Source organism: Lygodium microphyllum, chromosome 9 (assembly GCF_053477565.2).
Source record: "Lygodium microphyllum isolate KBCC chromosome 9, Lygodium_microphyllum_v1.1.10, whole genome shotgun sequence".
NCBI classification, from domain to species: domain Eukaryota; kingdom Viridiplantae; phylum Streptophyta; class Polypodiopsida; order Schizaeales; family Lygodiaceae; genus Lygodium; species Lygodium microphyllum.
In genome coordinates, this window is record NC_141143.1 from 109,859,505 (window position 1) to 110,147,862 (window position 288,358).

Consider the following 288,358-nt stretch of genomic DNA (forward strand, 5'->3'; position numbering starts at 1 on the left):
TTTTCCATCCTGCATAGACAAAGGAATTTTTCCAATCTGCACAATAGGATGTGCAGTATCATCACCAGTCTCCACAAATCCTAGTTTTTCCATTTTCCTTGCATCCTCCATCCATTCTGGATGACCTGTCATGTGGTTTGATGCACCTGAGTCAACATACCATACATCATTGCTTTCTTCTGCACTTGTCATAGAATTGTTCATGTGCTGCACCATAAACAAATGCTCATTTCTGTCATCACCCTGTCTACTAGAAGATGCATAATTCCCTTGTTATAGTTTTTCATTCATGATGTCATTCTGCTTTTTATAGCAGTCTTTAGCCATATGACCCATTTTACCACAGTAGTAGCATTCAACATTGGTGTTTGCATTTTGGCCTCTTTGCCATCCACCACGATCTCTTTGGCTCCCCCTGCCTCTAGAGTTACCACGTCCTCCTCCATAGGACTGGTTTTCTTGAGTTTGCTGCATATTCTGATTTCTAGCACAGCCTCCATATCGGCCTCCTCTACCTCTGCCTCTACCTCTTCCAGCATTTGAGTAGAAGACAGCTTCTTTTGAAGTTCCTCCTTAAGAAGATGCACCACCATTTCTCTGCTCCTCAGAAATTAGAAGAGCAATCAACTCCTCAAAATCAGGAAATCTTTCACGGACGGAAATGGACGTTCGGAACTGTGCATAATCCTTTCCTAGACCATTCAAGGTCACTGAGACTAAATCATCATCTTCCACTGGCGACCCAATGGAAGCAAGTGCATCTGCAATCTTCTTCACCTTCATGTGGTAGTCATTGATGCTCATACTTTCTCTTTGCACATTGTGCAACTTTTGCTTGGGCTGCATTTTCCTGGCTTGCGTATTTGTGCTATACATTTTTGACAAAGTATCCCATGTCTCCTTTGGCGTACTTGCATCTTGAATACGCACAATCATAGAGTCTGAAATGCTGATAGACAGCCAGTACGTAACTTTCCTGGCTCTCTCATGCCATGCTTTAAATGCCTGCATTTGCTGTTGATTGGGAACATAAGGAAGAACTGGTTCTTCTGCATATATTGCCCTCTTGCTTCACCGCGAAGGGCGTCTCAACCTGAGACAATGCACTCCTGCACTTTCCAGCTGTGCTACTTGCAGAGATTTGCTCCCAAAACAGAAAATGAAAGAAACACTGCTCCTCTTACCAGAACACTGCGAGCTTGGCTTGCTTCCTTGAGCTCCTTACCACAAACAAGGCTCTGATACCATGTCAAGATTGTGGGAGAGAAGGAAGGAGTCTCACTTGAAGCTTTCTTGCTTGCACAATGGGGGAATACACACAGAGGTGGAGGTTGAAAACAGTTTTCCTCTTCTTAGTTGTGTAAGCCAAAAGAACTCTCTTACAAAGAAATAGAAGAACCCTATATATGGGTCTCAAACCAAACTCAACTAACTAAGGTGGCATACTAACTGAGCCACGGACTAGAGTAGATAAGGATACCTGTCATGTAGCTATTATTCATGGGCGGTGTACTAACCGTGTGTGCAACTGACAAGTCGGTGACATAAATACACAACGGTCACCCTGGCGTATCACGAGTGGAGCTCGATATCTCAACAGAGAACTGTAGATGTACATCCCCAATGCCAACAATAGCAAGTGACATGCCATCACCCAAAGGAATTGAACTAGAGACAGTGCGGTAGGAGTGGAACCAGTCACGGCATGGTGTAACATGAAATGAAGCACAAGAATCCAAAAGCCAACACTGTGCATACATAGAGTGAACCTCGATCAACGATGTAGCATCACAAGAACTAGCTGCAAGTATGTACTCCCCATTGGAGTCATAAGTTTGCATGACATTTATCTCCTTGATTTTCACACTAGATTTCACAAGCATAATGCTGCAATCAGAAGAAATTTCTTGTACTTTGTCTTTCCCTTTCTCTTTGCGCTTCTCATTGAGCGAATCATGACACTGTGGGCATACATGACCCTTCTTGTCGCAATGATGACATGTCACATTAGCATTTCTCCCATGAGACTTGTTGTGCGACTTACTAAAAATCTTAAAGTAGAGGAAGACTAGGATGGAGCAAGTAGTGATAGTCAGGAACTACCTACTATCATCTCCTTCATTATTCTTCTCTCATTATCAGATTCTACAACAAGTACATATGCTTCTACTTTTGATACATACATCCGTAGGATATGACTTAAGATATGTCATCTTTATTAACACTCCCCCTTAAGCTCAGAATGAGCTTGCACACATAAGACTCCAAGTGCACTCCTGAATTACTCAAACTTATCTTTACCTCATGCTCTGGTAAATATATTAGCAACTTGGTCATTTGTTTTCACATGGACAAGTCAATCTCTCAATCAATTAATTTTTCTCTAATGAAGTGATAGTGCACTTCTATGTGTTTTGTCCTTGCACGGTAGACTGGGTTCTTTGCCAATATAATGCTGCTAACATTGTCACAATACATAATGACTCCACCATCAATCTCTATCCCCATGTCATATAGAATCAATCTTAGCCATGTCTGCTCACATGTTGCCGATGCAATGCCTATATACTCTACTTTAGTGCTTGATAGAGCAACTGTAGGTTATTTCTTACTGCTCCAACTTACCATGGTTGATCCAAATGAGAATGCATAGCCACTATTAGATCTTCTATCCATAGAGCTACCTACCCAGTCTGCATTTGAGTATCCAAACAATGTAGGGTTGATTCCTTTTTCATAAAACAAGCATAGCCAACTGTCTTCTTCACATACCTAAGAACTCTTCTCACTATATACAAATGTGATTTGCATGGTTTTTGCATAAATTGACTTATCAATCCAGCAACATAACTCAAGTCTGGTCTTGTGATGTTCAAGTAGATAAGACTACTGACCATCTTTCTAAACAAAGTAACATCCTCAACATAAGATCCATCATCCATCAACTTAACATTTTGATCCAATGGTGTATCAATCGGTTTGCATCCTGTCATGCCAAATTTTTCCAACATCTCCAATGCATATTGCCTTTGTATCAACCAATACCATGAGGGGTGTCAATAACCTCAATACCCAAGAAGTATCTCAATAAACCAAGGTATTTTATATTAAGCTCTTTATGTAATCCATGCTTGACTTCAACAATCTCCCTCTCAAATGTACTTGTAATAATGAGGTCATCAACATGGATGAAAACAACAACCATATCATCTTCTGTATGCCTCACATAAAGTGAATAATCAACTTTGCTATGTTGAAATCCCATACTGCATAAGAATTTGCCGATTCTATCACACCATGCTCTTGGTGCTTGCTTCAATCCATATAAAGCATTCTTCAATTTGCATACATAATGAGGGTATTTTGGATCTACATAGCCCTATGGCTGATCCATATACACTTCTTCTTCTAAGTTGCCATTCAAAAATGCATTTTTCACATCCATTTGATAAAGCTTCCAACCATAGATAGAAGCCAAATCTCACTGTTGTCATTTTAGCTACTGTATCAAATGTTTCTTCATAGTCCAAACCATAAGTTTGTGCATATCCTTTTGCAACCAACCTTGCTTTATACCTCTCAAGGGAACCATTCGACTTACATTTGACCTCATAAAACCATTTACATCCAATGGATTTTTTTCCATGAGGTAATTTCACCAAATCCCAAGTCTTGTTTTTCCTTAGTGCATCTATCTCTTCATCCATTGCTTATCTCCACTCTTTGCTTTCTACTGCTTCTTCAAAGCAAGCAGGCTCCACATGTTGTGCATAAGAAACCATGTATGCATAATGCATCTTCATGAACCCATTATAAGTTAATCTATCAACTGGATACCTTACCCTTTCTGACCTTCTCAATTGAGGTGCACTACCATGTGTCTCAACTGATCTAGCATGTGGTGGAACATACTTTCATGCACTTCTAGTGCTAGGTGTTTTAACATGCGGAATGCCATACTCATCATCTATAGATTCATCTTCTGAACTTTCAACCATAGGTCTCTTTCCTTTCACAACTTCTGCACTCCTTTGTGCACTTCTCAACCTACCACTCCATGACTATAACTACCACTGCTTTCCACATTCTCTTGAGGTCCTAAAGCATCTTCCACATGATGATTTTCAGCCTTGTTGTTTGCTGAAATTTTCCTTCCATAGCCATCATCATCACTCCTTTCATAGGAATCAACATCCATTGCAATTTTGGGATTGTACCATGATTCATATTCATTGAATTTGACATCCCTGCTTATGTATACTTCCTTACTTACGGGATCATAGCATTTGTATCCCTTCTTCTCATCAAGATATCCAAAGAAAATGCATTTTACAGCATTTGGTTCCATCTTCTTTCTCAAATCATCTGGAACATGAATATAACAAACACATCCAAAGACTCTAAAGTATGCAATAGTGGGTGTCCTACCATACATTTTCTCATATGGTGACATATTATGAGTCAAGGCTGTAGATGTTCTATTCATAATGTGAACTATAGTATGCACTACTTTTGCCCAATATGACAATGGCATGCTCATTTGGTTCATCATTGCCCTTGCAACCTTTGTAGTGATCCGATTCTTCCTTTCAGCCACACCATTTTTCTTACGTGTGTACTTGCATGTCAATTGCCTCTTGATACCATGATCTCTCAAGAAGTCACAAAAATCATATGACATGTACTCTCCACCATTATCCGACCTCAAACATTTTGCATCGCATCCAAACTGCTTTTCAGCCACCATAGATTTAAATTCCAAAAACTTTTCAAATGCTTCACTTTTATGCTGCATAAAGTACACCCAAGTCATTCTATTAAAATCATCAATTAAGGGGATATAGAATCTACATCTTCGACTCATGGAAACATTCTAACATGGGCCCCAAATATCCGAGTGTACCATTTCCAAAGGATAGTTGCTTATTCTCCCCCTCTTTGGAAATGACAATTTGGACTCCTTGCCAAATTGACAAGCCTTACATACATGATCAAAATTCACATATCCAAAATGCAGTAGACCATGGACTATTTGTCTTGATTGCATTTGCTTCAATCTTTGCAAATTGACATGACCAATCCTTCTATGCCATAATTCCACATCCTTATCTTGCCCATGTCCTTTCTCAACATACATAGAGTTTTGAATCACTGGAGTACCTGCACCCAAAGCAAATAATCTCCCTTTCTTTCTACCATGAGCAATCACCCTGCCAGGCCTTCCATTATGGAACTCTTCAATGAAATATCCAAAAATATTGAATCTCACTTGCAATCCTTGATTGTCATTTGACCAACTGATGCTAAGTTCTTAGTTATTGTGGAGACATAAAGTACATCACCAAGCTTATTATCAATCCCGTCTTTGGTAATAAGTGACACACTACCAATATGAGTAATTTTATGTAAAGTATCATCACTAGTGGCAACATATTCCTCATTTTGCATCTATTCCTTGCTATCAAACTACTCAGCATGATGAGTCATATGGTTTGTAGCTCCTGAATCCAAAACTAGTCATTCTCATGAAGAGGGTGAGTCATGCTCCCAAGCACATGCTCCATAGCAAATAGGTGACCCCTAGGTGATCCACCTCTGGGTCCATAACTTGTACCACCATAAGTGCCTGCATAGTGGCCATATTGGGTCCTTCCACGACCCCTAGACATGGCATTCTATTTATGATAAGAATGTTGAGATGGCAAGCTCAACACGTGCAGACATTGATGATGGACCGCCTGGCTAGATGAGTCCGCATGTCTACACTTAGCACGTTGATGGTCATTATGATACTCAAATGGCCATTGACTTATCACTTATTATATTTAGTTTGTTATACCTACCTATAGTTGGTAAATATATAACCCTAGTCGATTAGTGTAGTCGGTTATGTGCTGCTTGACTTAAAAGGCTACTTTCCTTTATGTTGTATCTTATCTATACTTTGTGTAAATTGTATAGTGTGTGGAAGAAGAAGAAAAAATTAGCAAGAAAATGTTTTGGCCTCCATCTCTCTTCTTGTGATCTTGAGTGAGCTTCCTCTTATGTATATAGTGCGTGTTTAGCGCAGCAGCTTAAGTAAGTCCCCCATCACGTGATTCTTGACATGGCATTAGAGCCGCGCCACTAAGAGAGACTGATTTTGAAGGCTGAAGTGAAGGAGAAGAAGTAAGGTTTGAGGAAGCAAGAAACGAGTAAGAAGCTTTCCCATTCTTCTACTCTCTCTCTTGGATAGTGCCTGTGGAGGCACCAGAAGCAGGGTGGAGTGAAAATCTCAGATTGCTATGAGATTTGGTGTGCGAGAAGAGCATTGTATATTCTGTAGTTTTTTTGGGCAATGTGAAGCCATTTTAGGTCCCGTTTTAGAGCCACAAGGTTGCAGACAAAAGTTCAGGGTACACTGTGATTTCAGTTGTATTGACCGAAAGTGGATGCATAGGTTATAGATTTTGAATCTGTAATTTTTGAGGCATTTGCCAGGGAGCAAACATAAGCTTCATCTGCAAAACAGGTTGCAGATTACATGTACTATTGAGCAATGAGTGAAAAAGGTTGCTTGGTATATTGCTGTGCACGTGTTGTGAAAGATTGCAGAAGACTAGCTTCCTGTGTTGTATCCTTGTTTGTGGTAATAGTAGAGAATAGTGAAAATCCCATTATTGAGAAGATTGACAAGAACAACTACCCTTCATGGAAGTTCCGTGTGACGAACTTCCTCATTGGAAAGGGCCTTTATGAGTTTGTTTCAAGTGAAGAAAAGGAACCAGAGTTGAGTATCCCTCAGACTACAGATGAATTAAAAACATGGAAAGAATGGAATGTGAAAGACAAAAAGGTGATGTACTGGTTATATACGGTCATTGATAATACGATGTTATGACATGTCAGGAATGTAGAAACTTCACATGCAGCTTGGACAATTTTTGAGAACATGTTTTCAATAACTACAAAGGCACGAAAGATTCAACTCAAGCAAGAGTTGAATGCCTTGAAGAAAGGAAAAATGTTTGTCATTGAGTATGTGTTGAAGGTGAGGAGCATTGCAGATGCTTTAGGAATGATTGATGCAATGCTCGATGATGATTATTTGGTTTCATCTACTTTGAGTGGCCTTAACAATGAGAAGGCATGCAAATCATTTGTTACTTCAGTATATGTACGGAAGCCGTTTCCAAATTTTGATAAGCTGATCTCTCTCATGATTACTGAAGAGATCAATATGTAGGGTGATTCGTCTAAAAGAAATGGTGAACAGGTCCAATCATTTTACTCAAGTTCAGGAAGGGGACGTGGTGGATCCTCTTTGAAAGGTCGTGGTATGGGATGTGCTGGTGATAACCAGCAAAACATGTTCAATCAGCAATTTGGTGAAATGCAAGTTTCAAGAGGCCGAGGAAAATTTAGAGGTAGGGGGAGCTCTAGAGGAAGAGGTGGATGGCAGAATAGAGGTTTTGGAAATTTTGATATTATTTGTCATTACTGTGGCAAAACATGCCATATTGTAGCTTATTGTTATGCTAAGAAGGATGCTATTCGCAGTGGTAAATTGTAACAAGGAAACTGCGCATCATCTTCACGACACAATGAAGAAAAAAATGAGTGCTTGTTTGTTATGCGGCATATGATGAATGCAATTATAGGAACGAGGACACATGATGATGTATGGTATGTTGATTCAGGTGTATCTAAGCATATTACCAGTCATGTTGAATGGTTTGGAGAGATGCATGACTTACAAAATCCAGGTTATGTGCAGATGGGTGATGATTCATGCAACCCAATTTCACACATTGAAAAGGTTCCCTTGTCCTTGTATGATGGGCCAGACGAAGAGTCTGACATATGTATTACATGTGCCATCAATCACAAAGAATCTGGCTAAATGGTAGAGCAGGGGTTGCAAGTTTGATTCAATGCAAAAGGTTGTTTTGTAGAAGACTTTAATGATAAGTGTAGCTTGGTCGCAAAAGGAAGTAGAGTTGGCCGCATGTTTACTTTAGATGTTGGAATTCCTGCAATGGATGCTGCTATATATGCTAAAGGAAAAAGAGTAGTTGTAGATATTGAAATATGGCATAAATGTATTGGACATGCAAATGTGCAAAGGCTGAAATTAATGCAGTCCAGAGGATTGGTTACAGGGTTGCTTTCTTTTAGAGTTGCAGAATTGCATAAAGTCTTTGAAGCATGCTAGTTTGGTAAGTAGGCAAGACAACCCTTCAGGCATGACAAAAAAGTGAGTAGAAAATTACTTGATGTAGTACATACAAATGTTTGGGGCCTACACAGAATATATCTCTTAGTGGCAACAAATACTTTGTTATATTTATTGATGACTGTTCAAGGAAGTTATGGGTATACTTCATGAAGGAAAAGAGTGATGTGTTTGAGCACTTCAAATCTTTTAAGGAACTTGTTGAAATAGAAACACGCTTAAAAGTGAAGTGGTTGAGATCAGATGGAGGGGGAGAGTACCTCTCTAATGGGTTTAGTGGCTTCTTGAGGACTCATGGGATAAAGAGGCAATTTACTTGCAGGTATACCCCACAACAAAATGGGGTTGCAGAAAGAAAAAATAAGCATATTGCAGAAGTTGCATGGGCATTAATGGCTGAAAAGAAAATGCCCAAACATTTTTGGGCATATTCTTTTCAGCATATTGCAGAAGTTGCATGGGCATTAATGGCTGAAAAGAATATGCCCAAACATTTTTGACTAAAAAGAATATGCCCAAACATTTTTGGTCTGAAGCTATCCATACTGCTGTCTATATTATGAACAGAACCCCCACAACTGCAGTTCATGGGATGACTCCTGAAGAATGCTTTACTTGCAAGAAGCTCGATGTATCACACTTGAAGATATTTGGATGTGTTGCATATGTTCATGTGCTAGATGAGCTATGGAAGAAGCTTGATCCAAAGATTAAAAAAATGTATTTTTATTGAAAAAAATGTATTTTTATTGGATACTCTTTAGAGTAGAAAGGGCATTGATGTTATAACCTTGTCACAGGTGAGTTCAGAGTGAGCAGGGATGCTATCTTTGATGAGATGGGTAGCTAGTATGCACCTGCTGGTGATGTATTAGATGATGATAATGATCATGACAACTATGTGAAGAAAGAAAAACAAGATTCACAGAGTCTTAGTGGACCAAAAACATCATTTGGTATAATACCTACAGTGAACCCTTGGTCTAGGAGACTAAGGAGTAGCCCCACCTCTTTAGGTGTATCTATAAGTGTTGCAGGCAAATACAAAGGAAAGAAGAAAGTGCTGGGTGGTAATGATGCATCTACTAGTCATTTGGGATTTGATGGAGATTCTAGTGGATGAGAGAGTTTGGATGATGAGCTTGGTATTCCTTTAGTCAGAACACCAGGTGTATAGAGAGCTCGTAGTAATGTAAAGGCTCCATTGAGTGATCCAGTGTGGTATGCAGGTCTAGTAGGGTCAAATACCGTATTAAAAGATTTGACTTTGAAGGTTATGCGGCTCACCATTATGCTTATATGGTGAAACTAGTTGAGGATGTTGAGCCCACTTGTTTTGAGGATGTTGTTCATGCTCATTGGGATGTAGAAATGGATGAGGAGATGGCTGCATTAGAAGCCAATAAGACTTGGGATTTGGTACCCTTACCTAAGGGTAAGAAAGCTATTGGCTGTAACTAGGTTTACAAATTCAAGCATAATGCAGATGGTTCAGTTAGCAGGTATAAGGCTAGGCTGGTTGCAAAAGGCTATGTTTAAACATATGGCATAGATTACATTATGAAGAGACATTTAGTCCAATTGCTAGGATGGCAGCTGTTAGGTGTGTGATTGCATTAGCAGCATCCAAAGGTTGGAGCTTGTAGCAAATGGATGTTAAAAATGCCTTCTTGCATGGTGAATCGCAAGAAGTGTATATGGAGCAGCCAACACGTTATGAGGATTTAGAGCATCCCACATATGTGTGCAGATTAAAGAAGGTGCTCTATGGATTGGAGCAAGCACCTAGAGTATGGCCTAACAAGATTGGAGAGTATCTTATCAATATTGGATTTTGTATTTCTGATACTGATCACTCACTTTATGTGAGAAAGGGTGATGCAGGTTTGGTCATCATAGTCATCTATGTGGATGACTTGATTATTACAGGTGACAGTGACAATTGAATTGTTGAAGTTAAGGACTTCTTGAAGAAGTTTGGGATGAAAGATTTGGGTGAGCTGAGATACTTTCTTGGTATTGAGGTGATCAGATGTGATGATTGTATATGACTATCCCAAAGGCAGTATGGCTTGAATATGTTATCCAAATATGATATGATGGCATATAAACCTCTTTTAGTACCATTGGAGAAAAATGTGAAGTTGAGTGCCGAAGTTGGGGATGAGATAGAAGACCCTACTATGTTCAAAAGGATAGTAGGGAGTTTGATTTACATGACTATCACAAGGCCAGACTTGAGTTAGTTGTTGGCCTTGTCAGTCGGTTTATGCAGATGCCTAGAAAGCCTCATTTGGATGTAATTAGACATATATTGAGATATGTGAAGTCCACTTTACATTATGAACTTTTTTATGAGTTAGGTAAGTATGTACATCTCTTTGGATACAGATATGCAAATTGGGCTGGTAGCGTGTCAGACAGAAGATCTACTAGTAGATTCATATTTTCCCTTGGTAGTGCAGCCGTTACATGGAGTAGCAGAAAGCAACCTACAGTTGCTTTATCGAGTACGGAGGCTGAGTATAGAGGTGGTGCTATGGTAGCATGCGAGGTAGTATGGTTATAAAAGTTATAAGGTGATTTGGATGTGCAGGGAGATGGTCCAGTTGTCATTCATTGTGAAAACATGACCAGCATATAGTTAGCTAGGAATCCACTATTCCATGCTAGGACAAAACACATTGAGGTGCACTACCACTTTGTGAGAGAGAAGGTACTTGCAGGAGAAATTGACTTGGTATATGTCAGCACACATGATTAGATAGCTGAAATTTTTACAAAGGCATTGGGTATAGAGAAGCTTCGAAAGTTCTGAAGCTTACTTGGAGTTGCAGAGATAGAGTTGATCTTGAGGGGGAGTGTTGAGATGGCAAGCTGAACACGTGTAGACATTGATGATGGACTGCCTGGCTAGATGAGTCCGCACGTCTACATTTAGCACGTTGGTGGTCATTACGATACTCACATGGCCATTTACTTATCACTTATTATATTTAGTTTGTTACAGCTACCTACAATTGGCAAAGATATAACACCAATCGATTAGTGTAGTCGATTATGCACTGTTTGACTTAGAAGGCCACTTTCCTTTATGTTGTATCTTATCTATACTTTGTGTATATTGTATAATGTGTGGAAGAAGAAGAAAAAATCAGCAAGAAAACGTTTTGGCCTCCATCTCTCTTCTTGTGTTCTTGAGTGAGCTTTGTCTTGTGTATATAGTGTGTGTTTTGGCATAGCAGCTCAAGTAAGTCCCCCACCATGTGATTCTTGACAAGACCATCGCTCTCAAAATGACCAAACTGCCCACAATAATGACAAGTGCCATCTTTTTGTGAAGGACTAGACCATCCTCTACCTCTAGGGAAAGATCTCCCCTTGCCTCTATGCATGAAGTCACTATGACCAAGGTTACCTCTTCCATGGGCAAAACCATAATTACTGCGACCAAGTGAAGAGCCTCTAGCCCTAGATGAGCTGCCACGACCTCTCTGGTGATAGAAAACACTGTCTCCACCTACATTTTTGCCACTGCTAGATGCATTCAGTCCTAACTTGATTTCTTATGTAAAGTAGCAATCCAATAAGCTCCTCAAAGTTAGGCATAGAGCCTCCTCTAACTGAAATAGAGGTATCCAAATATTTGAAAGTTGGTCAAAGTACATTTAGTGTCACTGACACTAAATCGTCATCATCATCAACATGTGCATTAATTGATGGAAGGTCTTCTGCAAATTGCTTGATTTTTGCCACATAGTCATTGATACTATGATTGCCTCTCTATGCACCATGCAATCTTTGCTTGAGTTGTATCTTACGAGCCTTTGTACATGTTTCATACATTTTTTCTATGATTTTCCATGCCTCCTTACAAGTACTTGCCTTTTTGATATGAGGAATCGAGGCTTTTGAAATACATATGGAGATCCAATGCAAAACCTTCCTGTTCTTCCTTGTCCAATCCTTATACACTTTCTTTTGCTCTTCAGTTGGATATTCAGAAACTTTTGGACATTCATCATTACCTGTTATGAGGTCCCATAGACCTCTACCCATAAAAAATTCTCCATCCTATAAGACCAAGCACTATAGTTGTCTTTGGTCAATTTGTCTCCCAGAATCTAAGTGATCTGTGCCATGTTAGACATTATGATTGCTGCAAATTAAAAACCAGCAATATAAACTGTCCACAAATGGTATTCAGCAGCAAGCCCCAATCCAAAAAATCAATGGTCCAATCCAAGACCAAAAAGCATAAAAAATGGCCCCAAAATGCATGTAAAAAATAGCTTCAAGCAATATGATTGTTATAAATGTGTCCAAAAATTGTCATATGCATCATTCCATTATGCGTAAAGCTCACCATCATTTCCTGTAAGAAATGTGAGAAATCTTTCCTCCCTAGGTGCATGTAACAACCATGAAGCCACCCACAGAAACTCATCCCCATAACCTGTAGAGTTGTAGTATGTTTGCTTAGATGGGTAGCTGTCTGCCAGTTACTTTTGATTGCAGCATGCCTTTCTGATGAGCATCCATGTTTTTTCACACATAACCAGCTTTTGCCACTCGGGAAAACAAACCAACCAGCTTACATCATCTGCAATAGCTCAGCATTGACCATATATGTATGTTGCCACAGACCTGTGTTTTTCTATGACAAAAAACAACAACTCACTGAAGATTAAGCCCATTTCAAAATGATAGCTTCATCGATAGTTGCAACAATTCCATGCAGAATGAACCCACCACATACAACAGTGCAGCCATGATGGGGTTGTTGGTTGGCTTAACATCCACTTCTCAGGTCACTCTTACTTCTAGGAATCTTTTCAAGTCTTGCCAATCAAGCTGGCCGCCGTTTTCTCAGATAACAACTTCAGTCCGCCTTGTCACGTTGGAGCTTGGAGCTCCCTATCTCAAATTAGCTCTGCTTCAGTATATGATTCCTTTCTAGATAATAGACTATTGAATTTGCATCTTACTTTCACTATTGTCGAGCTCTCCGATTTGATGACAAACCTGATTACGCATACCTTAAAAGAATTTTCCGCGACCTTTTTATTCGAGAGGGGTTCCAATATGATTATGTGTTTTCCTAGACCATCTTGAAGTACAAGCAGACTCAAATTATTGGCGAGGGACCTTTTCATCCATTGGCTGGACATGGAGGTCCAAGTAATGCATTATCATCAGGTGCAATGGGTGGTACTGCGGCTATAGTGCTAGCCGACAAGAACTCAAGCCACGAAGTACAAGATTTAAGGGATGCATTATGGGTATCTTCTAGTAGGAGAGATTCTGCTGCCAAGCACTCAGAATCCTATGCATCAGGTCTGCCAAAAAAAAGGGCGATCTTCCTTCGACGGTTCTTATTCCCGCAAGGATGAAAGTTTGTCCACAACCTCAATGCTGCAGATGCTCCGATTCTCCTACAGAAATAGAAACCTAGACCGTGACGAGGAGGAGTCCCTTGCTTCCACTTTCTTCAATTCCACACAAAAACCTCAAGCATATCCATCGGATCTCGACATTCTTGATCTCCTTTTTCCAATGGCAGAAGCATGTTAAGGAATCTCAGACTCTTTTCCTTTCATTCTTAGGGAAACACTATCATTGTGTGACCTCCATACTGAGCAATCCTTTGATACTAATGAAAAAACTTAAAGTAGAGGAAGACCAGGATGGAGCAAGTAGTGATAGTCAAGAACTGCATGCTATCATCTCATTCAGTATTCTTTTCTCATTATCATAGTCTACAACAAGTACATATGCTTCTACTTTTGATAATACATCCATAGGATATGACTTAAGATATGTCATATTTATCAACACTTACCACGCTACTTAGACCTAGACTTCTGCGAGTCTCTACCACGTCCATTCCCATGGTCATTCTTTTAGTTACCATCTCTGTCTCTAACAATCAACACATGCAACACATGAGAGGCATCTAGGTTCTTATAGTTGATCTCGTCCTGTAAAAGAGCATTCTCTACATCAGGCAAGTTCAAAATAGTAGTAGGAGCACATAAGGCAGTGCGGATACATCCCATGACTCACTTAGAGTCCCAAGAAAAAACAATGGAATAACCTCATCATTTAAGGTAATGCCCTACGAAGTCAAGTTCTTGAGAATAGCATGGAACTGGCTCAAATGAGTAGACATTGTCATCCTTCATGCATAGGTCCATAAGCTGCTTCAATCAATACATCTGACTTGTTGGACTTTTCTTGTCATAGAGGTTCTTAATTTTATCCCAAAGCTGCCAAGCACTTTGTGCTTCATCAACCACACTGTAATGCACATTTTCAGTGAGAGAAAAGATGAGGGTGGACTTGCATATCTCATTAAGCTCATCCCATTTGTCATTAGGCATAGTTTCAGGCTGCTCACCATGCATCCTTAGCGGCTTTATCTATGATTTCTACACCAATATCTGCCAAACTTGGCTCTTCCAATAGGCATAATTCGTACCATCAAGCTTAGTGATGTTGAAGATAGCACTATTAGTGGAAGAAGATGCCATACTGCAATCCAAAATGGTGCAGACAGTTCAAAACAACTTGCTATTTCCTACTGTAAACAGCCAAAATACCACCAAAACCAAGGCAAAATGACCACAAATTGATAGCTAATGATGCTACCCACCAAGTACCATCAAAAGTACATAAAATCAAGATGATTTAGCATGAAAATTCCATGTCAGTCCATGCATAACTACTTGCTGTAATAAATTACAATCGGGTACAATGAGAGAAAACTGTAGGCAAAATGAATGCACCAAGTCAACCACTGACTGCCAAAGCATAATCAGCATCAAGCGGGCATAAATCAGCATGTGACAGTCATATGGACATCGAGCAAACACCCAAGAATGCCAAATGAATCCATTAGTAAGTCGACACACCCCCTATGTAATAGGACAAAGTGTATAAACACTGGCAAGAACTAACATAAGGAAGTGTATGCTCAGAGAGTGCAAAGCCCAAATCAGCCCAAGTACACGTATGAAGACCATGACATATCAACCATGCAACATCCAAGTGAAGAAGATCCGAGTCTTAGAAGACTCAAACATCAATAGCATAAACCACCTACTCAATGTCTTTCAAGCATCCAATGATGCTGCCATTGGCAAAAAAGCCGTATGGATCAAGCCAAGAAGTTGAAGAAAGGCATATGATAGCACCAATGATGAAAGATCCAAGACCAAGCATCAATAATACATCATGAGCATATAGTCTATGTAGCCTCCAATCATAGCATCCAAATACAACTCTGGCAAGCCAAGAAATATCCCAAGTAAGCTCTAAGAATCCAAATGCAAGACAAGACAAGGCTCTAGTAGCAATAGGGTCCAAACAATGTAATTAGCATGTAGTAGTGGCATAGGTCAAGCATGCCAAGACTGATCAGACACAGGTAACGGACATGCCATATGTACATCCAAGACAGTGCATCAAATGCATTCCAAATCCAAGCTCAAGCTCAAATGAAGATCCGAAACTAGAGACAAGCTCAATGTTGTACCCCGAAGGTCAATACTTCATAGCATATCCCAAAGATATAGCTCGAAACCAATAGGCATAACCAAAGGCATGTAAGATAGCTTCAGCCCACTCTATTACATCAAAGATTTACTATTAAAACTAAGTATTTATAGCAAGAAAACTAGTCCAAAATGATGGCATAACATGTGCCTTGCATTGTTGAGATATCGAGCTCCACTCGTGATATGCCAGGGTGACCGTTGTGCATTTATGTCACCGACTTATCAGTTGTTGCAGATGCGGTTGGTACACCGCCCATGAATAATAGCTAGATGACAGCTATCCTTATCTACTCTAGTTCGTGGCTCAGTTAGTATGCCACCTTAGTTAGTTGAGTTTGGTTTGAGACCCATATATAGGGTTCTTCTATTTCTATGTACTAGAGTTCTTTTGGCTTACACAACTAAGAAGAGGAAAACTGTTTTTAGCCTCCACCTGTGTGTGTATTCCCCCATTGTGCAAGCAAGAAAGCTACATGTGAGACTCCTTCATTCTCTCCCACAATCTTGACATGGTATCAGAGCCTTGTTCGTGGTAAGGAGCTCAAGAAAGCAAGCCAAGTTCGCGGTGTTCTGGTAAGAGGACCATTGTTGCTTTCATTTTTCTGTTTTGGGAGCAAGTCTCTGCAGGTAGCACAGCCGGAAAGTGTAAGAGTGCATTGTCTTAGATTGAGATGCCCTTTGGGTGTAGCAAGAGGGTAGTATATGTTGCGGGCGAGGGATTTAGCCCTCGGTTGCTCTGTTTTTTTGATTTGAGGCCATTTCGGGGCCCGTTTTGGAGGCGAAAGTTTTCTGCACACACTCAGGAAAAGGCCCAGTTTTATGCTGTGCGACCACTGTTCTACAGGTCAGTGAAAAGTTATTGTAGAAATTGCACCGTATGCCTGTGTGTAGAGACATTGGGAGTTACTGAATCATCCTTGTTGCTTGTTGATGCAAAATCGTCACTAGGAAGTGACTGTGTGGTCAAATACCACTTTCGTTAGTTTTGCAAATTTGCCCTTGTGAGGCTGAAGCTGTGTTCTTTGCAGTGACATAATTTTTTGCAGTGTTCTGTAATGGCGTCTGATTCTCTTTCACAGATTGTCACTGAAAAGCTTGACAAGAACAACTTCCAAGCATGGAAGTTTAGAATGACGAATTTCCTTATGGGAAAAGGATATTGGGAATTCATTGTAGGAAATGAAGAAGAACCAGTTCTTCCTGATGTTCCCAATCAACAGCAAATGCAGGCATTTAAAGCATGGCATGAGAGAGCCAGGAAAGTTATGTACTGACTGTCTATTAGTATTTTAGACTCTATGATTGTGCATATTCAGGATGCAAGTATGCCAAAGGAGGCATGGGATACTTTGTAAAAAATGTATAGCACAAATACGCAAGCCAGGAAAATGCAGCTCAAGCAAGAGTTGCATAATGTGCAAAGAGAAAGTATGAGCATCAATGACTACCACATGAAGGTGAAGAAGATTGTAGATGCACTTGCTTCCATTGGGTCGCCAGTGGAAGATGATGATTTAGTTTCTGTGACCTTGAATGGTCTAGGAAAGGATTATGCACAGTTTCGGACATCCATTTCAGTTCGTGAAAGATTTCCTAAATTTGAGGAGCTGATTGCTCTTCTAATTTCTGAGGAGCAAAGAAATGGCGGTGCATCTTCTTCAGGAGGAACTTCCAAAGAAACTGTCTTTTACTCAAATACTGGAAGAGGTAGAGGCAGAGGTAGAGGAGGCCGATCTGGAGGCCGTGGTAGAAATCAGAATATGCAACAGACTCAAGAGAAGCAGTCCTATGGAGGAGGGCGTGGTAACTCTAGAGGCAGGGGGAGTCAAAGAGGTTGTGGTGGATGGCAAAGAGGGCAAAATGCAAACATCAATGTTGAATGCTACTACTGTGGTAAAATGGGTCATATGGCTAAAGACTACTATAAAAATCAGAATGACATCATGAATGGAAAATTGCAACAAGGGAATTATGCATCTTCTAGTAGACAAGGTGATGACAGAAATGAGCATTTGTTTATGGTGTAGCACTTGAACAATTCTGTGACAAGTGCAGAAGAAAGCAACAAAGTGTGGTATGTTGACTCAGGTGCATCAAACCACATGACAGGTCATGCATAATGGATGCAGGATGTAAGAAAAATGGAAAAACCAGGATTTGTGGAGACTGGTGATGATATTGCACATCCTATTGTGCAGATTGGAAAAATTCCTTTGTCTATGCAGGATGGGAAAAAGAAATACCTGTTAGATGTATTTCATGTCCCGAATATCACCAAGAATCTGGTTTCTGTTGGTCAAATGGTTGAGCATGGCTTGTAGGTCAGATTTAATCCTCATGGATGCTTTGTTGAAGAAGGGCAGAATGTTTACATTGGATGCAAACATGCCTGAATTGAGTGTAGCAATGTTTGCACATGGGACCGGTGTAGTTGCAGATATTGATATCTGGCATAAACGCATTGGTCATGTTAATGTACAACGACTTAAATCAATTGAGGCCCAAAATATTGTTGCAAGATTGCCTAAATTCAAGGTTGCAGAAATGCATAAGGTATGTTAAGCCAGTCAGTTTGGAAAATAAGTAAGGAAACCATTTTCTAGACATGTTCAAGAGAGTAAGAAGCCATTGGAATTAATCCACTCTGATGTGTGGACTACTAAAGCTGCATCTCTTGGAGGCTGTCATTATTTTGTCACTTTTATTGATGACTATAGCAAAAAAGTTTGGGTGTATTTTATGAAAAAGAAAAGTGAAGTTTTTGGGCATTTCAAAACTCTTAAAGCTATGGCAGGCCTGCAAATAAAATGCCTAAGGTCAGATGGAGGGGGAGAGTACCTCTCAAATGAGTTTGCAAGGTTCCTGCAAGAGCATGGCATAAAGCAGTAATATTCGTGCAATCATACCCCACAACAAAATGGAATTGCAGAAAGGAAAAATAGGCATATTGGAGAGGTATCTCGTGCCATGCTCAATGAAAAAGACTTGTCAGATTTTTATTGGGCTAAGGCAGTTGCTACAGTAGTCTACATAATGAACAGGACTGCCACTGCAACAATACATGGGATGACTCCAGAGGAGAGGTATACTGGTAGGAAACCAGATATTTCTCATTTGAAAATTTTTTGTTGCATTGCCTATGTTCATGTGCCAGATGAGTTGAGATCCAAGTTGGATCCAAAAGCTGAGAAGTGCATCTTTATTGGTTACTCTTTGCAGTAGAAAGGGTATAGATGCTATAATCCTTCTACTTGTAAGTTTATAGTGAGCAGAGATGTTGTCTTTGATGAGATGAGTAGCTGGTATAAACCAGTAAATGTGATTGATAATGTAGATGCACAAAATGGTAATGCTGCACAGCAGCAGTCACAAGATATTAGTGGACCTGGAGCATCCTCTAGCAGTGGTTCACATTCTTCGCCATGGACAGGCAGATTGAGATCAGGAGAATCTTCTCAAAGCAATGCAAATAGTGGTATACAGGTATCACAAAAAGAAAAAGAGAAGGTAGATCAGCCCATGTTTGATGTGAATGCAGGTCATTCTTATGTGGATGGTGAATCCAGTGGCTCAGAACAGAGCATTGATGATGAGTTGGGTATTCCTTCTATTGTTACACATGGAGTAAGGAAGACCAAGGATGTTTTGAGAGGACCTGAGAGTGAGCCTACTTTGCATAGGTCTACTAGAGCTAGGTATCCTGTGGATAGGCTGAAATATGATGGATTTACAACCATTCACTATGCATATATAGTCAAAGTGATACAGGAACCAGAACCCACTTCTTTTGAGTAAGCCATGGGAAAAGAAAAATGGGAGAAAGCCATGGATGAAGAAATGGATGCCTTGAAAGCAAATGCTACATGGGAGTTGGTACCTTTGCTAAAGATAAGAATGCAATTGGCTGTAAGTGGTTTTATAAGGTGAAGCACAATGCAGATGGTTCTGTGAATAGATACAAGGCAAGATTAGTAGTCAAGGGGTATGCACAAACATATGGCATTGACTATGAAGAAATATTCAGTCCGGTTGCAAGGATGGCAACCATAAGAGCAGTCATTGCTATGACTGCATCAAAGGGATGGTCTTTATATCAGATGGATGTAAAGAATGCCTTCTTGCATGGTGATTTGCAAGAAGAGGTCTATATGGAGCAGCCACCAGGTTATGTGCATGATGTTCATCCTGAGTTTGTTTGTAGGTTGAAGAAAGCCTTGTATGGCTTGAAGCAAGCACCTAGAGCATGGTCTGACAAGATAGGACAGTATCTTGTCACTATTGGCTTTCAGATTTCCAAGGCAGATTTCTCACTTTATGTGAGAAAAACGGAGAAAGGTATTATACTGCTTGTCATTTATGTTGATGATTTGATTATCACAGGTGATAGTGATGAAGATATCCTTCGTGTGAAAATGCTATTGAAGCAAAAGTTTGAGATGAAGGATTTGGGAGAGCTGCGTTATTTCTTGGGCATTGAGGTGATTAGATCACCAAGTGGGATATGGCTCTTGCAGAGGCAGTATGGATTGGACATGCTGTCCAAATATGGGATGAAAGGCTATAAGCCTATTTCAGTTCCTTTGGATCAGAATGTGAAGTTGAGTGTAGATGCAGGTGAGCTTCTCGAAGACCCTACTATGTACAGACGCATAGTAGAAAGCTTGATTTATATGACTATTACCTGGCCAAATTTGAGTTATGCTATTGGATTGGTAAGTCAGTTTATGCAGGCTCCAAGGAAACCACATTTGGATGCGGCTAGACGCATACTCAGATATGTGAAGTCCACATTGCAGTATGGACTATTTTATGAGACTGGGGTTCAGATACATTTGCATGGATACACTGATGCTGATTGGGCTGGTAGTATTTCTCATAGACGATCTACCAGTGGATATGTGTTCTCTTTTGGGAGTGTTGCAGTCACTTGGAGCAGCAAGAAACAACCTACAGTTGCCTTGTCGAGTATAGAGGTTGAGTACAAGGGTGTAGCAATGGCTGCATGTGAGGTAGCTTGGTTGCATAAGCTACTTTATGATATGCATCAGCCTACAGATGGGCCAGTTGTCATTTATTGTGACAACATGAGTAGTATACACTTGGCAAATAACCCAGTCTATCATGCTAGAACAAAGCACATTGAGGTGCATTATCACTATGTGCGGGAGAGGGTTTTACTAGGTCTTATTGATCTAGTTTATGTCACCACAGAGGATCAGGTAGCTGACATATTCACGAAGGCATTGGGCATAGAGAAGCTGCGCAAGTTCAGAAACCTGCTTGGGGTGCAGGAATTGGGATTGAGCTCGAGGGGGAGTGTTGAGATATCGAGCTCCACTTGTGATATGCCAAGGTGAGCATTGTGCATTTATGTCACCGACTTGTCAGTTGCAGATGCGGTTGGTACACCGCCCATGAATAATAGCTTGATGACAGCTATCCTTATCTACTCTAGTTCGTGGCTCAGTTAGTATGCCACCTTAGTTAGTTGAGTTTGGTTTGAGACCCATATATAGGGTTCTTCTATTTCTTTGTAAGAGAGTTCTTTTTGGCTTACACAACTAAGAAGAGGAAAACTATTTTCAGCCTCCACCTGTGTGTGTATTCCCCCATTGTGCAAGGAAGAAAGCTACATGTGAGACTCCTTCCTTCTCTCCCACAATCTTGACATGCATCCCCCAAACAATCGGGCATTAATAGGTACCAACCCGGTTAAGTAGAAGTGCCCAAACAAGCATAGGATTAGATGCCAATGTTACTTCTACATAACATGACTGTGGGACTACTGTAAACAATCCTGGGAATGTAGAGATCAAAATCGAATCCAATGCCAATGATCAAGAAGGCTTCAACACATGTTAGAGACCATAGCCAAGTGCATTACCAAGCCCAAAGAAGCATGATATAGCCATCACTAAGGAGTAGGTGTGTTGTTGTGTTATGTTGTCCAAGAATCAATAAAAATGGTGCAAAATTACTGATGTGTTCTTCTGTTGCTGTACATCCACATGGCTTCAATGGCAATGATTAGAGGCTCCAGGGGGTGCCCAAGGAGGCACACAACAAGCCTCAAGTGCCCTAATGCAAGGGGGAGCAAGATACAACCTCCAAGGGTTTGAGCTATGACTGGCTTGATTGAATGCAACCTAAGAAGTGAATAAAAGCACTGAAAGAACACTTCAATACCTCTGTAGAAATGCCCTAAGGGTGCCTCAATAGGCCGAGAAGGTTCTTAGGAAGCCCAGGAGTGACGAGAGCTCGGGAAGGTCAGCTATGGCTACTGGGAAGGAGACCCACTGTTGTAGGTATTTGAATAGAAGCTGAGAATGCCATGAACCAAGCTCAGGAAGTCAAGAAGCCAAGCTTTGATACTAGTTGAAAGGTGAGAAGGATCGAAGCTTTCTTGGAAGTGAGCTATGGTAGAGAGCAAGATCAAGAAGAGAGAGAGACACAAATGGGAACTCCAACAGTCACAATGTGTGACGAGGCCTTCATTTCTCACAATACTACTTATGCGAGTCAGCTCAAAGCTTGATCTTGGCCTTTTGTAGATCCACAAGCCCAAGCCTTTCTATTGATATCTCAGTAATAAGGGCCATCTCTTCTTGGGTACTATGAGATAAATTGGGCTCATGAATCACAACTTTGTGCTCATTTGAACCTTCCTAGTTTGGATTTTGGCATAGGTCAATGTTGCAACCCAAACTAGGTAGAACTTCAATCCTAGGCCCATCACCTAGATGCAGCTTAGGGTTATGCATGTTGTCAGATGTGTCATTATAGCCGTTGATCTCATCCACTTGGGAAATATTCAAGGCATATCCACATGGAATCCGTGGCCTTTCATCTGGCACACCCACCACACATTTAGAAATTTTGGGTCTCCAAACCCATCTCATATTCCTTTTTATATTCTTATACTGTCTCATTTTTCCACATTGGTCTAATGGATTCAAAGCGGACTTATTGCTATAGCTAGATGGCCTCACATGCTTAGGGCTTCTACTTAGCATAGGTGGACCTTGGGCATGGTACATCTTCTTCATATGAGATGTCTTCCCTTTCCTTTGTCCACTCTGCAAAACTACTTAGTACTTAGCCAAGGAACCATGCTTTTACTAAAAGGGACAACCTCTACTCGAAAGCATGATTCATCCCTAAATTGAAAAGGCTTCTCCCTTACAAGGAGCACCACTAGAACCACTGATGGGACACTCATCCACGCTCATAGGCCCAATGGTTCTATAAATGTTGCCATCACCACTACCTCTCATGGAACTATTGCAAGGCCTGATGGGGCTTACTTGGCTTGGAATCTTTTTATCCCCAAGAGACAGCTTATCACTACTCATGGGATTGCCATTTCATGCTTGGAGATTTTGACCACCAAGATCTCCTGCTAAGGTTGTCTTGGTATAAGCGAAAGGATTTTCTCTTTGCAAAATGGGCTAGATATTTGGATGCACATGCAATGAGTAGGGCAAACTCCAAAAGTTTTCCCAACATCTTTGAATATATTGCTCATAGTCAATTGCATGTCTCTTGGCCTCATTTAATGACTTAGGATCTCGCATCCTTGCTTAGATTTGCATATTAATCTCTAAGCCACTCATAAAGATCTCACATAACATATCCTTAGGCAACATAGTAGCTCTTATTGGCCAAAGTCTCAGGATATCGTCAAAGGCTCTAGCGTATTCTTTAACAGAAGGGTAAGACTCTTGTCTTATCCGCATAAGCTGCACTAAGACTTGGGTCATAGGCACCTTATTTTCATATTCATCTAATAATTTATCATGTAGCTCCTTGAAGGATTTAATCGACCCTCCTGGGAGGCTCTAGTACCATTTCCTAGCTTCTCCCTTCAGGGTACTTGAGAATACAAGCATCCGATGTATATCATCATACCCGCAAGGAAAGTTAGGCCGTATTCTTTTAAGTGCAACATCGGGTCCTCATTTACCAACCCATGAAACAATGGGAGATCCCTATAAGGAGGAGGGCATTTAGTCCTCTTTCTTGGGATCATAACGAGGTCATTAAAATCTTCATAACCAAGACCTAACTCTGGTGTCTTAGGGTCTCCAACCTCTTCCATTTCCATCTTTACTGGTGTAGGGAGGTTAATATTATCCTTGCCATCCCTTTCTGCCAACTCACAAAGTGGTCTAGGGAGTCCTATGCTACGCAATAAGGAGTCTACTCCATCATGTGCTAATGGTGTTTTAATAATTCTATCCTTATTTGCTACCATTTCCCTAGAATCGGAGGTAGGCCCTAATAGAACCTTCCTCTCTGATAAGGGTTTTCCACATATGTAGATATTGTCCAATGCTTTATGGATCTGCAAAATTGCACTTTGGAACCCAATTGCATCAGGCCCTAGCATTGGAGGTGTCTCCTGCTCATAGGCATATATTCCTTTGACTAGTGGCATCAGGGTCTTTCCCTCTAAAACCTGATCACCATTGAGGATCGTAGATGCATGTGCCTTCCTAGCCTCACTTTTAGTTTCTAATCCTTCCTCTAACTCCCATGTCATGATTACTCCATGAGTTTTTCCCCATAGTGACCCAAACTCCAGCATGGTGTCACTTTCAATGCAAAGGATAAAGTAATTGGCAACATTTCTAGCCAAAGATCCTAGTAAACCATTTAGAATAGACAAGGTATCTTTAGGGTTAGGGGGATTCCTTGGTTTCATCGACATCCTCATGGCTGAAACTTTAATCAACCTATTTTAGCATCCACTGCTTCAAAAGGTGACTGTCAACTATAGAATAAAGCTAACAGGTCCCTTATAAAGCCAAGATTCAAAAACTGCCACTTATAGGTGGCTCCCAAAAAATGCACCACCTGTTGGGACCTAAAATGGACCCGACACTGGCTCTCTAGCACTAGTTGGACCTCTAAGACACACAAGACACCCCGCATGTCCTCGTGGCCAGGAGCGTCTAAGACTCACGCTACACTAAAACTCTAATATCTATCTTGCATTTGTAATAGGACACAGTCCAATGTTTACCTTCCCTTCCTCCCCAGAGGGAGATCCCATAACATATAGGTATAACACCTCGTATCACATACACAAGAGGCAACCTCTCGGCTAAATCATCGTAGCCTCACTGCAGCTCTCCTACATCTCGGGGATTGGCCCCAAGATGCATTGCTCAACATAAAGAAGAAACGTACAAGCTCCACTCTTTGATTTATCAAACAATCTAGGAGTTGATGTTTCCTCACTGAGCTTACCCAAGGAATCGCCTGTCTAACCTACATCAAGGACTTCCTCACACTCTTAGCATTGGCCAATGTTTAGCATACAGGTGCTATGCATCCAAGAGATTATACCATGTGCTATGTGAAATGCAAAAGTGTATGACAATTGTGCACAAACATTTATCATTAAAAAACAGCAAAGTGGAGTGTAAAAATCAAGCCTTCAATGATTTCCAATCTATGCGTTGTTGCTGCGTTGCTAGAGACTAGCACTGAGTTACCTCGTGCTACTAGCCTCTTTAGACTTAAATGATTATCATCCTATATGATGTGCACAACCAAAAGATTAGACTTTACTTCATTTTTAGCACTTAATTACCTCCACAACCCTTCTTTTCCTCCTACTGCTTATATGTTGCATCGTTGCATAGGTGTAGGGTTTTATTTTTTGTTATTTTTAATGTATAAAGCAATAAAAATGCACTAAAACACAAAAAAAAGGATGAGGTGAGGCTATACCTCATGCCTCAACCTTGCCAAACATTCACAAACATTTATCATATTTTTTTCTATTTATTTATTACGAAAAACCTAATTTTTCATTTTTCTCTATTTATTTCTATTTATTTTTCAAGAAAATTATGAGAAATCAGACTCATGAGCTCCCATTGATAAAAAACACTCAACCCCACTTTTATATGTGAAAGATTGAGATCTAGAGCATGGCTATGGCGGCTTGTAGGATTTTTACAGGTTTGAAAGACTCAGGGAAGAAACATAGTGTCTATTGACACTCATTTTTTAGTGATCTAAACACTTGTGTCTCTTGACACATCTCAACCAACTCTTTTGTTGCTTAAATTTGATAGTTTGAAGCTAATTTGCTGCCAATCTCTCAAGTTGAACATCGACAAAGATTCTCCAATTTCCCGTTTCAAAGGAGTCGGGTTTCATACCTAGCAGACCCGCATCAAACTGATCCTGATGAAGAAGGGCCTCTGTAGTTTCCTGATCAGTTTGCTTCTTCTCGAAACTCAAGATATGGACACTGATTAAACCCTTGCTGTAGCCTCACCATTTTGCTGGCTGTGGCTGCCTACCAAGGTGGAGCAAGTGGAGATGAGTTGAGGGATAAGCTCTTTGAGTTGACTTGAGGTTAAGAGGGACTGAGAGATCAGAGAAAGGAGTCATGCCATGCCCGATTGGGCTCTGATACCATGTAAAAGATTTGGATCTAGAGCATGGCTATGTCGGCTTGTAGGCATAGATTGAATTCATGATGACATTGACCAAGGACTGAAGACCACAACTGTTACACAAGTGAATTAGGTTCCAAGATGGAGGCTTGGACTCATAAAGACATTCTTGTGTAAGGAGACAATGACACAGATACTTGATAGAAAGAGACAAGTACTATTAAATTGTCATATTGTGTATAAGTGATAGTTAAGTACATCATTTTATAGAGTAGCTTGGTAGCACTTTACATCCACTATGCATATGAGATTCTGTCTCTCTTCCTAGAATAAACTACATCTTCCTAGCCTAGCTGTTCCATACAAAGGGGCATACACAGGGTGTGATTGATAGATTCTCAAGATTATATTCATTTTTACTCCATGGGAACTCAAGACACTCACTAAAACCCCCAATTTCCATGATTTCTTCAAAAACCACTCTTTGTCAATTTTATGTGTTTTGAGAAAAACTATTATGTCATCAAAATTTTTGGTTTTTTCTTTCATTTCAGAGATAATTCAGCATATGCAACCAAGATCAATCATCATCAATCATTTCATTCAATTATCTTTCATCAAAAAAAGAAAAAGACCACTTACTCATAGAAATCCTGCGTGTTCAAGGCGCATATCTTGAGATTGAGAGGATGTTGACGCTTCCCTCTTGCTGCTAACATGCTCTCCAGCTTTGATCTACATCCTCCACCACTACATCAACATCATTTGCTTCCAAACCATCATCACCTCCCACCCCTTAGCTCTTTCATTGATGCATATGAACATCCCACAAGAGGAGAGAGGAAGGAGGAGAGAGAAAGACTAAAAATTAGAATTTTATTCCCTTCATCATATTACACATGGTTACCATCAAAATCTTGCCCTCTGTGCATAGATCAGGGATCTCCCCCTCTCTCTCTACATGATTGAGCATTCAAGAGGCACAAAAAAGCCCCCCAAAAAATGGGGCATCAACCAAAAAATGCCCCCTCCTACATCTCTACACGTTTTTGCATGTTTTCTTCATTTTGAGTTTCATTTCATTTCATTTATAAAATGCCCACTTCAAAAAAACCACTTTCACACTCCCACGGAAGGGTTTTTGGCCTGTTTGGGGGTGCAAATGGACTCCGATTTGCGATTCGACTAGATGGATGGCTTCATGACGTCGAAATCTATAAACGTGGGCCTCATCGCACACTTTTCGGCTCTTGAATCTAGTGGTGGATGCTTTATAATGCCAAACCTTTCGGGGATTAAATGGGGGATCAAATGACCTCCGATCGATGAACTGAGTCTTGCGTCAGATTCCTAACATCGAAATGCATCTAGAAAAAATCTAGCTCAGCCATCCACCATTATTTGTTTTTTCATGAAAATTGGCTCTTTGACGCTTCCCGAGCACTTTTTGCTCCAAAAACGGCCTCAAATGATTCAATCCCCTGGCTCAACATGAGATCCTAAAATCTAGTTCTCAACATATGCTCTACTTTGAGAGATTGAAAAGCTCCAAGGAGGCACGGTGCAGGCTGGCCCCAAGGTGGAAGATGAAAATGAAGTTGAATATGATGTCATGAGCTACCACTGAGCTGGACTAAGGTTGAGATAGACTCAGAGAGTAAAGAGAAGAGATGAGTAGAGCTAAGCCACGCTCACCATGGCTCTGATAGCATGTTGAAATGCATGGATCTAAAGGATGGTTATGGTGGATGGAATACAAATACAATGTTCATGATGACATAGATTAGAGAAACCAACTATTACTCAAGTGAATAAGGTTCCAAGGTGGAAGCTTGGACTCATAAACAATCTTGAGTATGATACTGACTATGACTGAAAGGACAATGTACAATAGTATAAGAATGTACATCACTTTATAGGCTCATGATGGTTCCCTTTTTCTCCATTGTGCATATGGGATTTGGGACATCTCTTCCTGGAGCATACATCATTTGTCATTTCTCAATAGAGAAGACGCTAAACACGGTGAAGGAGAGAGATAGAGAGTGTTTCACTAGGCCTTCCTTTACCAATGGAACTTCACACAATTATCACAATTTCCCTCTCAATTATTGCCAAAAATACCATCAATTGGTCTTGGTACATGGGAACCAATGAATGGCTTCTATTGCAAAGCACTAAGAAGTGAGATCAAGCTCAAATATTATCACATAGATTGCACAGTAATGTGTGGTAATGGGAGAGATATTGGTGAGGGTCTACAAGAATGCTTGAAAGCATGACCAATCAAGAGAGAAGAATGGAAATTGAAGAAGAAGAAGGATCAAAAACATGAAGAAGAAGAATAAGAAGAAAGAGATGATGTAGCAGCAGCGTGTTCTCCTCATGGCGCCTCTTCCTTGCTTGTTCCCATGGATGGAGCTTGTGCATAACAATGCAACATGCAAAGTCACAAGAGGAGTTGGAGAGGTGAAATAAGATGGGTACATGGAGTCCTTCTACAATGAGATGGCCATAATGGAAGGAAGTAGCAATGAAGATGAAGAAGATGGACGCAAACACAATGTGAAAGAGGCACATGCATGTGTGCCACATGATCTTTGCCTCAAGAATCAAGGAATTTCCCCTCGAGCCATCCCAACCCAAACCTCCCATGTTCACAAACCAATGTTTCATGGATTTGAACTGTAGAAGTTTAATAGTGGGGGCATGCGTATCAACCCAATATATGCTCTATTCGAAGTAGAGCATATCATCAACAAGCATGAAGAGATGGGAGATGGGGAGAAGGATGTGACCACAAGCAAAGATGAAGCAACAACACAACATGGTGTTTTCTTATCCTCAAAAAATCCCCACACAGCCTCTACTTATTCCTTCCCATTTATCCCTTCTTGAATTACAATCTTGCACTCTTATCTCCTTCTCCATGACATCTTCCTTTCCCATTCCCCTCCCTTTATCTTATCTCATGTGGCAATAGACCTCACAGATGATAGATAAGTTTCTTTTTAGAAAAAAGAAAAAAACTTGAATAGAATTCAAAATAACATTTCCATAGCATCCCAATCAAGATAAAGATACATATATTTAAGGAAAACAAACAATATTAAACATATACAATCCAAATGGTTCTTTTTATGCTCTATTCTCCTTATCTACATAACTCCCTTATAGCATCACCTACTCCCCAAAGTTTCCTATCCACATCCTTGTCACACCACCATTGATTGGTCTTGTAACTCCAACTTTTGTTTTCACCTCAATCTTTGTGGACACATAATTCATCCACATTAACCTTTAAATAAGTCTTAAAACAATTGCCATAGAAACATATCCTACACAAAAATTTAAGGTATGTTTCCATGATTTTCTCTCTCCCTAGCCAAATATTCATATCCATTACAACAAGGTCTATTCACGAGAGCATATTCCTCTACTCTCCTCTTTTTCCATACACAAGTAAGATCTTTATTTTGATGAGGTTACCTTTGGAGCTACATGATGAAGAGAACCATTATTTTTTCCCTCTATTGGGATGAAGTAGTTGTTATTGTGAGGTTTTGTTGAAGATAGAACCCTATGTTTTGGAGACTATACAAGTTTTTTATTGTGGGAGTATGATTGAGGCAAGAGTTTTCTTACTCTGTTGGTCATGGTTCTGGAGTTTGCATACCCTACCATGGCTAGACCCTTATGATTGAAGTTATTTTACCAACAATTTTGGAAGTGTTTTGTGTTAGATAGTGGTTCTTCTTTGACTAGTTTTGTGAGGATGCTTCACATTTTAGTGTGGGAGGAAATGATGACACCTAAACAAGGCACAAAAATGTCTAGACATCACCATGCTTTTATCTTTTGTAATGGGAATATTATCCATTTTGTTGCAAAAGCACTAAAATGCATCCTCCATGAGGGGGGCCACATCCACATCCATCATAAATAAATGGTATACGTAAAAGTTTACATACATGCATTTGTAAAGAGCTAGCAAGAATTAAAATGTAAAGGCTAAAGCCTTACGAATACAAATATATCAAATCAAATCAAAGAAATAATTAAAAATATGAAGGGTTGTGTGTCCTTTTTGGGGAAAAGGTGGGGTGGAGTGCATGGCTAATCATGTGCCTCTTTCTCTCCTTTCTTCCAAGATTCCCACATTATCCTTTTGGATGGCGCAAAAATTTCTCTCTCCTCTCTCCTCTCTCCTCTCTCCTCTCTCCTCTCTCCTCTCTCCTCTCTCCTCTCTCCTCTCTCCTCTCTCCTCTCTCCTCTCTCCTCTCTCCTCTCTCCTCTCTCCTCTCTCCTCTCTCCTCTCTCCTCTCTCCTCTCTCCTCTCTAAGTAAAAGTTTCTCTTTCCATTCTTCTTTTTTCCTCTTTCTTTTGTGCAATGGAAGTGGAAGATGATGAGTCTCTGTTCATTTTGTTAAGAGAGAGCTTTGTGGTTAGTTTCACTTTTTGAGATCAATGGTGCAACCATGTGCATAGATTTTGTATGCTTCTACCTTGGTTTTGTGTTCATTTTTGTTTGTGGGAGGGCTACTTTGAACTTATAGTGCTCTTTGTGCCTCCTCTCATTTAATTCTACATTTTCTTTCTCCTAGGCTACTTCAATTTTGGCCTTGCTAAGCTGATGATTGTGATCAATTTAGATGTTTTAGTTCTATAGCTTCTGAGTGATTGATCTTGCTCCTTGAGTCAATCTTGAAGCTTACTTAGGGTGGTCTCTTGCTCTTTTACATGATCATGCAGCTTCTTAAGCACTATATCATGCTACTTTAGTTGATTGTGAAGCTCTTAGACCTATTTTCCTTGGAGATTCTTGAGCATAGTGTCATGCTCTTTTAGTTGGGTCTGAAGATTATGAGCACTGAGTTGTGCTTCAATCCAATTGGTGTTGGAACTCTTGCTCTTGCTTTTCCTAACTCTCTTTTAGTGCCTTGTTATGTGCTTATAACTGAGCTTGGAGCTCATACTTTTTTAAATATCTATCAATAAGATTTTATTCTCTTCCCTTCTCCTCTCTAATATTTCTTGGAGCTCCTAGTTGGCCTTGAGTGCATTGGCCTTGTCCTCCTTGGGCTCTTTCATTATCCACTCCCTACTCTTCTTGTAGTGCTTTGGCCCTTAGAATATTCTTGCACATCTATTGTGGAATTAGTTGGGAAAGAACCCTTAGAATATTCTTGCACATCTATTGTGGAATTAGTTGGGGCAAGAACTCTTTTCTAGATCAGTGATGGTGTCTTTTGGAGAGGGTTTTGCCTTAGCTAGCTATGCTATTTGTGGCTACATTTGTTTCATTTGCTTCTATAAGTTGTACAAGAGAGTTGTATCAACTCCTTCTTTGGTTTTCTTTTCTTTTCTTTTTTGGAGCTACTTTCACTTTTATCTACTACAAATTTTCCCATTTTCTTACGCATTGACTCCTCGATATATGCTCTTATGGCTACTTGGTACTCTTCCCATTGTTTTCTCATAAGGCATTTCCTCCTTTCAAATTCATCCTTGGACTATTGAAGGGCTCTTTCAAGAAAATCCTTGTCTTCTGAGTCCTAATCACTACTACTTTCTCTATGTCTTTTGTATCACTCTAGGTGCTTGTCAGGCTCCATTCTACTCTTCTTCCTCATGGTGGTGGGTGTGGTACAATATTGGATCCTTTGATGATCCTAATATAGACAACTATCAATTGAGAGAGTGCACTACCATAATTGTGATGGTATTCTTTGCCTTCATTGTGGCTTAGCCAAGTGTTTGGTTCTCAATAGAACACCTTGTAAGCTTTTATGAGAGACTTTGTGATGCACTCTAGCCATAGAGCATTGAGATTCTAATTTTCCAAATTTCTAGTTAGGACTACTTCCATAAGACATTTAAGTAATCTAGACTTATGGAGGTGTGACGTGCCCATCCGCCCAAGCCACTTCCTTGCTGGCATGTTCTTAGTAGCCCATCAAGAGATATCCTAGACAATGTCATTTGGGATTCCGTGGAATACCTCATATTTTGTTACCTAGGCTCACTAGAGTCTACCTAGCAGTGGAAGTTCCAACCATTCTCATGAGGATTGACCTAAGTTTTAGGTTCCTATTATTGGTCAAGTCACCTAACAATTAGTGAGTGTCAGTAATTCGAGTTCCCATTTCTTATAGGATTACTCGAACTAAAGCAGACTTGCATTGCACTTGATTCAAAGAGATTGGGAGACAAAGGGAGTGTGGCACGTTGACCCTTTTGCCCACGATGCAAAATCCCATTTCAGCCCCCTAAAACGATGCAAGTCGGGTTTCCTAATATCTAGTGGTCATTCGTTTACTTATTTATGAATGTAAATTTTTCATTTTGAGAAAACCTCTTGGCTTACCGACACCACCCAATCGTAGGTTTGGACTCGCGTCCAAGATCCATCCACCCGCTTCTCTTGATAGAGTATTTTTAATTACCTAATTACCTACCACTTTAGGTTTGACATATAAAAACAACTTCTTTGATTATCTTATGACATAGATTCGTTATACTTCTTTATTTCATGACACAAAAACAATGTAAAGCAATTCTTTCTCAATAGTTTCTTTAAGTAAAATATATTTTTACAATGTTTCCTATCTTTGCTAGACATAATATCAACCCAGATGTATTATTCTCACCAACTTTAGTTCCTAGACTAATATTGGAACTTCCAGAGTACTATATAGGTTTGAGGGGTAATTGCCAATTTGTAAGAGTTTAAGGAGTTTGTGACTAGTGCCCCATGGTATACTCACCTCCTCCTACCAAGTAGAATTCCCTATGACAAGACCTTTCTCATCGTGATTGGTCCATACTCACTAACATGAAAACAAAAACCCCTTGGAGTAGGTTTTATTTATGTCGACCTTAGGGAGGTCTAGCATCATCAAAGAACACTGCCTTAGTTAACATTCTGTGCCTATCTGTAACATTTTGTGCTAGGGGCATAGGAATCCCCCCCCAACAACTGTCAACACTGATAGCTAGTGGAGGAAGGGGGGAGTCAACATGATGACGATAAGGGAGGGGCAACTGCAATTGACGTGGAAAGATGGCAACGATGTGGACAAGTAGGGCGTCGATGGTGATGGAGCAGTTGCAGATGAAGCTGGCAATAATGACAATGAGAGGGAGGGGAGGCCATGTGTTTAACCCCTTGGGCATAATGGCCCACTGTTCACAGGATGGGCAGCTGGGAGGCCCCAAAACTCCTCGCCACCATGCAACATCAAACCAACCATAATATTCCACCACCACTTCATGTTCCCCCCCCATGTTGAGAAGAAGAAGAGAAGAAGAAGGAGAAGAGAGGGAGAGAGAGGGAGAGTAAGGGAAAGGGAGAGAGAGAGGATAGAAGAAGAGAAGGAGGAGAAGAAGAAGGGAAGAAGAAGAAGAGGGAAAGAGAGAGAGAGAGAGGGAGAGAGATTCTTTCCCTTCCCCTCCTTCGAGGAGGGTGGCCACACGCATTTCCTCTTCCTTCTTCCCCAAGTTTTATTGCCTTTCCCGCAAACTTAATCCCTATCTTGTGAGCTTTTCCCCCCTCTTCTGCTCAAGAGGCTGCTGAAATTCTTGTGAAAATCACACCTAAAGCAAGGAAGATCGAGAATGGCCCCCAAGTGAGGAATGTCAAGTGCGGGTGGCAATCCCACAAATCATGATGAAGCCTCGGGCAAGGGCATCACTGCCAACCCAACCATGGTTCTGTTCATAAGTAATGTATTTCAAAATTAAAGGATGCTTGCATGATTATCACATGAGACATGTTAGGGCCATATTATGTTGTTCAAGAATAGGACATTGAAAAAGATAAACTACATCGTAAGTATTTGAAGGATTGAATTCCCTAAATGTGTGTATTAAGAGAATTTAATTGCATTTAGATGCCATACGATAAACTCATAAACAGCATATAAGGCTTCAAGCATTGCCGTCTTACTAACCTCACAATAATAGGTGTGTTTCCACCACACTGGTGTGGTATGACATAGCTTGGACAATTGATTGAAGGCATGATAAGTGGTTTAGCCTAGGAAAATTCATTTTTGAAGCTCTAGGCTTTGCCCAAGCTCTTGCTAACAATACGAACTAATAGCTCATGTTTGGTAGATTGGAACCTTGATGTTATGCATAGTTGGCACAAATAGCAATCATAAAGGCTAAAACTAAGATGCCTTGGAAACCGTTTGGCAACTACTACTACCTTCATCAACCCAACTCGAGGATTGGGCTAGGTACTACAATCCCAATCTTCAAAGGCAAGAGGAGAGTTCTAGGGATTGGGAAACCCTTAGTCGAAGGAAAGACAGATGCTTTTGTACCTATTGGGAAGATGACTGGGTTATTGATCAATGTAGGTGATTAATAGAAGTTACGTCTTGTATAGTGTTTGAAACCTTAACATATGCCTTAGTTGATAGAAGGTTGTGTTAAGTAAATTTTACTTAGAACTTCTCCTGATACCAAGGGGGAGAGCAAACACACGATGGAAAGGTTATCATGACTATTCTTGCAATGTTTGGAAAAGGATACCATTGTTTTGTTGATTGATCAAATAACATCCTAAATGCTTTTGCATTAAACTGATTGTGGGATGTGAATTGGATGATTATTCCAAGTGCTTGTGCTGGTGGCAAATGCATGGCAGGGGTCTGTGATGACAAATTGCCATAGGAAATAAATGAATGTTTTCTTGGAAGATGATATTAAACTGATTGTGGGATGTGAATTGGATGATTATTCCAAGTGCTTGTGTTGGTGGTAAATGCATGGTATGGGTTTGTGATAACAAATTGCCATGGGAAATAAATGAATGTTTTCTTGAAAGATGATATTAAACCGATTGCTTTGATTGTGCTTGATTCTTAATTGGATTAATTAAGGAAGGATATTTGCACCAGTGAATCATCTCCAAGATCGCACTGTGGATTACCCTGAGATGGCACTGCTCGATTCACGGGCCGAAGGTTGAGTGGTGAAAAGGCCAACCACAGAAAGTGTGTCTCACTCAGGCTGCTTGGGGTCAATGGAGCTCTGGACACCCCTTGCCAAGTCCGAAACGGAGCTATAGACTACCATGAGCCAAATGTCTAGGGTGTTGGTAGATCCTATTCTAGATAAAGGATAGAAATTATGGTGCCATGTGATTTGGACCGGGACTTTTGTTGGACAGAAGGGATATATAATTCTCCTGTATGGGCCGGAGACAAAGATTACCTTGGGATAACTTAAGGAACTTGTTTGAACTTGTTTGTCAAAGGACTTCTTGCTCTGTATTTGTGTTTGTGACATAACTTACGCAAACGAACCCTATTTCCTAATAGGCTTAATTAACGAAGCTGATTTTAAATGTCACCATAAATGTCTTGGGACCTAACTAGAAAGCTAAAGCTATCAAGGGAAGCAGGTGGGCATAGAGGTTGAGTGGCGCATCCCTCTCATTTCCCATTCTCTTTGAACCAAGTGCAGTATGGGTCTGATTCGGCTTGGGTGTCTCTGCGTAAAGTAGGATGTCCATGATCTAACGCTAGAATATTAGGAGATCTTGGCCACTAGGAACCTCGATTTCAGGTCAATCCTAGTGGGTTCTGCTATGAAAATTTTGTTGCAAATCAGACTCGGGAAACCCTAGGCAATGAACCTCAAAACATTCCATGGGAGTGCCGGGTAACGATACTTAGATTTGTTTCTCAATGGACTACTAAAAAGGTGCCTGGATAGATGTTAGGCGGGCATGTTACACTATCAAAATACTGTCCCAATTGGTGAACTGTACCCAATTATCCATCTTTTAGCCTAATATTAAGAAATATCGGAACCTGATTTATAATCACAAATAGCTTACTTCAAATGCATTATACACACTCTCAACGAATTTATTTCCAAGAAAAACCCCTTTTCTAGAATAACAATATCATGGCTAAACTTAGCATAAGTGGCAATATCTTCTAATAATACTCTTGGATTACTCTTCCCCTTGGGATCTAGCCTAGGATAAAAAGCAAGAGTTTGTTTTATTTTTTTCTTAGAATTCATTTTTGAGAGCGAACTCTTGTGATGATCTCTTTCTTTTTCTTAACAGAATTCTGTGGATCCTTGTCTTATGACAATTCACTAGATTTAAGATTCTTGGTAATGCTATATAGAGAGTATTCAATAATTTCATCTCAAGATTTCTAAAAGAATTAGTGTTGGTGTTTATAGTTTAGAAGTTCCATCAATTCAATACAAATCAAAATTTCAACTTCTTAAAATATATATTATTGCAAAATTCTTAGTCCTTGAATCTAGTTCATGGAAAAATCATATTTTGATGCAATAAAATAAAAAATTCTTTTAGGAAATGTAGTATTTGCCTTGCATCCTATTCCTAGTATATCTCATGAAAACCCAATTTGTTCATTGGAATTCGTGGTTAAGAATTTCTCTAGGATTTTCCATGTAGGAGATTTAAAAAAAGTCATCTTCTTTATAGATGCAACTTTTTGTTACTAGCCCGTGGGATGATGATCTATTTTTTGTCTTTAATATTTAAATAGCACTTGGGGATTTATGATGAGTGCTTGGTTGTTGTTGGTATTTGTAGCTTGGTTTGTAATCCAAGTACTTGCCATTCCATTTGTAGTAGTCACACCCATAGTGTTATTAGTAGCTCTCACTTCTGTGGCCTTCATAATTTTCTTCTTTGAGGCCATGGTCTTCAATCACGAGATTGTAGAGAAGACATTGACAATAGAGCTTGGATCATCACAATTGGATTGATGGAGATGGCGATTATTAGGAATTGAGAGAAAATCGAGTAGAGTCTCGATTCTACAGGGAAGTGAAGGTAGAAGAGATGGGATTCGATTTTGAGAGCGGGCGAAGTATCTTCCTCGTCTTCACAACAACAAGAATTTCCTCTATCGTGCTCCTCTTGCCTCTCTCACTCTTGCACTTCTCTCTTGGTTCGAGAAGAGTCTCTTCTCTTGGTTTAGGCTAATGTCCTCAATGGCTCCTCATACCCCATATTTATAGTTAAACTCAAGGAGGGAGGGGGGTCTCATGGGTTGTGACTGAGAAGAGGAGTTCTTTATGGAGGGTATCTTGCCACTCTAGCTATTTGGAAAATTTCAAGATGCAATATGATGCTGACGATCTGATCTTTGAAGCCCAGAGGGGCTGCCAAAGATGCCATGACTAATTTGCTTGGCTATTGGGTGATCTTGCTTCAATCTGGGCCTCTTGTCGAACTGAGAAAAGGGGGAGATTGCTAAAGTTTTTTGCTAAGATTGAAGGGGGAGATCTCAATATTTTTCTTTGTCTTTCAATTCTTCAAATTGAGAGGGGAGAAGATGATGGCGATGATTTACCAAAAAGGGAGGGGAGGGGGTGGCGCAAACTGTCGATGTCTCCTCTTCTTCATAATATTTTTATTAAAAAAAAACTTAAAGCTTTTGCATTTCTAAGGCTTTGATTCCCCTCAAGTCAAACCTGGACTTGCTTGACTTGGTTAAGTTTTAAACACATTTGGTTTGTCTGGGACTTGCTGTTATAACTGTCGTGCACATGACAATTCTTGTGTAGAGATGTTCGTAGCCTTATTGGTCTCAAAATATGTTGGGGTTTGAGATATGGATTATTTTATTTGAGATCCCACTTGTAATAGTCCAACTCTACAAATCTTAATTACGAGAAGTGAGAAAGCTAAATCATCACATCCTCTTTCCCCCTTAGAGAGACTCAAGATGTCCTCATCTTGAGAGTGAAACTGAGGATACTAGTCACATAGTGATTTTTCATCAACCCAAGTGGCATCCTCTTCAGAATAGTCTTTCCATTGGATGAGATATTCCCTAAGGATTTTTCTTCTTATGACATTCTCTTGCATGTCGAGTATCTTATCTAGTTGAAGTTCAAGGACTCCTTGACCTAGCATCATAATTTGTTGGTTGTTAAGTACATGATCAGGGTTGGGAACATAGGCTTTCAATAGATTGATATGGAATACATTATGCACTTTCAAGCTATCAGACACTTTAGCACCTTATATGACCTACAATATATGGGAATTAGGTTCTTGAATTCTCTAAGAGATAAGGAACTTTTCTTTGGGCAAACTCGAATAAAAACCATGTTACCTTCTTTGAAAATTCATTCTTGTCTTTGCTGATCAACATATGCCTTTTGTCAATCCTTAGTAGCATGAATATCTTGCCTTATAGCCTTTACTTGTTGTTGATCCATTTCTTCTAGCATTTGCTTAAATGCTTCTATTCATAAGGTAGGATCAAAAAAATTTAGTGGCATAAGGCAACCTTGTCCATAATATGCCTAAAAAGGAGTCATTTGGATGCTTTGATGGTATGATGCATTGTAGGCAAATTCAAATAAGGATAGGTATTGGATCCACTACTTAGGTTCCTTGTTGCAATAAGCTCTAAGTATATCCTCAATAACTTGATTGACCCGCTTTGTTTGACTGTCGATTTGGGGATGATAAGAAGTATTGATGGGTTCCTAGAGCTTCAAACAACCTCTTCCAAAAGTTTGATGTGAAGTGAGAATCATGGTCACTTATCATTCTCTAGGGTAATCCATGTAATCTAAAAATTTTCTTAATGAAAAGTGTGGTAATATCAAAAGCCTTGTAATTGATTTTTATAGGAATAAGGTGTGCAACTTTTGTTAGTATATCAATGACTACCATAATTGGGTTATATCCTCTTTGTACCAAGGGTAATCCAACTATGAAGTCCATGCTAATATATTCCCATTTCATTTAAGGGATGTTAAGTGGTTGGAGCTTTCTTGGCAACTTGACACATTCAGCCTTAATTCATTGGCAGTTTAGGCATTCGGTAACACACTCAAGTACATCACCCTTGATTCTCTCCTAGTAGGAGCTTTTTCTGACTGCATTAAGAGTCTTAACATATCCAAGATGACCCAAAAATGGAGAATCATGAGCTTCCCAGAGTATTTTCTTCTTGAGTTTCTAGCTTGCAGGAATACATAGTCTATCTTGAAATAGACAAGCTCTTCATTTGTGGAAAAATCTTGATACTTAGACTTGAGTTTTGGACTTGTATCCTTAATGGGAATTTCTCTTAACATTCTTTAATAGCTTGGATCCTTCATTGCTTCTTCTTTGGCCATTTCTATGATAGGGTTACTGGGCATTGAAATCATTTTAGCAAGAGTTTCTACCCTAGAGGGTTCCTCTAGGATTAGAGTATTAGGAAATGATTTACCACTTAGGGCATCTGCAACCACATTCTCTTTGCCTAGTGTGTACTTGATTTCAAAATCAAATTCCTATAAAATCTTGATCCATCGACATTGCCTCATGTTGAGGTTTGGCTAAGTGAAAATCCACTTCAGGTTTTTGTGATCAGTGACTGAGGAAAACTTGTTACCAAGTAGGTCATGACTCCATATTTTGAAGGCATGAATTACAAGAAGTAATCCTAGATCATATGTGGCATAGTTTCTTTCGTGGATTTTTAATTTCCTTGAAGCATAGGCTACTGGATATCCTTCTTGCATAAGCATGCATCCCAATGCAAGAGAGCTTGCGTTAGTTACGACTTCAAACTCCTTGCTTAGGTCAGGTAGCCTTAAAATAGGGGAGCCTTAAAACAAGGGTGGTTATCAAATTATGCTTAAGCTTTTCAAAGCTAGATTGTTTGGTGGACGTCCACATAATGGAGACCTGCTTCTTGAGAAGGTTAGTGAGAGCCGCAATGATCAAGGCATAATCATTAATAAAGACTCTATACCAACCTCTTAGCTCTAGAAAGCATTGCACTTCTTTGACGTTGTTGGGGGTGTCCAATCTTGTACGTCTTTAACCTTGGTTGGATCCATTGAAATGCCATCAATTGACACGATGAACCCTATATATTCAATCTATTTTTTAAAGAAAGCACATTTCTTCTTTTTAGCATATAGATTGTGGGTTCTCATTGTTTCAAGAACTATTCATAGTAGCTATGGTTCATGGTTTTCTTCATTTTTGGAATATGTTAAGATATCATCAAAGAAGACAAGGACGAAGTTGTTAAGATAGGGTCTGAAAATGTCTTGTATCAACCTGCTGAAGGTGGCATGAGCATTTGTTAATCCAAATGACATCACAATAAATTCATAATGACCGCACCTTGTGTTAGAGGTAGTCTTAGGGATATCTTCCTCCTTGATTCTTATTTGATAGTAATCCTGATCTTTGAAAAGATCTTTGCTCCCTAGAGTTGGTCAAGCAACTCATCTATCATGGGGATTGGATATTTATTTTTCATTGTCACTTGGTTCAATCCATGGTAATTAATACAAAGGCAGAGTGTTCCATCCTTCTTTTTTTGGTATAGTACCAGGGCTCCCCATAGTGAATTACTTGGCCAAATGTATCCTTGGTCGTCTAATAGCTGTTTGAGTTGTTATTTTAGCTCAGTGGCTTTAGGAATTAACATCCAATAGGGTCACTTGAATATGAGAGTAGTGCTTGGGATGAATTGGATCTTGTGATCTACTTCTCTTGTCAGTGGAAGCTCTGTTAGGTCTTCTGGGAAAACATCCACATAATCTTTTATCCAAGATGGTTTGATCCTTGGTTTCTCTATCTTGCTTGACCTTTTTGAGCTTAAGTAGATAGACATGTAATCCTTTCTTCATTCCTTTCACCATTTCAGAAGCTTTAGCCAGTTGATCCTTAGGTTTTCCTGGTTCCCCTTGAGTGGTTACTTGTTCTCCTTCTAAGTTTTGAAATGTAATTTGACCCTTCCTGCAATGGATATGGCATTATTTGGAATTAACCAATCCATATATAGCAGGCATTCATAAGCCCCAAGGTTCATAATCCAGAAACTCATTTTGGAAGAATTGCCACACAAGCTAAAATCTACCTTTCTAGTTTTTTGTGTTGAAATAACTTCTTTACCATTTGCTAACTCCAAAAGCAATCTAGGTGTAAAAGTAGTATTTATGCCAAGTTTTCTAGCTCAAGTTATGAGCAAAATAGTGACCTATGGTCAATCTGTCCACATCTTAGTGATATGAAAGAGTGGGTACTTCCACATTCAACTAGAATTTGAAAGGGTTTACCTTGGTGACCTATGGTCAATCTGTCCACATCTTGGTGATATGAAAGAGTGGGTACTTCCACATTCAACTAGAATTTGAAAGGGTTTACCTTGATAATTTGCTAGTGTTTGGATCATCAAGAATTGACGATTTTGGACCCTTCTTATTGAGAGTGGCATGTACTCTTACTCTTTCCATATCAATTTCCATCATAGGATATTTATCATTACTGATCTCTTTCAGAGTCACTTTAGCAAATTTGCCCCTAGTAGCTTGGTTCTGCCCTAGGAAACTAATCTTCGTGGTTGTTTGGCTAAGCTTTGGGCATAACCTCTTTAAATGTGCTGGTTCCTTGCAATAAAAGCACCTTGGAGCCTTATTGTCTTTTCTTGTGGGTATAAATATTTCCACTGCGCTTGACTTGGCTCTCTTTGTCTTATTTGGCCGATACTATCCTTGGACTCTTTTTGCATATCCTTGGAAGTTGCCCTTATTTTAATAGTTTTTGTTTTAAACTTTAACATTTCTTGGACTCTATTCCATCTCCTAAGCTATTAGGGTTGCTCAAATCAATGGATCCTATAAATCTGATGGTCTCATTGACTCAAGACGTGTATTTAGGGGGTGAATTTAGAACATTGCAAAATGTGGATACTTGTTGTGAAATATCCATTGTAGGTGCATATTTTAGAAGCATTACAAATTTGGAGTAGTAAGCTTCTAGGCTTAGGGTTAATTGCTTTAAGTTGAAAAATTCAATCATCTTCTGGGCTTGGTACTTGGGTGGAAGGTATCTCCCATGCACGTCCTTAAGCTTGTCCCAAGTGATAGCGGTTTTTTGACATTCCTTGGTCCTTGTACCATTGTTTCCACCAAAGATGGACATCTCTGCTAGTTTCACTTTCACAATCATTGCTTGATTTGTCGGTGCATCCCTCCATGTAGTAATGAAATAATCTTCCATCAATTCTTTTTTTTCCTTGGTTAATTTCCTTTTCCATCGAATTCTAGTGGCTTGTACTACTTGAGAGGAAATTTATTTTCTTGAGCTTCTGAGATATTGAGGTTCAAGGTGACATCTTGGAAATTTAAACAAGTCTCATGATTGATTTTTTTGGTAATAGTATTCAAGAAAGATGTTAACTTACTTAATTGATCTCGTTGATTTTAGAAGGGAGGTACATACTATTTGGTCTTCTTAATAATGATTTGGGCTTTTAGATTAAAATAGAGTTTTAATTTCAGTTAGAAATTCCTTCTATCTTTCAACTTACTAGTGGGTCTTGAGTAACTTAGTAGATCCTATCGATTGGATTTGCACCATGTATATCCATATTTTGGTATTTAGTGGGAGAGTCTAGATATCCTTCTTCATAGAAATTATGATGATGGTTACTCCCTAGAATAGCAATTCTATTGATTGGGATGAACTTTGTTGGTCCTTTACATATGTAATGATTTTAGTGATGTAGTTGGTTATTAATATGAAGAATGGGATCATGTTCAAGGTCATTAAGGAGACATAGTTCAACAATCTTTTGAGTTCTCCATCCATCGGATTTTCTTAAGGTTGATCTTGATATAGTTGGGGAAATCAACCTCAACGTATCAATTTGTCACATATGGCCATTCTAGATAGGAGGGATAAGGACTACACATTCACTATAAGATAATTATAGAATTATTTCACCATTTTTAATCCAACAAATGCATGGCGGATATATATATGGCTTGAAATGCAAGGAATTTCTTTTGACTTTGTTACCTTGAAATAATTCGCTATGAGTCAACCCTGTTTCCACTAGGGTTTAACCAATCCAGAATTCATAATTTTAAAAAAAAGATTTCAATAGAATGGTTATTTTTCCACTCACTTGCTAAAATGACAACTGGTTTTGATTACAACAGATGGACAAAAATAATTCCTTGTGTCAATAGGAAGGGAATCCATTATTTGAGTAGCTTAGAGGCTTATATCATTCTTGGAAGAGGATTCCTTGCTACAACCTAGGCATAACATTGTGATACATCCATTACATAGTGTAATTTTGGCAATTAGAGTGACCTACAACCATCACTTGGTCAGCCGGTATAACCTTTGTGACCTACTCATAGATGTACCGATTTAGTTTGACTTGTCACCCTTCGATAAACATGTTCGAGTTTACTTCATCCTTGTATATTAGATAAATCTTGGAAACCTTAAGGGTTTCCATCCATCTTAGCCTCTTTAAACTGTTCTAGAGGTAAGTAAGATAGTTTGGGTGAATGTAATAGTATCCTTTGCTTAACATCCATCGTCTTTCATAATACAAGGGTGAATGATTGTATATTTGATCTAATATTTGTATCATCTGGTCTCTCGCTGGAACTAGATGAGTGCATGGCTGACATAAACATGACTTGGAAAATCAAGAATCATTCCTAAGGTTTGTCCCTCTACTAGAAATCAAGAACATATATTAATAAAAGAAGAATTCACAACTTAAGGAAAAGATATCTTATGTTGTAGTTACAAATCTTTACTAGTTTTTATACTTGCATTGTATCCTATATAACCTGGCTTTGATACCAATTGTGACATGCCCATCCGCTTCCTCATTGGCATGTTCTTAGTAGCCTATCAAGAGATATCCTAGATAACATCGATCAAGATTCCATAGAATACCTCGGAGTTTGCTATCTAGGCTCACTTGAGTCTACCTCACATTGAAAGTTCTGATCGTTCCCATGAGGATTGACCTAAGTTTTAGGTTCTTATTATTGATCAAGTCACCTGATGGTTAGTTAGTGTCAGTAACTTGAGTTCCTACTTCTTACAAGATTACTCAAACTAAAGCGGACTTGCATTATACTCGGTTTAAAGAGAATGGGAGATGAAGGGGAGTGTGGCATGACGATTCTTTTGCCCATGAGGAAAAATCTAATTTTAGCCTCCTAAAATGATGCAAGTCAGGTTTTCTAATATCTAGCAGTCATTGGTTTACCTATTTATGAACACAAATTTTTCATTTTGAGAAAAGCTCTCGGCTTATCAAGACTACCCAACTGGGCCCATCGGGGATCCATCTACTCGCTTTCCTCAATAGAGTATTTTTAATTACCTAATTACCTATTATCACTTTAGGTTTGACATATACAAACAACTTCTTTGATTATCTCGTGACACAAATTTGTTACATGTCTTTATTTCATGACACAAAAATAGTGTAAAGAAATTCTTTCTCAATAGTTTCTTTAAGAAAAATATATTTTTACAATGTTTCTTGTCTTGGCTAGACATATTATCAACGTGGAGGTATTACTCTCACCAAGTTTAGTTCATTGACTAGTATTGGAACTTCCAGAGTACTATCTAGGTTCGAAGGGTGATTGATAGTTTGTAAGAGTCTAAGGAGTTTGTGATCAGAGCTCCCCGAGTATCCTCACCTCCTCCTACAAACTAGAATTCCCTATCATAGGACATTTTGTGGTCATGATTGGTCCATACTCACATTCATGTGAAAAAAAAACCCTTTGGATTAGGTTTTATTCCCACTAACCTTAGGAGGTCTAGCGCCATTACAAAACACTCCCTCAGTTGGTGTTCTATGCGTATCGCAATACTACCTCAATCAGTGATCTGTATTCGATTATCCATGTTTTAGCCTAATAATATAAGAAAGATCATAACTTAATTTACAACCACAACAAGCTTACTTCAAATGCATTATACACAAACTTTAAACGAATTTATTTCCAAGACAATCCCCTTTTCGAAAATAACAATATCAAGGCTAACCTTAGTGTAAGTGGCAATATCTTCCAATAATTCCTTGGATTACTCTTCCCCTTGGGATCGAGCCTAGGATAAACTTAAGCAATAGTTTGTTTTTCCCCCCTTAGACTTCTATTTTTGAGAGAAAACTCCCGTGATGATCTCTTTCTTTTTCTTAACAGAATGTTGTGGGTCCTTGTCTTGTGATAGTTCACTAGATTTAAGATTCTTGGATATTTTATTACGGAGAGTATTCAATAATTTCATCTCAAGATTTATCAAAGAATTAGCATTCGTGTTTATCGATTAGAGATTCAATCAGCTCATTAAAAATCAAAATTTTAACTTCTTAGAATATATATTATTGCAAAATTCTTAGTCCTTGAATCTCGTTCTTGGAAAAATCCTATTTTGATGTAGAAAATCCATAGATTCTTTCGGAAAGTGCAATATCTTCCTTGCATCCTTTTCCTAGTACATCTTGTGAAAACCCAATTTGTTCCTTGGAATTTGTGGTTAAGAATTTATCTAGGATTTTCTATGCAAGAGATTTAAAAAAAGTCCTCTTCTTATAGATATAGCTTTTTGTTACTAGCTCATGGGATGATGATTTATTTGTTGTCTTTAGTATTTAAATAATAATCAAATATGGCACTTGGGGATTTATGATGAGCACTTGGTTGTTGTTGGTATTCGTAGTTTGGTTTGTAATTCCAATACTTGCCATTTCATTTGTAGTAGTCACACCCATGGTGTTATTAGTAGCTCTCGCTTCCGTGGCCTTCATAATTTTCTTCTTTGGAGCCATGATCTTTGATCATGAGATTGTAGAGAAGACTTTGACAATAGAGCTTAGGTCGTCACAATTGGATTGATGGAGATGGAAATTATTAGAAATTAAGAAAAAATCGAGTAGAGTTTCGATTCTTTAGGGGAGTGAAGGTAGAAGAGATGGGATCCGTATCGAGAGCGGGAGGAGTATCTTCCTTGTCTTCGCAACAAGAATTTACTCTCTCGCGCTCCTCTTTCCTCTCTCCCTCTTGATCTTCTCTCTTGGTTCAATAAGAGTAGCTTCTCTTGGTTTAGGCTAATGTCCTCAATGCCTCCTCATGCCCCATATTTATAGTTAAATTCAAGGGGGGAGGGGGGTCTTATGGGTTGTGGCTAAGAAGAGGAGTTCTTTATGGAGAAATCTTGCCAATCAAGGTATTTTGAAGCTTTCGAGATGCAACCTGATATTGGCGATCTGATCTTTGAGGTCTTGTAACGTGTCCACTAGAATCATCTAGGACACGTCTTAGTAGTCCATCGGAAAGGATGTCTAGAAAGCTCCACCCGGCATTCCCATGGAATGTTATGGGATTTGCGATCTAGGTCTTCCCGCGTCTGCCACGTAGCGGAAGTATCCTGGCCGTTCCCACTTAGGATCGACCTGAATCAAGGTTATCCTGATTGGTCATTATCTAGCAGCAACTAGCATCGGACCCAAGCGTACTACTTTACGCAGAAATGCCAGATCCGAAGCGGATTTATGCTGCACTTGGTTCAAGGAGAATGGGAAATGAGGGGGATACAAAGCTCAACCTCTCTACCATAAGGCATAGTTCCATTCCGTTCCCCTAAAACAACGTAAATTGGTTAAGACATAACTCTAGGTCATTGCTTTTGTTATTTGTTTTGATGATGATGATCATCCCGTTGTTCTTCGAGATTTTTGAGAAAAGTTCCTGGCTAACCGGGACCACCCAACCGTAGGACGGACCCATGGTCCATCCTCCGCACTTTCCTCGGTTTGTTTTAGTTATGTAATTATCTAACACATTAATTTGACATATAACAATCAGCTTCTTTAATTAATCCTTTTAAGCACTGGTTCCTTCACGTAATCTTATCACGTGACATAGAAAAACAATATCAAACAAATTATTTATTATCATTTCATCATTTTATCTTTGAAATACAAGGAGTTCCGCTCGTAGGCTTGTCCATAATCCGCCCGAGGGCTGTCCAGTAATCCACAGGGATCACTATTCCAAGCTTTCACCCGTAAACTAGTATGCGGGCCTCGAGATCCAATCCTGAGTCACGTTAGCCTCTTGTGCAGGACCTGGAAGGCGAGGGATTTACGGCCAGAGCCCCCCTGGCACCCAAGCGTCCTCCTGCTCCAAGTAGAGCTCAACGAAAAGACCTCTCGCGGCGGGTTCGGTCCACGTTCCCGGCGCGGTCAACAACCCCCTTGGTTAGGGTCAGGCCGGTAGTCGGGGGTAACTGAAGCTGCCTCTCCCTTCAGGCCTTTAACCTGAAGCATTAGATATCATTTCATCCTTTAGTTCTTTGAACAAACAATGCAAACAGTGCTTTCTAAACTGTTACAAGCACAATCAATTCCAATGGTCGTTTATTTGGTCAACTGTTAAGGAGTGAATCCTTCTCTCCGAATGCATCCATCATTCGATCCGGGATCAATTGCGACTTGGCAAGATCCCCAAGGGTTTGTTTGTTCATCCTTTTGTCCTTGGGTTAGGGCCATACCCTGTTAACCTAACTTAATCAATACCTTAGGTTTTATTAACAGTAAATCCTGGCGACCATGTCGCTCCAATTTATTGATTGATCATTTGCTTCCAATCAAATACCTAACTTCCCTTGGCAAATTTTCCCAAGAAAGGTGATATAACAGGATGACTACTCATCCTCTTGCAAGTTAAACTTGCGCAAGAACCTGCCAACCTCATTCTAAGGAATGGCAAAACTCTCTTGTGAACAAACCACAAGTTTATGTGACGTTGCAACTTATTGCACAAGTGTCGCATCTATTCCGTGGGATCATTTCACTCATTAAACGGTATTTTCTAGTCACGAAATTATCTCTAGACAAGAAGTGGGGTTTAGGGTGTCTTCTTACCCAACCCATTCCTAATTACACTAGGCCGACAATGTTCGGGTCCTAGGGATTCCAACTCAATCCGAGTTTCATCATCTGAACGAGTGATCCTTAGGGTAGAAAACCTTAGATCGTTTTATGCACGAGCGTCCAATTTTCCCTACATTCCATGAATGTGGGTAGGACCTTTGGTTCAAGGGTTTCGTATTGGCAACAAGTGCATGAAACTAGGTCAAGTCCTTAACGTGCTAAACCCTAGTTAGCACTTGGGTTATTTATCGTATCAGCTGAGCCATCCTATGTGAATCCCTTGCGGGTTAGGTGATTTAGATAATTCGATCTACTTGTCTTGCGACAAGGACGAACCATCCCTAGAGATGTTAACTTGATCTTAAAGGAGAAAGCTAGTTGTAACATCTCACAATTCACCTAAGGATTCATTGCTTCTATGTACCCCTAAATTCACAATAACCCTAACTTTTCTTGTTAAGATCAAAACGCATGTTAAATTGCGGCATAACTTCCATTGATCCTACTAGGACTTGCATTCAAGAATCATGCCCACAATTCTTTTTCTAAGCTTTTAAGATTTCATGCTTCAATTAAACCATGCAGCCTTTCCCTAAATACAACTCTTGATGAATGAAATTTTTCATATGACAAATGTGCAACATGCACTCCTTTCCTGACTACAATGTAGTGAAATTCATGCCAAAAAACTAGAGTTGACCTATTCCAATTTACAATCACATGCCACACGTAAATTCCTAGAATCATTTCCGCGCTCTTCTATTTCCTACGGGGTTAAGGACTTTCCCTAATGAAATCATTCAATGAAGAATTGTCTAAAAATGCTACGTGCAATTAATCTCTCCATACCTAGTCAAAGGTGCACTTTAATAATCTCAACCTTATAATGATAGGCAATAGGTGTTCAAGGCCATCACTTTGACATGCATGACAAGGCAACATACTATTAAGGATGTTAAATGGATAGACAATTTCTTTATACGACTCAATTTCATGTCATGAACTAATTCTAATCATTGTTCGAATAGTCGATTTATTTCCAGTTGCATTTAACTTGACTAGGTGATTTTAAGCATGCATAGGTGCTTCCTAATCCATGAAGTTATCGTGATTAATGCAATGCTTTTGCGTGGAATCAAAATTAGTAAAAAACCTGGACTTGTGGGCTTGAGGAGATATCCACGTGAATATTAGGCGAAGAACCTCCTGCAGGCGCACCTTGTGACTTTTTAGGGCCCATCGTAGGCGTAATTACGGACTTCCGATTTGCCTTTGTCCTTACCCGATCGGTGAATTTACTTGCCTTGGTACGCAGCCTCAAGATCTTGCCCTTTTCTCCCTGGTACGCAGGAGATCCCTTTCGAAGTGTGGATCCTTGAGAATACCGGCTTGCAGAATTTGGCCTTATGGAAGGCCTTGCGGGGTTGGAGCTTGGTTTGTGGAAATGGGGCTCCTACAAAGTTCTTGGAAATGGGGATTTTATGAATGGAGTTCCAACAATTGAGGCCTTACGAGGATGTTCGCGGAAAGGGCTCTTGCAAATGGGCCTTGCAAGAATGGAGGCTTTAGAGTTCTTCTTCTCCTTCCCTAAAATCCTAGGACCGGGCTTGTGGGTGATTGGTGGGAAGGGCCTTTATAGGCTTCCTCTCTTCCTCTTCAAAATCCCGGCCTAGGGATGATTGGTGGGAAGGGGCTTTGTAGCTTCCTCTTCTTCAAAGTCTCGGGATGAACTTATTGGGTGATTGGTGGGAAGGCCTTGTAGCTCCCTTTCCTTCAAAGCTCGGAAAGGCATCTTAGGGAGCTAATGGGGAGACCTTATAGGCTTCCACTTTGAAGCTTAAGAGGGAAAAGAAATTTGGGCTTACGGGAGGCCTTGTAGGGTTGGAACTTTGATTGTAGAAATGGGCCTTTTATGAGAGAGCTGCTGGAATGGAGCTTTTTGAAAAAGTTTATGGAAATTGAGGCTTTAAGAGAGGTTTTGCCGAAAATGGGGCTTTTACAAAAAAAAGGGTTTTGGGAAATGGGCTTTTACGAGGAAGCTGCGGGAATAGATCTTAATGAGCTCAGTTTTAAACCCGAGAAGGGTGCATAGGAACAAGGCTCAAAGCCTTATCCTCTAGAAGCTTCTTAGAGAAGCTTCTGATGGCCAGGACCACATGGAAGGCCCCAATGATTGGAAGGAAAGGATTGATGAGGGGAAACGGGAGCAAATGATGGCGTGCAGGCAAGAAACAAGGCAGCAATCGGCGTTGGGCACAGCAGGGCGGTGGCTATGGCGGCTACAGCACGGCAGCTACAGTCCTCCTCCTCTCGCCACGTCACGGCGTTAACAACAGTGCTTCCTTTCACCACACGACGTAGCACAGCAGTCAATGCTTCATTACTCCTTCCTCCACTATAGCCTCCACAGTCTGTCTTGCAACTCTCTCTCTCCTCACGGCGCATCACGGCACATTGGCAGCGATCTCCCTCCCCTCCTCCCTCCGCTCACACGATTTATATAGGTGAGGGGAGGGAATCCTCCCTCCCCCACGCGGCATCTTGCATGGGTTCACCCCCCCTCAAGCATCCAGCAAGGATGCTCAGACCTCCTTGCTATTCCCCTCTCCTCCAGCACGACAGTCGCTGGGGAAAAAGGGGGGAAAATAATAAAAAAAAATTTCCCTTATTTTCAATTCATTATTCTCATGACCTCCTATTAAGAGGAGGTTCATGTGAGGAACGCGTGCCTAGAAATCAGGAATTTCACATTCTCTCCCCCTTGGAGGAATCGAGATGTCCTCATCTCGAGATAGACTGGGATATTGGTGGTTGAGAGTGCCCTCATCTACCCAAGTGGCATCCTCCTCGAGATTATCTTTCCATTAGACGAGGCATTCTCTCAAGGTTCTGGATCTCAGTTATCTCTCCCTAACATCTAGGATCCTATCAGGCCTTAGTTCAAAGACTCCTTGACTAGGCATTACAACTTGTTGGTCATCAAGTAAATGGTTAGGATTAGGTATATACTTCTTCAATAGACTGATATGGAATGCATTATGAACCCTTAGGTTCTCAGGGAGTTGCAGTCTATACGCATTAGGGCTTAAGTACTTGAGGATCTTGTATGGTCCACATTACCTTGGACTTAGCTTCTTGCAATCTCCTAAGGATAGAGAACTCTTCTTTGGGCATACGTGAATGAAGACCATGTCTCCTTCCTCAAATATTCTATCTTGACACTTCAAATCCGCGTATGCCTTCTGTCTATCCTTTGCAGCTTGGATGTCCCGAGAAAGGGAAATCATGAGCTTCGCACAATATCTTCTGCTTACGTGACTGGCTTGCTGGTATATATGCTCTCATTCTATAGTAGACAAGTCCATTATTGATAGAGAATTCATGATACTTAGTCTATAGCTTTTATTCATGGTCCTTAATAGAGATCTCCCTTAGCATCTTTTGATAGGCTGGATCATGGCATGCTTATTCTCTAGCTAGCTCAAGTATTGGGTTGTTTGGCATGGACACCTTTGTAGCTAGAGATCTAGCTATTGATGGATTTTGCAAGATTAGTGAATTAAGGAATGCCTTGCGATTGAGTGCATTAGCAACTACATTCTCCTTTTCAGGTCGGTACTTGATCTCAAGGTCATACTCCTCCAGCACTTCAATCCACTGACATGATCTCATGTTGAGCTTGTTCTAGGTAAAGTTCCACTTGAGACTTTTATGATCAGTCACTAGTGTAAACTTGTTATCCAGCAGGTAGTGTCTCCAAAGCTTGACAACTAAAAGTTAAGATCATCGGTAGCATAATTATTCTCATGGCTCTTTAGTTTCTTGAAGATTATGCTATAGGATGACTTTCCTACATGAGCACAAATCCTAAGGCAAGCATGCTAGTGTCAGTTACTACCTCGAACTCCTTATTGTGGTCTATAAGTTTTAGGTTTGGTGCTGATACCAAACTTTGCTTCAACCTATCAAAGCTAGTTTGTTCGGTAGTTGACCATGCAATGGACGTTTGCTTCTTCAGTAAGTCTATCAAAGTTGCTGCAATCAAAGCATAGTTTTTGATGAAGACCCTTATACCATCTTGTCAATCAAGAAAGCTGCGTATTTCCTTGAAAGTTGTTGGTATTTGGCCATCCTAGAACATTTCTGACTTAGGCCGGCTCCATTAAGATTCCTTCTGCCGATATGATGAATCCCAAATAACCAATCTGATGTTTGAGGAATGCACATTTCGTCATCTTAGCATACAGCTTATGAGACCTCATTGTCTCAAGGACAATCCGAAGTTTGGGGTTCATGATCTCCTTCCTATTTGGAATAGACTAGAGTGGCATCGAAGAAGACGAGCACGAAGTTATCAAGATATGGTCTAAAGATATCCTGCATTAACCTATTGAGGGTGGCAGGCGCATTCGTAAGCCCTAATGACATAACTAGAACTCAAAGTGTCCATATCTAGTGTTGAAGGTCGTCTTTGGGATATCTTCTTCCTTGATTCTTATCTGATAGTAACCAGACCTAAGATAATCTTGGAGAAGATCTTGGCACCTTGAAGACTATCAAGAAGCTCATCTATTCTAGGAATATGATATTTGTTCTTGACTGTTGATTGATTCAACCCTCTGTAATCAATACATAGTCGAAGTGTTCCATCTTTCTTTTTCCTGGAACAATACTGGTGCTTCCCATGGTGAACTGCTAGGATGGATGTAGCCCTGATCTAGCAGTTGCTTGAGTTGTTTCTTCAACTCAATTTCTTCCGGTATAGACATTCTATAGGGTCTCTTTGCAATTGGCGCAGCCCCTATTACTAGCTTGATCTCATGATCTACTTCTCTTTGAAGCGGGAGTTCTGTTGACTTTTCAGGAACTATGCCCGCATATTCCTTTAGCCAAGTGACCAAATCACTTCACTTCTTTATCAATATTCACAGTCAAGACAATCGTTGATTTTTTAAAAAAAGTTTTATTCCATTCATATCAGCATAGCCCTTTCGAGGTACAATTATATTTTTGGGGCGATGGAACAAGTTAATACATTAATTCGAGGAGAGTAAGATGTTGTTGCATTCAGCTACAGGAACCGAGTAGTAGTACGGATTGGGGTCATCGATTTTCAGGAATCGATAGTTCATTGGAAGATTAGGGTATCTTTTCCTTTGATATCCATTCTTCTCATGACGTCCCAAAACCTTGATTCGGTCGGCAAGGATTCTTTGAATCACTTCCCCGTACACATACTTATTCTGGTTAATCCTTCGACCCCCGACCTGTAGGGTTGCGTTTGCGTGAGCCTCAACAAAGACGAACAGCTTCACGATCTTCAAATCCTCCATCCACTTGATTCTCTTCAAGTTAATTTGAAGGTACGCAGGTTGATAGGCAGTTATGTAATAGATCCCTGAAACACCCATCCATCTCTGTTCCATGTACACAGGTGATGGATTGTAAATGCGGTCTAGGATGTTCATCATCTCAACCCTTTGTCGATAATTCGTGGAATGCATCGCGGTCATAAACATGAATCGGAACACTAAGAACCTGTTCCATGCTTCATAATTCTGCAAGACAGCCTTGAAAGTAAGGAAATGTTTGGGACACAACATTTTCTTTACTTCTTTTTATTAAAATTTTCTTAAGTCCTTTGTTGGTTCGCTCTGATACCAACTGTAATGTGTCCACTAGAATCATCTAGGACACGTCTTAGCAGTCCATTGGAAAGGATGTCTAGAAAGCTCCACCCGGCATTCCCATGGAATGTTATGGGATTTGCGATCTAGGTCTTCCCGCGTCTGCCACGTAGCGGAAGTATCCTGGCCGTTCCCACTTAGGATCGACCTGAATCAAGGTTATCCTGATTGGTCATTATCTAGCAGCAACTAGCATCGGACCCAAGCGTACTACTTTACGCAGAAATGCCAGATCCGAAGCGGATTTATGCTGCACTTAGTTCAAGGAGAATGGGAAACGAGGGGGATACAAAGCTCAACCTCTCTGCCATAAGGCATAGTCCCATTCCGTTCCCCTAAAACAACGTAAATTGGTTAAGACATAAATCTAGGTCATTGCTTTCATTATTTGTTTTGATGATGATGATCATCCCGCTGTTCTTCGAGATTTTTGAGAAAAGTTCCCGGCTAATCGGGACCATCCAACCGTAGGACGGACCCATGGTCCATCCTCCGCACTTTCCTCGGTTTGTTTTAGTTATGTAATTATCTAACACATTAATTTGACATATAACAATCAGCTTCTTTAATTAATCCTTTTAAGCACTGGTTCCTTCACGTAATCTTATCACGTGACATAGAAAAACAATATCAAACAAATTATTTATTATCATTTCATCATTTTATCTTTGAAATACAAGGAGTTCCGCTCGTAGGCTTGTCCATAATCCGCCCGAGGGCTGTCCAGTAATCCACAGGGATCACTATTCCAAGCTTCTGCCCGTAAACTAGTATGCGGGCCTCGAGATCCAATCCCGAGTCACGTTAGCCTCTTGTGCAGGACCTGGAAGGCGAGGGATTTACGGCCAGGGCCCCCCTGGCACCCAAGCGTCCTCCTGCTCCAAGTAGAGCTCAACGGAAAGACCTCTCGCGGCGGGTTCGGTCCACGTTCCTGGCGCGGTCAACAACCCCCTTGGTTAGGGTCAGGCAGGTAGTCGGGGGTAACTGAAGCTGCCTCTCCCTTCAGGCCTTTAACCTGAAGCATTAGATATCATTTCATCCTTTAGTTCTTTGAACAAACAATGCAAACAGTGCTTTCTAAATTGTTACAAGCACAATCAATTCCAATGGTCTTTTATTTGGCCAACTGTTAAGGAGTGAATCCTTCTCTCCGAATGCATCCATCATTCGATCCGGGATCAATTGCGACTTGGCAAGATCCCCAAGGGTTTGTTTGTTCATCCTTTTGTCCTTGGGTTAGGGCCATACCCTGTTAACCTAACTTAATCAATACCTTAGGTCTTATTAACAGTAAATCCTGGCGACCATGTCACTCCAATTTATTGATTGATCATTTGCTTCCAATCAAATACCTAACTTCCCTTGGCAAATTTTCCCAAGAAAGGTGATATAACAGGATGACTACTCATCCTCTTACAAGTTAAACTTGTGCAAGAACCTGCCAACCTCATTCTAAGGAATGGCAAAACTCTCTTGTGAACAAACCACAAGTTTATGCGACGTTGCAACTTATTGCACAAGTGTCGCATCTATTCCGTGGGATCATTTCACTCATTAAACGGTATTTTCTAGTCACGAAATTATCTCTAGATAAGAAGTGGGGTTTAGGGTGTCTTCTTACCCAACCCATTCCTAATTACACTAGGCCGACAATGTTCGGGTCCTAGGGATTCCAACTCAATCCGAGTTTCATCATCTGAACGAGTGATCCTTAGGGTAGAAAACCTTAGATCGTTTTATGCACGAGCATCCAATTTTCCCTACATTCCATGAATGTGGGTAGGACCTTTGGTTCAAGGGTTTCGTATTGGCAACAAGTGCATGAAACTAGGTCAAGTCCTTAACGTGCTAAACCCTAGTTAGCACTTGGGTTATTTATCGTATCAGCTGAGCCATCCTATGTGAATCCCTTGCGGGTTAGGTGATTTAGATAATTCGATCTACTTGTCTTGCGACAAGGACGAACCATCCCTAGAGATGTTAACTTGATCTTAAAGGAGAAAGCTAGTTGTAACATCTCACAATTCACCTAAGGATTCATTGCTTCTATGTACCCCTAAATTCACAATAACCCTAACTTTTCTTGTTAAGATCAAAACGCATGTTAAATTGCGGCATAACTTCCATTGATCCTACTAGGACTTGCATTCAAGAATCATGCCCACAATTCTTTTTCTAAGCTTTTAAGATTTCATGCTTCAATTAAACCATGCAGCCTTTCCCTAAATACAACTCTTGATGAATGAAATTTTTCATATGACAAATGTGCAACATGCACTCCTTTCCTGACTACAATGTAGTGAAATTCATGCCAAAAAACTAGAGTTGACCTATTCCAATTTACAATCACATGCCACACGTAAATTCCTAGAATCATTTCCGCGCTCTTCTATTTCCTACGGGGTTAAGGACTTTCCCTAATGAAATCATTCAATGAAGAATTGTCTAAAAATGCTACGTGCAATTAATCTCTCCATACCTAGTCAAAGGTGCACTTTAATAACCTCAACCTTATAATGATAGGCAATAGGTGTTCTAGGCCATCACTTTGACATGCATGACAAGGCAACATACTATTAAGGATGTTAAATGGATAGACAATTTCTTTATACGACTCAATTTCATGTCATGAACTAATTCTAATCATTGTTCGAATAGTCGATTTATTTCCAGTTGCATTTAACTTGACTAGGTGATTTTAAGCATGCATAGGTGCTTCCTAATCCATGAAGTTATCGTGATTAATGCAATGCTTTTGCGCGGAATCAAAATTAGTAAAAAACCTGGACTTGTGGGCTTGAGGAGATATCCACGTGAATATTAGGAGAAGAACCTCCCGTAGGCGCACCTTGTGACTTTTTAGGGCCCATCGTAGGCGTAATTACGGACTTCCGATTTGCCTTTGTCCTTACCCGATCGGTGAATTTACTTGCCTTGGTACGCAGCCTCAAGATCTTGCCCTTTTCTCCCTGGTACGCAGGAGATCCCTTTCGAAGTGTGGATCCTTGAGAATACCGGCTTGCGGAATTTGGCCTTATGGAAGGCCTTGCGGGGTTGGAGCTTGGTTTGTGGAAATGGGGCTCCTACAAAGTTCTTGGAAATGGGGATTTTATGAATGGAGTTCCAACAATTGAGGCCTTACGAGGATGTTCGCGGAAAGGGCTCTTGCAAATGGGCCTTGCAAGAATGGAGGCTTTAGAGTTCTTCTTCTCCTTCCCTAAAATCCTAGGACCGGGCTTGTGGGTGATTGGTGGGAAGGGCCTTTATAGGCTTCCTCTCTTCCTCTTCAAAATCCCGGCCTAGGGATGATTGGTGGGAAGGGGCTTTGTAGCCTCCTCTTCTTCAAAGTCTCGGGATGGACTTATTGGGTGATTGGTGGGAAGGCCTTGTAGCTCCCTTTCCTTCAAAGCTCGGAAAGGCGTCTTAGGGAGCTAATGGGGAGACCTTATAGGCTTCCACTTTGAAGCTTAAGAGGGAAAAGAAATTTGGGCTTACGGGAGGCCTTGCAGGGTTGGAACTTGGATTGTAGAAATGGGCCTTTTATGAGAGAGCTGCCGGAATGGAGCTTTTTGAAAAAGTTTATGGAAATTGAGGCTTTAAGAGAGGTTTTGCCGAAAATGGGGCTTTTACAAAAAAAAGGGTTTTGGGAAATGGGCTTTTACGAGGAAGCTGCGGGAATAGATCTTAATGAGCTCAGTTTTAAACCCGAGAAGGGTGCATAGGAACAAGGCTCAAAGCCTTATCCTCTAGAAGCTTCTTAGAGAAGCTTCTGATGGCCAGGACCACATGGAAGGATCCAATGATTGGAAGGAAAGGATTGATGAGGGGAAACGGGAGCAAATGATGGCGTGCAGGCAAGAAACAAGGCAGCAATCGGCGTTGGGCACAGCAGGGCGGTGGCTATGGCGGCTACAACACGGCAGCGACAGTCCTCCTCCTCTCGCCACGTCACGGCGTTAACAGCAGTGCTTCCTTTCACCACACGACGTAGCACAGCAGTCAATGCTTCATTACTCCTTCCTCCACTATAGCCTCCACAGTCTGTCTTGCAACTCCCTCTCTCCTCACGGCGCATCACGGCAGATTGGCTGCGATCTCCCTCCCCTCCTCCCTCCGCTCACACGATTTATATAGGTGAGGGGAGGGAATCCTCCCTCCCCCACGCGGCATCCTGCATGGGTTCACCCCCCCTCAGGCATCCAGCAAGGATGCTCAGACCTCCTTGCTATTCCCCTCCCCTCCAGCACGACAGTCGCTGGGGAAAAAGGGGGGAAAATAATAAAAAAGAATTTCCCTTATTTTCAATTCATTATTCTCATGACCTCCTATTAAGAGGAGGTTCATGTGAGGAACGCGTGCCTAGAAATCAGGAATGTCACAGGTCTACAAAGGCTACCAAAGTTGCCATGACTAATTTGCTTGGCTATCGAGTGATCTTGGTTCAATTTGGGCCTCTTATCAAACTAAGAAAAGGGGGAGATTGCTAGAGCTTTTTGCTAAGATTGAAGGGGAAGATCTCAAGATTTTTCTCTATCTTTTAGTTCTTCAAATTGAGAGGGGATAAGATGATGGTGATGATTTGCCAAAAAGGGAGGGGAAAGGGAGGTGCAAAACTGTCGACATCTCTTCTTCATAAGCTTTTTCTTTAAAAAAAACTTAAAGCTTTTGCATGTCTAAGGCTTTGATTCCCCTCAAGACAAGCCTTGACTTGGCTAAGTTTTAAATGCATTTGGTTTGTCCTGGACTTATTGTCATAACCGTTATGTACATGACGATTCTCATGTAGGGATGTTTGTAGCCTTATGAGTTTTGGAAGGTGCCAAGGTTCAAGATATGGATTTTTTAATTTGAGTTCTTTCTTTTAATAGTCTAACTCTCTAAATATTAGTTACGAGAAGTGAGAAAGCCAAAACATCACACGAGAGCTTGTTGCAGGTGAATAGATGATGGATCATGTATGCCATGACTTGTAACTCTTCTTCATGTACCCTTGCCAATAGCACTCCATCACTCCTAGTGACGAGATTCTTTCATCACTAGGACACTTGTACCATTCCTTGGCTCTCACATATTTTCTTTACTTTGCCCTTATACCCAAGATTTTTTCCACTACCACTAGGTTGAGCTCTATCATGATTTCATGGCTCTTCCACTGTTCCTCTCTTTTGATAGAGAGTACTTGAACTTGAATTCTTTCTTTTCTAGATTATAGTAAGAAATGCTTGTCTCACATGCTGAAAAATGGATGCCATGGGTAGTGGCTTTGATGGAAGTTCCTAATTCACATTTTGCCACTAATTCTTTGAGTGCTTGGTAGAGGTCTACCCTCTATATACTATTAAGGGCCATGAATCGAACACAGCCCATCTCATATATTTGGGTTGTTATTCCAAAGTGAGTATGCTGTTGAATATTGAAGATAGTCTTAACCTCATTTAGGGGGTCCTTAATGAGAATAGGCCGGTTCTCCATCCTTCATTGTTGTTGTTTCATGTCTTGACCTCATAATCATAAGGATTTTTATGAGTTCTTGACATGAGATTTTTACAAAAAGTATTTTTTATTCACTATTTCACATTTAAAGACGGGTTATAACCTTACATATCATCAAATCACAAAAGTCTTACCTATATATTTTTCTTTACCACATAATTTTTTAAAAAAGATGCTTGAGTTCTAAGTTGGTTGGTCCTAGAAGCTTGATCTTTTGATTGGAAGATTGATCTTTGGAGACTAGCCTCTTGGTTTTTGAGGTCTTTGAATGTTTAGAAGTCTTGATTGTATTCTTTGACTTTGGTCTTGTTTGTTTGAATGTTGATTGTGGTCATTGGCTTTGGTCTTGGTCAATCCAGTCTTTCTTATCTCCTTTCCTACAAAAAGTAGATCAAGCTTCCTAGCTTGGGAGGGTAGGCCATATTATGTGTGGAAATTTGTTTATTTTTAAACGATTTTTATTACAATATATAGGGACAATTGGTGTCAAGATTGTGGGAGAGAAGGAAGGAGTCTCACTTGTAGCTTTCTCACTTACACAATGGGAGAATACACACAAAGGTGGAGGCTGAAAACAATTTTCCTCTTCTTAGTTGTGCAAGCCAAAAAGAACTCCAGTACAGAGAAATAGAAGAACCCTATATATGGGTCTCAAACCAAACTCAACTAACTAAGGTGGCATACTAACTGAGCCACGAACTAGAGTAGATAAGGATAGATGTCATCTAGCTATTATTCATGGGCAGTGTACCAACCGCATCTGCACAACGGTCACCCTGGCATATCACGAGTGGAGCTTGATATCTCAACACTCCCCCTTGAGCTCAATCCCAATTCCTGCACACCAAGCAGGTCTCTGAACTTGCGCAGCTTCTCTGTGCCCAATGCCTTCGTAAATATGTCAGCTACCTGATCCTCTATGTTGACATAAACTAGATCAATAAGACCTAGTAAAACCCTCTCCTGCACATAGTGATAATGCACCTCAATGTGCTTTGTTCTAGCATGATAGACTGGGTTATTTGCCAAGTGTATACTACTCATGTTGTCACAATAAATGACAACTGGCCCATCTGTAGGCTGATGCATATCATAAAGTAGCTTATGCAACCAAGCTACCTCACATGCAACCATTGCTGCACCCCTGTACTCAGCCTCTATGCTCGACAAGGCAACTGTAGGCTGTTTCTTGCTGCTCCAAGTGACTGCAGCACTCCCAAAAGAGAACACATATCCACTAGTAGATTGTCTATCAGAAATACTACCAGCCCAATGAGCATCAGTGTATCCATGCAACTGTATCTGAACTCCAGTCTCCTAAAATACTCCATACTGCAATGTGGACTTCACATACCTGATTATGCGTCTAGCCGCATCCAAATGCGGTTTCCTTGGAGCCTGCATAAACTGACTTACCAATCCAACAACATAGCTCAAATCTGGCCTAGTAATAGTCATATAAATCAAACTTCCTACTATGTATCTGTACATAGTAGGGTCTTCTAGAAGCTCACTTGCATCTGCGCTCAGCTTCACATTCTGCTCCAAAGGAACTGAAATAGGCTTATAGCCTATCATCCCATATTTGGACAACATGTCCAATCCATACTGCCTCTGCAAGAGCCGTATCCCACTTGGTGATCTGATCACCTCAATGGCCAAGAAATAATGCAGCTCTCCTAAATCCTTCATCTCAAACTTATGCTTCAATAGCATTTTCACATGAAGGATATCTTCATCACTATCACCTGTGATAATCAAATCATCAACATAAATGACTAGCAGCATAATACATTTTTCTATTTTTCTCACATAAAGTGAGAAATTTGCCTTGGAAATCTGAAAGCCAATAGTGACAAGATACTGTCCTATCTTGTCAGACCATGCTCTAGGTGCTTGCTTCAAGCCATACAAGGCTTTCTTCAATCTGCAAACAAACTCAGGATGAACAGCATGCACATAACCTGGTGGCTGCTCCATATAGACCTCTTCTTGCAAATCACCATGCAAGAAGGCATTCTTTACATCCATCTGATGTAAAGACCATCCCTTTGATGCAACCATAGCAATGACTGCTCTTACGGTTGCCATCCTTGCAACCGGACTGAATGTTTCTTCATAATCAATGCCATATGTTTGTGCATACCCCTTGACTACTAATTTTGCCTTGTATCTGTTCACACAACCATCTGCATTGTGCTTCACCTTATAGGCCTACTTACAACCAATTGCATTCTTATCTTTAGGCAAAGGTACCAATTCCCATGTAGCATTTTCTTCCAAAGCATCTATTTCTTCATCCATGGCTTTCTCCCATTTTTCTTTTCCCATGGCTTGCTCAAAAGAAGTGGGTTCTGGTTCCTGTATCACTTTGACTATATAGGCATAGTGAATGGCTGTAAATCCATCATATTTCAGCCTATCCATAGGATACCTAGCTCTGGTAGACTTGCACAAAGTAGGGTCACTTCCAGGTGCTCTCACAACATCCCTGGTCTTCCTTACTCTAGGTGTAACAACAGAAGGAATACCCAACTCATCATCAATGCTTTGTTCTGAGCCACTCGATTCACCATCCACATAAGAATGGCCTGCATTCACATCAAACATGGGCTGATCTACCTTCTCTTTTGCTTTTCGTGACACCTACATATCACTATCTGCATTGCTTTGAGAAGATTCTCTTGATCCCAATCTGCCTGTCCATGGCGAAGAATGTGAACCACTACTAGAGAACACTCCAGGTCCACTAATATCTTGTGACTGCTGCTGTGAATTCTGTGCAGCATTACCATTTTGTGCATCTACATTATCAATCACATTTACTGGTTTATACCAGCTACTCATCTCATCAAAAACATCTCTGCTCACTATAAACTTACGAGTAGAAGGGTTATAACATCTATACCCTTTCTGCTGTGGCAGAAAGTAACCAATAAAGATGCACTTCTCAGCTTTTGGATCCAACTTGGATCTCAACTCATCTAGCACATGAACATAGGCAATGCAACCAAAAATTTTCAAATGAGAAATATCTGGTTTCCTACTAGTATACCTCTCCTCTGGAGTTGTGCCATGTATTGCTACAGTGGGAGTCTTGTTCATTATGTAGATTGCTGTAGCAACTACCTCAGCCTAGTAAAAATCTGGCAGGTCTTTTTCATTGAGCATGGCACGAGATACCTCTCCAATATGCCTATTTTTTCTTTCTGCAATTCCATTTTGCTATGGGATATGACTATATGAATATTGCTACTTTATGCCATGCTCTTGCAAAAACCTTGCAAACTCATTTGAGAGGTACTCTCCCCCTCCATCTGACCTTAGGCATTTTATTTGCAGGCCTGTTTCTTTTTCAACCATAGCTTTAAGAGTTTTGAAATACCCAAAAACTTCACTTTTCTTTTTCATAAAATACACCCAAACTTTTCTGCTATAGTCATCAATAAAAGTGACAAAATAATGATAGCCTCCAACAGATGCAGCTTTAGTAGTCCACACCTCAGAGTGGATTAATTCCAATGGCTTCTTACTCTCTTGAACATGTCTAGGAAATGGTTTCCTTGCCTATTTTCCAAATTGACAGGCTTCACATACCTTATGTATTTCTGCAACCTTGAATTTAGACAATCATGTAATAATATTTTGGGCTTGCATTGATTTAAGTCGTTGTACATTAACATGACCAATACATTTATGCTAGATATCAATATCTGCAACTACACCAGTCCCATGTGCAAACATTGCTGCACTCAATTCAGGCATGTCTACATCCAACGTAAACATTCTGCCCTTCTTCTTTCCTTTTTCTATCAAGCGACCTTTATTTTTCATATCCTCAACAAAGCATCCATGATGATTAAATCTGACCTGCAAGCCCTGCTCAACCATTTGACCAACAGAAACCATGTTCTTGGTGATATTCGGGACATGAAATACATCCGATAGGTATTTCTTTTTTCCATCCTGCATAGACAAATGAATTTTTCCAATCTGCACAATAGGATGTGTAGTATCATCACCAGTCTCTACAAATCCTGGTTTTTCCATTTTCCTTTCATCGTGTATCCATTCTGCATGACCTGTCATGTGGTTTGATGCACATGAGTCAACATACAACACATCGTTGCTTTCTTCTGCACTTGTCACAGAATTGGTCATGTGCTGCACCATAAACAAATGCTCATTTCTGTCATCACCCTGTCTACTAGAAGATGCATAATTCCCTTGTTGCAATTTACCATTCATGATGTCATTCTGTTTTTTATAGCACTCTTTAGCCATATGACCCATTTTACCACAGTAGTAGCATTCAACATTGCTGTTTGCATTTTGGCCTCTTTGCCATCCACCATGACCTCTTTGGCTCCCCTTGCCTCTAGAGTTACAACGTCCTCCTCCATAGGACTGGTTTTCTTGAGTTTGCTGCATATTCTGATTTCTACCACGGCCTCCAGATCGGCCTCCTCTACCTCTGCCTCTACCTCTTCCAGCATTTGAGTAGAAGACAACTTCTTTTGAAGTTCCTCCTGAAGAAGATGCACCACCATTTCTCTGCTCCTCAGAAATTAGAAGAGCAATCAACTCCTCAAAATCAGGAAATCTTTCATGGATGGAAATGGATGTTCGAAATTGTGCATAATCCTTTCCTAGACCATTCAAGGTCACAGAAACTAAATTATCATCTTCCACTGGCGACCCAATGGAAGCAAGTGCATCTGCAATCTTCTTCACCTTCATGTGGTAGTCATTGATGCTCATACTTTCTCTTTGCACATTGTGTAACTCTTGCTTGAGCTGCATTTTTCTGGCTTGCGTATTTGTGCTATACATTTTTGACAAAGTATCCCATGCCTCCTTTGGCGTACTTGCATCCTGAATATGCACAATCATAGAGTCTGAAATACTGATAGATAGCCAGTACATAACTTTTCTGGCTCTCTCATGCTATCCTTTAAATGCCTGCATTTGCTGTTGATTGGGAACATTAGGAAGAACTGGTTCTTCTTTATTTCCTGCAACAAATTCCCAATATCCTTTTCCCATAAGGAAATTTGTCATTCTAAACTTCCATGCTTGGAAGTTGTTATTGTCAAGATTTTCAGTGACAATCTGTGAAAGAGAATCAGACACCGTTACAGAACACTGCAAAAAATTCTGTCACTGTAAAAAACACAGCTTCAGCCTCACAAGGGCAAATCTGCAAAACTGACAAAAGTGGTATTTGACCACACAGTCACTTCCTACTGATGATTTTGCATCAACAGGCAACAAGGATGATTCTGTAACTCCCAATGTCTCTGCGCACAGGCATATGATGCAATTTCTACGGTAACTTTTCACCGATTTGTAGAATAGTGGTCGCACAGCAAAAAAAAGGGCCTTTTCCTGAGTGCGTGCGGAAAACTTCCGCCTCCAAAACAGGCCCTGAAATGGCCTCGAATAAAAAAAATAGGGCAACCGAGGACTAAAGCCCCTTCTTGTAGCATATATTGCCCTCTTGCTACACCACGAAGGGTGTCTCAATCTGAGACAATGCACTCTTGCACTTTCCAGCTATGCTACCTGTAGAGACTTGCTCCCAAACTCGAAAATTGAAAGCAACATTGATTCTCTTACCAGAACACCGCGAACTTGGTTTGCTTTCTTGAGCTCCTTACCACGAACCAAGCTTTGATACCATGTCAAGATTGTGGGAGAGAAGGAAGGAGTCTCACTTGTAGCTTTCTCACTTACACAATGGGAGAATACACACAAAGGTGGAGGTTGAAAACAATTTTCCTCTTCTTAGTTGTGTAAGCTAAAAAGAACTCTAGTACAGAGAAATAGAAGAACCCTATATATGGGTCTCAAACCAAACTCAACTAACTAAGGTAGCATACTAACTGAGCCATGAACTAGAGTAGATAAGGATAGTTGTCATCTAGCTATTATTCATGGGCGGTGTACCAACCACATGTGCAGCTAACAAGTTGGTGACATAAATACACAATGGTCACCCTAGCATATCATGAGTGGAGCTCGATATCTCAACAATTGGTTGCCTTACTTTTGCATAGGATGTGAAGGGTTGTGAAATTTGGGTTGTACTCAAGATCTAATAGGGCATCTAGGACATTGGGCCTAATAAATAGCTCAGATAGATAAGACACGAAGTTGGTTAAGAGGGATGGGATGTTGAATTGACTTGTGACATGGAACTCTTCTTTAATCACAATAGGTCGTTGATTAGTGGATGGTGAAATAATTGCTTGGATGGTGTCAACATGGGGGCCTCGATAATGGTTTGAGAACATGTGGGGTCATATTTGAGGAGACTAAAAATTTTGCATTATTTGGTAGTGGTGACTATCTTGTTTCCTGTAGTAGCTTGTGGAGGGGCGCTCACACTAAACTGCCAAGACCTACAGATTGCTTATTGTTTCAAGCATTTCAAGTGAGCTCTAATGACTATCTCTCACCTAGCCGATGCGCCTTCAAACCTACAAGTGTAGTGAGCTTACCTCAATATCAAAATCAGTTGCCTCCTTCCTCGCAACACACCAGTAGCTCCATGATCCTAGATGCTAGTTCAAGCATCCTCAAGCCTCCTCCATCGAGCTCCATCCACCATAGCGGCATGCACATGAGAAAAGAGAAGAGAAGAGAAGAGAAGAAGAGAAGAGGAGATGGTGAAGAGCTTCACCTCTTGATCCCTCACTCCCACACACTCACTCCTTCACACTCTCACACTCCCTCTCTCACGAGCACACACACAAGCTAGGTGAAGAGAGGCCTCTTGTTAGCCACACACCAAAGAATGAGCTTCCATTCACTTTTTGAACTTTATATACAAGCCTTAAAATCCCATGGGCACCCATCCCTTTTCACATGATCGACCATTGTGGCAAGGTCATTTTTCCTATTTTCCTCTTCTTGTCTCATGCCTTAAGCCTACACTTGTCTATTCTTTTACAAATGGCATAAGAGGGAGCCTGATGCTCTTTTACAAGAGTTTTTAGAGTTGTTTGAGGCGCATTCCATTTAAAATTGAATTTTTTGCCTCAGCTTAGCTTTAGGGGCCACCTCTACGCCTTTGCTCTTTTTCTGTCATTTTTTCACTCTTTTCTTCATATTTCTGCCATCTCGAATTGAGGTTAACACTACCCCCCTCTGAGACGGGTGCCAGCCCCATGGCACTTTGAGCTCTTTGTTGTGGAAGGGTGGGCTCTTGGAAAGTGGTTGGTAGGGTGATGATAGGGCCACATGTGGACTCCATTGATTGGGAAACTTTGGTAATGATTTGTATAGAGAACCCAAGGTATGTCAAGTGGATGATGGGGGCCTCCCAAGTTGTAGGTTTGTAGCATTGTGTTGTACCTGAAAGAAGAAAGTACTCTACCTAAGGGGAGTGTCTACCTCACCGTTCAGTGCTCTGTGCTCATGTTGGTGGAATGGGGAGTTGGGCCTGGGTGATGTCCCACACTTGAGGACCTTGTTTGTGTGAAGGGAGGTGCGGTGTGTGTAGCTTAGGGTGACAGGTTTATAACCATAGGTGAGTGTTACCTCCCTAGGTATGTCCTACCCTTGAGGTGCCCTAAGCACAAAGTGGGGAGTCAAAAAGGGCTAGGGGGTTAGGAATGGAGCCGGTTGACTGAAGCCACCAAACATGCCTAGCTTGAGGACCCCTAGGTGCAGTGATTGTTAGCTATATGCCATGAATTGTGTTTGGACGTGTCGTGTGCTTCTTTCATTATTATTTGTTTGCTGTCTTTGTGTTTGGACTTCTCTTTTCTTTTCTTTACTTTTTTTTTTTTGGCTTGGTGAGTTACATGATTCGAGCAATAGCTAATTGCTAGTTATTATCATTAGAATGTGGTGGAGAAGGGGATTTAATGGAGTGACTCAAAAATTTCCAGCTTTGCTTGTAACCCTTAAGGTTCAAGCATACATGGAGAGAGGTGGTGGAGAGGAATGGGTGGTTATAGTGGTTGAATTGGCCATCACTCATATCCTTGAGAATAGCTAGGTAGAAGGTTGGCTCGCATCATTAGGCGGGTCATTGCGTAGCTATCTATGGTGTTAGGACCAAAAAAGAGTGGGGAGAGACCACGTTTTGCAGAGGTGGGATCCTGCTTAAGTAATATTTTTAATAGCCTAAGGTAGTTGCATGTGGTAATGAAGGCGGGATCGAGACAAGAGGCGAAGTTAGGAATGAAGCGGGTCATGGTAGCATCTAGGCTATTCGAGACGTGAAAGTGAGGGCTTGTGCTAGGGTGGTAGTACGGGGGTTATATATGATGGGAAGTCATAGCGACCATGGGTGTTTGTATCAAAATCTACTCATACCCTACGAGGATATGCCATGAAGGTGGGGTTGTTTCTCTCGGAGGGGAGGGTATTACAAAAAGCCATCTAGGAGAACACATTGTTGTCTCAAATGCATCTTTGCCACAATGGGGGCTGGCACTTGTATTCGAGCACAGACCGAGGCACTTCGAAAACCTTATTTTGCCAATACTTTGCATCTTGGGTGTTGAAGTTAAAAGGTTTAAGGGAAAGGACTCTGTGTAAGCCGTTGGGGAGGAGAAAGCTGAAGTTAAAAGGTTGCTTCTCTTTTTCTTGTCTCTCCCAAACTATGAGTTCTGCATGGAAGCTGGCTAGTAGGTCACCTAGGCATGGTAGAAGAGGTGCAGACGGTTGTGCCATAGGTTTGGCCCTCAATCTCTGTCTGGCTTCTTACACCATTTTCTTTCTCTTTTCCCTTAGGGTGCTTTTTCTTTCTGCGGATGTGTTTGTTGACTACTATTGTTCTTCAGAGTGGGGTGAAGGGGATTGTGGGATCACTTCTTCTTCCAATATACCCATGTCAAATTGCAGTTCACCTTCACCCCTTTGGCAATCCTCTTGTTGTACCTCCTCTACAAACCCCAATGCATTGGTCTCCTAAGGGGTTAGTAGGCTGTCCAACAACATGTACTTGTGTTGTTCATCAAGGCTCAACCCAACTGCAACGGGCTGTGGTGGCATGTGTAGCCCTGCTTGCAGAGCTCTACATGTGCTATGCTCAGCTTCGTCTTTACCCCTTCCTCCATGTGAATGGCATCCATCAAAGTATTTAGGAAAACTTGTTGTTGAGTATTGAAGCCCAGTTGGGCTGCGTTTGCTTTGCTTTCTGCTAGGATTTTCTCTTTTCCACGAGATTTAGGCGACGTGCCAAGGTTTTCACTCTTCGTTCATTTTGGGATGCCCACTCTTTAGCTCTCTTTTTTATCTCCTCCATACTTTCTCATTGTCTTTGTACCAGCACCATGAGTCGCTACTTGTGGTCTTCCAATTCCCTGTTCATTCTCTCCTGCTCTTTTCTTTCAAGGCTCAACTTTTCGGTCATGGTTTCCATCTCTTTGTGGTGTTGCTCCTCTTCTTGCTTCCTTTCTTCTTCCCTTGCAGAAAACTATTCCATGCCTTGTTTGATCCAATCTGTTTTTGCTACCAAATTGTAATATACCTGAACCTAACTATGCATTCCACATACGAATCTCCTCTTAGGTTAGGATAATCACAATTTCTTTAAATATAATCCCTCTCTCCTCCAGCCGACTGTCGTGCTGGAGGAGAAGGGTTTAGCAAGGCCACTAAGCTCCTTGCTGGGGCATCTAGGGGGGAGAATCCATGCATATTGACGCGTGGGGGAGAGAGGATCCCCTCCCCTCACCTATTTAAATCGATGATGGTGGGAGGATGCAAGGGCATTGCTGCTGCCATAGAAAAGAGGGTTACCGTGGAGTGAGAAGGGTTGATGCTAGTGGCCGTGAGAGGGAGAGGAGGAGTGGAGAGGGGAGTGCAGTCGAGACGCTGTGAATTGTCACCGTGAGCTAGGAGGTCGTCGCCATATGCCACCAGGTCACCACCACAGGAAACATGCCGTCGAACTGCCATCTGTCGATTGCCTCCACCCCCACGTGCTTCTTTTTAGAAGCTTTAGAAGCTTCTAAGGGGGAGGTTCCATAAGTCCCCTTTCCTCCCCCCCCCCCAAATTTGCCTTGAAGGGCCTTCATGTGGTCCTTAAGCCTCCCCCCCCCCCCCCAAAAAAAAAAATCCCTCCTAAAGGGCTCTTTAAGCCTTTTCCTTCCCCACATAACATTCCCTTTTTAAAGGGCTTATACACCCCTTCCCTTTTTCCCGTGGGGTGTCGACAGACCTTGAAAAAGGCCATTAAGCCTTTCCCCGTGGCTTGATAAGCCTTGCTCTAAAAAGGTTGTTCTACCCCCCCTTCCTGCGGGTTTCTTCCCCCCCTCCACGGAGATATCCCCTTTAAGGACTTTTATACCCTTTGGCCCTTTTTCCAATCCGTTAAAAAATCCAGTTAGTATCCCTTTTCCGTGGGTCCTATCTGAGGCCCTTAAAAAGGCTCATTAAGCTTGTCCCCTTGGATTTCCTTCAAATCTCCCAATTAGCCGAAGTGCTAAACCCTTTCCATGTATTCAATTTGCACCGGAGCTTCTACTGAAGGAAGGAAAAATCATTCATAAAGGACGGTGGAATTACAAAGGGAGTTTTGCAAAGCTGCATCCAAGATGGAAAGGCCGCATTCGCGATGGCTCCTAAGAAAGCACAAGGCGCAACTGCAAGAGGATCATCTCCTAACATCCATGTAGACATCTCACCACAAGTCCAAGTTTTTCTTCTAATTTCTATTTTACGTCGTTACAATTGAATCGTGCGTAGATGATTTTTGGAGATAGGAGGCATTTTTTGTCTTAAATACTTTGGTTAATTTCAAAGATTTAACTCACGACGGAAGAGTTTGGCCATTAGTATTTTCAAGAAAATGAACAAAATAAAGTAAGCAAAAGATTGATATGCACTTCTAGCGAGTATTTTTAATGCATTGCAATGAATTAAAATTAGATTAATGTGCATTTTTTTACAAAACGGAATTAAGGTAGTGCACTTCATTTAGGCATGGAAGTATAAATTGCATGTCGCATTATCAGGACATATCTTCTTCACAATGAGTCATTATGGAAAATGATTCTTAAGTTGCATAACTCTAGTCAAATGATATAAATATCATTCTTCAACTGCATAATTATTAGAAAAGGCTGCATATTTTTGGATGAATCTTGTTTGCATGTTTAGGATGGTTAATTGGAATTAGGCTATAACCTAACCTATGCTTGATCTTAAATAAAAAAGTTAGGGTTTGAAAATCAATTTATGCGTAGATAATAAGTCATGTGGTTATGGAAATGATAGCGTAATTATCTTCAAGAATAAACATGTTAAATTGGCATAAACCTAAACACCAAAAATCCGCAGAGTACTCGTTTAGAAAAGGGTTAATTCAATGCAACGTATCCCAAGGAACTGACTAGGGTTAGCACGGTAAATACATTTACCTAGTCGCATGTATTGCTAAAACTGAAACTCCTATACCCTAAATACTTGCCCACATTCACGGAATGTAGGGATAACAGAACATACTTGCAAGAAAAGGTCTAGGGTTTTTCCCTAAGGGTCTCTTGCTAAAAAGTTGAAACTCAAAATCCTAGGACCGACAATGTCGGCCTAATGCAATCAGGAACGGGTTGTTATATCTAATCATGACACCATGATTAGAAGACACCATTGATGGGTAGAATAGTTCCATGGTTTGATGCGACACTCGTGCAACAAGTGCAGAGTCGCATGATCTTGTGATTGGATCACAAGGGAATGGCCAATTCCTCAGAATGAGATTGGTAGATTCTTATGCAAGTTATCTTGCAAAAGGATGAATAATCGTCCTAATATAGTATGTTCCTGGGGTAAAGATAATCGCTTGGAAGCAAAGGACCAACCAATAAATTGGAATAACATATGAACTTAAGGGATTGATCAAGTCGGGTTAATAGGGTACGCCCTAACCTAGGATATAGGGGATCTTGCCAAACCGCAATTGATCTCGGATCGAGTGCTGGATGCATTCGGAAAGAAGGATTCACTCCTTAGCAGTTGGCCAACAATAACGACCAATGGAAATGATTATGCTTGTTACAAATTTAAGAGCAATGTTTTGCTTTGTTTGATCAAAGAATTAAAGGATAAATGGATATCTAATGCTTCAGGTTGAAGGCCTGAAGGGAGAGGCAGCTTCAGTTAACCCCGACTACCTGCCTGACCCTAACCAAGGGGGTTGTTTACCATGCCGGGAAGGTGGACTGAACCTGTTGCGAGAGGTCTCTCCGTTGAGCGCTACTTGGAGCAAGAGGACGCTTGGGTGCCAGGGGGGGCTCTGGCCGTAAATCCCTCGCCTTCTGGGCCCTACACAAGAGGCTAACGTGATTCGGGATTGGATCTCAAGGCCCGCATACTAGTCTACGGGCGGAAAATTGGATTAGTGATCCCTGTGGATTGCTGGATAGCCTTTGGGCAGATTATGGATAAGCCTACGGGATGGACTTTATGTATTTCAAAGATAAATATGATAACCTGTTAAAAAGTAACTTGTTTGACATTGCTTTTCTATGTGAAGTGCTATGATTACGTGAAGGAACCAGTGCCTAACGGGCTAATTAAGAAAGCTAATTGATACATGTCCAACTAAATGTGTTAGGTAATTAAATAACTAAAACAACCAGAGGAAAGTGCAGTGGATGTGGCCATAGGTCCATCCTATGGATGGGTGGTCCTAGTTGGCCGGGAACTTTTCTCAATCAAGATGGACAGTAGGAAGATTGTTCAAAGAACACGAACAATAAGAGTGTTGTCCTAGAGTTATAACTGATCCTGATTTACGCTGTTTTAGGGGAACAGAATGGGGCTATGCCTTATGGCAGAGAGGTTGAGCTTCACATCCCTCTCGTTTCCCATTCTCCTTGAACCAAGTGCAGCATGAATCCGCTTCGGACCTGGCGTTTCTGCGTAAAGTAGTTTGCTCGGGTTTGACGCTAGTTGCCATTAGGAAATGACAAATAGGGAAAACACTAATTCAGGTCAGTCCTAAGTGGGAACGGCCAGAATACTTCCGGTACGTGGTAGATGCGGAAAGTCCTAGATCACAAACCCCGTAACATTCCATGGGAGTGCCGGGCAAAGCTTTCTAGACATCACTTCTGATGGACTACTAAGATGTGTCCTGAAGATACCAACAATGGAATTGTTTTGATGAAATCTTAATAAGATGAATTATGCAAATATTGTTGTTCCAAACATCTCCTTACTTTCAATACTGTCTTGCAGAATTACGAAGCATGGAACAGGTTCTTAGTGTTCCGCGTCATGTTTATGACTGCGATGCATTCCCCGGATTATCGACAAAGGGTTGAGATGATGAACATCCTAGAGAGAATCTATAATCCATCGCCTTTGTACATGGAACGAAGATGGATGAGTGCCTCAGGAACCTACTATATAGCTGCCCACCGATTTGCATACCTACAGACCAACCTAAAGAGGATCAAGTGGTTAGAAGACCTAAAAGTTGTGAAGCTGTTCATTTTTGTGGAAGCTCAAGTAAATTCAACTTTACATATTCGAGGTTGGAGGGTCAAACTAAACTCATATGTATATGAGGAAGTGATTCATGTAATCCCCGCCGACAAGATTAAAGTATTGGGGTGCCATGAGAAGAATGGGTTCTAAAGGAAAGGATACCCTGAACTTCCAATGACTTACCGATTCCTGAAGATCCATGACCCAAAACCATACTATTATATAGTTCCTGTAGATAAATGTAATACAACATTATTCTCCCCAAACTAAATGTAAACAATTGGCTTATCATCCCAAGACATGTTGTATTCCGAAAGGGCTATGCCCATATAAATACAAACAAGACTTCTTTTTATCAATGTCTGATTGTGCATGAGAATTGATAAAAATTTAAGTGGTTAGATTGCTTGGTTGATAGTGAAAATGGAGATGAAATATAAATCATAACGATTATCGTGTAATAACGTTAAAGAAACCTTTATTGAGGCACAACCCCAGGTACAAGTTCCCAGTTCGCCTCCTACATCAAGTACTGCTGTAATCCAGGAGAAGAAGTTTCTTCTCAAGCAGATTAAGCCGCCCGAGTTTGACGGGAGAGGCAGGTCTGTCCAAGCTGATGCTGAAATTTGGATTGAATCCATGGAGGATTACATTGAAGCAGCCGGTACTGCACCTGCCAATCAGGCTATGCTCGCCAAGCTAAAGCTCACCGGTGAAGCCAGGCTTTGGTGGAAGCAATGGTGCAGGGATCAAGGGATAGCGGAGGGATTCGTTACTTGGGAGAAACTGAAGAAAGCCATGCAAGGAAGATACTTACCACCTGCATATCTCACGCAGAAAATGAATGAGTTCTACGAGCTAAAATAGTTGGGACTCACTCTTGATGCATACTATTCTAAATTTGTCTCACTTCTTAAGTATGTACCATAGATGGACATGACATAGCAGGTGTCAAAATTTTGTGTTGGTTTAAATCCACCAGTAAATACCTGTCTTGAATCTATGCGTCCATAAGATCTTCAGGACGCACTCATTCGAGCTGCCCCTATAATTCAGGAGGTGCAGGCTAGACCAAGAGGTAACAAAACTTGGTCTTATAATGACCCGAACAGAGGAGCATTCATGCCTCAAATGAAGAGAGATCAAGGTCAAAATCAAGGACAAAGAAAGAAAGCAAGAACTAATAATGTCAACAACTTTGTTCCTACTCAAAGCAATGGCCGAAACCTCCGTTGTTTCCACTGGAATGAGCCCGGTCATTTCAAGAGGCAATGTCCCAAGCTTGGAGGAGGACATCGCCAAGCACCTTTCCAAGGAATGGGCCAGGGAGCCGCTACCTGAGGCAGAGGAAGAACTGCCTGCGTTGCCAATAGACAAATGTGAAAAGAAGAAGAAGACCCAACCATGGAAGCAAAGTTTGAAAGGGTGACAGTCCATGCCGCTCTTCACAAGAAAGGGCCGAATCGCAAGTTCTCGGTGATTCAGACACCGTCGGACTATCAAGGTAAAAGTTTCAAGACCTTGATTGATTGTGGCAGTACACATTTCTTTATCTCACTTGCTTGTGCAAAAAGATTAGGAACAGCCACAGTAGAAGCGCCTATCTTGCTTGTGGAATTGGCAAATGGTCGTGAGGTTACTTGTACCAGGAAAACTGCTAAGGTGGAATTCTTTCTGGGAGGAAAGATGACTTCAGTAAAATTCAGAGTCATGAATTTAGGTATCCATGAGTGTCTACTCGGAATGGATTGGCTTAAACCTAATGATGCCCACATTCATTGTGGAAAGGGCCAAGTTTCCTTTCGAAACTCTGAAAGGGAATTAGTCACAACTCAAGGAGAGGCTGGAAGTCCAAAAATTCAATTGGAGAAGGCATCTCGGATTATAAAGGGAGTCAAAAAAGGACTACCTGTCTACTTAATCAAGCTCAACAAGTTAGATCAGAAGCAAGAGTCTAGTGAAGGACCTTCTTGGCTAAAGGAATACGCAGATGTATTTCCTAAAGAATTAAGAGAACTCCCGCCTCAAAGAGAAGTGGATCATGAGATTAAGCTGGTACCAGGAGGTGCACCAATTGCAAAGAGACCTTATAGAATGTCCATCCTGGAAGCAATTGAGCTGAAGGAACAACTCAAGCAACTGCTAGATCAGGGCTACATCCATCCTAGAAATTCACCATGGGGAGCTCCAGTACTGTTCTAGAAAAAGAAAGATGGAACATTTTGACTATGTATTGATTACAGAGGGTCTGAATCAATCAACTGTCAAAAACAAGTACCCTATTCCTAGAATAGATGATCTTCTTGATCATCTTCAGGGTGCGAAGATCTTCTCCAAAATTGATCTCAGGTCGGGTTACTATCACATAAGGATCAAGAAAGAAGATACCCCCAAGACGGCCTTCAATACAAGATATGGACACTTTGAGTTCCTAGTTATGTCATTCGGGCTTACGAATGCACCTGCCACCTTCAACAAGTTAATGTAGGATGTTTTTAAGCCATATCTTGATGACTTTGTGCTCGTCTTCTTTGATGATACTTTTCGGATTGTCCTTGAGACGATGAGGTCACATAAGCTGTATGCTAAGATGAAGAAATGTGCATTCTTCAAACGTCAGATTGAATATTTGGGATTCATAGTATCGGTGGAAGGAATCTCAGTGGACCCAGACAAGGTCAAAGATGTGCTAGAATGGCCAATACCAACATCTGTCAAAGAAATACACAGCTTTCTTGGATTGATAGGATGGTATAGGGTCTTCATAAAAAACTATGCTTTGATTGCAGCACCTCTGACGGACTTGCTGAAGAAGCAAACATCCATTGCATGGTCAACTCCCGAACAAACTAGCTTTGACAGATTGAAGCAAAGTTTGGTATCAGCACCTATCCTAAGGCTTCCAGACCTCAGTAAGGAGTTCGAGGTAGTAACTGATGCTAGCGCACTTGCCTTAGGATGTGTGCTCATGCAAGAAGGTCATCCTGTAGTCTACTCTTCAAGGAAACTGAAGAGTCATGAGAAGAATTATGCTACCCATGATCTGGAATTGTTAGCTGTCATCCATGCTCTAAAGCATTGAAGACACTACCTATTGGGTAACAAATTTACACTAGTAAATGACCATAAGGGTCTCAAGTGGATCTTTGCCCAGAACGAGCTCAACATGAGGCAATGTTGGTTGATTGAAGTGCTAGAGGAGTATGACTTTGAAATCAAGTACCGACCAGGAAAAGAGAATGTAGTTGCCGATGCACTCAGTTGCAAGGCATTCCTTAATTCTCTAATCTTGCAAAATCCATCAATGGCTAGATCTCTAGCTACGAAAGTATCTATGCCAAACAATCCAATAATTGAGCTAGCTAGAGAGGAAGCATGTTGTGACCCAGCCTATAAAACGATGCTAAGGGAGATCTCTATCAAGGATCAGGACCAAAAGCTGCAGGTTAAGTATCATGAATTCTCTGTCAATAGTGGACTTGTCTACTATAGAATGAGGCTATGTATACCGGCTAGCCAATCACTTAAGCAGAAGATATTGTGGGAAGCTCATGATTCCCCTTTCATAGGACATCCTGGCTATGCCAAGACTCTCAATGCAGTTAGGAAGAGCTACCATTGGGAGAGGCTTAAAGGTGACGTTCTCAAATATGTCACTGAGTGTTTGTCTTGTCAACATATCAAAGCCGGACATGTCAAAATGCCAGGGAAGCAGCAACCACTTGACATTCCCCAAATGAAATGGGAATTCAGTAGTATGGATTTTTTTGTTGGCCTACCCCAAATTCAGGGGGGATACGATTGACATGCTTACTAAGGTTGCGTATCTTATTCTAGTAAAGACAAACTATAGAGCATCAGACATTGCAAGATTGTTTATCAAGGAGATATTCAAGCTACATGGGCTACCTAGAAGAATCATTAGTGATCATGATTCTCTCTTCACATCACACTTCTAGAGAGATATCTTTGAAGCCATTGGGACTCAACTATGTTTTAGCACAGCTTACCATCCTCAAACTGATGGTCAAACAGAACGAGTCAATCAAGTCATCGAGGATATGCTTAGAGCATATTGCTATCGTGAACCAAAAAGGTGGATTCAATACTTACCTTTGGTTGAATTTGCCTATAATGCTTCTTACCAACAAAGCATTCAGATGACCCCTTTCCAAGCATTGTATGGTCACGACTGTCGAAGTCCCCTAAACTTCTAAGATCCAACCTTGAGGGTTGAAGCTTCAAGGCAGATGTTGGAAGAAATGGATGATCAAATAAAGTCAATAAGACAGGACATCCAAGCCACCAAGGATAGACAGAAGGCAAACGCAGATTTGAAGCGTCAAGATAGAATCTTCGAGGAAGGGGATATGGTCTTCATTCACGTACGTCCAAAGAAGAGTTCTCTATCCTTAGGAAATTGCAAGAAGTTAAGTCCAAGGTATTGTGGACCGTACAAGATTCTCAAGTGCCTAGGACCTAATGCTTATAGACTCCAACTCCCTAAGAACCTAAAGGTTCATAATGTATTCCATATCAGCCTATTGAAGAAGTATGTACCTAATCTAACCATGTACTTGATGACCAACAAGTTGTAATGCCTAGTCAAGGAGTCCTTGAACTAAGGCCTGACAGGATCTTAGATGTTAGGGAGAGACAACTGAGATCCAAAACCTTGAGAGAATGCCTTGTCCAGTGGAAATATTATCCCAAAGAGGATTGCGCATTGCTGCTCAATGTTGGTCATTATTTGGCATCCTTTGAGTTCCCATTGCAATCGAAGAGCGTACCAATTCTGTAAGAACATGGATTCGATTTCAACAAGCTATTTCAACTCCTCAATTTCTTGGTCAATGATAGCAAAAGAAGCTCACTTATCGTATGACATAATGAGACGTTGTTTGATGGCTTGCTCTCTAGATATCTCAGTGTTGAGCAACTCTGCAGAGCTGAGTGGGGTGCTTTGACGAATGTGAATTCGAATGTGTCTCATGAACAAGGCATTGTACGCACTTTGGTTGCTAAGGGCTCTTGCAACAGGTCCAAGTCCAAGCGATCATAGCTCAAAGCGAGCGATATGAATGTGGCATCTAATCATCTAAGGCAAGCAATCACGTCATCCCCTGTGTCTTTGTCTAGATTTGCGATGGCTAGTGCCAAGAATGATTTCTGCTCATAGGAGGGTCTAAGGCCTGCGGGTGGTTAGGGTTTGACAGAACTAGAGATTTTGGTAGCAGATGGTTGCAGTTTTGGTTGTTCTTGAGATTGTGGTTGGGTTCCTTGCACAATGGCTGCTAATTGGGCAATGCTACTTGTGGATGCAGCTTCTTGAGTCTTGCTAGAGTTACGTGGTACCAGTTTGGGAGTAGTAGGTTGAGATTTGGGCTGATAGACTTGGTTGGTCTTCATGGGCATACTCAGTTGTGAGTCTATGGGCTTAGTGTCTCGAGGCTTATGCTGCTTTAGGCCTTAACATGTTGTATGGCTAGGTATGGTTAAGTGTGAGGGTGGCGTTTGATCAATGCCTTTGGTTGTTTTAGCCTTAGGGATCCATATCCAAGAATTACCCTCATAATAGCCTTGCACTTGCAACAGGGTCTTAGGAACCCATCGCAGCTTGACTGTACGTTGCTGTCTGTAGCTTTGTCTTGGCCTCCTAGGTTTTGAGGTTACGTTCTTAGCCTTGCAAAGGTGTGGCCGATTTCTCCTCGGTGGTAGGCTCTGATGTTTAGGTACCCATTTGAATTGGGGTTCATGGGCATTGTCTTTGGCCTTAGCAGCTTGCTGGCATAGAGGCTTGGCAGGTTATAACAAGTCACAAACCCCCTCATTAGACTTGGCTACAGGTGTTTCTACCTATGGATTTGCGGATCTCATAAGAGTCGCACAGCCCTTACTAAAAGTTGCTACTATGTGGACATTGCCAATGGCTAGGTGGATATGCTGCGACTCATAATGGACGTTCCATCCATGCCTCCTTCCCTTCCCATCATTCGTGAAGTGAGATCCTCAGGCTAGGAATGAAGAGCTCTATAGGTAGAATTGCTTCAGTTCCATAGGTCAACCTAAAAGGCGCTTGTCCTATAGCCGTTTTATATGCTATCTGATAAGCCCAAAAGGCTGCCATCAACTTGTTATCCTAGTCATTGCATGAAGTAGAGACTACCTTGGTCAGGACGTTTACTAGAATTGTATTTGTGAATTTCACGTGGCCATTTGCGTGAGGGTAGTATGGCGAGGATTTCTAATGGATAATTAGAAAGGTGGATAGAAGATGCACAATCACTTCATTAATGAAGTGTATGCCTTGGTGGCTAACCAGTTTGATGGGGCAACCGAATCGTGAGAATACCTGCTCCCATAGGAACTTGGTAGCCATTGTAGTATCATTCTTTCTTGTAGCCCTTGCTTTTGCCCATTTCGTTAGATAGTTAGTGGCTACAATGATGTACTTGGATTGTGAGTATTGCGTTGCAGGACTAATGGGTCCCTATGAAGTCAATTCCCCATTTTTTAAAGGGTTGTCATTAAATTATTGGGGTTAGATCCATTTGATCCTTGCAAATTAGGACCTTTGTCCCATTGACACTCGTCATAGTGCTTAACAAATCGTGCCACATCGCAAAAAAGTATGGGCCACCATAGTTGAGACTGGAGCACCTTGTGGGTTGTCGTATCTCCACTAAAGTATCCTCCAGTAATTTTGCTGTGCGCCTCTGAGAGTGCATCATGCATCTCATGCTTGCATACACATCTACGCCTAGCCTATATGGCTAACCTGCTATCAACTGATAGGGTTGGATCTTGAGGATAAGTTGCCTAAGTCGGGCTTTCTCCATTGGTCATTCATGTAGTCCATGCTCAAGCACTTGGACTATGTCGTCCGCCCAATATGGCGTCAAGTTGACTCGAAATAAATTTCTCTCATTGGATAGGCTAAACAAGTGCGTGTTTGGCAACTCATTGGCGATGCCTTGTCCAACAGCCTCTCTCGTGGGGATGCGTGACATGTGGTTGGCCATGTAGTACTGATTTCTCTTTCGTACAACCATGGAGAAGTCGAATTCTAAAAGCAGAAGGAGCCATCAAGCTATGCGTCCTATAGCACAAGGTTTGTTTATTAAATATAGCAAGGCTTGATGGTCCACAAAGAAAGTGAAAGGTGTGGCTAATAAATAATGCCAAAATTTCTTCACGGAAAATACCATGGCCAGACCTTCTCTTTTTATCATTGAGTAGTTCATCTCGGTCTTAGTGAGTTGTCTGCTAGCAAAGCTCACTAGATAGTCAAGGTTGTGTTTGCAAGGTTGGCACAACACTGTTCCCACAACGAATTTCGAAGCATCAATATGCACGTGGAAGGTAATGGTCCACAATCTGAGGCTCATAGAATCAGTGTTGTGGTTGGATCCTTTTTCAATTGCTCATATGCGCATTGGCATTCTTTAGTCCATTCAAATATAATCAATAATTTATATAGAGGTCTAGCAATCAATACATTATTTAGCACAAACCGTTGATAATACCCCATATGATGTAAGAAGCATTGAAATCCCTTATAGTTGGTTGGGGGTGAAAGATCAACAATGATCTTGACTTTCGAAAAGTTTGTGGCAATGCCATTCTTTGACACCACGTGCCCTAGGATATATCCGTTCTTTACCCAGAACTGGCACTTTAAGGGATTCAGAGAGAGACGATATAGGCGACACTATCCAAAGATTGCTCGGAGTTTGTCTAAGTGTTCTCTCCAGGTCGAGTGAACACACAAGTCGTCTACGAAGACTTCTAACTCTTTCTTGAGCATGCCTTTAAATATAGTGCACATAAGGTATTGAAAGGTGGCTAGAGCATTAGTCAACCCAAAGGGCATGACTATGTAGGCAAAGACACCCCACTCAGTGGCGAATGCAGTCTTATGCCTATCGTTAGGATGCACTTGCACCTGATTGTATCCAGAGAAGCCATCTAGAAAATTGTAGGCCTCTTTGCTCGTCACTCTCTTGAGCATGTGTTTGTTGTACGACAATGGGTAGTTGTACCTCTTAGTGGTAGCATTCACCTTCTTGTAATTGATGCACACTCTAATCTTTCTATTTTTCTTCATTACAATGACTATGGATGGTGCCCAATTTGTGTGCTCAATTTTGTAGATGAATCCTGCTCTCATCAGCTCGTCAATCTCTTCCTTGACTGCATGTGTGTGTTTTGGATTCATAGGGTATGATCGTTGGTTGACCATCGTGGCGTTGCATCTAGCATCATGGGTATGTTATGAGTCACTACACTTGAATCTATCCCCTTAAGCTCTTCTAAGGACCAAGAAAATACGTGGTCGGGTTTTCTCCCCTTCCTGGGCTAGGTTGACCTCCTTTACTTTAGCACGTCCCTCGATGGGTTCACTTGCTTGCCCTTGACGTTTGGCACCCAATAGGATCACTACCCTATCACCCTTCTTGAACTTTGTAAATCTCTTAGGGAGGTCTTGTGGTTTTCTTTATTCATCTGCTCATGCGTCCTTAGGCTGTTTTGCCCTTTCTTCCTTTAACCGTCTACGCCTCAAGTGGATGGGTAGGTCCTCCTCGATATGTCTAGTCTTGGAAGGTCTAAGTATTTCTAGATCGCTCTCTAAACTCACTTTTGACTCAGAATCGAACTCCCCATCTTCGCTAGAAGAGGTAGTCTCTCCTGGTGGTCGCAGCTTAGAGGGTGACTCTATTTTAAGCACTCGCATGGCACGTGGTTGGGTTAGGCCTGCTTATTCAAAGTCTATGGCTCCTATATGTTCCAACCAAGCGTGCTCAAAATCCATGCACATGACCCCTTGCTCTATCATGAAGGTGTTCTTTCTCTGTGGCTTGGAGTCTGCTTGTATCTGTTCTATCTCTCATCCTTCAGTGTCATATTCTATGGTATCTATCTTAGCCTCAGTCTCGTCTCACTGAAGGAACGACAGTCTTCGTATTTGTCATCGGAAGCATCTTTGTCTAACTTCTCATCATCTCCTAGGTCTTGGTATGTCTCGTGTCTCTGATCAGGGACTAGGGCCCAATTGTACTTGAGGTTTAGGTCATCCACCCCTGGTCCATTGCCACCTTGGTTCATCTAAGAGATCTTGGAGTGGCTTGAAATTTGCTGCTGGATTGCTAGCTAGCTTGTCGGTGAAATACGCTAAAATCTCATGGAGTTCCCTCTTGTTGTTTGGCACTTGGAAAGTGACAGGGTTGGGTCTTCTGTGAAGATTTCCTGCCATCATGCAGACTGGTATCGAGGTTGTATCCTTGGGCTTGCCGATCATTTTAATGGCTTGTTCGTACTCCTCATTATCCAAGAACGGCAGGTCTTGTTGAGATATCGAGCTCCACTCGTGATACGCCAGGGTGACCGTTGTGTATTTATGTCACCGACTTGTTAGTTGTTTGTAGACGCGATTGGTACACCGCCCATGAATAATAGCTACATGATAGCTATCCTTATCTACTCTAGTTCGTGGCTCAGTTAGTATGCCACCTTAGTTAGTTGAGTTTGGTTTGAGACCCATATATAGGGTTCTTCTATTTCTTTGTAAGTGAGTTCTTTTGGATTACACAACTAAGAAGAGGAAAACTATTTTCAGCCTCCATCTCTGTGTGTATTCCCCCATTGTGCAAGCAAGAAAGCTACAAGTGAGACTCCTTCCTTCTCTCCCACAATCTTGACATGGTATCAGAGCCTTGTTCGTGGTAAGGAGCTCAAGAAAGCAAGCCAAGCTCGCGGTGTTCTGGTAAGAGGAGTAGTGTTGCTTTCATTTTCTGTTTTGGGAGCAGATCTTTGCAGGCAGCACAGCCGGAAATTGCAGGAGTGCATTGTCTCAGGTTGAGATGCCCTTCGCGGTGAAGTAAGAGGGCAATATATGCTGCAGGACAGGGCTTTAGCCCTAGGAGACCTTGTTTTTTTAATTTGAGGCCATTTCGGGGCCTGTTTTGGAGGCGGAAGTTTTTTGCACGTACTCAGGAAAAGGCCCAGTTTTATGTTGTGCAGCCACTGTTCTACAGGTCGATGACAAGTTACTGTAGAAATTGCATCGTATGCTTGTGCGCAGAGACATTGGGAGTTACAGAATCATCCCTGTTGCATGTTGATGCAAAATCGTCACTAGGAAGTGACTGTGTGGTCAAATACCACTTTCGCCAGTTTTGCAGATTTTCCCTTGTGAGGGTGAAGCTGTGTTTTTTTGCAGTGACAGAATTTTTTGCAGTGTTCTGTAATGGCATCTGATTCTCTTTCACAGATTGTCACTGAAAAGCTTGACAAGAACAACTTCCAAGCATGGAAGTTTAGAATGACGAATTTCCTTATGGGAAAAGGATATTGGGAATTTGTTGCAGGAAATGAAGAAGAACCAGTTCTTCCTGATGTTCCCAATCAACAGCAAATGCAGGCATTTAAAGCATGGCATGAGAGAGCTAGGAAAGTTATGTACTGGCTGTCTATCAGCATTTCAGACTCTATGATTGTGCATATTCAAGATGCAAGTACGCCAAAGGAGACATGGGATACTTTGTAAAAAATGTATAGCACAAATACGCAAGCCAGGAAAATGCAGCTCAAGCAAGAGTTGCACAATGTGCAAAGAGAAAGTATGAGCATCAATGACTACCACATGAAGGTGAAAAAGATTGCAGATGCACTTGCTTCCATTGGGTCGCTAGTGGAAGATGATGATTTAGTCTCAGTGACCTTGAATGGTCTAGGAAATGATTATGCACAGTTCCGAACGTCCATTTCCGTCCGTGAAAGATTTCCTGATTTTGAGGAGTTGATTGCTCTTCTAATTTCTAGGAGCAGAGAAATGGTGGTGCATCTTCTTAAGGAGGAACTTCAAAAGAAGCTGTCTTCTACTCAAATGCTGGAAGAGGTAGAGGCAGAGGTAGAGGAGGCCGATTTGGAGGCCGTGGTAGAAATCAGAATATGCAACAAACTCAAGAAAACCAGTCCTATGGAGGAGGACGTGGTAACTCTAGAGGCAGGGGGAGCCAAAGAGGTCGTGGTGAATGGCAAAGAGGCCAAAATGCAAACAGTAATGTTGAATGCTACTACTGTGGTAAAATGGGTCATATGGCTAAAGACTGCTATAAAAAGCAGAATGACATCATGAATGGAAAACTGCAACAAGGGAATTATGCATCTTCTAGTAGACAGGGTGATGACAGAAATGAGCATTTGTTTATGGTGCAGCACATGAACAATTCTGTGACAAGTGCAGAAGAAAGCAATGATGTATGGTATGTTGACTCAGGTGGATCAAACCGCATGACAGGTCATGCAGAATGGATGGAGGATACAAGGAAAATGGAAAAACCAGGATTTGTGGAGACTGGTCATGATACTGCACATCCTATTGTGCAGATTGGAAAAATTCCTTTGTCTATGCAGGATGGGAAAAAGAAATACCTATCTGATGTATTTCATGTCCCAAATATCACCAAGAATCTGGTTTCTGTTGGTCAAATGGTTGAGCAGGGCTTGTAGGTCAGATTTAATCCTCATGGATGCTTTGTTGAGGATATGAAAAATAAAGGTCGCTTGATAGCAAAAGGAAAGAAGAAGGGTAGAATGTTTACATTGGATGCAGACATGTCTGAATTGAGTGCAGCAATGTTTGCACATGGGATCGGTGGAGTTGCAGATATTGATATCTGACATAAATGCATTGGTCATGTTAATGTACAGTGACTTAAATCAATGCAGGCCCAAAATATTGTTGCAGGATTGCCCAAATTCAAGGTTGCAGAAATGCATAAGGTATGTGAAGCATGTCAGTTTGGAAAACAGGCAAGGAAACCATTTCCTAGACATGTTCAAGAGAGTGAGAAGCCATTGGAATTAATCCACTCTGATGTGTGGACTACCAAAGCTGCATCTCTTGGAGGCTGTCATTATTTTGTCACTTTTATTGATGACTATAGCAGAAAAGTTTGGGTGTATTTTATGAAAAAGAAAAGTGAAGTTTTTGGGCATTTCAAAACTCTTAAAGCTATGGTTGAAAAAGAAATAGGCCTGCAGATAAAATGCCTAAGGTCAGATGGAGGGGGAGAGTACCTCTCAAATGAGTTTGCAAAGTTCTTGCAGGAGCATGGCATAAAGCAGCAATATTCATGCAGTCATATCCCACAACAAAATGGAATTGCAGAAAGGAAAAACAGGCATATTGGAGAGGTATCTCGTGCCATGCTCAATGAAAAAGACTTGCCAGATTTTTATTGGGCTGAACCTGCTGCTACAGTAGTCTACATAATGAACAGGACTCCCACTGCAGCAATACATGGAATGACTCCAGAGGAGAGGTATACTGGTAGGAAACAAGATATTTCTCATTTGAAAATTTTTGGTTGCATTGCCTATGTACATGTGCCAGATGAGTTGAGATCCAAGTTGGATCCAGAAGCTGAGAAGTGCATCTTTATTAGTTACTCTCTGCAGCAAAAAGGGTATAGATGCTATAACCCTTCTACTCGTAAGTTTATAGTGAGCAGAGATGTTGTTTTTGATGAGATGAGTAGCTGGTATAAACCAGTAAATGTGATTGATGATGTAGATGCACAAAATGGTAATGCTGCACAGAATTCACAGCAGCAGTCACAAAATATTAGTGGACCTGGAGCGTCCTCTAGCTGTGGTTCACATTCTTCGCCATGGACATGCAGATTGAGATCAGGAGAATCTTCTCAAAGCAATGCAGATAGTGGTATGCAGGTATCACGAAAAGGAAAAGAGAAGGTTGATCAGCCCATGTTTGATGTGAATGCATGTCACTCTTATGTGGATGGTGAATCCAGTGGCTCAGAACAGAGCATTGATGATGAGTTGGGTATTCCCTCTATTGTTACACCTGGAGTAAGGAAGACCAGGGATATTTTGAGAGCACCTGGGAGTGAACCTACTTTGCGCAGGTCTACGAGAGCTAGGTATCCTGTGGATAGGCTGAAATATGATGGATTTACAACCATTCACTATGCATATATGGTCAAAGTGATACAGGAACCAGAACCCACTTCTTTTGAGCAAGCCATGGGAAAAGAAAAATGGGAGAAAGCCATGGATGAAGAAATGGATGCCTTGGAAGCAAATGCTACATGGGAATTGGTACCTTTGCCTAAAGGTAAAAATGCAATTGGTTGTAAGTGGGTTTATAAGGTGAAGCACAATGCAGATGGTTCTGTGAATAGATACAAGGCAATATTAGTAGTCAAGGGGTATGCACAAACATATGGCATTGACTATGAAGAAACATTCAGTCCGGTTGCAAGGATGGCAACCGTAAGAGCAGTCATTGCTATGGATGCATCAAAGGGATGGTCTTTACATCAGATGGATGTAAAGAATGCCTTCTTTCATGGTGATTTGCAAGAAGAGGTCTCATCCTGAGTTTGTTTGCAGGTTGAAGAAAGCCTTGTATGGCTTGAAGCAAGCACCTAGAGCATGGTCTAACAAGATAGGACAGTATCTTGTCACTATTGGCTTTCAGATTTCCAAGGTAGATTTCTCACTTTATGTGAGAAAAACAGAGAAATGTATTATGCTACTTGTCATTTATGTTGATGATTTGATTATGACAGGTGACAGTGATGAAGATATCCTTCATGTGAAAATGCTATTGAAGCAGAAGTTTGAGATGAAGGATTTGGGAGAGCTGCGTTATTTCTTGGGCATTGAGGTGATCAGATCACCAAGTGGGATACAGCTCTTACAGAGGCAGTATGGATTGGACATGCTGTCCAAATATGGGATGACAGGCTGTAAGCCTATTTCAATTCCTTTGGAGCAGAATGTGAAGCTGAGCACAGATGCAGGTGAGCTTCTAGAAGACCCTACTATGTATAGACGCATAGTAGAAAGTTTGATTTATATGACTATTACTAGGCCAGATTTGAGCTATGCTGTTGGATTGGTAAGTCAGTTTACGAAGGCTCCAAGGAAACCGCATTTGGATGCGGCTAGACACATACTCAGGTATGTGAAGTCCACATTGCAGTATGGACTATTTTATGAGACTGGGGTTCAGATACAGTTGCATGGATACACTGATGCTGATTGGACTGGTAGCATTTCTGATAGATGATCTACCAGTGGATATGTGTTCTCTTTTGGGAGTGCTGCAGTCACTTGGAGCAGCAAGAAATAGCCTACAGTTGCCTTGTCGAGCACAAAGGCTGAGTACAAGGGTGCATCAATGGCTGCATGTGAGGTAGCTTGGTTGCATAAACTACTTTATGATATGCATCAGTCTACAGATGGGCCAGTTGTCATTTATTGTGACAACATGAGTAGTATACACTTGGCAAATAACCCAGTCTATCATGCTAGAACAAAGCACATTGAGGTGCATTATCACTATGTGCGAGAGAGGGTTTTACTAGGTCTTATTGATCTAGTTTATGTCAGCACAGAGGATCAGGTAGCTGACATATTCACGAAGGCATTGGGCGCAGAGAAGTTGTGCAAGTTCAGAGACCGACTTGGTGTGCAGGAATTGGGATTGAGCTCGAGGGGGAGTGTTGAGATATCGAGCTCCACTCGTGATACGCCAGGGTGACCGTTGTGTATTTATGTCACCGACTTGTCAGTTGTTTGCAGACGCGGTTGGTACACCACCCATGAATAATAGCTACATGATAGCTATCCTTATCTATTCTAGTTCGTGGCTCAGTTAGTATGCCACCTTAGTTAGTTGAGTTTGGTTTGAGACCCATATATAGGGTTCTTCTATTTCTTTGTAAGTGAGTTCTTTTGGCTTACACAACTAAGAAGAGGAAAACTATTTTCAGCCTCCACCTCTGTGTGTATTCCCCCATTGTGCAAGCAAGAAAGCTACAAGTGAGACTCCTTCCTTCTCTCCCACAATCTTGACAGGTCTATGGTAGCAAGGACATGCATCCAATCTTGCTCGTCTTTAGGACATGGGATATACTTAGTCAGGGGCCCGTAGGATTTCTTGATCTGAGCATCACCCTTAAGCATTGCAAAAATGGCGTCGAGATCAACTAGTGCAGTCTTCTGGGAGTCCATTTCTACCCTTACGACTTCTGTTCTATTGCCTAGGAAGATGAGACCATTCCCCCAATCTTCAATCAATCTGGCATTGCGTATCTAGGGTTGGCCCAATAGGATATCGTATTCCACTCCCTTCATGACTATAAAGTCAACTGAGGATTGGACTCTTGCGATTTTCACTTGCCAATTTTTTAGCACTCCGAATGGCTTCTCTTTCATTCCATTAGCTAATGTGACATTGAACCTAGCAGTCTCGACAGGTGGGTCGCCCCAAGTCTCGAGCACTGCGTGGCTCAGTACACTAACCCCTGCTCCTGTGTCTACAAAGCCTTTCCTTGTTGTGTCTCCTAGGACTAAGATCGCATGAATCTCATTGCCTTCCCAAAAATCAATAACGTGCAAGGACTTAGGCACGGAGTGCAATGTCAAACTTGGTATCTACGTCTCTACATCATGTTCTTGTAGGTCTGCAACAACTTGCTCTCGTGATCCTTCAACCCATTACTTCAAGTCTTGCCATAGGGTCAGATGCTACCTATGTAGATCTCCCCGACTTAATGTCATAGGGATGGTCACTAGAGTGGTGAGGAGGTCGTTGACTGCTCTTCTTTCTCCTATTCTAGATTGTCCTAGACAATGGTCGTGATTGATTTTCTAGCCGTAGCATTAAGGCTTTGCTTAAGTGATACTACTTGTGGTGTAGTTGCATCTCTTGATTTTGGTCGAGGAGGTGAGACTAGCGTGCTTATGCTGAAGAGATCGTTTATCTCATCCTCTAAGATATGCTCAACATATTTCAGGTGTTCTTGGGCCTCCTTTACCCACTCCTTTATCTTCTCGAAGGCATCTAGTTGGAGAGATCCTTGATCTCATCCTCTAAGATAGGCTCAACATATTTTAGGTGTTCTTGGGCCATCTTTGGGGCCGATGTCTCTACCTCAGCATCAGTGACTTTCTTTACAGTAGGTAGCATTGTGGCACTCTCATAGCTTTGGGTCCCTTATTCCTTTGCCTATGGCTCTTCTTTCCTATTGAGGCTGCATCAAGATTGCTAGGACCTAGTAGTGATATGCCAGCCTGCTTCATTTGTGCATGGTTCATGACATGAAATGGGATAGGTGTAGCCTCCCCATCAAGATTCTTGACATCGAACAACCCTAATGGGACAAATGGCACATTAGCTGAACTCAAGGATGGTTTTTTCTTTTGATAGTCGACAAAGAGATGAGTGATTCTACACTCACGACACCTTAGATCAGCCTTGTCTCTTTTTTGTTGCTCCCTTTTAGGACAACATGATGAGACATGTCTTGGGTGACTGCAAGTCCATTGGTTCTTGGGACTGCCCTCCTAGGCCTCTACTTCATCCCCTACCTAAAGCCATCACCGGTACTGGACTGGTTGATAGTCCATAAGGACTATGTTTCCCTCATTGTCGTGCAAGATGTAAGGGTATATGTAAGTCTCTTCCTCATTTGGCTCTTCCATGTAGTGGATTGGAGCATCGCTTGGTGAATGGGTCACATAGGGACCAGGCAGTCTAGGTATTCTAGTAGGATTTATGTCCATTCTAGGAACAACTGTCGGCTTAACGTCGTTTGGTGTGGGAAGGGCCAATGGGGCTCCCCTTCCGAAGAATCGTTGTGGCCTATTCGCTAGGTAAGGTTGACCATATGGTTGTGAGTACGGAAGTCTTCTAGACAATCTACAATGAGCAACATCGTGACCAAAACTATCACAGTTAGCACAAGGTCATGACCTGGGGTCTTAACACTCGGCTAGCACGTGGTTTCTTCCACAACACGCATTAGACATGTGGGCATGTTGGTCATCTTAGCATCTCCTACATCTTGGATATTTCCATTTTCATGTCACCCAATTCTTGGTTGGTGTATGTGGCCTTTCCCTTATCTTGGGTACTTGTGCTTGACCACTCATTGGATACTGAAGCTCTCTCCAAACTTCTAGAGTTGGTTTCTTCTTGGTTTGAGTTCCTGGAGCTCCTCTCCTTCAGCTGGTCTTCTACTCGAATGGCTTCTTTTAACACCCTAACTAGCATGTCTTGCTCTGCAAACTTGAGTTGCCTACTAAGGCTTTATAAAACTCCTCATGTTCTATTCCACTGATGAATACCATTCATATTGCTCTTTCAGTCAGTTGGTTATTTGTCCATTGGGATTCTCTTAAAGAGACTCCTCATGTGGATCACATAGTCACAGATGTCCTCTTTTTGTTTTTGCTTGACATTCATAAGCTATACTAGCAAGTTGTTAGAGTATCTGGGCTCGAAAAATCTCTTAATAAAGAGGCTTTTGAGGCCATTGAAGTTCGCTTGCTTTGTGGCATTTTGACTCTTGTATCAAGTCCACTTACTCTTGTCGCCTAAGCAAAGCCTAAATGCTTGAGAGCGCTAAGTCAAGTCAGTGAGACCGTTGGCCTCGTAGACCTGCTCAAATTGCTCTATGAAGCTATATGGATCATTGTGGGGATGGTACTTATCGAGCTGCTTAGTGACAACTAGTATCTTAGATTGGCTCTTGGACCTTGGTTTACCCCTAACCCTACTAGTAATGACATCGCTAACGTTGAAGCACTCTGCTCTGCTATTGTGTTGTCTAGGAATCACTTCATGAGAAGCTCACTCAGCATCAAGTCTCCTTCTAGCACTCTCTCATGGTCAGTTCAATTCCTACTTGCTAGGTTTAGCACTCGCTATATCTCTCGCATCTCTGTTGTAATAATCCTACTATAGGAATCCCCTCCCCCCCTAAATGAAATTTTTCTTTATGGGAAAAATAAGAATTAACCCAAACTTGCTTATGCCGCCAACTAGTGGACGGCGTGAGGGGGGGCTATCGTGTCGACGGATGAGGAAGGGCAGGGCACCATTGCCGCATGGCGAAGGAGGTGGCAGGAGGGAGAGTCTCCATAAGAAACAAACCCCCCCCCCCCCCCCCCCCCCCCCCCAAATACCTTTAAAAAAACCACGATGGGATGGGAAGGCTAGGTGGGGGGCAAGACCTGCTGCTACTCAAATGGGGAAGAAGAGTGGAATAAGAAGCAGAGGGAGAGAGTGAGTAGAGAAGAATAAGAAGGAGAGGGAGAGAGTGGGTAGAGAAGAGGAGAGAAATAGGAAGGAGAGGGAGAGAGTGGGCATAGAAGAAGAGAGGAATAAGAAGAAGAGGGAGAGAGTGAGTAGAGGAGAAGAGGGGAATAAGAAGGAGAGGGAGAAAGGGAGTAGAGAAGAATAATAAGGAAGGGGGAGAGAGAGGAGAAGAAGAAAAGAAGAAAAAGGAGGGTAAGATGAGAGAGAGAGAGAGAGAGAGAGAGAGAGAGAGAGAGAGAGAGAGAGAGAGAAGGGAATTGTTTTTTCTTCCCTCATTAAAGAAATCAAAGCTCACCGTTTCTCTTACCTTTTTTCCCCCCCGGAGGAAAAGCCTTGCAGCCTAGTCCCTTCCGCGAGGAGCCGTCCCTTCTGCAATCTAGGTGCGTAGCCACGAAGTAAAAGCCAAATCATATGATGCCTCCCAAATGAAGTAAGGTCACACCAGAAACCAATCCCGCCTCAACCGATGGAGCCATGGGGCAAGGAACCACGTCACTTGGTAATCAGGTACATTCTATTCACCCTACCCTGATGGTGGGGAGCCTTAAGGACATAGTCCAGCTTCATTGGGAATGGAAAACTATTTGACAAAAGTCTATCATAACTAACCACCATTTAGTTTATATCATTTTATCATATTGAAAATCATGTATTCATGCATACAAAAGAAGAAGCCAGGACCTTATTGATTATGCACGTAATACTTCAGATTATGTGCTAATGTTAGCATGCTTTTAAAAAAATGGGTTGTTGAAACACTTACCATATTCATCAATTAAGAAGAAATCGTACTTTTTTTCTTTGCATGACAAACTTGTGAAATTCGAAAGGTAGGAGTGAGGGTTTGAACCAAGTACATGAAATTCTTGAATTGCTACGATAACGTTTAGGTATATTTAGACCATTGCAAGACAAAAACATGTATCAGACTCATATAAACTTTTAGGAGTGTTTGTTTTTTTCCTTAGGACTAATAACTTCACGTCCTCCACCCCAGGAATATATATATGTGTGTGTTTGTTTGTGTGTGTGTGTGTGTGTGTGTGTGTGTGTGTGTGTGTGTGTGTGTGTGTGTGTGTGTGTGTGTGTGTGTGTGTGTGTGTGTGTGTGTGTGTGTGTGTGTGTGTGTGTGTGTGTGTGTGTGTGTGTGTGTGTGTGTGTGTGTGTGTGTGTGTGTGTGTGTACAAGTCTCTATTTGTGTTTGGCATAAGTGCATCGAAATGAATTCCCAAAAGCAAAAGCCCGCTTTTCAGCATTGTATTGTCTAGGAAAGCTACACCTCTAAATTGCATGGCATCATGATTAGTCTAGCTATGCTACTAGGGATTCATCTTGAAGGTAACTATCAACCGCACTTATGAAATACAAAAATTTGTTCAAGAGCCATTCAATATAAATGAACCCTATACATGCAAGGATAGGGTTCAACTCAACTAATTTAGGGTTTCAAAGAAACTAAGCCAATCTGGGGTTACTTCATAGGGGGACAGAACAAATAGATTTCCTACCCTTCGGAGGATATTGAAAATTACCGCTAAGACATGAAGGACAATGCTTGGGTCAAGAGAGGGACCTCACCTTAGTAGATGTCTCAAGCTCTCACATGCACCTTGGTTTGTGCTTGTAAATTTAGGAACACTATTTCTAAATTTAAAGATTGTGTAACCCCAAACTCATAAATAAGTATAGTGAATCAGGTGGAACTTTTGGAGAGCGTGCCAAACCACCCCCAATCGGCCGCCAACCCTAGCCAAGGGGGTTTTCAATAGCCATGATGGGAACATGGACTGAACCCGCCACAAAAGGTCTCTCTGCGGATTGGTTTGAACGTAGGAGGACTCTTGGATGCCAGGGGGGGCTCTGGCTATAAATTCCTTGCCTCCGAGCCCTACTCAAATGATTACATGTGACTCATAATAGATTTTTGAGGGGCCCTTGTTACTAGTGCAAGGAGTGGAAACTTGGTGGAATTAAAGTCCTTCTTATGGATTGTGAATATTGTCCCTTTTGAACAAGACTTGTAATTCTGATAATTTGTTAATATTAAGTACTTCCAGGAAAACTGCTCAAATTTTTTTTTGTGTCAATGCCATAAGATTACTTGAACGAACCCTGTCCCCTAAAAAGGTTTAATTAATGAAGCTATTTTTACATGTCACACTTAAGAGTGATAGGACTAATTAAACAACTAAAGTACGCCAAGTGAGGGAAGTAGGAGGGCGGAACCCTCGACCCAGGTCTGTCCTACAGCAGGGTGGTCCCAGAGAGCTAGGAGGCTTCTCACAAGGTTTTATTGACGATGGACGCTTAGAAATCGTTAGGTTAGAACCCTGATTCAGGGCATTTTAGGGGACCAGAATGGGATTATGCCCTATGGGTAGAGAGGTGGAGCGCCGCATCCCTCTCGTTTCTAATTCTGTTTGAACCAAGTGCAGCATGGATCTGCTTTGGTTGGGTATCTTTGCGTAAAGTAGGACGTCCAAAACCCGACGCTAGAATGCTGTCAAGAGACCTTGACCACTAGGGACTCAAGTTTTAGGTCGATCCTAGTGGGTTTGGCTGCAAACATTCCATTGCGAGATGGACTCGAGAGACCCTAGGCGACAAACCCTGTGACTTTCCATGGGAGTGCCGGGTGGTGTCGCTTAGATTTGTCTCTCGATGGACCGGTAAAAACATTCTTGGACAGCCAATAAGTGGGCACGCTACATTTGTGTTCTGCCTCAGGCTCCTAGTCTACTGGTCTTGATTGTATTCCACTATGCCTTGCATTGCGTTGTGTGCTAGCTTTCTTTCCTCCTTTAGGTCAGCAGTGATGGCTTTTGCCATTCTACCGCGGTGCTCATACTGAGCATGAGAATCATAGCTGTTCACCAACTACTGGATTGTGTCTGGGAAAACTCCCAAGTCGAGTTCCTTCTTTTGACTATGGTTTGAACTTTCTTCTGACATGGTTGCAGTCTCATGCTCAACGAAGCTGTCGATAAGGTTAAGCAGGTTGGGTAGATCCACATCTCTATCGCTCGCTGTTTGCTACGCTGGGCTCCGATTGCCTGTCTATGTCTTGGGATCTTCTGCTATTGGTGGGTTCCTTCAAGTTCTTTTATTTGAGTGAGTTTCTTCATTATTGCACACAATTCTCAAATTACCTCCACTCAGCATGTGTGTGTATTCTTTTCCATGCACTTGTGCTCAATCAGGCTTTCGGCTATTCTTAGGTATACTTCAAGTGCTGGAAAATCAAGGTGAGTTTGAAGAAACAGTGTCTAAGTGACTTACACACTCTCGGTTCTCCTTAGACCTGATAGGTTTTTGCTGCATTGTCTTACTCATTTTAGGTTCGCTTTGGGGTCTATGACTCCACTGACGGCCGTTAAGGCGCTGACACTCTCAACAACCTACTTAAGCTGCTAAGCAGTTGCATCTTGCAAATTCGCCTATTCCTTGCTCTAGAATCGAGTTTTGGGCGTCAGGATGACTCGCAAAGGTTTGCACAATTGAAATCTCGCTGGGTCTGGTGCAAATTTTCAAAAAAATTATAAAAATCTGACTCGACCAAACTTGTCCTAATTGCATGGGCTGAGTGGTGGATTCAGACGGGCCGAGGGACTAATAAGAACAATGGCCGAATTTGTAGCTCAGATGATTGAATGGACGTGGCCGAGTTAAAAAGGGTAGAGTTGGTTTGGGTCGAATCAAGTTGGCTAAGGGCCGAATCCAAAAATGGCTGAATGCTATGTTCAAACGGGGGCTGAGGTGCGAGGGCTGAGGGCTGAATTTAAAGGTATTGGCTAAGTTGTCCATTTGGATGGGCCGAATTCTCCAAATGCAAGAGGGTCAAGGGCCAATTCTGAGACTTGCGGCCCAAAACCAAGCCACTCGAAGGGGCCGAGTTGAGCGCGATGATGGTAGTGCCGAGGATGATTTCGTTAAATCCAACAATTCAAGCAATCAGAAGGCACACAAACTTCCAGATCACAACAAGGACATAGGAGGAAGGGTTTGATATACTTGACGCATGCGAAGAACTCTCCAATGGCAAGATTGAATCAAATCACCAATGGAATCTCTCTCTCTCTCTCTCTCTCTCTCTCTCTCAATGCTAGGGTGAAAAATGAGCTCTTCTATAGTCTCTTGTCCCTTAAACCCCTTCTCGAGCAAGGTCTTGCTATCCCCAATCACTCACTTGCCGCCATTAATCATTTCACATACTCTTTTTTTTTTCCGTTTACCACAATGTGTGCCCTGTTTTGCCCTATTTTATAGTAGTAAACCCTACACTTTTCCAATCTAATTTCTTAATCCTAACCTACGCTAAATGCAACAAGAATCAAAAGCAAATAACTGAAATGATTTCCCCTTCTTTTCCAATAATCAAACAACCAAAATAACCAAAATACTTATATCAAAGATCCAAAAACCCAAACTTCCTACCTATCTCAAGCTCCCGTTTTGGGGATGAATCCCTTACTTCGATGCTCAATATGAGGCGTGCAAGTGCTCAAGCTTGAATCTGTTGGTCACGGAAATGGAACCAAAATGTGGAGGGATGCTCACACTCAATCTCCAAGACCCACAAACCACTTATTGTTTCAAGCATTTCAAGCAAGCTCTAATGGTTATCTCTCACCTAGCCAATGCACTTTTGAACCTATGAGTGTAGTGAGCTTACCTCAATGCTGAAATTAGTTGTCTCCTCCCTCGCACACATCGATAACTCCACGATCCTAGATGCTAGCTCAAGCATCCTTAAGCCTCCTCCATCGAGCTCCATCCACCATAGCCGCGCGTGCAGGAGAAGAGAAGAGAAGAGAAGAGAAGAGAAGAGAAGAGAAGAGAAGAGAAGAGAAGAGGAGATGGTGAAGAGCTTCACATCTTGATCCCTCACTCCCACACACTCACTCCCTCACACTGTCGCACTCCCTCTCTCACGAGCACACACACAAGCAAGGTGAAGAGAAGAAGAGAGGAAGAGAGGACTCTTGTTAGCCACACACCAAAGAATGAGCTTCCATTCATTTTTGGAGTTTTATATACAAGCCCTAAAATCCCATGGACACCCATCCATTTTTACATGATCGGCCGTTGTGGCAAGGTCATTTTTCCTGTTTCCCTCTTCTTGCCTCATGCCTTAAGCCTACACCCGTCTATTCTTTTACAAATGGCATAAGAGGGAGCCTGATGCTCTTTTATCAGAGTTTTTAGAGTTTTTGGAGGCACCTTCCATTTAAAATTGCACTTTTTGCCTCAGCTTAGCTTTAGGGAATGCCTTTGTGCCTTTGCTCTTTTTTGTCCCTTTTTCACTCTTTACTTCATATTTTTGCCATCTCAAATTGAGGTTAACATAGCTGCTTCATAAGAAACGGAATACCATCTGTTGAGGAAGAAAGTGGTCACATTGTAGAGTGGAGCCCCAAGAGGAACACCAAGGAAAAGGGAATTCTCTTGCAAGAAAATCTATATTGTAACATCAACAAGCTTTTTTATTAGGGTTTATATGATCACAATGAAGAAAAGAACACCAGGCACAACAAATCTTCATGCAGCATCATGTAGATCTTCCACGGATTTGATAGAATCAACTATATTCTTCAATATCTTCACGAAATCCATCAATAGAACAAAGAAAGCAAAGGAATACACCATCTTTGAATGGAAATACATCACATAGTATCCATCTTCAATATCTTCATAGTCTTCTCTCTCAATCTCTCATATACAATCACACTGTTTTGATAGAATTGACTATCTGTGACTCTCTCTCTCTCTCTCCATCAATAGTACATCATATCCTCACTAAAATCACTCAATAATAATCCTCAATAATCCTTCTTAGGTCGTGGATGAACCTCCCAAGAGGTATGTCTGATATGAAGAGGCACCAGAGCCACTACAGTGTCTTTTCATAGCTCACCACTGTCACTTCACTCCAGTCTTTACTTGAGTCTTCAGCAGCTACTTCTTTGACTTCTTTTAGCTCTTTTGCACTTGTATTCACCTCTTTCCAAGGCTAGAAAACTTTCCCAAGCTACACTCTGATCCAATAGAACACATACAGAGGCATACAGAAGGTCTACAGAGGCTCACAGAAGCTCAACAAAGAGTTACAGAAGGTCAACAGAAAGCATCAAAACCACATAACTCATACCAAAACCATTCCAAACCATCAAACAATCTCAAACCCTATCAATCAATACTCCATCCCTCCTTACAGAGAGAAAACAGAACAAAACAAAAGCTCAACAAAAGCTATCAGGACCAAACAGAACATATCAGAATATCATCAGAACTTCACATCTCTACTAATAAATATCATGAGCTTAATAAAACCATTCCAACCTATCCAAACACTCTTAAACCAATTCCAAACCAATCAATCATCTCATAAAATCAACTATTCAGCTCTCAAAAAAAACAAAAATCAGCCAAAAAACAGGTTATTTCAACACTCAACATATCCCCACACTTAATAAGGAAGCGTCCTCGCGACCCAGGAAAAAGGGAATACAAGTTCATTTAAGAGCTCAACTTTGATCTTCAATAAATCTTAAAAAATAGTCCATCCAACCACGACCCCAACTTATAACATGTATCTGATATAAAGAATACAACGAAAGGAAAACCCTTTATACATTAACACTTCTTATCAAATTGGAAATCACAACAAACTTGTAAAGGATATAAGAGGTTTCTTCTTCTTCTGCATTAGCATCTTCAACTATCCAACCAGCAACACCATCACCGCAATTCTCCAAAAATGTAACTCGCACGAAAGCAAATTGAATAGGCAACCACCACGATCTTATCACATAAATTAACCCACAACACAAACACTACACACAACACAACCATCTGAATGACTCCTTCAAAAAGAGAGATTTATCATTAAAAATCATCCACCATACATGGCAAAGGTATCAATGAAGATGATCCCTTTTGAAATATTGGTGATTTCAAAAACGATCCATGGACAAGGATTCATCTACAAATGTCTTGGGAGGATTCTGAAAGAATTGAAGGCAGCACATCCTTTCCAACAAGACAAGGTATCTGCTAGGCAAACAGAGGGCATGAAAGTAAAAGACATCCAGTTTGCTGGGAATCAATGCTCACATTGACATTCATGCACAACTTTGGAATAGGCTTTGAATCATTATGAGAATGCCTATGCATATACGCCAGGTACCAAGTAAAATGAGCAGTTAAGCGCACAGAAGAATCTGCAGACTGAGAATACTGCTGAGCAAAATGCAGATAATTCTGATAAGCCTGACTAGCACTTATCCATTCTCCTGGGATCAATGGCCAATTGATTTGAGGTCCAGTAAGGGAATCATTTGAACTCCAGCCTCGTCTTTGAAGAATCTTCTGATCAAAATCTTAATACCCACTAACCAACTGAGGAGGATTAGGAATAGAAGTGTTAGGAGATGGAAGAGGGACTAATGAAAGAGGATGAAGCAATGGATAGGAAAAATCATAAAATAAAGAATGGATTAAAGATGGATTGGCTGAAAATTGAGGAGATTCTGTTAAGAAAGGCGTTAAAAGATAAGCAGGAAAAGTTGATAGAATGTCAGGGGATGGGGAAGGAAAAGGATCAAGAGGTAGAAAAATTCGATCTTCAATAAAAGAACAATGAGTAAAGATAGGAATTTGAGGAGATCCTTGAGGTTGGAAAAGAAGGGGTAAAATTACTTTTGGGTTAGATTGAAAAAGGAAAATATAAGCATCATACCTATGAGCCTTTTGTTGATAATGAGTTAGGCATGGGAAGGACGGTAAAGATGATCTACGATGATAGGCTTCAAAGAAAGTATCAAATGGGGGTTGGTTGGAAAGATAGGCTAAAAGATCCACCCTCAGTTGGTTAATGTTCTGGGCATGAGCTGAAGCTTTGACCTGATAGTGATTCAAAATGACAACATCAACCATAGTGTGCCATGAAAACTCAGGACACTCAGCCACCTTTGAAGAATATCCCTGGAACATCTCATCAATCCTCAACTCCAAATGTCAGACATACAAAGAAGCTTGCAATACCACATCTCCGACATACCAAGCCAGATCTTCATCATCTGGAATCAGTAAATCACCCCTCAAATACATATAGGACAGAAGCATCGTATCTGGAGTGACAGAGTCTTCAAAAACCATCCTCACTACTTCTATCAGCAAATCTGATGACCAAGCCCCACTCCATCCATCCTCTGGAATAGGTAAATCCATCGTGGAAAGCTTTATATAGAAGGCCAACTTCTGTTGTTGATAATGGACAAAAAAGGAATGATCTGGTGGAACATATTCTTGATACTGCTCAAAAGAATACCATAACAAATCCATGTGAGATTGCAATCTTTCCACCTTGGCCTGAAATAAGGGACATAAGGTAGCCTGTCTATGAAGAGCTGCCAAGTCTGCAGGGGATAAAAGAGAAACTGATTGCACAGGACTCTGTGTATTAGACCGAGACTGAGCCAACTGATCTTTGAGTTGCTGGATTTGAGCATTGCTATGGTCTAAGATAGCTCTGGTGGATTTAAACTTCTCTGCTTGGGTAGCTATCACCTCCTTCATCTCTTGACTCTCCTTTTGTAACTTATCCCTCTCCTCTGTTACAACAACCACTTGAGACCTAGCTTCTGCCAACTCAGCTTTCAACTTAGAGATTTCAGCTTTTTGAGTATCCATGAGCTTAGTTTGCTGCTCCATTTGCATACAAAGGTCAGAGAATTTCTCCTGAGTAGAGGCTAACTCAGTATTGGTCCTATTCAATTCCTCCTTAGACTGCTGAACTTCATCATAAAATGAAGAATATAATTGGTAGATACAGGCAGTCATCGAAAGTTCAATAGAACTCTGGATATCATTGCACAGGAACGTAATAGCATCTCCTGTTATTACCAGGAGGTGAATAGAAGGAATAGTAAGTTCGAGCATCCCATCTCTATGGGCTCTGAAAAGATTTGGCATCTGAAGGAATGCAGGCAAGCTGCTGCAAGACTGGGCAAGAATTGTCACTGGAACTGGAGGAATAGGCACTGACTCAGCCACCCTCTTGAGGCGTTTTCTCTGAATGACCAGGGGAGGAGGAGAACCATCATCCTCAATTATCACATCATCATCTTCATTATGAGGCGGAGGAGGAACTTCTGGAGGATCAATTGGAGGTAAAGGAACTTCCTTTGCAGGGGCAGCATGTAGCAAGAAGACATAGAGGAAGGACCCAAATGTAACATTAGTCACATTTCCTCGAGTAGCTAGGATAAAGTGGTGATCCATCTTGGAGAGGAGGTAGGTATTCCAATCAATAGTTATGCCTTTCAAAATCATTCGTGAAGCTGTAAACAACTCCTTGGAAAGATAATGAGATGGGGATTTTGCAGGCATGAACCTGTCCTGAAGGAATTGGCATAGTTGTTTCCATAGGGGATTGGAAATCATGGAGACACCGACTCCTGACGTGGTAATTACCTTCTTCGGATCAAGAACATCTTGAGTCTGCCTCTGCAACAGCTTCAAAATATCGTCATTGGTGGGCAGCAGGGGCAGACTCCCCACGATATGGTAGACCAAGAGCCTTGCCTAGACTCTTCGGTGTTAGAAGAACAGTAGTACCACGAACTGGACCAGACCTCTTACTGTAAGAGGTTAAAAACTCGTCACAAAGGGAAGGATCATCTGGAACCAGTGGGAAAGAAAGGCTCATGAGCTTGGACAAGCCCGCTTTAGCGACAACGTCCGAATCCAGTAACAAAGAATAATCATGGACAGCCAAAGGAACATACTGGATCGGGGAGGAGTATGAGAGGGCGCCATTCGGATGGTTACACACACACACACCACAAACACAGACAAACAAAGAGAATGCCTGCAAAGCAACATATAAAAACCAATAATAAGATATCAACCAAGATGGTAAAATGTGACTCGACCAACTATCCCCAAGCAAACCACAGCCTAGAAAAAATTCGACATGACCTCTACACATATGCGACCGAAAGCTTCATGCTATGCAACATGCAAACATCCAAATCCCCATATCAGGCAATAAAGAAAAAAAAACTACACACCGTACCCTTAACTATAACAAAGAAACTGAACCAAAACATAACAACAACCCACACATATCATGACCACAACTTTGATAATCAGGTTTGACCATGGAGACAACTCCGAAGACTTCGCGTACCCATCCCACGAAACGAGTTCATTAAAAAGGGGAAATAAGTGTAGTGAGGGGGAATTAATTTAATGAAAGGTTCATTTTAATAAATTATTAAGAAATGGGTGAGTTTTTAATTAAGTGATAAACCTTAACAAGAAAACGGTGGTTCCTTTTTAAAATTTTAATTACAAATTATTAGGTTGGAGCGGTGCATTAACGCAACTGGGACTTCGATACCCAGACTGGGTTTGTAAATGCAAATTCATTTATTAAAAATTAAGGTGATGTGGAGCGCTTTTTTGCCAGCACGTGCTTTTGTGACGGTTGGTTCATTTTAATTAAAAATATTAAAGTGCCTCTTAAGCGCACATAGCGCATGCTAAGTGAACGGCGGGTTGATTTTAATTAGAAAAATGTGTGTTTAGCGCATGCGCGTGTGCCATGGTGGTGTTTAGGATTCATGTTAAAAATTAAGCGTGAATTTTGGGATAGCGGAAAAAATAAAAAATATAAAAGGAAAAATACCTGGAAGTGAGTGTATGTGTATGCAATGAATGCGCTCTTCTCAATCCAAAATGTAGGTCAGCAATCTAAAAAGAACCAAGGTATCTGGATTTTTTAGAAATTGCAGCTTGTGTTTGGAATTAAAGAGAATTTTTCATGACTTTAGCATTTAATGAAGTATTTTTACCATAAAATAATAATGGAATAAAATGACACAGCATTTCCATCTTAGAAAATATTCCAAAAATAAAAAAAAAGTTGATGGAATTTTCAAGATTTTTTTTGCAATTAAATTGAAATTTTTACCAATCTTAATGAATTTTTTATCATTTTGTGTGTATTTTTAAAAGAATTGTTACTTTTAAAATGTTTTGAAAATTTTTTTCTGGAATTTTTAGTTTAGAAAAAGATTGCAATTTAGTGTAGAAAGATTGGGAATGTTTTTAAGATTTTTTTGCAATTCTTTTGAATTTTAATTGATTTTTAATGTTTATGTAAAATTTCAATGTATTTTTAGGTTTTCGGGTTTTGGAAATTAAAAATCCGGGAATATACCCAGGAATGGGCTGTGTGTCAGCTGCATGTGAAGAGCTGGCTACACACCACCGCACGGACCAGTTAACGCGCGTCCTTGCGCGTGAATAGCCGCTAACGGGCTCCCGCACCCAACCCGCACACGAACATCCACACGTGCACACACACCTCGTGTGTGACAAGGGAGGAGGGGCTGAAAAGGGGTGCTATAGGTTTTGCGGATGTCTGCGTTTGGTTTGGTTTCGGTTGGTTTCTTCGGGTGGTCGTGGGAGAGGTCATGACAGGGGGGGGGGACGGGAAAGAGGGTAAGAAGGGGGGCTTAAGAAGGGGTTTCTGCGGGGTGGGAGTGTGTGTTTGGGGGGGGGAACATGGGCTTGTGGGGGAAAGGTGTGTGTGGGGGTGGTGGGGTGGGATTGGGGGCTTGGGTGGGGGGATGGTGGGGTTGTGCCTGGGGGGGGGAATGGGGGCTTGGAGGGGGGTGGGAGTGGGTGGTTGGACTGGGGGGCTTGGAGGGGGTTGTTATGGGGTGGTCGGGTGGCCAGGTGGGAACCAGGGGCTTATGGAGGGGAAAGGATGGGACTGCTGGGGGGACAGGGCACCGAAGGGCAGGAAGGAGGCCCACCGGGCGGTGGACAAGGCGCCGAAGGACGTGGCGAGGTGGTGTGGCGACGGGCCAACGGGTAGCAGGGCGACAGGGGGCGGGGCCCAGGAGGCAACGTGGCAGGGCCCAGGCGGTGAAGTAGGGAGGCGGGGTGGCCGTCTCAGCAGCCAGGGGCGGGGCATCGACTACTACATCGGCCAGGACGGGCGGGGACGGCTGCCACATGTGTGCCAGCAGATGGGGCAAGGGCGGCAGGAGACGTGGCGGGAGAGAAGAGGAGGACGAGGGGAAGAGGAGGAGGACGAGGGAAATGAGGAGGAGAAAGGAGACAGGGAGGGAGAACGAAGGGAGAGGGAGGTGGAGATGGAGAAGAGGAGGGAGATGGGCACGTAGGGGTGAGAGGGAGATGGAGGTGGTTGGGGGGAAGGGGTCGGGAAGAGAGAAAGGGGGTGGTCGGGGGGATTGGGGAGGGTGCCCGGGGGGTGGGGGGGTAGATGGGAGTGGGGAGGGTGCCCGGGGGGTGGGGGGGGGAGGGGGGGTGGGGATAATAAATGGGGTTGTTTTTTGTTGTATAATAATAATAATAATAAATAATTAAATAAAGAAAAGAAAGAAAAGAAATGCGTGCCCCCGTCCCGCGCACGTGCGCAGGGTGAGGTAAAAAAATTTACCGTGACAGGATTGAAATAGCGCCGGGATATCGGTACGGGCACGCAGATGTGACCGGGGCGCGTGGAGATGCGTGAAATCGAAAACGAATGCGTTCACGCGCGGGACAAGTCGTGCGAAAACACGTAAAAATAAGGAAAAATTAATATCTCCCAATCCGGGCATCGAAACGAAATGTCGTAAAAACAAAAATTAGGCAAGACGGTAGGAGGAAGACATGGGAAAAGCGCAACGGGGGTTCCGGGGGGGTAAAGGGCGTTCACATGCAAAAAACGCAAAAAACGGCCCCAAAAACACAAACGAAAATGAATATCGGAACGAGGGGCGGGAAAAAGGAAAAATGTGCAGAAGCACATGCCCAACAATCCTATCATGTCAAAACAGGGTTTGACTGAGATAAGACGCGTTCACATGGGAAAAGCCCAAAAAACAGACACGAAAATGGAATCAGAAATTAATATTGGACGAACCGCTAGTCGGAATGACATGCAATAAAAAGGAAAAATGTCCGCAAGAAGGGGTGACACAAGGTTGTCATGTTAAAACGCAGTTCCGGTTGAAGTAGGAGGGGTTCACATGCGAAAAACACAAAAAATACACCCGAAAACACATTTAAAAATTAATAATTAAAAATCCAGAAGTCAAAAGAGGGTGGAGGAAAAAGGAAAAAGGTGGGGGAAGGCGTGGTGGACACGATTGTCAAATAAAATTGGAATTCCCAAGCAAACAGGGCAGGTTGACATGGAAAAATGTCAAAAAGACGCACGAAAAAGTCTTGAGAAACCGAAAAAATTAATAGTGGACAAACCGTGCATCAAAATGACATGGAGTAAAAAGGAAAAATGTTAGGGGAAAAGTTATTGTTAGGGCTATGACGTCAGATCACAGTTCGAAGTAAGCAAGACGCGTGCACATGGAAAACTGGCGAAGTTACGCAAAATGCTTCAAAAATTAATAACTCGAGAACCGTGCACCGAAACAGGGGTAGGTAAAAAGGAAAAATGGTCAGTTCAAAGGGATGAACAGGGCTATAAGGCTGGATGTGGATTTTGGGTGAATGTAGGATGCGTGCACCGGGCAGGACAGCAAAATCAGAGAATGAAGGAAAACTGCAAGGGAACAGCCCCGAGGGTGGGTGAAAAATGAACGGGTGGGATGGGAAGGGACCCCAACAGGGTAAAAGGAAGGCATGGCATAGAGGCATTAGCAAATTGAGGTATATGCAGAGGGGTATGAAATGTAGATGCACAGGGACGCGTCCCCACACTTAAGACCTTAACGGATAGGGTTAACCAAGCAACAGGGACCTAGGACCACGCAACAAACCAACCACTAACGTCCCCACACTTAAAACATGAACGTTGCTGAGAAACAGAAGGTGTAAGGTTAGAAAAACTTGGCCCATGTTGTCGAGAATCAAGGTGGACTGTCGATGGTACGTCCACTATCATTGTCGGCCTGCAGGAGGTACCAAGGCATCTTCATAGCACACGTCCTTCGTGGGAGGGGCCACGCGGTAGCACCCAGGGAGGTAGCTGGTTGAAGGAATCGCAGGAAAGTTGCCGATGGCGAGGGGTTATTACACTCAACTCACAATCACTCATATGGAATGAAAGAACAATCACTCACCCCATGACTAATATCACTCGAGGAATAATGATTGAAACCCATATCTCACACCCAGTTTAGGAGTCGACAAGGGGGATGGTGTAGAGGGAGTATGCCAGGGTACACAGTTGATGGTGCATCAGTGCATCTAACCCGGCTGGCATAGGTGCAAGGAGGAAGGCAAGGGAGCCTTACAGTGCAGTGTACAGAACAGGGTGTCGTGTCCTGTGATGACGGTAGAGACCCACCCCATGGGTGCATAGGGAAACGGGAACGTACTTGACTCCAAGTGTCGTAATGTCCCTCAATCTCACCTCTCGGTAAATGATTGAAGAAACTCCAGTCACACTCAGCCCACCCTCTGTCTCACGCTCTAGTGAAAGATACAGAGGGCAACCATGTCCTAAAACCCATTAATGTTATCCTCATGGTCACTTGTGCACAGGTTGTATGCCTTGTGCGCATTTGATGGTGCAACTGTGCATCCCGCTCTGTGCCGGCATACAGTGCGAGAAGGAAGGCCAGGGAGCCTTATGGTGCAGTGCACAAGAACAAATCATGCTTTGTGCATTGAGAGGCCCATCCCGTGCGTGCAACACTTCATTCACACTTCTCACCTCTCATTTGATTTAAAGGGAAAAGATTGGTCACTTGCCCCACCCTCTGTCTCACACGCTGATAGATACAAAGGGCAACCATACTCACTTCCCCATCCGGTTAGGATGAAAGCTCGCGTCACTCGATTGTTTGTCGATGAAGATCACGTCGTCAGTTGTTGAAGAGGCATACCCAATGAGGTAGATGCCAGATCTGGTACTTCAATTGGTTGTAGAAAAGATCGTCTGCGAAAGGGGGCAGACCGACTGATAAAGTTGCAGAGACAGCGCATCAAGGGAGGTGGCTTCAAATTGCTTCTGGACAATTTTCTGCTGGTGAGTCAGTTATCCTGAACTGCGGGGTGTTACCACCTTTTTCACAGCCAGCTTCCCGCCCGAAGGTGTTTGCCACCTTTTCTTGGAACGAGGCCTACTATGACAGGGAATTTCTTCCTTTTCTTCCATAACAGTTTTCGTTTTTTTTTTCCTTGTTGTTGTTTTTTTTTCTCTTTTCTTTTTTTCTCCTACTCCCGAGGGTGTTTCCACCTTTTCTCGAAGAATAGGTCGGCATGACAATGACCTAAGTCCTTTTCTCCCATGACCGATATGTATATTTTTTTTTCTCTTTTTTTTCGAATTAAGCAAGGGAATGGTAGAAATACCATTTAGCAGAACCAACCTCGCCACTGCCGCCGTTGGTGGAAAATAGAGGATAAGAGATCAAGGTTGGAAGGTGGGGCTGAGGGGACAGAGGGTGGTGTCCACCTCATCAGGAGTGGCTGAAGAACGGCTATCAGAAGTAGCATCATAAGAGTTACAGTGCCATGCCAATGGGGGAAAGGATCAGGTGATTGTGATTGTCAAGATCCCCAAGGAGGGAAGTACTTCTTCAGGCGATATCCATTGATCAGGAAGGGATCATCAGAGGCATCAACAGTCTGCACGTGGACAGAGCCATTAGGGTTGACAACAAGTACCTTATATGGGCCCATCCACCGCTGTTGAAGCTTGCCAGGAAACTTGCCAAATCGTGAATCCTAGGCTAGGACCAAATCACCTTCTCTGAACTCCTTGTGCTTGATGAAGCTGTCATGGTAAGCCTTGCGTCGAGCTTGCGTGGCTTCCATGCACTGTAGAGACATCCTGCGAGTTTCGTCCAAACATTCTAGGTGCAGGAGATGGCGTTGCAGTGAATCATCGTCCCCCAAAGGCTCTTTGATAGCCACTCGCAAAGAGGGCAATTCCAGTTCAACAGGGAAAACAGCTTCTGTACCATACACCAGTTGGAAGGGTGTCTGTCTTATTGCTGCTTTATGGGAGGTTCTGTACGCCCAGAGGGCCTCTGTAAGTCGATCATCCCAATCATGTCGATGTGCGGTAATTGTTCTTGTCAGAATCGAGGAGAGGATTCGATTCGTGACTTCGACTTGGCCGTTGGCTCTGGGGTAATAAGGAGTGGACTTGCGATGGCGGATCTTATACAACTCTGTCAACTCTTCCATGACTTTATGAATGAAATGAGTGCCTTTGTCACTTGCTAGCTCTAAGGGACTACCAAAACGGGTGATGATATTCTCGTACATGAATAGGGCCACGTTGTTACCATCGTCTCGCTTTAGGGCTTTAGCTTCACACCACTTTGTGACATAATCCATACATACCAAGATGTATCTATTCTGTTTTCTTCTGGTAGGAGGATCGGTTGGGCCTACGAAGTCGATGCCTCACTTCTCGAACGGCTTCAAAGGAAGGATAGGTTGCAGTGGCATGGCACTGGTCTTGGTCGGTTTCCCCATTCTTTGACAAGCATCACATCTTTTACAGTAATCACAGGCATCCTTATGAATGGTCGGCCACCAGTATTGTACTAGCAGAGCCTTCCTGGCTGTTGCTTCTCCTGCAAAGTGGCCTCCACAGGGCTCGTCATGGCAAGCCTTCAGAACAATCCCAATCTCATCTCCTGCAACACATCTTCTGAGCACTTCATCTTTGCCTTTCTTGTACAGTGCACCGCCTAACAGGGTGTAGGGGGCTGATTCTAACATAAGCTTCTTCCTTTCCCGACTAGAAATGCCAGGAGGGTACTGTTGGGTTGCCAACAGATTGGTGATGTCTGCATACCAGGGGGTTACACTTTCTACCAGGAATAGGGAAGCATCAGGGAGGTCTGGATCATCCTGCTCCTCGTCTATAGTCTGTGGGATACACGACAGATGATCAAGCATAACATGGGAACGACCAGGTTTGGTAATCACCTCAAAGTCAAACTCCTGGAATAAGAGCAACCATCTCATCATGCGTCCTTTCACGTCTGCTTTGTTCATCAGGAAGGACAGGGCCTCGTGATCCACATAAAATTTAAAGTGGGTAGATAGTAGGTAGTGGCGGAACTTCTCTAGGGCAAACACCATTGCCAAGCACTCCAACTCTGTCACTGTATAGTTCCGCTCCCTATCAGTGACTTTTCGGCTTGCATAATAGATGGGTTGATCCAACTTCGAGGAGCCCTTCTGGCATAGGACAACACCTAGCCCTTCAACTGATGCATCAGTGTGTACATGGAATGCCTTCGTCCAGTCAGGAGGTTGCAGAATGGGTGCCTCAATCAGACACTGCTTCAGAGTGTTGAAGGCTTTGTCACATTCTTCCGTCCAAATAAACTCTACATCTTTCCTCAAAAGCTTGTGCAAGGAGGTTGCCTTTGTTGCAAAATGGGCTATGAACCTTCTGTAGTAACCCACGTGGCCTAGGAATCCCCTCAACTGTTTGAGGTTGGTGGGTGCTGTCAGAGCTGCAATCTTTTCGATCTTTGCAAGGTCTATTGATATCCCTTGTGCAGAGACAATGTGGCCCAACAGAACTCCAGAAGAGACCCCAAAGATGCATTTTTCAGGTTTGAGGGAAATCCCATACTCTCGGCATCGGTCAAAGCATTGTTCCAAATGTCCCCAGTGTTCACGGATCAAACTATAGACACAGAAGTCATCCAAATATACCTCAATAAAGTCGTGCAGATGATTTTGGAATGCGGCCATCATGACTCATTGGAAAGTAGCAGGGGCATTGCAGAGCCCAAACGACATCACTCGGTAAGCGTAGGTCCGCCATTCTGTGGTGAATGTTGTTTTGGATTGGTCTTCTTCTGCTATTTGCACGTGGTTATATCCATTGAATCCATCCATAAGGGAATAAAGCTCATGTCTTGCCACTGTGTCCAACAGCTGGTCTCTAAAAGGGATAGGAAAGTGATCCTTCTTGGTCTTGGAATTCAACTTGCGGAAATCCACACATATACGAAGCTTGCCATTCTTCTTGGGTACAACCACGATGGGTGAAACCCATTCACTATTTGCCACTGGATAGATGAACTCGGCTTCCAAAAGCTTCAGTAGCTCTGCTTTCACCAATGTGGAATAATTCGGGTTCATTCGCCTCTGTTGTTGCCGTAATGGCTTGGCATCAGGCTCCAAATCAATATGATGCTGACATATTGTGGGATCAATCCCCTTTAGGTCTTTGTAGGACCATGTAAACACGTCCAAATTCTCTTTCAACAAGTTGTACAAGGTTGACAACTCCTCTTCTGGTAGGCTGCTACCCACCTTTAAATGGCGTTCAGTGTCATCCGCATCCACAAAAGTTAACTGCCTTTCACCTTCTACTTCATGGATGAAGGTCCCACGGACTGCTTCTGGGTACAGATCCGACTCCTTCAAGGGGGTGGTGTCCTCTTCCGATGTCCCACTAAAACCAACTTCTTCTTTTGGTGGAGACTTAGGTTGCTCCTTGAGATGTTGAAATGGGATTAGAGCCGTTTCGGGTTTGGTTTCAAGATTAGTTATCTCTTGGCTTGAAGACTCATCTTCTGATGACGCATCTAGGAATGTCACATAACAGGGACCCTCTGATGCCTGTTGGAATCGTGAGACTGGTGCTTGTTGGCACGGTGCATCATCATCATCTTTTCTTGGCAAAGGTGGGTGAGGGCGGCAAGAGCCACTGCTAAAAGATGGCTTGTTCTTCTTTAACCATTTCTTATAAAGATTTTGCATATGAGAAAATCCATTTAGCAGACTAAATGGTACCATCGCCATTCTGTCCCACAGCATGAGCTTGTCTGCTTCTGATACTTTTGAAACTTCTTCTTCATATATAACCTCTTCGGGTGGGATAGACTCTTCCATCTCGCTTTCATAAGCTTCTTCTTCAATATCATCTCCATCCTCTTCTGTCTCTGTCTCTATCTCTGTCTCTGTCATTGTCTCTGTCTCTGTCACTGTCTCTGTCTCTGTCTCTGTAGGAGCTCTGTAAGAGAAGAACAGGTTCTCTGTTTCATCTTCTACCTCTGTCTCTCGCTCTGCTCTGGCCATGTAACAGGGAGAGTAGTACATCCATGCTTCTATCTCACTGTCAGAAGTGATTTTGGAAATGGTTCTTGGTTCAGGCAGGAAGTATTCACCCATTGATAATGGCTTTGCATCTTGTGGGAGTTGGCTTACAGTATCCACTGTTAAGGAACGTGCCATAGTTTTCTTGGGAAGGATCTGTTTGACAGCATCTTCATCTACTGATGTTCCATCTGTAGCCTCACTAGGGGAGTCAGAAGATAATTCGAAGGAGGTGGATCCATGTCCTTTTTGAGCACCATATAGCTTCAGCACCACTTTATTGGGTCCTCTACCCAAGGTCCAGGTTCCTTTGAACCAATCCTGCTCTAGCTTCAAAAAGCCATGGTCTGCCCAATAATAGGGGGTAGGACGTACCATAAGAGTTTGGCTTCACCACCAAATAGGTTAGCCAATAATCTTTTCCAGCCCCCCACTGTAGTCTTCACATATGGGAGAATGCCCAAAGGCTTGATTCTGCTCTAATCCGCCAGTCTGATGAGCCATTGGGTTGGTTGCATACCTTGTAGGCCTAGATCCTTCATTGTCACATCCGTCATAATGTTCACTGATGAACCACCATCAATCAGTGCATTTGCAATAAAGTAGCCTTCTATCCACATGCCAGTCTCTGGGGTACTCGGATCTAGGAAGGCGTTAGCCACATCCACTTCTTTTACAGGCTCTGGAGCTTTGTTGGACTTTGTTGTTGTTGAGGGAGCAATCCTTAATCCACGTCTTCTTGTCAGTATACTTTTGAACCTTTTTCAAAAACTGGGAGACAACATCAACAATTGTCGGAATGTGAGGTTTGGTTTAAAGGTATCTAGATCTCTGACCAGATCGTATTCCTTAATAGGATCCACTGGCTTCTCTAACCGGTTAGGAAATGGGGCAACACCCATTTTCATTTTCCTTTTTTCTTCCAACAGAGGCATCAGGGGGACTTCTTCTGCCACTTGTGGCACCGCCTCCTCTTCTATCTCCTGGACCTCTGGTCATGTCTCTGGAATTGTCTCTGTGACTCTTTGTGGCACTGTAGTGCTCTGTACAGCATTGTCAGGATTTGTTCTCTCCTGTTCTTATGTTGGCAGATTGAACTTTACTGTTCTGGCAGGAGGATTATTTTCTTTCTGGATAGGTGGTTCCTTATTCTTTGCACACGTGATAGCAGCAACTTCCAATTCCACTAAATTGGAGGTAGGCTCTTGGGCCTTGGCCGGATTATTAGTAACATTTTAGTGGGGCTGGGCTTGGACAGTCTTTTGCAGTGTGGCCTTCTCCTTTGCATCGACTGCATAAGGGCTTGTAATCCACTGACCTTCTGGGATTTGGACAATTTGGTGAAATGTGTCTCTTTTCTCCGCTTCTGTAACACTCCACTTCTGATCTCTGACCACCGCTAGACTGTCTTCCTCTGTAACTTTGAGAGGGAAACCTCCTTGGACCGAAATTAGGACCAAACTCTCTAGGCTTGGGTCAAATATCCTATGTGGTCATTTTGGATTCCAGCAAGTTGAATCTTGCGTCTTCTTCCTTCCTTCTCCTATCATGCATCTCCTTCAAAGAGAAATATCCTCTGTATGGTTCTTCCGCAAACAGTAGGAATAGAAAGCTCCAGGAATGGTTGGTTTTCACATACATTCAGTGGCTAAATGGCCTGCTTGATGACACTTACCACACCAAGTATTTGACCGCATCACATCTCTTCTTTCTTCTACAACGTTCGATATGCTAGCAGTATTCACTTTCAGCGTCTGTAGCTGCTCTATAATCACATCCATCAACTCCTTTTTGATATTTGTAACTGAGTTGGATAAATAAGCCTTCAAACTTTCTCCTCCTGAGGTACTGGCAATAGGGTTTTGAGGAGTCTCTGTAATCACTACATAAACAGGTTGGGCTGGTGCAAAGGGGTCTCTATTCTGATTCTGATTCAGAGCTCCTGTTTGAACTGTTGCCTGTTGGCTCCAGTTGGTAGGGTTCCACTATTGTTGCTGATTTGGCATTGGGGAAATTGGTTGAGACCATTGTTGTTGTGGTTGAACCATCATTTGATGCATTGATTGTGGCCACTGTGGATTTGGTGCACTGTACTATGATAATGGGGGCATCTGTTGGTAGGGGTAGGGGATTGTCCCTGGGACTGCATTTGTGGGTACATCATTCCTGGAATCAGAGGAGGTAGGACTCCTCTTCTTGGATTTATCACCAATCTAGCTTCCACTTCATCGTACAGTCTTGCACCTTCGGTTGCATCTTGCAGTGTGGCTGGTCTTTGCAGCTCCACAAACTTACGGACTTCTGGTTGTAATCCTCTGAGAAACACCCCCTTCTGAATGCCATCATCTAGATTATGGTTAGTCCATCTCTTCAGGATGGATTCCATTCATGAGACTAAGCTTCTACTCTTTCTCCAGAGGACTGACTTAAATTCATAAATTCCTCTCGCATCCGCTCTTCAAAATCTTCACGCCTGAATTTAGTGAGGAAGGCCAACTTCAGGTCGTCCCATGTGCCAAAAGTTCTTGCTGCTTGTCTCTCATACCACTGAAACGCCGTGCCCTTGAAAGTGGCGGGGAATATTGCTAACCAATGCTCAGGGGTTCTGGCATTGTTAGCCACACATGCTACCATAAACTTTGCTACATGAAGATCGGGATCTTCATTGTACTCTCCCTTAAAAACTGGCAATGGGACTACATTCACTGGCCTATCTCATCAATATTTCCAGGATGGATTTGGCTTGGAAGTGGACCTCCAGCAGGAGGAGGAAGGGCTTGATGTGCCATTGGGACTTCTGTAAAGAGTTCCGAAAGGGCGTCAAAGGCGACTTCTCCTGCGAGCTCGTTCTCGGCTTTGATTTTTGCTTTCTCTCTTCTCACGTACCTCTGGACTTGTTCTAATGTTTGCCTCTTTATTGCGTCATTCATCAGGGGGTTGGCTCCACTATGTTGTTAGTGCTCCATGGAGGGATAACAGAAGACTTCAGTCTCTGGAGGACTCTCTTGCCAACATTTCTTCTACTTCTTCCTTTTCAACGTGTCTAAATTCTGCTTTTATGCCACTGCACAGAGGAAGGTATTCGATTCTGAAGGTGTCAAAATGCATACGTCTAAGCATTGTGGTGGTGCCATCATCATAGTAATGCCAGATTCTGATGGTTTCAACAGTGTATGTTGTAAAGAACACTCTGTCTACCAACTTCCAGTGGGTTGCTAATTGAACAAACAGAAGATTATCAGTGCACCAAGCATCCCATGTATCTTGCTGTTGAGCATCCACGAACAAATTCCAACTCTTTTCCTTCTTGTCTTCGTGAACCTCTACAGACCAAGACTCCTGAAGCTTCTTCACAATCTCCCACTTGATGATGTATGGAAACTTCTCAATGAATGCCAAATCTTCCATGTATGGTCATTCTCTCTGTTTCTGCTCTTCAGTTTGTTCCCAAACAGTTTGCCACTAAGATGCAAGTTTCTGCTGCTTCAACAGGAAGAGGAAAATGTCCACCACATAGAGCATGCATCATGATGGTGATGTGTTTTCGCCATTATGGGATGAACTTCTTGTGGAGAGTGGCTTTGATTATGAGAAATTCCAACTCTTCAGTGGAAGAAGGAACTTTACAATCATCCATTGAATTCTTCTCTTCTTGGCAATGCCATTTCCCTCATTTTCAGCCTCTTCTGGTGCTTGTTGATGGCAATTTTCCCGACTGTGCACCAAAATCATGGAGCCCAAAGAGGAACACCAAGGAAAAGGGAATTATCTTGCAAGAAAATCTATCATGTAACATCAACAAGTTTTTTTATTAGGGTTTATATGATCACAATGAAGAAAAGAACACCAGGCACAACAAATCTTCATGCAGCATCATGTAGATCTCCCATGGATTTGATAGAATCAACTATATTATTCAATATCTTCACAAAATCCATCAATAGAACAAAGAAAGCAAAGGAATACACCATCTTTGAATGGAAATACATCACATAGTATTCATCTTCAATATCTTCATAGTCTTCTCTCTCAATCTCTCATATACAATCACACTGTTTTGATAGAATTGACTATCTCTGACTCTCTCTCTCTCTCTCTCCATCAATAGTACATCATATCCTCACTAAAATCACTCAATAATAATCCTTAATAATCCTTCTTAGGTCGTGGATGAACCTCCCAAGAAGTATGTCTGATATGAAGAGGCACCAGAGCCACTACAATGTCTTTTCATAGCTCACCACTGTCACTTCACTCCAGTCTTTACTTGAGTCTTCAGCAGCTACTTCTTTGACTTCTTTTAGATTTTTTGCACTTTTATTCACCTCTTTCCAAGGCTAGAAAACTTTCCCAAGCTACACTCTCATCCAACAGAACACATACAGAGGCATACAGAAGGTCTACAGAGGCTCACAGAAGCTCAACAAAGAGTTACAGAAGGTCAACAGAAAGCATCAGAACCACATAACTCATACCAAATCATTCCAAACCATCAAAAATCACTCAATAAGCTTTCAAACAATCTCAAACCCTATCAATCAATACTCCATCCCTCCTTACAGAGAGAAAACATAACAAAACAGAAGCTCAACAGAAGCTATCAGGACCAAACAGAACATATCAGAATATCATCAGAACTTCACATCTCTACTAATAAACATCATGAGCTTAATAAAACCATTCCAACCTATCCAAACACTCTTAAACCACTTCCAAACCAATCAATCATCTCATAAAATCAACTATTCAGCCCTCAAAAACAACAAAAATCAGCCAAAGAATAGGTCATTTCAACACTCAACATAGAGGTGATGGAGCCTCTTAATAGTAGAGAGATCCTTGAGAAGGTTGGCCTAAGTGAAGGAAGGAAGTACTCAGTAAGCTTGCAACTGTTATTGTAGAATCTCTTGGGCCAGTTGGTCTTGTACAAGAATGGTTTTTCAAAAGAGGTATTCTTGCTTCTCATAAGTGGGAGACCACTATGAATTGAGTATAATCATATTGGCATTGGCTAGTCCAAGGTCTATTATTATGGTCAATAGTTTGGCAAAAGCTCCAAACATGGAGTCGAGCTACATAAAGAATTCTAGTGGGGGCCTTTGTCCTTGGGTGGATAAGTATTTAGCCATTTTATAGATTGGCTAGCATTGCTAGCATTTCCTCAATTTGGATGGTGGAGAATGTTGGTATTCGCTCATTTGATATGGGAGAACTTGGTACCGATAAAAAAGTATATCCTCTTGTGGAGGCAAGCTTGTCAAAAAAAAGAATCTAGAGCATGGCAAGAGCTATAGAGGATGGAAGATGAATACACAACTCATGGTGACATAGACTTAGATAGACTAACTGCTACACAAGTGAATTAGGTTCCAAGATGGAAGCTTGGACTCATAAATACATTTTTGTGTAAGATGGACAATGAAACTAACAATGACTCAAACTAATAGTTCCATTACATTGAAATGAGTGTCAACAAGTACATGCCTTTATAGCTTTTGGATAGTACCACTGTACCTCACTGTGCTTATGGGATTTTGTCATCTCTTCCTAGATCATACATCATATGTCTATCTTCCAACCTCTTTTGGGCGCATATATCAAGCATCATTTGCTATTCTCAACACCCCCCTCAAATGATGAGTCTCTACCCTTGTTGGATTTTCCCCCCCCTACACGATGACATGGCCTGGGAGACTAGCTCATAGGTAGCCTAGTCAATTTAAAGCTTGAAACTTTACATCTTTGGTAAGGACTTTTACATCCACTATGGGAAATAAGATCCACTATGGGAAACAAAGATCCACTATGGGAAAACATGATCCACTTATGGAAAGTTTTTTGTTGTCAGCATCGGAATGTATCTTCTTCATTTTTCTTTTACTTCTTTGGCATCCTTTAGTGATGTGCTTGATCTTCATATTGTTGTCTTTGGTCTTCTTGGCCTTTTCTTCATGCTTTTCATCTTTGACTTGTTCTTCATTATCTTGTGCTCTAGTCTTCTTTGTAAGGTTCTTTTTCTCAGTGATTTTGAGATAGATACAAATAGGTATATTGTTGTGACTTGACATGGATTGTTGAACCATGACATAAATCTTGGAATACATAGATTTTGGGATTTCATATGGCTTTGACTCATGGCTTGACATTGCATCGGATTTTCTCTTGAGATAATAAAACATATTGTCCTTCATTTTGCTTGCTTTGTCACTCTTTATTTTGCTTGTAACTTCTTTAACTTTGACTTTACTCTTCTTGTCCCCCTCAAGCAAAGGTATCATCAACTTTGAGTTTTGCATGATGATCAAGGAAGATAGAATGTCTATCAAATGAAATCATTGATTGCACTTTAGAGTAGGCATCTACATTTCTTTTTGTAGATAGAATAAAGGCATCTTCTAGGTAGTACAATTTGGCAAGGAGAGTTGTATCACTCTTTGTAACAAATATCTTCATAAAAAACTTGATTTTGGTTATTACCACAACTAAGAATGAGATTCAAATTTTGAGTTTGCTTAGCATAATAATTATACTTCAATGTGTCAATAGACACAAGAAGTTTAATGTTTATCAACACTGAATGAGTATCAAAAAGATACTATCTTGTTCTTGAATCTCCAAGTTGAATCTTGATGTTGTAGCATGTGCTTGCTGATTTGTTGTGATTTCATTACTGGATACTGAGTGTTACAGTAGGTTAGAGTGGTATTGACAAGCTTGAGTTGAAGGAAGTAAGAGATTGAAGTGAAAAATGAGCTTGAAGCTTGAGTGGCTATGGAGTCCACAGTTAGGGTTTTTGAACTTGACTGATTTTTCGTTTAATGCAGCTCGTGGGATGGATCATTTGGCGCAAGATTTGGTGAGAAGGAAGCTTGAGTAGCGGACTTTCAAAACCGTATGGTTAGAGTGGACGTTGCAACATGTAGGCATAGATCCAGTCGTAAAACAGCATGCAGGTGCAACCAGGATAGTGACCACAAATTTTGCCAATGTTGAAGTTGTAGACCACCAATGTCTGTATCTAAAGTGTGAGGAGGAAGCATCCTGAGTAGAGAAAGATATCTCTAGAAGGAATCATTGGAAGATATGGCTTATAGAGAGATATCTAGAAGCTCCAAGGTGGGTAGGTGGAGTCTCGCTATGGCTAACACAAGGTGGAAGATGAAAATGAAGTTGAAGACGGAGTCATGAGCTGGATGTGACTTGGAAAGAGATGACTAGAAGTAAAGAGAGACTAGAGAAGCAGTGTATGGAACTATGCCATGATTAGCTAAGTTTTGATACCATGTCAAAAACACGGATCTAGAGCATGGTAGGAGCTATGGAGGATGGAAGATGAATAGAGAACTCATGGTGACATAGACTTATATAGACTAACTATTACATAAGTGAATTAGGTTCCAAGATGGAATCTTGGACTCATAAACACAATCTTATGTAATTTGGACAATGACACTAACAATGACTCAAACTGATAGTTCCATTACATTGAAACGAGTGTCAACATGCCTTTATAGCTTTTGGATAGTACCATTGTACCTCATTGTGCTTATGGGATTCTATCATCTCTTCCTAGAGCATACATCATATGTCTATCTTTCAACCTCTTTTGGGACACATATCAAGCATCATTTGCTATTCTCAACAAAGCTCACAACGACATATGAAAGTGTACCAACAATGGTGGTCTCCAGTTAAGAGGATTGAGAGGCCATGTTGATTGGGAAATTGGAAGGTTGTGATAGAGTGGCCAATAAAGTTGAAGGATTTGGTGAATATTTGTTCTAGGTGGGAGTGTTGCATAAAGTTTTAATGAGTGTCTATTTAGTGGGAATAGTGTTAATAGTTAGTTAGTTTGATTTACAGTGGGTCATCAGAGGGGGTGTAGTGGTTTGTGTGCAATGACAAGTATCCATCCATGCATCTACAAATGTTTTGGCTAGCCAAAGCACATGGTAGCTATCATAATACTCTTATGCTTTGAGAAGGGCCTTCGGAACCAATCAAGTTGTGGTGAATGGGATGTGAAGGGATTATTGATGTCAATGGACATATCTTTGATTTTGTTGTACTAGCTTTCACTATGAAGAGGGGACAGAAGAGTTTTTGGGTTGCCACTTCCATTGAGTGGTGGTTGATAGGTGATTTTTTGTGGGCTTGGTCATTATAGTTGGGTCAAATGCATTGTGGCTTTAGGTGTAGAGTCAGATTGAGATGTTGAAGTGATTCAAGTAGTTTTAGATCACATCAGCTTGGGGCTAAAGATCACGATCATGTGTGCATCTACCATTTGTAGATGGATGTGCTTATCAATGTGGTTGACATTAGAATTGGTTAAGAACTTGCCTATTGATCCCAAAAAATGTGTCACTCCCTTCAAAGTTAGCCTTTGATCTTTCTAAATGTAAAGTGCTTGATTGAGGAGCCCTCAGTGGCATGATTTAGTGGTCCATCAAGTGACTCTTTGTAAGCGATGCTGCCCAGTACTCCTTAGAATAACATGGGATCTATTGCCTAGGCTCTCTCAAGTCCACTTTGCAACAGAAGGTTCCAACCGTAATCTATAAGGATTGACTTGAATTTGGGTTCCTAATTTGGTACTAGGGTTACCTAACAACTTATCTAGCATTAGTCCTTGAGAGCCACTACATTAGTAAGTCAACTCAACCCAAAACAAATTGATACTGCACTTGGTTTTAAAGAGAGTGAGAAAGAAGGGGGAGTGATATCCATTGATCTCTCTACTTGTAGGGTATAGTCTACTTTGTTTCCCTAAAATGGCATCGATTAGAGTCTAATACAACACACTAGGTAGTCACACATTTCGGCCATTTCCTAAATCTAGCATCTTGAAGAAAGACTCTTGGTTTATTGTTGAGACTAACCATCTATAGGACCTGAACTTGTTGGGAATCTCACCCTGTTGCTTTTCTGGGGCATGTTTTAGTTATCTAATTATCTTAACAAATTTATATTTGACATGAAAAAAGAGCTTCCTTAATTAATTGTTAAGACTGATTCCTTCATGTAAGTTATTAATAGACACAAAGACAATTCCAAACAATCCTTTCAAAGCAGTTACAAAATAAAGTCTTTATCCTACACCTTCTCCAAGATGCAATGCCACCCTAGCATTTCATCCCTTAATGTAGGATTGAAGGCACATGATCCATTAATCTTCCCTTATCTAGTATCAAGGCCTTCCAAGAGGTCCATCCTAGGTCACACAGGGATTGGGCAGTTCCTAGGAGCCGTGAGAGCCCCTTGGCACCCTCACCTCCTCCTATCCAAGGGTTCCCTATGAAGAGACCTCTCACATTTGGGGTTAGTCCTAACCTCCAACATAGTCAACCAACCCCTTGGTAAAGGGCTCTTGGCACTAACATTGGGGGAGGTCTAGTGTGTGACTATAAATTTTCCCATGAGGACACAATAACTTTTGTACAAGCATGATTAAAAAATAAGCTTATCAACAATAGCTAGGAAAATATTCCTTTTGCATAATATCATTCCAAACAATCTCTTTGAATATTCCATAAAAATTAGCCTTCCTTTTATAAAGACAAATTCAATAATCCAAAACAACATCCATTATGGTTTGCAAGAGAAGGTGTGGTCCCTTTTTAAAAGACCATGTACTCTTATATACTTTAGATATATTCTTGAGTGTAGTATCTTAGAGAACTTTACTATAATGATGCCTTATAAAATAAACAAGGTATTTGTGTTCAAATGTTCAAGATTGTTTATTAGAGAGGAATGTTATAACCTAGTAACTTGGACAAGGTACAATGATTCATATAAAGTATGATAGTAGTTGCAAGGAGGGAATACTCATTGGTTAACTATCCTTATTTGATTCCCATCAAGATAACACACCTCTAATCTCTTTCTTACATCAAAAGCTTCCCTTTAAATGATTTAGGAATTTATAATGGCCAATTATTTTGTTATTGTTTCAAGAGACAAATACCTTTGTTTTTATCTTCCCCCTAGGTCATTAAGATTGCCAATTGAGCTCCTCATTCTGAGCCATTGTACCACAATTTAGGAGTGCTAGGAAGATATAAAATCTTGAACCAAATGCCTTATAAAACTTAAAACTTGACAAAAACATGATTACCCCTAAGTCACACTCTGCTTGCTAAAAAATCTTGACAAAAGGCCTAGCTTGATAAACACATTAAACAACAATCCTTTGAGAAAGTTGATCACATGATACTATAGAAAATTAAAGGCAAGTAGAAATTTAAGTTTCAAGGCCTTGAGCCTACTATGTCTACATCATTAACATGATATGCAATGTAGAGTTAGAAATCTTGGATGGGCAAAGCATTGGTCACTTTAATGAAAGTCTCATTAAATGCTACTACCTTTCAGGACATTTCTTGCATGAGTCACCCATGAAGAAACCCAATGTTCCCATACGATTCATCATGGTGATAGAACAAACACGGTATGAATAAATGGAGCAATACACACCACAAAGGATATCATAGCTAATGTCCTTATCGATGAAGGTGCTGACTACAACACCATTCCATATTATTATTGATAGGAATTGGGCCAACCAATGTTGCATTCCACTAATGCAAGCTACAAACCTATGGAGGCCAACCTTACTCACTCGGTTGATCATCGAAATGAAGAGTAGAGAAGGACTTGGAACTCAAATATTGTTGGGATTCTTATTCAAATTTATCATCGTTTGCCATGTGAGCTATATTGACAAGAATTTTCACTAAAAATTTCCAAGTGCAAGGGTCATCTTAGCCTTTAGCCTTAGGGGACTAACTTTAAGGACCATCCCAAATAGGATCTCAACTATGCAGCCTTAACAAACCATTTTCCTATTTGAAAAGGCCTTACTATTAGAGTTGCCAATTATTGTTGGGGGTAAAGGCACCTTTGCCTAGTTGCCCATGTATTACTACACTGACATTACCCGCAGTGCACCCTATAGGTGGCGGTCCACCACCGGCCACCACTTTATTCTTTATTCTAAAGGAAGGCCGTGGTCACACATTGTTATTGTTGGAGTTCCCATTTGGTCTCTCTCTCTTTCTTGCTCTTTCTCTCCCACCATACCTCTTCCAAGCAAGCTTAGAACCTTCTCACCTTTCAAATCCTATCACAGCATGGTTGCTCGAGCATTCCGACTTGGTTCATGGCTCCTTCAGCTTCCTATTGATTACCTACACTCATTGGGTCTTCTTCTCGGCAGCCATAGCCAACTCTCCCAAGCTCCTGTCACTCCTCGCCTTCTCGAGTACCTAGTCGATCCATTTTGGCACTCTCAAGGCATTGGAGCTCTCTTTTGTTATTTTACTTCAGTCCACAGGTTTTGTGAAGCAGGGCAGTCATGTCCTCTTGCTTCTTGTGATGCCTACTCTCTATTGATGACTTTTCCCTTCAAGAGGGAGCTCTTGGGGGTCCTTGACTACTCCACCAACCTTGCCTTAACCTTGCCCAGCCCTTCCACAGGCCCTAGATTAGATTGGGCTAGCTTGGAGACCTCCCAAAAATTCACTTTTTACTTTAGCCCTCCCTTGGCACTCATTGGCAGCTTGAAAACATGTCAATTGACACTTGGGAACACCCCCTTGATGCTCACCATTGGTGGTAATCATTGGCATTGATTTGTGGAATAATTTGCCTTAGTCTAGGACTATTTTTCATAGTCCACATGTAGCCACAAATAGTGTTACATCAACACTTTATTATTATGCTTGGTTAGCATTGACATTGGTTGCTTGGTTGGTCCCAAATGCATTTTGAATGCTAGGGGAATGCATACCTATGATGTGAGATGCTTTTGGGGCTAAATTTACTCAAACATTGAGTGTTTTACATAGTCCATAGGTAGCCCAAAACAAGGCAGCCCTCTGTCATTACACTTTATGCTCATGCTACATAGTCATTTGATGCTCGATTATGCCCAGTTGGTGCCTATACATAAGGGAAAGTATGCCTATCGTTTGCATATGGTTTTGAGTTTGGATTGAGCTACTATTTGCTTAATTTTGGACATTTATTTGCTGCTGAAATATTCAAGGCTGAAGCTCTTTTGCTTATGTTTGGATATGCCTATTGCATTCAGGCTATGTCTTGGATGTGTACATTGATGTAATGACTCTCGAGGATTGACATAGAGCTTGGATTTTCTCTCAAATAATTGGCTGAGCTTGAGCTTGCTTTGCATAGCATTTGGATCTTCATCTCTGATGTACTTATGGCATGTCATTTTCTTTGCCACTACTACATGCTAGTTACATTGTTTGGAGTTGGATGCTACTGAGCCTTGCTTTGCCTTGACATTTGATTGCTCGAAGCTTACTTTGGCTATTTTTGAGCTTGCCAAAGTTACAGTTTGGATGTACTTAATGTTTATGGATTGTATGTACAAATGCTACACGGCCTATATGTTCATGAGGTCTTATTGATGCTTGATCTTGGATCTTCTGAAACTCGTGCTATCATATGCCCTTGTTGAGCTTCTTTGCTTGATATTTATAGCTTTTGTGCTAGTGGGAGCATCTTGATACACTTGACAGACATTGACCAGGAAATTCATGCTACTTGGGCATTCAGATACTTGAGATTGGGATCTTCGCTTGGATGTTGCATGGTTGATATGCAGTGGTCCTCACAAATGTACTTGGGCTGATTTGGGCTTTGCACTCCCTAATCATACACCTCTTTGTGTTAGATATTGCTAGTGTTGTGTACACTTTACCCTATTACATAGGGGGTGTGCTAGCTTACTGATGGATTCATTTGACATGCTTGGGTGTTTGCTTGATGTCCATATGATTGTCACATGCTGATTTACACCCTCTTGATGTTGGTTATGCTTTGATAGTCAGTGGTTGACTTGGTGCATTCATTTTGCCTATAGTTTGCTCTCATTGTGCTTGGCTATAATTTATTATAGCAAGCAATTATGCATGGATTGACATGGAATCTTCATGTTGAATCATATTGATTTTATGTACTTTTGATAGTACTTGGTGGGAAACATCATTAGCTATTAGTTCATGGTCATTTTGCCTTAGTTTTGGTGGTATTTCAGTTGTTTACAATAGAAAATAAGAAGCATTTTTGAGATGTCTATATTGTTTTGAATTGCAATATGGCATCTTCTTCCATTGATAGTGCTATTTTCAACATCACTAAGCTTGATTGTACGAATTATGCATATTGGAAGAGCCAATTTTTGTAGGTATTGGTGCAAAAATCTCAGATCAAGCTACTAAGGATGCATGGCAAGCAGCCTGGAACTATGACTGATGAAGAATGGGATGAGCTTGATGAGTTATGCAAGTCCACCCTCATCTTGTCTCTCACTGAATAGGTGCATTACAATGTGGTTAAGGAAGCACAGAGTGATTGTCAGCTTTGTGATAAAATTAAGAACCTCTATGATAAGAAAATTCCACCAAGTTAGATGTATTGGCTGAAGTAGCTTATGGACTTGCGTGTGAAGGAGAATATGACAATGTCTGCTCATTTGAGCCAATTCCATGCTATTCTCAAGAAGTTGACTTCACAAGGCATTACCTTTAATGATGAGGTTACTCCATTGTTTTTGCTTGGGACTCTGAGTGAGTTATGGGATATATTTCGCATTGCCTTATGTGCTCCTACTACTATTTTGAACTTGCTTGATATAGAGAGTGCTCTTGTGCAAGAAGAGATCAACGGTAAGAACTTGGATGCCTCTCGTGTGTTGCATGCTTTGACTATTAGAGGCAGAGATGGTAATGGAAAGAATGACTGTGGGTATGGATGTGGCAGAGATTCGTAGAAGTCTAGGTCTAAGCCGCATGGTAAGTTGCACAACAAGTCTCATGGGAGAAATGCTAATGTGACATGCCATCATTGCGGTAAGAAGGGTCATATATACCCATAGTGTCATGAGTTATGTAATGAGAAGCGCAAAGAGGAGGGGAAAGGAAAAGTACAGGAAAAGTCCTCTGATTGTAGCATTATGCCTGCTAAATCCAATTTGAAAATTGAGGAGATAAATGTCATGCAGATTGATGACTCTGATAGGGAGAGCATACTTGCAACTAGTTCTTGTGATGTTACGTCATTGACCAAGGTTCACTCTATGTATGCGTAGTAGTGGCTTTGAGATTCTGGTGCTTCATTTCATGTTTCACCATGCTGTGAGTGGTTCCATTTCTATCACACTATCTTTGGTTCAGCTTGCTTGGGTGATGATAGGTCACTTGCTATTGTTGGCATTGGGAATCTACAACGTTGCAGTTCTCTACTAGCACTACTTTTCTGTTACAGGATGTACATCATGTACATGCGCTTACACTCAGTCTTATGTCTGTAGGATAGCTTGATGATGATGGGTTTCATGTTTCATTTGGGGATTCTGCCTAGAAGATCACACGTGGAAGACTTGTGCTTGCTAGAGGTGCCAAGGCTCACAGCCTCTATTGTCTTGTAGTTGATGGGTCCTCTATTAACCATGTTTTGTCAGTGGGTTCCATCCCACATGTATCTCTTTGGCATGCCCATTTGGGCCATATGTATTTGAAGGGAATGAAAATGCTTTTTGGTTTTGCAGTACTTAGTGCCCCTTGACTATTCATTTTTTTATTCATGTGAGCATTATCTTTATGGTAGATAGACTAGGAATACACATAAGAAATTTGATCCGACATGCATGGGTGAGCCCTTGGAATTACTACATTCGGATGTCTATGGGCCCATGCCCTGTCAATCTGTAGGTGGTACAAAGTATTTTGTGACTTTCATTGATGATTTTTCACGTAAATTCTGGGCTTATCCCATTAAGCTTAAGTCACATGTCTTGGTTGTGTTTTAGAGATGGCTTGCATTGGTTGAGAACCAAACTGGGCATAGGCTGAAATGCCTTAGGACTAACAATGGGGGAGAATATGTGTCATGTGCCTTTGAGAAGCTATGCAATGAGAGGGGTATTAAGCGTTAGTTGACCACTCCCTATATCCCACCCTAGAATGGTTTGACTAAGTAGAGGATGAATAGAACCATCCAGGAGTGTGTACGCAATATGCTTAGCCATGCATGCCTACCATAGAGATTTTGGGTTGAGGTAGATAGTACCACTGTGCATGCCATAAATAGATCACCTTTCAATGGTTTGGATTTCTAGGTTGTAGAGGAGGTATGGAAAAGGAAACCTCCGTCGTCTTATGTGCATTTATGTGTCTTTGGATGTGAGGCTTTCTGCCATGTGCCCAAGGACAAGATTAGTAAGCTAGATCCTAAGAGTGTCAAATGCATTTTCCTTGGCTATGGAAATGCAGACAAGATGGATTACCACCTTTGGGATCCACAAGTGCAGAAAGTCATACACATCCATGATGTAGTCTTCCATGAAGACAAGATGCATAGGCAATTTGAGAAGGTGGTAGAGACACATGGTTATATTCTAGGAGGAGCCACGTGCTTCTGCATAGCCAGTCGGACAACCTGTAGCAGCAATTGGCACACATGACCAGGGTGTTGGGAAGGATGTTGGCCATGTAGCAGAGCCTATAGTGCGATGGTCTACTAGAGCTAGATGCCCACCTAATCAATTTGAGCCCTCGATACATTATGTCTCGATTACAGATGTAGAAGAGCCTCTCACCTATGATGAGACTATGCACAGGGGTGACAATCACTCATGGGAGAAGGCTATGCAGTTTGAGATGGACTCCCTGCATAAGAATATGACTTGGGGTTTTGTTACATTTCCTAATGACAAGAAGGCTTTGCCATGCAAATGGGTGTACAAGCTAAAAAGTACCCCTAGGCACCCCAAGTTGGCTTATAAGGCAAGACTTGTTGCTAAAGGTTTTAAACAAGAGAATGGATTTGACTTTGATGAAATATTTTTCCCTTTGGTTAAGATTACCATCCTACACTTGGTTTTGGCCTTAGTCACACAGCTTGACTTGGACATGTATCAGATGGATGTCAAGACTGCATTCCTACATGGGGATTTGCATGATGAGATTTACATGGAGTAGCCTAAGGGCTTTGCACAACCTGGTAGGAAGCACCTAGTGTGCAAGTTGAAGAAAAGTCTTTATGGATTGAAGCAGGCACCTAGGGAGTGGTATCATAAGTTTGATTCCTTTATGCAATCACAGGGCTACAAAAGAAGCGCTATGGATTCATGTTTTTACACTAAGATAACCCATGATGGCTCATTGCTTATTTTGGTACTTTATGTGGATGATATGCTGATAGTAACAAAATATCATGATGAGATGGATGCTCTTAAATCTCAGTTGAAGAAGAGATTTGAGATGAAGGATTTGGGACAGGTCTCTCACATTCTTGGTATGCACATTAAGCACGATAGGCATCAGGGACTTGAGCATTCATAAAGTCCTTGAGCATTTCTACATGTAGGAAGTGAAGCCTATTGGCTTTCCATTACCTTTTTATGTGAAGGTTTCACAAGCTGATTTTCCACAGACAAATGAGCAAAGGGCTGAGATGGCCAAGATACCTTATGCATCAGCTATGGGCAATTTGATGTATGCCATGATAGCCACTCGACTAGATATTGCCTTTGCAGTTGGTGTTGTGGCATGCTATATGGCTCCACCTAGCAAGAAAAATTGGGATGCCATGAAGGGTATCATGAAATACCTGAAAGGCATAGTAGATATGTATATTTGCTATGGCAGCCAAGATACAAGAGTTGTGGGGTACACAGATTCCAATTATGTAGGACATGCGGATAGTAGGAATTCCACTTTTGGCTATGTATTCACCTATGTTGCTGGAGGTGCTGTCTCTTGGATGTCCAGGGTTCAAAAGTGTACGACTCTCTCTACCACTGAGGCCAAGTATATTGCAAACACTAAGGCTTGAAAGGAGGCCATATGGTTGGGCCATTTGGTTCGTGACCTTGAGATTGATTCTATACCTATGTTGCATTTGGATTCTATGAGTGCTATTCAGCTAGCCAAGAATCAGGTCTTCCATGTGAAGACGAAACACATTGAGGTGAGGTATCACTTCATACGTGGGGTCATGGAGGACAAGTCTATTGACCTTGTCAAGATCTCCACTGACAAAAATCCTGCTGATCTGCTCACAAAAAGCCTCACTATTGAGCGCTTTGCCTTTCTCATGAGACTGAAGGGTGTTGGATGAGATGATGTTTTTCCTCATCCTATTGTATATGTGTACATTGTACTATATTTTCTTTTTCTTTTTCACTCCTCACTGGGAATATTTTCCTTTAAGTGGGAGGTTGTTGGGGGTAAAGGCGCCTCTGCTGCCTAGTTGCCTGTGTATCACTACACTGACAGTACCCACACTGCACACTACAGGTGGAAAGCGCCCATCACTGTCACTTTATTCTTTATTCTTTTAGTGATAGTTTGAATAAAGGAAGGCCTTGATCACATATTCTAACTGTTGGAGTTCCCGTTAGGTCTCTCTCTCTTTCTTGCTCTTGCTCTCCCGTCATAGCTCTTCCAAGCAAGCTTTGATCCTGCTCACCTTTCAATTATGCAAGCTCAAAAGCCATGGCTAGTGAGCACTAATGCTTAACCATCTTGACCCTACTAAGAATCCTGATTCACTTCTCATGTAAGATCCCAACCTTCAAAGGCCATAGCTCATTTTAGGAAACATGTACTACATGTCACTTTAACTATCACATGAAAAGAGGATGTCCTAACCATTAGATGAAAGAAACCATGAATGACAGCCTGCTAGGATCCAAAGGCTTTCCTATGCATGTGTAGGGATTTTATCAAGGCTACATATACTTATGGTTTCCTAAGAAAACCGTGCCAATGTGATTGCATCATTTAAGAGTCACTACCTTGCCTTAAGCACACGCGCGCGCGCGCACACACACACACATATGCAAGCGCACATGCACATGCACATGCACACGCACACGCACACGCACACGCACACGCACACACAGACTTACTTTTGAACCACATTTGCAATAGCTTTGTATTATTGCTATAACTTAAGATTTGCAAGATAAACCTATGAAAATCATATTTTCCACAAGGCCATAGAACCCATCATGCTAGAGCAAGCCTAAACCAAACACTGCTCCTATTGATTTTCAAAAAGACACTAGGTCCATCATGCTTTATCAACCCAAGTAGACCATAGAGACCCCCTTAGTCCATCGAAAACATTTTTGGCACAAGAAACCATGAGCCTACTAGATAAAAATTGACCACCTCACAAGAGGAACTTCAAGTTGACTTCCGCTAACAAGCCCACTTGCATGAACTTAGTGCACCTCCCTTTAGAGTTAGTGATCACAAGTTACTTTCTCATGGCCATCTACAGAAGAGAAATAGTTGCTACTCCATCTATGAAAGGGTAGAAGAATTGGCCCAACAGACCCAATGTAATCCAATGAATATTTCTTACAATTAGACTCTATGTTTGGTACCTTCACAATGCTCTTTGAGTTGATAGATCAAGGCCTAGCTGATGCTGATATGCTTGCACTCACATCCTAGTGGTACCTCACATGGGAAGAGCATACGCACCTATTTTGTAAGAGCATTCATATCCAAGTGCAACTCTTGTGTGAACTACTAGAACATCAACTAAAGAAATACTACACTCTTCCCATCCAATAGCAAATACAAGACTTTATGACCCTTCTAACATAGAAGGCTTTAAATGCTAGTGTATCTCATCTTGTTACTTTACAAAAAATTGGTACCAATAGTGCCTTGTAATGGCCTAGGAAACTTGGGTAGTGACCCAACCTATGATGATTCAATGCCTTTATGATCTAGCTTTGAAACTTACAAACTCAATGCACCTAAGTAGTTGCTTGATCACCCATTGTGGTAGACAATATCTTGTTGACCAAAGAAGAGTTTCATATTGCCAATTTCTTTGATGGACCCTTATTTCTTAGCAATCTCACATCTTACTTGTGCATCCCTATGGTGCAATTGATTGACTCGGATGCACTAGTCGAGGTCACCTATAACTCGTATTTTTACAGCTATTGGATCCTCAAAGCTCTTGTTATAAATAAATAGAACCATTCTTGATATTTATATTGATAAAACTATAACCATCAACTAAAATATAACTTAGAAAATTCAACATAGACTGAACCCAAGTCCATAAGATAGGAGAGAGAGAGACCAAATCCTTCTAATAAAGATTTTGACCATCAAAGCAAGCAATCTATAGTTAAATTTTGTGGCAAAAAGTTTAATCAAGTAAAAACTGGTAAGTGAATTGTACTTTATTTTTTCTTTTTGGATAATTTTTACAAAAATTAATGATTTTTGTGGATGGTAGCCTAGTACACCCTCACTCCTCTTATGTTGCCCATTTTACACCTAGTTCTTATCAAAGATCCCCTCAATGAAGACAAATAGGTGTTCACTACACACAAAATGGTGTACTTTGACCTAGAAGTGAGCATGTGGGACATACGACTAATAGGGTTTTGGATCTTTCGCAATCTAGAAAGATTGACCAACATATATCAAATTACAAGGGAGTTGATAGCCAAGTGTGGCCTAACCAACTATGTTTAGGCTCTGGATTCCAATGTTTACGTTATTGCATGCTTGGATCTGCTTAGAAACTATTATATAGACACTAAATCTAGTAGGCTCTCTTTTGTTGTTTAAAAATGAGGTGATATATTTCTGGAGAGGATAGTAAACTTTGAGGTCAGCCCAAAAAATATTATCAATCAAGGTTTATATGCCCTCTTGTTGGAATGTGTAACCAAGTCCTTAATCAAGGTGAATAAAGTTCCTATCAAAGATCCCAATCTGAAGCTAAATTGCATGGAGGCATGTAACAACATTATCAACTATGGTAGTGTATTGATGATGCGAGTCATATTATGGGTATACCATTGTAGAATATTATGCCATCAAGGTTTGTAACCAAAAATTGCAACCACCACATGAGACTGTAGGAGAACATATCATGTAGGAAAAGGAGAAGAGATAGAGAGAGGAAGCAAAAAAACCAAACCCTATCAATAAAATAGAAAAAAGAAAGAAGAAACAAAGAGAAAATATTGAGATTAGCTCATCATATTCATAATGAGAATCAAATAAATGAGAAATAGAAGAGCAACAAATGATCAAGAGCTGCAAAGAGGAGATCAAGGAAGGAGTGGCAAAAGCTAGAAGCCATAATGAAACAAAGCCAAGAAGAACATGAGAAGGCAATTAAGGCTTCCCTTGAGGAGGTCTTGCTCAAAAAATATCAATCAATCTCAAAAGGTGGCATACATATTGGAAAAGAAAGGAAAGTCATAAAAAGGGAAAGAGAAAGTCTTAGAAGAGTCACTATCATTTGAGTCAACAACTATTATTGAGTTAATGACTTAGTTGTGGAGTGTAAGCACAGTTTGATGAGCTCACAAAGGCAATCAAAACCATAATGACAAGTCAAGATAAGAAAGAATGGCCTAAAGAATCATCCAAAAGCACCCATGAACCACCTATGTACATATGGAGTGCAACAAGGAGGGTGTAAGCTTTGAAACTATTGTGTGAGGAGTTTAGAATAAGAGATAAAGTTGAAGCCATAGTGGTAATACATGATTTGTAGAAAATATTGAATGAAACTCAAAAAACTTAATGAAAGGTTTTGGTTGCATAAGAAGATCAAGTGACATGCCTCCAATCTCACATCAAGGAAAAGAATTTAGAGCTATAGCAGAAGGATTTTGAGATTCAACAGAAAGATGAGGTACTCAAAGTCAAGGAGGAAGACATAGAAAAATGTGGAAGCAGATGCTACGCAACATGAGCCACAAATGGATAGAGACTTCCCTGAGGTAGAACCAAAAGGTAGCTAAAATGAGATTACTTGAAAGTAGACAATAGAGTATGAATTGGCATAAGGCCAATGGAAGGTTACATATGTAGGATTACATGAGGAAATATTTGATAGTGTGACAAGAGCTATTGGCTAGGTAGATAATGAAATACAAAGGCTATGCGAAATAGCCTTGATGAAGCTCTCTGTAATGTCTCGCTCTCGTTCTGCCCTCACACATTTCAAGGAAACACGCTTTGACATTGGCATTCACCTTCGAGGATCGAATTTAGTGGTGTTAGTCAAAATTAGAAGGTGTGTTAGTAGGGTGAGTTAGAAGGAGTTAGTTGATTAAGTAAGGTTAGTAAGTTAGTAAGGGTTAATTAAAAACATTAGCAATATAGTATACGTTATTTAGTAAGCGTTAAAGTTAGTGATATATTATATGGTGTATAGTATATATATTATATATGATATATAAGGCTTACCTGTGATGAGTGAACCCGCTATCTCCCACCGCCACCATGTCTAAGGTGCCGCCTTCCTCCACATGAGCCACTGCTTCCTCCACGTCGAAGACCACATCATCATCATCATCATCATCATTGTCAATATCATCCTCGCCCTCATCATCATCTCGATGTGGCTGCCATGCAAAAGGGCATGACTACAGGCTTGTATGCCTGCACCACATGTCGAGAGCATGGGGAGAGGAACCCCCCCCCCAATGGGGCGGCAAGATTGTGGGAGAGAAGGAAGGAGTCTCACTTGTAGCTTTCTTGCTTGCACAATGGGGGAATACACACACAGGTGGAGGCTAAAAAGAGTTTTCATCTTCTTAGTTGTGTAAGCCAAAAGAACTCAAGTACATAGAAATAGAAGAACCCTATATATGGGTCTCAAACCAAACTCAACTAACTAAGGTGGCATACTAACTAAGCCATGAACTAGAGTAGATAAGGATAGCTGCCATCTAGCTATTATTCATGGGCGGTGTACCAACCCCATCTGCACAATTGACAAGTCGGTGACATAAATGCACAACGGTCACCCTGGCATATCATGAGTGGAGCTCGATATCTCAACACTCCCCTCCGAGCTCAATCCCAATTCCTGCACACCAAGCAGGTCTCTGAACTTGCGCAGCTTCTCTGCGCCCAATGCCTTCGTGAATATATCAGCTACCTGATCCTCTATGCTGACATAAACTAGATCAATAAGACCTAGTAAAACCCTCTCCCACACATAGTGATAATGCACCTCAATGTGCTTTGTTCTAGTATGATAGACTGGGTTATTTGCCAAGTGTAAACTACTCATGTTGTCACAATAAATGACAACTGGCACATCTGTAGGCTGATGCATATCATAAAGTAGCTTATGCAACCAAGCTACCTCACATGCAGCCATTGTTGCGCCCCTATACTCAGCCTCTGTGCTTGATAAGGCAACTGTAGGCTGTTTCTTGCTGCTCCAAGTGACTGTAGCACTCCCAAAAGAGAACACATATCCACTGGTAGATCGTCTATCAGAAATACTACCAGCCCAATTAGCATCAGTGTATCCATACAACTGTATATGAATCCCAGTCTCATAAAGTAGTCCATACTGCAATGTGGACTTCACATACCTGAGTATTCGTCTAGCCGCATCCAAATGGGGTTTCCTTGGAGCCTGCATAAACTGACTTACCAATCCAACAGCATAGCTCAAATTTGGCCTGGTAATAGTCATATAAATCAAACTTCCTACTATGCGTCTGTACATAGTAGGGCCTTCCAGAAGCTCACCTGCATCTGCACTCAGCTTCACATTCTGCTCCAAAGGAACTGAAATAGGCTTATAGCCTGTCATCCCATATTTGGACAGCATGTCCAATCCATACTGCCTCTGCAAGAGCCATATCCCACTTGGTGATCTAATCACCTCAATGCCCAAGAAATAACGCAGCTTTCCCAAATCCTTCATCTCAAACTTCTGCTTCAATAGCATTTTCACATGAAGGATATCTTCACCACTATCACCTGTGATAATCAAATCATCAACATAAATGACAAGCAGCATAATACCTTTCTCAGTTTTTCTCACATAAAGTGAGAAATCTAACTTGGAAATCTAAAAGCCAATAGTGACAAGATACTATCCTATCTTGTCAGACCATGCTCTAGGTGCTTGCTTCAACCCACACAAGGCTTTCTTCAACCTGCAAACAAACTCAGGATGAATAGCATGCACATAACCTGGTGGCTGCTCCATATAGACCTCTTCTTGCAAATCACCATGCAAGAAGGCATTCTTTACATCCATCTGATGTAAAGACCATTCCTTTGGTGCAGCCATAGCAATGACTGCTCTTATGATTGCCATCCTTGCAACCGGACTGAATGTTTCTTCATAATCAATGCCATATGTTTGTGCATACCCCTTGACTACTAATCTTGCCTTGTATCTATTCACAGAACCATCTGCATTGTGCTTCACCTTATAAACCCACTTACAACCAATTGCATTCTTATCTTTAGGCAAAGGTACCAATTCCCATGTAGCATTTGCTTCCAAGGCATCCATTTCTTCATCCATGGCTTTCTCCCATTTTTCTTTTCCCATGTCTTGCTCAAAAGAAGTGGGTTTTGGTTCCTGTATCACTTTGGCCATATAGGCATAGTGAATGGCTGTAAATCCATCATATTTCAGCCTATCCACAGGATACCTAGCTCTGGTAGACCTGCGCAAAGTAGTTTCACTCCCAGGTGCTCTCAAAACATCCATGGTCTTCCTTACTCCAGGTGTAACAATAGAAGGAATACCCAACTCATCATCAATGCTCTGTTCTGAGCCACTAGATTCACCATCCACATAAGAGTGACCTGCATTCACATCAAACATGGGCTGATCTACCTTCTCTTTTCCTTTTCGTGATACCTGCATACCACTATCTACATTGCTTTGAGAAGATTCTCCTGATCTCAATCTGCTTGTCCATGGCAAAGAATGTGAACCACTGCTAGAGGATGCTCCAGGTCCACTAATATCTTGTGACTGCTGCTGTGAATTCTATGCAGCATTACCATTTTGTGCATCTACATTATCAATCACATTTACTGGTTTATACGAGCTACTCATCACATCAAAAATAACATCTTTGCTCACTGTAAACTTACGAGTAGAAAGGTTATAGCCTCTATACCCTTTTTGCTGCAGAGAGTAACCAATAAAGATACACTTCTTAGCTTTTGGATCCAACTTGGATCTCAACTCATCCGGCACATGAATATAGGCAATGCAACAAAAAATTTTCAAATGAGAAATATCTGGTTTCCTACCAGTATACCTCTCCTTTGGAGTCATGCCATGTATTGCTGCAGTGGGACTCCTGTTGTAGACTGCTGTAGCAACTGCCTCAGCCCAGTAAAAATCTGGCAGGTCTTTTTCATTGAGCATGGCACGAGATACCTCTCCAATATGCTTGTTTTTTCTTTCTGCAATTCCATTTTGTTGTGGGATATGACTACATGAATATTGCTGCTTTATGCCATGCTCCTGTAAGAACCTTGCAAACTCATTTGAGAGGTACTCTCCCTCTCCATCTGACCTTAGGCATTTTATTTGCAGGCCTGTTTCTTTTTCAACCATAGCTTTAAGAGTTTTGAAATGCCCAAAAACTTCACTTTTCTTTTTCATAAAATACACCCAAACTTTTCTGCTATAGTCATCAATAAAAGTGACAAAATAATGACAGCCTCCAAGAGATACAACTTTAGTAGTCCACACATCAGAGTGGATTAATTCCAATGGCTTATTACTCTCTTGAACATGTCTAGGAAATGGTTTCCTTGCCTATTTTCCAAATTGACAGGCTTCACATACCTTATGCATTTCTGCAACCTTGAATTTAGGTAATCCTGCAATAATATTTTGGGCTTGCATTGATTTAAGTCGTTGTACATTAACATGACCAATGTGTTTATGCCATATATCAATATCTGCAACTACACCAGTCCCATGTGCAAACATTGCTGCACTCAATTCATGCATGTCTACATCCAACATAAACATTTTGCCCTTCTTCTTTCCTTTTACTATCAAGCGACCTTTATTTTTCATATCCTCAACAAAGAATCCATGAGAATTAAATCTGACTTGCAAGCCCTGCTCAACCATTTGACCAACAGAAACTAGGTTCTTGGTGATATTCGGGACATGAAATACATCCGACAGGTATTTCTTTTTCCCATCCTGCATAGACAAATGAATTTTTCCAATCTGCACAATAAGATGCGCAATATCATCACCAGTCTTCACAAATCCTGGTTTTTCCATTTTCCTTGCATCTTGCATTCATTCTGCATGACCTGTCATGTGGTTTGATGCACCTGAGTCAACATGCCACACATCGTTGCTTTCTTCTACACTTATCAGAGAATTGGTCATGCGCTGCACCATTAAAAAATGCTCATTTCTATCATCACCCTGTCTACTAGAAGATGCATAATTTCCTTGTTGCAATTTTCCATTCATGATGTCATTCTGCTTTTTATAGCAGTCTTTAGCCATATGACCCATTTTACCACAATAGTAGCATTCAACATTGCTGTTTGCATTTTGGCCTCTTTGCCATCCACCATGACCTCTTTGGCTCCCCCTGCCTCTAGAGTTACCACGTCCTCCTCCATAGGACTGGTTTTCTTGAGTTTGCTGCATATTCTGATTTCTACATGGCCTCCAGATCGGCCTCCTCTACCTCTGCCTCTACCTCTTCCAGCATTTGAGTAGAAGACAGCTTCTTTTGAAGTTCCTCATGAAGAAGATGCACCACCATTTCTCTGCTCCTCAGAAGTTAGAAGAGCAATCAACTCCTCAAAATCAGGAAATCTTTCACGGACGGAAATGGATGTTCGAAACTGTGTATAATCTTTTTCTAGACCATTCAAGGTCACAGAAACTAAATCATCATCTTCCAGTGGCGACCCAATGGAAGCAAGTGCATCTGCAATCTTCTTCACCTTCATGTGGTAGTCATTGATGCTCATATTTTCTCTTTGCACATTGTGCAACTCTTGCTTGAGATGCATTTTCTTGGCTTGCATATTTGTGCTATACATTTTTGACAAAGTATCCCATGCCTCCTTTGGCGTACTTGCATCTTGAATATGCACAATCATAGAGTCTGAAATGCTGATAGACAGTCAGTACATAACTTTCCTGGCTCTCTCATGCCATGCTTTAAATGCCTGCATTTGCTGTTGATTGGGAACATTAGGAAGAACTGGTTCTTCTTCATTTCCTGCAACAGATTCCCAATATCCTTTTCCCATAAGGAAATTCGTCATTCTAAACTTCCATGCTTGGAAGTTGTTCTTGTCAAGATTTTCAGTGATAATCTGTGAAAGAGAATCAGACGCCATTACAGAACACTGCAAAAAATTCTGTCACTGCAAAGAACACAGCTTCAGCCTCACAAGGGAAAATCTGCAAAATTGATAAGTGGTATTTGACCACACAGTCACTTTCTAGTGACGATTTTGCATCAATAGGCAACAAGGATGATTCTGTAACTCCCAATGTCTCTGCGCACAGGCATACGATGATATTTCTACAGTAACTTTTCACCAACCTATAGAACAATGGTCGCACAGCATAAAACTGGGCCTTTTCCTAAGTGTGTGCAAAAAACTTCTGCCTCCAAAACAGGCCCCGAAATGGCCTCAAATCAAAAAAACAGAGCAACATCGCGAAGGACGTCTCAATCTGAGACAATGCACTCTTGCACTTTCCAGCTGTGATGCCTGCAGAGACTTGCTCCCAAAACAGAAAAATGAAAGCAACACCGGTCCTCTTACCAGAACACTGCAAACTTGGTTTGCTTTCTTGAGCTCCTTACCACAAATAAGGCTCTGATACCATGTCAAGATTGTGGGAGAGAAGGAAGGAGTCTCACTTGTAGCTTTCTTGCTTGCACAATGGGGGAATACACACACAGGTGGAGGCTGAAAACAGTTTTTCTCTTCTTAGTTGTGTGAGCCAAAAGAACTCAAGTACATAGAAATAGAAGAACCCTATATATGGGTCTCAAACCAAACTCAACTAACTAAGGTGGCATACTAACTGAACCACGAACTAGAGTAGATAAGGATAGCTGTCATCTAGCTATTATTCATGGGCGGTGTACCAACCGCATCTGCACAACTGACAAGTCGGTGACATAAATGCACAACGGTCACCCTGGCATATCATGAGTCAAGCTCGATATCTCATCATGGGGTGGCAAATTTCCCGCTCCATGGCCCGTGCAAGCCACCCCTCCCGCTTGCTGCTGCAGGCAGCCGTTAGCACCCTAGGTCCTCCGACGAATGTAGAAGCCCCCTACTGATGTGGAAGCCCTCCCTTGCCACCCTGACCGCCATGTAATGCACGTCGCCTTCCCCCCAGGTTTTTGTCTTGACCTGCCGTGCAATGCACGTCACCTTGCTCCCCACGGATTCCATCTTGACCCAACCGTGAGGGAGAAGAGAAAGAAGTAGAGGGAGTGGGATAACAAAAAGAAGGTGAGAGGGAGAGAAGAGGAGGATTGGGAGAGAAATGGGAAGGGAGGAGGAGAAAGAAAAGGAGAAGGAGAGGATAAGAACGAGGGAGAGGAAGAAGAGAAAGAAGGAGAGAGAGAGAGAGAAGAGGAGGAGAGAGAGAAGGAGAAGGAGGGGATAAGAAGAAGGAGGGAGTGAAAGAAGAGAAAGAAGGTGAGAGAGAGGGAAGAGGGAGAGAAGGAGGAGGTGAAAAAAAGGTGTAAGAGAAGGAAGGAGAGAGGAAGAAGAGAAAGAAGGTGAGAAAGAGAGAAGAGGAGGAGAGAGAGAGAAGGAGAAAGAGGGGATAAGAAGAAGGAGGGAGAGAAAGAAGAGAAAAAAGGTGAGAGAGAGAAGGGAAGAGGGAGAGAGAAAGGATGGGGTGAAAAGAAGGAGTAACAGAAGAGAAGGGAAGAGGGCGAGAAGAAGAAGGAGGTAGAAGAGTAAGAAGGAGGGAGAGAGAGAAGAGAGAAAGAAGTGAAGGAGGGAGGAAAAAAAGGTAGAGGAAGAGGGAAGTAGAGGGAGAGTAGTAGAAGAAGGGAAGGATTAGGAGAGAGGTAGAGGAAGAGCAAGAAAAGAACAAGGAGAGAAGGAGGAGAGGAGAAGAAGAAGGGAAAGGAGAGAGGTAGAGGAAGAAGAAGAAGAGGTAGACGAAGAGAGGTGAGGTGGTAGGGGAAGGATAAGAGGAAGGAGTCACCCAAACCACTTTCCTAGCAACGAGCCACAGTCGGCAGTCTTCCAAACCGATCATTTCTAACGGAAGCCGTTAAGGTCCGGATTGCCCAATCTTCGCGAGGGAATGGCTCCCAAAAAGAAAGTCGTGGGAAGCATAGGCACTCAAGCCACCAGAAATGCTGGAGGGACGAGCGGAACAACCAACGCAGCGCACACAAATCAAGCCCAAGTTTCAAACATTAAAAAAGTTAGTTTAGGACTTAGTTTTCATGGAAGGATAAGGTCATGGATAAGGTTTTGTTTATACTAAGTTACATGCAATGGTAGGGTTGAACTCGCATAAGTTTTACTCGTCTAAGATGAGGAGGTTATCACCTTACCTCACATGAAATGATAACTTCTACGCACATAAAATGGTAGGGTTATTGCCTTATTTAACATAAAATGATAGCTTTTTAGCTAGTTCAGTGCATGAATAGTCCCTTTGGAATTCTCATTTCGCGATCTTGGTTAAAAAGGAACACATGAAATGTTAACTTCTGTTCATAAGTTACACTTGCATCATTGGAAAATAAAACCCTAGACTTCCATAGACACAAGTCACATGTGATCCGGTGCATTGGAAATAAGTACTCATTGTCAAGAATAAAAGGAGTTAAAAGCTATTTAGGGGACAACTATACTAAACGCACAACGTGCATGATGGTTGGGAACTCCTGCATTGAACCGCACTAAGAGAATTGGAAGGATCGCATGCATCTAAACTGCATCTTGAAAGTTTAAAAGAGGAATCATGTGTATAAACTGAGCTTGGCTGAAGTTAGAGATTATAAGACCCTTGGTTGGGTTGCGAATAAGGCATATCTATTTCCTTGTCAGAAGGAACTCGTGATTAATTGATTTTAAGTAAGGGAGCTGATTTTGCATGTCAAAACGTAATGTGTTAGGTAATTAGATAACTAAAGCAAACTGAGGAAAGTGCGATAGATGAGACTCAGGTCCGCCCTTCGGAAGGGTGGTCTCGATTAGTTGGGAACTTTTCTCAACGATGAGATGATAAGACAATGAGGACTTAGAGACTTGCCGGTAGGGAAGGAACACTGACCTCAAGTCGATCCCAAAAGGGAATGGCTAGACTCTTCCACTCGCGGTAGACTCGGGAAGACCTAGATCGCAAACCCTGTGTCATTCCCTGCGAGTACCAGGCAGAGCCTTCTAGACCCTCCTCTCCATGGGCTGCTAAGACGTGTCCCGAAATCGAAAAAACGGGCTCGTTACACTCTCTGATGATCTACGTGTGGCATTAGTTAGTAAAATCCAACACAAAGTGTTGTTAGAGGCTTATAAGTTTGCCATGGCCAAGTATCAAGAGCTCTTTAAAAAAGAAACACTAATGCCCTATACCCGAATAACTGAAAACTTAATTAGGGTTGATGTGCAACACCTTGAAACGCATGGAGAAAATCAAGGATATTGCACTTTTGTAGTGCTAATTTCAAAGCCACAATAGACTATGCAAAGATACCAAGAGAAGTAGGAGACCAACCCTTTTGTAGTGTTAATTTCAAATTTAATAAAAAGATAATGTTTAAAAGACCAATTCCATTGTGCATAGTATGCCTACTTGTACAAAGAGCCTAAAAATATTGCAATGAAGAGGCTAGATCCCTTAGATATCAAAGCCTATTAGAAATCATGCAAAGGTCAAGGAAGTAGGGAATGCTATGCATCTTGACTCTACTAAGAATCCTAATTCACTTCTCATCTAAGATCCCAACCTTCAAAGGCCATAGCTTATTTTAGGAAACATGTAGTGTATGTCACTTTAACTATCACATGAAAAGAGGATGTCCTAACCATTAGACGAATGAAACCATGAATGAAAGTCTGCTAGGATCCAAAGGCTCTCCTATGCATGTGTAGTGATTTTATCAAGGCTACATATACTTATGGTTTCCTAAGAAAACCATGCCAATGTGATTGCATCATTTAGGAGTCACTACCTTGCCATAAGCATGCGCGCACGCGCACACACACACACACATATGCAAACGCACATGCACACGCACACGCACACACACACACACTTACTTTCGAACCACATTAGCAAGAGCTTTGTATTATTGCTATAGCTTAAGATTTGCAAGATAAACCTATGAAAATCATCTTTTCCACAAGGCCATAGAACCCATCATGCTAGAGCAAGCCTAAACCAACCACTACTACTATTGATTTTCAAAAAGACACTAGGTCCATCATGCTTTATCAACCCAAGTAGACCATAGAGACCCCCTTAGTTCATCGAAAACATTTTTGGCACAAGAAACCATGAGCCTACTAGATAAAAATTGACCACCTCACAAGAGGAACTTCAAGTTGACCGCTAACGAGCCCATTTGCATGAACTTAGTGCACCTCCCTTTAGAGTTAGTGATCACAAGATACTTTCTCATGGCCATCTACAAAAGAGCAATAATTGCTACTCCATCTATGAAAGGGTAGAAGAATTGGCCCAACAGACCCAATGTAATCCAATGAATATTTCTTACAATTAGACTCTATGTTTGGTATCTTCACAACGCTCTTTGAGTTGATAGATCAAGGCCTAGCTGATGCTGATATGCTTGCACTCACATCCTACTGCTACCTCACATGGAAAGAGCAAATGAACCTATTTTGTAAGAGCATTCATATCCAAGTGCAACTCTTGTGTGAACTACTAGAACATCAACTACAAAAATACTACACTCTTCCCATCCAATAGCAAATACAAGACTTTACGACCCTTCTAACATAGAAGAATTTAAATTCTAGTGTACCTCATCTAGTTATTTTACAAAAAATTGGTACCAATAGTGCCTTGTAATGGCCTAGGAAACTTGGGTAGTGACACAACCTATGATGATTCAATGCCTTTACGATCTAGCTTTGAGACTTACAAACTCAATGCATCTAAGTAGTTGCTCCATCACCCATTGTGGTAGACAAGATCTTGTTGACCAAAGAAGAGTTTCATATTGCCAATTTCTTTGATGGACCCTTGTTTCTTAACAATCTCATATCTTACTTGTGCATCCCTATCATGGTGCAATTAACCGACTCGGATGCATTAATTGACGTCACCTATAACTCGTATTTTTACAGCTATTGGATCCTCAAAGCTCTTGTTATAAATAAATAGAACCATTCTTGATATTTATATTGATAAAACTATGACCATCAACTAAAATATAACTTAGAAAATTCAACATAGACTGAACCCAAGTCCATAAGATAGGAGAGAGAGAGACCAAATCTTCCTAATAAAGATTTTGACCATCAAAGCAAGCAATCTATAGTTAAATTTTGTGGCAAAAAGTTTAATCAAGTAAAAACTAGTAAGTGAATTGTACTTTATTTTTTATTTTTGGATAATTTTTACAAAAATTAATGATTTTTGTGGATGGTAGCCTAGTACACCCTCACTCTTATGTTTCCCATTTTACACCTAGATCTTATCAAAGACCCACTCAATGAAGACAAATAGGTGTTCACTACACACAAAATGGTGTGCTTTGACCTAGAAGTGAGCATGTGGGACATACGACTAATAGGGTTTTGGATCTTTCCCAATCTAGAAAGATTGACCAACATATATCAAATTACAAGGGAGTTGATAGCCAAGTGTGGCCTAACCAACTATGTTTAGGCTCTGGATACCAATGTTTACGTTATTGCATGCTTGGATCTCCTTAGAAACTATTATATAGACACCAAATCTAGCAGGCTCTCTTATGTTGTTTAAAAATGAGGTGATATATTTCTGGAGAGGATAGTAATCTTTGAGGTCAGCCCAAAAAATATTATCAATCAAGGTTTATATGCCCTCTTGTTGGAATGTGTAACCAAGTCCTTAACCAAGGTGAATAAAGTTCCTATTAAAGATCCCAATCTGAAGCTAAATTGCATAGAGGCATGGAACAACATTATCAACTATGGTAGTGTATTGATGATGCGAGTCATATTATGGGTATACCATTGTAGAATATTATGCCATCAAGGTTTGTAGCCAAAAATTGCAACCACCACATGAGATTGTAGGAGAACACATCACCTAGGAAAAGGAGAAGAGATAGAGAGAGGAAGCAAAAAAACCAAACTTTATCAATAAAATAGAAAAAAGAAAGAAGAAACAAAGAGAAAATATTGAGATTAGCTCATCATATTCATAATGAGAATCAAATAAATGAGAAATAGAAGAGCAACAAATGATCAAGAGCTGTAAAGAGGAGATCAAGGAAGGAGTGGAAAAAGCTAGAAGCCATAATGAAACAAAGCCAAGAAGAACATGAGAAGGCAATTAAGGCTTCCCTTGAGGAGGTCTTGCTCAAAAAATATCAATCAATCTCAAAAGGTGGCATAGATATTGGAAAAAAAAGGAAAGTCATAAAAAGGGAAAGAGAAAGTCTTAGAAGAGTCACTATCATTTGAGTCAACAACTATTATTGGTTAATGACTTAGTTGTGGAGTGTAAGCACAGTTTGATGAGCTCACAAAGGCAATCAAAACCATAATGACAAGTCAAGATAACAAAGAATGCCCTAAGGAATCATCCAAAAGCACCCATGAACCACCTATATACGGATGGAGTGCAACAAGTAGGGTGTAAGCTTTGAAACTATTGTGTGAGGAGTTTAGAATAAGAGATAAAGTTGAAGCCATAGTGGTAATACACGATTTGTAGAAAAGATTGAATGAAACTCAAAAAACTTAACGAAAGGTTTTGGTTGCATAAGAAGATCAAGTGACATGCCTCCAATCTCACATCAAGGAAAAGAATTTAGAGCTATAGCAGAAGGATTTTGAGATTCAACAGAAAGATGAGGTACTCAAAGTCAAGGAGGAAGACATAGAAAAATGTGGAAGCAGATGCTATGCAACATGAACCACAAATGGATAGAGACTTCCGTGAGGTAGAACCAAAAAGGAGCTAAAATGAGATTACTTGAAAGTAGACAATAGAGTATGAATTGGCATAAGGCCAATGGAAGGTTACATATGTAGGATTACATGAGGAAATCTTTGATAGTGTGACAAGAGCTATTGGCTAGGTAGAGAATGAAATACAAAGGCTATACGAAATAGCCTTGATGAAGCTCTCTGTAATGTCTCGCTCTCGTTCCACCCTCACACATTTCAAGGAAACACGCTTTGGCATTGGCATTCACCTTCGAGGATCGAATTTAGTGGTGTTAGTCAAAATTAGAAGGTGTGTTAGTAGGGTGAGTTAGAAGGAGTTAGTTGATTAAGTAAGGTTAGTAAGTTAGTAAGGGTTAATTGAAAACGTTAGCAATATAGTATATGTTATTTAGTAAGCGTTAACGTTAGTGATATATTATATGGTGTATAGTATATATATTATATATGATACATAAGACTTACCTGTGATGAGTGAACCCGCTATCTCCCACCGCCACCACGTCTAAGGTGCCGCCTTCCTCCACGTGAGCCACTGCTTGCTCCACATCGAAGACCACATCATCATCATCACTGTCATCGTCAGTATCATCCTCGCCCTCATCATCATCTTGATGTGGCCGCCATGCAAAGGGCAGTCAAGCTTGTATGCATGGGGAGAGGAACCCCCCCCCCCCCCCCCGCCCCATGGGGTAGCAATTTTCCCCCTCCATCGCCTGTGCAAGCCACCCCTCCCGCTTGCTGCTGCAGGTAGCCGTTAACACCCTGGGTCCTCCGACGAACGTAGAAGCCCCCTGCTGACGTGGAAGCCCTCCCTTGCCACCCTGACTGCCATGTAATGCATGTTGCCTTTGCCCAAGGTTTTCGTGCTGACCTGCCGTGCAATGCACGTTGCCTTCCCCCCCATGGATTCCATCCGGACCCAACCGTGAGGGAGAAGAGAAATAAGTAGAGGAAGGAGTGGGAGAACAGAAAGAAGGTGAGAGGGAGAGAAAAGGAGGATTGGGAGAGAGAAGGGAAGGGAGGAGGAGAAAGAGAAGGAAAAGGAGAGGATAAGGAGGGAGAGGAAGAAGAGAAAGGAGAGAGAGAGAGAAGGAGGAGGGGATAAGAAGAAGGAGGGAGAGAAAGAAGAGAAAGAAGGTGAAAGAGAGGGAAGAGAAGGGAAGAGCGAGAGGAGGAGGTGAAAAAAAGGTGTAAGAGAAGGAAGGAAAGAGGAAGAAGAGAAAGAAGGTGAGAGAGAGAGAAGGAGAAAGAGGGGATAAGAAGGAGGGAGAGAAAGAAGGTGAGAGAGAGAAGGGAAGAGGGAGAGAAGAAGGATGGGGTGAAAAGGAGTAAGAGAAGAGAAGGGAAGAGGGAGAGAAGAAGAAGGAGGTAGAAGAGTAACGAGGGAGAGAGAGAAGAGAGGAAGGAGTGAAGGAGGGAGGAAAAAAAGGTAGAGGAAGAGGGAAGTAGAGGGAGAGTAGTAGAAGAAGGGAAGGAGTAGGAGAGAGGAAGAGGAAGAGCAAGAAAAGAACAAGGAGAGAAGGAGGAGAGGAGAAGAAGAAGGGAAAGGAGAGAGGTAGAGGAAGAAGAAGAAGAGGTAGAGGAAGAGAGGTGAGAAGTGGTAGGGGAAGGATAAGAGGAAGGAGTCACCCAAACCATTTTCTTGGCAACAAACCACAGTCAGCAGTCTTCCAAACCGATCGTGTCTAACTGAAGCCGTTAAGGTCCGGATTGCCCAATCTTCGCGAGGGAATAACTCCCAAAAAGAAAGTCATGGGAAGCATAGGCGCTCAAGCCACCTAAAATGCTGGAGGGATGAGCGAAACAACCAACGCAGCTCACACAAATCAAGCCCAAGTTTCAAACATTAAAAAAGTTAGTTTAGGACTTAGTTCTCATGGAAGGATAAGGTCATGGATAAGGTTTTGTTTATACTAAGTTACATGCAACGGTAGGGTTGAACTCGCATAAGTTTTACTCGTCTAAGATGAAAAGGTTATTACCTTACCTCACATGAAATGATAACTTCTACGCACATAAAATGATAGGGTTATTGACTTATTTAACATAAAATGATAGCTTTTTAGCTAGTTCAGTGCATGAATAGTCCCTTTGGAATTCTCGTTTCACGATCTTGGTTAAAAAGGAACACATGAAATGTTAACTTCTGTTCATAAGTTACACTTGCATCATTGGAAAATAAAACCCTAGACTTCCATAGACACAAGTCACATGTGATCCGGTGCATTGGAAATAAGTACTCATTGTCAAGAATAAAAGGAGTTAAAAGCTATTTAGGGGACAACTATACTAAAGCACAATGTGCATGATGGTTGGGAACTCCTGCATTGAACCGCACTAAGAGAATTGGAAGAATCGCATGCATCTAAACTGCATCTTGAAAGTTTAAAAGAGGAATCATGTGTTGTCATGTGTATAAACTGAGCTTGGCTGAAATTAGAGATTATAAAACCCTTGGTTGGGTTGCAAATAAGGCATATCCATTGCCTTGACAGACCAGCTAGTGCTTGAGTTAGGGACTAGAATACTCTAAGGAAGTATAAGACAACTTACCAAGACCATTTTCTCTTGTTGAAAGTAGTGGGATTTCGCCAAGTTATGGAAAGACCCAAGATCGGGTGCTAGACATCTGGGAAAAAGGAGTCACACCTTAGCAGTGGGTCGCACAAACGACCTCCGAAATGTTTGTGCTTGTACTTAGATATGGTATTTGATTTCTTTGCTCAAAGGAACTAATTCAAGGAAAACACTTAAATGCTTCAGGTTGAAAGCCTGGAGGGAGAGGTAGGAACAGTTACCTCCGACTGTCTACTTGGCCCTATCCAAGGGGGTTGATTGCCGCGCCGGGTATATGGACCTAACCCGCCACAAGAGGTCTCTCCGTGGGTATTGCTTGGAACAGGAGGATGCTTGGGTGCCAAGGGAGGCTCTGGCTATAAATCCCTTGCCTCAAAATCCCATACAAAAGATTGACGTGACTCGAGATGGGATCTCGAGGCCCGTGTACTAGTCTACGGGTGGAACTTGGAACAACAATCTTATAGGTTGCTAGAATGGCCTTCGGGTATGAGGTTGGATGTAATCCAGAATTATGATAAATAAAGAACATATGCTTGAGAAAAAGGAACTTGCTTGACATTGTTTTTGTGTCAGTGCCTAAGTTACGTGAAGGAACTCGTGATTAATTGATTTTAAGTAAGGGAGCTAATTTTGCATGTCAAAATGTAATGTGTTAGGTAATTAGATAACTAAAGCACATTGAGGAAAGTGCGATGGATGAGACTCAGGTCCGCCCTACAGAAGGGTGGTCCTGATTAGCTGAGAACTTTTCTCAATGATGAGATGATAAGACAATGAGGACTTAGAGACTTGCCTGTAGGGAAGGAACACTGACCTCAGGTCGATCCCAAAAGGGAACTGCTAGAATCTTCCCCTCGGGGTAGACTCGGTAAGACCTAGATCGCAAACCCTGTGTCATTCCCTGCAAGTACCAGGCGGAGCCTTCTAGACCCTCCTCTCCGTGGGCTGCTAAGACGTGTCCCGAAATCAGAAAAACGGGCTCGTTACACTCTCTGATGATCTACGTGTGGCATTAGTTAGTAAAATCCAACACAAAGTGTTGTTAGAGGCTTATAAGTTTGCCATGTCCAAGTATCAAGAGCTCTTTAAAAAAGAAACACTAATGCCCTATACCCCACACACAAATGATTGAGAATAACTTAAAATTTAATTAGGGTTGATGTGCAACACCTTGAAACGCATGGAGAAAATCAAGGATATTGCACTTTTGTAGTGCTAATTTCAAAGCCACAATAGACTATGCAAAGATACCAAGAGAAGTAGGAGACTAACCCTTTTGTAGTGTTAATTTCAAATTTAATAAAAAGATAATGCTTAAAAGACCAATTCCATTGTGCATACTATGCCTACTTGTACAAAGAGCCTAAAAATATTGCAATGAAGAGGTTAGATCCCTTAGATATCATAGCCTATTAGAAATCATGCAAAGGTCAAGGAAGTAGGGAATGCTATGCATCTTGACTCTACTAAGAATCCTGATTCACTTCTCATCTAAGATCCCAACCTTCAAAGGCCATAGCTCATTTTAGGAAACATGTAGTGTATGTCACTTTAACTATCACATGAAAAGAGGATGTCCTAACCATTAGACGAAAGAAACCATGAATGAAAGTCTGCTAGGATCCAAAGGCTCTCCTATGCATGTGTAGTGATTTTATCAAGGCTACATATACTTATGGTTTCCTAAGAAAACCATGCCAATGTGATCGCATCATTTAGGAGTCACTACCTTGCCATAAGCACGCGCGCACGCGCACACACACACACACATATGCAAACGCACATGCACATGCACATGCACACGCACACGCACACGCACACACTTTTACTTTCGAACCACATTAGCAAGAGCTTTGTATTATTGCTATAACTTAAGATTTGCAAGATAAACCTATGAAAATCATCTTTTCCATAAGGCCATAGAACCCATCATGCTAGAGCAAGCCTAAACCAACCACTACTACTATTGATTTTCAAAAAGACACTAGGTTCATCATGCTTTATCAACCCAAGTAGACCATAGAGACCCCCTTAGTCCATCAAAAACATTTTTGGCACAAGAAACCATGAGCCTACTAGATAAAAATTGACCACCTCACAAGAGGAACTTCAAGTTGACCGCTAACAAGCCCACTTGCATGAACTTAGTGCACCTCCCTTTAGAGTTAGTGATCACAAGATACTTTCTCATGGCCATCTATAGAAGAGCAATAGTTGCTACTCCATCTATGAAAGGGTAGAAGAATTGGCCCAACAGACCCAATGTAATCCAATGAATATTTCTTACAATTAGACTCTATGTTTGGTATCTTCACAATGCTCTTTGAGTTGATAGATCAAGGCCTAGCAGATGTTGATATGCTTGCACTCACATCCTAGTGGTACCTCACATGGAAAGAGCATATGCACCTATTTTGTAAGAGCATTCATATCCAAGTGCAACTCTTGTGTGAACTACTAGAACATCAACTACAAAAATACTACACTCTTCCCATCCAATAACAAATACAAGACTTTACGACCCTTCTAACATAGAAGACTTTAATTGCTAGTGTACCTCATCTAGTTATTTTACAAAAAATTGGTACCAATAGTGCCTTGTAATGGCCTAGGAAACTTGGGTAGTGACCCAACCTATGATGATTCGATGCCTTTATGATCTAGCTTTGAGACTTACAAACTCAATGCACCTAATTAGTTGCTCCATCACCCATTGTGGTAGACAAGATTTGGTTGACCAAAGAAGAGTTTCATATTGCCAATTGCTTTGATGGATCGTTGTTTCTTAGCAATCTCACATCTTACTTGTGCATCCCTATGGTGCAATTGATTGACTCGGATGCACTAGTCGAGGTCACCTATAACTCGTATTTTTATAGCTATTGGATCCTCAAAGCTCTTGTTATAAATTAATAGAACCATTCTTGATATTTATATTGATAAAACTATGACCATCAACTAAAATATAACTTAGAAAATTCAACATAGACTGAACCCAAGTCCATAAGATAGGAGAGAGAGAGACCAAATCCTCCTAATAAAGAATTTGACCATCAAAGCAAGCAATCTATAGTTAAATTTTGTGGCAAAAAGTTTAATCAAGTAAAAACTAGTAAGTGAATTGTACTTTATTTTTTATTTTTTGATAATTTTTACAAAAATTAATGATTTTTGTGGATGGTAGCCTAATACACCCTCACTCCTCTTATGTTGCCCATTTTACACCTAGATCTTATCAAAGACCCCCTCAATGAAGACAAATAGGTGTTCACTATACACAAAATGGTGTACTTTGACCTAGAAGTAAGCATGTGGGACATAGGACTAATAGGGTTTTGGATCTTTCCCAATCTAGAAAGATTGACCAACATATATCAAATTACAAGGGAGTTGATAGCCAAGTGTGGCCTAGCCAACTATGTTTAGGCTCTAGATATCAATGTTTACATTATTGCATGCTTGGATCTCCTTAGAAACTATTATATAGACACCAAATCTAGCAGGATCTCTTATGTTGTTTAAAAATGAGGTGATATATTTCTGGAGAGGATAGTAATCTTTGAGGTCAGCCCAAAAAATATTATCAACCAAGGTGAATAAAGTTCCTATTAAAGATCCCAATCTGAAGCTAAATTGAATGGAGGCATGTAACAACATTATCAATTATGGTAGTGTATTGATGATGCGAGTCATATTATGGGTATACCATTGTATAATATTATGCCATCAAGGTTTGTAGCCAAAAATTGCAACCACCACATGAGATTGTAGGAGAACATATCACCAAGGAAAAGGAGAAGAGATAGAGAGAGGAAGCAAAAAAACCAAACCCTATCAATAAAATAGAAAAAAGAAAGAAGAAACAAAGAGAAAATATTGAGATTAGCTCATCATATTCATAATGAGAATCAAATAAATGAGAAATAGAAGAGCAACAAATGATCAAGAGCTGCAAAGAGGAGATCAAGGAAGGAGTGGAAAAAGCTAGAAGCCATAATGAAACAAAGCCAAGAAGAACATGAGAAGGCAATTAAGGCTTCCCTTGAGGAGGTCTTGCTCAAAAAATATCAATCAATCTCAAAAGGTGGCATACATATTGGAAAAGAATGGAAAGTCATAAAAAGGGAAAGAGAAAGTCTTAGAAGAGTCACTATCATTTGAGTCAACAACTATTTTTGAGTTAATGACTTAGTTGTGGAGTGTAAGCACAGTTTGATGAGCTCACAAAGGCAATCAAAACCATAATGACAAGTCAAGGTAACAAAGAATGCCCTAAGGAATCATCCAAAAGCACCCATGAACCACCAATATACGGATGGAGTGCAACAAGTAGGGTGTAAGCTTTGAAACTATTGTGTGAGGAGTTTAGAATAAGAGATAAAGTTGAAGCCATAGTGGTAATACACGATTTGTAGAAAATATTGAATGAAACTCAAAAAACTTAACGAAAGCTTTTGGTTGCATAAGAAGATCAAGTGACAGGCCTCCAATCTCACATCAAGGAAAAGAATTTAGAGCTATAGGAGAAGGATTTTGAGATTCAACAGAAAGATGAGGTACTCAAAGTCAAGGAGGAAGACATAGAAAAATGTGGAAGCAGATGCTACGCAACATGAACCACAAATGGATAGAGACTTCCCTGAGGTAGAACCAAAAGGTAGCTCAAATGAGATTACTTGAAAGTAGACAATAGAGTATGAATTGGCATAAGGCCAATGGAAGGTTACATATGTAGGATTACATGAGGAAATCTTTGATAGTGTGACAAGAGCTATTGGCTAGGTAGAGAATGAAATACAAAGGCTATACGAAATAGCCTTGATGAAGCTCTCTGTAATGTCTCGCTCTCGTTCCGCCCTCACACATTTCAAGGAAACATGCTTTGACATTGGCATTCACCTTCGAGGATCGGATTTAGTGGTGTTAGTCAAAATTAGAAGGTGTGTTAGTAGGGTGAGTTAGAAGGAGTTAGTTGATTAAGTAAGGTTAGTAAGTTAGTAAGGGTTAATTAAAAACGTTAGCAATATAGTATATGGTATTTAGTAAGCGTTAACGTTAGTGATATATTATATGGTATATAGTATATATATTATATATGATATATAAGGCTTACCTGTGATGAGTGAACCCGCCATCTCCCACCACCACCACGTCTAAGGTTCCGCCTTCCTCCACGTGAGCCACTGCTTCCTCCACATCGAAGAGCACATCATCATCATCACCGTCATCGTCAATATCATCCTCGCCCTGATCATCATCTCCATGTGGCCGCCATGCAAAAGGGCATGACTGCAGGCTTGTATGCCTACGCCACATGTCGAGAGCATGGGGAGAGGAACCCCCCCCCCCCCCCCCAATGGGGTGGCAATTTTCCCCCTCCATCGCCCATGCAAGCCACCCCTCCCGCTTGCTGTTGCAGGTAGCCGTTAACACCCTGGGTCCTCCGACGAATGTAGAAGCCCCCCTGTTGACATGGAAGCCCTCCCTTGCCACCCTGACCGCCATATAATGTACGTTGCCTTCCCCCCAGGTTTTCGTCCTGACCTGCCGTGCAATGCACGTCGCCTTCCCCCCCATGGATTCCATCCTGACCCAAGCGTGAGGGAGAAGAGAAATAAGTAGAGGAAGGAGTGGGAGAACAGAAAGAAGGTGAGAGGGAGAGAACAGGAGGATTGGGAGAGAGAAGGGAAGGGAGGAGGAGAAAGAGAAGGAGAAGGAGAGGATAAGGAGGGAGAGGAAGAAGAGAAAAAAGGAGAGAGAGAGAGAGAAGAGGAGGAGAGAGAGAGAAGGAGAAGGAGGGGATAAGAAGGAGGGAGACAAAGAAGAGAAAGAATGTGAGAGAGAGGGAAGAGAAGGGAAGAGGGAGAGAAGGAGGAGGTGAAAAAAAGGTGTAAGAGAAGGAAGGAGAGAGGAAGAAGAGAAAGAAGGTGAGAGAGAGAGAAGAGGAGGAGAGAGAGAGAGAGAAGGAGAAAGAGGGGATAAGAAGGAGGGAGAGAAAGAAGAGAAAGAAGGTGAGAGAGAGAAGGGAAGAGGGAGAGAAAAAGGATGGGGTGAAAAGGAGTAAGAGAAGAGAAGGGAAGAGGGAGAGAAGAAGAAGGAGGTAGAAGAGTAAGAAGGAGGGAGAGAAAGAAAGTTATATTAACGTCTTCTAAAGACCAAAACTGGCCTATGAGACAAACTGTGATACAATTGATGAGGTCTAGCTATCCAAAATAAAAGTGTTGAATGAAAAGCTAAAAACTAGAAACTAAAAATATGGTGCTGTGAGTGTAATAAGTGTCGTGTATGTGTATGTGCGTATGTAGCTCTGGTACTCCAGATAATGGCTACAAAAGGGGAACAAATCTCGGCTGTGATAGGGGAACAATTGTCGGCTGTGATAAAGTGGTGCGATGTGTATATGTAACAGATGCAGGGATATATACTATCCTGGGATGTAGTAGCAGTCGTCGAAGTCGCTAATAGCAGGTGATCCCTCCTGGATGCAGGATGTGGTACATCGACGGTGGAGAAAGAGCAAACTGGAGATCTGAGATCCAATGTGTCAAGTGTCGTCGGATCTTAGTCTGCTGTCGATGTAGATCAAGAATCCTCAGCTTGCTGTAGTGTGAGCCCGGAGGTCTGGCTGGAGGCTAGTACAGTAGCTCTCACTCTGTCTGTCTGAAAGAACTGTGTAATAGTCATCTGGGTGGGCCCCTCTCTGACTAGGACCCGCTGTGTGCTCTGTTCTCGGATGTGCCCTGCCTCTCCCAAAAAACGGCCAAATGATCTCTGATCCATATCAGTCATACATCCCTGAAGTGAGCTGCTCAATGTGTATCTAGATCTCAACTCTGAGTATGCCGGGCATCTGAGAACAAAATGCTCCTCACTCTCCACCTATGATCTGCAAAGGGGGCATATCCTCTCCTCCCATGGGATGCCACTGGCTCTGCCACTCTCAATCATAAGCTGATGTGATGATACCCTGAGCTGTCCAATAAGAACTCTCAATTGATGTGGCATATAGATCTGCATATATCTCGGAATCTCTATGAATCCCTGCTCTGATATGCTCAAGAACTGTGTATAATAATGTGCCATCTTCGATGGCAGTGGCTGTGCAGGGTTGACCCATGTCCTCTGTGTATAATAATGTGCCATCTTTGAGAGAGAAGAGAGGAAGGAGTGAAGGAGGGAGGAAAAAAAGGTAGAGGAAGAGGGAAGTAGAGGGAGAGTAGTAGAAGAAGGGAAGGAGTAGGAGGGAGGTAGAGGAAGAGCAAGAAAAGAACAAGGAGAGAAGGAGGAGAGGAGAAGAAGAAGGGAAAGGAGAGAGGTAGAGGAGGAAGAAGAAGAGGTAGAGGAAGAGAGGTGAGAAGTGGTAGGGGAAGGATAAGAGGAAGGAGTCACCCAAACCACTTTCTTGGCAATGAACCACAGTCGGCAGTCTTCCGAACCGATCATGTCTAATGGAAGCCGTTAAGGTCCGGAGTGCCCAATCTTCGCGAGGGAATGGCTCCCAAAAAGAAAGTCGTGGGAAGCATAGGCACTCAAGCCACCAGAAATGCTGGAGGGATGAGTGGAACAACCAACGCAGATTACACAAATCAAGCCCAAGTTTCAAACATTAAAAAAGTTAGTTTAGGACTTAGTTCTCATGGAAGGATAAGGTCATGGATAAGGTTTTGTTTATACTAAGTTACATGTAACGGTAGGGTTGAACTCGCATAAGTTTTACTCGTCTAAGATGAGGAGGTTATCACCTTACCTCGCATGAAATGATAACTTCTACGCACATAAAATGATAGGGTTATTGCCTTATTTAACATAAAATGATAGCTTTTTAGCTAGTTCAGTGCATGAATAGTCCCTCTGGAATTCTCGTTTCGCGATCTTGGTTAAAAAGGAAGACATGAAATGTTAATTTCTATTCATACGTTACACTTGCATCATTGGAAAATAAAACCCTAGACTTCCATAGACACAAGTCACATGTGATCCGGTGCATTGGAAATAAGTACTCATTGTCAAGAATAAAAGGAGTTAAAAGCTATTTAGGGGACAACTATACTAAACGCACAACGTGCATGATGGTTGGGAACTCCTGCATTGAACCGCATTAAGAGAACTGGAAGGATCACATGCATCTAAACTGCATCTTGAAAGTTTAAAGGAGGAATCATGTGTTGTCATGTGTATAAACTGAGCTTGGCTGAAATTAGAGATTATAAGACCCTTGGTTGGGTTGTGAATAAGGCATATCCATTGCCTTGACAGACCAGCTAGTGCTTGAGTTAGGGACTAGAATACCCTAAGGAAGTATAAGACAACTTACCAAGACCATTTTCTCTTGTTGAAAGTATTGGGATTTCGCCAAAGTCATGGAAAGACCCAAGATCGGGTGCTAGACATCTGGGAAATAATGAGTCACACCTTAGCATTGGGTCGCACAAATGACCTCCGAAATGTTCGTGCTTGTACTTAGATATAGTATTTGATTTCTTTGCTCAAAGGAACTAATTCAAGGAAAACACTTAAATGCTTCAGATTGAAAGCCTGGATGGAGAGGCAGGAATAGTTACCTCCGACTGTCTACCTGGCCCTATCTAAGGGGGTTGATAGCCGCGCCGGGCATATGGACCTAACCCGCCACGAGATGTCTCTCTATGGGTATTGCTTGGAGCGGGAGGACGCTTGGGTGCCAGGGGAGGCTCTAGCTATAAATCCCTTGCCTCAAGATCCCGTAAAAAAGACTAACGTGACTCGAGATGGGATCTCGAGGCCCGTGTTGTAGTCTACGGGTAGAACTTGGAACAACAATCTTATAGATTGCTAGAATGGCCTTTGGGCATGAGGTTGGATGTAATCCGGAATTATGATAAATAAAGAATATATGCTTGAGAAAAAGGAACTTGCTTGACATTGTTTTTGTGTCAGTGCCTAAGTTACGTGAAGGAACCCGTGATTAATTGATTTTAATTAAGGGAGCTGATTTTGCATGTCAAAACATAATGTGTTAGGTAATTAGATAACTAAAGAAAATTGAGGAAAGTGCGATGGATGAGACTCGGGTCCACCCTATGAAAGGGTGGTCCCGGTTAGCTAGGAACTTTTCACAATGATGAGATGATAAGACAATGAGGACTTAGAGACTTGGCGGTAGGGAAGGAACACTGACCTCAGGTCGATCCCAAAAGGGAACAGCTAGACTCTTCCACTCGGGGTAGACTCAAGAAGACCTAGATCGCAAACCCTATGTCATTCCCTGTGAGTACCAGGTGGAGCCTTCTAGACCCTCCTCTCCATGGGCTGCTAAGACGTGTCCCGAAATCAGAAAAACGGGCTCGTTACACTCTCTGATGATCTACGTATGGCATTAGTTAGTAAAATCCAACACAAAGTGTTGTTGGAGGCTTATAACTTTGTCATGGCCAAGTATCAAGAGCTCTTTAAAAAAGAAACACTAATGCCCTATACCCCACACACAAATGATTGAGAATAACTGAAAACTTAATTAGGGTTGATGTGCAACACCTTGAAACGCATGGAGAAAATCAAGGATATTGCACTTTTGTAGTGCTAATTTCAAAGCCACAATAGACTATGCAAAGATACCAAGAGAAGTAGGAGACTAACCCTTTTGTAGTGTTAATTTCAAATTTAATAAAAAGATAATGTTTAAAAGACCAATTCCATTGTGCATACTATGCCTACTTGTACAAAGAGCCTAAAAATATTGCAATGAAGAGGTTAGATCCCTTAGATATCATAGCCTATTAGAAATCATGCAAAGCTCAAGGAAGTAGGGAATGCTACTTGAAAATGGATCTCAATGGCCAAGCATATCAAAATGGTGTTATCCCATTTTGGAAAACAACAAGTGGGCTTGGGAAGCGTATATCTAGTCATGGAAAGAAGAAATATTAGATTCACTCTACTTGCCCTACCTATAGAGGCATGGTTAAGAGTAGCAAGAGGATGAGCATGGTCGGTATAACTGCCCAAAGATTCCTAACATCAAAGTGAACCACACCAATAAAGCCTACTTATTTCAGCCCATTGACCTAGTTTCTTCTTCTGGCTATTTTGTAAAAGAATTTACCAACTACCTTGATCCTTCCTTCATCCCTACTTGTAATTACCTTAGATTCCTCATTAGGATTTTGCAACAACTAGTAACACCTTATGAAGATGAGCTACCACTACTATTTTTTGATGTTAACATAGGAATTGATGGAGTGGTGATATTCCTCCTTCACCTCAAGCCCTATTATTGCCAACATTTTGCACTCATTTATTATTGGAGGACATGGTGGAAAATAGGTTTTCCATATACAGACATCCCTTCTACTTAGAGTCACCATTACAACTATGAGAATCCATCAAAGGGTATCTTCTCAGCAAAGTGATGTCTTCATTGCACACATGCCACTCCCTAGGTGATTTGTCTCTCTCATTTAGTCACTTGTACCTTGTTTATTTATTGTATTTAGAAAGAAAAAGAAAAAAATGAAAAAATGAAAAAACAAAAAGAAAAAGACAAAAAATAAAGAAGAGAAAAGCACATTGTATCCTTACTACACCTAAGGCAATACTCTAGCCCACTCCCCCATTATACAATCTCAAGGCATATCAAGTGCAAGATATCTCGGGTGTGCTTGGATGACATATCTCTTGAGGGTATCACATCATCACAACCTCTCACCAACTTGGTCCTCAAGTATGGGACAACATTCCAAGCTTATTTGGAATTTAACCTAACTCCCAGTTACACTTGTATGTGCACAAACCATTGCACAAGTAAGGTAGACACACCCTATAGGTAGAGCATGAGTGACTTAATAGGAATAATAAAGCTCTTCAAGACTCATCAACATTGGTGGCATGCAACCATAATGATCCCTTGAGCATCAGTAACATTTCTCCTTCCCTCTTCATGCCAACCTATCCACCATCAACGCTCTTCGACATCACCAATGTGAGCCTACTCCTTAGTTTCCCTACAAAAACACACCATCCTTCCCTACCATGATCTCTCATGAGACATCCAGACATATTTGTTAACCTGATGCAAGTTCAATAGGATCAAAGAGCCTATACAAATTGGAAATATGGAAATCCAATTAAGACTTGCAAGAAAAGCTAGGAATAAGTTTAAAGTTTTTGAGATGAAAAGATGCCATAGAGATCAAGAATTTGAGTCAAAAGGTGCCAAAGCCCCAAAAAATGAAATAATGAATTTTAATGATTATGACTTGACTTTTTAAGACATTTTAAGCATTGGACTCACTCCCTTCCACCTTGGAATTCAAAATTAATGTGTGTTAAAAGTGCCAAAGATGAGTGAGTGCGAGGTCGTGGGTTCAACATTTGTAGAGCTTGGAGATTCATGCAATTGAAGGGATTGTCAGAGCTTGGGAGCTCTTTGACTCATCTAGACTACAACCATGAGTGAGCTTGTCTAAACTATTGATTGGATTTAGCATGCACAACTTGGTAGAGTCAAGGATTCAATCTGCGGGAGGATTGGTTGGGTGAGTGGACATACATGGTAGGAGAACACGGGGGTGAGAGATTGTGAGAAATTAATTGAGGGAGAGTGCATGAGCTTTTACACTTTGGTTTTGTTGTTAGGACTCGATGAAATCTCGTTATGTCAATCTTTTGACCATAGATTGCAAGAGAAATATGTTGGGCTTGAGCAAGATGTGATTTCTTGCAAGGATGAGCTTGATCAAAAACCTCATGCATATTTCTTTCATAAGATAGGAAAATTGATGCGATTTATTAGATTGTAATTTTCTTTTTGATGTAATCTAATCATAATTTATTGTGGATTTATGGTGCATTGTTAGCTGATATAGGTAGTACTCCAATAGGGCTTGAGTAGTTCAAGTGGGACTATGAAGGGACGTAGTTTTGGGCCATTTGAATTAGACTCATTGAGGAGATTTGTAAGCACTCATGTTTCAATTTTTGTTCAAAAATTCACTAATTTGAGACTTGCTCTAGTTAGTTGTGGCTCTCCACCAAATTGCATGCACTCAATGGTATTCTTCAAGGCATTGGGGAGCTAAATTGGGACCTTGGTAACATATAGTTTGACCTTGTTTGGGTTATCCAGTGATCACCAAGTGTTTTGATTTGTGAATTATTGTAGGTTTTAGAATGAAATTTAGAGGTTTTGAACTGGATATGGGCTTCCCACACTAGTTGATCTAGATAGACATAATAGGATACTTGAGAAACTTAGAATCCTATTATGTTTCCTATTAGGATAGACATAATAGGATGAAACACTAACTCATTCAAGGCTTGAGAGGGTTGAAACACTTTAGATTCAATGATTGACTAGTTAAGATTGAAAAATTTTGAGTTCATGCTCATATTTCTCAACATGAGGAGTTCCATCCTCACATCATACTTATCTCTACAAGCATCATCTACTTGACTATGACCCCCTCCACACCATTATCATCTTTAACCCCATTGCTAGGAGACTTGTCTCCCTCCCACTTGAGTTAGTCCACATAAGGACATTGCCACCTTGAAGGAATCTCATTCATAGTTGATCATAGCTCTTGAAGTAAGAGCCACAATCTAGCCTTAGGCAAGCCCACTCAATTTCCGATTCAAGGTGAAATCCTACTTGTCACAAATCTCATACTCAAGGTAATTATAGTAGTCTCTAAAACGGCTTATGCTTCAAATGTGGGGAAAAATATACACCTGGTCATGCCACAAAGTGTGTATACAAATATGCAAAAGCCAAGGTTTGTTAGTCTTTGAGGATTCTGAAGATGATATTGATGAGGCTAATGCAATTGTACCTGTTGCTAAAAATGATGATCTGGAGAAAGAAATTGGGCAACAATACTTTTATGGTCTGTTTGACTCTTTTCCTTTTGATCTAGGTGGAAGTGTTCCTTTCGACCCAGGTGGGACTTATGATGAGGCACTTATTGCCACTAGTTGTTCCATCTCCATGGATACTTGGACAAGTTCTAAAAGCCCTAACACACTCCATATGAAGTTTAACATTCATGGGACGGCCGTGTTCATTTTGATAGATAGTGGCAGTAAACACTGTTTTGTGAATAATCCATTATGGAAAAGCTAAAGTGTCTTCCCACTAACTTAGAGCAACCCATAAGAGTTCAGGTGGCCAATGGTGAAGAAGAAATCAGCACCCAAATATGCCCACAGGCTTCTTTACAATTGACTGAAATTTATGAAAAAGTAAAAGTAAACCTAATTACCTTGGAAATGGGGCCTATATATATTGTACCTGGTTGTGATTGGTTGATGACAATAGGCAAAATCACTATGGATTTCTCATAGCTATATATGGAGTTTATCTATGATGGACAACTCATCCATTTATAGGGAATTCCTAGTAGATCAAATTTTTAGCTTATCACCTTTCAACAACTCAAAAATGAGTACAAGAGGCACTCACAGATATCTGTTTTGCACTTGAATAAAGAGTTCAAAGATTAGTCCATAAATTCAACAAGCCGCCTAGCTTTGAAAGCTCTTCTTGAGGAGTATAGGGACTTGTTTGAGGTGCCTACTTCATTGCCTCCCAAGAAAGCAATAGATCACTCCATTGATTTGGAGCCCAACTCAAATCCAATCAATAAGCCACCCTACATATTGTCCAAGTGTGAGTGGGAAGAAATAGCCAAGAAAATCAAGGAGCTTCTTGAGATGAGATTCATTGAACCTAGTTCTTCACCCTATGCATCTCCGATATTGCTAGTTTTTAAAAAAAAAGGATCTTTCAAGATGTGCATTGGCTATAGGGATCTTAACAAGATCACAATGAAGAATAGGTACCCAATACCCAAGATTGGTGATTTTCTTGATGAGCTCAAGGGAGCTAGATTCTTTATGAAGATTGAATTGAGGTCAAGGTATCATCAGATCCATATGTGAGAAGGTGATGAAATCAAGACTACTTTTAGGACTGATCAAGGACTCTATCATTTCCTAGTGATACCATTTGGGCTTACAAATGCTCCAGCTACCTTCTAGAGTCTGATGAACAACCTTTCCTCTTTCATTTTATCTTGGTCTTCTTTGATGAAATTCTAATTTATAGTAAGACCCTTCAAGACCATTTATCACACATGAGGAAGGTTTTTGATGTATTAAGACATCACAAACTCTTTGCTAAGGAGAAGAAATGCTCTTTCATGCAAACCAAAGTGGAATAGTTGGGACATATTATCAACAAAAAAGGGATCCAAGTTGACCCCAAGAAGGTGTAATGTATTAAAGCTTGGCCAACACCTACTACCACTACTTTACTTAAAGGATTTCTTGGTCTATCTTCATTTTATTGCTGATTCATCAGGCATTATATGGCTATTGCAACTCCTTTGACTGATAGGTTGAAGGAAGCTTTCCTTTGAGATGCTCTTGTAGATAGTAGTTTCAACCAGTTAAGGGAACTCCTTACTTCAACTCCTATTTTAGTATGCCTAAATTTTTTGAAGGATTTTACCATACAATGTGATGCCATTGGCTAAGGCATTGGGGTTGTTTTACATGCAAACGGATGCACATTACCATGGACTTCATTACTGGCTTGCTTACTACCAAAAAGGGATGGAATAGTATATATGTGGTGGTGGATAGACTCACCAAGGCAGCCCATTTCATTCCAACCAAGATCCAATTTACTGCTTCCAAGTGGGTAGTTAGTTCATGGAGCAGGTTTTTAGACTACAGGGATTACCACAGGTGATTGTTCATGACAGAGATTCAAAGTTCATGAGTAACTTTTGGTAAGCGGTATTCACATCCATGGGCACTAAGTTGTATCCCTCTATGGCCTATCATCCATAGACTGATGGATAGACAGAAAGGGCAAATAAGTGGTTGGAGACTTATCTTCACCATTTCTGTTATGATGTCCACAATTCCTAGGATTCTTAGTTACACTTGGTTGAGTTTTCCTACAATAACTCCACTCATGCTAGCATTGGATTTTTGCCCTTTGAGGCTATGTATGCCTATAAGGTGCCCTTATCCACAATCATCTTTAATGAAATAATCAATCCTCATGGGAAAGAAAAATTTAAAAGAATGCAAACTTCTTCAATAGTGTAAGATGAATGTTAGGAAAACCCAAGACCTGAAGATGTATGCAGATGAGAAGATGCGACCTTTAGAGTTCTAAGAAGGAGAATTGGTTTTATTGAAGGTTCCCAAGTCTCGGTATTCTACTTTGAAAGATGGATCCAGTAACAAGCTTGCTAATAGATTTTATGGCCTCTACTAGATCCTGAAGCGCATTAGAGACTTGGCATATAGATTGGAGCTACCCTCTTCCACTAAGATTCATAATGTATTCCATCTTAGTCAGCTCAAGCCTTTCTATGGTGATCCTATTGATACATTTGATGAGCTACCACCTATTGATGAAGGTCTTATTCAGTATGTCCCAAAGGCTATCATAGGTCAGCATGAGAAGAAGCTTTGATCTCGCTCCATCATTGAATATTTGAACAAATGGAGACGTTGACAACCTAAGGAAGCTTCTTAGAGGCTTGATTCCATATTAGATGAGTTTTCTTTCCTAATGAACAAATTTGTGAGACTGAAGCTTACTAGCTATGGAGCAAGTTATGGTGTAAACACGGACCTAAAAACAAATTGTTTTAGAATGATTTTTATTCTGCCTAATTTTCAGAATTATGACACCTACATAAGATCAAATTACTCTTCAAGAGTTACATTTTGACATGTGGCATGCCTCATTTGGACACTTCTACCAGAAGTTATGGCAGATTTGGTTCAGCAGGGATTATTTATACATCAAGTTGTCTACTTCATTTTGAGCTCATTAGTTGAAGACTTTAAGGTTCCAAGTACCTTTGAAGCATTCTTGATCATGTATATAATTGAGGTCTACTTCCATTCCTTCATTTCAATCTATGTGTCTCTTATCTTTCATTCATTTTCCTATTTGTAAAGTGAAAAACAAAGTACTACTCTGTTCTATCCATCCTTCTTCCAAATCTTTGTAAGTTTATTTTTTAGGGCAAAAACCCTTTGGATGGAATGGATTGTAAGAAGCTAGGAAGAATAAGAATTTAATGTGTAAATAATCGAGATGCCATGTCACATTGACATAGGTATAAAAGGATGGAACATATAAATTTTCTCATCTTTTAACACATTAATACATTACTATCCTTCTTCTCATTACCTTGCTCTTAGCTTGAATGACTTCTTTCTCTTTCCTATCTTTCTCTCTCCTATTCTAGTATTTCTCTCTCCTTGTCACTCTCTTTCTCTCACTTCTGCACTTCTTTTTCTCTCTCTCTTCTGCAATCTTCTTTCTCCTCTTTCTCTCTCTCTAGTTCACTTCTTGACAACCTATAGCTTAGGAAACCTCGCACTCAACATGGGTCAATTGCTCAAGAACAAGTGCTATGCATCCAGGAGATCATTTACTTAATACCACATATATATGAAATGCGGATGCAAAGTGAATACCATAGAGTGCACAAACAAGTAAACTTATAGACCAAAGAGCATGGGTTGTGCACAAACAATTCTTTTCATGACTTCACTCTAATGTCGTGCATTGTTGCTAAGGCAATACCGAAATAATTCATACATTGCCCTTTCTTTAACCTAAAACAAATGAGACATATATGTCAAGATAGGTATAAAATCATATTTCAAAGGATTCTTAACTTCCTACAACCCTTTTTTCCTACTGCTTAAGATTTTTCTTGCATTGGTAGGTGTAAATAGTAATTTTTATGTGTTTTTCTTATGTGAAAAGTGATAAATACGTACTTTAACATAAAGAATGGAGATAAGCTAAGGCTAAACCTCATGTCCTAGCCCCACCATACATTTACAAGCATAGTTATACTTTTTTGTACATTTTTATACGTAAAATCTTTTTTAAATTTTTATTGATTTTTTCTTGATTTATCTTATTATTTATTATTGGTTTTTCTAATTTCAAACATGTAGAGCTTGCATGAACCAAGATACAATATTATACTCTACATGACTCCATATGAACACCAAAAGAACTATAAAAACTCATAAAACCCTCAATTTTTTCACATTCTCGCAATTCTTGCATTGTGGGTTTTTTTTGTTTTCATTTTTATTATATGAACATCAAGAACCAACTAAGAACTCTATTTTTTCACAATGAAAAGTTATATTCATTCATTTTAAATCATTTTCCATATTATGTGTGAAAGAATCATCATGAAACGTAAAAAAACAAGCACTTACACAATTAATTTCATACAAATCCACATGCATTTCAAAGTCAGGAAGATGTTGATGCTCTTCATGGCTATTGATGCATCCCCAACCTTCAAACTACACTCCATAACACCTTGGCATCATCACACTACATAAATATTTCATCTGAGCCACCCCCTCTCTCACACAGAACATCCATTGGATCTAGATGCAAAGAGAGGAGAGACAAATATTGAAATGAAATATCGCATCATAATGCAAAAGCTTTACAATAAATGGCTTAAGCAAAATAAGCCCTCCGTTAGTAGTGGTGCCTATTCTTCTAATCTACACTTCTCAAGGAAGAATAATGATGATGCACCTTGTTAGCAAACACCAATTTTGCAGCCCACACATGACTCAAATTGTTCCTATTTTGTGATATTCTTGGAGTTGTCCTTAGAAGATCAGTCCTCAAATCAGGAATTAACTAATTCTCAAACAAAATTCAAAATAGACATGATACCATTTCAACAAACCCAAAATCCATGCGATTCCCCATGAAAAGAAGAAGTTGCTTCCAATAGAGCATTAGACAAGAAGGCCACTCCCTTGAAGAAAGATTTATACTAAAGATTTATACCTAGAAGTAGTCCATCGAATATTCATCCGTGAAGTGAAAGGTGAAAAACAATTAACTTTTGTGGATGCCGATAGATTGAATATCACTTGAAGGTAGGTACAAGTATTTCAAAAGAGGAGCTATCGGTCTTCTGCAATGTACTGAAGGAGAACTTGGACATCTTTGCATGGTCTAGGTATGTCAACATCACATCAACCTAGAGCCGAATGCCAAACCTATGAGGCAAAGACAAAGGCACATGAATCCCAATTAATCAACCTTGGTGAAAGCTAAATCGTTGAAGCTCATTGAAGCTAAGTTTATGTATTCGGCGGCCCCAATAGTGAATGGGTTTCACCCATCGTAGTAGTACCCAAGAAGAATGGAAAGCTATGAATATGTGTGAGCTTTTACAAATTGAATTCCAAGACAAAGAAGGATCATTTCTCTATCCCTTTCATACACCAAATATTAGACACAGTGGTGGGACATGAGTTCTAATCCCTACTAGATGGATTTAGTGGTGGGTACAACCAAGTCGAGATAGCAGAAGAATATCAATCCAAAACAACCTTTATAATAGAATGGGAAATCTACTCTTACTACAGTGATGCAATTTTGGGGGCTCTGTATAACACCTTTGCTATCTTTCAAACAATGATGATGGCCACATTTCAAAATCATTTACATGATTTCATTGAGATATACGTAGATGACTTCTATGTCTATAGCCTAATCCATGAGCATTGGGGACACCTAGAGCAGTGCTTTGATTGATGACAGGAGTATGGATCTTCCTTAACCCTAATACATGCATATTTGAAGCTTCTTCAATAGTTTTTATGAGCCACATTGTCTCTACACAAGGGATAGTAACAGACCTCGCCAAGATTGCAAAGATTTCAGCTCTAATAGCAATAACCAACCTTAAACTATTGAGGAGATTTCTTAGCCATGTGGGCTATTATAGGTGGTTCATTGCACACTTTGAAACAAAAGAAATCCCCTTGCATAAGCTCCTAATGAAAGATGTAAAGTGTGATTGGATAGTTGATTGTGAAGAAGCTTTTAACACTTTGAAACAATGTCTAATCAAAGCACCCATATTGCAATCTCCTGATTGGACAAAGGAATTCCATGTCCATAGTGATGCATATGTAGAAGGGTTAAGTGCAATCTTATGTCAAAAAGGCTCCTCAAGCTACATTAGCCTATCTACTATGCAAGCTAAAAGGTCAGTGATCGAGAAAGGAACTACACAGTGACAGAGTTAGAATGCCGAACAATGGTGTTTGCTTTGGAAATGTTCCAACACTACCTCTTGTCAACACACTTTAAATTTTATGTGGATCATGAGGCAGTGTCCTTTCTAATGAATAAGGAAAATCTTAAAGGCAAAATGATGAGATAGCTCCTTCTATTCCAAGAGTTTGATTTTGAAGTGGTTACCAAGGATAATTGCTCCCATGTTTTGGCCAATCATGTGTGATCCCTCAGAGTGAAGAAGAGGAGCAAGATGGTCCAGACCTCCCAGATGCTTCCATGTTTCTAGTCAAGACAATAACTCCCCATGGTATTCAAACATTTCCAACCTCGTGGCCACACAACACTACCCCTTAGTATCTCTAATAAAGAGAAGAAAAATCTACTATTGGAATCATCCCCCCTACACTCTTCTAGGTGGTGTGTTTTGTACAAGAGAGGCAAAGATAAAGTGCTACGAGTAGAGATGTGTTATAAGAGATGAGATTGGGATAGTACTAAAATCATGACATGATGAGCCATGTGGAAAACACTTAAGAGAATACCATCACTCTCTTTGGTAGTCCTTTAAAATTGGTCAATGACAAAGGCACTCACTTCCTAAACAAGATTATGGAAGAGTTGTCAAAGCTTTATAAGATCTGCCACCACAAGTGCACATCCTACTAGTTCAAAGCCAATGGCCAAGTAAAAGCTACCAATTTCATCCTTTTCTTAACCCTAATGACGATGATTGATGCACATTGTCGTGATTGGGACAATCAACTTATAGAGACCCCTGGGCATACAAAACCTGCCATAAAGCTCCATAGTAGATAGGCTGATGTAGCTTTCTAGTTTTCTATTCAATTCTCGAATGAATAGGGTGATCATTAGGAGGGATATTATCCTTGATTATACATACTTAATGCAGCCCTCTATACTAGAATCTTTGTCCTCACCTTTGCTTACATCATTTGAACTTATGTCTATGGAGCTAGGTCTACTACCCATTCTTGACCTTTGTGCAGATAATTAAGGTCCTTGTCTATGGAGCCAGGTCTACTACCCATTCTTGACCTTTGTTCGAAAAATGACACCTTTCTAGTTGGTTTACAACACAGGAGCTATCTTCCTTGTCGAGTTAGAACTCCCCTCTTTGCAAGTGGCTATCATTGAGACTTGGGAAATAATGAGTCATTGCATGCCCCCTTCTATACTTGGAATGTTTGTATGAAATACAACAGATGGATTTACAATGTGTTGAGGGAACTTAGAATGGGCCGGCACTGGCTCGTGCACTAGCCGCGGACCTTTATCTCATGCGCTCAACAATCCCACGGCCTCGTGGCCAGGAGCGTTGATGACACACACATTGCCTTCCTAAATATCTTGCATTTGTATTACGTTGTTTGTAGTCCGCTCTTCTCTCACCCACTACTCCTCAGAGGGAGTCCCTTACACATTGCATAATGGCACGAAGCACAGACATAGGGGGTCCTCCAACGGCTGAGTGCCGCCACCCCTCTGCGACTCTCCTACACCTTGGGGATTGGCCCCTCGATGCGTCGCTCAACATATAAACATTTCGCACAAAATCCACTCAAGGTACCATTTAATCGTATACATGAATGTACCATTGTCCTTACTTCTCTTTTCCCTAGACCCCACGACTAGCCTATGGCTTAGGGTGTCGTGTCTCTCACTCAACATGGGTCAAGGTCCTAATGAAAACAATCGCTGTGCATCCGGGATTTCTGATACCTTTAAATATTTCCATGATTTATGCATATTGTGGATGCCAAGTGCTCAAACAATGATGAAATCAATATTGTGCACATGTGGAAAACATCCTTTCAATGATTTTCAACTACCGTTCTTATGCGGCGTTGCACAAACCTAGCACCAAGGAAACCCTCGTGCTACTAGGCTCTTATTTTATAATTATTCACCGACCTATATGGCATGCAAACAAAAAATAGCAATCTTTCTATCATTTTGATCCATATTTAGACACATTTTAACCACTCTACCCTTCCATCGATCAAATGTTGTATTGTTGTATGGATTTATAGGGTATTTTGCCATCATTTTATGTATAAAAAGCGGGAAAAACACACTAGAACAAGAAGGTGGGGTTGAACTAAGGCAAATCCTCATGCTTCAGTCCCCACAAACATTCACAAACATTGCTCTTAATTTTCATTAATTTTCCGCACCCAAAATGCATTTTTCCCATATTTTTAGTGATTTTTCTCTATTTTCCTTGTATTTTCCCTTATTTTTTGCATTATTTAATTACTAAAAATTCAAGATAGGTTATGGGCTGTGGCCCTTAGTTCCTTCTTGCAGCAAAATTGAAAATTTAGTTGGTGTTCCTATTCATTTTTCCATTTTTATGCCCAAAAACATCATTTTCCCTTGATTTTCCATATTTTACGTGTTTTAGTATATTATTTTGAATCACAAGATGCATATTTTTCTACTTTTCTGATTATGATCAGCAAAGTACTCATGGAAAACAGCAACATAAACAATTTTTAGCCCACATGAACAACATTTCATCAATCAAAAGCCATAAAATCTCAAATTTCCTTTGAAAATTTTGAATTATCGCTTATTTGTGTGTTTCGGGTTTCATGTCCATGGCTGCAAATCTGAAAATCAGCAGCACTTCATGCTCAGCACGATCACAAATCACCATTTCCAGCTCAAGGAGCAATCCGATCCATGCGGGACAAGCCTCCACCATTCTTTCTTCTTCCTTCTTCTTCCCACATGAACTTGCCTTTAGAAGAGAGAGAGGGAGGAGAGAGAAAGACTAAAATTAGAGATCTTCAAAGAGAGCATCATTTGACGGGCGAAGGGCGGTGATAGAGTCCACAGACAGAAGGGAATGAAGCCCCATAATCAATTAGGTAGAGTGTTTGCAACATCAATGATGCCCTCTCTCTATCCATGGCGAAAAAAACGGCGCCCTCTGTTGATCACACTTTCTTCTCCATTCCACGTTTTTCTTCTTCACAATGCATGCCTTTTGGTTGGGGGTTAAAATTTCCCCCAAAGGGCACCTCCCCTTTGGTCCATGTTGTGGCCACCCTTTCAAATCTTGACCAATTCTTGGCCATTTCCCCGTCCGGACTCGGAATTTAGTTCTGAAAAATCCTAGGCGTCCTGCTTAGCATCCCGCATTGGGCAGTAGCTCGTGTCAACCCGCTCGACTATCTAAAAATTTATGAAAAATCAACAAGTGTCACTCGGGCACCTTTAAAGCACTTTGACGCTTAAAATCGTCCTAGATCGAGCCGCGGCCTTTGACGGTGAATATTTTTCCCTTGATATTCATAATTTTTAGCTATTTTTAAGCACTTCCCGGCACCTAAATTCCACTCTCATTGGCGACCACGGGATAGGGCGACTCAGCCCGTCGAATCCACAAACATATCTGCACATAAACAACCAAAGAAGCATCAAATTGATACAAAACAAATATATAATAAAACTCAGCACAGTGCTCTCCCTACCCCTGGACAAAACCAAGGCATGACATCCACAAGGAGTAGGCCTAGCATCATCTAATAGAAGATCCGAAGCGAGTCACTAACCAACTGCGCCAACACATCCAAACTAAAAAACGTATCAAAGAGGTTGCCCTAAATGGTAATCTGAACTACTTACCAACTAAGGACAACACAACTAGGAGCTCCTACAAGGCAAGGACTCCTATAGCCTGATCAAGAAGTATTTTCTTTCAGTACAGTTCTTCTTTTAGGGTTTTTATTTTATCAACATACTTGGGCATGTAAAAAGAAGGGAGCTGAGCGTAGTGACCCAAGGAGAACAGGGCATCGGCCTTAGGACCTGTCTCGGCACCCAGGAACCTACCAAGCCCTCGCAAGGCGACACTTAATCCTTTTCTAATGCTCACTTTTATTTTTGCTCCAACCTTGTTTTGGTATTATTTTTCCAGCAAGAAGCCACCCCTAGGAAGACAAGGTATCGGCCCCGGGTCTGACTGTCCCTAGGAACCTACCAGGCCTTCGCAAGGCAATGATCAACTGCTTATATATTTTCATTTCTTTTCTTTTCTTTGATAGGGGTTAGAACCCCTTTTTACACACCTTTGTATTTATATTCATCTTTTAGGATGTCCAGGGTTTCTTGGCATCATCATTATTATCTTCTAGCAGGCTTCTCTAATTGCCTCACTACTAACAAGAACTCCTAGAACGGCTGCCTAGCAGGCTAGCAGAACAGGGCCACTAGGACTTCCTTCTAAAATAGGTCTTTCAATGCCTGACAATGTCTTTACAGGAGGCAGTGACTACTCCGACCTCCCTCAAACATACTTAGCCTAAACCTAGGACTTCATGCCTTGGTTGCCAGTCCCCAACAAAAATATATCCCCTCGACAAGTACAAATACACATACAACAGGAAAGAAAGGTACTCATAAAGGAGAGATATCACCTGGATTGGCCACAAGAAGCTTCCATCGTAGCAAAGGCTCCTCCAGGCTCCACCAAATTCCACGAATCACAAAACCTGTCCAGCGCAACACTTAAATAAAAAACCCAATTAAACGCACCCGCACTAGACAGGGAAATGGCCCTCTTGGCCTAATGAAATGAAACACTTCACTACAAAACTGAGTCGACCCTCTTGGCCTAATGAAAGCAAACATACTATGCATAACATCCTCTGGGAAACAACTATGATAGACATCAAAGCATACCATTCCCAAGGGAATAGAGGCTCGTAGCCCTAAACTAAGTGCATTAAATTATGACCCATCCCTCCTGCGTATATCGCAAGAGGTGTTCGCATCACATGTCGTCTAATCAGTCTGTGGGTCCAGGATAATAAAGGCAGATGAGTCTCGCTTACCCTCTACATCACCCAGATCAACCATCGTCTGCCAAAGAGGGCATGTTCAAAAAGCATACCCCACAAATGACCAGGTCCTGTCTCACCATCAATAGATATATCGCGACAAGGGCCACAATTAAAGAAGAGGTCTTCTTCATACGCAAAATTAGCCAATGAATCGGCAAATTGATTCCAGTTGCGTGGAATCAACTGAAAAGACACTCTATCAAATTCATCCAGCAGGGCTATGGCAGTATGATGGTACATGCAAAGGATGGGGTTTCGTACCATGTATGTCCCATTGAGTTGATTTAAAACCAACTGAGAGTCCCCTTTCACCAATAACTGGCGGATACCACCCTTCTTTGCAATATTCAAACCCATTATCAGGGCTTTGTATTCTGCCATGTTATTGGTAAAATTCACCTCGAGATAAGCAGCTAACTTCATGACAATGCGTCGACGGGGGTCTCGGATGACAACCCCTACACTTCCTTTTTTGCATGGACCCTTGGACACCCCATCAAAGTATAAGGTGTACGTCCATAAAGGGTTTACATATCCCGCCATCCTGAACTCTACTCGTAATTATGGTAATCGAAATTCAGCATATTCAATGGGTGAACTGTAGGCTCCATCCCTCCTTCATCATTGAATTCAACAGGGATGCTCGTCAAAATTTGTAGGCAGTGATGGCAGAAGACCTTGATTTCCCAAATAAATGTCCCGCCTTCTTGCTCAATCACCTTATATCCTTTGCTCCACCAAATGAGCTTTCCCTGATGATACCTCTGTTCTAAATATGGGTGTTCTAAATAAGGGATCAGACGACCCATCAACCTCTATCACATTTTCATTGCAGATGTTTGATTGATCTCTCCCAGACCTGCAAGGCAGTCATAGTATTAGTGCAATCAGAAATAATAAGGTTTAATCTTATTAATATTAACCTTATTTTTAAATTCTATCCCCTCAAGGTCAGCTAACAAGACTGTGGATTTATTCTTTCCTATTCTAACGATCCTATAGGGCCCGTTCCATTTGGGCTCTAGCTTGCCTGGAAATAATTCACGTCGTGCGTCATAATACAAAACAAGCTGTCCTTTCTTGAAGGTGTATTTCTTGGCTTTGAGGTCGTGTAGCTGCTTCATTCGGCGCTTCGCCACTTCTTGGTGCAATAAGCTCCGTAGCTTAAGCTCGTCTAAATGTGCCAGTATCGTCAAGCGCTCAAAAAGTGCGTCTTCATCACTCAAAGAATGATTGATGGCAAACCGAATAGTTGGCAGCTCAATCTCAAAAGGCAAGACACACTCCTCCCCATATACTAACTTGAACGGGGTATGGATGGTGGCTCGTTTGAAGGTCGTATTATAGGCCCACACTGCCACGTATAACTTTTTATCCCAATCCCGTTTCTTTTCCGACACAATTTTGGACAGGATACCCACAAGCTGCTTGTTGGTACTTTCAACTTGCCCATTGGCTTGCGGGTTATATGGGGTTGTCTTGTTATGCTTGATTTGCTACATCTCTGTCAAACCTTTGATCACCTTATTTAGGAAATGGGTTCCGTGGTCCGACACTAATTCTTTCGGCGGACCAAAACGGCATATTATCTGCTCTAAAAGGAAACTAGCAGTTTCTTTAGCATCATCTTTCCTTGTTGCACGTGCTTCTGACCACTTTGTGAAGTAGTCAGTTGCTACAATGATGTACCTCTTTTGCGTAGTCGACGACGGAGTAATAGGACCCACAAAGTCTATTCCCCACTTCTCAAATGGAAGTATCGCCATAATAGGGGTGAGTGGTCGTTTCCTATTCTCTCGACTATCATGTCGTTGACAAATATCGCATCTCTTGACATACGCAAACGCATCCTGGAAAATGGCAGGCTACCAATAACCTACTCTTAAAGCCTTTTGTGCTGTAAGCCGTCCAGCAAAATGGCACTCTTCCAAAATGAATGGCACCTCGTCAGGCATCACACATCGGCGATAGATGTCATCAACCCCTTGCCGATATAATGTACATGCGATCAAGGCAAACTTTAACGCTTGCTGCTTAATTTTCCTTCTCTCAACTTTAGATAATTTGGATCCCGCCTCTCCTGTCGATAGATAATGCGTTATTGCAGCGTACCGGGAGGGAATAGATGCTGTATCTATTTTAAATAACAACTCCATGTCACTACCTTCAGTCACAAATTCTTTTGGCTCCCCAAAGTCCACAAGACATTCCACGATGCCTTGCAACCTTGGTGGCTTACTCCTGATTTCATAATCAAATTCCTGCAAAGTGATCAACCACTTCGCTAGACGATTAGGCGGCTGTAGCTTATTCATCAATAATCGAAGCCCCTCCGCCTTCGTATAAAGCACGAATTTCTCATAGAGAATATAATGCCTGAATTTCTTGGTCCCAAAGACCATCGCTAGACACAACTTCTCCATGTAGGTATAATTGATTTCGGATACCCCCAGCTTCCTGCTAGCAAAAGCAATCGGGTGGTACCACTTCTCTTCCCAAATTTGGGCTAAACAGCAACTGATACTATACATGGTGGCTGCTGAGAATATATAGAACACCTCACCTCTTTTAGGTGCTTTTAAAATGGGCGCTCTTGCTAGCTCCTGTTTCACATCCTCGAATGCTACCTTACAAGGGTCACCCCATACAAACAAACAGCTAAAGGACAATAAATTTGTAAGCGGCAATGTTCTTTCTGCCAAGGCGTTTATGAATCTATGGTAGTAACTAACCGAAGACAGAAAGCTATGAACTTCCTTCGGAGTGCGTGGTGGACCCATGGCAATTATAACTTTGACCTTATCGAGGTCTGTCGCAATTCCTACCGAACTGACCACATGACCTAGCAATAGCCCATAAGGTACTCCAAAAACACACTTCCGCGGGTTTAAGGCGATGCAAAATTGTCTACAACGCTCAAAGCATTTTCTTAAAATGATCAACTGCCTTCCTCTCACGGTGGCAGCCCCTAAGTCATCAATAAACACCTTCAACTCTTCAGGGGATATGTCACCGAATGTCTTATCTGCTGTTCATTGCCACGAACCAGGCACATTGCATAAACCAAAGGCCATCACATGGTACGCAAAAGTACCAAATACAGTAATAAAAGTTATTTTCAACTTGTCCTCTTCTTCAATTGCCATCTGGTTATATCCTGCAAAGCAATCCATAAACGAATATATCTCCCTACCCGCTAATTGATCCAAAATCTGGTCAATAAATGGCAACGGGTAGTAGTCCTTGACTATCTGCTTATTCAGCTCCCTAAAGTCTACACATAATTGGATTTGATTATTATTCTTCTTTCTAATCACAATTGGCGAACACCATTCCGTGTGTTGCACAGGAAAAATCAAACTTGCTTTCCGAAGCTTCTGTAACTCTTCAAACAGCCTGTCCCTCAGTTCGAAAGGCATACGCCTTACTTTCTATCGTACAGGACGACTGCCCTCTTTCTACGGAATTGTATGAACAGCAAGACTAGGAGGAATGCCTCTCAACTCATCATAACTCCAGGCAAAGATTTCACGGAATTCCTAGACCAAGCCCACATAGTCCTCCCTTTCTGCTGTGCTGAGCATAGAACCTAATTTGATTGGCCGCGAATCATCAGGCGTACCAAGGTCTAGCTTGATAACATCTGCATCTCTTATATGATCTTGGCCCTCTATCAGCTTGTTCAAAGTAATCTGATAGATGTCTTCCGTGGTGGATCCCTCTTTGGACTCATCACTCGATGATGTCTCACTGGCAGATAAATCCTCTAATGTCTCCAATTCTGTAGAAGATAGAGGAGCTCTCTCACTCTACGGGGACTCAGGATAAGCATCAACCACCACCCGCTGAGCACCTCTACCGAATATTAGTCGACTGGCGGGTATATCTACTTGGCAATCCGCTTGCAAGATCCAAGGTCATCCGAGTAATACTTGGTAACTTGGACGGCCTGCAAAACGAATCACCCTAAAGTCCAACAAGCATTCTACATTTGCAACAGTGACATGGACCTTAGTAATGCAGCCTTCCGGCTGCCTCAAACTATCATCTGCCATTCTGAGAATTGTGGAGGTATCTTTCTGGATCGCAAGACCCAACCTTTCCATCAATTCAAAACTCATAATGTTAACAGATGATCCCGTGTCGACAATGGCATAATCTACTAATATCCCATCGACATAGGCTGCAACCCTTGGGCAATGCTTCTCAGCATGCTCGAACCAGTCATCACCAACTCATGCAATACCCAAAGGTTCTACGATATACCCGGTACGTAAGATCTTTCTAAATTCCTTGCATACTCCTAGGGAAAGCTTAATAAGCTGTAAAAGATTCACATCCGGCTTGACTTCGCAAAGAGAGCTCGCCAAATAGAATTCATGATAGTTCGATAGAGCTCGCTTTTCATGCCAAACCATCCGCTCTTTAGGTCATTGAACCGGCTTTATTGCCTCTTTCTTAACTTTCACCTTCTTCTTTGGTGATTCCTTATCGACTTTACTTTCCACGAGCTTCAAAGGTCCCCCTTCCATGGTAGGATCCAAAACTTGCGTTCCTTTGTCGCCTTGTTTAGGGTTTCCGTCGACAGGCTTATCCTTGTCGGCTTCTCTACCCTTTTGACCTCTTGTAAGAACAGCTTGCAGATTAGAGGTTTCAGCATCATTAACGCGTACAGCCTCAATCAAACTAACCCCACTCCCACTGGGTAGCTCCTCCACTGTAGTCTTTGGTTGTTGAAGTATTTGTTTAGGCCCGTCCTCTTGCTGGGAATCATTTCCTTGCGCACGATGATTAAGAGGTCCTGGTTGCCGACTACCTCGCTGAAGGGAACTGATCTTACTCCAGCAAGTAGCTGCTAAACGGCCGGATTTTCCACAGATGTCGCACTTAACATTTGGGCAATTTCTTGGATAGTGCTGCCCACCACACCATTTGTAACTAAACCTCGAAGGTGCACCCTCATCTGGGTATCTACTTCCTATCAAATTTTGTTGTTTTTTAAGGAAGTTGACATCAACGGCTATTTGTCGATACTACTCCGTAATCATGTCGGTATAATGCTTCATCATGTCCTTAACTTCGCCAATAACATTGGAAGCACTCGACTCATAGCCTTGGTCATTACCATGTTGTTTCATCGGCCTAACAATTCGATTAGGCACTAGTTGTTGAGCCACAGGCATGGTATTAGAGTTGACCGCCTGGCCTCCACCATTTGGAGCCATTTGACTACCTGTAGACATCGACATGCTAGGGGGAGCTGGTAATAAAGGGACATTCTGCATCATGTTCCCTTTCCCATTAGGGTTAGCCATCGTTATCCCTTGGCCACTACTGCCATTGGCCATTGCCACATTGTTTCCCAATACTAAACCCATATTCGAATTACCTCGAGAAGCATAGCCTGCTTGTAGTCGGGATTCCACCTCTTGTGCTCGTGTAATGGCAGTATCTATATCCCCCAAGGGGACACTACTCAACTGCAATTGGATATTAAAGTCCAAACCATGTAGGAAATATTGCAATTGGGGAGCTGCGGGGATAGGAATAGAGGTGTCCAACTTATGGAAAACCTCTTTTATTTTCTTTACATAAGCACGAATATCCTCGTGTGGTTCTTGGCAGGTCATGTTGAGTACACGCAACCAATATTGCCCACCCCTTTCAGGGGCAAAATCCCTTCGAAAAGCTCCATAAAATGAATCAATATTCAGTATGGTTCCAGCTTCTAAACCATGATACCATATAGCGGCTCTTCCTTAGAGAGTCATATTGAAGAACATCATTAAATGTCCTTCTTCTTGGATGTGACAGTTAAACATCAGCTTTTGAAACTCCCTAATGTGGAGTTCCGCATCTTCCTCAACTAGCCCATTAAAAATGGGTAGCGGGTAACCTAGAGCCGGCAAATCCTTCGTTCCTGTAGGAATTGCAATAGGCTATGCCATGACGAGAATTGGATTTGCACTAGGAATAAGGGACGGTGGGGTTACACCTCCCGCACTTGATGTAGACTAGCTTATGGAAGGAAGGGGAGCACTAGAGTTTCCACCTTCTCCTAACTTACTGCTTGTGGCCCCAAGACTATAGATCCACTCCCTCGTAAGGGTTCAGCACCGCTACGCTTAGGGGTGTAAAATATTACATGGCGCAGCGAACAGAATCTGAGAAAGAGATAGAGAGTACACAACAGATAAGAGGAGAATCAGTAAATTCTTTAACTCCAAACAGCTGATACAAAGATGGCTCTGTCCACCCGTGTGCTTCCACTGTGTGAAGCTTAGATGGCGATCTAGACAGAAGATAGGTGAAGAGCTTAAGGCTAGCTGGAACAAAAACTCTGACTGGGTGAAAAATGAGTGAGTGATGGCTGCGAAGGGGTTTAGCTTTTATAGCCTGCGAAGGTCGTTAGGTCGGCCTGCTGACCGCGACCTACCATATGAGCCTCCACTAGTCGGCCACGGAATATTCTAGGGAATATTCCCTTTACCATCGTGCCGGGGGCGCTGCCCCTGGACCCCTGCCAAAGGGGCCGCTGGCCCCCCTAGGACCCCCCAGCCAGGGGCCGCTTCCGCGGCCCCCGGACCCCACAATAGGGGCCCCTTTTAACTCCCTTACACCGCAACTCAATGCAATGAGCCTCGAGTTGCTACCAGCTTAACCACTCCGTCTAACCCAAGGATTAGACCCACAATGGTCACCTTTTTGCCATTCGGTCACATAGACCTCATCTAATATACAAGTCAGGACTCCACCAATGTCCGGGCTCACACTTGGCTTCTCCTCATAATGGGGGCCTTACAACTTTGAGCACCATGGATCATTGGTAGCACCTAATGAGGGTGGGGCATTGATCATATCTAACACCCCCCCTCAATGTCCACCCATAGGTAAACTATCTCCTCGGCCCAATGCCGAGTCTCTAAAGATGAACTTGAAGCAGATCCTTCGTAAGTGCTTTGGTGAAGATATTTGCTCCATTCTCCTCTGTTGGACAGTAGACCAATTCCACTATCCCATCCTCCATCAAATCACGCACATAGTGATACTGGATCTCTAGATGTTTGGTGCGTGCATGAAACACTGGATTTTTGGCAATGGCGATGCAACTCTGATTGTCACATCTCAGCACAGTTGGTTCTTCATCCTACACTCCCATATGCCATAGAATCCTTCTCAACCATACGGTCTCACATGCAGCAAAACAAGCTGCCTTGTACTCTGCTTCGGTAGAAGACAATGCCACTGTTGGTTGCTTCTTACTAATCCAAGAGAAAATTCCTGAACCCAAAGAGAAACAATAACCAGAAACTGACTTCCTGGAATTAATGTCTCCTGCCCAATCTGAGTCACAGTTCCCCACAGGAGAAGTTCCGAAACTGTATGTGATACCATAGTCAAGAGTTTTCTTCAAGTATCTAAGCACCCGCATCCCAGCCTTCCAATGACTCTCATGAGGTTTGTTTGAGAACCTGCTCAAAACACCAACAGCAAAACTGATATCTGGTCTGGTGTTACACAAGTAGATCAGACTGTCGACCAACCTCCTATACCTCCCAATGTCTGCTAGTGCTGATGTATCCTCGACGGATAACTTTGCATTCACTTCCATAGGTGTAGCTATCTCCTTGCAATCGGTCATGCCAAATGCCTTCAAGATCTCCCATGCATACTTCTTCTGAGAGATGAAGATCTTTCCTGGCTCTTGCCAGACTTCAATCCCCAAACAATAGTGCAGCAAGCCCAAGTCTGTCATTTCAAACTCAGAACTCAAAGCCTTTCGAGTTTGGTTGATCATATCTTCATAGTCACCTGTAATAAGAAGGTCGTCCACATATAGGACAATCACTACAGACTTTTTACCATCCCTGTAAACATACAAGTTAGCATCTGAGGCACATCTTTTGAAGTTTAGGTTTAAAAAGAACCTATCTATCCGCTGGTACCATGCTCTAGGGGCTTGTTTCAGCCCATACAATGCCTTCTTCAGTTTACAAACTTTGTTCTCAGAATGAACCTATCTATCCGTTGGTACCATGCTCTGGGGGCTTGTTTCAGCCCATACAATGCCTTCTTCAGTTTACAGACTTTGTTCTCAGAATGGGGGGCCTCAAACCCTAGTGGCTGAGCCATGTACACCTCCTCCTTGAGGTCACCATTTAAGAACGCTGACTTAACATCCATTTGGTACACTGGCCACTTCTCATGGGCAGCCACTGCAAGTACCGTGCGAATAGTGGTCATTCTGGCAATTGGGGAAAATGACTCTTGAAAATAAAACCCTTCAACTTGTGAAAATCCTTGGGCAACCAGTCTAGCTTTGTACTTTTCTAAGGTACCATCAGCCTTGTACTTTACCTTCCAAATCCACTTGGTGCCAATAACCTTCCGCTTTGCTGGTCGATCCACTAGCTCCCAAGTGTCATTCTTCATTATGCTGTCATACTCTGCCTGCATAGCAGCCTTCCATGATAGATCTGCAAGTGCTTCTTCTAAGTTAGTTGGCTCCTTTACTTCTCTCATAATCTCAACCATCAAGGCCATATTGACTATGTGAGCAGAAGGCCTCCTTTGCTCCTCTATTCTTTGAGACCTCCTTGGTCCGTCTGCCTTCTCCTCAACAGATGCAGGCATAGGATTATTGTGGTCATAGAGCTGCTTCACCCAGCGCGGCAATGGCTTTTCCGGTGGGGTGATGTCAGGTTGGTGAACTTTTTCCTCATCATCTGAAGATGGTGCTTCCTCCTCCTTAAGGATAGGGATAGCTCTCGGGATAGGTTCATAGTGGACTACTTCTTCGCTTGATGATAAAGTGGAAGAACTTGCCTTCTCCTCCTCCACTGTATGCGGCTCCTCCTTGAACACCACATCACGACTCGCGATGATCTTCTTTGCCTCTTGGTCATATAATTTGTAAGCCTTTTGCTCATCACTATAACCCAAGAAGATACATTTTCTGCTTTTTGGTTGTAACTTGTTTCTCTTCTCATCTGGAACATGTGCATAACATTCATATCCAAAAATTCTGAAATGTGAGACAGATGGTTTATTACCAGTGTAAGCCTCATGAGGTGTTTTTCCCTTGAGAGCCTTTGTATAGCTCCGATTTAGAATGTAGACTGTAGTATTAACAGCTTCAGCCCAAAAATGGTTAGGCAATCCCTTGCCCTTTAGCATGCATCTTGCCATCTCCAATGGTGCGATTCCTGCGTTCCATAACACCGTTCTGCTGAGGTGTGTGAGGCGTCGTCAATTGACACTTGATCCCTTTGCTCTTGCAAAAGCCTTCAAACTCCTTTGAGTTGAACTCACCACCACCATCTGTTCTAAATTTCTTCACACTTTTCCCTGTTTCATTCTCAACAAGTATTAGCCATTCTTTAAACTTACCAAAAGCTTGAGCCTTATCACGAAGGAAGTACACCCACATCTTCCTACTGTAGTCGTCGACAATCAACATAAAATAAGAAGATCCCCCCAAGGCCTGTGTAGGCATCTTACCACACAAGTCAGCATGCACCAACTCTAGAGGAGCCTGTGCTCTATTCTTGCTTTCTTGTGGAAATGCCTTTCTTTGTTGCTTGCCCATCATACAAGCTTCACATGGTTCCTTCAATTCAGTTATTGTAGGTAGGTGAGCAACCATACCTTGCTTTTGCATCTCCTTCAATACTGCAAATCCGATGTGTCCAAACCTTTCATGCCAAAGCTTACTTGTGCCCACTCCAGCGGTGGCTGTAAGAGCACTTAGCTCATACAGGTTGTTCCTTCTTTCTCCTTTGCCAACAATTGTGCGAGCACTATCAATAATTTCTGCACCTGTCTTCTTGAACCTCACTTCATGACCAAGATCAATTATGGCAGCAACTGATAAGAGATTTCTCCTAATTTCGGGAACATACAACACATTTGAAAGCTTTTTGACTTCACCATTTGCAGCAACAAAAGAAATAGTACCTGTGCCCGCAACAGGGCATTTAGCATCATTTTCAACCGCCACAGTGATGGATTCTTGTAGAGGCTGCATAGAACTGTATAGACTTTTCTTGTTGGTCATGTGACGGGAGGCCCCACTATCCAACACCCATGAGTTAGTGGTAGATTCTTCTTGCACTGAGGAGCACACTTCCTCAACGGTCGCCATGAATAATTCCAACTCTGCTTCAGCCGTATTGGCTATCTCTTTCCCTTTACTTTTAAGGGTACCATTCTTTTCATATGCCTTCTTGACACGACAATCTGCAATTGCATATCCTTTCTTCTTACAGTAGAAACACTCTCCTTGAAACTTCTTCTTGCCGCCCTTCTTCTTTTTGTCACCATCATTTTTGGTGGAGGAAACACCTTTGCCTTTTGCATTGGCAGAGAATGCAGCATCTCCATTGTTGCTTCCTTCTCGGGCTTTCAGCCTCAATTCCTCCTCCATTAATAATGCACAAAACTCCTCAAAAGTCAAAGCTTGAGGTCTCACCTGAGTATTAAGGGCAGTTACTAGTCCATCAAACTTTTGTGGACAAATCCGAAGACACCTCCGAGCTAGCTCTTCGCTAGTCTTTTGTATCCCAGCGCCAGCCATCTGGTCGCGCAGATTCTTAATCCGAGTGATGAATACTTCAACCGTCTCTCCTTCAGCAAACTTCTCCGCTGCTAGTTGATTCTCCAAGTTTTGAATCCTTGTTTGGTTTCGTGTTTCATACTGACTCCTTAGTATATTCCAAGCATCTGACGCTTTGGTTGTATGTTGAATCAGAGTCAAAACACTGTCAGAACAACTTGTAACTAAGGCACACAATGCATCTGCATTCCTTCGTTTCCAAGCTCGTAGAAGATCTGCATTCGGAGAAATCATCACACTAGGATTTGATGGGTCGGGGGTAGGCTGTGGTTCTGTGTCAGTCCCCAGCACAGTCTCCAGAAGCTCATAAGAATCAAGGACAGTTGTAATTTTGAACTTCCATAAGGTGTAGTTTGTACCATCTAACTTGCCTTCGCTGAAGGTTGGTGGACGAATCCTCATTGTCTAAATAGCCAGTACAGCAGCACCACCTCCTGCACCGCTTCCTGATGCGCCAGAACTGCTTCCCAGAGTCGACATAGTTTCTCTTTGCTGTTGAAGCCTTTGCCTCTTGCACGCTCTCCAATCTCTAGAGCCCCCTGGGCTCTGATACCATGTAAAATATTACACGGCGCAGCGAACAGAATCTGAGAAAGAGATAGAGAGTACACAACAGATAAGAGGAGAATCAGTAAATTCTTTAACTCCAAACAACTGATACAAAGATGGCTCTGTCCACCTGTGCGCTTCCACTGTGTGAAGCTTAGATGGCGATCTAGACAGAAGATAGGTGAAGAGCTTAAGGCTAGCTGGAACAACAACTCTGATTGGGTGAAAGATGAGTGAGTGATGGCTGCGAAGGGGTTTAGCTTTTATAGCCCGCGAAGGTCGTTAGGTCGACCATATGAGCCTCCACTAGTCGGCCACAGAATATTCCAGGGAATATTCCCTTTACCATCGGGCCGGGGGCGTTGCCCCCGGACCCCACAATAGGGGCCTCTTTTAACTCCCTTACACCGCAACTCGATGCAATGCGCCTCGAGTTGCTACCAGCTTAACCACTCCGTCTAACCCAAAGATTAGACCCACAATGGTCACCTTTTTGCCATCCGGTCACATAGACCTCATCTGATATACAAGCTAGGACTCCACCAATGTCCGGGCTCACACTTGGCTTCTCCTCATAATGGGGGCCTTACAACTTTGAGCACCATGGATCATTGGTAGCACCTAATGAGGGTGGGGCATTGATCATATCTAACAAGGGGAATATCTCCTAAAAATTTCAGCACATCACCTACCTCTTTCGTCTCTCTCTTACTTTTGGATTTCTGCTACACGATGCTTATCGCTAAATAATGGATCAATCTCAGTATCCTTTGGCATAAACTGCTAGTTGGTCCCTAGACAACCAGGATTCGAGGACCGTCACTTTTAAGTGGCTCCCGGCAGATGCACCATTGATGAACCTAGAATGAGCCAGCACTGGCTCATGCACTAGCTGGACCTCTATCTCACGCGCTCAACAATCCCACGGCCTCGCAGCCAGGAGCGTTGATGGCACACACATTGCCTTCCTAAATATCTTGCGTTTGTATTACGTCATTTGTAGTCCGCTCTTCTCTCACCCACTACTCCTCAGAGGGAGTCCCTTACACATTGCATAATGGCACGAAGCACAGACATAGGGGGTCCTCCAACGGCTGAGTGCCGCCACCCCTCTACGACTCTCCTACACCTTGGGGATTGGCCCCTCGATGCGTCGCTCAACATATAAACATTTCGCACAAAATCCACTCAAGGTACCATTTAATCGTATACATGAATGTACCATTGTCCTTACTTCTCTTTTCCCTAGACCCCACGACTAGCCTATGGCTTAGGGTGTCGTGTCTCTCACTCAAAGTGGGTCAAGGTCCTAATGAAAACAATCGCTGTGCATCCAGGATTTCTGATACCTTTAAATATTTCCATGATTTATGCATATTGTGGATGCCAAGTGCTCAAAAAGTTATGAAATCAATATTGTGCACATGTGAAAAACATCCTTTCAATGATTTTCAACTACCGTTCTTATGCGGCGTTGCAGAAACCTAGCACCAAGGAAACCCTCGTGCTACTAGGCTCTTATTTTATAATTATTCACCGACCTATATGGCATGCAAAAAAATAATCAATCTTTCTATCATTTTGCTCCACATTTAGACACATTTTAACCACTCTACCCTTCCATCGATCAAATGTTGTATTGTTGTATGGATTTATAGGGTATTTTGCCATCATTTTATGTGTAAAAAGCGGGAAAAACACACTAGAACAAGAAGGTGGGGTTGAACTAAGGCAAATCCTCATGCTTCAGTCCCCACAAACATTCACAAACATTGCTCTTAATTTTCATTAATTTTTTGTACCCAAAATGCATTTTTCCCCTATTTTTAGTGATTTTTCTCTATTTTCCTTGTATTTTTCCTTATTTTCTGCATTATTTAATTACTAAAAATTCAAGATAGGTTATAGACTGTGGCCCTTAGTTCCTTCTTGCAGCAAAATTGAAAATTTAGTTGGTGTTCCTATTCATTTTTCCATTTTTATGCCCAAAAACATCATTTTTCCTTGATTTTCCATAATTTACGTGTTTTAGTGTATTATTTTGAACCACAAGATGCATATTTTTCTGATTTTCTGATTATGATCAGCAATTACTCATGGAAAATAGCAACATAAACAATTTTTAGCCCACATGAACAACATTTCATCAATCAAAAGCCATAAAATCTCAAATTTCCTTTGAAAAAATTAAATTACCGCTTATTTACGTGTTTCGGGTTTCATGTCCATGGCTGCAAATCTGAAAATCAGCAGTACTTCATGCTCAGCACAATCACAAATCACCATTTCCAGCCCGTGGAGCAATCCGATCCATGTCGGACAAGCCTCCACCATTCTTTCTTCTTCCTTCTTCTTCCCACATGAACTTGCCTTTAGAAGAGAGAGAGGGAGGAGAGAGAAAGACTGAAATTAGAGATCTTCAAAGAGAGCATCATTTGACAGGCGAAGGGCGGCGATAGAGTCCACAGACAGAAGGGAATGAAGCCCCATAATCAATTAGGTAGGGTGTTTGTAAGATCCATGATGCCCTCTCTCCATCCATGGCGAAAAAATCGGCGCCCTCTATTGATCACGTTTTCTTCTCCATCCCACGTTTTTTCTTCTTCACAATACATGCCTTTTGGTTTGGGGTTAAAATTTCCCCCAAAGGGCACCCCCCCTTTGGTCCATGTTGTGGCCACCCTTTCAAATCTTGACCAATTCTTGGCCATTTCCCCGTCCGGACTCGGAATTCAGTTCTGAAAAATCCTGGGCGTCCGGCTTAGCATCCCGTATTGGCCAGTATCTCATGTCAACCTGCACAACTGTCTGAAAATTTATGAAAAATCAACAAGTGTCGCTCAGGCACCTTTAAAGCACTTTGACGCTTAAAATCGTCCTAGATCGAGCCGTTGCCTTTGACGGTGAATATTTTTCCCTTGATATTCATAAATTTTAGCTATTTTTAAGCACTTCTCGGCACCTAAATTCGGCTCTCATATGTGGAAGCCACACAAATACGACAAAAGGCTTACTATGATAGCTTTATCAAGCACAAAGAATTCAAGGAAGGTGACCTAGTCCTCACTTATAATTCGCAATTTGGCAAGTTTCTAGGGGAGCTCCAAAAATGTTGGATGGGCGCTTATAATGTTGGATGGGTCCCTACAAGGTACTCATTTTTTCAACCCTAAAGGCTTTGTCCAAGTGCAAGTCGTTGATGTCTCTAATGACCCCTTTCTGATTAATGGTTACCTCTTTAAAGAAGTATTACCCTCCCTGCTAGGAATCTTGACAATCACAACTCACAATTCCATGTCCCTCTGAGTCATTTCTTCTTACTACTTACGTTGTTATTGATCTCCATCATTCTCATCCTGATGGGATTACATCATTCTATTAGCCCCTCACCTCCACCTCTTGTCTTTGTTTAGTTACCCTCCTATTCAATCCAACTAACATGGCAGGGTTGGTTTTGATCTATGGTGCTCTGTCATTTACCTTTTTTTAAAAAAAGAAGAACAAAACAAAGAAGAAAAATAGGTCATGAGAGAAAAGGACTTCAGTCCCTATCGTGCCAACCTACTCTTCAAGAAAAGGTGAAAACACTCTCAGGAGTAGGTTTTAAAAAAAAAACAAAAAAGAACAAAAAAACAAGAATAATAGAAGAATAATAAAATTGTTATAGGAGAAAATGAAGAAATTTCCTATCAATAACAAGCCTTGTTCCAAGAAAATGTGGCAAGCACCCTTGGACGGGAAGCTGGCTATGGAAAAGGTGGCAATACCTCATAGTCCAAAATAGTTGACTTCTTAATGGAAATCCCCAAGATGTAGTTTTGAAGTGACATCCCTTGGTGTGCTATGTCATGCTCTTCTATCTGTGCATTTGACCCCCTCCCCCCAAATAGATAATTTATTCTATATCCAAATCAAGTTCCTGATTTATTGGTTACACTTTTTGGTACTCCTCTTCATGAGCAAATATTATTTGATATCATCAATAAGATGAAGCTTCTCTTCATCAACAAACCTTGAGTGATGTGAGCTTTCATCCTAACTAGATGGGGATGTGAGTATGGATTGCCCTTTGTTTTCATCAACAAAGCGTGAGACAGAGGGGGATTGAGAACGACTAATTTTTCCTTTAATCAACTCTGAGAGGTGAGGTTTGAGAGACATCATGGCGTTGGCGCTAGGAACTCTATTTTCCTATACACATGCAAGACGGACCTCTACCATCACCACAAGACACATCACTTTGTTTTGTGCACTGCACTGCTGAAAGGCTCCCTGGCTTTCCTTCTCGCACCTATGCCAAATGGGCTAGGATGCACTAATGTACCATCAATTGTGCACACTATTATACTTTGTTTGTATCAATTTCTCAATCCGATGCAATATATGGGTTTTTCTTTTTTCCTCTTTAAGTGATGTGAGTTGTGGGGCAAGTGAGTGATCTATCATCCTTATATGAGTGCTTGTTGAGCTGAGTGCTACATTCTTTGCCCCTTGATAACTTAATGGTTTTTCATCAACAACATTACCTTCTTGGTTTTTGTTTCATGGTCCCTCTCATGTTGGACTTATGTACTATGGTAAGTCGTGGTACCTCCTATAGACGAATCTAACAACACATCGACGAAAGTCTACGTCAACCAATTGAATGGGCCAAGTATTTCTAATCCTAACTCTTGCATTTATATATGTAAGTTATGTCTTAAGTGTGAGGATGCAATGAGTTGGGCCATGATCAAGTACTAGGCCCCTACTCCTGCTGTGATTAGACAAATCAATCTGCTAAAGTTTTAAGTGTGGGGATGCATCCTTGCATGTCTTGTTTGCATATATTCATGAAAATATTTCTATATGATGCTTATACTATATCATGTCTTATTTATGCCCTATTGAGTTCCCTTCCTCACCCCACTGTCCTATTCTACCCCATTTTCAGCATCTTTCTTTGCCTCTTTAGTCTTTTTTTGTATTTTGTTAATCTTTCATGCGATCACAATGTATGTTTCCCAAAACTAAAATTTGACCTTGTAGCCCTAATCATCCCTTTAAATTCAACATTTTCCTTTTTATTGCCCTCTATTCTGAGCAACGATTTCTCAGTTATTGATTTTTTAAAAACTTTACGCATATTGGACATGTTTTCATGCGAACATGCCTTTCTTACCCCCCAAAACTACAATTTGACATGATAGCCTTGATCTTCTCCTTATCTTGGAAACTTTTCCATTTTATAATCTATCATTATGATGCACATATTGTCTGTTCTTTATTTTTTGTGTTTGCGGGTATTTTCTCATGCGTTTTTTACTATTTTTCCATGTGAACATGTTATTTTCTCATCGGAATGGTGTCTTGCTCAGATAGCCTTGAGCCTTTATCAAATCGAATGTTTTTCCTTTTTTATCTCACTTGATCCAACCCAAAATTTCATGTTATTAAATTTTTATAGTGTTTTTTTACTTATTTTTTATATTTTTCCATGCAAACATACCTTTCTTGCACTGAATTGCATTTCGACCTCACAACTCTGTTGAACACTACTCCTTTGACATTTTTCCATTTCATTGCCCTATGTTTTATAATGGATTGTCTTGACTTATTTTTTTTTTTGCTTTTTGTGTGCATTTTTGTTTTTTTTTCCATGTGAAAAATCCCATTTCTCCTCTGATCCATGTTTTGATTTGATAAGTGTGTCCATTTTATCTACTTGATATTTTTTCTTTTTATTTCATTTTTTTTAGTCATTGGATTTTTCATTATTACTTTCTTATTCATTTTGTTTTCCATGTGCACGCCTATTTCTCCTGCCGAATTTATTGTTCATGTTGTCCATCCTATTCCTCCTGTCGCCTTGCCCACTTTTCCTTTTTGTTGCATGTCATCCAAGGCCCAAATCTTTTTGAAATTACTTTTCTGTAAATACTCTATATTATTGTGTCTACATGTCTGCATGAATGGCTAGTTTTCATCTTGAATTGCGTGCCATTGAGTTTGCCGTCTGAGGGCCAAACCACGCATCCTCCTCCTTTCTCGATCATTCTTATCATAACAAAAAATGTTTTACCTCACCCTCATGCTTGTGCACAAGGGACGGGGGACAACCACTATGTATTTTACTTTTCCTTTTTTAAAAACAACCACTTAATTATTATTTTTCAAAAAAACCAAGAAATTTTAAAATAACCCACCCCATCTCCCACCTGTTCCAACCCTCCCCCCTCCTTTCTTCTTCTTCTTTCTCTCTCTCTCCTCTCACTCTGCTCTCTATCTTTCCCTCTCTCCCTCCCCCCCCCCCCCCCCCCCCCCCCCCCCCCCCCCCCCCCGCCCCCCGACCCTTGTCTCTCCTTCTCCACCCCCTTCCATGCCTCCACCCTCTCTTCACCCCTTCCTCCCCCCTCCTCCTCCTTTAGCATGTTCCCTCAACTGCAGCCTTTCCCTGCCACCCCCCTAAGCCGTTGACATTAATGCTTGACTAAGGCCTTGCTGCCAACCATCAGTTGTCATGTCCTTCGATGCCGATGTCAGTGACTCCATCGCAACCGCCACCGTCAAAGCTTGCCATTGCCCATCGCTTCTCCTCCCCACTATGCCACTCCTTGCCATCATCACCCATGCCAACCTCCAGGGGCTGCACCTCCTCCAATTCATGTCCATATTGAAGTGGCTTTTGTCCATATCGATCAAACTTGATGACTTCACGTGCATCATTGTATTTTCTTAAGCAATTCAAGTATGGTAGAAGTTCTTTCATCAAGATAGAGTCTTATGATCAATATCAAATGTTTCTGGATAAATGCAATTCTCAATAGGATTTCGACATCCTTTGTAAGGATTGTCATCTATGAGAATAGTCTTGGTATGCTCATAAACATCTCCATATTGATCCCATAATTACTTCAAAGGCTTGAACATTGCTTCTACTCCCATCATATCTGGTCTATATATGATTTTGAGTGGATTTCTATGACACTATTCTTGGCCCTAAACCATGAAGAAAGGATACTTCCTTTTTGCATGGATCTCCAAGCACTTAATAATCGCCACCACATCTTATGTAAAGCTATTGACCAAACTCCCACTTGGAATCTTGAAAATAAGGCTTCAAGAAACTCCATACATCTTGGTTGAAGAATAAGCCATCGCTTTTCCAATTGAAAACTTTGGAAATTTTTAGACTTAGCAAAGGATCATTGTAAAAGAAGACCATTGAGATCAAGTATTACACATAACTATGTTTCATTTCTTATCAAGGACACATCAATCACACCATCAAACTCTACTATTGTTCAAAATTATGAATTATAACAAAAATTTTATCTTAATATTCCATATACACATCTCAAAGGGCACATTGGACATGAAATATTTGCCGTAATATATGCTAGTGAGGTAAAACTCCTTTGGAGGGTGCAGTGAATCTTTTTTAGGGTGTGCAATATATTGTTGGCTCTCTTATCTTAAGGTACATGCATAGACATACACTAATGATGTAGTAAAAGAGATTATAAGAGATAAGATATTTGACCATGTGGACAAATCTAACCAAAACTAACACGACAATATCATTACACAACACATATGAGAGTTTAATTGAAATAAGATCTAAAATAAACCTAAGTAAATTTTTCATAGCTAGCTCAAACTTTTCATTGCGATAAGTGTCCTCACACACTAGATTATAATATCTCCTTTAAAACAATTGTCCTTACAAAAGGATGATAAATTTTAACAAGCTCCTTAATACTATTTTAGCAAAAGATTTACTTACATAGATTTTTCAAACCAAGCATGCATGGTACTTTTTGCAAAAAAAGTTTTTTAAAAAAGATATTGTTTCTTTAAGCAATATCACGAGAGAAAGAAAATATTGCAAATGCTAATGGAGATAACTTTTCAAGAAAAAAACCAAAATTACATCAATGTGTCTTCCTTGATGAAAGGAGAAGCAACAAAGTTTAAACACCTGAAGTAGCCTTTAATTTCTATTTCACAATTAGACTCTCTATATCTTGGCTTGATTCTTCTATGCCCTCGAGTGGTAGTTCGAGAACTTGTACTTTGGCAGGAGGAACCTCTTGGGTATTTGAATTTTGTTTGGCACTCTCACAGACTCTCCACAATTCTGCTTCAATCTCTCTTTGCACTTAAGTGTTGCAAACCACTATAATACTCTTCATGTGATTTACCAATACCACCTTAGATGCAAGTCCACCTTCATATACATCAAATACAACCTCATGAGCATCATTGAATGCTTTGATTATAGTCCCCATAACTTTCCTTTTCTTTCTCAAAAAATCCTTTGCAATCCTCTTGCCTTCTTTAAGGTCTTCATCTTTGCACTCCTTGTCGAAGCCTTCAAAGTCCAAAATGGAAGGCTTGTTGACATTGTTTATATATCACTCAAAATTAATGAGGCATTTTTTCATGGTCACTACTGTCAAAACCAAAAAGGAATTTAGAGATTCAAAAGCAAAGGTTCTATCCATTGGTAGGAAGTCAACACTATCAACTAGCTTGCGATACTTAAGAAATGCTTTCAAGAGCATCCAAAGCAGCCATTTGCTTTTAATCAAGAAATAATAACAACATGAATTGTTTACGTTCACATGTCATTTGTACTAGAGTGGATACAACCATTCCAAACTTTATAGAGTCCCATTTCATACCCTAAACTCCATGTGCTACATGTAGAACCCCAATGGTCATTGGATCTCTATAAATATTATGTATAAGATCAAATGTTTATAGATTGCATCCGATATACACGCCTAGGCCAACTACTAGAGGATTGAAGAGTATTTTTCTTTTTTCCAATTAGGAAGTTCACAGTATCTATTGCTCCATTTCATGGTGACTCTATATCTAGAACAACAAACCCAATGGTAATTGGATCTATGTAAACATTATGTATAAGATCAAAGGTTTTTAGATTGCATTTGACAACATATACACACCAAGGTGAATTAGTGGAGGATTGAAGATTTTTTTTATTTTTTCCAATTAGGAAGCTCACAATATCTTTTTCTCCATTTAGTAGGGACCCTGCATCAACTCCACATGTGAGCTTCTTTGATACCCAATCATTGTGAATGCTTAAAATCTTTGTGTAGACTTCATCATTGATATCATAGTCATCATAAAGCTCTTCCCAAGTGTTCATCACAGTGCTACTTTCTGGAACTGAGGCATTGAAAAGAGTGACTAATTCCTCAGGACCTCACCCCCTAGGCATACCCTTGTTGCCTAACCACCCCCAGACCTTGCCCAACTACCAACCTAACTATGTGGTGCCTCCTCCAACAGATCACGAGGAGTCCTCTTAGTAGTTGACTGAAATTCATATCCATGCACATCACCATCCAACCTTCCCATGGAAAACCTAGGACTTAGTTGAACATGGGAATCTCAGTTCTACTTCACAGGGGAAGCATGGACAAGTCACCCCTAGCAACAATCTAACACCCACCTAAGAAAGACCACTTTGTAATCAATCAAAGGTAAGAGTGAGGTTAACACCGCACTTCATTCAAAGAGAGTGAGAGATGGGGGAGAACGTAACTCGATCCCCCTATCCATAAGCTAAAATCTCAGCTCTGGCCCCCTAAAACGATGTTAAACTCGGTGACTAATCCTACCAATATTGGGAGAGTCACGATTTAATTAGCTCTATCTAGTGGTGATGGAAAGTTACCCGACTTATCAGGCCCACCCAGCCATAGGCATTCGATTGTCTGGATCGAAGCATCCCACTTTCCTCGATTGGGATTGCTTTAGTTTTATAAGTAGCAAAGCATACTACCATGTTGTTTCGACATATAAAAATAGCTTCATTTTATTACTATGTTAAACTAGGTTTGTTAAACGCAATCTTTAGCACATAACAAACAAATTGAAAATCAGATATTTTATTTCATAATAACAAGTAGAACCATCACTCCACAGAGTGGTACAAAACCGTCTTTCCATAGAAAAACACCGTTCGGACCTTCCAATCCCTTCAGATTGGGTTGTATGTGATCGCACTTCATCTGTGGTCAACAGGGTATTTACTAGCTCAGAGCCCCTCTAAGCTTCACTGAGCCTTAGGAGCTATCTTACATAACATGAGCACTTATCACTCAACTCTTTGCCCACCCACAGGTGAGTTTTTCCACACTCTGTAAGGTGTTAGGGAGCATTGGGTTGGGGACCCCAACATCTTGAACCACCACAATCCACAATTTTTTCGGCCCGGAATCATAAGAGACATACTTTATCATTCACAAATCCAAAAGCAGTCATAACCATAAAACATTTTTAACACACTTGTCCATGTATGTGATGCGTAGAATCTATCTCCCTCATCAATTCTCATGTTATTTCCTAAAATGCAATTGATAATACTAACATGCTTTTGTAAGTTTAAGTACGTTTTAACTAATCGCAATCTATGTAACAGACTTATCCTATGGGCTTTTCTAACATTACTAACTTATCCCTCATTTTATCGTAAGATGCAAAAAAGTAATAGAAAATTTTGGAAGTTGTAGATAGTTTAAAATTAATCATTTTCTTATGTACTAAACTTGATTATCTCCGTTCCACCATCCATCGTGATTACAGGCATGACTGCAACCTCGGTTTGTTGTGGAATAACCGGTCCTTCGGGTTAAATGGATTCAAGGGTAACTTTCGCTTGCACTTCAGAGAGTTTCCTCAGTAGCGACTACTTCCTCACATTGGGGAGCTCTCTGAGCTTTTTAGCGTTTTCAATGATATCATCGATGATAAAGAGAGAATGCTTTCTTTTGGCATCTTCGATGACATCATCGATGATGTTCAGAGAGGGGGCTTCGTTTTTGTAGCGTGAAGATAAAAAATTATGAATATATGGGTGAGCACCACACGTCATGTCATGGGTGAGAGTCACTCCAAGGCTCACGACCAAGGCGGCGACCAAGGCATACTTGTCAATGGGCTACGAAGGCTTTGTTGGTGATGTTGGCTACACGTGAGAAGCTCCCACTAGCTTGTAGGAAAATCTTCCTAGGAGGTCACCCATCTCGGCAGTGTCATCACCCAAGTGCACTTAACTACCAAGTGACTATCCAATAGGCTAGTTCTTCTTATTGTTCTATACTACAAACATAGTTTTAATAAGCTTGTCTTAGGAGGGTTTCCCAAGCCTTTCTTCCATGAATTGGCATATAATACCTCATTAATAATAATTATTATCTTCATAGTTAGAGCTAGTTTTAAAAATGTGCAATTTTGTTTCCAACATAAATCAATTTTTGGAATGTATACACACATTGTTTATAAACTAAGTAATGGGGACATTACACTAACCACCCCCCAAACTCTGCCCAACCCCCCGTCCATTAACATACCCATGCACCCATTAACCTACCCGCCACCCTCTCTCTCCCCCCCCAAGATCATTAACCTACCTGTCCACCCTTTCCCCCCACCTACCCTTTCACCCCATCCCCTTGCCCATTCACCTACTTGCCTGCCCTTTCTCCCTACCCATTAACCTACCCTGCCCATCCCCCCCTTCCCCTACCCTCCCAATGGCCCCTCTTCCCCCTACTAGTCCCCATTCATCCCTTCCACATTAGACCCCCTCATAAACCCACCCTTTTACCCCCCCTCTCCCCGGTACCCCCTCCTCTTTACCACCCCAAGCAAGCCCCTACAAAACCCCTCGGTATGCCCTTGCTATGTTCGCATTCGGGTTTTCATGCCCCCTTTCCCGGTCATCGCCTCACCTTCGCCTCTTGCATGGGACCTATTCCAATTTCGTTAATCATTGTTTGCACACGCAAGAATTTTCTTGGACATAGGTGTGCTCCTTACTTGGTTAACACGTGAGGACACGTGTGGGGTCAACTATATGAAGGCATTGCTAATGTTCACAGACAATGTCAAGGATCCCCATACATGCATTTTTTGTAATTTTTAAATCTTCAAAAATTAAAAATGCTAAAAAATCTAAATAAGAATATAAAAATCAAATAAAAGCAAAAAAAATCCATTAAATATTCAACAATTAACAAAAAAATTGTTCACAAGTCTTAACTAGAAATTGTAAATTAAAAATATATAAAATTTTAAAAAACCTAATAAAAACTTAAAACTTCCATTAAAAATCTCTAAAAATCCAAAAATAGCTTAAAATTCCTTAGAATTTTAAAAAATCCAAAATGTTTCCATGATTAATGTTTTATTGTTATTTACACAAACTTAAAATCCAAAATCCATTACAAATAAATAAAAAGTAGCAAAAATATCTCAAAAAATCCAAAATATTAGTAATAAAAATGTTAAAAATTTACATGTGGTATTTTTAGTATTTTTTTCTCATGCCGTAAATTTTTAGCTTGGTGGAATTGTCTTTTAGATTGCTTCAAGGCCATGGTTTTCTCTTTTAGCATCGATTTTTGCATGCCAATTTAAATTCATGTGTATTCACACACCCTACAAGTATCTAAACTGTTGTTTTCTTTTTACTGCACCCCAACCAGATTAATGGTTAAAAGGAACTAGCTGATCACTTTTTCTACATGTATCTCTGCTTAATACAAATTACTTTTAAATAAATTAAAATATAATTCTCATTCACATTCCACGCACTTTATGCACTAAACACACGGAATTTTAATTGGTAATAAAACGAACCAGTCGTCACTCTTGCACCCGCCACTGGTAAAAAAGCAAAAAATCACCCATTACTAATAATTGATAAAATACACCTTCCATTAAACCTAAATCTATCCTCATTGCACACCTCTCATCTAATCAATATACGCAATACATGGGAAAGAGGGAGACAGTCAATTACTTAGTCCATGTTGACACGTTTCAATCTACTCTTAGTTCAATTGTATCAAGAGTGGTGTAGTTTGTTGTATTTCTTCTGTTTTGATGGTCAGGTTGATGTGGTCTAGGATATGGTGTGTATATTTCTTTTTGTTTTCTTGCTTGATATGGGGATCAAGGTGCCTATTTGGTTTACATCCTCTGTCAAGATCTTATTGGGTTTTTTGTTTCACTATTTTTTAGGCCTCCTTTCTATCTATTTGTGTGTGTGTTTTGTTTTTTCTATCTGAATGGCACCCTAGACTCCTCCTCCTATCTAGTATGTTTCGTTCATCGGTCGGGATTATTCTCAATTAGCAAAATCAGATCTTATTACTAAGGCCGGGCTCTCCCAATTTGTGGCTCTCTCCTTGCCACTTATTCCTTATGATCCTACCCTATGCAATGAATTTTTAACCTCTTATTGCAAGCAGTTTGGCTCTACTCCATGTACCATTGTTTTGATGATACCTCGAGGATTGGGGAAGGCTTTGTCTCTTCCCTATCATGGGGAACCTTTCTAGCAGCCCATGAGTTTTTTTTCAATGCTAATATTTATAAAGAAGTTAATTCCCATAGGAGGCCATTAAACTCAAAATACAAGAAATAGACTATTTCACCAAGAAACCATAGCCAAGGTGGCTAGGCATGAGATTATATTACCAATGTTGGTTGAGAATCAAATTATGAGAGGTTGCAACATGGTATGCACCCCAAGCTATGGTGGCCAAGAGTATTCATCCTCTTAGATGGTGAGAGGTTGAGACCTCAAACATGTAATGTTGTAAAATGGCAAAAAGATGTTAGGCTGGTTACAACTTAGCCTTTTATACTTAACCCTAGAAGGCTAAATATTGGCTAAGGCTTTTAGGAACTTTTACTCTATTATAAGCTATCTCGGCCTAGAAGAGCTTTGTCCAAAGCTGAATTTGGGAACAAGATACAAGGATGAGTACATGAATAGCTTGAAATAGATGAAGTAATGTTGAAATAGGAATCCATGTTGAAGAAGACCAAATAAGTCGATAAAGTAAAATCGTGTAAATGGAAAAAACTATTGTAGGTTGTCCAAATAAAATAGGCTGCAGTAAAAATTTGGTCATATCTTGAAGTAGAAGTGTCCAATTTTCATGTGTGAGGTATAGAAATATAAAGTACAATATGTAGTATCCAAGCATGCCATCAAAATCAAATTTTGATGAGGATAAAGCATTTAACTTCAGAACATAAATTTATTACAACAAGTTGATTACTCTCTAGTGAATGAAATATCCTCTTGAAGAAGCCATGGAAATTGTTTCAAATATGAAGCATGTTGCCAAGAAGATTCTTCAATAGGCAAAACCCTTCCACTTAATAAGATACTCCACAAGAACTCAGTTCCTTATAACTTTCTCCCACTTTTATGAATAATCTTTTTAGGTTCATAAATGATCAAACCATCTTCATCAAGTGAAGGTAGTTCTTCAAGAACTCGGATTTCAGGGCCAACATACTTCTTGAGCTAAGATACATGAAAGAGATTGTGGATGTGTGTAGTTGAAGGTAAATCAAGTTGAGAGGAAAGATCCCCAACTCTCTTAAATATTTGGTATGGACCATAATACCTATGAGCAAGTTTATTATGTCCTCCCTTAAGAGAAGCATAACAAGATTTTGGAACATTCACGAAAACCCACACTACAAGATATAGGCCTTATGCTGACGTTAAAAGCGACAAAAATGTAAATAACAAAATTTTCCCCTATCGTCGCAAAAAGAGTCATTAGTGGCGACACCATAGAACAGTTGGTATCAGCGTCGTTATTGGCATTGGTATCAGCCTCACAAATGCGATGCTAATACCAACGCCAATAACGACGTTGATACCGATAGTTTGCGATGATAATAACGATGCCAATAACGACACGAGTAGTAAATTTGTGATGCTAATAGCGATGATAACATGGAAAAAAAAATTTGTGGCAGGGCAGCAAGATGCCCTACCACATATAGCATTGTGTGCTTTATTTGGGCCATACAAAATAGTTTCTGCACTGTGTACAATGTTCGTGTAAACAAAAATAAAGTATACTAAAATCATAACACTGATACATAAAATAAATACATGCTTGCATAATGAAAGCGACTGGTACAATCATGACAAGATATCACTACTACATAGAGAATGTCTACACAGATCAGGCAACCAAAAAAGAAAGGTGTGTGAGCTCTAAGGATCCAAGGGTGAGCTACATATCCTCACCATCCGAAAGCTCGTCCCGCCACAAAGGAGCATCGAATAGAAGAAGCAAGAACACATCAGTCCACCATACAATAATGCATTGTAATTAAACATGGTAACTACGGACAAGAAAGATGAGTGACTTACAGGGCCGCCGCGTCTATACAATCGGTCGATCAATGCAGTGAGACCGTGCCTCTCTGTATATCGAGTCTCAAGGCTAGTAGGATTGCGATTTGTAATGGAGTGCTGCAAAGAAAACATCCAAATATGTCCTGTGGCCGCCACTCCCAAGATGATGGACTACTCTAGCCTCAAGTCGCACCCTCGCCGCCTTGCACTGCTGACTCCAACGTCCTAGAGAATTTGTAGCCTCCTCTCTCAGTCGGCGCTAGTCTTCTGTATCTAGCCACTTGGGCTTTGCAGCCCCACTCTTGAGTTCCTTGCGTGCCGATCGTCAGTGTGACATATATGCACGCATGCAGTCTATCATCCAGCCTGTAGAAAATCTATCTATTGAGGCTGGAACTGGAAACTCCTCATGCAAGGATGCTACTATATAGTCCTTGCTCCCCTCCGGTATGTTTTTCCAATGGTCTAAGACATTGTTCCGAAAAAGTTATTGGCACAACTCTCTCATGCGAGACACCACCCTCCTCCCCTCATCATTCATAATGATGGCTCCTGACCTATCATCAACTAGATAGGCATATCCCCCTGGGGTATGCCTAAGATGGGTCATCTCCCACTTGTGTCCACGCTCCTGGACATATCCAGGAGGCCCTTGTGCATCCGGTGTACTGACCAAGGTAGTATCTGTCGGAGTGGCACCCATAGGGGTGCCACCTGAGGAATAGAGTAGACGTCCTCACAGGTGTGACAAATCCTAGAGGTGATGCAACTCCAACTGAACGACAAGACGAAGACACCGCATCCATGCCTCCATAGCATCCACTTGAGCTTGGGCCACGCTCCCTGGAACCGCCACAAGAGCGAGGAGTTGCACTTGTATCCTGTGCCGACTGTGGGCTCACTGTCTCCATATCTCTGCAGCATCCCCATGACCCTAAAGCACTCCCTCCCTCTGGCCCAAGTCTAGAGTGTTGACCTCGTCTACTCGAAGCTGAAGCATTATGAAAAATGGCTACACTTGGAATAGCAAAATTCGCACGCCAATTAAAATCCATTCGTAGTACAAACCTGGCATATCTTATGCCAGTCATGGGATTTTAGCCCTAATAATTGATTGTCTTTAGAAAATATAGACATGAGAGAATGCATCATACCCGTCAGAGTGTAGATAGGCTTGACTACTTGCTTCAGAATGTGCTCTTCTTTAGTGGACAAAACCCAAGGAGTGCGAGGTAGCTACACACGACCATCAACACTTGACTGTGGCCAAAGCGCCTCCATCTTATCTACCTCCTTCAAATTCATTCCTGCCCCTATAGTGTCTCTCTTTCCTGTGATGTGATCCCATAGAAAGCTGCCTACATTCTTGAAAATATGCATGGGATCCAACAAGCGGTTGACCTGCAAGTGGGTCCAATATGGCAACTCGTAGAAAACTGAGAATTGTCGCATTCTGTTTGGATGTGAGTCCGTGTGGACCATTTTCACCTCCTACTAGCTTGCGCGTTTATACGTGTTGGAGGTTGTCCAAGAAAACCTTCCCTGAGTTCATGATCCTCTGGCAAGAAAGTGGCGTGTCCTTGATATACCATCTTCTTCATGGTTTGTGACCTTTGGGAGTCTAATTGTGGCCCGCACAATGGACATGCATGATAACCTGAGGTAACCATACCTGTTCCAATACCACGACCCAGTGAATACAAGCTTGAACGAGATAAAATATAGATATTACCAACAAGAACGAAAGCCTATTTACCTGAGCACTCTCCGAATCCCGGAAAGTCATGCATCGTCCACATGAGAATGGCTCGAATATTGGCAGACCGTCGACCATCGCGCTTGCTCATATCTTGCATGGTGACCCCCTCCTCCCACAAAATCTTAAGCTCATCAACTAATGGACAAAGATACACGTCCATATTTTTGACTTTGTAGCGGGCCGGGGACGAATAAGGTAAGGATGAGATGTCCTTTCTTCATAGAAAGCCATGGAGGGATATTGTAGTTGACAAGGACTATAGGAGACACACTGTAAGAAGTTGAGTGTAGACCGAATGGGTTCACGCCATCCATTGCAAGACCAAGCCGAAGATTCCTTGGCTCTCGCTTAAAGCCTAGGAAGGTAGAGTCAATGTGGCTCCATGCGTGTGAATCCACTGATATTTGTTGAACTCCATCCGTGGACCTATTCTGCACATGCCACGTTATCAAGCTCGCCATGCCGGACGTACGAAGCATGTGGTTTATGCAAGGGATAAGCGAAAAGTGTCTAAGAACTTTTTGAGAGATGGTTTGCCCTTGCAAGTCCTGTCGATACCTGTCAGCACCACACTTTGGACATTCTCCACATAATCTCGTATTCTCCTCAAAATAGTATACAATTGTTGATATATGCATGAATGGTGTTGTAGTCTATGCCAAGCTTTTGTAAAACATCTCGTGCATCATCACGAGACTCAGGCATGGTATTTGCAGGTGGTAATATATGATATTTCAATCACAAAAAAAAAATCATAAAACACCTTGAAAAAGCACAATTTTTTTTAATAATAGTGCCGAAAAAAAATCAACGAAGCTTCCGCTCTAAGCATCATATAATGGTATGGATGCTTCCTCTCTAAGCAGATCAGAAGTCTCAACATCCATGGGAATCAATGCATCGATCATTGCCTCCATCTCAGGCTCCAAGATTGTAGGTAGGTCTAGAAGGCTGCTTGTCTCCTCTAGCATTGACGGTATAGATTGGCCTTGCAAGTGGTGGATTGGCTCATGCACTCCATCCATCGCACGCCCACGAACTCTTCTAATTGGCCGCAAAGGGTGCACTCCTCCTTGGGACGAGACGTCACCTCCTTGGATAGAAAATTTACCAGGAGATCCAATCTTATTGTATATGGTATTCAATTAGCTTGCGAGTACAATGCATGATTGATATTAAATTTTCTTACCATTTGTTGAAAATCCACAATCGCTTGATGAATGATCTCAGATTGAAACTCGCCAAATCGTCGTATGTGTTCTATAGACAATCGACGTTTTCATCTAATTGCTAGCTTGCATTGAGAGCAAAGATATGGGACATGCTGATTAAGATACGCCTCGCAATCTTGAACAACAAGACCTTCATCGTTTTCCATTTTGTCTATGTTATGACAAATAATTTATTTTTGTTATCATTCTTTTTTTCTTTCTTAAATTGTTCTCCTCTCCTTCCATCTCTCTCTTTTTTTTTCTTTCTTAAATTGTTATCCTCTCCTTCCATCTCTCTCTCTTTTTCTATGTTACGACTATGACCACGACCACGACTACAACTACGACCACGACCACGACCACGACCACAACCACGACCACGACCACGACCACGACCACGACCACGACTATGACCACGACTACGACTACGACTATGACTAGGACCACAACCACGACTATGACCACGACTACAACTACGACTATGACTAGGACCCAATTTGTGACGCTAATAGCAACACCACTATTTATTGTCGCTAATCGGTGTTGCTATGTCCTGATATCCTTGTAGTGACATTCACCTTGATCAAACTCCACATGTCTTCTTTTCTTATCCACATAGGCCTTCATTGTCTCTTGAGATTTTCCAATGTTGTCCTTGCATTGCTTCATAAGAGCCTCCATTTTGTCTAACTCTTCAAGAGCCTTAGGATTTACATCATCATGAAATAATGTGGAAGGCATTTGAACCTTGTAACCATATAATGCTTCAAAAGGAGACATTCCAATACTCATGTGATGAGTATTATTATAACAAAATTTTGCAAGATGAAGCCAATTGTTCCATGTGCTTTGTGTGTCATGGAAAAAATAATGCAAATAAACCTCTAGCCATTTGTTGACCCTTTCAATTTCCTCATCCCTTTGTGGATGACAAGCTATACTAGGAGTCAAAATAGTCCCCATAGAAGAGAACAAACTCCTCCAAAATCTGCCCATAAACTTGGTGTCGATCGGACACCATCTTCATTGGCATTCCACAAAGCTTAAAGACACATTCCATAAACTGATCAACCACTTGCTTTGTTGTAAATTGAGCCTTTTTTGGAATGAAATGGGTAGATTTAGTCAACCGGTCTACCATCACATAAATGATATTCCACCCGTGCTTTATTTAGGAAATCTCGTTATTAAATCCATGCTAATATCAACCCACTTCCCATGAGGAATAGATAGTGGCTAAAGCAAACCACCGGTGGGTAGAAGTGTGAAATCCTTATTTTGTTGATATATAAGACAACTCATGACATAGTCTTTAACATCTCTCCAAATCCCTTTCCAATAAAATCTCTTATGAATATTATCAAATGTTTTGAACAAACCATGATGCCCCACAAAAGGTGAAGAGTGCATCTCTTGTAAAATGCGGTCTTTGAAAGATGATTGAGGAGTCAAGAAAACCCATCCTTGATACCATAAAAGATGGAATCATGCCATTTATAATTTGGATACTCTTCACCTTTTCCTTGTTGAAATTCCTTCATCATTTTGGATGCTTTCTCATCAAGCAAATGCTCTTCTTGAATGTCATGGATCCAATCCTTATGTACGTTTGAAATGGTAGAGATAGAACATGATCACATTCTTAATAAGGCATCTGCCACCACATTGTCTTTTCCAACCATATAAGATATCTCAAAGTCATATCCTTGAAGAGTTGCTAATCATCTTTGTTTCTTAGGGAGACAAATTTGATTGTGAAAGGAAGTATTTCAACACATGATGATAGCTTTTGACCTTGAAATAGCTGCCATAGATGTAATGATACCACTTTTTAATAGCATGCAATATTGCCAACATCTCTTTCTCATAAACATATAATTGATGCTCCTTATCATCAAGCTTTTGTCTTTCATAAGCTATGACTCTATGGTCTTGACATAAAACAACCCCAATTCCTCTTCCACTAGCATGCACACATATGATAAAATCCCTAAAGAAATCCGAGTATACAAGGATAGGTGCTAAAATTAAGAGAGATTTTATCTCATTGAAGCTTTGACTAGTGATGGAGTCCCAAAAGAAATCTTCTTTTTTAGTCTGTCCATCAATGGAGCTGCCACATGAGCATAATTCTTGATGAACCTTCTATAGAAGGATGATAACCAAGGAATCCTCTTAAAGAGGTTGCATTCGTAGGAGTAGGCCATTCTTTAACACATTTTACCTTGTTGGGATCCACTCTAATGCCTTGCTCTCCCACAACGTGACCTAGGTATTCAACTTCATCTTCCATGAAAGAACACTTTGTCATCTTGGCAAAGAGTGTATGTCTTTGTAATGTGTCAAAGGCCCCTCCTGTATGCTTCAAATGATCATTCTTGGAGTTACTATAGATAAGGATATCAGTAAAGAAAACAAGGACTATTTTGAACAAAAAGAACTGCAATATTTTATTCATGAGGGCTTGAAAAGTAGTGGGTGAATTGGAAAGTCCAAATGGCATAACCAAGAAGTGGTATAACCCTCTTTTAGTCCTAAAAGATATTTTGAATTCATCTCATTCTTTCATTCCAATTTGATGATAACCCAATAAAATATCTATTTTGGTGAAAACCTTTACATCTTTAAGTTCATCCCAAAGATAATCAATTTGGGGAATAGGATACCTATTCTTGACCATTGACTTGTTCAAATCCCAATAATCAATACACATGCGAAATGATCCATCTTTCTTCTTAACTAAGAGCACAGGAGAGGCAAATGGTGATTGACTTTGCTGAATTAAACCCATTTATAGTAATTATTTGACTTGTCGCTCCACTTCTTCCCTTTCAAACTTGGACAATCGATAGGGAGATTTATTGATGGGCTTTGTGTTGGGCAACAAATAAATAGGATGGTCAACCTCTTGCTTTGGAGGTAAAGATGATGGTGGCTGAAATAAATCCTTGTATTCCTCAAATAGCTATTCCAATCTTGGATCCCTTTTCTTTGTGGAAGAAGATGGTTGATTTGATGATTTCTCTTCATCTACTTTCCCAAGCAAAAGAGTGAAGATGCATGACTTGGCATTGATATCTTTTCGTAATTTCTTCATTAGATGAGTTCTATATGTTTGTGGTCTATGCCTTTCAATTCTATGTGATGTGCTTGCTAATTAAATTCCATTAACATTTGCTCCAAGTCTAAAGTGAATTTTCCAAGTGTCTTCAATAAATTACATCCAATAACAATGTTAATAGGCCCAATATCTAAAGTGATCAAATCCACTTGTATTGTGCAAGAGGGCGATGGGGAAATCGACGTACATGGACATATTTCTTTAGTAGACTCATATGCACCATTGGCAACTTGTATCCACAAGGAAGAATCCATATCAATGGGTATCAACTTCAGCCCTTTCAAAGATTTGGCGTTGACAAAGCTATGAGTGCTACTCGTATCCACTAAAATATATGCAACCTTTCCATTAATGAAACCTTTGAGTCTAAGTGTACTTTCCCCTTTGCAACCGGTCCATGCATCATGTGAAATGGTATACAAGAAAGCATGAGAATCATGAGTGTCACTTGGATCAAATGGAAATCCATCCATAGGATCATAGAATCCTTTGTTAGTGGCATCCTTTTCTTCATGAATCTCTTCAACCATTGGGTATGCGTCAACATGCAGTAAATTTCCATGTTGATATTCTTCTTCTTCTTCAATGTCCACATCTTGTTTGAGTGATCACCATATTTATTTTTGAGTTCCTAGATTTACACTTTAGCTTATAATCTTGTGACCACTTCTCCCCATATTTGAAGCATAATCCTTGTTGTAAAATACATGGATCTAGAACATGGCTTGAGGTGGAAGCTATGGAGGTTGGAAGAGAGAGTGAGTTCATGAAGACACTAACATGACTGACTATTACACAAGTGAATTAGGTTCCAAGATGGAAGCTTGGACTCATAAACACAATATTGTGTATAGGCTGACAAAATGACACAGAGACTTTATTGAAGGACAAAGGTACTATGACATTGCATTTGAAAAGAGAGCAAGTACAATGCTTTATAGGAAACTGGATGGTAGCACTTCTCCTACTGTGCTTATGGGACTCTAGTCCTAAGCCCTCAGTGCTCCTTCCAAAGAGACTGAAGTAGGTGTGATTGCAAGCATCTCAACAATCCTTTTGCATGCATTTCTCTAAGCTTATCATGAGAAAGGAAGTTGCTGTTAGAACTATTTTGGTAGTTTAGGAGTATTTTCAGCTCTTGAAAAAGTGCCTCTCGTCTCAGCCACATTTCTCAACTTTTACCATGTTTATGTGCATAATTTTTACCTTTTTTAGAGGCATATATAGTGGGAAAAGTTAGCACCTTGCTGTTATAACTATTTTGATTGTTATAGCAACCCCTGTTTTCTTGCTGAAAAGAGTCTCTTCATTGGTGACTGAAAATTTGCCCATATTTTGTGGGTTGATTGGAAATATTATTGCCCATACTCCTTTGCTGGAAATTTCTTGCACCTTTCTTGTACTTCAAGGAGTATCTTTCAATCAATTATATGGTCTTATGAACTTGATTGTTGACTACATTTCCTTTTTGTACATTTGAAGGCTGATGATAAGAAGTCTTGTAGAAGGGATCTCATCCATGATAATAATTATCCCATCGATTGTTGTCTTGTTCCCCTTAATGTCTATTACTATCTTTTGGGCTGCTAAACTAAGGCTTTGGGGTATGAATGCCATGGATTTGTGAAGGGTGATGGTTGCCCCTCGTATAAATTACACGGTGCAATGAACAAAATCAGAGAAAGAGATAGAGATAGAGAGTACCCAACAGATAAGAGGAGAATTATAAAATTTCTTTAGCTCTAAACAATTGATACAAAGATGTCTCTGTCCACGCATGCGCTTCCACTGTGAAGCTTAGATGCCGATCTAGATAGAAGATAGGTGAAGAGCTTAAGGCTAGCTGGAACAACTCTGACTGGGTGAAAGATAGATAATCGATGATTGTGAAGGGGTTTTGCTTTTATAGCACGTGAAGGCAGTTAGGTCATCCTAACCGACCTACCATATGAGCCTCCATTAGTCGGCCAGGGAATATTCCATAGAATATTCCCTTTTACCGTCGGCCACCTTTTGGCTAAAAATCTAGGTAGGCTAGTACACATTATGGGTCTAGGATTTTATATCAAAAGCTTGTTCTGTATGTATAAGATATTTTTGGCCATTGAGTCATAGAAGAGGTATAGGGTGCATGGGTATGAAGCTCTTCTCGTCTATTTATGCATTGCCTTTCCCTTGCACAAGTCTTGGATGTTATTGTTGTCTATCTCTTTTATGTATCTTGTTTCACCATTATTTGTTGCTCGCTTAGGCTATGTTTTCTTTTTTGGCTATCATGTTATTGTTTGTGCATAGGATGAGTGTTTACTTAGGACCCAAGTGAATAAACTGTAAGTAACTAGAGCAACTGAGAGAAGTGGAGTTGAGGCATGAACATTAGCACTAGTGTGGAGAAAAGGATGCTCAAGGAAATCAGTGTAGTATATGTGGTTTGGTGAAAATGTCATTGATTGTTTTGTATTGTGCAAATTTTTTTCATCTTGAGGAGATCATAACTCCCTTACCCCAAAACTTGATGCAATGTGCCTTGCATTGCTACCAGCTTAACTACTCAGTCTAACCCAAAGATTAGATCCACAATGGTCACCTTTTTGCCATTCGATCACATAGATCTCATCTGATATACAAATCAGGACTCAACCAATATCCGGGCTCACATTAGGCTTCTCCTCATAATGGGGACCTTACAACTTTGAGCACCATGGATCATTGGTGGCACATTATGAGAGTGGGGCATTGAGCATATCTAACACCCCTCCTCAATGTCCACCCATACGAGAACTATCTCCTCGGCCCAATGCTAAGTCTTTGAAGATGAACTTGAAGTAGATCCTTTGTAAGTGCTTTGGTGAAGATATCTGCTCCATTCTTCTCTGTTGGAGACCAGTTCCACTATCCCATCCTCCATTAAATCACGCACATAGTGATACTAGATCTCTATATGTTTGGTGCACACATGAAACATTGTATTTTTGGCAATGGCGATGCAACTCTGATTGTCACATCTCAACATAGTTGGTTCTTCATCTTGTACTCCCATATGCCATAGGATCCTTCTCAACCATACTAATTCACATGTAGCAAAACAAGGTGCCTTGTACTCTAGTTTGATAGAAGACAATGCCAATGTTGGCTACTTCTTACTAATCCAGGAGAAAATTCCTAAACCCGAAGAGAAAGAATAACCAGAAACTGACTTCTTGGAATCACTGTCTTTTGCCCGATATGAGTCACAATTCCCCACAAGAGAAGTTCCGGAACTGTATGTGATACCATAGTCAAGATTTTCCTTCAAGTATCTAAGTACCCACATCCTAGCCTTCCAATAACTCTAATGAGGTTTGTTTGAGAACCTACTCAAAACACCAATTGCAAAACTGATATCTGGTTTGGTGTTACACAAGTAGATCAGACTGCCTCCTCCTGTAGCTCCTAATGTCTGCTAGTGTTGATGTATCCTCAACAGATAACTTTGTGTTCACCTCCATAGTGTAGCTATCTCCTTGCACTCAGTCATGCCAAATGCCTTTAAGATTTCCCATGCATACTTTTTTAGAGAGATGAAGATATTTCCTAGATCTTGCCAAACTTCAATTCCCAAACAATAGTGCAGCAAGCCCAAGTCTATCATTTCAAACTCAGAACTCAAAGCCTTTCGAGTTTGGTTGATCATATCTTCATAGTCACATATAATAAGAAGGTTGTCCACATATAGGACAATCACTACAGACTTTTCACCATCCCTGTAAACATACAAGTTAGCATATGAGGCACATCTTTTAAAGTTTAAGCTTAAAAAAACTTATCTATCTGCTGGTGCCATGCTTTGGGGGCTTATTTCAGCCCATACAATGCCTTCTTTAGCTTACACACTTTGTTCTCAAAATGGGGGGTCCCAAACCCTGGTGGCTGAGCCACGTACACCTCCTCCTTGAGGTCACCATTTAAGAACCCTGACTTAACATCCATTTGGTAAATTTTCCATTGCTTGTGGGCAGCCACTGCAAGTACTGTGTGAATAGTGGTCATTCTAGCAATTGGGGCAAATGACTCTTGAAATTAAACCCTTCAACCTGTGAAAATCCTTGTGCAACGAGTCTAGTTTTGTACTTTTCTAAGGTACCATAGGTCTTGTACTTTACCTTCCAGATCCACTTGGTGCCAATAACCTTCCACTTTGTTGGCCAATCCACTAGCTCCCAAGTGTCATTCTTCATTATGCTGTCATACTTGGCTTGCATAGCTACCTTCCATGCTAGATTTGAAGGGGATGATGCAATGGCAGTGGAGAAGGAGAAGAGGAAGATGCGGGAGAGAAGAGCACACACAATGTAGGTGCCGTCCAACTAAACTGACAGCCTTATTGCACTATCATATTATATATGAATAAAGAATGGGCAGTCACAGTGTACACGAGCATGCCCAGAGGCCTTTTACCCCAACAAACTCCCACTAAAAGGCCAATGTGGCTGGGGAGTGAAAACAAAGAAAAGAAAAAAAAGACAAGATGAGAAACCAATGCCCAATCGAAAAGCGAGCTGTGCATGAAGTGTAAAAAACCTCTATAGAAGAAGAGTCAAGCATCCTCGAGTCCATGACATCTAGGAGATAAGCGATCCTGCAGCTCCATACAATGGAGCAATCCAAGAATGCTTCTCATGAAGCAAGCACAACTCATCAATGCACGGCTATAAAGCATCAGAGTCACACATAGCATCACTGTGGCATATACAAGACAGCGAAGAGCACTCAAACTCTCTAGAGTCAATCATTGAAAGAGAGACAACATATTGGACACCTGCCCAACGGGGTCTCAAGACTACATGTGGCCTCAGCGAAGCGGAAGAATGACATATGGCTGGCTCTCCAGCTTGCAAAACTACAAGAAAATGGCTCTCATGAACCTGTACGGGGTCTAGCAACTGACCACCAACATCCTAACCCTGACTAGTATGCATAGCTATGTCATCTGGGCCAATAAGTGCCTCATTTTTAGCATAAAAAACTTGTTGTAATGGCACTATAGCTTCTGTAAAATCAACCATAAAGCGTATTGAATGCTCATCAAGAGGCCTGAGAGGTGTTTGCATCTCATAGAAGACAACGTGATGGCTGATTATGGCTTGTTGGGCATCCAAATCCCATAGTCTGAAGGCCTTAAAGTCACCATCTCCATAACCAAGGAGGATACATCTACATGGCATAGGCTCATGTGGCATACGTATAGATGTCTGATATCCAAACATCCTCCAGTAATGATAGTAGGGTTGCATGCCTCTCCATGCCTCATGGGGTGTAATACCATCCAAGGTTAAGCACAATGTCTTGTTAACCAAATAGACTGCCGTCATAAGGGCCTCAACCCAAAATCCATAAGATAACCCATTTGTGGTAAGCATAGAAGCAACCTTTGCCTGTAAGGTCAAGCACATGCCATGAGCAATCCCATAATACCGTGGGAAAAAGAAATCAATGCCATACTATGCTAACAAGAGGTCCAAAAGCTAGGAGAGAGAGCATGACTCTCATAATCCATCTGCAGGCACCTAGGCCTGCTACCAATAGAATCCATAAACCTGTCGAGCATAACTACAACATCCTCAATCTGCACCAAGGGAAAATCCCAAACACAGTGGGTAGCATAATCAACAAAGGTCACAAAGTACGACACTCCACCAAGTGACTGGGAAGGCATAGGTCCATAAACTACACAATGGAAAGATCTAGAGGAGCATGCCTCTTACGATTTCCATAAGCAAAGAGGGCTCTACAAGGACTAAGAGTACAATTAAGGCAAGCATCAAGATTTGTAAGTGACATAGGAGGCAACAATGAATCTAAATGAGACAAGATCTCCATCTCTCTATGGTACATATGGCCTAGGCGATAATGCCATAACAATGCATGTGGTATCCAAATAATTGCAACTGTAGAATCTCCCACATGAGAGACATGCACTGAGTAATGAGAATTAAATCTAGAACCTTTGGCCAAAACCAAGCAACCATGACAGATCTTCCATAACCTATCCTAAAGAGAAATAGAGTAACCTACATCATGCAACTGATTGACAGAAATCAAGATCTTACTAAGCATGGGAACATTTAAAATATCCCTAAGCATAAAAAAAGTCCCATTAGGCAAAGCTAGGTGTATGCCCCCTGTACCAACAATAGGATAAGTCTGCTCAAGGCCCAAATCAATACATCCGTCAACCTCCGTGTAAGAATAGAACCATGCTCTATGAGGGGTAACATGACAAGATGTCATAGAGTCCAAAAGCCAATCAAACACATAGGCCTAATCATTGAGCAAGTAGGATGTAGGGAAAAAAGATGATAGGACTACATGCTCAACTGCATCATCATGGGTAACTGCATGTACCTTACCACTAGGAAGAGTGGTAACACCTGCTGCATCTATTGTATCTTTGACTCTTTGCTCATGTCAAGTCCATCTCTGTGTTTGCTACTCTCTAATCCATCTGAAACATTTTCTTTTAACATGTCCAAGCTTCCCATAGTGGAAGCATACATCTGTAGACGAAGAATCTGTAGAAGATGACAAGGAATCCAATTCATCATGAATAGGGCTATCCATAGCATCCACGGAGCGCAAGGAGTCGAGGGTTGTTCCAACATAGGAAACTTGCTCATCAAGAAAACTGTTAGTAGAAGCACAAGTGGTAGAAGCATGTTGCTACAAGTACTCTTCCATCCTCACTGGAGAGGGAAGCACAGAAGCATCAACTAGGGATGCAAAAGCTCCCACATGAAAAAGACTCGTAGCTAAGTGCATGACATAACGAACCACAATAGTGTAAAGGCCAAGACATCTGTCAAAAGAGCATATGGTATTCAACCATGAAATCAGTCCATAACCATAATGGAAAACATGACTCTGCAGTACATCAGACCACATAGTAGCATCCAAGTCAATGCAAGACCAGTTAGTGGCATAAGATACTGCAGTAGTCAAGCTCCAGGAGAATCCCAAGTATTTGTACAACAACATCCAAATAAGTGGCTCTATAAAGTACATGATAGTAGACAAAGTGCATAGCTGGGTAAGCATCAAGAGCAACTACTCTTTGACATGTATGGGCAAAAGCAACCCAATTAGCATAGAAGCTAGGCAACACAAAAGCAACAAAGCCATAACTGCTAAACCCAAGCACTATCAAGAAGTCCATTGTTCAAGGAGTAACCCGCAAAGAACCAAGCATCAATGAGCAATGAAAGCTCAATAACCAACTGCCAAGACAATGGAGCAAGCAGTGCTCAAACATGTATTTGCATCCAAGTAAATCCAAGATCCATAATTATGGCATTAAGGGCCAAATAGCATCCAAGTTGCATAAGTGATAAGCCAACCAAATGCAAACTGCTCCACAAAATTCTCAAATTCCAGTCGATTCAAGCCCAAACATCTGTCATACTACAACCAAAACCAAAATCATCCACATCAAACATCAGTCTTATAATGGGTAGCATGGGGCATAAACCTTGTCAAGTGAAATGCCAATTGCAAAGAAAATGATAGTGAACCAAGAATTGAGCTCTACTCTTTTCTCAAGAAGATTCCGGGAGCATAAACATCAAAGTGGCATCATCCAAATATATCAACATATCATCCTGAGTAGTCGGGAGCACCCGCAGACCATAGGCATAACCAAATTGGAGGTAAGATAACCTATTAACCAAGGTAGCATAAATCCCAACCAACAATGAAGTCTCCGCATCCAAATCAAGGCTCAATAGCTCTCAAATAGCATATCCGGGCATAAGCCATGATGACCAAGCATCAATACATCCAACAAGACACCCGAATGTCAACAAAGAGCATTATGCATAAGTCATCCCTAATAAAACCTTGCTGCCTAAACAATACAATAATAAATCCCTACATAAATCAAGCTATGGAAGCTCAAACCAAGTCCCAAAGCATCTCAAAACATTGAGCAAACATCCCCAAAGCATTTGGGCATCAAATGCCAAGCCTCAGGAGCATCACATAAGCTAAGAGCATGACATTTCTTGCTATAAATCAACTCAAATCTATTACAAAAAATTTTGTGATCAGAATTTGGTAGATCTATTATCACCATTTGTTGAGTGTTGAAATGACTTGTTTTTTGGCTGATTTTTGTTGTTTTTGAGAGCTGAATGGTTGATTTTATGAGATGATTGATTGATTTGGAAGTGGTTTGAGAGTGTTTTGGATGATATTGATTGGGTTTTGGAAGTTCATGATGTTTGTTGGTGGTTCTGTGATGTTCTGATAGGTTTTGATTAGTTCTGTATACCTTCTGTTTTGCTCTGTTTTGGTCTGTTTTGTTCTGATTATCTTCTGTAAGGAGGGATGGAGTATTGATTGATGAAGATTGAGATCTTGTGAAAGTTTATTGAATGGTTTGTGAGAGTTTGGAATGATTTGAGAGTGAGTTATGTGGTTTTGATGACCTTCTGTAGGTCTTCTGTAGGTCTTCTGTTCTGTTCTGTTATGTTCTGTTCTGTTCTGTACTGTAGCTGTTCTGGTACTGTTCTATAGACTGTTCTGTATGCTTCTGTATGTGTTGTGATGGATGAGAGTGTAGCTTGGGAAATTTTTCTAGCCTTGGAAAGAGGTGAATACAAGTGCAAAAGAGCTGGAGGAAGTGGAAGAAGTAGCTGCTAAAGACTCAAGTAAAGACTAGAGTGAAGTGACAGTAGTGAGCTATGAAAGGACACTGTAGTGGCTCTGGTGACCCTTCATATCAGACATACCTCTTGGGAGGGGTATCCACGACCTAAGAGGGATTATTGAGAGTGATTTTGAGAGATTGTAGTGAGGACATGATGTATTATTGATGGAGAGAGAGAGAGAGAGTCAGAGATAGCCAATTCTACTCAAACAGAGTGATTGTATATGAGAGATTGAGAGAGAAGACTATGAAGATATTGAAGATGAATACTATGTGATGTATTTTCCATTCAAAGATGGTGTATTATTTTACTTTCTTTGTTCTATTGATGGATTTTGTGAAGATGTTGAAGAATATGGTTGATTCTATCAAAACCGTGGGAGATCTACATGATGCTGCATGAAGATTTGTTGTGCCTGGTGTTCTTTTCGTCATTGTGATCATATGAAACATGATAAACAAGCTTGTTGATGTTACAAGATAGATTTTCTTGCAAGAGAATTCCCTTTTCCTTGGTGTTCCTCTCGAGGCTCCACCAGAAGAGGCTGAAAATGAAGGAAATGGCATTGCCAAGAAGAGCAGAATTCAATGGATGTTTGTAAAGTTCCTTCTTCCACTGAAGAGTTGGAATTCCTCATAATCAAAGCCACTTTCCACAAGAAGTTCATCCCACAATGGCGGAAACGCATCACCATCATGATGCATGCTCTATGTGGTGGACAGTTTCCTCTTCCTATTGAAGCAGCAGAAACTTGTATCTTGGTAGCAAACTGTTTGGGAACAAATTGAAGAGCAGAAACAGAGAGAATGACCATCCATGGAAGATTTGGCATTCATTGAAAAGTTTCCAAACAACATCAAGTGGGAGATTGTGAAGAAGCTTCAGGAGTCTTGGTCTGTAGAGGTTCACAAAGACAAGAAGGAAAAAAGTTGGAATTTGTTCGTGGACGCTCAACAGCAAGATACATGGGATGCTTGGTGTACTGATAATCTTCTGTTTGTTCAATTAGCAACCCACTGGAAGTTGGTAGACAGAGTGTTTTTCACAACATACACTGTTGAAACCATCAGAAGCTGGCATTACTATGATAATGGCACCACCATAATGCTTAGACGTATGCATTTTGACACTTTCAGAGCCGAATACCTTCCTCTGTGCAATGGCATGAAAGCAGAATTCAGGGACATTGAAAAGAAAGAAGTAGAAGAAATGTTGGCAAGAGAGTCCTCCAGAGACTGAAGCCTTCTGTTAACCCTCTGTGGAGCACTAACAACATAGTGGAGCCACACCCCTGATGAATGACGCAATAAAAAGGCAAGCATTAGAACGAGTCCAGAGGTACGTGAGAAGAGAGAAAGCAAGAATCAGAGCCGAGAGCGAGCTCGTAGCAGAAGCCGCCTTTGACGCCCTTGCGGAACTCTTTACAGAAGTCCCAATGGCACATCAAGCCCTTTCTCCTCCTACTGGAGGTCCACTTCCAAGCCAGATCCGTCCTGGAAATATTGATGACAGACCAGCGAATGTAGTCCCATTGCCAGTTTTTAAGGGAGAGTACAATGAAGACCCCGATCTTCATGTAGCAGAGTTTATGGTAGCGTGTGTGGCTAACAATGCCAGAACCCCTGAGCATTGGTTAGCAATATTCCCCACCACTTTCAAGGGCGCGGCGTTTCAGTGGTATGAGAGACAAGCAGCAGGAACTTTTGGCACATGGGACGACCTGAAGTTGGCCTTCCTCACTAAATTCAGGCGTGAAGGTTTTGAAGAGCAGATGAGAGAGGAATTTATGAACCTAAGTCAATCCTCTGGAGAAAGAGTAGAAGCTTATGTCTCACGAATGGAATCCATCCTGAAGAGATGAACTAACCATAATCTAGATGATGGCATTCAGAAGGGGGTGTTTCTCAGAGGATTACAACCAGAAGTCCGTAAGTTTGTGGAGCTATAAAGACCAGCCACCCTGCAAGCTGCAACAGAAGGAGCAAGACTGTACGATGAAGTGGAAGCTAGATTAGCGATGAATACAGGAAGAGGAGTCCTACCTCCTCTGATGCCAGGAATGATGTACCCACCAAATGCAGTTCCTGGGACTGTTCCCTATCCCTACCAACAGATGTCCTCGGTATCACAGTACAGTGCACCAAATCCACAGTGGCCACAATCCATGCCTCAAATGGTGGTTCACCCACATGGCAACAATGGTCCCAACCAATTTCCTCAATGTCAAATCAGCAGCAACAGTGGAATCCTACCAACTGGAGCCAACAGCCAACAGTTCAAACAGGAGCTCTGAATCAGAACCAGAACAGAGATCCCTCTGTACCAGCCCAACCCGTTTATGCAATAATTATAGAAACTCCTCAAAACCCTCCTGCCAGTACGTCAGGAGGAGAAAGCTTGAAGGATTATTTATCCAACTCAGTTGCAAACATCAAAAAGGAGTTGATGGATGTGATTACAGAACAACTATAGACGTTGAAAGTGAATACCGCTAGCATATCCAATGTTGCAGGAGCAGGAAGAGATGTGATGCGGTCAAATACTTGGTGTGGTAAGTGTCATCAAGCAGGCCATTTAGCCACTGAATGTACACGAAAACCAACTATCCCTGGAGCCTTCTGTTCCTACTGTTTGCGGAAGAATCATACAGAGGACATTTGCTCTCTAAAGGAGATGCATGATAGGAGAAGGAAGGAAGAAGATGCAAGATTCAACTTGTTGGAATCCAAAATGACAACACAAGATATTGGACCCAAGCCTAGAGAGTTTGGTCCTAATTTCGGACCCAGAAGATTTCCTTCCCAAAGTTACAGAGGAAGACAGTCTGGCGGTGGTCAGAGATCAGAAGTGGAATGTTACAGATGCGGAGAAAAGGGACACATCTCACCAAATTGTCCAAATCCTCGAAGATCAGTGGATTACAAGCCCTTATGCAGTCGATGCAAAGGAGAAGGCCACACTGCAAAAGACTGTCCAAGCCCAGTCCCAGTGAAAAACAGTGCTACTGATAGTCCATCCAAGGCCCAAGAGCGTACCTCCAATTTGGTGGAATTGGAAGTTGCTGCCATCACACGTGCAAAGCAGAAGGAACCACCTGTCCAGAAAGAAAATAACCCTCCTGCCAGAACAGTGAAGTTCAATCTTCCACTAGAAGAACAGAACATAACAGAGCCTAATAGTGCCGTACAGAGCACTACAGTGCCACAGAGAGTTACAGAGACAGTTGCAGAGACAGGACCAGAGGTCCAGGAGACAGAAGAGGAGGAAGTGCCACAAGTGGCAGAAGAAGTTCCCATGATGCCTCTGTTGGAAGAAAGAGGGAAAATGAAAATGGGTGTTGCCCCATTCCCTAACCGGTTAGAGAAGCCAGTGGATCCTATTAAGGAATACGATCTAGTTAGAGATCTAGATACCTTTAAACCAAACCTCACATTCCGACAATTATTGATGTTGTCTCCCAGTTGCCGGAAAAGGTTCAAAAGTATACTGACAAGAAGACGTGGCTTAAGGATTGCTCCCTCAACAGCAACAAAGCCCAACAAGGCTTCAGAGCCTGTAAAAGAAGTGGATGTAGCTAATGCTTTCCTAGATCCAGGTACTCCAGAGACTAGCGTATGGATAGAAGGTTGCTTTATTTCAAATGCACTGATTGATGGTGGTTCATCAGTGAACATTATGACGGATGTGACAATGAAGGATCTAGGCCTACAAGGTGTGCAACCAACCCAATGGCTCATCAGACTGGCGGATCAGAGTAGGATCAAACCTTTGGGCATTCTCCCATATGTGAAGACTACAGTGGCTGAAAAAGATTATTGGCAGACCTATTTGGTGGTGAAGCCAAACTCTTATGGTACATCCTATCCTCTGTTACTGGGCAGACCATGGCTTTTTGAAGCCCGAGCAAGGACGGATTGGTTCAAAGGAACTTTGACCTTGGGTAGAGGACCCAACAAAGTGGTGCTGAGACTGTATGGTTCTCAAAAAGGACATGGATCCACCTCCTTGGAATTATCTTCTGACTCCCCTAATGAGGCTACGGATGGAACATCAGCAAACGAAGAGGCTGTCAAACAGATCCTTCCCAAGAAAACAGTGGCACATTCCTTAATAGTGGATACTGTAAGCCAACTTCCAAAAGATGCAAAGCCATTATCAATGGGTGAATACTTCCTGGCTGAACCAGGAATGACTTCTGAAATCACTTCTGATAGTGAGATAGAAGCATGGATGTACTGCTCTCCCTGTTGCATGGCCATAGTAGAGCCAGAGACAGAGGCAGGAGAGGAAACATAGAATCTGTTCTTCTGTTACAGAGCTCCTATAGAGATAGAGACAGAAACAGAAGCAAAAACAGAAGCAGAAACAGAAGCAGAGGCAGAGACAGAAGCAGAGACAGAGACAAAAGAGGTTGGATATGAAATGGACGAAGAAGGTGATGAAAGTGAGCCAGAAGAATCTATCCCACCTGAAGAGGATACATTTGAAGAAGAAGTTCCAGAAGCATCAGAAGCAGATGAGCTCATGCTATGGGACAGAAGGATGATGGTACCATTTGGTTTGGTAAATGGATCTTCTCATATGTAAAACCTTTATAAGAAATGGATTAAGAAGAACAAGCCGTCTTTTAGCAATGACTCATGCCGTCCTAACCCATCCTTGCCAAAGAAAGATGATGATGATGCACCGTGCCAACAAGCACCAGTCCCACCAACCCAACAGGTATCAGAGGGTCCCTGTTATGTGACGTTCCTGGATGTGTCATCAGAAGAGGAGTCTTCAAGCCAAGAGGTAATTAATTTTGAAACCAAATCCGAAACGGCTCTAATCCCATTCCAACATCTTAAGGAGCAACCTAAGTCTCCACCAAAAGAAGAAGTTGGTTCTAGTGGGACATCAGAAGAGGACACCACTCCCTTGAAGGAGTCGGATCTGTACCCAGAAGCAGTCCGCGGGACCTTCATCCGTAAAGTAGAAGGTGAAAGGCAGTTAACCTTTGTGGATGCAGAAGGCACTGAACGCCACTTGAAGGTGGGTAGCAGCCTTCCAGAAGAGGAGTTGTCAACCTTGTACAACTTGTTGAAAGAAAATTTGGACGTGTTTGCATGGTCTTATAAAGACCTAAAGGGGATTGATCCCACAATATATCAACATCATATTGACTTGGAGCTTGATGCCAAGCCAGTACAGCAACAACAGAGGCGAATGAATCTGAATTATTCCACATTGGTGAAAGCGGAGCTGCTGAAGCTTCTGGAAGCCGAGTTCATCTATCCAGTGGCAAATAGTGAATAGGTTTCACCCATCGTGGTTGTACCCAAGAAGAATGGCAAATTGCGAATATGTGTGGATTTCCGAAAGCTTAATTCCAAGACGAAGAAGGATCACTTTCCTATCCCTTTCACAGACCAACTGTTGGACACAGTGGCAGGACATGAGCTTTATTCTCTTCTGGATGGATTCAGCGGATACAACCAAGTGCAGATAGCAGAAGAAGACCAGTCCAAAACAACCTTCACCACAGAATGGGGGACCTACGCTTACCGAGTGATGCCGTTTGGACTCTGCAATGCCCCTGCTACTTTCCAGCGAGTCATGATGGCCGCATTTCAAAATCATCTGCACGACTTCATTGAGGTATATTTGGATGACTTCTGTGTCTATAGTTTGATCTGTGAACACTGGGAACACCTGGAACAATGCTTTGACCGATGCCGGGAGTATGGGATTTCCCTTAACCCCGACAAATGCATCTTTGGGGTCTCTTCTGGAGTTCTGTTGGGCCACATTGTCTCTGCACAAGGGATATCAACAGACCCTGCAAAGATTGAAAAGATCGCAGCTCTGGCAGCACCCACCAACCTCAAACAGTTGAGGGGATTCCTAGGCCATGTGGGTTACTACAGAAGGTTTATAGCCCATTTTGCGACAAAGGCAACTTCCTTGCACAAGCTTCTGAGGAAAGATGCAGAGTTTACTTGGATGGAAGAATGTGACAAAGCCTTCCACACTCTGAAGCAGTGTCTGATAGAGGTACCCATTCTACAACCTCCTGATTGGACGAAAGAGTTCCATGTACACACTGATGCATCAATTGAAGGCTTAGGTGCTGTCCTCTGCCAAAAGGGCTCCTCGAAGTTGGATCAACCGATCTATTACGCAAGCCAAAAAGTCACTGATAGGGAACGGAACTATACAGTGACAGAGCTGGAGTGCTTGGCAATGGTGTTTGCCTTGGAAAAGTTTCGCCATTACCTCCTATCTACCCACTTTAAATTTTATGTGGATCATGAGGCCCTGTCCTTCTTGATGAACAAAGCAGATGTGAAAGGACGAATGATGAGATGGCTCCTTCTATTTCAAGTGTTCGACTTTGAGGTGATTACTAAGCCTGGTCGTTCCCATGTTCTGACTGATCATCTGTTGCGTATCCCACAAACTGCAGACGAGGAGCAAGATGATCCAGACCTCCCTGATGCTTCCCTATTCTTGGTAGAAACTGTAACTCCCTGGTATGCAGACATTGCCAATCTGCTGGCAACCCAACAATATCCTCCTGGCATTTCTAGTCGGGAAAGGAAGAAGCTCATGTTAGAATCAGTCCCCTACACCCTGTTAGGCAGTGCACTGTACAAGAAAGGCAAAGATGAAGTGCTCCGAAGATGTGTTGCAGGAAATGAGATGGGGATTGTTTTGAAGGCTTGCCATGACGAGCCATGTGGAGGTCACTTTGCAGGAGAAGCTACAGCCAAGAAGGCTCTGCTAGCAGGATATTGGTGGCCTACCATCCACAAGGATGCCTATGATTATTGTAAAAGATGTGATGCTTGTCAAAGAATGGGGAAACCCATGAAGACAAGTGCCATGCCACTGCAACCTATCCTTCCTTTGAAGCCGTTTGAGAAATGGGGCATCGACTTCGTAGGTCCGATCGATCCTCCTACCAGAAGGAAACAGAACCGATATATCCTCGTATGTACGGATTATGTTACAAAGTGGTGTGAAGCTAAAGCTCTAAAGCGAGACGATGGTAACAGCGTGGCCCTGTTCATGTATGAGAATATCATCACCCGTTTTGGCAGTCCCTTAGAGCTGGTAAGTGACAGAGGTACTCATTTCCTCAACAAAGTCATGGAGGAGTTGACAGAGTTGTATAAGATCCGCCATCGCAAGTCCACTCCCTATTACCCCAGAGCCAACGGCCAAGTCAAAGTCACCAATCGCATCCTCTGCTCGATTCTGACAAGAACAATTGCCACACATCGTCGTGATTGGGACGATCGACTTACAGAGGCCCTCTGGGCGTACAGAACCTCCCATAAAGCAGCAACAGGACAGACACCCTTCCAGCTGGTGTATGGTACAGAAGCTGTTTTTCCTGTTGAATTGGAACTACCCTCTTTGAGAGTGGCTATCAAAGAGCGTTTGGGGGATGATGATTCACTGCAACGCCGTCTCCAGCACCTGGAATGTTTGGACGAAATTCGTAGGATGGCTCTACAGTGCATGGAAGCCACGCAAGCTCGATGCAAGGCTTACCATGATAGCTTCATCAAGCATAAGGAGTTCAAATAAGGTGATTTGGTCCTAGCCTATGATTCACGCTTTGGCAAGTTTCCTGGCAAGCTCCAACAGCGGTGGATGGGCCCCTATAAGGTACCTGCCGTCAACCCTAATGGTTCTGTCCAAGTGCAGACCGTTGATGCCTCTGATGATCCCTTTCTGATCAATGGATATCGCCTGAAGAAGTACTTCCCTCCTTGGGGATCTTGACAATTACGGTCACTTGATCCTTTCCCTCGTTGGCGCGGCACTGTACTTCTTATGATGCTACTTCTGATAGCCGTTCTTCAGTCACTCCTGATGAAGTGGACGCAACCCTCTGTTCCCTCAAATCCCCCTTCCAGCCTTGATCTCTTATCCTCTATTTTCCACCAGCATCAGTGGCGAGGTTGGTCTTGACACATGGTAGTTCTACCATTCCCTTGCTCAATTCGAACAAAAAAGAAAAAAAATATACATATCAGTTATGGGAGAAAAGGACTTAGGTCCGTGTCATGCCGACCTATTCTTCGAGAAAAGGTGGAAACACCCTCGGGAATAGGGGAAAACAAGAAAAAGAGAAAAAAAGAAAAGAAAAAAAAAACTGTTATGAGAGAAAAGGAAGCAATTCCCTGTCATAGCAGGCCTCGTTCCAAGAAAAGGTGGTCAACACCCTTGGGCGGGAAGTTGGCTGTGGAAAAGGTGGTAACACCCAGCAGTCTAGAAAGTGGATTCATTAATTGATATCCCTAGGATCCAATTCCGAAGCTACCTCCCTTGGTACGCTGTGTCCTGGGTCTCTCTGCAGAGTGTCTAACTGTCCTCTAGCAGACGACATGTTCCTGTCCAATACAACATTCGATTTAATGGCTACCTCCCTGGGTACGCCTCTTTAACAACTGATGACGCGATCTTCATCGACAACCCCTTGAGTGATGTGAGCTTTCATCCTAACCGGATGGGGAAGTGAGTATGGTTGCCCTCTATAATTATCAACAGAGCGTGAGACAGAGGGTGGGGTGAGAGACCAGACTTTTCCCTTCAAATCAAATGAGAGGTGAGAAGTGTGAATGAAGTGTTGCACGCACGGGATGGGCCTCTCAATGCACAAAGCACAATTTGTTTCTGTGCACTGCACCATAAGGCTCCCTGGCCTTCCTTTTTGCACGTATGCCGGCACAAGGCGGGATGCACTATTGCACCATCAAATGCGCACAAGGCATACAACCTTTGCACAAGTGACCGTGAGGATTACATCAACGGGTTTCAGGAAAAGGCTGCCCTCCTGTATCTATCAACAGAGAGTGAGACAGAGGGTGGGATGAGTGTGACTGGAGTTTCTTCAATCAATTACCGAGAGGTGAGATTGAGGGACGTTACGACACTTGGAGTCAGGTATGTTCCCGTTTCCCTATGCACCCACGGGATGGGTCTTTGTTGTCATCACAAGACACATCACCCTGTTCTGTACACTGCACTCTAAGGCTCCCTTACCTTCCTCCTTGCACTTATGCCAGACGGGTTGGACACACTAATGCACCATCAACTGTGCACCCTGGCATACTCCTTCTGCACCATTCCCCCCTTGTCGATTCCTCAACCGGGTATGAGATATGGGTTTCAATCCTTTTTCCTCGAGTGATATTATTCATGGGGCGAGTGACTGTTCTTTCATTCCAATTGAGTGACTGCGAGTTGAGTGTAGTATCCCTCATCATCATCGACGAATTTCCTGCGATTCCTTCAACCAGCTACCTCCCTGGGTGCTGCCGCGTGGCCCCTGCCATGACGAACGTGTGCCGAGAAGATGCCTTGGTCCCTCCAGCGCCGACAACCACACTGGACGTGCCATCGACACTCAACCTTGCTTTTTGACGAAATGGGCCAAGTTTTTCTAACCCTACAACTTCTGTTTCTTAGTGATGTTCATGTTTTAAGTGTGGGGAAGTTAGTGGATGGTCCATGGCGTGGTCCTAGGTCCCTGTTGCTCGGTTAACCCTATCCGTTAAGGTCTTAAGTGTGGGGACGCGTCCCTGCGCGTCTACATTGCATACCCCTTTGCATATGCGTTACCCTGTTCATGCATGTATGCCATGACTTTCTTTTACCCTCATGGGGTCCCTTCCCATCCACCCGGTTATGTTCCACCCACCCTTGGGGCTGTTCCCTTGCAGTTTTCCTTCATTCCTTGATTTTGAGGTCCTACTATGTGAACGCACCCTACGTTCATTGAAGTCCAAATCCAACCTTATAGCCCTGTTCCTCCCTTTGAATTGACCATTTTTCCTTTTTACCTACCCCTATTCCGGTCCACGGTTTTTGCGTTATTACTTTTTGAAGCATTTTGCGCAATTTAGCCGGTTTTCCATGTGAACACACTTTTCTTGCTTCGAAACTATGATCTGACGTTCTAGCCGTGCCAAACACTTTTCCCCTGATATTTTTCCTTCTTACTGTGCATCATTCCGATACACGGTTTGTCCGTTATTAATTTTTCAGGTTTTTTACGACTTTTTCGTGCGTATTTTTGACATTTTTCCATGTGAACCTGCCCTCTTTGCATTGAAATTCCAATTTGATATGACAACTGTGTCCCTTGTGCCTTCCCTCAACTTTTTCCTTTTTCCTCCGCCCTCTTTCGACTTTCGGATTTTTACTTATTAATTTTTAAATAAGTTTTCAGGAGTATTTTTGGAGTTTTTTGCATGTGAACCCCTCCTACTTCCACCGGAACTGCGGTTTAACGTGATAACCCTGTGTCACCCCTTCCTGCGGACATTTTTCCTTCTTATTGCATGTCATTCCAGTGAACGATTCGTCCGATATTAATTTCCGATCCCATTTTTGGGTTTGTTTTTTGGGTTTTTCCCATGTGAACGCATCTTTTCTCAGTTGGAATTATGTTTTGATGTGATAGGATGGTTGGGCACATCTTTCTGCACAGTTTTCCTTTTTTCTGCACCTCGTTCCGATGCACGGATCTTTCGATATTAATTTTTAATTGCATTTTTTTGTTCTTTTTTGTGTTTTTTTGCACGTGACCGCCCTTTACCCCTCCCGGAACCTTCGTTGCACATTTTTTCTGTCTTCCCCCTATCGTCCTGCCCACTTTTTGTTTTTAGGCTATTTCGTTTTGACGTCCGAATTGGGAGTTATTAATTTTTCTTTATTTTTACGTGTATTCGCGCGCCTGTTTTGCGCGTGAACGCGCCTTTTTTCGATTTTACGCGTCTCCACGTGCCCCGGTCGTATCTGCATGACCCGTCCCGTCATCCCAGCGCCATTTCAATCCCATCACGGCAAATTTTTTTTCCCCGCCCCGCGCACGTGCGCGGGACGGGGGTATGCGCCCTTGGCCCACCCTCTACCCCCCTTGGGCCCTGCCCACCCACCCTTTCCCCCCGCCCATTGCCCCTCCCCTACCCCACCTATTTCCCCCGCCCATTGCCCCTGCCCGCCCACCCTGCCCACCCACCCCTTCCCCCCAACCACCCGACCCCTTCCCTCCAACCACCTCCCTCTCCCTGCGTCCTTCCCTACTCTCCCTTCCTCCTCCCCTCCTCCTCCATTTCCTCCCCTCCTCCTACTCCTCTTCCCCCTTCTTCTTCCTCTTCTTCCTCCCTCCTTCCTCCTCCCCCTTCCTCCTCCCCTCCTCCTCCATTTCCTCCCCCCCCCCCGCTGCTTCCTTCTCCCCTCCATCTTCTCCTCCTCCCTACTCTTCCTCCCTCCCTCCCCCGTCTACTGCAGTGCTCCGCCGCCGCCTAGGACTGCTGCGCTCCGAGTTGCCGCCGACTTGTGCTCCGTCGCCGTCGACCTGCTCCGTCGCCTGCCGTCGTTGGAGCCCGCTACTACCTGGACACGCCGCCGTGTGGACAGCCGTCGCCGCCCGGCGCCGCGCCCCGCGCCCGGAGTTCGCCCGCTTGCTGCCGCTGCTGCAACGCCGACGCCGCCGCTGCCGGCCGTGCCATCATTCTCCTCTCCTCCTCCACCTCCCCCACATTCAGGTTAGTTCACTTAGGTTAGTTGTTACTAACCCTAGTTAGTTAACCCTAACCAACTAACCCTAGTTAGTTAACCCTAACCCTAACCAACTAACCCTAGTTAGTTTACTAACCTTAGGTTAGTTGTTACTAACCCTAGTTAGTTAACCCTAAACCTAACGCTAACCCTAACACTAACCCTAACCCTAACCCACCTTAGGTTACCTAACCCCCTTTAGATTAGTTTCTACTAACTGAACTTATCTAACTTATCCAACCTGACTAACCTAACCTGACTTGACTTCCTGTGACTTACATGACTTACCCAGATTAACCAGACTTAACTGACTTACTTCTAATTGACTTATCTGATTACCATGATTTATATGATTTAATTAGTTTCTAAATTAATTTTTCCATCAAAATAATTTAGAAAATTTTCTAAAAATTCCCTTTGCTTTTTGCCAATTTTTGGGAGTTTGTCCGCTGGAAATTACCTACCCTGAAATTTCTGAAAAATAAATATTTCCTAATTTTACCCCTAAATTGCCAATAAATGTAGAAAATTCATTTAAAAATAGTAAAAAATTCTAAACAAAATACTAAAAATTCTCAAAAATTCCCCTCACCTCCCTTGATCATTTTTCATTTATTCAACCATAAATAATCACAAATTAAAAATATTAAAAAACCCATACAAACCAAATCCACACATCCGCTAAGGTGTTGTCGTTGTTGTTTCATCAATGGTCTTTACTTTTCCTTTACTGGATTCACTTCTTTTGGGAGACTCTTCCGTGCGCATTTCTGCATTACATACATACCCCTTCCAGGTATTTATTTTATGTGTTTTATTTATTTTCATTTCCCCCTTAATCACAAATTAATTGTTAAAATGAACTCTTTAATTCACTCATAGTTTCCACGCGCATTCGTGCTAAACACACATACTTTTTAATTAAAATAAACTCGCCGTTCACTTAGCACGCGCTACATGCGCTAAAGAGGCACTTTAATTTTTATTTAAAATGAACCAGCCGTCACATGAGCACGCGCTGGCAAAAAAGCGCTCCACATCACCTTAATTTGTAATCAATGAACTTGCATTTAGAGACCCAGTCGGGTATCGAAGTCAGGATTCGAATTAATGCACTGCTTCACCTAATAATTGGTAATTAAATTTATCATAAGGAACCGCCGTTTTCTTGCTAAGGTTTATCACCTAATAAAAATTCACCCATTCTTAATAATTTATTATAATCAACCCTTCATTAAATTAATTCCCCCTCACTGCACTTAATTCCCCTTTTTAATGAACCGTTTTGTGGGATGGGTATGCGCAGTCATTAGCGTTATTTTCCATGGTCCAGTCTTGGTTTATCATCGATGTAGTATTGATATGTGTCGGATATGGTATTGTTTTGATTTACTGTCTTTAATACGGTTACGGGTACGGTATGCAGTTTTTTTTTTTCTTTTATTGCCTGTTACGGGGTTCTGGGTGTTTGTCTGATGCATCGCATGAAGCTTTCGGTCGCATTTGTCTCAAGGTCATGTCAAATTTTTTTTTAGGATGTGGTTTGCTTGGGGTTAGTTGGTCGAGTCACGTTTTCTTGTTTGGTTATTCTCTTATCCTTGGTTTTTTTTGTATGTTGCTTTGTAGGCATTCTCCTTGATTGTCTATGTTTGTGGTGTGTGTGTAACCATCTGAATGGCGCCTTCTCATGCTCCTCCCCCTATCTAGTACGTCCCACTAGTTAGTAGGGATTACTCTTCTCTACTTACTTTTGAGCCTCTCACGAAGGCGGGACTTGTTGCTTTTGTGGCTACTTCTTTTCCCCTGCTTCCAGAGGATCCGTCGTTATGTGATGAGTTTCTGGCCTCTTACAGCAAGAAGACAGGACTAGTCCAGGGCATTTCTATGACTTTGACATCTCGAGGCTTAGGGAAAGCTCTGTCTCTACCCTCCAAAGGTGAACCTTTTGTGACCACTCGTCAGCTTTTCTCTAATGAAGAGATTCTGAAGCTGTTGCAAAAGCAGACAAGGGAAATGCTGGATGTTAAGAAGGTGATCAACTCTTCAGGAGTTTCTTTTTCTATGATCACTGATCCCGTATGGAAGACGATCTGTCAGTTTCTTCAGGACAGGTTTATGCCTGCCAAAACGCCATCCCACTATTTGTCCAAAGAGCTTTTTACAGCTTCCAAGATGGTGTTGAAAGGAGTTGCTATTGATTGGAGCACTTACCTCCTCACTAAAATGGATCAGCATTTCGTCAAAGTCACCAGGGGTAATGTTACCAATGTCACATATGGATCATACTTGTCTGCCTTCTTGACCTATTCAGGTTTACAGAAGACTATGCCTCCACCTCCTCCATCAGATCCAGTACCTCCTCCTCCACCTTCAGATGAGTCAGAACCCATTGACATAGAGGATGATGATTCTCCGCCTCCCCTAGTCATACAGCGCAAACGCTTGAAGAGGGTAGCGGATACATCTCCTTCAGTACTTTCTTCAGTACCTATCCCTGCTACCTGTGGAAGTGAACTCCCTGGGTATCTCACTTGTAATAACCTGTTCAGAGCACATCGAGAAGGATCCTTGGACATATCAGTTCCCTCCCTAAACAATCTAGTCTCAGGAGATGTGATTCCTTTCCTCTGCAAGGATATTCAAAGTTCCATTGAATTATCCGTGACAGCCTGTGTTCAACAGTTGTACGCGTCCTTTTATGAAGAGCTCATGCAGTCTAAGGACCAGTTGCATAAGGCAACATCTGAGTTAGCTTCTGTTAAGGATACCCTAGGAGATTTATTTAAGCAAATGGAACAACAAACCCAACTAGTTGCCACCCAAAGCGATGAGATTTCTTCTTTGAAGATCCAGTTACTAGAGGCTCAATCCCAGGTTACTAGCCTTTCAGAGGAGAAGGAGAGGATGTCCAGAGAAGCACAGGAGTTCCAAGCTATCTTAGATGACAAACTTTCAGCTTTACAGATTGCTAATGACACAGTGGCCAACCAAGCCTCCCAAATCAAGCAATTGCAAGATCAACTTGCAAAGTCCTGCTCTATTCCTCCAAGCCCTCATGTTCCATTGATTCCTTCTCTTTCACATCAGGACTTGGCTGCTCTTCAGAGACATGCTACTTTGTGCCCTCTATTCCAAGATAAAGTGGAAAGATTGCAGTCCAGAATGGACTTGTTATGGTCTACCTTTGAGCAGTTTCAGGAATATGTCTTACCAGACCTGTCCACTACCACTTACAGAAGTTGGTCTTCTACATGAAGCTTTCCACGATGGATTTACCTTTTCCAAAGGATGGCTGGAGTGGGGCTTGGTCTACTGAGTTGTTGACAGAGGTAGTCAGAATGGTCTTTGAAGATTCTGTCACACCAGATACCATGTTGATGTCGTACATGTATCTACGAGGAGACTTGTTAATTCCAAATGAGGTGGATATGGCATGGTATGTGGGGGATTTGGTCTTACAAGCTGTTTTGTATGTCAATCATTTGGAGTTGCGCATAGTTGACATGTTCCAAAGTTATTCCTCCAAAGTGGCTGATTGTCATGATAATTCGTGGCATCCCATGATTGATTCTGTGGTCTTAAATCAAAGACAAAACACAACTCCTACCTTTGCCCAGAGTACTAATCAACTGAGGATGGATCTCTTAGCCTATCTTTCAAAGCATAATCCATTTGATGCTACCTTCTTTGATGCCTATCATAGACGATCTCTCTTAGGACCTTCTGTTCCTACCCTCCTCTATTACCAACAAATGGCTCACCGCTATGCTATATATCTTTCCCTTTGTCAATCTAATTCCACAACTATTTTATCCCTTCTTTTCCAACCTTCATCTTTCCCTCAAATTCCCATTTTTACATATTGTTCCTTTATTGAGGATAGGGTATTTTCCCCTTCTCCACCCTGTCCTTCTCCATCCATTAATGTACCCTCCACATTTCCTATTTATCAGTTAACACCCTTCCTTAGTGATTCCCTCCAAATTTCTGCCACTCCTTCTTTAACCTTTTCTTCTTTTTATGATTTTTCCTATCCCTCACTTCATCCACTCTTCCTTATTCCACTACCCTCTCCTAACACTTCTATATCTCAACCACCTCAGTTGGTTAGTGACTGTGACGGGTTTGATAATCAGATTTCCAGAAGAAGGGGATGGAGTTCGGATGATTGCCTTACACGACCGCAGATCAATTGGCCAGTAATTCCAGGAGAATGGACAGCTTCCAGTCAAGCTTATCAGAACTATGTTCATTTTGCCCAGCAATATTCACAGTCTGCAGATCCTTCAATGAGATTAACTGCTCACTTTTCTTGGTACCTGGCGTATATGCATAGGCACTCTCATAATGATTCTAAGCCTATTCCAAAGTTGTGCATGAATGTCAATGTAAGCATTGATTCCCAGCAACTAGATATATTGTATTTTCATGCCCTCTGTTTGCCTAGCAGATACCTGGTCCTGTTGGAAAGGATGTGCTGTCTCCAATTTTTTCAAAATCCTCCCAAAAACTTTGTAGATGAATCCTTATCTATGGATCGTTTCCGACAACATCAATCTTTTAAGAGGGATCATCTTCATTGATACCTTTCCAATGTATAGTGGAAGCTTTTTAATGAAAATCTCTCTTTTTGGAGGAGTCATTCAGATGGTTGTGTTGTGTATTAGTGTTTGTGTTGTGAGTTCATTTATGTCAAACGAACGTGGTGGTTTCCTATTGGATTTCGTGTACGAGCTACATTTTGGAGATTTGTGGTGATGGGGTCGTGGTTGGAGAATTGAAGCTGATGCTGATGAAGACGAAGAAAACTTTTATATCCTTTATAAATTTGTTGTGATTTTTAGTTTAATAAGCGGTGTTAATGTATAAAGGGTTTTCCTTTCTTTGTATTTTTATATTAGAAACAGGTTCTAAGTTGGGGTCGTGGTGGATGGATTATTTTTGAGGAGATATTGAAGGTCAAAGTTGAGCTTTTCAATGAACTTGTATTCCCTTTTTCCTGGGTCGCGAGGACGCTTCCTTATTAAGTGTGGGGATATGTTGAGTGTTGAAATGACTTGTTTTTTGGCTGATTTTTGTTGTTTTTGAGAGCTGAATGGTTGATTTTATGAGATGATTGATTGATTTGGAAGTGGTTTGAGAGTGTTTTGGATGATATTGATTGGGTTTTGGAAGTTCATGATGTTTGTTGGTGGTTCTGTGATGTTCTGATAGGTTTTGATTGGTTCTGTATACCTTCTATTTTGCTCTGTTTTGGTCTGTTTTGTTCTGATTATCTTTTGTAAGGAGGGATGGAGTATTGATTGATGAAGATTGAGATCTTGTGAAAGTTTATTGAATGGTTTGTGAGAGTTTGGAATGATTTGAGAGTGAGTTATGTGGTTTTGATGACCTTTTGTAGGTCTTCTGTTCTGTTCTGTTCTGTACTGTAGCTGTTCTGGTACTGTTCTGTAGACTGTTCTATATGCTTCTATATGTGTTGTGATGGATGAGAGTGTAGCTTGGGAAAGTTTTCTAGCCTTGGAAAGAGGTGAATACAAGTGCAAAAAAGCTGGAGGAAGTGGAAGAAGTAGCTGCCAAAGACTCAAGTAAAGACTAGAGTGAAGTGACAGTAGTGAGCTATGAAAGGACACTGTAGTGGCTCTGGTGACCCTTCATATCAAACATACCTCTTGGGAGGGGTATCCACGACCTAAGAGGGATTATTGAGAGTGATTTTGAGAGATTGTAGTGAGGACATGATGTATTATTGATGGAGAGAGAGAGAGAGAGTCAGAGATAGCCAATTCTACTCAAACAGAGTGATTGTATATGAGAGATTGAGAGAGAAGACTATGAAGATGAATACTATGTGATGTATTTTTCATTCAAAGATTGTGTATTCTTTTGCTTTCTTTGTTCTATTGATGGATTTTGTGAAGATGTTGAAGAATATGGTTGATTCTATCAAAATCGTGGGAGATCTACATGATGCTGCATGAAGATTTGTTGTGCCTGGTGTTCTTTTCTTCATTGTGATCATATGAAACATGATAAACAAGCTTGTTGATGTTACAAGATAGATTTTCTTGCAAGAGAATTCCCTTTTCCTTGGTGTTCCTCTCGGGGCTCCACCATTGCATCCGGAGTGTGGCAAAACCCAAAGTTAGACTCTTACCTTTCCTAAATCGGGTTTCGGATGCCCGAGATATGAGAAAAAATGGGAATTTTGAGCCAGATTTTGAAACATGTGTAAAAAAAAACGTGAGCTGCTATTGTGGGTCCTACTAGTTATGTTGAGGATAAGGGGGCAAATTGGGGCATACAAGGTGCCCAATGAAGCCAAGGAACACCTGCAAAGAGCCTATGAGAGCCAGGGAGAGGTGGAAGATGAAATCTTACCTCGGGGGGAAGAAGCCATGGCTGGCATTGAAGCTCCAAGCTCTAAGTCTTCAATCCAGAATGAAGTAATGCCAGGCCAAGCTTCACAATCAAGATCTGATCCAAAGCTCTAATACCAGTTGAAGGGGATGCAATGGCAGTGGAGAAGGAGAAGAGGAAGATGCGGGAGAGAAGAGAACACACAACGTAGATGTTGTCCAACTGAACTGACAGCCTTATTGCACTATCATATTATATATGAATAAAGAATGGGTGGTCACACTGTACACGAGCAAGCCCAAAGGCCTTTTACCCCAACAAGATCTGCAAGTGCTTCTTTTAAGTTAGTTGGCTCCTTTATTTCTCTCATAATCTAAGCCATCAAGGCCATATTGACTATGTGAGCAAAAACCCTTCTTTACTCCTCTATTCTCTAAGACATCCTTGGTCCCCATCAACAGATGTGGGCATAGGATTATTGTGGTCATAGAGCTGCTCCACCCAACGCGGCAATGGCTTTTTTGATGGGGTGATGTCAGGTTGGTGAACTTTTTCCTCATAATCTAAAGATGATGCTTCCTCTTCCTTAAGGATAGGGGCAGCTCTCGGGACAGGTTCATAGTGGACTACTTCTTCACTTAATGATAAAGTGGAAGAACTTGCCTTCTCCTCCACTATATGTAGCTGCTCTTTGAACACCACATCATGGCTCACGATGATCTTCTTTACCTCTTGATCATATAATTTGTAAGCCTTCTGCTCATTACTATAACCCAAGAATATACATTTTCTGCTTTTTGGTTGTAACTTGTTTCTCTTCTCATCTGGAATATGTGCATAACATTCACATCCAAAAATTATTAAGTGTGAGATAGATGGTTTCTTACCAATGTAAGCCTCATGAGGTGTTTTTCCCTTGAGAGCCTTTGTGTAGCTTCGATTTAAAATGTAGACTACAGTATTAATAATAGCTTCAGCCCAAAAATGATTAGGCAATCCCTTGCCCTTTAATATGCATCTTGTCATCTTCACAATGGTGCGATTCCTGCATTCCACAACACTATTCTGATGAGATGTATGAAGCACTGCCAATTGACACGATTCCTTTTCTCTTGCAAAAGTCTTCAAACTCCTTTGAGTTGAACTCACCACCACCATCTGTTCTGAACTTCTTCACACTTTTCCTTGTTTCATTCTCAACAATTTTTAGCCATTCTTTAAACTTACTGACGAAGGAAATTCGATATGGCAGCCTCTATACTATGCCAAACTCCCTTCTGCCACAAAGTGAATGAGGTAAGGGCACCACCTAGTCATGGAAGAGCGGACTAGGACACTATACAAGAGGGAGATGAGATTATGAGGGAGAAGAGAGGAAAACTAAGAGAGAGAGAGAGAGAGAGAGAGAGAGAGAGAGAGAGAGAGAGAGAGAGAGAGAGAGAGAGAGAGAACTACAAAAAAATAAATGAATCAATAAACTTAAGAGATGGAGAACCCTCGGGACATAACCAATATACACAATACAGACACTAATAGCATGGGCTTATTACATTATAGAGCATGCATAAGCTATAGTAGGGGAATGAATTGCATAAGCTCATGAGAGAGAATAGGGAAGGCTCAATAGGGCTAAAGGAGGCCTCTTGGCTCTCTCTCTTCTTGCAAATTACAAAGGAGAAGGCCTCTTTATATAGGCCTTGAGGGTGTTTAGGGAGGAGGTTAAGATATAATAGGAATTAACACCACCAAAGCTGTATTAAGGCGGTTCCACCAATGTGGAAGCTCCATCTAGATGTTTTGTTGACCAATTTGTACTTAATCAAGGTCCATCATAGGTAAGTTCTCTCCATTCTTCCCCCCATAGCTTGAGTCCAAGAGCTCTCCTATAAAAAAATATAGAGAACCTTCATAAAATAATATCATATCTAGCAATAATAGAGAGAGAGTAGTGAGAGCTCATACATTACTATTACAATTAAGGATGATTTGAGGGTGATTTAGGAGGAGAATTCTGATGGTTTATTAGCTTGAGAGAGAGGAGAAGAGAGGGGAAAGGGTTGGGAGTCTAATGAATGATGTTTTATGGAAGTATTAAGTGTGGGGAAGAAAGTATGGATGTGTATAAAATTGGGAGGTGGTCTCCACCGCAGTTAGAAAAAGTTGGCATCCACCATTTTGGCCATATCTCCCAACTCATAGCTCCAAAAAATTATAAAAAAATACCAGCCAAAACTTTTGCTCATGCGCTACATCTTTCATGTTGAAAAGTTTTTTTGGATCAGAGTGGAAGTAGTTTTAAAAAATCTTACAAAATCATGTGCCTTGATTTTTCTTCCACTAATGCTTCCAAGAAGGGTCCCATTTGGTTGAATTATCATAAGGCTTCAAAGTCATGACATTATGAGCCTCACATTCCCTTTGGATGGCTCCAAATCCATTTCATATCTTTTCTTTTCACATTATACATTTTTCCTTCACCTTCCTCCATTGATCTTTACTCTTCACCCCCCCTTGGTAAACTGGTCCATGAAATATTTTCATCCAGTGATTTGTTGGATTTCCCAAGAGGTTGTTCCCACCCTCTTCTTTATTTCAAAGCTCCAAATGTACAAAAAGTCAACAGAGTGTTAGACAAATATTTTTTTGTGATTTTCTCGGATCATATAGCCCCCCCCAACATGGCTAGAGGTATTTATGCCTCTAGACACTCTTTGGTATCTTGAGCTGACCCCACCCTGATGTGATAGGGTTTTAAGCACCATCCATTTACCTTGGTCTTGTGCACTTTTCCCTCAATGTCTTGAAGTTTGTAGGAGCCATTGTTGAATTTTTTTGTGACCCTCCTACCGATAGAGAAACTTGCCATCCTTTCTTTTATCAAAGTGATTGTCATATCGAAGCACTAAAGATCCCTCCTTGATGTTTTTATCTGTTAGCTTCTTGTTGAACTTTTCTCTATGCTTCTCAGCTTCCTAGGAGTAGGGGTTGATGGCTTCTTCACGATCCAATTGTAGCCTCTCTAGGTCCAGTAATCTTTGATGTAACTTTTCCTTTTGAGAGCCTATTGTGCCACCTAATACCCGAAGACTAGCTAATTTCACCTCAATAGGCAAAAGAGCCTCTTGTCCATAAACTAGATGAAAAGGTGTGAACCCTAACATGGTTTTGAAGGAGGTTCTGTAAGCCCATAGAGCTCCTCTAAGGTGCTTGTCCCAATCCCAGGGCCTTGAATGTACCTATTTGCTGATGATTTTACAAATCATTCCATTTACCTTTTCCACCAATCCATTGCATTGAGGGTAGTAAGGGGTAGAGTGTCGTCGTTGAATATTTAGCTTTTGCATGAGTTCACCCACCACATTAGCTCTAAACCCTAGTCCTCTATTTGATAGTATTTCAAGAGGGATACCAAACCTACAACAAATGTGGTCAAAGATGAATTTACTCACTTCCTTAGCAGTGATTCTTCTAGTTGGCATAGCCTCGGCCCATCTAGTCATGTAATCTACCCCCATGATAATATACTCTTTTCCTGATGGAGTGCGTGGTAGAGGCCCTATGGCATCAATTTCCCACTTCTCAAAGGGTCCATAGACCTTGATTGGGGTTTGGGGTTCTGTTATGAGCCATCATTGTCCTGATTTCTGACATTCTTCACATGTTTGATACCAATATTTGATATCTTGGTGTAGACTGGGCCAAGTAAAGACGGCTGGTAGAACCTTTCTACTTGTGATGTCATGTGCAAAGTGGCCTCCACACACATCATCATGGCAAGCTTTTAATCTTTCTTCAATTTCCCATTTTGAAGGCACTTTCCTAAGCACACCATCCTTACCAAGACAATACAAACTATCATTTACCATGCGATATCTTGTAGCCTTCCAAGCTAGCCACTGTCTTTCTCCCTTAGTTAGGTGTTTGGGAGCTTCTCCTTGCTCTAAGAGATGTAGAATATCTTCTAAGTCTTCCTTGCCTTGTCGAAGTGGGGGTTTGATAGCCACTGCTCCCACCATTGACTCATTCAGCTTTGATGATGCTAGATGGTTGGCATCTTTGTTCTGGTCTCTTGGCACATGATGTACTTGTGCTTCCCTAAATCTTCTCATAAGAGATTTGACCTCTCTCATTTTAATAGAGAGGTTTGTATTTTTGCATGCCCATGTACCTTGCATCTGCCTTACCAATAGCATGGAGTCTCCAAAAGCATTCAACCTCTCGATTGAATTACTAAGACACCAACAAAAACCATGAATTAAAGCTTGATATTCTACCTCATTGTTAGAGTGGACACCTTCCAAGATGATTCCTTTACCATAGATTTTCTCTCATAAAGGAGAGAAAATAACGATGCCTACGGTTGCCTTATCCTTAGTTCTCTTGTATGCACCATCAAAGTAGAGGCTATAAGTATCTACAAGAGCTTTTATGGATGGGGGTGGTGGAAGGTTCTTTCTTTTCACCCTGAGATTTTTCTCATAGCACCTGTCTGTCAAAATATCAGCCAAGTATGCCCGATTTGTTTTTTCAACCTGCACTGTATAATCAAACTCTTGAAGTCAGACCACCCACTTTGCTATTTTGTCAGAGATTTCCATATGTTGTAGTGCATAGGGAAACATATCCTCCATAGTGATGATCACAAACCTCTTTGGAAGCAAATATGGCCGAAATTTGGTTACTGCAAACATGAGGGCCAACACTAGTTGTTCCATGGAGGTGTAAGCCTTCTCTGAGGCTTTCATGAGGCAGTTGGCAAAATACATAGGCCTTATGAAGGATGTTTTTGGATTTTTTTGTAGGAGAGCAGTACCAATGGCCTCTTCTCCCACACTAGGGTTTACAAAGAATGTTTCTTCCCAACAAGGCTGGAGGATTATAGGAAGTGACCCCAACATTTTCTTTATCTCCTTAAAATGTCCTTCACTTTGTTCACTCCATACAAGTGTTTCTTGGCATGTCAGTTGTGTTGTAGAGGGGATATATGGCCTGAGAGATTAAGTGTATAAATCTACCCAAATATCTTAGCTTTTGTAAGAAGGAGACTAATTGCTTGATGGAGGTTGGGGAAGGTAGAGCTAGCAATGTTTCTACCTTATTTGGATCTACCTCAATTCCTTCAATTGATACTACATGCCCTAGTAGTGTAACCTTTCTTTCCCCAATGTGACATTTATCCTTATTTAGTTTTCCACCCAACCTAGCTAAGCGAGTAAATCCTTCATCAACCTTGCGTAGATGTATGTTCCTTGAGCTGTAAATACAAAAGTCATCTATGAAAACCTTTATGGACTTACCAAAGTAAGGTTGGAATACCATATTCATGAATCATTGAAAGGTTGATGGGGCATTTGTGAGACCAAAGGGCATGACCCGAAAGGCAAAACAGCACCATGGTGTGATGAAAGCGGTCTTCTTTTGATCCTCCTCTGCAATGTGAATGTGGAAGTAGCTAGAGTAGCCATCACACACCGTATACTGCTCATGTCCTGCTACTTCATTCAAAATTTCATCCTGAAATGGGAGAGGGAAGTGGTCCCTCTTTGTTGCAGCATTTAGTGGCTTGTAACCTATGCATACTTGTCACTTACCATTTTTCTTTGGCCTTACTACTATTGGGGAGACCCATTCTGAATCTTCCACTGGGTATATGAATCCTGCATTCACTTCCATCAATAGTGCATCCTGTTGCACAACTCCGAGTCTTCTCAATCTTTGTACTATAGGTTTGCTTCCTTCTTTGAGTTGGATGTGATGCTTCAATGCGGTGACACCTGTAATATGAGTATAATAAAAAATAAACAATGATGCATGCTTCTTGAGAACATTCACATAACCCTCCCTTTCTTCATCCTTTATATCCTTGGATATCATCCTCTCTAGGCTAGCATCCCACACATTTTCTCCTTGGATTCTTGGGTTGTCTTTTGATGAGGTAGGTTCCTTTAAGGTGATGCCCATAACTTTGAGAGTGCTATCACTCTCTCCACTTGAACTCTCTTCCTCTTCTACCGATGAGGAATATCCAATTGAGCTCCACTCGTCGGAAGACGTTTCTAGTTCAAGGTTCTCTTGACTCCCACTCTTCAAGCTGTAAGCCACCTTTTGATCATGGCCACCCACCTTACGTGGCCTCAACTCTAGATCTCCTATTTCCCAATCTTGTCTAGCTCTGATGCCCATAAGCCAAGGTCTCCCCAGGATGAGGGGATATCCTTCTCCCTTTACTGGCATCACATAAACATCCACTGCTATAGTGATTCCAAAAATAGAAACTCTCAAAGCTTTCACTACACCCACACATGTGACCCCATCATTGTTGGCCATCTTTGCCCTAAAGGTTGAGGATTCCATTACTTCTAAACCTAATTGATGCATAAGCTTTTTTGTCATGTCACAAACCTTTGCTCCACTATCGATGTATGTTTTTTGAATCTGTTGACCTTTGATTTGAGCCTCCACTATAGGCACTATATCTTTGAGTCCATATGCCTTGATTGTACTAACCATTTTACCTTGCCTTGCCCTTGTGCTTACCATTTTTTACCATTGTTATCGTAGCTTTGGAGAGACATGAAGTAGTTGTGGCTAAGTAATTTTTGGCCCTTGAGAGCTCACATCTGGTACCAGATCATAAGGTTGTGTCTGAGAGCCTAAAGGGAAGTTGGAGATATCAAATTTAGACCTAGCTTGAGTCTTTCTATTCTTTCCTTCATCTCTAGGTGCCTGTGATGTACTTGCCTCATTGATTGCTTCCTTGCTTGCCTCAGTTTGGACACGCACTTGCTTGATGGGCATGGTCTCTTCTACATCTACCTTCATCTTACCTCTTGTTATTTCTTCTTGGAGCCTTCTATCCCTGACCACCTCCTCTATTTTTATGACATTAACATTTGGTTGAACAGCAGGGGTTTCAGCTTGAACATAAGGTGGTTGTAAAATTGCAGGTCGTGACTGCTCTTGCTCTTGAGTCCTAGCACGAGGAGAGCTTACTTGTTGTCAAGGACCTCTGGCAGGGTGATCATATCTTCTAGGGTGAGGACAATTTTGTTGAGATATCGAGCTCCACTCGTGATACGCCAGGGTGACCGTTGTGTATTTATGTCACCGACTTGTCAGTTGCAGATGCGGTTGGTACACTACCCATGAATAATAGCTAGATGACAGCTATCCTTATCTACTCTAGTTCGTGGCCCAGTTAGTATGCCACCTTAGTTAGTTGAGTTTGGTTTGAGACCCATATATAGGGTTCTTCTATTTCTTTGTATGAGAGTTCTTTTTGGCTTACACAACTAAGAAGAGGAAAACAGTTTTCAGCCTCCACCTTTGTGTGTATTCCCCCATTGTGCAAGCAAGAAAGCTACAAGTGAGACTCCTTCCTTCTCTCCCACAATCTTGACATGGTATCAGAGCCTTGTTCGTGGTAAGGAGCTCAAGAAAGCAAGCCAAGATTGCGATGTTCTGGTAAGAGGAGCAGTGTTGCTTTCATTTTCTGTTTTGGGAGCAGATCTCTGCAGGTAGCATAGCCGGAAATTGCAAGAGTGCATTGTCTCTGGTTGAGACGCCCTTTGCGGTGAAGCAAGAGGGCAGTATATGCTGCGGGAGAGGCCTTTAGCCCTTGGCGACCCAGTTTTTTTGATTTGAGGCCATTTCGGGGCCTGTTTTGGAGGCGGAAGTTTTCTGCATGCACTCAGGAAAAAGCCCTGTTTTATGCTGTGCGACCATTGTTCTACAGGTCAGTGAAAAGTTACCATAGATAGTGCATCGTATGCTCGTGTGCAGAGACATTGGGAGTTACAGAATCATCCTTGGTTCCTGTATATGCAAAATCGTCACTAGGAAGTGACTGTGTGGTCAAATACCACTTTCGCCAGTTTTGCAGATTTGCTGTGTTCTTTGCAGTGACAGAATTTTTTGCAGTGTTCTGTAATGGCATCTGATTCTCTTTCACAGATTGTCACTGAAAAGCTTGACAAGAACAACTTCCAAGCGTGGAAGTTTAGAATGACGAATTTCCTTATGGGAAAAGGATATTGGGAATTTGTTGCAGGAAATGAAGAAGAACCAGTTCTTCCTGATGTTCCCAATCAACAACAAATGCAGGCATTTAAAGCATGGCATGAGAGAGCCAGGAAAGTTATGTATTGGTTGTCTATCAGCATTTCAGACTCTATGATTGTGCATATTCAGGATGCAAGTATGCCAAAGGAGGCATGGGATACTTTGTCAAAAATGTATAGCACAAATACGCAAGCCAGGAAAATGCAGCTCAAGCAAGAGTTGCATAATGTGCAAAGAGAAAATATGAGCATCAATGACTACCACATGAAGGTGAAGAAGATTGCAGATGCACTTGCTTCCATTGGGTTGCCAGTGGAAGATGATGATTTAGTTTCTCTGACCTTGAATGGTCTAGGAAAGGATTATGCACAGTTTCGGACATCCATTTCAGTTCGTGAAAGATTTCCTGATTTTGAGGAGTTGATTGCTCTTCTAATTTCTGAGGAGCAGAGAAATGGTGGTGCATCTTCTTCAGGAGGAACTTCAAAAGAAGCTGTCTTCTACTCAAATGCTGGAAGAGGTAGAGGCAGAGGTAGAGGAGGCCGATTTGGAGGCCGTGGTAGAAATCAGAATATGCAGCAAACTCAAGAAAACCAGTCCTATGGAGGAGGACGTGGTAACTCAAGAGGCAGGGGGAGCCAAAGAGGTCGTGGTGGATGGCAAAGAGGCCAAAATGCAAACAGTAATGTTGAATGCTACTACTGTGGTAAAATGGGTCATATGTCTAAAGACTGTTATAAAAAGCAAAATGACATCATGAATGGAAAACTGCAACAAGTGAATTATGCATCTTCTAGTAGACAAGGTGATGACAGAAATGAGCATTTGTTTATGGTGCAGCACATGAACAATTCTGTGACAAGTGCAGAAGAAAGCAATGATGTATGGTATGTTGACTCAGGTGCATCAAACCACATGACAGGTCATGCAGAATGGATGGAGGATGCAAGGAAAATGGAAAAACCAGGATTTGTGGAGACTGGTGATGATACTGCACATCCTATTGTGCAGATTGGAAAAATTCCTTTGTCTATGCAGGATGGGAAAAAGAAATACCTGTCCGATGTATTTCATGTCCCCAATATCACCAAGAATCTGGTTTCTGTTGGTCAAATGGTTGAGCAGGGCTTGCAGGTCAGATTTAATCCTCATGGATGCTTTGTTGAGGATATGAAAAATAAAGGTCGCTTGATAGCAAAAGGAAAGAAGAAGGGCAGAATGTTTACATTGGATGCAGACATATCTGAATTGAGTGCAACAATGTTTGCACATGGGACCGGTGTAGTTGCTGATATTGATATCTGGCATAAACGCATTGGTCATGTTAATGTACAGCGACTTAAATCAATGCAGGCCCAAAATATTGTTGCAGGATTGCCCAAATTCAAGGTTGCAGAAATGCATAAGGTATGTGAAGCCTGTCAATTTGGAAAACAGGCAAGGAAACCATTTCCTAGACATGTTCAAGAGAGTGAGAAGCCATTGGAATTAATCCACTCTGATGTGTGGACTACTAAAGCTACATCTCTTGGAGGCTATCATTATTTTGTCACTTTTATTGATGACTATAGTAGAAAAGTTTGGGTGTATTTTATGAAAAAGAAAAGTGAAGTTTTGGGGTATTTTAAAACTCTTAAAGCTATGGTTGAAAAAGAATCAGGTTTGCAAATAAAATGCTTAAGGTCAGATGGAGGGGGAGAGTACCTCTCAAATGAGTTTGCAAGGTTCCTACAGGAGCATGGCATAAAGCAGCAATATTCATGCAGTCATACCCCACAACAAAATGGAATTGCAGAAAGGAAAAACAGGCATATTGGAGAGGTATCTCGTGCCATGCTCAATGAAAAAGACTTGCCATATTTTTATTGGGCTGAAGCAGTTGCTACAGCAGTCTACATAATGAATAGGACTACCACTGCAGCAATACATGGGATGACTCCAGAGGAGAGGTATACTGGTAGGAAACCAAATATTTCTCATTTGAAAATTTTTGGTTGCATTGCCTATGTATATGTGCCAGATGAGTTGAGATCCAAGTTGGATCCAAAAGCTGATAAGTGCATCTTTATTGGTTACTCTCTGCAGCAAAAAAGGTATAGATGCTATAACCCTTCTACTCGTAAGTTTATAGTGAGCAGAGATGTTGTTTTTGATGAGATGAGTAGCTGGTATAAACCAGTAAATGTGATTGATGATGTAGATGCACAAAATGGTAATGCTGCACAGAATTCACAGCAGCAGTCACAAAATATTAGTGGACTTGGAGCGTCCTCTAGCAGAGGTTCACATTCTTCGCCAAGGACAGGCAGATTGAGATTAGGAGAATCTTCTCAAAGCAATGCAGATAGTGGTATGCAGGTATCACGAAAAGGAAAAGAGAAGGTTGATCAGCCCATGTTTGATGTGAATGCAAGTCACTCTTATGTGGATGGTGAATCCAGTGGCTCAAAACAGAGCATTGATGATGAGTTGGGTATTCCTTCTATTGTTACACCTGGAGTAAGGAAGACCAGAGATGTTTTGAGAGCACCTAGGAGTGAACCTATTTTGCGCAGGTCTACGAGAGCTAGGTATCCTGTGGATAGGCTAAAATATGATGAATTTACAGCCATTCACTATGCATATATGGTCAAAGTGATACATGAACCAGAACCCACTTCTTTTGAGTAAGCCATGGGAAAAGAAAAATGGGAGAAAGCCATGGATGAAGAAATGGATGCCTTGGAAGAAAATGCTACATGGGAATTGGTACCTTTGCCTAAAGGTAAGAATGCAATTGGCTGTAAGTGGGTTTATAAGGTGAAGCACAATGCAGATGGTTCTCTGAACAGATACAAGGCAAGATTAGTAGTCAAGGGGTATGCACAAACATATGGCATTGACTATGAAGAAACATTCAGTCCGGTTACAAGGATGGCAACCATAAGAGCAGTCATTGCTATGGCTGCATCAAAGGGATGGTCTTTACATCAGATGGATGTAAAGAATGCCTTCTTGCATGGTGATTTCCAAGAAGAGGTCTATATGGAGCAGCCACCAGGTTATGTGCATGCTGTTCATCTTGAGTTTGTTTGCAGGTTGAAGAAAGCCTTGTATGGCTTGAAGCAAGCACCTAGAGCATGGTCTGACAAGATAGGACAGCATCTTGTCACTATTGGCTTTCAAATTTCCAAGGCAGATTTCTCACTTTATGTGAGAAAAACAGAGAAAGGTATTATGCTACTTGTCATTTATGTTGATGATTTGATTATGACAGGTAACAGTGATGAAGATATCCTTCATGTGAAAATGCTATTGAAGCAGAAGTTTGAGATGAAGGATTTGGGAGAGCTGTGTTATTTCTTGGGCATTGAGGTGATTAGATCACCAAGTGGGATACAGCTCTTGTAGAGGCAGTATGGATTGGACATGCTGTCCAAATATGGGATGACTGGCTGTAAGCCTATTTCAGTTCCTTTGGAGTAGAATGTGAAGCTGAGCGCAGATGCAGGTGAGCTTCTGGAAGACCCTACTATGTACAGACGCATAGTAGGAAGCTTGATTTATATGACTATTACCAGGCCAGATTTGAGCTATGTTGTTGGATTGGTAAGTCACTTTATGCAGGCTCCAAGGAAACTGCATTTGGATGCGGCTAGACGCATACTCAGGTATGTGAAGTCCACATTGCAATATGGACTATTTTATGAGACTAGGGTTTAGATACAGTTGCATGGATACACTGATGCTGATTGGGCTGGTAGCATTTCTGATAGATGATCTACCAGTGGATATGTGTTCTCTTTTGGGAGTGCTGCAATCACTTGGAGCAGCAAGAAATAGCCTACAGTTACCTTGTCCAGCATAGAGGCTGAGTACAGGGGTGCAGCAATGGCTGCATGTGAGGTAGCTTGGTTGCATAAGCTACTTTATGATATGCATCAGCCTACAGATGGGCCAGTTGTCATTTATTGTGACAACATGAATAGTATACACTTGGCAAATAACCCACTCTATCATGCTAGAACAAAGCACATTGAGGTGCATTATCACTATGTGCGGGAGAGGGTTTTACTAGGTCTTATTGATCTAGTTTATGTCAGCACAGAGGATCAGGTAGCTGACATATTCACGAAGGCATTGGGCGCAGAGAAACTGTGCAAGTTCAGAGACCTACTTGGTGTGCAAGAATTGGGATTGAGCTCGAGGGGGAGTGTTGAGATATCGAGCTCCACTCATGATACGCCAGGGTGACCGTTGTGTATTTATGTCACCGACTTGTCAGTTGCAGATGCGGTTGGTACACCGCCCATGAATAATAGCTAGATGACAGCTATCCTTATCTACTCTAGTTCGTGGCCCAGTTAGTATGCCACCTTAGTTAGTTGAGTTTGGTTTGAGACCCATATATAGGGTTCTTCTATTTCTTTGTATGAGAGTTCTTTTTAGCTTACACAACTAAGAAGAGGAAAACAGTTTTCAGCCTCCACTTTTGTGTGTATTCCCCCATTGTGCAAGTAAGAAAGCTACAAGTGAGACTCCTTCCTTCTCTCCCACAATCTTGACAAATTTTACATGCCATGTCCATTTTCTCCACAATTGTAACACAACATCTCCCTTGCTTGTCGCCACATTTGTGGTCGATTCCCACCATTCCCCTTGATAGGTCTTCTTGCACCTTGCACAAGATTTACTCTCAAACTCTCTAGTTGATTAGTAAGATTGTTTATTTATTGTATCATGTCTTCTTGATCTCTAACAAGGCTTGATGCATTAGATACATTTGGGGGAACTTGAGAGCTCTCCATAGTTGTGATGTTGTTTCCCAAAACTACCTGGCTAGCTTGGGCTTGGTAGAGAATCTTTCAATTCTTTTCCCTAGTGATTCTCAAAGCATCTTCAAAAGTGTTTCAAAATTTCACATTTACCTTCTCCCTGAGCAAGGGATACAAACCTGAAATAAATCAATCCTTTTGAAGGCAGTTTGGAGCTCTCTCTCCAGGGTTCAGTGAGTCTGACCATTGTACCCAAAGCTTCAAAAAACCTTCCTCATGAGTTGCATAACCATAAGGATCACTTTGATGGAGGGCCTAAAGCCGTTGCCATAACTCTTCAGCTAAGTTAGTTTGTTGAAATCTTTGCAAGAAAGCTACCTTCAATCTCTCCCATTCAGCTCTTTGGGCCGGATTTAGAGTTTGGAACCACATTCTAGCTTCTTCCTTGAGCACCAAAGGAAAAGACCTCAACTTTAATGCTTCATCATCCCTCCCAGAGACAAGGAAGGCCATCTCAAGGTTGTCCAAAAAATCCATTGTATTTTTCCCATTGCGCCCAAAGAAGCTTGGAAATGCCATGTTGCCTTAGTAGAGTACAAAGATGAACGCGTCTAGACTTAAGTTGTATTTTATGAGGGGAAGGATGAACGGGTTCACAAATGCATTGATTTTAGTAGAACGTCTAGGCCCCAGTATGCTTCTAATAATGCCTTGGAATCTAAGCTTTGTGCTGGCTACAATATGCACAGTTTGCATAGCAAGTGGATGGATAGGTCCATACAACTCGTGGTGATTCATGAGAAACTATTATAATAAGATAAAGACATGTACATTGAAGGATGCATTGTAGTCTAGCATTGGAAAGATTATAGGTTCTGGTGATACAAGAATCTTCCTTAATCTTTCAGCCTTAAAGTATATGACAAGACGTTGCTGGAAGAAAATCTTCCTATTGATGTATACATTAACTTCGATGTTTTGTACAGAGTGGAAGGTGTAGAAATTCGGGCCATTATTATTATTCATGAGTGGAGACTACTTAAGGGAGTAGAGGGAATGCACTTTCTTGAATTATGAAGGATTTTTCCTAGAATGTTTCTTTTTGGAACCCACCAACTTTGCTATATAGAGAATTTGCTCACCAGTGATTTTTCTTACCTTAGTGTGTCCATCCTTGGCGACATATATTTCATAAGGTGTGATGGCCACCTTTTCAACCACACCCAACCTTTGAGCTAACAACAGTTGAAGGTAGTCTCCATACTTTGCACTTCTACAAAACTCTACACTGTTCATGCATAGTTATCCTCCTTTAATGTGGATTAGGCTAGAGAGAGAGAGGGATTGGATGATTTGGAGACGAGAACCTCCCGGAAGGGCCTTCACTTTGTTTGCAAAACACTCACCACAGTTATGAGAACCTAGCAATTGATGGCAACATGATTTTTTCTGTTGTGAGATAATGGAATTTCTAAGGTGAACACCTTTTACCCGTATACGTGCCATCATCCGATAGGCATACTTCCTTTCTTGGGCTTCCTTGGGAGACCATTGTGGGAGTCGTGGACTTCGACCGGCTTCAAAAAGAGTTGGTGAAGGTGTTGGAGAAGAGCCACTTGGAGCACTTGTTGTAGAGGATGCACCACCATGTGTTGTATCGTCCTGCATGGATGAGAATGTCCTCAGCGGGGGCACCAATTTATAACAAAGGAAATTCGGTATGGCAGCCTCTATAATTTGCCAAACTCCCTTCTGCCACAAAATGAATGAGGTAAGGGCACCACCTAGTCATGGAAGAGCAGACTAGGACGCTATGCAAGCGGGAGAGGAGATTGTGAAGGAGAAGAGAGGAAAACTAAGAGAGGGAGAGAGAGAGTGAGTGAGTGAGTGAAAGAGAGAGAGAACTACAAAAAAATAAATGAATTAATAAACTTAAGAGATGGAGAACCCTCGGGACATAACCAATATACACAATACAGACACTAATAGCATGGGCTTATTACATTATAGAGCATGCATAAGCTATAGTAGGGGAATGAATTGCATAAGCTCATGAGAGAGAATAGGGAAGGCTCAATAGGGCTGAAGGAGGCCTCTTGGCTCTCTCTCTTCTTGCAAATTACAAAGGAGAAGGCCTCTTTATATAGGCCTTGAGGGTGTTTAGGGAGGAGGTTAAGATATAATAGGAATTAACACCACCAAAGCTGTATTAAGGCGGTTCCACCAATGTGGAAGCTCCATCTAGATGTTTTGTTGACCAATTTGTACTTAATCAAGGTCCATCATAGGTAAGTTCTCTCCATTCTTCCCCCCATAGCTTGAGTCCAAGAGCTCTCCTATAAAAAAATATAGAGAATCTTCATAAAATAAGATCATATCTAGCAATAATAGAGAGAGAGTAGTGAGAGTTCATACATTACTACTACAATTAAGGATGATTTGAGGTTTATTTAGGAGGGGAATTCTAATGGTTTATTAGCTTGAGAGAGAGGAGAAGAGAGGGGAAAGGGTTGGGAGTCTAAAGAATGATGTTTTATGGAAGTGTTAAGTGTGGGGAAGAAAGTATGGATGTGTATAACATTGGGAGGTGGTCTCCACCGCAGTTGGAAAAAGTTGGCATCCACCATTTTGGCCATATCTCCCGACTAGTAGCTCCAAAAAAGTATAAAAAAATGCCAGCCAAAACTTTCACTCACATGCTACAACTTTCATGTTGAAAAGTTTTTTTGGATCAGAGTGAAAGTAGTTTTAAAAAATCTTGCAAAATCATGTGCCTGATTTTTCTTCCACTAATGCTTCCAAGAAGGGTCCCATTTGGTTGAATTATCATAAGGCTCCAAAGTCATGACATTATGAGCCTCACATGCCCTTTGGATGGCTCCAAATCCATTTCATATCTTTGCTTTTCACATTATACATTTTTCCTTCACCTTCCTCCATTGATCTTTACTCTTCACCCCGCCTTGGTAAACCAGTCCATGAAATATTTTCATCCAGTGATTTCTTGAATTTCCCAAGAGGTTTTTCCAACCCTTTTCTTTATTTCAAAGCTCCAAATGTACAAAAAATCAATAAAGTATTAGAAAAATATTTTTTTGTGATTTTCTCGAATCACTTACCAAAAGCTTGAGCCTAATCACGAAGGAAATACACCTGCATCTTCCTATTGTAGTCGTCGACAATTAACATAAAATAAGTAGATCCATCCAAGGCCCATGTTGGCATCTTACCACACAAGTCAGCATATACCAACTCTAGAGAAGCCTATGCTCTATTCTTTCTTTCTTGTGGAAATGCCTTTCTCTGTTGCTTGCCCATCATACAAGCTGATGGGACCTAAAATGCGCTAGCACTGGCTAAGGCACAAGCCGGACCTCATGCCCTCAACAGACAATCCCACCTCACAATCTTGCAGACCAGGAGCGTCTGTCGAGGGATACACTATCCTAAACACTAATCACTGCATATTTATAGTCTATAATCCAACGAATGTCCCCTTTTTTATCTCTTTAGAGGGAGATTATACATATATCGGTATTAAATGCCACATATTACACACACAAGGGCATCCCACCAGTTGATTGCCGTGGCCCTCCTGCAACTCTTCTACATCTTGGGGATTGGCCCCTCAATGTGCTGCTTTCACACATATACACATTCGAAACAAACTCCCCTCTTAGTGCCAATATATTTAACAATCCAGGAATGCACTTATCCATCCCCTTTGACCCACCGTCTAGACATGTAGCCAGGTTGCTCACTCTCTACGTGGGTCAAGTCTTAGAGAAACCAAGTGCTATGCATCTAGGAGCTTGTAATTGATACCATTTAACGATTCTTGATGCAAATGTGTATATGATTAAGTGCTCAAACAATTGAAAAATAGCCTCGTTCATTGTGCAAATCCATTCTTTCCATGTTTCCATACACTAATGCATAATTGCTATAATGAGAGAAGACATCGAGTCTTACACTCGTGCTGTACTTCCCTTTTATTTAACTTAACATCATCTTATATGGATAATGTAGCAAATATGTTAGATTTGATATCATATTTCAGCACTCAGACTTTCCTCCTCCCCTATCGTTTAAGGTTTTGCCTCGTTACATAGGTAAAGGGGTAATTTCATGTGTATTTCACACGAAATAAGTAATAAATACTCACAAAAACATATAAATGGGGGTAACCTGAGGCAAACCCTCATTTTTTATCCTCATTATACACTCACTGACACATCCAAAATTTTCCATAATTTGCCTCGTCCATTCCCTATTTTTTTCCCTTTTAAAGAGCATTTTTCTTTATTTTTCCTTATTTTTTCTTATTTATTATCAATAAAATGAAATAAAATTAGCATTATTTCATAGCTTTGGCTCTTGAGTCCTTAAATAGCAACCATGTAGATTTTATTGGTGTTTTGTTTCATGCTTTTCCTATTTTAAGCACAAAAACCCCATTTTTACTGTAAAAACCATGCTTTTCGGGTTTTTTTCATTTATTTTCCACTCTTTAAGTGTATATTTTCATAGTTTTTTATTATGAAAGACTAAAACCAACAACAAAAAACATGTCCATCAATTTTCAGCCCATATAAACATTGCTAACCTCATCAGATGCGAAAAAAGATCAATTTTCTTTGTAACAATGTCATTACCTTGTATTTTTTATTATTTCGGGTTTTGAAACTTGTTGCGGGTTTGCAAACCAAGGCCTGTTTGATGCTCAGCCTGCCTCCACACTACCATCTTCAGCCCACCTTCGGTTTGGAAGCAATCCGGTACCACGCCGAACGAGCATTCACCAACCGGGCTTCATTGTTCTTTACACGTAGGAACTGCCGCTTGCAGGAGAGAGAGAGAGGAGAGAGAAATACTGAAATCTAATTCCCACAACCGGGCAGCCATTTGAGGAGCAAACTGGAGTGATGGGGAGCAAAGATAGCAGGAAGATAATGCATCAGATCGGTTGGGGGGGTTGCTTTTAGACTCTCCAACCCCCCTCATCATGAAGCGTGGATATGGCGCCTCCATCCCTGCAATGCGCCGAAAAAAATGCCCCCCCCCTCAAAATCGTTTTTTTTTTGGGCCCCCTTTAGGAAGCCCCCAAAGGTCATACCTTTTGGCTCCCTTAAAGTCCTTTCACACTTGGTCTTGGCCTTGGCCTCTTGGGTGCTCCCATTTCCTCGTCTGGTACCTGATTTGAAGTCCGAAAAATCTTGGGTGTTTGTCTTGAAGTCCTCCACTATCGAGCATCTCCTAGGGTCTCATCCGACATGCCAAATAATTATGAGAATTCATCAACTGTCATCTAGTGGGTCTTTTAAGCCTTTTCCAGGCATTGTCGCTTAAAATCGTACTGATTGCCACTACCGCTTTCGACGAAGTCTAATTTTTCCCTAAAATACAAAAAAATTGGCTATTTTTAAGCACTTCTCGGCATAAAAAATCATTTGTCATTGGCGACCACGGGATAGGGTGACTCAGACCGTCAAATCCCACGAACAAGCGTGCATATAAACACAACCATAAAGAGTATCAAGATGATATAAAATAGATACACAACAAAACACATCACAGCTCTCACCCTACCCCCTTGTCAAAACCAAGGCATGAAATCCATAAGGAGTAGGCCTAGCATAATCTGATAAAAAGTCGAAATCTAGTCACTAACCAACTGCTCCAACACAGTCAAGCTAAAAAGATCTATCAAAGAGGTCATCCTTAGTGGTGATCTGAACTACCTACCTAACTAAGGACAACTCAACTAGGAGCTCCTACTAGGTGAGGACTCCTATAGCCTAAGCAACAAATATTTTCATTTAGCACATTGGGTATTTAGCCTCTTATTTGCCATACTCATGCATGTAAAAAGGAGGAAGCTAAGCGTAGTGACCCAAGGAGAGCAAGGCATCGGCCTTAGGTCTTATCTCGGTACCCAAGAACCTACCAAGCCCGTGCAAGGCGACACTTAATCATTTTCAAATTCTCACTTTTATTTTCGCTCCAACCTTCTTTTATTCTTATTTTTTCAACTAGAAGCCACCCCTTGGAAGATAAGGCATTGGCCCTAGGTCTCACTCGTTCCCAGGAACCTACCGGGTCTTCGAAAGGCGATAAACCATAGCTCAAGGATTTTTCTTTCTTTCCATTTCTATTTTTATAGGGGTTAGAACCCCTTTTTACACACCTCCGTATATTCATATATTGTCTTCCAGATATGTAGGGTTTTGTCTCTTTCCATCATTATTTTAGTAGGCTGCCTCATAACTAACAAGAACTCCTAGAACGGCCGCCTAGTAGGTCAGTAGAACAGGGTCACTAGAATTCCCATCTAAAATAGGTCTTACAACGCCTTGCAGGAGGCAATGACCACTCAAACCTCCCCCAGACATACAGAGCCTAATCCTGGGACTTCATGCCTTGAGTGCCGATCCCCACCAAATAAAAGAAAGTAACCCTTACACGTGCATATATCATTAATTGCTTAAAGAAAAAGACTCAAAAAAGGGATGAAACCACTTGGAATGGCCACAAGAAGCTCCTTTGTAGCAAAGGCTCCCTCCAGCGACTTCGTTAACCGGTACGATACAATCACTACAACAAAAACCCATTAACCGTACCCGTACTAAACAGACAAATGGCCCTCTTGGCTTAAAGAAATAGCACATTTCACTGCAAACTAGCTGGCCCTCTTGGCCTAAAGAAATTAAGCAAACCTGCTCATATAGATCCCTCCTTGGAAGAAGGCAGATATACAAACACATGCTCCACTCCAAGGAAAAAGACAGGGCGCTCATCCCTAAACTAAATGCATCAAGTTATGACCCATACCTCTTGCATATATAGCAAGAGGCGTACACATAACATGTCGTCGAGTCAACCTATGGGTCTAGGATAATAGTGGTAGATGGGTCTCGGCTACTCTCCTCATTACCCATATCAACCATTGCCTGCCATATAGCGCATGGTCTGATAACATTCCCCACACGCAACTAGGTCCTGTCTCATTATCAAAAATAACATCCGGACTAGGACCACAGTTGAAAAAAAGGTCCTCCTCATAAGCAAAATTGGCTAATGAATCCGCAAACTGATTCCAATAACGTCGAATGAGCTGAAGAGATATGCTCTCAAATTCATCAAGTAGGGTTATAGCGGTTCGATGATGCATACGAAGGATAGGATTCTGGACTGTATATGTCCCATTAGGTTAATTTAAGATCAGCTAGGAATCCCCTTTTACTAACAACTATCAAATGCCACCTTTCTTGGCAATATTCAATCCCATAATTAGGGCTTTATACTCCACCATGTTGTTAGTGAATCCCACCTCGAGATAAGCAACTAATTTCATTGTAACTCTACGTTGGGGATCTTGGATAACTACTCCAACACTCCCTTTTCTATTAGGTCCCCTGCATGCTCCATCAAAGTATAACATGTACATCCACAATGGATTTACACAGCCAGCCATTAGGAACTCCTCTATTCATAAGTATGATAATCAAAATTCAACATATTTAGAGGATGAACTAATGGCTCCATCCCACCTTTTTAATTAAACTCAACACGGATGCTTGTCAAGATTTGTAAACAATGATGGTAGAAAACTTTGATCTCCCACACAAAGTTACCATCTTCTTACTCAACCACTTTGTATCCCTTGCTCCACCAAATAAGCCTCCCCTGATGATATCTTTGCTCTAGATATGGGCGCTCCAAATAAGGGATTAACCGCCCCATCAACCAGTTTAAGCTCTCTTGCAGGTCTCAAATCAGCCCTAGCATGGACCTGCAATGCATTTAGCACATTAGCATATTTAGAAATAATAAGGTTTAATCTTATTAAGATTAACCTTATTCTTAAATTCCACTCCTTGTAGATCAGGTAATAAAACCGGGACTTATTTTTACCTATCCAAACTATGTTATAAGGGCCATCCCAGCGAGGTTCCTCCCTACACGCATCGTAATATAGAACTAATTGCCCTTTTTTAAAGGTATACTTCTTCGTCTTTTTTAAAGGTATACTTCTTGGAAATAGCTCCCTGCATGCATCGTAATACAGAACTAATTGCCCTTTTTTAAAGGTATACTTCTTTGCCTTTAGATCATGCAACCGCTTCATCTGACGTTTAGCTACCTCCTGGTGCAACAAACTCTGCAATTTGAGCTCGTCCAAGTGGGCTATAGTCGTAAACCGCTCAAATAGGCATCTTCATTACCCAAAGAATGATTGATTGCAAATCTTATGGTCGACAACTCAATTTCTAAGGGCAAGACACACTCCTCCCCGTAAACTAATTTGAATGAGGTGTGGCCAATGGCTTGTTTAAACGTCATGTTATACGCCCAAACCGCCACATATAATTTTGTATCCTAGTCCCATTTCTTTTCAGAGACTATCTTGGATAGGATACCCACAAGCTGCTTATTGGTACTTTCAACTTGTCCATTGGCTTGCGGATTATAGGGGGTCATCTTGTTATGCTTAATGCTCTATGCTTCAATCAGGCTTCAAATTACCTTATTCAAAAAATGAGTTTCACAATCCGATACTATTTCCTTTGGGGGACCAAAATGGCAGATGATCTGCTCAAGTAGAAAATTAGCAGTCACTTTTGTATTGTCATGTCTCCTTGCCTGTGCTTCTGACCACTTTGTAAAGTAATCTGTTGCTACTATAATGTATCTTTTTTGAGTAGTAGACGATGGGGTAATAGGTCCCACACAAATTCATGCCCCACTTCTCAAATGGAAGGATATGCATGACGTTTCCTATTCTCTCAACTGTCATGTCTTTGACATGTATCACATCTCTTAACATAGTCAAATGAATCTTGGAAGATGGACGGACACCAATAACCAGCTCCTAAAGCCTTTTTTTCCATCAATCGCTCAGCAAAGTGCCCTCCACAAGCAGAATCATGGAACTCTTCCAAAATAAAGGGAACCTCGTTAGGCATTACACATTAGCGATAGATATCATCAACACCTTGCCGATATAATGTCCCTGCGATCAAGGAAAATTTCAATGCCTGCTGTTTAATCTTCCTCTTCTCGGGTTTTGATAAAGTAGCTCCAGTCTCTCCTGTAGAAAGATAGTGCGTTATAGTAGCATACCAGGAGGGAATAGGTGCTATATCAATCTTAAACAATGTTTCCATATCACTTCCTTCATCCCCACGACCTCTTTTGGCTCTCCAAAATCCACAAGACACTCGACAATGCCCTGAAGCTTCCGGTCCTGCTCTTAATCTCGTAATCAAACTCCTACAAATTGATTAACCACTTTGCTAAACAATCAGGTGGTTGTAACTTATTCAACAACAATCAAAGCCCTTCCACCTTCGTATAAAAAACCACCCTCTCATAAAGAGTGTGGTGCCTGAACTTCTTGGTCACAAATACCATTGCAAGGCACAACTTCTCCATATAGGTGTAGTTAATTTCCGATATGCCCAACTTTTGACTAGCAAAAGCTATCGAATGGTACCACTTTTCCTCCCAAATTTGGGCCAAATAGTAGCTAATACTATACATAGTTGCTGCTGAAAATATATAGAACATTTCACCCCTTTTTGGTGCCTTTAAAACAGATGCTTTGGCGAGCTCCTGCTTTACATTGTCAAAAGATACTTTTCAAGCATCAGTCCATGAAAACTAAAAATTAAAGGACAATAGGCTCGTCAATGGCAACGTTCTTTCTACCAAGGCATTGATAAACCTCTGATAATACCCTATCGATGACAGAAAGCTATGCACTTCCTTTGGAGTATGTGGTGGACTCATGATGATTATGACCTTGATCTTTTCAGGATCAGTCGCAATCCCTACGGAAGTGACCACATGGCCTAACAAGAGCCCATAAGGGACTCCGAAGACGCACTTCCATGGGTTGAGAGCTATGCAGAATTGTCTGCAATGCTCAAAACACTTCCATGAGATAATTAATTGTCTATCCCTTACGATGCTGCCCCCAGATTGTCAATGAATATTTTCAACTCCTCGAGGGAAATGTCACCAATGGTCTTGTCGGTTGTTCTCTCCCATGAGCCTGGTGCATTACATAACCCAAATGCCATCACATGGTACACAAAGGTACCGAAGACAGTAATAAATGTCATTTTTAGCCTGTCTTGCTCAACAATCTCAAAAACGTTTTTTTAAAGGGACCCCCTTTAGGAAGCTCTCAAAGGTCATACCTTGGCTCCCTTAAAGTCCTTTCACACTTTGCCATCACTATCAAGAATTTTTGTTCCCGTCTTCTTGAACTTCACTTCATGACCAAGATCAGTTATGGCAGCAAACTGATAACATATTTCTCCTCATTTTGGGAACATACAATACATTTTGAAAGTTTTTTGACATCGCTATTTGCAGCAACAAATGAAATAGTATATGTGCCCGCAGCAGGGCATTTTGCATCATTTCCAACCATCATAGTCATGGATTCTTGTAGAGGCTACATAGAATTATATAGAACTTTCTTGTTGGTCATATGATGGGAGGCCCCACTATACAACACCCATGAGTCAGTGGTAGATTCTTCTTGCCTCGAGGAGCACACCTCCTAAATAGTCACCATGAATAACTCCAACTCTGCTTTAGTCGTATTGGTTGTCTCTTTCCCTTTACTTTTAAGGGTACCGTTCTTTTCATCTGCCTTCTTGACAAGACAATTTGCGATTGCATGTCCTTTCTTCTTACAATAGAAGCACTCTCCTTGAAACTTCTTCTTGCCGCCCTTCTTCTTTTTGTCACCATCATTTTTGGTGGAGGAACCACCTTTGCCTTTTGCATTGGCAGAGAATGCATTATCTCCATTGTTGCTTCCTTCTTGGGCTTTCAGCCTCAACTCCTCCTCCAGCAATAATGCACAAAACTCCTCAAAACTCAAAGCTTGAGGTCTTACCTGAGTATTAAGGGCAGTTACTAGTCCATCAAACTTTTGTGAACAAATTCGAAGACACCTCTGAGATAGCTCTTCTCTAGTCTTTTGTATCCCAACACCAGCCATCTAGTCGCACAAATTCTTAATCCGAGTGATGAATGCTTCAGTTGTCTTTCCTTCAGCAAACTTCTCCGTTGCTAGTTGAATCTCCAAGTCTTGAATCCTTGTTTGGTTTCGTGTTTCATACTAACTCCTTAGTACATTCCAAGCCTCTCATGCTTTGGTTGTATGCTGAATCAAAGTCAAAACACTGCTAGAATAGCTTGTAACTAAGGCACATAATGCATCTACATTCCTTCATTTCCAAGATCGTAGAAGATCTGCATTTGGAGGAATCGTCACACTAGGATTTGATGGGTCAGGGGTAGGCTGTGATTCTGTGTGAGTCCCTAGCACAATCTCCAAAAGCTCATAAGAATCAAGGATAGTTGTAATTTTGAACTTCCACAAGATATAATTTGTACAATCTAACTTGCCTTCGCTAAAGGTTGGTGGATGAATCCTCAGTGTTTGAATAGTTGGTACAGTAGCATCACCTCCTGCACCACTTTCTGATGCGCCATAACCGACGATATTGTTCCTCTTTCTTGTTGAAGCCTTTGCCTCTTGCACACTCTTCAATCCCTAGAGCACCTTGGGCTCTGATAGCATGTAAAAATTACACGGTGCAATGAGCAAAATCTAAGAAAGAGATAGAGATAGAGAGTACATAAAAGATAAGAGGAGAATTAGAATTTTCTTTGGCTCCAAACAACTGATACAAAGATGGCTCTGTCCACCCCTGTGCTTCCACTGTGAAGCTTAGATGGCAATCTAGATAGAACATAGGTGAAGAGCTTAAGGCTAGCTAGAACAACTTTGACTAGGTGAAAGATAGATAATTGATGACTGTGAAGGGGTTTAGCTTTTATAGCCCATGAAGGCGGTTAGGTCAGCCTGACCAGCCTACCGTATGAGCCTCCACTAGTCGACCAAGAAATACCATCGGGCCGGGGGTGCTACCCCTGTCAAGAATCACATGGTGGGGGACTTGCTTGAGCTGCTACACCAAACACACACTCTATACACAAGACGAAGCTCACTCAAGGACACAAGAAGAGAGATGGAGGCAAAAACGTTTTCTTGCTGATTTTTTTTTCTTCTTCCACACACTATACAATATACACAAAGTATAACTAAGATACAACATAAACGAAAGTGGCCTTCTAAGTCAAACAATGCATAACTGACTACAATAATCGACTAGCATTATATCTTTGCCAGTTGTAGGTAGGTGTAACAAACTAAATATAATAAGTGATAAGTCAATGGCCAGGTGAGTATCATAATGATCACCAACATGCTAATTATAGATGTGTGGACTCATCTAGCCAGAGACGGTCCATCATCAATGTCCGCACGTGTTGAGCTTACCATATCTACACTCCCCCTTAAGTTCAACTCTATCTCTGCAACTTCAAGTAAGCTTCAGAGATTTTGAAGCTTCTCTACACCCAATGCCTTTGTGAAAATTTCAACTATCTGATCTTGTGTGTTGACATATACCAAGTCAATTTGTCCTGCAAGTACATTCTCTCTCACAAAGTGGTAGTGCACCTCAATGTGTTTTGTCCTAGCATGGAACATTGGATTCCTAGCTAGTTGTATGCTGCTCATGTTGTCACAATGAATGTTGATTGGACCATCTCCCTACACATCCAAAAAATCACCTAATAAATTTTACAGTCATACCATCTCACATATTTCCATATCAACACCGCTATACTCTGCATCTGTACTTGATACAGCAACTGTAAGCTGCTTTTTGCTGCTCCATGTAACTGCTGCACTACCAAGGGAAAACATGAATCCACTAGTAGATCTTATGTTTGACATGATACCAATCCAATCTGCATCTATGTATCCAAACACCTCTACATCCTTACCTGCCTCATAAAAAATTCCATAATGTAAAGTGGACTTCACATATCTCAATATACGTCTAAGTGCATCCAAATGAGGCTTTCTAGTCATCTGCATAAACTAACTGACAAGGCCAACATCATAGCTCAAGTATAGCCTTGTGATAGTCATGTAAATCAAACTCCCTACTATCAACCTGAACATAGTAGGGTCTTCTATCTCATCCCCAACGTCGGCACTCAACTTCATATTTTTCTCCAATGGTACTGAAAGAGGCTTACATGCTGTCATACCATACTTGGATAACATATCCAAGCTATACAACCTTTAAGATAGCCATATACCATCATCACATCTGATCACCTCAATACCAAGAAAGTATCTCAGCTCACCCAAATCCTTCATCTCAAACTTCTTCTTCGAGAAGTCCTTAACTTTAGCAATTCCACTGTCACTTTCACCTGTAATAATCAAGTCATCCACATAGATGACTATGATGACCAAACCTGCATCTCCCTTTCTCACATAAAGTGAGTGATCAGCATTAGAAATACAAAATCCAATATTGACAAGATACTCTCTAATCTTGTCAGACCATGCTCTAGGTGCTTGCTTCAGCCCATAGAGTGCCTTCTTTAACCTGCACACATATGTGGGATGCTCTAAATCCTCATAACCTGTTGGCTGCTCCATATACAATTCTTCTTACAACTCACCATGCAAGAAGGCATTCCTAACATCCATTTGCTAAGGTAATCACACATCTAACAGCTGCCATCCTAGCAACTGGACTGAATGTCTCTTCATAATCTATGCCATATGTTTGAGCATAGCCTTTTGCAACCTGCCTAGCCTTATACCTGCTAACAGAACCATATGCATAATGCTTGACTTTGTAAACCCACTTACATCCAATACCTTTCTTACCCTTAGGTAAGGGTACCAAATCCCAAGTCTTATTGGCTTCTAACACAACCATCTCCTCATCCATTGTTGCTGCATTCTAATGAGCATGACCAACCACATCCTCAAAACAAGCGGGCTTAACATCTTCAACTAGTTTCACCATATAAGCATAATGGTGAGCTGCATAACCTTCAAAGCCAAATCTTTTAACAGGGTATCTGACCTTGCTAGATATGCATACCACTAGATCACTCAATGGAGCCTTTACATTACTATGAGCTCTCTATACACCTAGTGTCCTAATTGAAGGAATATCAAGCTTATCATCCAAACTCTCCAAACCACCAGAATCTCCATCAAATCCCAAATGACTCATAGAGGCATCATTACCATCCAGCACTTTCTTCTTTCCTTTATCCTTCCTTGCAACACTTATAGATCCACATGAAGATGTGGGGCTACTTCTTAGGCTCCCAAACCAAAATCTCATTGTAGATATAATACCTGATGATGTTTCTAGTCCACTAAGACTCCGTGATTCTGTTTTTTCTTTTTGCACATAGCTGTCCTGATCATTATCATCATCTAATACATCACTAGTAGGTGCATACCAGCTGCCCATCTCATCAAAGATAACATCCCAGCTCACTCTGAACTCATTTGTGACAAGGTTATAATAGCGACACCCTTTCTGCTCTAAAGAGTATTCAATAAAAATACATTTTCTTGCCTTTGGATCAAGCTTCTTTTATAGCTCATCTGGCACATGAACATATGCAACACATCCAAATACCTTCGTGTGATACATCGGGCTCCTTGCTAGTAAAGCATTCTTCAAGAGTCATCCCATGGACTGCAGCTACGGGGGTTCTAATCATAATATAGTCAGCAATATGGAGAGCTTTAGACCATAAATGTTTTGGAATTTTCTTTTCAGCCATTAATGCTCGTGCAACTTCTGCAATATGCCTATTTTTTCTTTCTGTAACCCCATTTTGCTGTGGGGTATACATGCATATAAATTGCCTCTTTATCCCATGAGTCCTCAAGAAGCCACTAACTTATTAGAGAGGTACTCTCCCCCTCCATCTAATCTCAAGCACTTCACTTTTAAGCATATTTCTATTTCAACAACTACCTTAAAAGATTTGAAGTGCTTAAACACATCACTCTTTTTCTTCATGAAGTATACCCATAACTTCATTGAACAGTCATCAATAAATGTGACAAAGTATTTGCTGCCACCAAGAGATACATTTTGTGTTGGCCCCCAAACATCTATGTGCACTACATCAAGTATTTTTCTACTCACTTCTCTATCATGCGAGAAGGGTTGTCTTGCCTGCTTACCAAACTGGCAGGCTTCATAGAATTTATGCAATTTTGCAACTCTAAAAGAAGGCACCCCTATAACCAATCCTCTAGACTGCATTTATTTCAACCTTTGCACATTTTCATGTTCAATACGTTTATGCCATATTTCAATATCTACAACTACTCCCTTTTCTTTAGCATATATAGCAGCATCCATTGCAAGAATTCTAGCATCTAAAGTGAACATGTGGCCAACTCTACTTGCTTTTGCGACCAACCTACACTTATCATTAAAGTCTTCTACAAAATGACCTTTTGCATTGAATCGGGCGTGCAACCCCTGCTCTACCATTTTTCAAACAGACACTAGATTCTTTGTGATTGATAGCACATGTAATAAATCTGCCAGGCTCTTTGTCTGGCCATCATACAAGGACAAGAGAACCTTTCCAATGTGTGAATTTGGGTGGCATGAATCATCACCCGTCTACACATAACCTAGATTTTGTAAGTCATGCATCTCTCCAAACCATTCAACATGACAGGTCATATGATTAGATGCATCTGAATCGACATACCATACATCATCATATGTCACCTTTCCTGTAACTGCATTCATCATATGCTGCATGACAAATAGACGCTCATTTTTTTCTTCATTCTGTCGTGAAGACAATGCATAGTTTCCTTACTGCAATTTACCACTGCGAATATCATCTTTCTTAGCATAACAGTTGGCTGTAGTATATCCTGTCTTGCCACAATAATGAAAAAAATAGCAAAAATTTTAGAATCTCTATTTTTCCATCTACCTCTTCCTCTAGAACTCCCCCTACCTCTAAAGATTTCTCGGCCTCCTGAAACCTGCATTTCACAAAATTACTGATTGAATCTGTTTTGCTCGTTATTGCTAGCACGTCCCATACCACAACCTCTCAAAGAGGATCTACCACCTACACTTCCTGAACTTGAGTAAAATGCTTGAACTTGTTCACAATTTTTTTTAGATGAGTCACCCTGCATATTGATCTCTTCGGTAATCATGAGAGAGATCAGCTCATTAAAATTTGGAAATGGCTTCTATACGTATATTAAAGTAACAAATGATTTTCATGGCTTCTCGTTATTAAGACCACTCAAAGTGGATGAAACCAAATCATCATCATCAGGCAATGTATCAATCGCTGCTAAAGCATCTGCAATGCTCCTCACCTTCAACACATACTCATTGATATACATTTTCCCTTTCTTCAAGGTATTCAACTTTTGCTTGAGTTGAATCTTCCATACCTTTGTATTTACTGAAAACATGTTCTCAAAAATTTTCCAAGCTGCATGTGAAACTTCTACATTTCTGATATGTCCCAACATCGTATTATCAATGATTGCAGATAGCCAGTACATCACCTTTTTGTCTTTTTTGTTCCATTCTTTCCATGCTTTTTATTTATCTATAGTTGGAGGGATACCCAGCTTTGGCTCCTTTTCTTCACCTGAAACAAACTCATAAAGGCCCTTTCTAATAAGGAAGTTCATCACACTGAACTTCCATGAAGGGTAGTTGTTCTTGTCGAGCTTCTCAATAATGGGATTTCCACCACTGTTCTCTGCCATTATCACAAAAAAGTATACAACACAACAAGCTAGTCTTCTGCAGCCTTTCACAACTATTGTATAGTAAAATATACCAAGCAACCTTTTTCATTGATTGCTCAATAGTACATGTAACACAATATTAGTGAGCTTGCGAATCTCCCAATTCCCAGTTTTTGAATACTAAAAGGGTGGCACACAGATAACAGGCCCATAAGTTTCTCAAAACCATATGATGTGACCTATCATTGGAAAGCGCTTGAAAAATGGAATCTATTGAGCTATAGAGCGCTCAATTTGGAGTTATAGTATTCAAGTTATGACAAATCCAAATATTTGACCATGTGTCCCAAACTTATGGAAAATTCCCATATTTCTTAATATGGTTTTATGTAATCTACGACCTGTTTGCAGATGAACCTTATGTTCACTTCCTGGCAAACACCTCCAAAATTACAGATTCGAAATCCGTAACCTATGTACCCACTTTCGGTCAATACAATCAAAATCACAATGTACCCTAAAAGTGATGTCCACAGCCTTGTGGCTCTAAAATGGGGCCTAAAACAGCCTCAAACGTCCAAAATAGCTGCGGGAAAGCCCTAAAGGATCCATCTACAAAATATACAGTGCTCTGCTTGCACATCAAATCTCATAGCAATCTAATATTTTCACTCTACCTTGCTTCTGATGCCTCCACAGGCACTATCCAAGAGAGAGTGTGTAAGAATGGGAGAGCTTCTTACCCATTGCTTGCTTCCTCAAGCCTTGCTTCTTCTCCTTCACTTTAGCCTTAAAAATCAGCCTCTCTCAATGGCGCAACTTGTCAAGAATCGCGTGCGTGGTGGGGGACTTTGCTTGAGCTGCTGCGCCAAAAACATGCTCTATACACAAGAGGAAGCTCACTCAAGGATCACACAAGAAGAAAAATGGAGGCCAAAACGTTTTCTTGCTATTTTTTTTTCTTCTTCCACACACTATACAATATACACAAAGTATAGCTAAGATACAACATAAAGGAAAGTAGCCTTCTAAGTCAAACGGTGCAAAACTGACTACACTAATCGACTGGTGTTATATCTTTGCCATCTATAGGTAGGTGTAATAAAATAAATATAATAAGTGATAAGTTAGTGGCCATGTGAGTCTCATAATGACCACCAACGTGCTAAGTGTAAATGTGCGGACTCATCTAGCCAGGTGGTCCATCATCAATGTCCGCAGGTATTGAGCTTACCATCTCAACACTCCCTCCCAAGCTCAACTCTATCTCTGCAACTTCAAGTAAGCTTCGGAGCTTTCGAAGCTTCTCTACACCCAATGCCTTTGTGAAAATTTCAGCTATCTAATCCTGTGTGCTGACATATACCAATTCAATCTCTCTTGCAAGTACCTTCTCTCTCACAAAGTGGTAGGGCACCTCAATGTGTTTTGTCCTAGCATGGAAAACTGGATTCCTAGCTAGTTGTATGCTGCTCATGTTGTCACAATCAATGTTAATTGGACCATCTCTGTGCACGTCCAAATCACCTAATAACTTTTGTAGCCATACCACCTCACATGTTGCCATAACATCACCTCTATACTCAGCATTTGTAGTCGATAGAGCAACTATAGGTTGCTTTTTGCTGTTCCATGTAACTGTTGCACTATCAAGGGAAAACATGAATCAACTAGTAGATCTTATGTTTGACATGCTACCATCCCAATCTGCATCTTTTTATCCAAAGACCTATACGTTATCAAGCGGGATTCGCATGTGGAGGGTTCGTGAAAGTTTCTTGTCGCAGGGACGCTTTGACATGAGAGGAAGGATGAAGAAAAGTGCTCAACTCAAATTAAATGCACAGACATCAGAATTCTTTTCACAAGAGAAATCAATAAGTTTATGGAAAATACATATCTTTGCATTATGTACATTGGATTCTTCTAAGGATTCCCATGCTTTGGATATGAGAATAAGGATTACACAAACGATGACTTTAAGGAATATGTTTGGGTTCTTGGTGTATAAGACTTGGGAGACAACAAAGCAAGGCAACAAGAACTTGAGTTCAGCTTCCACTTATCATCAAGTAAAGGCATATGTAGGTGAAAGTGAATTACAAACTCTTCATAATGTATGACTTTGTTTAAAACTTGCTTTTGTTCCTTTGTTGAGCGAGCTTCGCTTCATTTTGATAAATTGCTTGTTGATGGCAGACCAAATCGTCAGAAATGGCCAGAGCACGCCTCCGGATTCCAAGGACTTACAACAATAGAGTAAAGCCCTTGACTTTCTCACCAACCATGTCGAGAACAAGTAGCAACTTAAACAAAGTCCAACAAGCAATGGAGTCTATTGTGATGTAGTAGCAAATAGGATTGCACAGCGGTTGGCATGGCATCTGTCAAGAACAACGCTTCACAGGTGGAGGTGGCGGACAATGAATTGGTGCTTTGACAAGAAAGACTTGTCTCTGCAGGTCACCCAATTCAGAGCAGCATCCGCCGACAAACTTTTGTTAACCGCCATCTTGGTCATCCTTCATATTGCATCAGCTTCATTGTCAAAATTCGATTTCATCAACCACGACTACTACTCATCCCTTCTTTCCACTGTAAAAGTCAACTTTGACTTCAATAATTCTGCTTCCATCGTCTTCTATGGTAGCAGCATTCTCGTCCTCTTTGTCGTTACGCTTCCGATCTTCGTCACCTTCTAGAACGTCTTTGTTATCACTCCATCGTCTGACTGTCTTCAGTCATCCTCCTCCGACTTCAACTCCGGCATCTCTTCTTCGTCTGGACCTCTCTTTGCAGCAGCATCCGCATTATCCAATCTCCTCTTCCACAGCAGCATCCGCGTTATCATTTGTCATGTTTGCTCATGTTTGTCCTCTTCCTCATTCGTTTCTTCAACTGTAACATGGCCTCGACTTCCTCCTTCAGCTTCGTTGCAGGCTTTTGATCTTCCTCCATCGCTTCCTTGACTTCCCCTTTGCGATCAAAGTTCTAAGCTTTATAGGAATTATCAGCCATTTTTCAGAGCTTTTTCCTCCAAAAAGCAATCGTCCCCATTGTCAATTAGGTGGCATGCAAAAGAAAAAGCTTTAAGCTTTTCCCACCATCCTTTTTATTAATGTCGTCATAAAATTTATAGCCTTATCTATCCATTTTCTCAATCGTGATTCCACCATAATGATATCTTTTGCTGTCTAGTCTCATCCTCATATCCATTTTCTATGTGATCTAAGAGTGGAATGTTGACATAGGAATATGTTTCTTAGTTGGCAAGTCTGCTCTCCTTGTATGGCGAAAGAATGTAATAATAATAGGTGTAGACAATCACGGATCCCACCCATTTTCCATAGGAAATATATGCAATCCCCAGTTTACTGTAGCTCATAGGATCTCCAAATGGATTACTTGGATCTTGGCACAGTTCACCAATGAGGACAAGGGGTATGTTGCCAATGTTCCCAACGCCAATCGTGATCATAGGAAACTTTTTGAATTCTGGGGCAGCTCTTATGATAAGCATCACAAATTGATGGCAAGCACCCCATTCTGCACATAACGAGGACCTTGGCGATGGCAAGCACCACAAACTCGACCAATTTAGTGATGGAGATACTGTGCTGCAACATTGCGAGGGTCTGCATGGTTACCATTGTTTCTGCTAGGGCTTTATCTTATAAAAGATGCCAATAATACTGGAGCTCTTATGATGATATATACTAGACGAATAAGGCCTGAGAAGATTATGGCCTGTATGTTGTAATTCAAAGAAGTTTGCCACCAAAGAGAGCACTGATTATGATCTTCTCTGCAAAGTTAGTACTGAATCAAAGGCCGATGGTGGCCGACGATGTACTTGGGTCAACAGATTTCAATGAGGTAGAAGAGTAAGCCATTATATGTGGTGAGCTCTATTCTTCTTTTCTCTCTTTGTTCTTTTTTGTTCTCTGCACAATAGGAAGTAGACCTGAATGAAGCATTGTTATGCCTCTCTCCACATAACTAGTTCTTCTTTTCAATCCAAAACCTCCTTCATGAAAAGCATAATGTTGTAGTGGTGTTGGCCTGAAGTCAATGTACAAAACATTGCAAGGTTGATTATACAAACACCATATCCATTATTGGGGCTATAGAGACATTTCCAGTCTTCTCCTTGAGGACAAAACACATGTTCCTCAATGTCGCTGAGTCTTTAGATGGAATCCTTTGTATGAACTTATTTATCCATGCATCGTGCCCTATCAAGAATATGCTTTGGAAGAGAATTTCGTGCTCAAACACTCATGTAGTTTGCAAATTAAAATCCATGCTATGCAAACAATCGAGCTATGCTCTGCAAAAATTTATGAATGCATTGAGGAATTTGTGCCTAGCCTAACTACATGTGCTCGTGCGTCATGCAGATGCAAACACAAAAGAAACACACAACGGAAAATAAACTCATAATGACGCTGACTTAAAAGTTCAAAATCATAGTAGAAAATTCTGCCTCATGTTTGCACTGGTAGACACACAGTGTCACCACATCCACCCCCTCCAAACCTGCACATCCTCCGAATGGGCCACAATTACCCATCCTCATCACTGCCAAGCTCGACGGTCAATGTAATCTCACCATCTTCTGCAAAATCATCTTCAATGTCCACATCTTCATCTTCATCATCTCTCGGCTCAAGCCCATCATAAATCGCATCATCCATCTCCTCGAATGCATAGGATGCATCATCTCTTCTCTTGAATAGTTTGATTCTCTTCCCTGCAATCGAAATTGCAAGGCTGTACCATCAAGCTTTGCTAAAGAATATGTAGCATTGTCATGGACATGCTGCACTAAGTAGGGCCCAAACCATCGTCTGGAACCTTGTAGATAGCACTATACTGGTTGTCTACACTGCTGTCATAGACCAACACCCAATCTCCCTCTTTTATATCTTAGGCCTCAATTTGTGTCTGCTATCAAATTGGTCTTTGTTGCGAGTTCTTGCCTCTTTGAGCTTTTGAATTGCTTTCTTGATATCTTCAGGTCTTCTTTCCAACTGACGAATACGAAGAGCCAAAAGATCTTCCCTAGTCATCTCTTCTTATTTCCACGGTATAGCACTCCAAGTAAGTGTGCAAGTCTCTGTAGACATGATTCGCTTTTGTCCATACATTAACTCAGCTGGCATATAACCTGTAGTCATAGTGTGAGTAGTGAGATCAACCCATAAGGCATAACGCAACAACCTAGGCCATTCTCGAACCCGTCCACCGCATGCTTTGGCCAAGGCTTTCACAATTGGTGGATGGCCTCTTTTGCTCTTCCTGTTGCCTTTTGGATTATATGCCGAAGTCAAAGTAAGTTTAATGCCAAGGCAAGAGAAAAACTCTCTAGCCTCATTAGCATCCAACTCACCTCTATTTGTAGTAACTTTTCCAATACATCCATACTTGCAAAAAACATCCTCCAATAGGAATTTACAAACCACTGAGGTAGACTTTGTTTGTAATGCTCTTCCTTCCACTTGATTTGTGAGATCTTCTTGTGCCAAAACAATATAGCGCATCTACCATAAACCAATAGGCATAGTAATCAAATCAAGAACCCACTTGTAATGAATACATGGCAGGTAGGTAGGATGAAGCTCATCTCTATGCCTCACTGAAGAAAATAATTGACAATCAAGGCATATCTCAACAATCTATGAGATATCTTTATACATTCCTTTCCACCAATAATGCTCTTTGATCTTCCCAGAGGTCGCCCAAATAGCTCGATGCCCAACCCAAAGACTTTCATGGAATTCTTTCATGATATGCACCTGTGAAGCTCTATCATAAACAATTCTCAATGGCTATCCTCCTTGTTTTTGTGGATGCTCCCAAAGTAGCCCACTTTGCGAGACGAAACCATAAGATTTTCTTCAAATTTTCTTGAAATCCGCATCAGTCCATCCATCCAGTTTAGATATTGTGCTCAAATAATGACCAATCTGCAAATACTCTCCTGTATACAAAGACTCATCAAAGCTTTCCAAAGCAAACACATGACAAATATGATCAACATGTATGGTTGAAAGATCAGCTCCATCATCATCATCATCAATGCAAGAAAAATCCATATTGTGTGTTAATCAATTTGTGTAGTCGATTATAAACTGTTTGACTTAGTAGGCCACTTTTCTTTATGTTGTATCTTATCTATACTTTGTGTACATTGTATACTATGTGGAAGAAGAAGAAGAAATCAGCAAGAAAACATTTTGGCCTCCATCTCTCTTCTTGTGTCCTTGAGTGAGCTTCCTCTTGTGTATACAATGTGTGTTTGGCGCAGTAGCTCAAGCAAGTCTCCCCACCACACAATTCTTGACGATTTTGTAGATGAATTCTCCTCATGCCCCAACCTTGTGTTCATTACTACTTGTAATTACCTTAGGCTACTTCGAATACTACTTAGGAAAAATCCCACTCCACAAGAATTCTCCTCATGCCCCAACCTTGTGTTCATTACTACTCGTAATTACCTTAGGCTACTTCGAATACTACTTAGGAAAAATCCCACTCCACAAGAATGCAACCTTGCCCCCCTCTACTTTGATCCCAATGCCATAGATAGTTGTGCTATGGCTCTCCCTTCATTTTGTTTATCCTTCTAGAAGATATGAATGATAGCCGCTTTACCCATTGCAATCATCCATTTCTCTCTATCACCACTCTACAAGTCCACCCTGAACCTCAAAGGGTACTTGTAGAGTTGGCAATTCCTAAATAAGTCTCTTAGGCCCCCTTCTCCACCCCACTCACATGGCGAAGCTTAGCTCTCGTCTTGCCTATGTAATCAAAAAGAAAAATAAAAAAAAGAAAAGGAAAAAAAAGGAAGAATAAGAAAATGAAGAAAAAGAAAAAGAACGAGAAAGAGAAGAAAGAAGGAAAGAATGAATGAATGAAAAGAGAAGAAATCACCTAAACAGCAATTTACCCTACATAGGCCATAGTCACTACACCTAGGGGTTCTCAAGCTAGGTGCATCCGATGGCTTCGGTTGGGTCAAATCCATCCCTAAACCCCTAGCCTCATTTTGATTCCCCACTTCACACCACTTAGGACACATCAAGGGTAGGACATACCTAGGGAGGTAACACTCATTTATGGTTAGACTTGTCACCCTAAGCTACACGCACCGCACCTCCCTTATGCACAAGCTAGGTCCTTAAGTGGGGGACAACAACCATGCTTGCATCGCAACTCCCAGTTCCACTAGCACAAGCACAATGCACCACACGAAAAAGCAGACACACCCCTAGGTAGTGTACATTATTTTCTTTTTGGGTACAAACAAAGGCTCCAAACCCCCCAACTTCAGAGGCCCCATCATCCAGGCAATGCGCTCCTGGCCTCTACCACCTTAACTAGTTGATCAATTTCTTCCCAAAACTAATTCTCCTACAACCCCATCATCATCGACTCATACGATCTCCCTTTTAAATCACCAAACCTTCATCAACTCAAGCCGCACGTACCATGGAACTAGAACCTGCGTGTAGGAGGGGAGTCATCTTATATGACATGTCACCATGCAAACGAAACGAAGCAGAGGAAGATCGAAGCATTCCCACTTAAAAAATGAATGAACAAGCTCGTTTGGAATAGTGTAAGAGAAGGCAAGCTCAAGAAAAGAGGGAGCTCCATCTACTTTGGCAAGGTCCTCTCAAGGATAAGGGAGGCCCTGTCAAGGATGAAGGATACTCTCTCAAGGATGACAAAAAGCACCAAAGATTCTAGTAACATTCTTAGAAAGGATGGCGATAAGCACTGCATATTCTAGCAAGGCTCTCTCAAGGATGAGGGAGAACCTCCGAATGCTTTCACAAGGAAAGCGCGAGGCACAATGTAGTTTATTTTATAAGGCACACATTTTCCTTCGATGCAAGTGGTGAACTCTACATGGACATAAGTGAAGGGGTAAGGCAACTTGAAGGGAATAGGAAAAAGCTATGCTAAGATCGCATCATAGCAATCATAGAGGGCAAGAGGACGGATCCATCTAAAACCATCGTCAATTTCAAGGATAGATTTGCCCATCAACCTCTCTCCAAGCATGGATCCTTCCAACATGATATTCAATTTCAAAGGATAGATCTAGTCAAGGCCAGTGTCAAAAAGGAACCCACCCCAACTACATCTTCAATTTTAAGGGCCGGGTTCATCCAACACCATCCCCCACAAGGGCTTGACTACAAACTCAAAAAAGCCATCAGGCTCCACCCATCCCACCTTCCAACTACTACACATAAGTGCCATGGGACTAGCACTAAGCTAAGAGGAGGGTAATGTTAACCTCAGCACAAAAAGCAAGCGGAAAAAGTGGAAAAGCACAAGTCAGGACCTAAAAGAGGTGGCCTAGAAGGAAATCAAACACAATGGAAGAGGCATGATGGAGAACGACTAAAAGGCAAGGGCAGCCTCTAAAATCAAGTCAAAGGAAAAAGTGTATTTTTAAATGCAAGGCACCCCTAAGATTGCTATAAAAGAGGGCCACACTCTCTCCTATGAAAATTGTAAAAGGTAAGTGGGTATAGGTAAGAGAGAATGCAAATAGAAGGCACATAGCAAATAGAAGGAAATGGAAAAATGGCCTTCCCACAATGGCAAGTCATGTAAAAAAGGGATGATTGCCCGAAAGGGGATTTAGGGTTATTTATAAAAGCCAAAAAGTGAATGGGAAGCTCATTCTTTGGTGTTTTGGCAAAAGTGGACTCATCTTCTTCTTTGCTCTTTGCTTATTTGTGAGTGCTTGAGGGAGGGAGTGTGAGTGAGTGAGGGAGTGAGTATGTGAGGGTGAGGGATCTTGGAGGCGAAGCTCTCCATAATCTCCTCTCTTCTTCTTCTCTTCTTCTTCTCTTCTTTTCTCTTTTGTCATCTTGCACGCGGCTATGGAGGATGGAGCTTGGAGGAGGAGGCTTGAGGATGCTTGAGCTTACATCATGAATCGTGGAGCTACTGAAGTGCTTGAGGAAGGAGGCAACTCGTTTGGGCATTGAGATAAGCTCACTACACCCTAGTAGGATCAAAGGTGCATCGACTAGGTGAGAGATAGCCATAGGTGCTTGCTTGAAATGCTTGAAAGAATAAGCAGTCTATGGGTCTTGGTGGTTGAGCGTGAGCTCCCATTACAATACTCAACAACCTGGGCCTATGAACCATCATGAGAATAATGAGAATACTAAAGGAGAGGGCCCTAATAAAATTTTGCAAAGGGAAAAGGCCACACTTGAGGAAATTCCTAGTGGGGTAAGTTTGGTTGAAACTTTGCCAATGAGTGAGAATTTATCTCCTAACGGGGTCAAAAACTGAAAGATGACCCTAGCACAAGCAACATTAACACTAAACTTAGATGATAATAAGGTATTGGATGACCCTAGCACAAGCAACACTAGCACAAGTTTGGTTGAAACTTTGCCAATGAGTGAGAATTTATCTCCTAACAATGTTAGGGTTGTAACTAGGGGTCAGAAACTGAAAGATGACCCTAGCAAAGCAACATTAACACTAAACTTAGATAATAAGAAGGTATTGGATGCCCAAGTTGGACCTCTTAAAAACAAGGGTGCTTTAGAGGAGCTAGTGGTCAAAAGAAGATGAAAATTGGAAGAAAAAGAGGATACTAAGATTATCAAGAAGCCAAAAGAGTGGCTAGTCTGGAGGAAAGAGAAGAGAGTAGTGGCCAAATTTTGTGATTTTGACCTAACAAACATGTTATGTAAAGTTAAACCGGCTGTGAATATACTATAACCAATCCAACTATCACCAAATGTTCATAAGGAGTTCAAGAAAATCCTACAAACGGGTTGTGTTGATTGAGTGGGTAGTGAGTGGTGGGATCATGTAGAGAAGCATGGCCCTAGGGTGGAGGCATATGTCCATGGAATCTTGATAGACAATGCAATTGTGGATTATGCCTCGTCTGTAAACATTATGAGTATGGATTTATTGGAGAGGCTAGGTCTACCAATCCAAAAGGATGTTAGGACAATTTTAAAAATGGCTCATGATAGCCTAAGATAACCAAAAGGGATGGTAACACACGTACATGTGACAGTTGCTAATATTGAGCGTGCCCTTGATTTCTGTGTTATCTGATTTGCTAGAAGGCCAAGCTATCAATTGTTGCTTGGACATTCGTGGATATTACATTCCAATTATTTGGTGCATATACCAGCTGGTCGATTGGTTTTTGGTTGTAGAATAAAGAATAATTTTGGATGCATACCCTAAGTGCTCATTCGAAAAAGGGCATTAGCTCCCATTATAGAATGGGAGGCATTCGAGGGAACTTTAGCTATTGGAACATCAAGTTATAGTGATTCTAAAGATGGTTCTACTACCGAGGAGGTTTATCAAGTATATTCCAATGAGCCAATAAAGGCAAATGACATGATTCGTGATGTTGATGTGATAGAGTGGGATCATGGGACTCCCAATGATCCCTGCCCCATTAAATTGGGCACTATCTTATCTGCCAATGAGCATGTAGATTATGTGGCACTCCTATAGGAGTTTAGGGATATATTTGTATGGAGTTATGACAAACTAAAGGGGATTCCCCGCTCTTCTATTGCCATCCATATAATCCCATTGAAAGAAAATAGTAAGCTAGTGAGGCAAAAGATTAGATGCATGCCTTTGGAGCTGAGAGAGCCTCTTTATGAGGATTTGATGCATTTAAGGAAGTCTAGTCTAATCTTTCTTGTTAAAAATATAGAGTGGTTCTCAGTGGTAGTAATAAGAAATAAAAAGAACAATCAAATCTGCATGTGTGTTGATTTTAAGGAATTGAATAAGCAGACGGTAAAGGATTATTATTATATACTCTTTACGATAAGACTTTAAATTAGTTGGAAGGGCAGGAGATATACTCTCTCATAGAGTGTTTCATCGGTTATAATTAGATGGCCATTGCTAAAGATGATAACTTAAAAATGATCTTTATTGTAATTTGGTACTTATTGCATACCATGTGATGGTTTCTTACCTATGCAATGCTCTTGGGTCTTGGCAAAGAATGGCTAACAAGATGTTTTCCGATATATCCCTTGAAGAGTTGAAGGTTTTCATAGATGATTTGGGGGCAGGTACCATGGCTTGTCAAAGGAAATTGATGTTTTATATGCATGCTTTGAGAGATACTGTGAGTATTGCATAGTGTGGAATTCTCAAAAGTCTATATTTAGGGTGCCTTATGGTTTGCTATTGGTTCATGTTGTGAGTGCAACTGGTATTGCCACCAATTCTGAAAAGGTGGTTCTTATTCCAGCCCTAAGCCCACCCACTTTTCCTAGGAAAATTCATAGTTTTGTTTCATCCGTGGGATATTATTGTTGATTCTTTAATTCATTGGTTGAATTTTCATTACCCTTGATAAATCTTTTAACTCATAGCCATGTTTTTGAATGGATGGAAGCATGCAAAGTGGCATTTGAAGATGTTGATGGAATTATCTAAAGCATTGGTTTTAAAAGCTCCAAAAAAGAGGTGAGGTGTTCTATATATTTACACTATGACAAGGTATAGTATTAGTTGTTTCCTATCCCAAATTTTCGAGGTAAATTTTTATCATCCTATTGCATTTGAAAACTAGAAGTTGGAAATTTCAAAGCTTTATTATAACTATTTGGAGAAGGTTTATTTGGCTATGGTGTCTGCCACTAAGAAGTTTAGACATTGTATTCTTTATGAGAAGGTAGTGTTCTTTACCATGGCAAAGGGATTGCACTTACATTGAACAAGCTTCAACCCCCTAATCACCTAGCCAAGTGGTTGATCTCTTTATAGGAGTTTGATAATGAGATTAGGATTAAGGCACCAAAGATGCAAGGTATTGTAGAGTGTTTAGTAGATTTTACTAAGCCTAAGGTGGGTTGATATTCGTGAGTGCGAGGATCTATGCAAGATTATTGTGTCCTCTATTCTGTCACGGTATGCGTCCATCACACATTATCTATCAACCAAAAACCCAGCAGAAACTCTTTCTAAATTTGAGAAGAGGAAGATTAAAAAGTAAGCACTTTTCTTTTCAATAATAGCAAATGTTTTATATAGAAAAAGAAGAGTGTCATGATTCAGCATGTGGAGGCCATTTCTCTAGATGACTTATTGCCACAGAAAGCTTGATGTATTGATTATGGGTGGTCGATGATTTTTCAAGATGCTTTTGCATATGTTCAATGCTATGATGTCTATCAAAGACATGATGCTAGGGAAAACCATAAGTGGTTGCTTAATCCTATTCTTGTGACTTTGCCCTTTCAGAAGTGGAACATTGATTTTGTTGGACCTGTGCATCCTTTGTCTACTATGTCTACTATGCAGAAGCGTTATATCATTGTGGCGATAGAATACTTTACAAAATGGTTTGAAGCTCAAGCTACGATGAATGACAATACCAAGGAAACAATCGGTTTTATTATGGAACAAATTGTTTGCATTTTCGGTCCACCTAAGGAGCTTGTGTTTGATCATGGGACACACTTTTTGATATAAAGCTATAGAAGACTTGACTAAAGCTTTGAAAATTAAGCATAATAAAACCACCCCTTATAATCCATAAGCGAATGGACCCTTTTAGGGTCATGCTAAAAAACATCATTAGATGTCCCTCATCTTGAATTCAATAATTAAACATGAGATTTTGGAACTCACTAATGTGAAGCTCCATATCCTCCTCTACTAACCCATTGAAGTTGGGTAGGGGAACACCTAAAGCTAGCAAATCGAATGTTCTTGTAGGAATTGCAATAGGTTGGGCCATAATGATAATCGGATTTGTCGTAGGAGTTAATGACAATGCAACTATAACTTCACAAGTGGGAAAACTTACTAGGAGAAGGGGAGCACTCAAGCTTCCTCCTACGCTTAATGAAATGTTTATGGCACTAGGGTCACTAGGACCTCTCCCTCATAGGGGTATCGGCCTGCTAGGTTGAGGGGAATACCTCCTAATTATTTCAGCCCACTGTCTAGCCCTTTTGGCTCTTTCTTGTTTTTTGATCTTGGCTTGATGGTGTTTACCGAGAAATAATGGGTCAATCTCGATGTTATTTGGCATAAACTAGGGTTGACTAGTCCCTAGTTAACCAAGATATGGAAACTGCCACTTACGAGCATCTCACAGCAAATGCACCACTTGATAGGACCAAAAATGGGCCCAAAGCTGTCTCTAGGGCTCTAACCGGGCCTCCTAAACTCATGACAACAACCTCACGGCCTTGCGGCCAAAGCGCATGGACACTATGAAACTGATTTAACAAAAAAATGCATTTAAAGTTATTGTTTCTAAATTATAGTTCAACGTATTGCCCTTCCTGACTCCAAGAATCTGGAGTACCCAAACATATTGGTGATATACACCTCGTATTACATACATAGGAAGCACCCTCTAGCTTATCATTGTTGCCCCACTACGACTCTTCTACACCGTAGGGATTAGCCCGAGGATGCACTATTTTAACATAAAGCACATATGCAACATAGTCCTCTCTTTTAATGAAATATTCTAGGAGATAATTCAATCCTTACCACATCAGTTCCCAAAGGAAATGATAACACTAGACCTATGTAAGAAGCTGGGAGGAATAAGGATTTAAGGTGTAAATAATAGAGATGCCATATCACACTAACATAGGTATAAAAGGAGGGGACATGTAATTTTTATCATCTTTTGACACATTTATACATTATTGTCCCTCTTCTAATTACCTTGCTCTCAGCTTCAATGGCTTTTTTCTCTCTTCTATTCTAGTATTTCTCTCTCTTGGTCACTCTCTTTCTCTCACTTCTGCACTTCTTTTTCTCTCTCTTTTGCAATCTTATTTTTCCTCTTTCTCTCTCTCGAGTTCACTTCTTGAAAAGTGGTATCAGAGCATTGATCTTTGATCCATTTTTCCTTCTATTTCAATCCAAAATTTCACCATAAAAACCAATTTCAGACAAGTACTACAGGTACTTGACATAGACAATGACTAGCAAAAGGTTTACAAGTCATCTATAGTTAGTAGGAGACTATATCTAGAGATCTTCAAGGGGAGATATGGAAATGGAAGGCTAAAATAGCAAGTTGTCACCAAATTTTCATGCAATCTGGAGGTAACTAGGTCAAATGGGAGGTAACCAAGTGTTAACCCTCAAACAAATAAAGTGAAAAATCAGCCGATTGTCTATAGAACACGTACGATGATTTGGCGAGTTTCAATCTGAGATCATTGATTAGGCGATTGCGGATTTTCAGCAAATGGTAATTTGAAATTAATATCAATCATGCATTGTACTCGCAAGCTAATTGAATACCAAAAGTGGAATGGAGAACAAAGGCAAGCAAAGAAAAATTGGGAAACACAAGAAGTGTGAAAAAGTCCTAAATCAAGGAGAGGCGCTCAAGAAAAAGCACAAGTCAATACTTTTGTAAAAGAGTGCAAGGTGTAGCATGGTTAATTTTAAGAGCACCGGACTCTGACCTCTGTGCAAATTGTAAATATAAATTGTCAGTAGGAAGAAAGCTAGGAAGATAGGAGGACAATGGAAAAAAGAGCCTAGGCCACTTTGAGTTCCACACAGTGTTGGACATTAAATTGAGCTTGGAGTAGTGGAACACAGCATAGCTTTTACCCTCACTCTGGAAATCAAACACTGTGGGGGGCATTCTTTTTTCCACTCACTCTGAGTTCCACAAATCCTAGCTCAATTAAGGAAAGTTCAAAGCTTGATTTCACATAGTGCATAGAAAAGAGCACACTCATGCACCCACACACAGAGTGAGGGTAAGTTGATGGATGATTGTAAGTAATAAGAAATACACCTAGACCTAAGGACTTGAAGAAACCCACCATTAAGAGAAGGCCCAAGGACATAGAAGGGATATCGAATCCCCAAAAGGTAGGATCAAGCAGAGAAAATAGCCAAAAATATCTAAACGCCACAAGAACGGACAATACCATAGAAGTGGATCTGCCCGGGCTTATCAACTTGATCGACAACTTGGCTGGATAGGAAGTCCTAGACATGGAAGGAGGTAGCTTAGGCCGTAGAAGTGATGAAAAGCTTAACCTAGGAGACTTTCTTGTAGTTTTCCAATAGTTAGTGTACCAATATGATGCTCAAACCCAGCTAGAACATCGTGGTAGACCAGTCAAGGACATCATGGTAGGCCTCCCTAGGAGGAAAGAAAATTGGTCCGCAGAGCTCTGTAGGGCCTAGCTGCGTACAACCAGGATCGGCAAACTAGGAACTTACATAAGAGCTTAGACATGTGAGAGATCTAGAGAGTGCTAGCCTTAGTGAGCCGCTGGAGAGCAAGAGAGCTCTAGAAGGAGATCTCGCGCTGAGTGAGCTCCTGACAAAGCCGTTGCTAGATAACATGGCCACAGAACAAATCGCCATAGCATTGGCAACATCACTACTGATAGGGTTGGGAGTCAAGCAAGGCTTTAGGAGCCAATAAAAAATTACTATGGTAGCAAAGCAGTTGGATAAACACCAAGCAACCGATGACCCATATATCTTTGCGAAGCAATTTGAGCACGTTTGCAAATCCAATGGGCTCACTAATCCTACTCAACACTCCCAAGCCTTTGTACTATGCTTAGGGACAAACCTAGTACACAAATCACGCGATAAGGGCCAAACTTGGTACACAAGTCTAGATGCTGCGGAGTGTGCCGATTTAAATGGCCTGAAAATCTCTTAATTAAGAGATTTTGGGGACCAAGATACTCTGATAACCTATTAGTGCAGCTCATGAACATCAAGCAAAAAGAGAGAAAGGACATTCAAGATTATGGGACCCATGTAAGGAGCCTCTTTAAGAGAATTCCCATAGGTGAGAGACCAACCGAAAGGGTGGTATCCACAGTATTCATCAATGGAATACGGGGTGAGGAGCTCTACAAAGGCTTGGCCGACAACTCAATCTTGTAGTGAGATGCACTGGCAAGGGTCTTTGAAGAAGCTATTAGAGTGGATGACCAACTCAAAGAAAGAGGCTCTAGAGGCTCAAATCAAGAAGATCCAGTGCCATGAGTTCCGAGAGAGCCTCAATGTTGAGTGAGAGAATAGACTCAAGCACTTAGGACAAAGGGAAGGGCACTGAGACGAGAGAAGAGCTAGTAGAGATTAGGATAGACATAGCCAAGCTGCAGGAGATGATGAGACAACCAACAAGCCTACATGTCCAATGTGTGCATTGTAGTGGGAACCACTTTCCAGGTGAGTATCATGACCATAGGTCACAGCCTTGTGCTAATTATGGTAGGTTTGGCCATGAAACCATACATTGTCGATTACCTGAGAGGCTCCCATACCCATAGCCTTATGATCAACTCCACCCTCCGAACAAACCACCAAATTTCTTTGGAAGGGGAGCCCCATTGGCTCTTTCGGCACCAAATGACGCTAAATCTACATCCCTAGGTTGAAAATCAATCCTATATAAATCCCTAGATCGCGGCCTGGACCCTACATAACCCATCCATCGAGTGATGCCCCGGTCCACTATGTGGATGAGCCTAGCAATGATGAGCCATATGTAAACCCATACGTGTCATATGATGAGGAAGAAAATTCTATCCTCATGGAATATCAACCAGTATTGGTGATGGTGTTGGGAAGAGGCAGAGGCAGAGGCCTAGCAAGGCAAGCCCAAGAGCCAATTGTGTGTTGGGCTTGCGGTCACCTAGGACATATTTCTTCACACGCTGCCCCAAGAGAGAGCAAGAAAATAGAGATAAGAGTGATTTAAGATTTGTTGTAAGAGAGGGAGAGAGACATAGTGGAGCAGAAGATGAGCCTCAGCTCATTGTTGTTCTTCTTTCATACTCGCTGAAAAGGACTTACACTCATAAGTATGACTAACCAAGACTAAATGTGGTTAAGTCACTGACTACACTGACTTATTGAATGTCACACACATGTACAACTATATCCAGTTAATGTTGGTCACACACATAAAGATAGACTGACTGAAGAGTAACGGGAGCTTGATATTATAACACCCTCCCTCAAGATCAAACCATCTGATAAACTCCAAGTAGCTGTCTGAAGTATATGAACTTTTATTTACCAAGAGACTTGGTAAATATATCTGCTACTTAGTCTTCAATATTCACATGAATCAAGTCAATCTGCCTTGTAAGAACCATTTCTACCCTTTACATATCTCATGATCCTCCTGACTGCATCTAAATGTGGTTTGTGAGGCTTCTGCATGAAGTGACTAATCAGCCCCACTGCATCACACAAGTCAAGACAAAAGTATATCAAGCTGCCCACCATCTGTTGATACATGGTCACATTCTCTATGTCATTCCCAACATCAATCTGCAGCTTGACATTCTGATCAAGAGGTGTCTCCATAGGCTTGCATTCATCCATACCATACTTCTGTAACATGTCATGAGCATACTGCTTCTGTAGCAGCCATATAACTTGAGGCGTAGAGATTATCCCAATCCCAAGAAAATACTTAAGCTCACCAAGGTCTTTGACTCTGAATTCAACCTATAAACATGATTTAATTTTAGAAATTCCCTCTTATCATCTCGAATGATGATAAGATCATCTACATAAATCACTAGAAACACACATCCATGATCTGTCTTCTTCGTAAACAGACTATGATCTACATCACCCAATCTAAATCCATGTTGTTGTAAATAACTGTTGATTTGAGCATTCCATGCTCCAGGTGCTTGTTTCAGCCCATATAAAGTATTTTTCTAGTTACATACATGTGTAAGAAAGTCCGGGTGAGCATAACCTTCAGGCTACTCCATATATACTTCCTCAACCAAATCACCATTCAAGAAAGCATTCTTGATGTCCATTTGCCATAATTTACAGCCTTTGCATGTTGCCCTTTTGCAACCAGCCTGGTATTATAGCATTCTAACGAACCATCTGACGACTTGCACTTAACCTTGTGCATCCATTTGCAGCCAATGGGGGTACTTTTCCTTCAAGCAACTCAACCAATTCCCATGCCTCATTTTCAACTAGGGCTGCATACTCCTCATTCATGGTAGCACACCAATTATCATCTGTAATTGCATCATCAAACTTTTTAGGTTCTTTGTAACCTGTCGTACTAGCCATATATGGATAATGGCGGGCTGAATAACCAATGTATGTAAACTTGTCAACTAGTTTTCTAACTCTCTTAGATCTTCATAGTTGTGGCTCACTCTGAGCTTGCGTCTCATGAGGTGATACATTACGACTCTGCCTTGCTCCAAGCATCACAATAGACAGAATGCCCGACTCACTATCCAAACTGTCATTGTTGGATAACTCATATTGTGCTATAAGTGGACATGTCACATCCTCAAGCATCTTTTCTTTTCCCTTATCCAATCTCCCCCTCACTGGCATATCTGCATCAGTGGATGTAGGAGTACGACTCCACAATTGTCCTGACCAAGGATTTACTGTAGGTCACCCATCATCTATAGGACCACTCATAGATGTACTCATTGTACGTGTATTTTCAACATTACTAGTGTTGGCTGATCCATCAATGTTCACTGCAACAGGATTGCCATACCATGATGCCAACTCATAAAAAACAACATCTCTGCTAATCAATGTCTCATATGTAGATGATACATAACACTTATAAGCTTTCCAGTCTTTTGGATAACCAAGGAACACACTCTTGACAGCTTTAGGATCCAATTTCTTCCTCTTTTCATCAGGGACATGCACATATGTAATGCTGCCAAATACCATCAAGTGTGAAATGTCAGGCTTATGACAAACATTTGGCAAACTCTTCTCATTTAGCATAGCTCTTGCCCATTCCATCAATATTCTATTTTTCCTTTCTGCTACACCATTTTGTTGTGGTGTATAGCTACAAGTTAACTGTCTTCTGATCCCATATTTAGCAAGGTACCTATCAAAGTAATTAGAGACATATTCTCCACCTCCATCTGATCTAAGACATGAAATTTTACAGCTCAGCTCATTTTTAGCATGCTTCTTAAAGTCCTTGAATGCATCAAACACATCATCCTTATGTTTCAATATGTAAAGCCAAATAACGAGCACCACCAAATGAAGCATTATGAGACACACCCCACACATCTGAATGTACCAACTGCAAGGGTTGTGAACTATTCTGTACACCTCTCATAAATGGAAACTGTGCTTGCTTTCCAAACTGACATGCATCACATACATGTCCAAAGTCATGATACTTGAACTTAGGCAGTCCAAGCACAATCTCCTTCTACTACACAGATTTTAGCTTTTGTACATTCACATGGCCAATCCACTTATGTCATATCTCAACATCGCGTATAGCAAGACCATCATGTGCAAACATGGTTGTTTTCAATTATGGAATTGACGCATCAAGAGTAAACATTCTGCCATCTCTTCGGCCTCTAGCAATCAATTTGCAACCATTACCATATTCTTCAACAAAGCATCCATCTATATTAAATCTCACCTGCAGATTTTGTTCTGCCATTTTCCCAACAGTTGCATGAAATATTGACTAGCCTAGTACCTGAAATATTGTTGCACGAAATATTGCAAATACAGGATGTTTGCATGGGAGTCAAGTGGACATATAGAATGGATTCTACATGGATTGACGCACATGAAATGATAAGGTTCTCATAAATTTTTACATAAAATGATAGACCTTCGCATAGAGAAATGCTTAAATTAACCAATAAAAATCACAATTTGCATCTATGATTAAAGTAAACACATGAAATGATAGTTTCTATTCACAAGATGCATTTGCATTGATGCAGGGAAACTTAGGCCATACAAGTACCTGCACATTAGGGTTAATTAATTATTGAATAAATGTGAAAGGAGTTAAATATCACGGATTGTGTTAATGCATTAAGGATCCCAAGTGTGAGTAAGATGAGTCTGATCGGAAAATTCTGCGTAGTACTGCACTAAGAGAGATGGAAGGGACACATGCATTTAGACTCTATCCTGAAGGACTGGATGAAAAGTCTTGCATTGCCAAGTGTGTTAATTGAACTTGGTTAGAGGAAGATGAGTAAAGAATTGGAAGAATAAAAGACCCTCGGTTGGGTTGCGAATAAGGCTTGTCCGTTGCCTTGGTTGACCAGTTAATGCTTTGAGTTAGGGTTAATATACCATAAGGTAAAACCCAAGGGAAAGAACAAGTCAAAATAAGTTAACCTACCAAGAAAATTTGCTTGCATGATCTTGTTTGAGATTATTGGGATCTCGCCAAGTCGCGAACAATCTAGGATTGAATGCTGGGAGCATTTGGAAAAAAGGAACCACACCTTAGTAGTTGGTCGTACAAATGACTTTTTAGATGATCGTGATTGTACACTTAGGTACACTGTTTGAACTTCTTTGCTCAAAGGAATTAATTCAAGGCAAATACTTAATGCTTCAGGTTAAAATCCTTGAGGGAGAGGTAAGATCAGTTACCTCCGACTGTCTGCGTGGGCCTATCTAAGGGGGTTGTTAACCGCGCTGGGTATATGGACCTAACCTGCTACGAGAGGCCTCTCGATGGGTGCTACTTGGAGCAGGAAGATGCTTGGGTGCCAAGGGAGGATCTGGCCCAAGGGAGGCTCTAGCCGTAAATTCCTTGCCTCTGGATCCTGCACAAGAGACTGACGTGACTCGAGATGGGATCTCGAGGCATGTGTACTAGTCTACGGGCCAAACTTGGAGCAGCAATCCCGTAGATTGCTGGAACAACGTTTAGGCATGATACTTGATGTATTCCATGATATGGAAGGATTATTTAAGTGGAGGAAAAAAGGGACACTTACTTCTCCTGTATGGGCGGGAGACAAACATTAACATGAAGATAAGTTAAGGAACTGTTTGATCTTGTTTTTTCTTGTCTTTGTGTTCGTGCCCTAAATTACGTAAAGGAACCTATGATTAATGGGTTTATTAAGGAATCTTCTTTTATGTGTCAAACATAATGTGGTAGGTAATTAGATAACTAAAACAACCCCCGAGGGAAGCGTGGTGGATGTGACCGTCAGGTCCATCCTACAGCAGGGTGGTCTTAGTTAGCCGAGAGCTTTCCTCAATGGAATTTATTTGATGCAAACGTTAGATAGACAAGGACCTTAGAACTTGTAAGTTAAAAACCTAATTCATACCATTTTAGGGGACCAGAATGGGACTATGCCCTATGGGCAGAGAGGTCGAGTGATGCATCCCTCTCATTTCCCATTCTCTTTGAACCAAGTGCGGTATGAGTCTACTTTGGTCTAGTTGTATCTACGCAAAGTGGAGCAATTGCAGACCGACGTTAGAAGGCTATTAGGAAAACCTGACTACAAGGAACCCAGACTTTAGGTCGATCCTAGTGGGAATGGCCGGATAAGTTTTGTTGGGAGGCAGACTCGAGAGACCCTAGTTGGCAAACCGCATGTCATTCCGTGGGATTGTCGGGTGGTGTCTTCTAGATATATCTCTCAATGGACTGCTGTGACGTGTCCCGTGATTTGAGGAGCAGGCACGTTACAGTTGGTATCAAAGTAAAAACTTCTTAATGATACATGATTGATTAATGTTTGGTTCATAGACATATCCTAAACAGAAATAACCTAAGTGGTATGGCTTGATTATCAAGCACCTTCTACACCCACGAATGCTGACATGCAAGAGAAGAAGTTTCTTCTCAAACAAATTAAGCCACTCGAGTTTGATAGCAAGGGAAGGATATTTAAGCTGATGCCAAGATCTGGATTGAGTCCATGGAGGACTATTTTGAGGCAGCAGCAGGAAGTGCACCTACTTACCAAGCCATGCTCACTAAACTTAAGCTTACAGGTGAAGCAAGAGTTTGGTGGAAACAGTGGTTCAGAGACCAAGAGATCTCAGAATGGACAATCACTTGGGATAAGCTTAAGGAAGCTATGCGAGAGAGGTATCTGCCACCTGCCTATCGCACACAAAAGATAAATGAATTCTATGGCTTGAAGCAGCTAGGATTATCCCTTGAAGCATATTATTCGAAGTTCGTTTCACTCTTAAAGTATGCACCCCCAATGGATATGACACAACGGGTGTCAAAATTCTGTGTTGGGTTGAATCCACCCATAAACATTCGATTGGAATCAATGCACCCAACTGACTTGCAAGACACATTATTCCGAGCGAATCCAATCATCCAAGAACTTAAATTGGAAAATTGTAGCAAAGATGACTATGGAGATTAGGATAAGAGATGTCATACGTGTGAAGAGATAGGGCACATCCGTAGGACATGTCCCTACCGTCAATGCTTCCATTATAAAGAGCTAGGACACATCCAAGCACACTGCCTTGATCTAAGTCCAAAAGAATTTGAGCCTCCAAGAAAACGAAGCTACACAAGTGCAATCTATGGATATATAGACAAATCAGATGAAAACAAAGATCTAGAGTCCACTAAACCTTATTAGGAGGACTAAAATTCCTAGAAGCTTAATCGACATGTAACACAATTGAGAATGAATCTTACTCTTGTACATATGGTCAATTCAAATAATATGAGTGCACTACTTGAAACATTAAGAGTAGTGCAGAGGATGCAAGGTGGGACCTAACCCACAGGTCATAAGCCCCACTAGTGCTTGTCTTCCTCAATTCTTCTCCAGATGAGGACATCTCGATTCCTCTAAGGGGGAGAGGATGTAATGTCCCCCCCGTGACCCCCGTGCTTCCCCTGTGCCTCCCTCCTCATAGGAACTTCCCCCCCTTAATGAAAAAAAAATTATTAAGTTTAGTGCAAATTTTTTTAACTCCCCCTCTCTCTCCCCGCCGATAGGACGTTAGGGATAGAGAGAGAGGGAGTGAAGTGATAGTATAGGGGGCATGCAGCCCCCAGGTGGGAGGGGTGGCTGCCATGCCACCCTCCTCCCCTCCTATAAAGGGGAGGCTCCCCCTCCCTGCATGCAGGACAGTGGGCCCCCTCCTCTAGCTTCCTCGCAGAGCCCTCCCCCCCTTTGTGCTAGGCAGCAAACCCTTCCTCCCCTCCGTCGTGAGTAGGCACCGCCTCCCCCTTGGCCGTGATGTCAGCAAGCTCCCCCCCCCTCGGTTGTGAGCAAGTACCACCTCCCCCCGCTGGCTGTGAAGAAGAAGAAGAAGAGGGAGAGAAAGAAGGGGAAGAAGAGGAAGAAGAAGAAGGAGAAGAAGAGAGAGAGAGAGAGAGAAGAGAAGGAGAAGGAGAAGGTGAAGAACAGGGAGAGAGAGGAGAAGAAGAAGAAGGAGAAGAAGAGGGAGAGAGAGGAGAAGAAGAAAAAGAAGAAGAAGAGAGAGATAAGAGAAGAAGAAGGAGAAGAAGAGAGAGAGAGAGAAGAGAAGAAGGAGAATAAGAGGGAGAGAGAGGAGAAGAAGAAGAAGGAGAAGAAGAGGGAGGGAGAGGAGAAGAAGAAGAAGAAGAAGAAGAGAGAGAGGAGAAGAAGAGGGAGAGAGAGGGGAAGAAGAAGAAGAAGGAGAAGAAGAGGGAGAGAAGAGAGAGAAGGAGAAGAAGAGAAGAAGAAGAAGAAGAAGAAGAAGGAGAAGAAGAAGAAGAAGAAGAAGAAGAAGGAGAAGAAGAAGAGAGAGAGAGAGAGAAAAGGGAGAGAGAGGATGATGGATCTCAAATGGACCGGTAGCACTGGCTATGGTACTAGCCGGACCTCATGCTCATAACAGACAAACACACCCTCACGGCCTAGCGGACCAGGAGCGTCAATCTGCTGCTCAAGGACAAACTGCCCTGAAGCCTGATCTATGCGTTTATAGTTTTATAGTTTTGTAGTCCAACATTTCCCTTTCTATAAACTCCACAAAGGGAGAACCCATACACATTAGCCATAAATACCACAATAATCACATACATGGGAGGCAACCTCTCGGTGGAAATAGTGCGGCCCCACTGCAGCTCTCCTACATCATAGGGATTAGCCCCTTGATGCGCTACTCAACATATAAAACAAATGAACAAACTCCACTCTTCCATTTCGAATCCAGGAGATACCATGTTTCCTTTCCAAATAATCCCACAAGAAACAAACATCTATCCTACAACTTAGGATGCCTTTTCACACTCAAGCGTGGGCCATTGTCATTGAAAATAGGTGCTATGCATCTAATCCTTTTATTTCGATACCATAATCATCATGCACATGCAAATTGAATGCTCCTAAAGTGCTCAAACATCATTTTCAAATCAGCAACGTGCTTGTGCACAATCAGGCTTTTCCATGCATTTACTAACCTGTTGCGGGGGTGAAAGGATAGCACCAAGATAACACTCGTGCTACTATCCTCTTAATTGAAATACACAAACTCTATGCCATGATATGCATTAGAAAATCAGCAACAATCAGCACGCAAATCACACCATTCAAACCTCCCAACCCCTTACGTTTAGGTATTGCTTTCGTTGTATAGGTGTAGAGGTTCATTTTGTTATGTTTTGATGTATAGAAAGCGATAAATCACAAACTTTGAAAAGGAGCTAGGGCAAATTGAGGCCAAACCTCATGCTTTACCACTACCATACATCCACGCACAATCATTGTATTTTCCCTTATTTTTCCAAGACGTATTTCTATTTTTTCCCTTATTTTTCTCCATTTTCTTGATTTATATGCTATTTTCTATATTTCCTTGTTCTAATCACTTCATCATACTAAATTCAATTTATCTTCCATATTTCCCCCATGGGAACATCTTTTGCCCACCCGAAACAGAAAAACTACCATTTTGCCACTTAAAAACCGCATTTCGGGCTTACGAGAATTTAAAAAAGCATGTAAATCATTGCAAAACCAAGATTTTCTGATGAAATGCAATTATCATGATGCAAATAGCACAAAAAAATTTTCATACAATAAGAACATAATTATCATCATAAACTATAAAAAATCCTTCATTTTTCTTCATAAAAATGGTCATACCGTGTTTTTACGTAACCCGAAACGCCTTGAATGATTTCATAACTAGAAAATGGAGCCCCCATTGCTCTCAATCCAATGACGTACTTCAATCTTCAGCATCTCCATCAATCTTCATCACCATTTCCTTCATTCTCCTTCCCCAGTTCCTTCATCAAGATGACACACATGAATAGCCCATAGGGAAGAGAGAGAGGGAGGAGAGAGAAAGACTAGAATGTGTTCTCTTCATCCAGGCAGCCATTCCTCGTGCGAAGACCGGCGATACAATTAGCCAAGAGGGAGAACTTGAGCCTGAATGTCTGTTGTTACATGAGGTATTTGCAGCCTAACAATCATCATATGGGAGATCATGGCGCATTTTTCGGCCGCCATTTCCTGATCACGTCGTGCTCATCTTCACATTTTTTTTTTCATGGCTCTTGATAGAAAATGCATTGGGGGTTAAAATCCCCAAAGGGCACCCCCCCCTTTGGTCCTCAAAGTTATCCACCTCTTCAAATCTTGCCCATTTTTTGGCCTTTTCCCCGTCCGGACTTCGATTCAAGCTTTGAAAAATCCTGGGCATTTGTCTTGACATCCTGCACTGATTGGCAGCTCCTGACAACCCGTACTAAAGTCAAAAAAATTATCAAAAATCCAAAGTGTGGCTCAGGTGCCTTTTAAAAGTCATCTTTCACTTGGTGCTTAAAATCGTCCTAGCTGCAGTTGCCGCCTTCGATGTTAAATATTTTTCCCCTAAATTTCAGATTTTTTGGCAAATTTTAGGCACATCCCAGGCTCAAAACTCCGCTCTCATTGGTGACCATGGGATAGGACGACTCAGCCCATCGAATCCCGCAACAAATCTGCACAAAACAACGAAAGGAAGCATCAAGCTGATACAAAATAGGTACATACTAAAACACAACACAATGATCACCCTACCCCTGACAAAACCAAGGCATGAAATCCACGAGTAGGCTTAGCATAATCTAATAAAAGGTTCGGAGTTAGTCACTAACCGACTGCTCCAACACGGCCAAACTAAAAAGAACTATCAAAGAAGTCACCCTAAGTGGTGGTTGAACTACTTACCTAACTAAGGACAACACAACCAAGAGCTCCTACTAGGCAAGGACTCCTATAGCCTGATCAAAAAGTAATTTCTTTTAGCACATTTCTGCTTTTAGGTTTTTATTTTTTCATACTCGGGTGTGTAAAAAGGAGGGAGTTGAGTGTAGTGACCCAAGGAGAACAGGGCATCGGCCTCAGGTCCTGTCTCGGTACCCAAGAACCTACCAAGCCCTCGTGAGGCAACACTCAATCCTTTTCTAACGCTCACTTTTATTTTTGCACCAACCTTCCTTACTTTCTGCTTTTCTAGCAAGACACCACCCCTAGGAAGACAAGGCATTGGGCCCGGGTCTGACTCGTCCCTAGGAACCTACCAGGCCTTCGCAAGGCGATGATCAATTGCTTATAACTTTTCCTTTCTTTCCTTTTCTATTCTTATAGGGGGTTAGAACCCCTTTTTACACACCTTTGTATATATTTATTTTCATTGAGATATTCAGGGTTTCTATCATCATCATTTTTCTTCTGGCAGGCTTCTCTAACTGCCTCATAACTAACAAGAACTCCTAGAATGGCTGCCTAGCAGGCTAGCAGAACGGGGTAACTAGGACTGCCTTCTAAAACAAGTCTTTCAATGCCTGGCAATGTCTTTATAGGAGGCAAAGACTACTTAGATCTCCCTCAGACATACCTAACCTAAACCTGGGACTTCATGCCTTGGACGCTGGTCCCCAACAAGAAAAGAAAATCCCTTACAAGTATACAGACACATATAGCATAAAAACACGATACTCGTCAAGGAGAGATATCACTTGGATAGGGCCACGAGAAGCTTCTGCACGACATAGGCTCATTCCAAGCTCTTCTTTGAACCTGTGTAGCACAGAACTAAAACAAGATACCATTAACCGCACCTATACTAAACGGACAACTGGCCCTCTTGGACTAATGAAATAAAACATTCCTCTACAAAAATGGATCGGCCCTCTTGGCCTAACTAGATCAAACAGAATAACACCTACACATCCTTCTTGGAAATAGTACAGATATACAATAGTATGCTCCTGTCCAAGGAGGAAAAATACGTCTCATAGCCCTAAGCTAAATGCGTAAGATTATGACCCATCCCTCCTGCATATATAGCAAGAGGCGTACTCATAACATGTTGTCTGATCAGCCTATGGGTCCAGGATAATAATGGTAGATTGGTCTCAGCCACTCTTTGCATCACCCATATCAACCATCTCCTGCCATATATTGCATGCTCTGATAACATTCCCCACAAGCGACCAGGTCCTGTCTCATTATTGATAGCAATATCCAAACTAAGAACACAGTTGAAGAAAAGGTCTTCTTCATAAGCAAGATTTGCCAGTGAATCCGCAAACTGATTCCAGTAACGTGGAATCAGCTGAAAAGACACTCTCTCAAACTCCTCAAGCAGGGTCATCGCAGTCTGATGATACATACAAAGGATGGGATTCCGCACTGTGTATGCCCCATCTAGCTGATTCAAGATAAACTGGGAATCCCCTTTTACTAACAACTGCCGAATACCACCTTGTTTGGCAATATGCAATCCCATAATCAAGGCTTTATACTCCGTCATATTGTTAGTGAATCCTACCTCGAGATAAGCAGCTAACTTCATGGTAACTCTACGTCGGGGATCTCGGATTACTACTCCAACACTCCCTTTTTTATTAGGGCCCCTGAATGCCCTGTCAAAATATAATGTGCACGTCCACAATGGGTTTACATAGCGTGCCATCACGAACTCCTCTATTCGTAATTATGATAGTCAAAATTTAACATGTTTAGAGGATGAACTGACGGTTCCATCCCACCTTCTTCATTAAACTCAATAGGGATACTTGTCAACATATGCAAGCAGTGATGGTAGAAGACTTTGTTCTCCCACACAAAGGTTCTGTCTTCGTGCTCAATCACTTTGTATCATTTTCTCCACCAAATAAATTTCCCCTGATGGTATCTCTGCTCTAGATATGGGTGCTCCAAATAAGGAATTAATCACCCCATCAACCACCTTTAAGCTCTTTTTCAGGTCTCAAATCAGCCCCAACATGGACCTGCAATGCATTTCTCCATGTTAGCATACTTAGAAATAATAAGGTTAAGTCTTATTAATATTAACCTTATTTTTAAATTCTACTCCCTGCAGATCAGCTAGTAGAGCCATAGACCTATTTTTTCCTATCTTGACAATCTTGTAGGGGCCATCCCATCTAGATTCTAGCTTCCCTGGAAACAGCTCCCTACGCGCATCATAATACAGAACTGATTGCCCTTTTTTAAAGGTATACTTCTTTTCTTTAAGGTCGTGCAACTGCTTCATCTGACGTTTAGCTACCTCGTGGTGTAATAAGCTCTGCAATTTCAGTTCATCCAGGTGGGCTATGGTCGTGAAACGTTCAAAGAGTGCATCCTCATCTCCCAAAGAGTGGTTAATTGCAAACCATATGGTTGGCAACTCGAGTTCGAGGGGTAACACACACTCTTCCCCATAAACTAATTTAAATGGAGTATGGTCGGTAGCTCGCTTGAACGTTGTATTGTATGCCCATACTACCACATACAACTTCATGTCCCAGTCTCATTTCTTCTCAGAGACTATTTTAGACAAGATACACACAAGCTACTTATTAGTACTTTCAACTTGCCCATTTGCTTGCGGATTATAAGGGGTTGTTTTATTGTGCTTGATTTGCCAAGACTCAGTCAGAATTTTGATCACTTTATTCAAAAAAATGGGTTCCATGGTCTGACACTAGTTCCTTCGGTGGACCGAGACGGCAGATAATATACTCTGAAAGAAAACTTGCAGTCTCTTTTGCATTGTCCTACCTCGTCACCCACGCTTCTGACCATTTTGTAAAATAATCATTTACTAATATAATGTACCTCTTCTGAGTAGTAGACGACGGGGTGATAGGACCCACAAAGTCAATGCCCCACTTCTCAAATGGAAGGATATCCATGATAGGCGTAACTGGGCATTTCCTATTCTCTCTGCTATCATGTCTTTGACAGGTATCACATCTCTTAATGTACTCAAAGAAATCTTGGAGGATGGACGGCCACCAATATCCAGCTCTTAAAGCTTTCTGCGCCGTCAACCGTCCCACAAAGTGCCCTCCACACGCAGAGTCATGACACTCTTCCAAAATGAAAGGAACCTCGTTAGGCATCACACATCAGTGATAGATATCATCAACACCCTGTCGATATAGTGTCCCTGCGATCAAGGAAAACTTCAAAGCCTGTTGTCTGATTTTCCTCTTTTTTGATTTTGATAAACCAGCTCCAGTCTCTCCCGTTGATAGATAATGCGTGATAGTAGCATACCAAGATGGGATAGAAGCTGTATCAATTCTAAACATTTCTTCAATATCACTTCCTTTAGCCAAAGTCTCTTTTGGCTCCCCAAAATCCACAAGGCATTCCAAAATACCCTGCAACCTTGGTGGCTTACTCTTAATCTCATAATCGAACTCCTACAAAGTGATTAACCACTTTGTCAGACGATCAGGCAGTTGTAGCTTTTTCATAAGCAATCTAAGCCCTTCCACCTTCGTATAGAAAACTACATTCTCATAGAGGATGTAGTGCCTGAATTTTTTAGTTGCAAAGACCATTGCAATGCACAGCTTCTCCATATAGGTATAGTTAATTTCTGATATGCCCAATTTTCGACTAGCAAAAGATATCGGATGATACCACTTTTCCTCCCAGATTTGGGCTAAATAGTAGCTAATATTATGCATGGTGGCTGCTGAAAATATGTAAAATACCTCGCCTCTTTTAGGTGCTTTTAAAACTGGTGCTTTTACTAGCTACTGTTTCACATCCTCAAAAGCTACCTTACAAGGGTAGCTCCATACAAATAGATAGTTAAAGGATAATAAGTTTGTTAATGGCAACATCCTTTTTGCCAAGGCATTTATAAGCCTCCGATAGTACCCTATGTACCTCTTTCGGAGTGCGTGGTGGACTCATAGCGACTATAACCTTGATCTTTTCAGGGTCAGTTGCGATCCCTACTGAACTGACCACATGGCCTAGCAATAGCCCATAAGGCACTCCAAAGACACACTTTTGTGGGTTAAGAGTGATACAAAATTTTCTGCAGTGCTCAAAGCATTTCCTTTAGATGATCAACATCCTTTCCCTTACAGTGGCTGCTCCCAGGTTATCGATAAACACTTTCAAATCGTCTGGGGAGATGTCACCAAAGGTCTTATCTGCTGTTCGTTGCCATGATCCAGGTGCATTGCACAAACCAAAGGCCATCACATGGTACGCAAAAGTACCAAAGATAGTAATGAAAGTTGTTTTCAACTTGTCCTCTTCTGCAATTTCCATATGGTTACATCCTACAAAGCAATCCATAAACGAATATATTTCCCTACCCGCTAATTGATCCAAAGTCTAGTCAATACATGGCAACGGGTAGTAATCCTTAACAGTCTGCTTATTCAGCTCTCTAAAATCTACACATAGTCGGATCTGGTTGTTTTTCTTCTT